Source organism: Polyodon spathula, chromosome 3 (assembly GCF_017654505.1).
Source record: "Polyodon spathula isolate WHYD16114869_AA chromosome 3, ASM1765450v1, whole genome shotgun sequence".
NCBI classification, from domain to species: Eukaryota; Metazoa; Chordata; class Actinopteri; order Acipenseriformes; family Polyodontidae; genus Polyodon; species Polyodon spathula.
In genome coordinates, this window is record NC_054536.1 from 9,581,447 (window position 1) to 9,798,793 (window position 217,347).

Consider the following 217,347-nt stretch of genomic DNA (forward strand, 5'->3'; position numbering starts at 1 on the left):
CATCTAGTGTTAAAGCTTTTATAACATGTAACTCACACAAGCTAATTCCCAGAGTAAAGGTACATTAAGGTGTATTATTACTCCCCCTGGAGATGTATACCCCATTGTGGCAAAGTGGCTGGTAAGGGGAACAGGTGTAGTGGTGATGCGGTGCAGGAGTGATGAACAGATAACTGTGATTCAGTGAATAAGTGCTTTATTGCTCTTTTTCCAGGTCTGGCGACCGTCAAATAATAAATCCCCGGCAATACACAACAATGTGTAAAGCACGGGGATAGTGAAAACAAGGGCACAGTCCCAAACAAAAACAATAGCACGGTCAGGACCAATCTTCAGTTTTAACTGTGACATTGACTAAATGTTAAATAAACAGAAAATCAACAAATGTTTTATATTTTGTCAGTAAAAGAAACAGAAAAGTATCATCCTCATAAATGATCAAAGCAAGCTATTTGCCTTCAGAATATAGAAGACTCTCAAATAAATATATTGACAGAACTTTAAATTGCAATGAACTTGCTGAGAACTTTTTTTTTGGCACGATTTCCAAAGAGTATCAAAATCTGGGGGTATAGTGTAAAAAAGCAGCCTGTCTGTCTGTCTTTCCTTCACACACCAAGCCACTCACTTATTAGAGACAGTACTGCTTGTAGGTCATGATGACTTCATTTCATGATATAACTTGTTTTCATCTGTTGACTTTCAGTATTATTATTATTATTATTATTATTATTATTTGTATACCACAATCAAACGATATTTAAAGTAAAATTACTTTGAGTTTTCAGTTTCCGTGGAAATTTATGGAGGAATAAATTAAATACAGATGAACTGTACTGATAAGTGGGAATAATTACTCAGCTAAAGTGTCCTGTATCTTTAAAATGTATGAATGAATTTGAAACCAATGTTAATTCTCACAAGGTATTTTTAAGTTGTTTGCGTGGTCCTTTTGAAAAGCAGCCTACCGTATTCTGACATCTCTTGCCTAAATGTTTAAGGCCCCATTCACACTTGGCTGATATTTCGTTTCCCGGTACGGCTCATTTGAGTTTGGAACGTTTGCCCTTAAGTGTGAAAACTCCAAACGTTCCCGGGAAAGATTAAAACGAACCGTCCAGTGACCACATGAAATTTTTCAGCAGTTAAACTGCAATAAGGCAGAGGTTATGCTGCTGGGTTCTCCGCGTCAGTAGAGTATTGTGGGGAACTTCAGCTTGGCTATTGATGAGCTTGAAATTAGAGCGAGTTCCGAAATGAGAAATCTCTGTGTTATTTTTGATCCTCGCCTAACTTTTGAAGCTCATGCTCGAAATGTTACAAAAGTGTCTTTTTTCCATCTGCTTAACATAGCTCACTTAAGACCTGTTCTCTCTCTACATGATGCATAGAGACTTGTGCATGCCTTCGTCTCCTCCCGACTCGACTACTGTAATGCATTGTTTGCTGGAGCGTCTAAACGTGTTATTAATAGGGTACAATATGTTCAGAACTCAACTGCTTGAGTCCTAACAAGGTCTAAATCTATTGTACATATTACACCTGTCCTGACATCTCTGCATTGGCTTCCTGTTAAGTTCAGGATTGAGTTTAAATTACTACTGTTAACATATAAGGCCTTGAATGGTTTAGCTCATAGCTATATCTCTGATTTGTTAACTGTATATTCTACTGTGCGAAACCTGAGATCTGCAGATGCTGGGCTCTTAATGGTGCCACAATCTAGGCTTCGGTCTATGGGAGAGGGCCTTCAGTTACTATACACCCAAGCTCTGGAATGCTCTCCCACAGAAAATAAAAGAATACTGTTGGTATTTTTAAAAAGCAAGTAAAAACACATTTTTTTAGAATGGCATTTGAGTCTGTGTAGGGCTAGCTGTTTATGTGTTTGTGACCAGGATGCCTTGCAGTGGTAATGTCAGACCAGAAATAGACTCAGGAAGTAGCAGGTGAAACTGAGGCACAGGGACACTCAGTGTTTTATTAAATAATAATAAACAAAAGATTTAAACAAAAACAACCCACCAAAACAGGACACGGCACTTGAGGCCAAAATAAACAGACAAACAAAACGCATTCACACTAAACGAAACAGACACTAACACAGCGGACGAACAGACAAACAAGGAGAGTGAAATCATGTATTTACTTTTACTTGTGTTTTTACTTCTCTCCTCTCCACACCCATTCTCCACTCACCGAACACACAACCCTGAGTGAGCGAAAACATGCTGCTTTTATGCAGCTGTACCGAGACTCGATTGCTAACACAGTGTAACAATTTATTTTTTATTTTTTTGTTCCTGGGTAGTAAGTGTTATTTCAAAATATCCAATGGGAAAACAGGCAAATGTGTGTCTTTTCATTCACAGAATGTCAGAAAAAAACAACATATGAATCCAAATTAACATGTATTTATACTAAAGTAATACAAAAATGACTACAAAAGATTTAGAAGTGAGTAGTTTTTCGAGATTTACGATTATACTGTAACTGGTACACTATTTATCAACAAAATAATACCACAAATTAAACTAGGAATCTCTTCCTCACATTTTCTGTAATGTAGCCTATACAAAATCATTATAACATTTACTTCTTTAAACACATATATTTAAAGCTAAAAAAAAAAAAAAAACTTAAACTAATAAAGTCCTAAAGCAGATGTTCTTAGACAGATCAGATTTACGCCTGACACAATTAGCTTTTAGTGTTTAAAATGCAGCCATTTTGCCAAATATAATTTATTTGTGATTTATTTTTAAACCAGTCTAGTGCTAGTTAATGTTACAATTTTAGCATCAAATGCTGTTCTCAGTTTGACAGAGAAAACCAACTGTAAGAATAAATCGCCTGCCGTTCAGTGCCAAAAGTTCAGCCGTGGATATGAAATGGAATGCTGGTGCAGTAAATACAAAATAATATATACAATAGTCATCAACATGCCAAAGGTGAAATACCAGTGTTACTATTTGCAGTAATATCTGAAGAAGCCTGCAGATGTGTGCAACATCACTCAATGCCTTCCCACTGGTTCAGTTGCTTTATTGTTGCTTCACAGTGTCCGCCTGTTGAGTTCTTCGGGATAAATATGGTTTTATTTGTTTCTGTCCCTTTTTTGGGGGTCTATTTAGGTAACAAAAGTTTTACAGAGTTGGCATTTTGTGGAAATTTTGCAAGCATGGAAGTTTTGACTCGTTTGTTATATTGTAAACTTTCCTTAGGTAGATTTAAAAAAAAAAAAGTGGTATATACTGTTCAAATCAGGTGTACTGTATCAAAGGACAAAGTCATTACTCTGTACCTGCTCCGTGTACATAAATGTGTGATTTAATTTACATATAATTGTGTAGGAACCAAATTCATCGGAAACCCTCTCGAATTAAAAAAAAAAAAAATAGTTCTTGCTATTTCTGCAAGGGAGCTAACCCTAATTAGGAATTCAGCCAAACAGGAAGCAACACATGTATTCTTACTTGACACTGCCCCCCCCCCCCCCCCCCCCCCCCCCAATTTACTAATCACCCTTTCCTGCACTTTGCAGTGGGGTTGCATGAAAAGCATTTAAATGTAGCCTAAAAGGAATGCTAACAGGGCTTCACGTTTTTGTTTCCCCTCCTTTTATCAATGTTTTCAAATGCAACAAATAAATTCCTGGTACCTTTTCACTTCATGTGTTTGACTTTTCCACTATAAAAAACCGAACTTACAAAACAGGAAGTGATTATTTACAAGGATTCAACGTTTAGCTCATTGTATCTGATGTATTTGTGACCTGCTTTGAGAAAATCAAGCCAGATATGACTTGTCCTGCCACACCCAGTGATGGTAATTATAAAACTGTTGTTTGAATTACTGCACTGTATCAGGTGTCATCCACATGAACCCCTGGGCTCCTTGCAAGCCTGCTCTGTATTGATTAGCATTACTGCAGGATTGATCCTGCCTGTAACATGGCTTACTTGAGTCTAACTATGGAAGGGCTTAGCAAGGGTCTGCTTTCTGGCACCTGATTATATCGGTGTCTCTTTATTGGGACGCCTCTGAAGAAGGAAAAATATCCCAAATAAGCTGTTGTCCCAATTAAACAAAAAGCAGTTGAGATGACCTTAGCCACACTTTTTTAGATTTTTAATGACAAGAAAAAGAATGAAATCACATCACATTATGATTAAATGTTAAATGCATAATTTAAAATATGATTCAATATTTGTTTTTATTCCTAAACAAAATGAAACACACCTGTGATGTTGACACGCTAACTCTCTTTGCAAGATCAGCCTAAGAAACGACAGGAGACTCCTTCTTCAAGAGTTCAATGTGGTTTATGCAAGTCACAGCGTAATCACGCACTCACTGTACTGTGCTACGCAACCTGTCTTGCTCTGAAAAGTGATCTCTGTTGATCATTTGAAAATACTGAATCCCAATTAAATGAAGTGACGTTTCAATTAAACAACATAAATAGCATTGGAAAAAACTGCTCTCATTTAAGCAGCAATCCTGAATATATCAGTATCCTGATTAGACAGCGCCGACTGTAATGCATTTTAACAAAGTAGTTCTATGAGCCATGACTGGGTGCAGGACAAGTAAAATCCTTTTCCATGTACTCCTCCTGGGTTTTCCCACACTTAAGAAACATCTGCATTTCGCCCTTAAATCAAGGGAGCTCACTGAAGATGCTGTTAATTCAAATCCGAGGTATAAAAATGGATTTTAAGGGTGTCCCTGAGAGGCTGGTAAAAGCAAGTCTGTGTGGTGTGCAGGGTGAGGATGGAGAATTGCACTGACTTTCGCACTCCTACGGGTTAGGGAGGCAATCCAATAGGGACTGTTTCTCCTGAATGCGGATCCTACCGACCAGGAGCCTGGTGAGTGCAACACCTACAGGGCTGGCCTTTCTCTTCCAGAGGCTGCTACCTCACTGACTTCCACTCTCGAGTTCCTGGGTGTAAAAGAGGAAATTGGCTTGGTTGTGGGACAGGAGGAATACCACCGAACCTTCAACTCTCCAGAGCTGTGTGGGGAATTACTGCAACTGCACAATACTCATTAAATGTTTTCCTTTTGTGCCCCTGTGGCAGAGCAAAGCTCTGCCCTTTAAATTGGCAGGGATGGGGTTAACTTCCCCTACCTGCCTGGGTTTATTATGTTCAGGTGGCTGGGGTTGATTAGTTGATTAGGTTGATTAACGATCAATCAGCGCCCAGCCACCTGATATAAAAGGAGGCCTCTGCTTCTCATTTGGAGAGAGGGAGCTGAGGAAGCAGGTTGTTTTTTAGTTTTTTTTTGGTTGTTTGGAAAGTTTGAATCCAGTGAAGGCATTGCCCAGCCTGGAAATTGTTATTTGCTTTTTGTCTTTCTTTGTGTTTAAATTGCTTTGTTTTGGCCCTTGTGCCCTTTCATTTTTGTGTTTATTTATAATAAAATAGTTATTTTTTTGAACTGCAGTCTGTCTCTGGGCCTCTTTCCACTCGCCAGCCTGCCACAGCCCCATTTTCAAATGAAAATGTAACTGTCACCGTATACCTAGCAAAAGCCTACCCACACCTTAACCAGCTACTTTCAAAAGTAGGCGCTTTAAATGACAGGCGCTATAGCTGGCAAATGAAAGTGCACAGTCGGTACAGGTCTTGATGATTGACAGTCATTTAAACGAGTGAGAGCATTTTGGCACTGCTTGAGTCAGCGAGATCTGTCAGAACTGTGTGAAGTGACAGTGACAGAAAAACTATACAAACAGATTACTGAGGTGATTGACAGCGACCCCTAGCCATTCAGAGTGGAATGGAGACTGGACAGACAGTAAGTATAAAAACTAAACAAATTATAGATGATTTCTAAATTGTTATTTTGGGTACAAAAATAAAAACTAGCAAGTGATTTTTAATGATGTTTCTCCTACGTTTAACAAGCTTTGCCGATTTAATATCGAAAAGTGACATTGTGAGTGCATTGCTTCTTGTCACTCATTTACTGTAGTTTCAATTTGGGGAACAACACTGGTTAATGTTTTCTCCCTATGTTCTCTGCTGTATTTGTCTTAAGTCCTGTGGTCTCGGAGGATTTTTCTGTTGTGAACAAACTGAACTTGAAGATGAAGATTACCATAGTAACTCTAAATCTAGCAACAAACTGTGTAGTCTGAATACATGCCTCTGTTATACTTTTTAATATAAATATTGCACAATTTACACTATGACACATAGAATATCTGCTTGTTTGTTAAGATGAGTAGAAATTTGTAATACAGGCAGCTGTTTCTTGGAAAAGCTTCTCCAGTGACCTACCCCTTCATGCTACAGCTCTTTGCATGTGTACCTATGAGGTTTTTAGTGACTCTTAAATGTGTTCTGTGGTATTATTACTGCCTCTCCCTGGAGAAGGGAGAAGGGAGAAATCCCAAAGACTTAGCAAAAGTAAAAATATTTACCTTAAAAGGTAGAATTTTTTTCTTTTTTCATGGTACTGTCTCCATTCATTGCTTTGTCTCTGCTAGGTCGTGGTGAAATGAATTGATCAGTAATGTCACGAAGTGCCAAAGTAAATTCCCGTCAGTAGGTGGCACTTTGTACTGGAAGATTAATTGTTTGAGAAGCTAATGCATTACAACATGCAGAAAAGCGCTGTATTCTTTTATATTGTTCAGGTGTTGCAATGTGCCAAAAAAATTAAAGAATTAAGACAATGAACTAAAAATAAAAATAAAACAAAAAACAGATCATAAATGGATGTGGAAAAGGTCAGTTGGTCTTAGAAGCATATATGTTCTATTCTATTAACCCTCTCTCTCTCTCTCTCTCTCTCTCTCTCTCTCTCTCTCTCTCTCTCTCTCTCTCTCTCTCTCTCTCTCTCTCTCTCTCTCTCTCTCTCTATATATATATATATATATATATATATATATATATATATATATATATATGTGTGTGTGTGTGTGTACATCATCATTTTTAATCCCTTTTGAAAATATGCCATTGCTATTGCTATTTGCTTAAAAACAGGCCCCCTTATCTTTGGGAATGTCTGAGCAAGGCAGTTCAGGCCTCACACATATCGATTGCAGAGATAACCGATTTCCTTCCCCTCATACTATCAACATTGCAAAACAATTGCATGTAGCCTTGTTTTTTTTTTTTTTTTTTTTTTAATTCAGCGCTGGTGACAGTCCTAATTTAAGCAGGCATCTGACTGTTTCCAGCGCGAGGGTGTTGCTCATAACAAGACCAACTTCCTGCTTTTGTTCAATCCACTAAAGACACTTTAATGGATTACAAGCTAAGAATCCTATTCATCAAGTGGGTTGATTTTGAATACATGGGGAATGTGTGTCAGCCTCAAGCTGAACCATGTTGAGACAGTTACAGATTATAAACATAATTGAAACACATTGCATCTAGTAACTGAGGTCTGCAGAGGTCAAGAAAGCCATTGTTGTTAAAAGTCCCTGTAATACATCCAACAGTCATATGTAGTAATCCAACTGATCACTACTGCATTCTAATTTAGAGCACAGAGACATTAGTATTTATACTTTCAGTTTGCAGAAATAACCCAATAAACCAAGGTATTATCCACAAGAGGGAGCTTGACTTCTACAATACTAGACTATGCAGTAGCTTGATATGCTAAACCAATAACAGCATTTTTTGAAAGTTCAACAAGTAATAGTTAATTAATTTTAACCACCCTCCATATTTCAGAAACTGTTGCCTACGTCATGTGCAGGTATACTTTCCAGACTTTAAACCACCACTTATTTTTTTCACTTACAAACCATTTGATCTAAGAGGCCATTGCCCTTACATGCTGATCGCAAAAACACCCTACTTATAATTTTATAGGAATAAGCAAATAACATATCAGGAAGATCAGCTAGTATTAGTTTACAAAAACAGCATGTACTGAACAAGAAGTACAGGGTATATTGCGTATTGCATCCTTAGTACATCAGTAGTTTCCTGTGACAGTATTTTAGTTGCAGCACAAACATATTTTAATAAAGGGAGGTTTTGGGGTGGACTAGCCTCAAGTTTTCTTTATTTCGCTGGAAATACACTGCTGGGCAATAGATGGTGCTGTTGCTTATATATAAATACATTTCAGCTGATCAAGCTTTTATTAGTATGTCTATGGCTGGTGTCCAGCAGCTTTTGAATTCCTAGTCAAGCACCTTGACACAGACATCAAAAACAGAAAACAAAAAATGATTGCAAACATTATAAAAAGGTAAGGAGAAAGTACAATACTATGTTTCAAGATATTTTGTAGACAAGCAGTTTTTATTCTGTATATAGCTAAAGTGCATTTACACAAGTAAAAAACAATACAACATTGTAGGAATTCAGTGGCAGAATAAGTGAATGTAAAAGCATATATATATATATATATATATATATATATATATATAGATATAGCATAGGTATATCATAGTACGGTTTGGGTACGGGTAAAATCCTTGCTACCAAAAACACATGTGTTAATTGTTTGGTTAATTATTGTGTCAATTGTTTTACTGTATTGGCAGCTGGTCCTGCCAATTGTAAATTGAGGTATAAAAGCCACCCAGATCTTTCATTCAGGCCTGCTGAGTAGAAGGAAGCAGGAGGGCATGTGCCCTGCTGTCAAACAGTCACAAGAGAGGTACTATGTGTACTCATGTGTCGGGCAAACCGTTTGGCTGTTCTGGGCTAGACAGGGCTGTTCCTGAAAGTTTAGTTAGCGCTCCGAAGGAGCTCTGTGTTTAGTTAACATTTAGTGTGCATTGCTAAGATAGGTGCTTGTTGACAGGTTAACAAAAAAAGCCTCCCTTTTAAAGTAGTGGTTTGATCACCAGATAACTCCTCGCCTTGAGGTTTTCACCTGTAAACATGGACTGCAACCAGGGAATGACCACTAATAAACACTAGTTTAATTGATTAAACAAAAAAAAACAAAAAATCAAGTGAGGTTGTTTTAATAGAGAACAAACAACTGTTCTACAAAGTCTATATTTTGTATGACCACTGATTATATTTAAGAATTGGAACTTGTCTAATTTAGTTTATACAAACTGTTGCTATAATAGTAGAGTTCCTGCTTACAGGTGTGCTGTCATTATATTTCTTAGATAGAAGTTTTGGATGCTTCAGTATTTAAGCTCATGCTCGTAAAGAGCCAAGACCAAGAGACAGGCCCAGCCCAGCAGGAGTCCCAGGTTGTGCAGGGAGAACATTAACCAGGGGCGATGAGTCTGTACATGGATCATTTCTGGAAGCTGCAAAGGAAAAACAAAAACTCATTTTATTCCTTCAGGCTGCAGCCACTTTTATTCCCTTATTCCCCTGCTGGTGACTATAGTTTTTACCTCGGGGTCAGTTTCCCACTGAACGACTCTCCACATATATATTTAAACTGGGCACTTTGGAATGACCATTCTCTTCTGAGATCATCAACATTCTGGAATTTATGTTTAAAAGGCTACTTGTTTGTTTTTATCAACTTCTTAAAGTACTGTTTTTTGTATTCAGCCGATGAACGACTTAAAGTCCGAAATGGCCTGATAATTGATTGGTAATCAATTATTCTACTTTTTTAAGTACCTAAAACAACCTTCTTTTTTCTTATTGATCATTTTGGTACACGGCAGTCTTCCTTTTTCTCAAACTACATAATATATATTGTAACCGAGTTTGGACGACTCTGGTTCATTTTGCCCTTTTTAAAATACACCCCCAAACACAGATAAGTGATTACAAGCGATGACGCGCTATTTTTACTAAACAAAGAATCAAAAACAGAAATTTACAAAACAAACACCTGGCTCTTTTTCGAGCACTAACTACACACACACTGGAACACTAACTAATAGCGGACAGCTAGGCTATTTACCGGCTAAGAAAACAAAACATGGACAGTTCAACACCGTACCTTTTACTATTACTATTACAACACACAGTCAGGTTCTTCACACAGCAGCCCCGAGTAGCCTGACTGCCTTGTTTAAATAGCCCGCACCAGCATCCAATTTACAATTTCCCAGGTGCGGGCGATAACTAACAGTAACTCAAACCGTGCATACGCACATCACTTTGACAGGGAGGATTTTAACTCCCCACTGCCTGGTTACAATATATATATATATATATATATATATATATATATATATATATATATATATATATATATATATATATAAACACACACACACACACACAGCAAGTACATGCACAAATTATAGCAACAACAGTGATTTACAGCAAGACTAGGGATGGGGATTGTATACTGTCCATTTTTCACTCAGACCCTTTACTTACTTAGTATTCGTATTTTGTTATGGAAACCCTAATACATATATATATATATATATATATATATATATATATATATATATATATATATGATATTTTGATATGATATCGATATTGTTCGATATCGATAACAATTTCCATATCGTGGGATATAAGTTGTTATTGCTAATACTGCTAAAAATACAAACGCAGTGTAATCAAGTTTATTTTATACTGATATACAACAAACTCTATACAGCCCAATCATTGTCAGTCCCGTAGGCAAACACCACACACTATAGTATTATTGAACCATTTTATTCCACTGATTGGTGTTTAGGGACCATGCTGCATTAAGCACCATTGGCCATCTGTTTTGCATCATTTTGAGATATGCGCATGCATCAGCGGTTCATTACTTATGCTATTATTAAGGTATTTTTAAAATGTGAACTTTCAGTATTATAATTGAGATGTACTTTTATAACATTAAAACACATGTCAAAATAATGCAAAATTCGGCATTCGGCTTACTTATTACTTTTTAGAGGTGTCGTGAGCCAGCATTTACACGCAGAGCGGCTGAAGATTCAATTACTTCCAGTGTTATATTTGTTGACGTCTATATATGCATGTATGTTTGATATTGCAATTGTATTATTATGTTTCTGTGTTTGGGAAGACTTTAATAACAAAGCGTATGTGTGAGTCAGATAAAGAATTTAATGCCAGACTAAGTTTTAAGTGAATTCTTAAGGCATTTTGAAATTTAAAGTGTTATTGAACAATATAAAAATGTAAATGTCCTGTTGATAGAATCAGTTGTTATTTTTTAAATTGTTTTTGTTATATCTAGATGCAATGACGGTTTTACATGACCTCAACTCTTCAATGTAAAGCACAAGGTATTGGTGTTTGTTGACCTCCTAATAAATTTGCTGTGTTTTACAACTACAGATTATTTATTATTGAAATGCACAGTTTTCCAGAATTAGTGGCTGGGGTGGTTATTTTAAACATTTTAAAACAAATATATGTTTTTTGTGTTATCCATATAAGAATGTACGAGTTACTGCACTGTAATGCTTTGACTTAAATTGCGCATTGAACCAGGTGAAGCCTCGATCTGATTTATGGATAATAATTGCTTGCTAGATAACTGGTATTCTGTTCCATGTTGAATTTCTGCCAAAGGATTGTGTTGGTTGTCAGATATATACACTCGCTGTATATATCTAAACTTTTCTATGGTTATAAAACACAAGGTAGAAGTAGGTTCAAGTGTGAGTGGATTTTCAGAAGCTAGAAATGCAGTGATCAGTCATGAGCAATGTAAAACTGAAGGCATTCTAGATTATTATTCTTAAAGCTTATATATATATATATATATATTATATAATATATATATATATATATATAATTGGGAACAACACAAAAAAAAAAAAAAAAAAAAAAAAACACCTTAGTTGTTTCAATTGGGACCACTGGAATTTGTTTCTAATTCTGAATCTAATCCCCTTTGGGATTAGAATCTTATGCTCGCAAATAGCATTTGTTAATTCTTTAAAACATCGCCATTTAAAATCATCGGTGGGGCTAGTAAAAGTAGCAAGAGTTTTAGCAATGTGCTACTATTTTTGCAATGTTCTAACACTTAAGCAATCCCTACATATCCATTAGAGAATCTGTTATGAATTTGCAAATCTCACTAATCATCATATTTTGGACTTCTGCGACAAAATCTGAGGGCTCACTATGTCCTGTAAAATAAGATGGCCACCATATGGGCTTGTGATTTTTTTGCGCTCCAGATGATAAAGACCTAACATTTTGAGATATCTGACTTTGTATTCAGTATGCATATCAATAATACAGTCCTCACGCTTTGATATTGACTTCTTTTAGTTCCACAATAGTATTCTTAAATTCCCTCCAAGTTCCATTACAGATGGAACATTAATCGTTTCGGTGCCACACTGTTTTATCCTCTGGCTATGTTAATGATATAGACCACTGACAAAACGATGGCAGTCCACAGATCCACCTCCATTTAGATCAATTGAAGAGACATCAGTGTCCTTACAGCTAGAACTGGTGTACTTTTTTCAAATAGTCATTTTATTTCATGTTTACAAACCCTTCTGTCTGATATGACATTCCCCCTTTTTTTATTCTAAAAAAAAATTCTATTTTTTCAATAAAGTAACTGAACTTCATTACATTATGGACATTGTGTGATGCTTACCATTTCCACTAATGATAGGTATAAGAATATTCCTGCAGTGACAGTAAATATCCACTGCTGGACGTCTGTGTCTGTCGAGACAAAGAGCCCAATGTAGAGCCCGACGAAGGCTGTGAGCGCACTGATAAAATTCATGAGCATGGCATTCTTTACTGAGAGTCCAGAATTCAGCAACACCGCAAAATCACCTGGCATGAGGCAGACAAAATACATCAAAATGGAGATATGCAGGGCTTTTCATGTAAAGGGTACATAATGCCAGTAAGTGTGAATAAACAAGGCCACACTTTTAAAATATCTAAATGTACAATTTAGATTGCATGCATGGTCATCTATTAAGCACACTTTGTTGTCAGTTTGGTGTCATTTAGATCTTACCCATTTCATGAGGGATTTCATGGCATAAAATGGCAACAGTGGTTGCCATGCCAGTCTCCACTGATGATGAAAAGGCTGCACCTATTACTAGTCCGTCCGCAAAATTATGAAGGCTGTCTCCAACTATAACCATGACAGCCAGCAAGGAAATCCTTTGTTCTGAGGACAGAAGCATAGTCAGTCAGAAAGTCTCCGGTAAAAGGTCAGTTTTCTAGTTTTTGCCATTATGTATTGTATTGTATTATATATCATTTTGGTTCAAGCTAATTCAGTGCTGGTTTACTGTAGTGTCTAATGTCTTTTTTTTTAATTCTCTGTATTCTCTGGGCAATTTAAATCCCTACTGTTAAGATGCCATCTCAAGTGGGCCAAGGGGCATTTTGGTGCACTTGATCTGTGGTGTTTGGTGGTAGCTAAGGTAACATGTGGAGTGTGTTTGAGTTGAGATTAAAATGTTTTTAAACGTAGGTTCTATCCAACATAAACTGGACATTCCCAGTATTCTCTTATGGTGTAAAAAATAAAAGCCAGAAATGACAAACTGTCCACAATTGTGTCATATAATGTACCGTATATCAGGTATATTTTAAGCTCTTACTTTTGCCTCTTGTAGGAACATGTTCTTCATCATGTATATGTACATCATCTGAGGTAATTTCAGTGTTTTCAGAATCTTCTGGAATTCCCTGTTTTGTGATAACATAGTCTTAGTCTATTAAAGTACTTCATTATAAGAATGCATGTTATACTGTAAGGTTAGGTCCCAAACCAAGCCCTGTGATTATTTACAGTTGGCAGCACCTCCATCCATTTAAAAAGGACTCAATGGAATGTGGAGGTTTTGTTTTGAATCTGAACCAAATTCAGTACTTTGAATGTGTACCACCTATTTAAATGCAAGCACTTCAGAATTATGTATTTTATGTGAAAAGCAGTGCAGTAATTGTTCTACCATGTTTTTCCCTTACAAAACTGCTGCCCTGGTTGTTTCGCTGTGAACCTGGGTTTAATTGGCATAGATTGTGTCCTCCTGCCCCTTCCCCTCCACTTTGTTTTGTTCAGTTTGTGGATTTAAATAGGAACTTAGGGCAACATAATAAATCAGAGGGATTACTTACCAGTTGCATAGTTGATGTGGATTTTTCTCGCGCTGATTGGCCACTGCAGTTAGATTCTAGAGGAAGGTCATGGGAATGTCCCAAGTGGCCATTTGCAAATGAATGATCCTGTAGGAAAAAGCACACACAGTCCGGTAGTGTGGCAGATAAGGCAACAGTGTCTTTAAATTGTATTCTCCACTACAATTCCTTGGTATCTGTTAACAGCATTCCTTAATAGCCTCTTGCGCTTTATATTTTAGCAGACAATAGTCCTGGTTCACTGTCCAGTCTGTTTCAGGTCTCTAAATACACCCACGCTTCTTCTTCCAACCTGTATAACCCAGTTGCTAGTAAAATTGTATATATTGCAGAGTTAACTATTTTATTAGAAAACTAAGTAATATTCATTGTAACCTCACAGAGCATCATAATATATATGTAACAATTTTGGAGCAAAGTCTGGAGAACTTTATGTGGAAGACAATATAATCAAAATGCTTAAATATATATACTTTCAGTGGACATAGAATTATAAACTATGTATTTGCATTGCAGGTGTTGTGAATCCACTGCAGGCATCTCTTACCTGACCTCTTGATGACACAAGAAGAAAAAACATCTTTTCAATGAGGAAAAACCCATAGATTCCCCCAAGCATTCCTAGAATTTTCCAGAGGTAATCTTTTTCTTTGATTGAATTGTCTTCCTCATGATGCACATGGTCATGCAGGCCAAGAATCTAAGAATTGCAAAGAGAGGGTAAGGGAGATACAGTACAGTGTGACTGATTAGGGGAGCCAGGTTATTTAGAAATCCACCCCTTTCAGCATTTCATTAAGGTTTAGTTGTGCAGTTATTCTTTGTGAGAAAACATTGCTATCCTAAAAATTGTATTGCAGCCACAAATGAGCCTTTATAAGCCTTTTAGAGGTTTGAACTCTATCTCAATCAACAGGGGAGAATCTGTAATGGCAATGTATCACACAGCACTATCTGTTTCACTTGCCTGTTCTTTACTATGCTTTCGGTGGGATTGATTACACTTTGCTTTTGCTATGGTAAACTTGTATAGGGGGTTCTAGTTTAATAACCTAAATAGTGACAGACCTGAATACCAGACTTGATTTATTGACCCACTTATTAACATTACTCCAATAAGGTCTGTGTAAAATGAGGTTTATAAATTGTAGGGTGGTATTAAGATCATTAACATAGACCTTGTGTTTTATGTTTGTGTTTATGGGAGGGCATTTTTTAGTTAAATTGTAAGTCAGCACCCTACTTAAAGATTAGCATTTCATACAATTGGCTTGTTTTCAGACGATCATGCAAACCCAGCACAAATACTCTGTATGTCTACTATATGCATCACACTATCACAAAGCAGTAAGGTGTAAACTTTTGTTTTTTTTAGAGTTCTGGATTTGGTAGAGAAATTGTGCATGTATTCGCATTATGTTTTATTTTTTTTGTTATTCTGTTCATTGCAGCTCATTACCTGTGGCAGGAGGTGCAGAAGTGCATCACCTGAAAGTGTCCCAACTGCTAGACTTACAAACAGCTGCAGTATAAGAGCATAGGTCTCTTGACAGGAGTTGAAAAAGATCAGAGTGATGCCAAGCATAGAGCTCACTGTGATTATCAAGACAGCCAATGTGCTGTAGCCATATTCTACACAGAAAGAGAAAGAAAAAAAAATGTTAAAAATGAAACTTGAGCTTCAGCAAGATCCCTGGGCTGTTTATATTATATAACTTGGAGTATTTTATATTGAATTGAACACAACTTAGCATTTTGTGAGGATAATTTGACATTTTTATTGATCAATCTCCACGTAGTATTGCTGAAGTCTGTTTTCAAAACACTTTCCCAGTAAGCTTTTAAAGAGCCATCAAAGTCAATTTGACTATCTTGAAACAATTTATATAATTTTGAAACAAATCTATGTGCATTCATAGAATCAGATAAACATTGCTCCAATTTGGTAATTTCTGGACGACAAGGTTTCCTTTTGTATAGTTTAGAAAGAGTAGATTTAATATGATTATATACAAATGAATTATATTATATTTTACTCTGCGTGCTCTTAGAGAGGGAAAGGATTTATCAATAAAAATGTCATTAATTGTATTTATGTCAACATTAATCCACAAGTCATCCTTTAGACATTTTTTCTTAAGTTAAAATTGCATATACTTAAGGATAGATAAATTGTTCTCATATCATTGAGTTCAACTGTAACATACTACCAAGTACAGTGTCTGTAATGAATGAATTAATGATACTTAATATACTTGCCTATAAAAATCTTTCTAAAAAGTGATGAAAACTCCACAAACTGTCAGCCATGATTTACATAGTGGTCAGAATAGAAAGTATCATGAGTATTATTTATTTATTTTTTTAAATGAGATACAGTATGTGCCATTGCATTGTGTCACCTTGATATGGCTCTGGAAGAGCCAGCTGTATGTTTCTGTTACAAAAACAGACATTGCTCTGAAATCTCTCTTCATGAGGATATAAGATGGGTTTCACAAATATATACACTTACTCTCTATGGCACTTGGAGGAGAGCTTGTGTTTTCCTGTTCCCTGCTTTCACAGGCACCACTAAGCAACTGCTGAATGATGGCAGGGCTAATTTGGTTAAAGCGTTCTTTAGAAATCAACGGATGGCTGCCTTGCAAATGAATCTGCACAAGTTGCTTGGCTGAGAAACAAACCTGTTTAAAGAAAGATGAAGTGCTGAGATTAAACATTTGCCCAGGGGTTGAACACATCTTATTTATCTTTTGTCAGACTGAACAATTGCAATTAAATTTCACAAAAGCTTTCTCTAGGCAACTAAAACTTCAATTTCTGTTGAGTTCAAAGTCATTACCTCCCTCATGACATTTTTTAAAATAATACAATGTATTCTTGACTTAATGCATTCTTAACTATATTTTCTAGAAATTTATGGACATAAAACCATTTCATCCAGTACACCCCAAGTTAAATGCACCCTTGGGATCCAGCTTCTTCATTCTCTAACTTGCTGGGTGCTTTACCTTTGTCCAGTCTGGGATGTGCTGTAGAAGGTCATGGTGGTAGTCTGGATGATCTCTGTGTCTTTGTATTTGAACAGGGGGGTGTGATGAGTCCTGCTGCTGCCTGAAAGCTGTGCTTCTCCTCCCTCTGAGTCTCTGATGCTCCAGACTTCCTCCAAGTCCCAGCTGATGAAGCAGGTGGTCAAGGTCTAAAGATCGGGAAGAAATGCAGTCAAGTTATAAGGACATAAGAAAAATGTGGAAACATCAAAGCCTGCCCGGTTCCTAGAAGTAAACTGATACCCAAAATCAGGTCTTAAAGAATCCCAGCAATTCAGCATTGAAAAAGTGGCTTGGTAACCCATTCTAATCACGCATCACTTCTTATGTAAAAAAAGTGTATCCTACCCTTTGATTTAAAGTAGTTGTACCGAACAATGTGCTAGCAAACATGTATTTTTATTTTAAAACATGTTACCTGATACGGCACTAGGTTAAATTTATCTTTGTTACAAGCCATGTGTTTTGCCTCTTCACCTGGAGAGTGATATTCTCCAATAACCAATCAGCTGACTGACATACAGTACTTTCAACCAGTAAATTACTCTGACCAGAAGACACTGCTGAGGGGAAGTGACCCAGGACATGCAAGTGCAAACACATACTGTGAGTATAAGTGTGATGAGTCAAAGGGGTTTCGGTCTGCAATTCAGCCTCCCAACAGTAGAAGGCATCAAACCAACTCGGGACTTCCCTTACCAAGGTCTTGTGACCATGACAAAAGTCATCTTTTTGAGGGGCGGCACCTTGATGAGGGACGGAAGTATGAGTATGTAAATTCCAGCCACTGGAGTCAAGTGAAATTAAGGATACCTGTCAGTTTGGGATTGGTGATCCACTGACTACCGGGGCGGGGTTTGCATACTAAAGAGAACGTGCTACTGTGTTCGGGATTGGTCCTAAGGAATAGAGGCGGGGGAAAAAAGGCTGGAGGGAAGTACGTGGGAGTTTTGGACTGTGTCACGAACGGAGGCCTTACTAACTTGGCTCTTTTCTGTTTTTATTCCTTTTTGTTTTATTTTTGGATTTAAGCAGAGTGCGAAGAGGACTAAGAGGCTTCCATTCCTTTATTTTTGATTACTCCAGCACTCCCTCCCTCACATCCTTCTTTATTATTTTTCTTTTTTTTTCCGTGTAATATTAAATAAAATTTTCATTTTTACACGTAAATCACTGTCTGGAAAATCCATTTTTACTTACACGCCTCACAATAAGGTATATAGACCGAGAGTTTCCTTTAACCTAAAGTAGTGTCAAATACAATATTGTAATATGAAAATACATATGTGCTATAACATTGGTTTCTTTCAGAACTTCACATTTGAGATCTCTGTAGCTATGGAAGTGTAACATGGCCAAGATCTATGGAACTGTTTTGTTAGCTACAATTACTTTAAGTCTGTCTCCAGTTTCCATGTGTCCTGTGGTTTCTGTGCTGACTGCATCTTCTACAAACATAGGCAGAAGTGCCCTTATCTTTACAGACCATATCAATATAGATTTTATAGGGATTACATTTATTAAACAACTTGCTTGGGGAACTGGAGAAGATGTTTAATATAAAAACCTCCTGTCTTACCTACCTGTCATACTCTTCCAGTGCAGCCACATATATTGATATGCTTGTGCCCTTATCTGTAAGATACCTAGATAAGAACTTGGGTCTACAAAAAATTGTGTTTCTTTCATGCTTTATTTAGCTTTAACAAAAAAAAAAATTCAGGGGTTCTGGACACTTGCCTTGATCATTTCTAGGGGTATGGGGTAAAGTTCATTGTTTTATGTTCTGGCCACATTTCAGACCACAGTTGTTTCCCTTGTCTATGTATATTTGTCACAAATATTGACCAATTAATATGTTTGACCAAATTAGCTTAAAATATTTTTTTTCTTTTGCTATTTGATAAATGGTAAATTTACATTAGCTATCATCATTTCAAAAGGGCTAGCTATGGCACTTATTTAGCAACTTCAGTCAGAACACTTATTTAAAGGATTCTAGATGCTAAATGACTAGAATTGAAGTTGTTCTAGCTAAAAAACAGAGAAGAAAGTTTTCCCATATTAAATATGTCTGTGACATATTGCTACTGTTACTGGTTGCAACCATTGTCCAAATACACCTTCACTGTGTTTAAAGACTCATAGATAAGGTTTGCACTAGGCTAACTAGCCTCCATGTTGACTGGGACAGATTCATCAACTATGTTCCTCCTTCACCAATGCCAAAAAAAATAAAAAAACATGTATAAATGTTGTCTTACCTCCTGTGCTTATATTACATGTACTGTTTAGGGAATGGAAGATGTATTCAGTGAAGAATCCTGGTAATGGTAGGCTGTGTTTGCTAAAGCAATTCCGTTTCAGAGCGCGAGTGATAATTGCAGCAGCCAGTTTTGGTACAGCTTTTCTGTCTGCACCTCGAGTATCCAGAATACCAGCTTCCCTGGTTAAGAGCATTGCATCTGTGCACTAAAGAAGTTGGAATACAATTATTGGAAAACAAACAAGTTTAGTACTATTATGTAATGTGTGTATATTTGTACCCATACCATACTGCTAAACTACATTGTTTACTATAACCTAAAGCACAAATTGATTTTGAAATAGTTGTAGCCTGTTTTACTATTTGCTGACTAAACATCTTGGATAATTAGATAGATAATAGGTAATTGTCCTATCTGCAACAAAAGGCTAGATAGTTTAATAAGCAAGACATAAAACACCTTTTAAATTGTTTCATCAGTAATTCAATTCTTCAAGCAGTGCTATGATTGAGGGTACCCCTCGACTGAGCATAGTATAGATGTTTCAAACTCTGAAGACCTGCTAACATGTAGAAGTATCCGATGTTTGTCATTAATGTAGCTCATTCACCTGGCTTGTTGTTGAAGGCACATAATGCAGGTTAATGACTTCCAAGATGCTTTCAGTTTCATTTTGTGTGAGATATTTAAAGTCTTCTTTGTGACTGAAGCCCAACACAGCAGTGAGGTAGAACTGGTAGTCTGGAGAATTGGCTGATGAGTTTAAGGTGCAGACATCTCTCATGTTTATGATATAATAAAGAAGGACAGTTGAAATCTTCTGAAAACCTACTTCATCAGTGTGTTCATTGGCACCTTCTCCCACAGCAGAAAACAGCACATCTGGTGAGAGGCACTGAAATGACAAAAAATGCTGGTTATTAAAGTTATCTACAGTGTCATCTCATTTTTCCTAATATGATTAAATTCCTTACCTGCTTTGAATATACATATATGTGTTGTCTGTATGATTCTATATTATTGTCTGCTTGACTTGCCATGCTTACTATTCTGGAAGAAAAGTGCTTCTGAAAAGGCTCCTCAAGGCTGATTGTGGGGAAGCATATTTATGTTGCACAGGCATTGTGACATTATTGTGCTGTATAATGTATCCTACACTCTTTGAAAAGAGGATTTGTCACAAAGACGGCCGCAGTGGGTGACGACAGACCAGAAACAGGAACTGACTCAGAACACAGGTTTTGGAATGGTGAAGGAGCTGATGCGTAGTTTAATAATTAAACAGACAGAAAATAAAAGGTTTGTAATAAAAACAGCACACGGCACGTGAGGCCAAAATAAATAGACACACAAAACGAATAGACACTGACGAAAACAGGGTGGACGAACGGTACACAAAATAATTGATATTTATAATTACCTCTCTCTCTCTCTCGTTCTCCACTCACCGAACACACAACCCAGAGTGGGTGAAAACATGCGGCTTTTATGCAGCTGTACCGTGACTCGATTGCTAATCAATCATTCAATTGGAGTTGCGGTACAACTGCACGTAAATTAATCAAGTGCAATTCCCCCGTGCTCACATATTATTACATTTTACTTGCACGTGAAGTACTGTGCAATCCTTGTGCCTAAATACAAATATACATTTTACACACTCGTGTTACACAGACCCGTTTATATCCTGTGTACCAATGATTATACACCAACATTAAAACACAACAAATAACACAAAATACACACAGGGGTGGGCACTTTGCCACAGGGTTCCAGGGCTTTATATTTGTTTTGAATTTCACAAACCATTAATGGTTCTGCTTATCACTAGCTTTTATATTGAACCAGTGATCCGTACCCACTTTTCAATATGTAATAATGGTTATGAACCCTAAGCAAAATAATTTTTCAAGAGGAAGCTCAGACAAACCCTATAGTTCTATAAAAAACGCAGCATAATGGACTTGAGTTCACCTTGTTATAACTGCATTCATCTATTTAACAGCACAAACATCCTAGCTAAGGTGTGGTGCGGATTTGGATCAAATGAGTTACCGTGACGTTCATACAATGTAGTCATAATACTGTGAAGTAGTGTGACAGCTTAAATGCTGTCCTTTGTTGGAGGTGATCAATTCAATGCACACTTTACATCAATAACATTGGCACAATGCTTACTGCGGCATCCCACTTGAGCTCCATGCAGATTTAAAAGGAAGTGAAGATGTCTGCCTTATTTAAACAAAAAAAAAAAAAGAGAAGGATGTAGTGAATCACTTTACAATCCCTTCCAAAAAATTTATTTTTTTTTAATCTCATGGCCTGGACAGATTAAAACTTGGCATGAGGCCTACGTTTTAATTTACACATGATTTTGTACCTTGAATGCCAAATTACTAGCTTTGTCCATTTTGATTGTACTGTGTAGTATTTAGAATACACTTAAAGGTCAGTTGGTCATTATGTCATTCAAGTGGGTGTAACAATACTTGCTTATAAACAAATCATTTGTTCAAACAGTTAACTATGGGAAACAATTTGGAAACCCTAACGAGTCCTATATTGAATAATAGCAAAAGAAAAAGGATTTAGTGGCAGTTGAATAAGATATATTCATAATTCTGTCAACACTGCAGACTTCTAGGTCTAGTGGAGGAAACAAAAAATAATCTGAGAAGATCAGACTCCGAAAAATAATTTCAGCTAAGCAGATTGGTTAACCTGTCCCGGGCTTGGGTATTCTGCTATATCATTTTAAAGACACTGAAACTATTTAGTTAATTATTATGGGGTTGTCTTTTTACAAAGTTAATTGGTGCTGAAAGTTAAACCTGCTGCATTTCTGGAACATGCATTCTCACTTCACTTTAATAAACTGGGTATAACAATCTGCTGGTGCTATACCTGTCTAGTTCTTAGCAATTCTCATTTACAGCCATCACCAAAAAACATTAAGGCGATATACCCGTAAACAGATTTTGTTCACACAAAAAGCATACATGACAAATAAGAATTATTCTTTAATCGGTTCTTCATAAATGATTCTCACAGCACCAACCTGATCACATTGTTCTTGTGTTCCAGCAATCCGCTTTGGACACTCCAAAATGTCAAACAACACTTTAATTAAAGACCGAGTTTGGTTACGGTTCAGCTGAGACTGTTGCTCAACAGACAAAACTTGTAAAACTTCTCTCAGGTATTCCTGTCTGTCAGCCTCCATATGGTGTTCTTCAGGTTCTGTTGTTTCAAAGGCCCTCACTGTAACACAGAATTGCACCACCAGAAGTAGAAAACCCTTGTTCCAAAGTAGCATTTTAGCTGCAATCACCAGCCTTGGTGCATTGGCACCTTTCATGATAACCATATCTGTGAGGGGAAATAGCAGAAACATTTCAGTAAGAGAGCATGTGTGCAGTTCGGAAGGCATTATTCATTTGGTACCCTAAGCTGATTTACGTTGACAAGCTGTTACTGAACAACAGGAGGTTGAAATAGCCAGAGACAAAGAGGCTGTCTGGTTAGAAGCAAAGCCAAATGTCTGCAACAAAAGGATTAAAACCTTTGCTTTTTAAATTTAATTTGACTCTTTTACACAAGCATACATGGATATACTTACTATAGTGTTAGATATTTTATTTGCATCTTGAACATTATATATAATTCACTTTTGTTTCAGTTATTGCAGGATATGTAATATTTATTTAGCAGTTTAAAAAATATTTTGATTAGCACCGGCTGAAATTCTGTAGTTAGGCAAACATTCTCATGGCTTCCACCTGTTGGGTTATCCAGCATGCTACATTTCCTAACTCCATGTGTTTGCACTAAAAAATTGCTCAAGCCTTGAGTGGTGATTATGAAGCAACAGTCTCCTGGAGGGAGCGTCTCTTTCTACTTCTACTATGAATTTCAAAGATGCAATATACACAACAATGTTGGGGTACCTGCCACTAACAGCTGTCAGTGGAGGGGCTGTGGTCTCTTATACAAATGCGTTCTGCTTGTAGATAATTTAATGTTTTGTGATGGTCAGGTTTCTTTTTCCTTTTTTTTTTTTTTTTTTGCAAATTAGAGGTATCTCACCTCCCATGTTGTTGTTTTTTTCTTTTTTTGTTTGTTTTTTATATATTCTTGGATATACCAATTTAGTGAAACTTTAAACTGGCAGCTTCTTGCAGCATAAAATGTCTGTTTACATGTGTGCTTTGGTCATCGACTATCGTCAATCAGTAAATTTATATTAATTTTCTTTCCCAAAAGTGTTAATTCAGAAATGTTGTTGCTTTCCTTATTACCCAAAGCCTCATGCTTCAGTTGTAGGTTGTATTTGCTTGATGGGTGAATTATATGTAAGCAGACAAAGCATGAAAAACTATAGGCTCTAGCCATTAATATCAGAACTTGCCATGTTGGAATGTGGGTTGTATTCAGAGATGCTACAGGTTTGCTGAGCACACTGCTCCATTTCCAGTTAGCGGCAATTCTTCTAGGACTGTGGGAATATCCTGGTATCTACTAGGCCGTCTACATCCCGGTAGCTAGCCAGGTTACCAGTAAATGGAATCTGATCCAAAGCTTTGTGGATTTAACAACATTTCAGGCTTAAAATTGGTGTATTTTGGCAACACTTGTGTTAAACTATAGTATATGTAGCAGGAGGGCCCACTATAAACGTCCTTATGATCTTGTGAAATAAAAAAAAAAAAAACAATTCTACATTCTTAATGACTAGATAAAAATATAATATAAATATAAATGTCCTACAAATATTATACATGTATTGGTTGCTTAGAGAAAAATTATTTAATGTGCTTTTTCAACATAAATATATACAGTATATATATTTTTGAGCTCTTCCTATATCAGTCTGATGCTTGCTTCTTGGTCACAGACCACAGTGATCTAGTCATTAACCTATTATTCAAAAACATTTTTCTCATTTTAAAAATAGATGTATAACTATAAGGAAATAGCAGAAAATCAAAATTTATACAACATATTGTAAAACAGGTAGACAACATTTCAATTTGAGTGCACTGGCATCACCAGGTTTGAGTGTAAAGCACAAATTGGCTACAACACCTCAATAATGAGAAATAAAAATGTTACTAACTGCGTTACTGAACAACAACAGAAAAAAGAAAAAAACAACTGTGCCAAAATTTTATTTGATGAGTCAATGTTTTTTTTTTTTTGTAAAAATGAACAGATTTGGAATTAGAAAAGGCACTCCATGTTGTTACAAACTGATACAGTACATGGTAGGAAAAGCAATTTCTAGAGAATCTTACCTTTCAGGCTGAAAAATCAGCTCCTTCTCTGTACAGAAATGTATAATTTTATGATAATTCCAGAGTATGAGTTAAACCGCTTATAAAAAAATAAAGCTGAAAAGGATTAGCAACAACAACCTTACAGGGTTCTGGTTGCCATGGTGAGAGCTGCTTTTATTTTAACAATGAGGGCATTTTAGGCATGGGGGGGACGGTTGTATGATTGCTGCCTGCGTGTTATTTTTATGCTGCACAGTTGAAATATACTACCCTCATTATTATTCAAAATATATAGCATATGTTGCAGTATAGTATAGCATATGTTGCAGTTCCCAATGCAATTAACCATTATGGGGCACCTCAGACCTTGTAAAATGCATTCCTCCTAACTATGCAGTTTATTTGTCAATCTAAATGTAAGGAAGTTAATAGGGCAATTAGTTGATTTTTCTTGATGAATATTAATTATGATTCAAATACAATACAAGGGTTCAACAATTATTCTAACCCCATATTAATACTATTTAATCAACCTTAAGAAAAACACCTCTTGAGAGAACTCAATTTAGATTAATCAATTTGTTCTTAAACTTGTGGGTGCCAATGTACAATAGAACGCTACACTGTGCCAGAAGAATAAAAAGGACTTTAAATTGTACCATTCAAGGATTTGTTTAAATGTTTTAGAACCAAATACAGTGGCATAAAACTAAAAGTAAAAAACTGCACTGTAAAAAAAAAAAAAAGATCGGTAGATCATTTTGCAGAGATATTTCCCTAAATTCAGTTTGGCTGCTTGTCATTTAATATAGTTTTAATTTACAAAATGATGAGAAATCTAAATTGCTAAAAAATAAAGACTTGATGGTTGTGTAATATTCAAACAGCCACACAATGCAAAAACCATGACTTTCTGCTGTAGTTGTTGGTCACTGGAAGACACCCTGTGGAATGTTGAAAAGGTTAGACTATGCAGTTACACACAAGGCTGAAGAATACTTCAGCACACACACACACACACACACACGCACACACACACACACAATGTGCATTGAAGGGTTAGGTCAGGAACTGAAGATTTTCTTCCAGCTGTAATTTCTTGGGAGCCAACGAGAACATTCTCATATCAGAACCGCCGCCTTAGCTATTTTTTGCACAGTTAATTTAATCTTACCAGATATAAAGTGAAACAGAAATATTAATCCTAGCTGAGATCTAATTATAAATGTGTAATTATTTGGTTTCACAAGGTTTGGAATTTACAGAAGGTTTGGAAACAAGATTTTGGACATTCTGTTACCCTGGTTACATACTTGTTAAAGTGCCAGGGGCATTGGCTGTTTGACAACTTTCACACCAATATGTAAAACGAATGCACTCTTGATTTCAAACTACATTTTCAAGAGGTCCTCCTGTCAAGGATGATGCTGAAGCTGTATGATGCTCTTTGAAATGATTATGTTTTTCTCTATGATGATCTCAAGCACATGTGCCTCACTACCTGTACCAAGCTATGCTGAGTGCATATGTTTGTTTAGGTGTGCACTCAGCATTACTTGATACTTTAACAAACTGTTCTGCTTGACATGGGCATAGCGTGTCTGTATCCCTACTGTTGCAATGTTACAGATACTGTACGGAAGATTGATGGAGTCCAGTGGAGTAGGTTGATTCAAACAAGGATAATCCAACCATCACCGACTATCATTTTCTACCCAATCATTACTTTGAATTTTTGTATTTTTGTGAGAACACTCAACATGGTATTCTTCTATTTTTGTAAAAGTGTAAATTCACTTACATCATAGCAAAATTATTACTTTTGTTTTTGTAGACATTCTTCTGAAGTGCCCCTCTATGCAGAAACATGTGTGGGTCATGGAATGAATAAGGTGTCTTATACAGTGAAACTTGTCACAGCAGAGTAAGCAATTTTTGTATCATAAACCTAATCCTTAAAATAACAAATACTGTTATTCATTTTGTTGGCTCATCTCCACATAACCACTCAAAACAAAAAGAATGATTGCAACAGCTGTATTTTTTTTTAATCTCAGTGATGTTGTGTGTCTTTTGTGTTATCATCCGACTCTCCTTGTGAGACACATCTTAAGACACATACATTGGATCTCATTATGGCTGCTATTTCGAAAGTATAGTGTGGCCACATGCATGTTTAGAACTGTTTTGCTAACAAAAGGAGAAAATACCCTGAATTTTCTTTCCTAATAATAATAATGATAATAAAACTGTTGTAAAACTTTTGTAGAAACTCATTCAAATACAGTGTTGTTTGAATTTACCAATAATTTAACCATTACAGGTGGTGTCCAGTGAACCTATCAGTGCCACACTCTGTCATCCATAGTAATGATATAGACCACTCATTTTCAGACAGCGTCTTTACAATGCTGTATTCTATGATAGTCTCAGTAAATTTGCATTGCAGGTGGTGTCTAGTGGAAGTTAACCTTTTCACTGCCACATTGTTTTGGAGATACAGATGATATAGGTTAATGATACAGATCTTTTTATGTATTTCCATATTACTTTATGTTTACAAACCATTCAGTCTGATATGACAAACCTCTTAGGTCAGGGCTTCTCAAACTTGGTCCTGGGGACCCCCTGTGGCTGTTTGTTTTGACTCCAACCGAGCTCTCAATTACTTAAATAGACCCTTAATTGAGCTGCTAATTTGCTTAATTAGACCTTTTTACTTGTTTTCAGCTCTTAAACAGTTGCATTTCAAGTTACTTATCAAATGTTATAGCTAACTTGAAATATGCAACTGTTCAAGAGCTGAAAACAAGTAAAAAGGTCTAATTAAGCAAATTATCAATTCAATTAAGGGTCTAGTTAATTAATTGAGAGCTCGGTTGGAGTAAAAACAAACAGCCACAGGAGTTCCTCAGGAAAGAATTTGAGAAGCCCTGCCTTAGATTTTATGTTACAGAGGATAAAATGTAAATATAAAAACCAAAAACGTGAAACACTAAGTATACAGTACAATAGTAAAATTGTTTTTTAATCACCAGTATTATTATTAACTTGGCCTACTTAATAGGCTAGGCAATTAACACAAAATAGATCATGGTGCCACATTCATAACTTATGATACTTGCAGGAGGACAGTCAGTTCTCGTTAATACGAATTTCAAGAGACAAGCAACAAATGTTGCATTAATAATATACCACTAATTTGTTTTATCATGAGTAGCCTATAAGTCAACTGTATACCGTCACAAGCTTTTATTTAACTTAGTCAGGGGTGCAGTGCTAAAGTGTGCATAATTAAAAGTCACCTGCACATTCATAGAAAATGTATGTTTCCTATTCCTATACAGATACTCAGAATGAGCTGGAGGGGCTAGCGGCACATGTGCACAGTCTATTGCACCCAACACATTGGGGAAACGGAATGGAAAATGGAAGTACAAGACAGTGTGAGTTGCATTTTGAACAGAGATTTAGAGAAACAGAACAATAACTCAATACTGGAGCTTGCTTGCAAGTAGTAAGGGAAATGTTGAAACAGTTGTAACTTCATGAGATGAAATGGTGGGCTTTCCAGTAGAATTGAAATCTACTGAACTGCATTGTAACTAAAGGGATAGATGTCTCCTCAGCGAAGCTGGGAGCACACTTTGAGGAGTGACGTATCACAGTCATGCATGGTCATTATTAATTCACTGCATGTGATCTTGTATATAAATGTTCCTTGTAATGTCATCAAGAAAGCTTAAAAGTTGTTTTTTTTTGTTTAAAAATTCATTTTAATTCAGAGCTCTATGCAGACAAAGTAAATCTTGACACAGATTTGGTTTGATCAAACAAATATAATTCAGTAAATGGAAGAAAACGGAAACATGACATTTAAAAAAATAAAACAAAAAGAAAATTGTATATCAGATCAATACAGTGCTCTACCGTTAACACGCCTCGTTACAGTGCGGAATCGGTTACAACATGGCAGGGTCGTAGCCCTTTTATACTCGTTATAAGGTGCAACACAAATAGCACAATCTTGTAAGTAAGGCTCCCCACTATAGCGTTATAAAGGGTGAGAACTGTATTAGAAACTGCCTGTACATCTTTTTCTTCCCAATTATACGTTGTTTAACCCAATATATGCTACTGAGCACTGTGTTTTTTAAACTTATTCTTAGAATATTATCAGCACAATGCTAATTTCGAAGCAGTACACTTGTAGTATACTAAAGGTGAACCAGCTACGGTAAAACAGGACTCATTGCAATTGTATCTTTAGTAGTAGATAGTATGTTGGGTTTTACATTAGACAGGTTTTAAACTAATCCACAGGACAAGAAACATCATCTGTGACTGAGGTGTTGTCATTTCTGTTCTAAAGTGTTTAGAAAAAAAGGCAATTGCAGAGGGGGAAAAAAAAAGTTATTGACAGTACACATATAAGTATACATTTTTATATAACCTAAATGCTTGCTTGTTCATTCTGCTCAATATTAGCTACTAGGACTTTAGTGTCATTTGTTCCAAGTGAAGTTTCAGTATTGAAATAAAGTGTGTTGTCAAAGTTGCTCTCCTCTGATGGAGGGCTATGCCCCCGCTTGTAAATGAAAAAGCCTGCCAGTCCAGCTCCTGTTAAGATAAGGAGCACCACGGCCACCACAATCCCAGTGTAACCTTGCGATGATTTTTCTTCAGGTTTGCGAGCTAAAAGAAAAAAGTACAGAACACAAGTTTCGTCAACATTTTACATATTTTTATAAATATAGACTAAGGCTAACATAACCAGAAAATTTGGATAACCTTGATGTACTTAGGAAAACTGAATTCAAGAAAAGAAAATGTTGAGTGCTCTTACATGCATTACATATACTTTCATAAACCAGCAAGTTAGAATAAAAGATTAGCTGCCTATGCTTTAAACTTGACAAGAACAATTACATTGTGACAAGTTTTAATGAAATCCAATCTGTTTCATGGCAAAGCTGTTCATGAAACTTCATCTGCTTACCTTCCTGTGCTGGGGGTTTCTCAGTTTGTTCAATAACTAAAAAAAAATTAAATCAAAAGGCATTATTAATATCCAGCAGGGCGGTAAGAAAGCCCTGCTTTTTAAATGTAGAGTTTGTTTATTTTTAGAACGGGGTCCAGCCCTCCGCCCCTGCCCAATTTATGGTTTTGTATTTATTTGTATTATAACTTATTTATGTGTAAATATGACAGAGTAGCTGTGCGGTTTGGTTTGTTATTGTTTTGTTTTTATTTTAGATGTGTTCTGGCAGAGGCAAGGTAGCAGCTCGTCCTCTGCCAGGGGTAATTTAAAAACTCATGCAGGTTGTGGCCAAGGGGTAATAGAATAATTACAAGCTATTTAAACCCCTCGGCCATGGTATAAAAAGCCTGCAGCTCTCCATGTTCCGGGTGGGTGTGCGGAAGTGGAGAACGGGAGAGCGAGAGGAGAGAGAAATTTAAAGGTAATACATAGAGGAACAGTGAAGGCGATTGCCCAGTCTGACCTATTTGTGTTCGTGACTTGTTTTTGTTCACACCTTTTATTTATTTATTGTTTAAATTAATGCAGCGTCTTTTTTACTGCAGTACCTTGCCCTTGTTTCTTTCCTGCACTCTGCCCTGACATCACCACTCGCCAGGCTGTCACACCATCACTCACAAAAGCATTGCTTGAGTTGGCAAGCTTGGCTGGAGACACTCATAAAAGTCTACCATAGTAAAAGCACAACAAAGTGTAATAAGGCACAGTGAAAGCATGGTAAAGCATAGATAAGTATTGTAAAGCATCTTAAACATGGTAAGCTATGGTAAGTGCATAGTATAACCATGCTTTGGGAAAATTACAGTGCAAAAATACTGTGGTAAACGTTTATAAGGGGACTCACAGGGAGCACTGCATTGGCTTTTGCACCTAGTAGTCTGGGGCAAGTTCACCTCAACATTGTTCAGAGACCACTGTACTGATTAGTCAACTGCAGAGTCTAGGAGATCGCCAAGCCTGGGGCATGCCTCCAGGACTCAACTGCAGAGTCTAGGAGACCTCCAAGCCTGGGGCACGCCTCCGGAACTCAACTACAGAATCAAGGAGACCTCCAAGCCTGAGGTATGCCTCCAGGACTCAACTACAGAATCTAGGAGACCTCCAAGCCTGGGGCATGCCTCCAGGAAACTACAGAGTATAGGAGACCTCCAAGCCTGAGGCATGCCTCCAGGACTCAAATGCTTAGTAATATCTATTGCACAGGTTCGACAAGTGAAAAAAGGCAATTGGCTTGACTTTGGGAACTGAGGTCACATTGATCTGAACTGATCATACCAAAACTGGGTAGCAAAACAACCGGGGAGAATGTGATAAAAAATATGAGAATAAATATTCCATAAACCAATCTGTAGCCTTTTATCTTTATGGCAGTGCAAAAGAGCCTCTCACCCTGGCTGAAAGAAAGACGCCTGTGTGTGGGCTTTAGGTAACCTGTTGAAGAAAGTTGTGAAGTTTTTGAAGACACCATTTCTCTGGTGATATGAATACACTGAAATGGGGCTTCAGAAGGCTTTGGTAATTATCACTAACTATTACTGGATACATTCTAATATTTTTCTGTCGAGGGAAATTATTAATCTTTTCATGGTAGGAGAATCTAAAAGATATGTACACAATGAAACCAGAATCTAATATTCGATATGATTTTTCATTCTTTTGATAGCTGCACCACCTTCTAGACAAATAATGTATCGCAACATAATGATTATTAGTAGGACACTAATTTGTACATTTTTCATATTCCTTTATAGGATAATCTTTATTGTACCAAACATCATTAAAGCCAATCAGGTAATGTCACTTACTCTTTGATGTTTTACATATGTAACCTCTGTAAGAGTTACAGTTTAGATTGTACCACTTTCCACTGACAGTATGAAGCTCAACACAATCTTTGCTTTTTCCAGATTCTCCTGCATTCCAGTTCACATAATCCACCACAGAGTTGTCAATCCATAACCAATTCCCTGAAACGAGGCACAAAATACACAGATATCAAGGACAAGCAAGTCTGTATTTATGTGTATTACACACCCGCCCATGTAGAACACTGCATGCCGATGAGGCACTGTTGCTGGAATACCTAGCAGCTGAAAAGGTGCAGACTGAATTTTGGTGTAGATAAAATATGTTATCTACCCTTAACCTATTTAAACAAATCTTTGGAATTTGGAAAAGCTAACAAAAATTACCTTAAATACCCACACAGTTATCTAAAAGAAGTTGTGCATGCAGATCAATTTACCATCCACATTTTTGTACAGTCCTATCCAGAAGGATTTCATCCTGTCCTGCAGTATTTCAATGTTTTCTTCTATAAATCTAGCCTCGGCAGCATCTTCAATGCTCAGCAAAGCACCGCCTTTTAAACAAGAACAAAAACATAAAAAAATGACGTGAATACATTACACCGTGTAACAATTTTTTTTTTGTTGTTGTTCCTGGGTAGTAAGTGTTATTTCCTAATTGCTTATGCCTCAAAAGTATAGAAAATGGCTATTATTCCCCACAAACTTTGCTTTTGTGACCAGGACATTGATATTTCAAAATATCACTATTTCCAACGGGAAAACGGGCAAATGTGTGTCTTTTCGTTCACATAAGTCAGAAAAAAAACCAAGATATGAATCCAAATTAACATGTATTTATACTAAAGTAATACAAAAATGACTACAAAAGATTTAGAAGTGAGTAGTTTTTCGAGATTTACGATTATACTGTAAATGAGTCCAAGGCTCTATACATTGATAAAAATATTGATAAATATTAAAAGCAGCAATAAGCAAGTGAACAATACAAGTACAAATACAAATATTCATACCCATCCGTAGACATTCCATGGAAGCATGGGCCCAATTATCAATGGACGCAGACTGAAATAAATAGCAGTGGCCACGGAAAGGAACCCACACTTTTCTTTTCTTTGGTTCTGGGCATTTACCAGCCAACTGAGGGGGGTCAGTTGGAGGGATATCTGTAAAGGCAAACTAGCGTCATGGTCATTTTACTCAACTCAGCTAATATTGGTTCCCACCGACCCCCTCCATATGTGTATGTAAATTATGCATGTATATTGCTAGTACATGTGAGCAACGTGTGCACTGTTCTCTTCTCATGTATTTTGGTGAGGCTGGAACAGTTAGCGGGGCTGGATGGTGCAAATCTAGAGTTAGGGAAGGTGGTCTTAAAATCAAGGTTTTAATTGACAATGCATGGATATAGACTTGAAAAGAAAGATTGCTTTGTTACAAAAAATTAAGGTGGTGCAAATATTCGGAAGGGGAACCAATATTCCCAAATATTGGCTTTAGGAGGAAAGACATATTAGTTCCTAGGGGAACACATATTCTCTGACACCAGTACTCCAACTCTAACAGCAGAAATTCATGTGGCCTACAAAAGTCTCCCAAACATTAAATCTAAACTGAACACTAAACTTCCGTTGTGCATAGAATATGATCGTACTCTATTGTAAACCTGAAAATGAACTATACTTTAGAAATAAAGTTTTTAAAGCATGCCTAAACATTAGAAATTGCCTTCTTTGTAGACTACTTCATAGTTAAATATAATAACATCTAATTGCACCTGCGTGTACAATAAAAAAGTTTTCTAATTAAAAAGGGTTCATTCAAAATGCAGGATACGTTTAAAAACACAGTTGCATTAATTCAATAGCTACACTCTTCTTACTGCATGTAGTTAATATTCTGCTTCTCTGTGTAATACATCTGAAAACAAACAGTACTGCTTAACTATTCCTGTATTTAATCTTTCTACAGGGAAAAATATTTGTGAAACATGCTAATAAACTTCCATCAGCAGAAATCAGACAAAAATATAGACAATCACAACAGACAGCTAATTTTAGTCTGACTGGGAATTGCCAGAAACACAGGACCAATAAGTTCAGGTTTTCATTAAAAAAAACTTTGATAAATAAGCGATTGGATTCTTGATCTATCCGTCAACTAAATTTGTGGAAGGTAAATCTATATAATAAATACAATATTCTGTCTTTGGAGAGAACTGTGATGTTTTGTATTGCTGTAGCATGGCATTCAATAAGGAATACAATATTATAATCTCTTAATTTGCTTTTTTTTTTTAAATATTAGAAATATATAGTATGTGCACACAGGTCCTATGTTAAGTACACAATACAATGTTGGGATTAGAAAAACAAACAAAAAGAAGTTAGCATTCAAGTATGTACAGTATTTATTGAAAGTACTCATGACTTCAAAGCAACGTTGCATTTTACTTATCCAAAATACATTTTACTCACATAGTGCCTAAATTGGAGGGTAAATTACTGGATGACTCAAACCCTTATCCGGAGCACTGAGTCACAATATTTCTCTTGACAGTGGTTTTATGAAATCAGAGAAAAAGACTGTCACGGTGAGTTACCAGAATTCCCTCAAAACACTTTCTGTATTGACAACCCCATCCTCTGCATATCAATTGTGATTTGCAGACAAACCCTGACATCTCTTGAAGGTACAGTTGCATGTTACAGATGGTTTGTGGTTCAAAAGGTAGGTCATAAAAATTGTATATGTAAAATCATGCTGGTGTCCTATCTCTACTTTGTTTACACACTGAATAGTAAGGGTACAGGTAAAATCACGCTGGTGCTCTACCTATACTCTGTTTACACACTGAATAGTAAGGGTACAGGTAAAATCATGCTGGTGTCCTACCTTTGCTCTGTTTACACACTGAATAGTAAGTGTTGTTACAGGGAGCCGTTTTCCATGTTCCATCGTTGTCCATGTAAACACATGCAATGTTATTGTTAGGCTCTGTAGGTGCCCATCTGGAATAACTCAGTCTCCAGCTGTCAGTCCATCTAAAATATCCTTCAGTCTGAAAACGATAAAGACAATAGACTACACATGAGGAAGACAAAGACAACCCCAACCCCCAGTAACTTACATTTCTCATGCAGCAATGATTTGAAAAAACAAGAGACAATGGAGATGTGGAGATTTCTTTTGACAATGAGTAAACAACAATAGGGTAAAGATGCAGGCATTTAAAAGATGTGTAAAAATAGAAAAGGAAATGTCATTTTAATTCTGTATTATATATGATATAGCTTTGTATAACGCTTGCAGTCACACTGAAGAATGTTGATCCCATATTGTGTTACCCACAAATAAAACAGACTTATTTCACCCTACCTTATTTATTCCTTGCATTTTGTGTTAACCATTTTGATTGCTGTGGATTTGCATTGCTGTCATTACATTTTGTGCAAGGTTTATGACATGTAGGTCTAATATTGCAATATGCATCCATGATTACATTTGGTTAGAAAGCTTTAAAGGAGTGCTCACAAGGCTAAACAACCCTTTTTAAACCTTTTCTTCTGTTGGTAATCCTTTAGTTCTTTGCATGTATTTATACTTTAATACTGTTGTAAAATATTCTGTTACTTCCTGGTACCAAATCATTGGGTGTAGCTCAGTTTTGCTCCAATGGTCTAGCTGCAATCAAGCCATGTGACTGACTGCACAGGAAGTGATTAGATACCTTGTTTTTTTTTTTTTTTTAAACGAACAGCTGCTGTGGTTTAAAAATCTGTCGAATTAAAGTTTACAAAACAAAGAACCAAAAGATCAGAAAAAAAAGAAAAGGTAGGAAATGGATAATGGATTTCCTCCAGCCAAGTTATCTAAAGCCTGTTATGGCAAATGGAGTTTAATATTTCTGGTCTGTTGTAAAGTGTTGCAATGTCTTTATTTAGTCCATCAAATCAATGTTACCATCATGAAATAAGCAAATAAAAGAAAATGGGCATCTGCTTAGCATTCTGTATATGGTAGAGATTTTTGTTATCGCTAATGCAAGGTCGACAGGCCGATGCAACCCAATACACAGGTGGAGGCTGGGCGGAACTCGGTACCTTGTGCTCTGCAGTCCCAAATCTTAACCACTGTACACTGTCTTTCTTGCACTGGCGGGTACTAGTATATTTTCCTCTGTGTGCATTTTACACCACGGGTCATCTACTAACTCCCTTTACCCTGTGCTACAGTTAGTGGTAATGAAATATAATAACTATGTTATTATAATTTATAACACATGTATTGATGCAGTATGACTTTACTAGTGCATCCCTTATGTGTAACTGCTTCAACAACTTATATGTATTTAAAAATGTGTTTACTGGCACATTATTTTATACTGTTCATCATGCTTAAGTAATAATAAAGTCAGTGTAATTTACCACATTGCTGTTCAAACCAATCCACAATGGTTCTCCATATTTTTCTGCCTGTAGCATAATGAAGGACTGTATCATAGGATTCAAAATACTGGCCAGCTCTGCATCTTCTGCTTTGCATTGTCTCCGAGCCTCATCCCACTTTAACTTTTGCTTTATTATTCTATAGGAGCTTTTGTCAAATTGGACATAACCCTTGGGCGGTGCTGTCGTTGGTGGTTTGCTGAAATTAGGATCTGGAACAAGAAAAAAATAAGACAAAAAAGGATTTCAGCTGGCAGCAATTTGTATGTTGCTCTTCATGCACAGTGAGTTTCAGAGACAGAGGGAAAAGAAGCACTTTCTAAAAAGGTTGAAATCCCATAGTAAAGGGAAAGCATACAAATATAAAGGTTTGAGAATGAGAAAAGGCCATCAAGGCTTGTTTATAAGCCTGAATAACACATGTCAATTGGATAATGGTAGTTTAAGTGCTTTTTTAGATGTACATAAATATTTACAATATTTACATTATTTACCATAATTTTTTTGGCAAATAAAGCCTTTCACTGCAAGACAATCCTCATTTTTCCAGTGCCCAGCCAGTTTGGAGGTCGACCCACTTGTCATCATTACACAGTCATATTCCTAAATAAACAAATGATTACGTCATAAAAAGGTTATTGCAATTTAATAATTCCACAATTCTTACATGAAATGCACTTTTATGGGATTTACAGTTTCTATTGATATTGATGTCATATTACTCCCTGTTTTAGAAGTACTAATTAAGCGACTGGAGTTATGTCCCAAGGCAAGGGCACTAACAAAAGTCAAAGTCAACTACCACACAGTAGAGCCTTCATATTTAAATAATAAATCAAATATTGATGAAACAGAACTCAGATCATCTAAAAACATGAACATCATAATAAGGTTTAAAAAAAAAGGTTTTAAAATAAATAAAATTACTTTTGAAGCTACTTAACACTTTCAGTCCTGGCTGGACATCAAGGTCCTGCCTTATCTTAGCGCTGTATGGTAACACATACCATCAGAAATCACGTGAGAACCTCACCGGACTCGGTCTGAGTTAGTGTAGAAACATATGTTTAAAAAAAAGATAATAATAATAATAATAATAATAATAATAATAATAATAATAATAATAATAATAATAATAATAATATTGTCCTGTTTTTGAGAGACCCAAAACTACAAGTACCAGAATACACTGCACTTGAAAAAAATACTGTCCCTCCGAACCTGAAGCCTTACCTTTTTAACAAATGTATGACTAAAATTCCTAAATAATAATACAGCCAGGTAGAATTTGGTGTGTTTTGGATGTGTGTCCAGCAGGGGGCAGACTGGTAAACATGGAGTCTAACTGCACATACCTTCCAAATTGTATAAATTGACTACCTGCAGCGAGGCACATTTGTGACTCGAGTGAAATCGTTTTTTAAAACTTGAAATGCTTTCAGTATTAACATTTGTTATGGAACATACTTACCAGGTTGACTTACTGTGATCTTCTTTGTGGATAACAAAATGTTGAGTATTGCTGTATTACATGCAACTATATGTAATACTGTTATTTGATTTGTGTGTTTGTATGTATAGCGTTTAAAAATTAAATGATTGATATTTGCACTTATGCTCATTCTTCGCATTCAAGTAGGCTATTTGATGTATTGTATATTTGCACAGATTGTCAATGTGTTTTTGTATTTCTTTTATAGGAGGCCACTATTGCCTTTTTTCTCTCATTATTGTTTTTGTATTATTGTTTCCCTGTTGTATGTAAGACTTAAATCCTTCTTATGCTTTGTTACACAGTATTGCATGAACATGTTAAGAATATATGGTACTACCACTTTATGGTCCTTTAAGCTTGCTCAAATACAATGTACAAGAAGCTATAGTCATTCAACTGCATATACTGTTCCAGAAATGTGTATCTTTATCTCAGAAATAAAGCTGTTTTTTGTATTTATACTAAACCCTGTGTTGTATCAGCTCTTTCTTATTCGACCTTGTCACAATAATAAGAAGTTCAAAAGGATATGCCCCAAGACTTAAACTTACCTCGTCTCCATAAGTAAACCTGCCTTGAGGCATTGAAACTGGATAGCCTTTAGCCCAGTTAGTGTAGTAAACCCCCATCCCATCAGTCCAGAGGAAGCGCATCTCTGCGTTGATGTCATTTAACCCAATCCATACGTCCACAGGCAAATCCAGAAGTTGAGATGTAAGAAAAGCTAGAGAGATGAAAAGAATAAACAACTGATATGGATATTAAAAGAAATAAAACTTATGGAAATACAGCTAGGCATACTGCAACTAGTGCACCTCACACTACCTCATTGTCGTAATGGCAGCTGCCCATATAGCTCTGGAGCCTGCTAGCTCCTCCCCTGGTGGATTATGCGATGGATATCAAGCCAAGTGGTTGCTGTGGAGTCACTGGGATGCATTACTGTAGCTACTCAGAACCAGACAGGTTTTTTTCATAACTTATTATGGCCTCATGTTCTATGAAAGAGTTTTGGTTTAACTGTGTAACAGGGCGGAGGTGGGGGAGAACCGACGATCATGCACACCGTAAGCGAGCATCTTAACCACAAAACATCTGTAGTTTTAAAGCTTTTAACCTCATCTCACCGACGGGACAGGACAGAATCTGTAACAGCAGTGAATCTATCACACAACACCGCCCTTTACAACTGCATGCAAAATACTACAATAGGAAACAGTTTACTATCATCAATAATCATGTGTAGATCCAGAAACTACTTAAAAATAATTGCGTTCTTTAGTGCCAATGAGGAAGCCCAATTCTGCTGTAAGACCTATCACTGATATACAGGTGGTAGATATGAGAGACAGACCATTTAGAGAGATCTGCACTATACATTACAAATAACCAGGGCCAATGAGAAATATTGTGAAACCAATTAGTGATAAGAAAAAGTTGGGTTCTTACAGTAATATTGAAAGCAGTCTTTGTGCAAAGTAAATAAAATCTGATAGATAGCACATGGTAACAGCACAAAACACTGACTGAATTAAATATAAAGAGGCCTTTCATTTTCATGTATATAGTCATTTCAAATATACCCTGGCCACACAACAATTATGAATATTGTTTTGTTTTTTTTAATTATAAGCAAAAAAGCTCTACTGTATTTATCAAACACAGTTTAAAAAGAGAAATATAGTTGTGGGCATGTGCAAAATGCTACTTGAGGGGAAAACAATGACATTAACAGAGGGTGTCAAATGAACTGGTTATACAGGGGCACAGTTAACATTATTGTTAATCTTATTGTGTTACATACCTTGCTGTTTTGCATTTGCAATGGAAACCAAATTTCCACCCTGGTTTATACAAAGAGTTCTTGCATCTGTCCATGTCTTTCGGTCAGCTTCATTCATGCCAAACATTTTGTAGCACTAAGAGAAAATAAAACAGCTGTCTTACTTAACAGCAACCCAAACATCCACTCCTGTAAGTCTATGTGCTGTATAATCTTTTGAGCTGTTACCTTTTTCTGATATGATAACCAGTCAGCCGGACATCCTCCGACAGGAGGAACTGTGGGGCCCATGGTGGTATTAACAAAATTTTCACTTCTTTTACATATAGAAGGAAATGACTCGCCACAGTTGATATCGTTCCAAAATCCTGCAAAAGAAAATGAGAGACTCAATACTAATTCGATCTCAATTAGTGCTGCATGAAACAATTATTCCATTATTCAGATAAGCTCTCCACAGGTGAGGGTTGCTGGTGTTGATTGGGCTCACTGACCATTCCAAGTGAAACAAGTGAAGAAACAGCTGCTTGTATTTGTGTGGATTGCTGCTTTGCTTAAACCCCGTGGAGATCCAAGCAGCTGCTTCTTCTCTTGCTTCACTTGAAAAGGTCAAGCCCTTATCTGAATAATTGAATAATCAGTTTGTGCAGCTCTAATCTCTGTCTGAATAATTGAATAATCAGTTTGTGTAGCTCTAATCTCTGTCTGAATAGTTGAATAATCAGTTTTTTGAACAGAAGATGTTAATGCGATTACAGTAGGTTTACCATATGACTCCATGTGCACTAGGGCAGTTTGGAAGAGTTCCGGTTTTCAACTCACATCCCAATGCATTCAGGTAAGGGCAGCCCTGCTTTTCTTAAGGAAACAGTGAAAGGTACCTGAGACAGGTAAAACGTATCAGACTGCAATTGCGATGTGAGTTGAAAAGTCTGAACTGTGCCAAATTGCCCCAGTGAACAGAGTCATATAGTAACTCTGGATTACAGCTGCCTGGCATTGAAAGCAAAGGTTCAATCTTCATTCCAGGGGAAACAACCTCATTAGAATTGAGATAACATCAATAACACATTTTCCCACAGTTCTCTTACCAGTATTGTGCCCATTCTCTAATTGCACCAGAAGTGTCAAATATCACAAATTTGCCTATAATTGTAAAATGACTGCTGCTTGCAACAACAGAATGCTACACTATGTTGCACATTGGCTTAAAAATATATACTTTTGTTCTGTAACAAGTGGAGGTACTAACCCACATTTTACTGAGGTGGGTCAGTTTGTGAGCTGAACTTCAGGTACAGGTGCAAACAAATATGCAAGCACTGTCCTTTGCAGGACAATTACAAATATTCATTAAGTTAATTGATGGCTGTATCTTGATTTAAAGGCGTTGAGTTTGATTTTGACTTGATGTACACTTACCCATGCCTCTATACATTGTTACACAGTTTTCATCATTATTTGCAAAATTAGGTTCATGCTGTTCCCAAGCCACATAGGTTACTGGAGATCCATCCATCCATCTTGAACACAAGCAAATCTCCTCAGTTTTGTTATATTTGAATACATATATAATCAAGTATTTATCTAAAACTAAAATAGAATTAACCTTCTTTCTCATCACTAGGATGTTTGTATAGTTGGTACATCATTAAATAGCATGAAGCAGAACTTAGTATTAACCGTAAATAAGAATTCCTTTCATACCTCAAGACTACGCAGTACAGAAATTATGAAATAGTCATTGCACCCAGCATGAGCGAAACGGACAGTTTGCAAACTAACAGCAGAAACAGCCTTGTGTAGGTCCTATTACAAGGACAACACCTTTATATCTTTACCAGCCTTTTCAGAAACGCACTATTCATCTTTAAAAAATACATTTTATACTATTAACCTCTCTATCGATCTTGTCTTAAAGATGAAATACATGCTTTATGCAGCTGTTACTTGTACCTACTGGATTGTTTTATCAAGACCAACAGATAAGGCGATGTAGTATTGGTCATAATTTTCATCCCTTGAGATCTGAAAAAAAAATAAAAAATACAGCTAATGTGTATTGATTGCTTAAAGCATACATTATTTTATCAGCATTTAGAGTACATGTATTGCTACAGACTTTGATTAAAATGTAATAAAGATATTTACCAGTTTCCATAAAAACTTTCTTTCAGATTCACTTTGTATTACTGCCAGATCACCAAAATTCTTCTTACAGAAAGTTCTAGCTTCTTGCATAGGAAGCAATTCAGTATTAATAAGGTACTGAGAGCCATTGTACACAAGCCAGCCATCTTCTGTGGAATTATATACTGTGGAAAATATATAGAACATACTGTATAAAACAAAATGGAAAAACTGGACCAACGTCACAGAGGGAAATTGTGTCTGCTGCTTACCCTCTTTCAGAATGTCTATGACACCGCCCACCTGACCTCCTTGCTACTTGATCATTTGCATCAAAATTACCAGACATGCTTGTTACCTGTGAAAACTCTGAGCAATACAACAAATCCTCATCCAGAACTGTCAGTAACAACAGGATAAGGCTCTGCTGTTTCTTAATTAATATACAGTATGTTTTCTGAGCTGGGATTATAATGTCAGGATATAACATGCTGTAATATATTTTACATAACAAAGAATGCAAATCAAATATTTTATGTTGAATAATATAAGATAATTGACCTACCTGGTTCAGAAATTGTGGGGACAGGTTTTAACAAAGTTCCTGTAAAAAGAACATGTAAATCATCAGATAATTTAAATATATGTTACCTGTATGGCGTTATAAACTTAAATTTGGTATATATAATTATCGTTAAACAATGGGGCATATTTACCAAAAAACTTGTACTTTAAATGGATGAACAAATGTAAATCGTGTAATGAAGTATGGATGTAACAGATCATTTCTAACGCATAATACGTTCAGTAGCACACTTGAGCCAAAACAATCAAGTAATATAATTCAATGTCTCTAAGCACTCTCAACTGTATGCTTCTCATTTTCTTTCTCCTTTCATAAAAAAAGGAATTCAATAAAGAAACGTAGCTTAGGAATAGCCCTTAATATCCTCTTGAGAGAGGTGCTCTATGTCATTCACTTTGAATTGTACAGTATAGGTTGTGGTTCGATCTCCTGCAATGTGCTGCTTTTTACAGAGTCATGCAGGTCAAATAATTGCACATACTGCAGAAAGACTGTAGTAGCACAAACAGACACCGGACCGAATTGTGATGTGCAATAAAGCACAATGTGTTCCAACAGAAGCACAGACAGATTGGTTTCTTTATTTCTTATGCCAATTAAGTGGGCAGTAGTTCATATTTACTGCATGCTTTTTATTTTAAATAAACATGAAAGCAGGAACTGTACTCATAAAAAAGAAAGTAATTTTCACAGCATAAACATTCTAATGAATCCCACGACTCTATAAATGGCAAAATTTCCTTCTGAGCTCAGATGCGATGACGATGACTTGATAAACGTTACCTTTACGAATTTTACAAATCCAGTTTGTGTAGCTTTCACAGTGACGGTCATTCCAAGACAATGGATAGGAAAGTGACATTTCAGTACAAAGCTCAGCATTGTTATAATTATTGGGTTCTCCATAGCCCCAGTTTTCATATGACGTCTGCAAAATATAGGCACAGGTTTACATCAGTGTGAAAAAAACAAAGTCAGTGGAACCTGTCAATCATTTTTATTGAAAAGTAAAATGATCAGCATTAAAATACAGACACTTGTCTTATCTGGCTCCAAAATTCATACAATTATACACCTTAAAATGTTCATGCTACATTGTTCAAGCACCGCAGACAAGCGACATTGCTTAGTGAAGCTCTTAATTTAAGGTATATGATCATAAACAAACTCAATGTTCTGCCTTAAACTATTTATAGGCACTTGCACTACTGGTTTGGGTAGACAAAGTGCTTGGGAATGCCGAAAAAAGACTTCCAAACCATGTAAATATGCCAATACAAGCACACGGCTTGGAACACACCTAAGGTATTCCTTTATCTCAATACTACCTCATGCTTTCTCATGTGTCACTGCTTACTTGCTGACACTCGGTTCTCGGTTTCCTTTGGTCATTAATCTCATGATACAGCAGTGGGCACTAGTCTCTATCACTGCAGTAATATGAATGACTTACTGGACTGCCATCACTCCATACATGACCAGCAGTGGAATCCAATATGTTTAAACCAATCCAGCCAGCTTCATTGTAAAAGTATCCGCTGTTAGAAAAATCAAAATATATTTTGTTACTACATATTTCTAGCTTTTGGTGAGTATCTTGTTGGATCTCGATTCTCCTTGAATAGAGATCTCTCTCTCTCTCTCTCTCTCTCTCTCTCTCTCTCTCTCTCTCTCTCTCTCTCTCTCTCTCTCTCTCCACATCGTAGCCAAGTTGTTAATAACAGGAAGAGGTTGTGTAATTTCAAAAGATAGAAAAACTGTAAAAAAAAATGTAATGAAATAAAAAATAAAAATAAATGTCAGTAACTACTTACAGAGATTCATATATGCTGTCATGTTCCGCCTGACTGTGAATGCTGAGCAGGTCTCCCCCAATTGCCAGACAGAAATCCCGTGCTTCAAACCATGTCTTTCTGTTTTTGTCATTTTTCCTATAGTACTAGGAGAAAGGAAACAGGCAACATGCTTATTTTAATTCCCCAAACAGCAGGTCACACTGAAATCAGATACATTTCATTATAAAACAGCAGGTTACACTGATTTATTTTTACATATTCAGTATTACATGTAGAAAAAAGCGACGATACCTTGTAGCAGTATTGACTGGTTCCTATTGCATGCCAGTCTTCAGGACACGTGGGTAGGGGAGTTGAGACTGGGGGTTCTGTCGTTGTCACTCCCTCAGCCCAGTGCTTGCAGATATACTTTGCCTTTTCTGTGCAGTCTACCACATCCCATAATCCAGCAAACACACCAGTTGTCATTGCAACACAGCCCTGTTTCCTGCCTTTGAAATGGATAATAAGGAGAATGTAAACACCCAATTAGACAAGACATGCCTGTGTTCTATCCTCTTTTACCTACAGGAAGTGAAAGACAAATATGAAACTTTAAATATAAAAAAAATGTATAATATGCGGGAAATATAATGTATCGGTAAGTATCAGTGTTGTACATATACTGCAATAGTTACTCACGGTTGTTATGACATGTCCATTTTTTGTCCTTTGTTTTTTGTTTAGTTATGTTCTATTACTTCCAGCAGTCAATATTACCCCCCTCACTACCACCTTGTTTTTAAAAGAGTTGCGAGAGAATTAAACGTTGTTCCTGCCCATCCACCCCAGGATGACAATGAGATATATCTGGTGTAAATATATTTAGGAAGGGGTGATATTATAAGGGATGAGTGTATATATATCAGGAACAGGTGCAATACATTGGGCTGCAATAGTAAGTTATGTGTTTTGTTATAAACCCCACAGCTTGTTCAGTAACACTTTAAAACACCATGCCCTGTATTTTATTTACATATCACAGGTTACAGGTCCTTAAAAGCTGATGTTTAAAAATAGTATCTTTTTACATGTATGTGTTTCTTGTAAACTGGTATCACTACTGTATACTAGGGATGTGCTGATGCTCTGCAGTGGTCTTCATGTGTATGAACACCTCCTAAGAGAATACTTAGTCTAAGAGAACTTGTGGTGAAACAAATTTTTCCCATTGTAAATACCCCACCTAAAGGAACAGGAACTTCATGTAAAAGAACACTGTTTTGGCACAGATAGTGATTCTTTCACAACTGATACAGCACTGTTTTGTAACCTGATAACTCATCATCATCAAACTAATTTCTAAAATTAATTTCCAAAACTGCCATCATATCATTGCCCCGTTTTCTGTTTGGATTTCCACAAGTGCCGCACCTACATTAGCAATTTTTAAAAATAAATTGAAAACATACAGCACATTTATAATAGGTCTTTTTTATATATATATATATACACACAGTGGCTTCCAAAAGTATTTAGACCCCTGACCAGTTCTCTCATATTACCGAATTACAAATGGTACATTGAAATTTCGTTCTGTTTGATATTTTATTTTTAACACTGAAACTCAGAATCAATTCTTGTAAGGTGACATTGGTTTTATGTTGGCAAATATGTTTAAGAAAAATAAAAAACTGAAATATCTTGCTTGCATAAGTATTCAACCTCTGTGCTGTGGAAGCTCCCAGTTTGCACCGATGAAAGAAATTGCCCTAATGAGGACACAATTACCTTACCATTGGCCTCCACCTGTGAACAATTAAAGTTGCTGTCACATTTTCTGGATAAAAACCCCACTGTTGAGGGATCATTGGTAAAGCTGTGAATATGAAGGAAAATGAAGACCAAAGAGCATTCTACAGAAGTTAGAGATAAAGTAATACAAATGCATAGATTAGGGAAAGGGTACACAATAATATCCAAGTGTTTGGATATCCCAGTGAACACAGTTGGATGAATAATCAGGAAGTAGAAGCTGCATCACACCACCCAGGCACTGCCAAGAAAAGGCCGTCCCTCAAAACTCAACCCTCAAACAAGGAGACTTGTGAGAGAAGCCACAGAGAGACCAAAAAAGAAGAAGCTACAGAGTTCAATGGCTGGGAGTGGAGTAATGGTGCACCAGTCAACCATATCAAGAGCTCTGCATAACACTGGCCTGTATGGGAGGGTGGCAAGAAAGAAGCCGTTACTCAAAAAGTGCCAACTGAAATCATGTCTGGAAAGTATGAGAGTGATCCAGCTGCGATGTGGGAAAAGGTTTTGTGGTCAGATAAGACCAAGATAGAGCTTTTTGGCCAAAACTCAAAGCGCTATGTGTGGCGCAAACCTAACACTGCCCATGCCTCAAGACATACCATCCCTAGGGTGAAGTATGGTGTTGGCAGCATCATGCTGTGGGGATGCTTCTCATCAGCAGGGACTGGGCATCTTGTTGCAATTGAAGGAAGAATGGATGGAGCAAAATACAAGAAAATACGGCAAGAGAATCTGCTTCAGCCCGTTAAAAAACTGAAGCTTGGGAGGAAATTTACCTTTCAGCAGGACAATGATCCCAAGCACAAGGCCAAAGCAACATTGGAGTGGCTCAAGAACAAAAAGGTGAATGTCCTACAGTGGCCCATTCAAAGTCCTGATCTCAATCCCATTGAGAATCTGTGGCACTATTTGAAAATTGTGGTCTACAAGCGTCGTCCAACCAACCTGAACAACCTGGAGCAAATCTGCCAAGAAGAATGGGCCAAAATCACTCCGACACTGTGTGCAAAGCTGGTACATACTTACCCCAAAAGACTTAAAGCTGTTATTGCAGCGAAAGGTGGCTCTACCAAATATTAATGTGTGGGGGTTGAATACTTATGCAAGCAAGATATTTCAGTTTTTTATTTTTCTTAAAAATATTTCCCAACATAAAACCAATGTCACCTTACAATAATTGATTTTGAGTTTAAGTGTTTTAAAATAAAATATCGAACAGAACGAAATTTCAATGTACCATTTGTAATTCAGTAATATGAGAAAATTGCTCAGGGGTCTGAATACTTTTGCAAGTCACTGTATATATACACACATACATATATGCTGTTCATTTCATGTGTTAATGCACGTGGGTCATGACAACTAATACATATTTATTGATTGACCGATTTATATTATGTCTGGTGGCCTACTCCCTGTTAGAGAACACTTTGGCTAAGAAAACACTTTACCTGCTTACAGAGGATGTTTTCTTAGCCGGAGAAAAATCAGAAATTCACCCTAAATCTAAATTTAATGCATAAAAATATGCATAGCAATTTTGATGCACAGCTTGTCACAGATGATTTTCACCTATTACATTGTTTACATTGTTTACCACCAGGACGCTTAGTAATACTGGGGACTGTAATTAGGAAGTATATATATATATATATATATATATATATATATATATATATATATATATATATATATATATATATATATATATATATATATATTCTGGGTTGGGTTACCTGCAATCCATCTAACTTGCCCAAAAATGCACATTTCATACATTTTTAGATAATTAACATAATGCCCTGATTGCTAATTTCCATACATTGGTCTGGGTTAACTAACTTGAACCTAAACTAAAGGGCATAAAGTCAATATCTCCACCTGCTAGTATACCACTAAACCATCACAATATACCATACCTTTGAATACTGTAGATTGGATAAAAGAGGGACAAAGTATTAATGAAGCAAAAAGGGCTATCTATCTATCTATCTATCTATCTATCTATCTATCTATCTATCTATCTATCTATCTATCTATCTATCTATATATATATATATATATATATATATATATATATATATATATATATATATATATATATATATATATATATATAATAATGAGTGGTCAGTCAGTTAATTTATGAGCATTAGTTGATTAATCTGTAGATTAGTCGGTGCACATTTTTAATAAAGGTAACAATATTATAGTGTTTGCATAGTAACACTAAAAAAATCAATAGAATCTAAAACAAAACAAAACAAAACAAAAGAACCTAAAGGGTAATGCAATTTAAAAAAATATTAAAAAAAAAAAAAGTTTCCAGAATTAAAACAGTATCCAAAGTCAGTATTCAAAATTGCAGAATATAGTGCTCGATAAGGCCTTAATGTCACTTGCACATAAAAATACACAAAAGCAACTACAGATCACAGTTCATGCTGTTTAATGATTAACTGTTTTACATTACAGTAGCTGGTGACCAACTACTATAAAAGCTTAAGACTGTACTGCTGTTTTTTTTTAGACCCATTTCCTGTCATTGTTTTTCTTACAGTGCAATAATATGTAATGTAATACTGCACCTGGTAAGTTGACATTAAAGTGAGTAAACCTGACGTCTTGACCAGCTGTCCATCTAAATGTATCCCGATCTTCCGTGTTTGACAAACCCAGCCAGAAATATTTTTCAGGTCTTAGTCCAACCAAGCTAATTAGATAGGAATGTTCATATCTAGAAGAAATGTATGGCATGTATATAAAGGAAAAAATACAACTGAATTGAAAAGGCAGCTGCTAAACATGGATACTAAATTTTGTATAAACCCAGGACAGCAGTAAAGGAATAGGCCCTTGATGTGGCAGTGTGGCTACAGTACCGAGCACTGCCACATGTCAGAATTCTGTGATTACAAATACTCTTACTTGTCTGGTAAGCTTAGTGCTGCGTGACGCATTTCCTTGATTGCTGCTACTTGAATTGATTGGGTTGTTTTTTTTTTTATCATTTTCTCTCAATTTAGAATAGCCAATTATTTTTTTAGGCTCAGCTCACCGCTACCACTCGGGAGCAGCGAAGATGAACACACGCTGTCCTCTAAAGCACGTGCCGTCAGCCGACCGCTTCTTCTCACACTGCAGACCCATCATGCAGCCACCTCAGAGCTGCAGTGTCGGAGGACAATGCAGCTCTGGGCAACTTACAGGTAAGCCCGCAGGCCCCCGGCCAGACTACAGGGGTCGCTGGTGCGCGGGTGAGCCGAGGACACCCTGGCCGACCTAAGCCCCCTTGGGCGGCGCTCAGCTAGTTGTGCACTTCAGTAATTATCTCTCTATCAAAGGGGGCTGTTTTAATAGTCTAAACATGGGGATCTAAATATCTGACACTTTTTAAATAATTAAAATTGACTCCAAGGAAAACAATAAACATGTCAACCTAAATAACAATACATGAACCAGGCAAGTACGTGACTCTTTATAGATAATATTTCAAAACACTGTAGACTGTTTATTCATACCTGTCATCAACAGTAACCAGGTCTGAGGCTTTACTTTTGCAAGTCTGGTTTGCTTCTGTAAATGACTGCATGTCAGATCCCACATAATAGCAGTAAAAGCCATATCTGGTCCAACCCTAGAAAACAACAAGCAAATCTTATTGGTGGGTTAAAGGAGCTGTTAAACAAGGCAGAATAATTACATGTGTAGAATAAGTACCTTCTAATGTCTGTTTAATTTCCACCATCCCCTTACCTTAATGTTAACAACCATTCTTCCTGGTTCTGTTCCTCCACTATTGAATAAAAAAACAAACATTATCTGTGCCTATAGAGTCCTAGTTGGCAGCTGTTTGTGTCTTTCTTGGTTCCAAAAAAAGCACATCATGTGGTGACCTTCAACTCAGCTGGCCCCACCTGGTCTATTGTAATTGAATGAAGACTTTCTTTTGAAGCACAAAGTACTCAGACGTAGATGGTAACTAGGATTTTAAAGGCACAGATAATGCCAGATGTATTCTGATACAGGGAACAGACACACTGAAAGTGATTTGAAGAGTGCATGCTGTTTAATAGATTAGCGATTCTATACAAACACTTTCAAGACCTAAAAAGGCAATATTGGAGTAACATTTCTTAGAAAAACGAAATGTGACTGTAAGCATTATAAAATGGTAAAGGAAAGGTGAAAAAAAAAAACTACATGTGAAGTATTAAATATGAAAAATAGTAAAGTAGTGTCTGACAAACACATTGCATGTAAACATTCAACCAAGAGCAAAATGGTCAGCAATATAAAGAGATAAAAAAAACTAGTATAATTATACAATTGTTGTTTTTTTTTAAACTTGGAATATATAATTGTGGGGATAATTCAGTCATGCAGATAATAAGGAACAAAGCTGTTGATTTAGTGTACACATTTTTTTATGGGTAATTTAAAGCTGAATGGGCGGCAGGCAGATGGACTGCAGTTTCACGGAGGAAACAAGACTGCAACTGCATGTAGCGATTCCCTAGAACAATGCAGAACACTGGAAGTGTTTGCTCAGCGATTCGCAGCTAAGTATATTTTTCCTGTTGGAATATTTGTCTGTAACGGATGTGAAAATACAATACAAAGCAGAAAATATTGTCCGATAAAACAGATCTGTGTCAGCATCACATCACTAAATTCACTATTCAGCAAACTATTTCCTGCTAATGTTATGAAAACACAAAAGGTCTCCTAAATTGCACCTGGCAATGTCAGTTACATTTTCTTCCTTGTCAAGGAGCAGCGTATGACCACTGTTGCAAAGCGTTTATAGCAATAGTGTCCCCATCATGCTCAATTTTTAAACCGTTTTAAATTGATTTGGTTTCAAAAGATATTTAGCGCCTTGGGGGACATCTGAGTGGTCAGTGACAAGTGTTGACAAAGCGTGGAAAATAATGACGATATAAAATAAGGCAGTGAGTTTGCATTTGTTTCACATAGTAAGCCCTATGCTTAGATACATGCTGCTTTTACAAAAGATAAAGTACATTTCCAAACACCCAACTCTAACAAAATTGTGTAGAAGAAAAGAAGTCTTGTAACTTACTTTCTTGCAACCCTGTTCCACAATCTCGGAAGCACCATGTGGCTTGGATGAGGCTTTTTTCTTGCAAATGTATCCGTATTGCTTTTCACAGACATGATCTGTCCATTTGCCGTCCTGTGGGTTCGGAAATACAACATCATTTGTAGCAATTGCTTTGCCTAAAAGATGGGACGGGGCACTGAAGCAGCTCTGTGCTTGTCCGGTTCCTAGTAGCTGATTGATCTTAAAACTTTTTCAAGTTGGGTCTCAAAGGATGATTTCCTTAAAGACCCACCTGGACCCCCCATGTTTTTCTACCTGCAAGGATTACTGTGGGTTTGTTTTAAACCAATTACTGTGCCTCATACAAATTCTAATGAAACATTTTAATGAATGTCTATAGTACCGTATGTTATTTCATTTAGTTTTACATTATGAAAATGGTGCAATAGCATGTACTGTATAAGCATATATAAAATGTCATACAGTAAAAGTTAATTTATAATTTTATGCTTTTTGGGTAAGTAAAGAAAGGCGTTTTCTAGCTCTCCAACACTGCTTTTCAGTATAGATCAACATTAACGTTACCTTTCCTTTCATGAGAACGCAGTCCTCCTGGAGGTTGGAAGAATGGCTTGGTTCTCCAGTGTGCCATTTGGTGAATGTCACATGTGATCCATCACTCCACTCAAACAGCATATGCACTTTCAGGTCATTAAGTCCAATCCAGAGGTCCTCACTTGGCACTTGGGGAGGGGAACATTTGCAAAAATTTATACCAGTGCATTGGCCAACGGGGAATCAAAAATGTGCCTTTGTTGTTTCTTTTCAGGATTATTAATAATAAACTACAGTACAATGTCATGAAACATGCAGAACACTTGTACAGTTTTTAAATAGTGTATAATTTGGTACAATTTTTTTCAAATAGCGTTACTGCTGTGGGGGGTGGGGGCGTTGAAAAATGTTCAAAATGTATATTTACTGGTATATTGTACTGTATTTCCCAAACCCTCACGGATAGCAAATGTTTTAGACACCAGGACTGGTAATACAGAAAAAAATGGTTTATACAGTAATAGTAAAGCTACTCATTTTTATCTTGTTTAACTTTTTGAGGATATACATCTGAAGATCAACATGAATTGAATAGACGTTTACACAGTGACTGGCAAATCAACAGACAGACTGAAATAAAAATACAGTAGTCAAAAGATCAATTAGAAATGAATGTTGTTGCGGAAATTCCCAGCAAAGTAAATTCACTTTGGTAGACATATTGCACATACATACATATACAATACAGTGTATACATACAATATCCAAGCTGTGAAGTAACAAAACTGTGTTCTTCAATATTGTGGATGCTGGCAAGATCTCCACCCTCCTTGTGACATGCGGCCAAAGCATCCTTCCATATTTTTTTCGATCTTTCTAAGTAATAGCAATGCCCTGCGTACGGCACCCAGTGATTAGAACAGTAACTGAGCTGACCGTTCACTAGAAAAAAAAAAAAGAGAGAGATTACACGTGAAACCCCTTTAACAAAATGACAAGAATACGTGGTATGACAAGGAAGAATGCTGAACTTGTTAAAGTTATCTATTTTATTTCTGAAAGGAATAAAATTGTTGCAAACATTATAAAAAACAAACAACTAAAAACAATGATTGACTGCTTCTATCTGCAGGATGCATTACCAGTGTCGAAAAAGGACACAGACAATTACACACAGACACTCCTTATTGAAGGTTAATGTACACAGTCTCGCAAACGCCCTGTTTTACAGATACGATACAGTAGTGGTGTAAAGTGATTTGTATTAACCTGGCACTGAGGGTATCAGGTTAGTAGCATTCCCCTTCCTACAGATGTAGCCTAGCTTATTTGAACAAGCCTTGTCTTCCCACTTGGCACCTTTTCCAGGATTCATCACAGCACAGTTCAGACCAGGCTGGGAAGAGGGGCAGCCTTTATTTGAAGAGATAAAGAGGAACAAATAATAATAGTAATAAATAATAATAATAATAATAATAATAATAATAATAATAATAATAATAATAATAATTACTACAGTATATTCAACAACATTAATACAAACATTTCATTTTGTGTTTTTAAAAAGTGAAAAGGACAGTTATTAAACAAAAACTGTTTTTAAAACTGAACGCATTTAAGAAAGGAATTTCAACAATTAGAAGAATATAACAGAACTCACCAGGTGCCCAGTTCAAGTATCTGAATGGGTTACCATTACTCCATTGCCAGCCACTGTCAAAATCCAAACTATTGAGTCCAATCCACAGTGGAGTGCTCAAAGAACTGGTTAAGCCTTTTGAAAAAAAGTTACTGTATGTAAATGCTTGTTACTGTCTTGAAGGAAGTTAGATGTAAAACAGAACTGTATTATTCAAATTCCAATCATAATGTATATTAAAATAAACTGTACTATTGACCAACGTTGCTCAAAAATCCTGTCAAGAAAATGTCTGGATAAATAAGGGGTGTCTGTCTGTCTGTCCGTTTAGTAGTCAGTCTGTATGTAACACTTGCATTTCTGCATATATCTGCAAAAGTGCTTATAAAACTTGATGGCAGCATTATTGAGTGTCAGATTCTGGGGTTATATGGAGGTGTCTGTTTGTTCATTCATCCACCCATCTGTATGCAAGTCATACTTGTTATGCATATACCCATAGAATTGCTTATCAAATTGTGATTAAACACTGAATTGCTAATTTATATTGTGCACTACTCTGTAAACACTGTTGATCACGGTCCTCTGTTTCTTCAGTGTAATGATCGCTATGATTTTGAATTTACAGCCTTGGATGAGGGTTTATTTTACTGACAAAAGGGACTTGTTACCTTATTAAAGTAGAAAAGAGCCATGAAACTATAGATGGGTTAAGTGTGGTCTGACTAATGTCGTCATTTTACTGACAATTTTTTTTCAAGGTCTGAATTTGTCAAGAAAATACTGTTTGTGTTCAAGACATAAATAGTTTTTTTTTTTTTTTTTTTTTTTTTTTTCAGCCAAAGCGAGGTCAAGGCGTTTCCTAATTAAAGTGTGTGATAGATACATGCCTGCAAGATATGTTTGTTCGTGTAGCTCAATAACACTTAGTAAGTCAGAATCTTGCTGCTGGCAGCTTTTCCTTGCTTGATGCCAGGTCAGAACTGCTTGGGTGTTTCTTTGGTAGAGTACCCCAGTTACAGGGTCTGTGTCCCATCCAGCACTGCCTGTGTAAAGGAACAGAAAAATAAAATTTAAAAAAAAACAGATATCTTTTTTTATAATCTTTAAAGAGAAAGAAATAGAAAACAGGGAGAACTCAAATTAAAACATGATTTGTGATCTGAAAGTTAATATTGGTTTCCGTGAGAATGCAACTCACTCATGTAAACATGATGAATATTATTTTATAAGTATTTACACAAAGTGTGCAGTATATTCAGTTAATAGTTTTCTATGTATGGTGTTTTTGATAAGATAGTATACATGGTGTATCCAGTGTTGGGTAAGTTGCTTTTAAAAAGTAATCTGTTAAAGTGATCACTTTTTACAGTTCCAGTTACAAATAGTTTTTTGTCCCCGCTTGGAATATTCTATGAAGATCCAGTTACTGAAACACACTCGTTCCCTCCTCTGATGCCATTTTCTAACCAAATGAGATAAAAAGTGCATTCAAGTGTCAAGTAAGGTTTGACCCGCACTGTTCAAACGCTTTCTGGTTTCCATGTAACTGAAAGAAACTTATGTATTCACATACAATGTAATGTGTCACCACATTTAATTACCTATCTGAAAATGGAACCATTACTGTTGCAAGTTACTGAAAAATATCAAATTACAGTAATGCGTTACATGTAGTATATTACTCCCCAATACCATCACTGGGGGTATCCTTTGCAAGGCTGAGCATTATACAAGTGGTGCATGTTATGCAAGAATGTAGCCCCTGCTATCTCAATCACTGAGTTATGGGGTGTGTGTTATACACAGGTTGCCTGTTTTATTTCAAAAATACAATTGCTTCAAACAAAAAGAAGTAATGTCTAGGTAGCCTTAGTGAAAGCAAGTTCAGCAGGAGCTTCAGTAAAGCAAAGTTATCACACACTTGTGTCATTGATCTAACTGTCTCAATGGTGGTGGATCTAAAAAAAAACCTTACAACTTTGATCAATAAATACAGTCAGAAAAATATTACAGAGAATATCTCCAAGCTCTGTAGTATTTAGACTCAAGGCCCTTTCATTTCATGCAATCTACTTTAAACTGTTATAACTATTCTAGGATGCTGCAGCGAATCAAGAAAACGCCAAAAATGCAATGGCTGTATCATGCAATAGTGAGTTTATAACTTGCAATACAATTTCTAACTGACTTCCATTAGCAGCATTTAATTAATATGCGTTGCAAAGGGGCCCTTCCACTTCCTCTTTCCAGTGTATCTTTAGCAGTGTTTGAGTCCAGAAAGGAGGAAACCAGAAGAATGATCTGCTTAAAGACCAAGGAAGCTAGCTGTCTAAAGGTCAGGGACCAGGCGTGATCTGTGCTAACTAACCTCTAAGAGAAATGTACAGGAAAACAGGAAAAGAAGGAATTCCAATTTCAATAAAAGAACACAACAAGCTTTTGAGAAATCTCAGAACGCAACGCCAATCCTGCTACTAGTGTTAGGTTTATGAAACTGTAGCCAACTACAAAGTCATTTTAAAGCTTGCTTTGAGGAGAGGTTAGGAGACATCGCTTCATTCAAAACTCACTTTGACGGCGTGTACATGCACAAGTCATGACCGTTTTCCTCACAATGTTTTTGCTGCAGTTTTCAGGAAATGCGTTGCTATGCTGTTCTGATTTAGGAAAAAAAGTTGGCCATACCAATGCAGATTACTCAACTCATAGTAATTTAGGGGAGGGGATATTTAAATGCCTGTGTCTGCCTAGTAATTAGGAAAAGACCGACTGAATATCGTGAGGAGAGCTTCATGCGTTAAAGATTATAAAAAATTAACAAGAGAAAAGAATTAACTTGTTGTCACCCACATTCCGAATTACCACACATTACTTGTTTGTGTCTCATTACCTTTCCAACACACACACACGCACATAAAAGTATATAAAATAAAACTTCTAAGTACAAGTTTTACTACTTAAAAAATAGATATGCACAACATCTAAAGGCTTTATTTAATTAAAGTAGTCTATGAATGTATGTGGGAACACGGGGTTACACTACAATACAATAATAAAAAAAAACATGATTCTTAGGCCAATATGAATATAAGATTGAGAAAGGGGGATGTGTAAAAATACATCCGAGGTTCCTGAGCATCCTAATGTTCCTGTACACATCTGCCGGTCCCTATACCCTGCCTCTGCTCCGAGAAGCCAGTGACTGCTGGTCGGCAGCTGCGATAGAAGTCCACTTAACACACACACATTATAATGAGACGTGGAAGTCTTTTAACATTATAAACATTCAAACAAAAGTCTTTATTTAAAGCGATATGGTACCTTAACCCTAACCCTAACCCTAACTATATCCATTACTTATTCCACAATATGCCAATTGATGCTAACAATTCATTCCAGTTGTGTGCGGTGGAAGAAGAGGTGGAGCTGTTTTGTTCCTGGGAAATCTGAAAAGAATTATAGAAAGAAAGTACGACTATAATATAAACCAACATGGGAGCGTACAAGTACATGCGGCAGCTATGGCTTTCTGCTCCGTGTCCGCGGTTGGCAGTGTTGCCAACTCTCGAACCTCACTGAGCTCCTAGACCTACCAGACCCAACAAGGATTGCAGACTTGATTACAAGGCAAAGCAAGGTTACATCATCTATCGTGTGCGTGTGCGCTGTGGTGGTCACAAACACCCCGTCCCCAAGGGTGCCACCTACGGTAAACCCGTGAACCATGGAATCAATGGGATTTGCCCGCAGTCTGTGGCTGAGGAGCGTGCTGGCTATCACTGCAGAGGCCTCAAGAGTACTGAACTCCTATTGAGTGGGTGAAGATGCCACATACAAGTTCTTTGAGGTGAACCTCATTGACCCATCAGACGCAATCCCGATATCAAAGTTCCACCTTAACATTGATGGCTCCTGTCGAGCTTGCTGGAGAAGACACAACACCCTGCAACTGCACTGCTACCATTAATCACTGTAGTGCTTGTATATTTCAAGTGCTAATAAAGATCTCTCTCGCAGGGGGGCGGACGGATGGACGGAATACTACTACTACTACTAATAATAATAATAATAATAATAATAATAATAATAATAATAATAATAATAATAATACAAGGCTAAAAGTTTGGTTAGGGTTGTCATGTGATGTCAGTGATGCCATGCAATGAGGTTTGTGTTGGAGTTTCCCCTGGGGCTATTGGGATAGGACAGTATATGAGGCACCAAATGTGTATTGAGCCCCATGGATAGGTTATAACCAGGATAGGTTATAGCGATAGACTTGGGTGGCAATGAGGAGAGCTAGCAAGGAAATAGCTGAAGCCTAGATTGTCAGTGGACAAATGTAGGGCAAACTGTATTATGTATTAGGGCTAATGGTAAAAGAATATCCTCAGTTTGTTCAGGTCTCCTTATACCTGACATTACAGGACTGCATGTGAATTTCCATAGCTACTATCACTTCTGTACATTTAATTATTACAGAAAAAGAACACCATTATCTTTTACTCACTTTTTGTTGGACACATGCCCCATTTGTTGTCTTTATCATAGTCCGTTGTTGTTGCACACCAAAGATTACCATCAGACCTGCCCTCTTTGGTGCAGTCAGCATACCACTTTTGTAGAAACTTGAAAGGGAACTGGCATGGAATTCCATTTGAATTCCCCCCTATTGAAAATATATCTAAAGGAAGAAGGCATTGCTAGTCATTATTATTTTGGTACAAAAAGGCATGTTTGATAGTGCTGCAAAATAATATCTGAAAACAGCTTGTTTATATACACTGTGGTAGTTATTTATACCTCAAGTGATGGACAGCACATCTATTTTTTAGACATTTCTAAATTGCTTCAAACAGTCCAGGCCATTATTTTTATTCAGCTAATAAGCTTAAGAATCTTAAACTTGAACTGCAAACTTTGGCTTAAGCTTCAGAGGTATGAAAGATAGCTTTTTATGTATATTTTTTAGTAATATTCACAACTCTGTCTAGTAATGTAACAGCCTCCATATTAATTTTAAAAGATTGCTAAGTTTAGCACTTACAGCTGTGCTTTGGTTTCAGCTATGACACATTCATGTATTAATTACTTTTGGTGCTTTTAAATGTACTGTTCATGAAAGGTGTAGGACAATAGCACTGGCTACAATCATGGCACAGGACTGCCTGACAGCATGCTGTTGAGCGCACCTCAGTCCTGACCCTAACCCTACCCTGTAATCTCCCAAGCAGAGTATCATTTGTGTCACATGGTGCCAAATTATATGGTGCTTGTGTGTACATAGCATTTTTTTAAATTGAATTAACCAATCAAAAACAAGATTGGCATTTCAAGCAAAGATTTCCAAGTACCTTCATAACTCCTGGAGCATAAATCGTCCTTGGTGCCGTATATCTTCCATCTGCTCCAAACTCCTGATCCTTTATACAGCATGACATTTTTTTCATTTTTGTTTCCGTAATTGAAAAATAAGTCTTCTCCCTTCATTGCAAATAAAGTGTCATTCCTGCACTCCCACTTCTGCAGTTCACTCTTCTCATCACAGGGATACAGCAAGACTTGAACCCAGTCTCCCTTTTTCTGCGTTCCTAGACATAATTTCAATGACAGGCTGACCAGTCTGTCACCTGAGACCCATCTGAACTGCTGTGACATGGCACTAGGGTTGCACGCAGTGGTCTGGACAGAGCTGGAACTGATTGCAATCACACATTTGTTATGATCTTCATTGTATATCAGAAAGGAACTTGTTTCTGTAAGATAATACAATAATTCAATTTTAAAATATGATAAATGCATGGGTTTTTAATACAACTTTCAATATTGGGGTTCGCGGCACAGTTGATCAGTAAAGAAGACACTGTATTCTCCAAACAATACTTGCAAATTATATTAAAGAAGTTTTAGTTTATAATGTTAGAAACAGCCACTAGGGATAGAATGTGTCACTGAATATCCAAATTATTTGCTAATGAATTTAATAACAAATAGTATTTGATAAAGGTAAAAAAGGCTGGATTTTATGTTTTCATCACATCCAAAAAAACAGACTTTGATCTGTATTGCTCCATGAAAAGCAACTCATTAATAATGCACATTATTGTTGCTCATCAGTAGAACTGCTCTAAGGAACCCAGGGTGATTACTGGCTGACACAGTAAGCAGGGAACAATTGAAAGTCTAGTTGTAAACCAGTGATGAAGGGGTCTGGACACGACTGTCTTCTCAATGAGTTCACGTATTTATTTTTATATAATATTAGCAGAGATTTGAATGTATCCTTTCCATATAATTCAGTGGTTGCAATGCATCACTTTCCAAAGCAACCAGATTGTTACTCCCTCAGTAAGAATGTACAGGGTGTTCTGAAATGTGTCTAAGTATCGAGAACAAACTGCTTTCTCCACAAAATATTAAATATATCAAAATATCTGAACTGTTATAAATATTCTCTATATAGTTTCTGCTTTGTTTAAGCTATTCTGCTACATGATTGTTGTCTTGCTGTACTTTTTGAGGTGTTTCTCAATGAGTAAAAGTAGTGGGTAATATACCAATTAATATGAAACATGTGAAAAATAACATTTGAAACGCATTATTAAAAAATAAGTCAACTCACCTAGCTGAACAGAGGTCCGAATGACATAAAGAAAAAACACCAGTGATATTCTAGCCATTATAAATGTTTCATTATTTTCCTGACTAATTTAGAAAAGTATTCTCAGGTCCTAAATCCAAGACAAGTTGTGTTTACTGAGTTGATGCTCTTAGTGTGAAAGACATTAACTGTAGTAGGGCAGGGCACCTTAAATGTTAATGATGTATCCTGTCACATGGGTGAATACAAATAGAAAAAACAGGAATGCACTTATCAGCATGTGTTTCCACATTTTAATACTTGGAAGCACACTCATTTACTAGAAGATATTTGCTGACAGATACATATTTTTTAGGCAGATGTATTTATTGCATCATTCCTTTTTAATAAGAATGCCAGAATAGTTATTACTGTCTAATATTATTTTTTTCATATTACACAAATCCAATCAATACACATATGACTTATTTAAAAAAGAAGTTCAGTAATGACAATGGACACAGTACAGTTAATTTATTTTATTATATTTGTATGGGTAATGTATTTTAGCATTCAATTACCTTTTTAATTCTACTGTTTCAAAGTTTCAGAATCTGTCGACCTGTGTGATTTTGACTTTTGTGGATTTTGAAACATGACATAAGCATATAACTTTGTTCTAAGTTTGCACTAACTTGACCTGAATCTAAATTTCTTCAGAGAAAGCGTGGTGTACTCAATAACCAAGATAAGGAAGTTACCATAAGAAAAATGTGGATTCTTTGAATTGCCTCCTCTGTGATAATGAGTTATCAGTTAGGATTTTTTTGGTTTTTAGTGAAAAACATTCCAACAAGAAAAAAAAGTTGTTAGAGTATGCATGAGCTCGACCCTTGCAGTCTCTCATCGAAACTTAAACTAGAAATTAAGAGTTTGATCCTTTGATCCTTATCTCTCATTTGAGACTCCTGTTAGCGAAGTTACTGAAGTATCTTTTTACCATTTGAGAAATATAGCCAAATTTAGACCAATTATTTCTGTATCTGGTGCCGAAAGACTAATGCAGGCCTTTGTTTAATCTAGAATTCATTATTGTAATGATCTTTTTACTGGTGTCCCAAAACCTGTGCTGTCCCGCTTGTAGCTTGTTCTGAATATCGCCGCTAAAATTCTGATTAAAACCAGGAAAAGTGAACTTATTACCCATGTTTTGACCACTTTACACTGACTCCCTGTGCAGTATAGAATTGATTTTAAGAGTTTGCTGTTAACTTACAAGGCTCTGAATGGATTAGGAGCTAGTTATTTGCAAGAGTTACTGACCCTGTATCTTCCAAACCGCACTCTGAGATCACAAGATATGGGGCTGCTGGTTATTCCTAGGACCAACAAAAGTAACACAGGAGGTGGGGCTTTTTCTTGTAGAGCTCTGAAATTACGGGATGCTCTACCTTCATTTGTCAGGGAAGCTGGGACCGTCAATACTAAAACGCACTTTTATAATTTATATGGCTTTCTTAGTGGGTTTTAATGTAACTTTAAAATTGCTGCTTGTATTATTGTGTGTACAGTGTTATTTAAATCTGTTATTTAAATGGGCTGACTGTGGCAGTTGTATGTGTGACATGCTACACAAATGTATTGTGTTTTTTTTCATGCTATGTACTATACAGTGCTTTGCAATATTTTTGTATAAAAAGCGCTATATAAATGACACAAAAAGTGGGCGTCACCATATGCAAATTAACTGTTTCACCTGAATCTTCTGCCCAAAATTATATGTAAATTGGGTGCTCCCAAGTGACGCATCCGGCAAAGGCACTCCACGTGGAGCGCAGGATGCACCTCATAGCCTGGAGGTTGCTGGTTCAAGTTCAGGCTATTCCACTGCCCACCGTGGACAAGAGCTACCAAAAAGAGTGGCGCACAATTGGCTGAGAATCGCCCGGGTGGGGAGGGCTTAGGTCGGCCTAGTTGACCTCGGCTCACTACGCACCAGTGACCCCTGTAGTCTGGCCGGGTGCCTGCGGGCTTGCCTGTAAGCTGCCCAGAGCTGCGTTGTTCTCTGACGCTGTAGCTCTGAGGTGGCTGCATGGCAGGCATGCAGAGTGAAAAGAAGCGGTCGGCTGATGGCACACACTTTGGAGGACAGCGTGTATTCGTCTTCGCCGCTCATGTGTCAGTGTGGGGGTGGCCTAAAAATAATACAGTTGGCTATTTCAAAATTAGGAGAAAAATGGGGTAAAAATCAATTATTGACTACTAAATTAAAAATATATATATATGTTTAAAAGAACTGTCGCATAGATGAGAGGTTCAGCCCCCAGAGTTGATTATTAACAAAAGTTGATAAGTTGACGTTATTAATGTAACATTAAATATCAATGACATCCAAAGATGAGAGGCACATGAACTGCACTCCCTTGAGGATGCATCTATTGGGACATCGTGCATTCACCTTTGAATAGAGATGATAGAAATGAAATGAATGATTAGCAAAGTGCTCTAAGCCACTCACTATGAAGTGCCATCAATCAAAGGTAGGGCTGCCACCTCTGAGGTACCAAAAAACAGGACCTCTGAACAGAAGGGAGGTGTTAAAAGTGTAAACATAAAAATCTTATAATCATCCAATAGAAAACACTAATAATATTACTGCTATAGTACTGACAGCCAGTTAATACTGTGTATCTATTGCAGTAATATTGTATCCTGTATGTTGTATGTATATATATATATATATATATATATATATATATATATATATATATATATATATATATATATATATATATATACAGTACTGTGCAAGTTTTAGGCAGGTGTGAAAAAATGCTTTAAAGTAAGAATGCTTTAAAAAATAGACATGTTAAAATTGAAGAGAACAGAAGAAAAATCTAAATCAAATCCATATTTGGCGTGACCACTCTTTGCCTTCAAAACAGCATCAATTCTTCTAGGTACACTTCCACAAAGTCAGGGATTTTGTAGGCATATAGTCAGGTGTATGATTAAACAATTATACTAAACAGGTGCTAATGATCATCAATTCAATATGTAGGTTGAAACAAAATCAATAACTGAAACAGAAACAGCTGTGTAAGAGGAATAAAACTGGGTGAGGAACAGACAAACTCAGCTAACAAGGTGAGGTTGCTGAAGACAGTTTACTGTCAAAAGTCATACACCATGGCAAGACTGAGCACAGCAACAAGACACAAGGTAGTTATACTGCATCAGCAAGGTCTCTCCCAGGCAGAAATTTCAAGGCAGACAGGGGTTTCCAGATGTGCTGTCCAAGCTCTTTTGAAGAAGCACAAAGAAACGGGCAACATTGAGGACCGTAGACGCAGTGGTCGGCCAAGGAAACTTACTACAGCAGATGAAAGACACATCATGCTTACTTCCCTTTGCAATCGGAAGATGTCCAGCAATGCCATCAGCTCAGAATTGGCAGAATGCGGTGGGACCCTGGTACACCCATCTACTGTCTGGAGAAGTCTGGTCAGAAGTGGCCTTCATGGAAGACTTGCAGCCAAAAAGCCATACCTCGACGTGGAAACAAGGCCAAGTGACTCAACTGTGCACGAAAACACAGGAACTGGGGTGCAGAAAAATGGCAGCATGTGCTCTGGACTGGTCAAAATGTAAAATATTTGGCTGTAACAGAAGGCAGTTTGTTCGCCGAAGGGCTGGAGAGCGGTACGCGAATGAGTGTCTGCAGGCAACAGTGAAGCATGGTGGAGGTTCCTTGCAAGTTTGGGGCTGCATTTCTGCAAATGGAGTTGGGGATTTGATCAGAATTAATGGTGTCCTCAATACTGAGAAGTATAGGCAGATACTTATCCATCATGCAATGGCCCCAGATTTATTCTGCAACATGACAATGACCCCAAACATACAACAAAAGTCATTAAGAACTATCTTCAGTGTAAAGAAGAATAAGGAGTCCTAGAAGTGATGGTATGGCCCCCACAGAGCCCTGATCTCAACATCATCGAGTCTGTCTGGGATTACATGAAGAGAGAGAAGCAACTGAGGCTGCCTAAATCCACATAAGAACTGTGGTTAGTTCTCCAAGATGTTTGGGCCAACCTACCTGCCGAGTTCCTTCAAAAACTGTGTGCAAATGTACCTAGAAGAACTGATGCTGTTTTGAAGGCAAAGGGTGGTCACACCAAATATTGATTTGATGTAGATTTTTCATCTGTTCACTCACTTTGCATTTTGTTAATTGATAAATATAACTATTAACATGTCTATTTTTGAAAGCATTCTTACTTTACAGCATTTTTTCACACCTGCCTAAACTTTTGCACAGTACTGTATATATATATATATATATATATATATATATATATATATATATATATATATATATATATATATATATACACACACAGTGGCTTTCAGAAGTAGTCACCCCTCCCCTTTGGACTTTTCCACATGTTATTGTGTTACAACATGGAATCAAAATTAATTTAATTAGGAGTTTTTGCCACTGATCAACACAAAAAAAGTCCATAATCTCAAAGTGAAACATAAAATCTACAAATTGTTCTAAATTAATTCAGTATAAAACAGAAAATAATTGATTGTATAAGTATTCACCCCTTTGCTATGACACACCTAAATAAGCTCTGGTGCAACCAGTTGTCTTTAGAAGTCACATAATTAGTTGAATGGAGTTCACCTGTGTGCAATTAAGGTGTTTCACATGATTTCAGGTTAAATACACCTGTCTCTGGGAGGTCCCACAGTTGGTTAGTACATTTCCTAACTATGGCAACTCTAAAGGCGTTACAGTGTTCCACGGCTGAGCTGGAAGACACTGTACATGTGGCAACAATAGCCTGGGTGCTTCACAAAACTGGCCTTTCTTTTTGCCACACAGGAAGAGTGGCAAAAAGAAAGCCAATGTTGAAAATAAATTAACATCAAATCTCGGCTAGTGTTTGCCAGAAGGCATGTGGGAGACTCTGAGACCAAGTGGAAGAAGATTCTATGGTCTGATGAGATCAAAATATGCCTTTTGGCCTCAATGCTAAGCACTATGTTTTACGCAAGCCTAACACCACACATCATCCTGAGAACACCATCCCTACCGTGAAACATGGTAGTGGCAGCATCAAGCTATGGGGATGCTTCTCTGCGTCAGGGCCTGGAAAGCTTGTGAAGATAGAGGGCAAAATGGATGCAGCAAAGTACAGAGAAATCCTGGAGGAAAACCTGCTGAAGTCTGCAAGAGACCTGGGACTTGGGAGAAGATTCATCTTCCAGCAGGACAATGACCCCAAACATACAGCCAAATCCACAATGGAGTGGCTTAAAAAAAAAAAGTTCAATGTCCTGGAGTGGCCCAGTCAAAGCCCGAACCTCAATCCAATTGAGAATATGTGGAAAGAGTTGAAAATTGCTGTTCACCAAAGGACCCCATCCAATTTGACGGAGCTTGAGCAATTTTGCAAGGAAGAATGGGCAAAAATTGCAGTGTCCAGATGTGCAAAGCTGGTAGAGACTTATCCAAATAGACCCGTGGCTATAATTGCTCTACCAAATATTAAGTCAAGGGGATGAATACTTATGCAATCAATTATTTTCTGTTTTGTATTTGTAATTAATTTAGAACAAATTGTAGATTTTATTTTTCATTTTGACGTTATGGACTTTTTTTGTGTTGATCAGTGGCAAAAACTCCTAATTAAATCCATTTTGATTCCATGTTGTAACACAATAAAATGTGGAAAAGTCCAAGGGGGGGGGGGGGGGGATACTTTTGAGAGCCACTGTATATATATATATATATATATATATATATATATATATATATATATATATATATATATATATATATATATATATATATATATATTATATGGGAGAACTCTCATATATACTTTGGACTTTTCCAAATTATAAATTTACAACATATTATGTAAAACAATTAGGAGTTTTTGCCACTGATCAACACAAAAAAAAGTCCATAATGTCAAAGTGAAAAATAAAATCTACAAAAATTATCCCCCACAAAACAGAAAATAATTGATTGCATAAGTATTCATCCCCTTGTATATATATATATATATATATATATATATATATATATATATATATATATATATATAATATATATATTGAATAAGTATTCCAACTCTCAAAAGTATTCCCCCCCCCCCCCCTTTGGACTTTTCCATATTTTATTGTGTTACAACATGGAATCAAAATGGATTGAATTAGGAGTTTTTGCCACAGTTTTTGCCACTATATATATATATATATATTAGCTCAAAGAGCCAGCTGCCCTATGAATGTTTTACTCATTTATATAGAGTACCTGTAAAATAATAGGATTTTCAATGAAATATAAACAAGTAGCTATGGTGACATCACCAGCAAATAATGCAAGTTAGTACCATTGAAGGTTTGAACCTTCCTTCGGTAATGCGTTCCGAACCTTCGAATGTCAAAATGTACCAGTCGTTGCAGCCCTAGAATTTTCAAAGCACATGTAAAAGTGACTATCCTGCAGGCAGAACTATGTGTTACTGTATGTTGTTGTGCTGTATCTGGCACAGGCAATTGTATTGACCTTAGAGCCATGGTGAAATCGTCTGAATGAAAAGGCTGAACTGCTAATTTCAACCAAGACACAGCACTTCTTGGAGTCCTTCGGTGCATTTTGTCTCAAAAGTAGTGCTGATTCAGAAGAAAAGCCAGCAATGAAAATCAAGACATGATCTTGTAAAGGGAAATGCAGGGGAGAGTCTGCAAACTATAGGAATGTATGGATAAGAATGCATAGGAAATCCTGTATCCTGCAAAGGGAAATCCAGAGATAAAAGTGTAGAAGAGAACCTGAAAATAAAGTGGAATCTGAAAAGCAATTCTGGAGGTGATGGTGATGGTGCTGAGGAATGAGCCACATATTGATCTCCCAGCAATGTTCAAAGTCTTCAAAGAGAATGTATTGACCAGTCTACTTACATTAACTTCAGTACTCGGAGACGACAGTCAAAATGTTTGACAGTCGGTCATATTTAGTTGACACATCCCAGTTATTGCTAAAAATGCATAACTGACGTATCATATCAGTGCAGACACATGTTTGAAATGCAGGACAGTAAAGAATGTAGTTAGCTGTACCATCTGAAGCACTTTTGTTTGAAGTTTTTCCCCGATGTGTTCGTCTGAAAGTTGGACCGTATGAATGTTGTGAGTTATTATCTGAGGTAAATCCTGGCTATAGTACACCAAAAAATAGAAAAAACCTTCATGTCTGTATAATTTTGAAGCAAAACTGGATGCATGTATGTTAAAATAAATAAATAAATAAAACAATAAAGAACAACCTAAGCCGGAGTTAGGAAGTATGCACAGAACCTTTATGTTAGAGTTCTGGGTTCATTACGGTACATGCAGCAGGATCCCTAACCACAACGATACAACCTGATTGCATGATCCATAATGAAAGGATTTTCTAAATAATCATAACAACATGACGATGAGTCACAAAGCCAATAACTAAATTAGATTCTCTACTTCAAACTTCGAGCTGGCATTTGACTCAAGTTATTGTTGGCAATGGATTTAAGCAGTGTGCATAATAGTATAATGGCTGTATAATGGCTGTGTGAAAAACAAAATTACACCACAGGTGCTATTAACAATTTCATTGCTTATTGTAGAAAAATAGGAAATGTTTATATTTTCTGGTCATTGGGGATGAGTGGACAAGTGTTGTAGTATTATTAAGCGTTAGCAACTGTGCTTGGCTTGAAACGTAAAGCAACTTGTTTTGTCATCTACTGAAACAGTTTGTATGTAGGGCCAATTCGGGGGGCTGAGCACTTCTGATCCAGTATTTCAATCCATAACAGCAATCCTCAGTTATCATTGTTTAGTTTGTAACTAAGGTGGTTTAAATATGGACTAATCAAGTACCAGCGCTGGTTACCGAGGGAATCTTTGTACAGAATGTATGCATTAGTAAATAGTAGCTGAATCATTCCCCACGTTACTAGATGCTGCTGCTTCATTATTTCATTGATGCATTGCTTTTAATATCAAACTGCATGATTTCCTCTATCTGTGAGTTTTTAGAAATGGCATATCATGTGAGCTCAGCTATGCTTGATTCAGCGCAGGTAGAGTATCCTAGTCAGAAGGAAGAACACAGTGCTGGATAGGTATGTCATTTTAGAGCTGGTGTGTTACTTTATGGCTATACAGTAAGACATTTATCAGTATAACTGCATGGTCGAGGGTATATACTCATGGCTAATAGTGCTTTAGCATAATGATTGAATGAATATCCCCATAGAACTATGTGACTGATTTCAGGAGTGACTCGTCATGCTAGGTCCCGTAGTTTGGGCACTAATTTCTGTCCTGATCCGCCAGCTGGGGTGGTTTGTTGGGCGTGTGTAATTGTGGGAGGAGCTTCTGCTAAATGAATTCCTGTGTTCTGTTTGTTTTACTGGGTTTGGTTTGGGTCTCAGTCTTGTATCAGCAGACTTTAGGGGTAAGGATACAAGAGGATAAATAGCGGAGACAAGCAGAAGTTATGTAACTCAGAATGGAGCAGGACGTGAAGAGGATCTGCATCTGCAATACATACACTTATTTATTTGTATTTTATGTATTTGCATGTTTATAGTGCTGTTTATACAGAGGTATCGCAAAACACTGTACAGTACATACATAGTACAAAAAAAAAATCTAGCCACAATGCATTTATAAAATATATTTCACGTCTACCACAATCATACCATTGAAATAACATCTACTGTATACACACACACACACACACACACACACACACACACACACACACACACACAGAAGATAGTGTAGGAATCTTGGCATGAGCTCAGGTCACTAGAACCTTTTCTATGTAAATATAAATCAAAGTTTGCAGCACCTTTTTTTTTAATTAGCTGGATTTACTCTTACTATGGAATGCTATTGAAAGAATATTGAGAGATTTTAGATTTGAAGCATCCAGTTATAATACTATTGAGGTAACATACAGTATGCTTAACACCCCTAAAGAGACCAACATGGGTTGTACTTTCTTGACAACTCAGTGCCACCACATTAACATGTTAAGGGAAAAGGGGAAACATGGCAACCGTCAAAATAACAAAACTTCCACCACCTTACAATAATCAAACCAACAACCATCATACTTCCTTTTTTTGTGTGTCCTCTGTATAGTTTGGTAGGCTGGGCTATCAATAGGGCTAGGAGTTTGTCACAGACAGTTTGGACATAAATCACGGAGCAGTCACGGTCAAGGAGTTCAAAATCACAGAGAAAATGACAGAGGGAGAATAAGGTCATGGGATAAAAAAATTAATAAAATAATTGTCTTTAATAAAAGCATATTGTGATGTTGGTGCGCACAGGTTCATCAAAGAAGCATGAGACAAGCAGTTGAAATTTCAATGTGTTGCTTTTTTATTTGCTCTGCAATGGTGACTACTATATAAAGACACAAACAGGGAAAAGGGTAAGAAACGGCATGGGGCAGACAAGAGACATGTACTTTAAATTAAGTGCAACCATACAACAATTAAACAACAAGTGGAACAATCACTTCAATTAACAAGAGACAACTCTTCATTGTATGTCCCGCAACACACACACACACACACTGCACACACACACACACACACACACACACACACACACACACACAATGAAATTTATTAACTGTTAACATAGCTTTAAAGAAGTATTTAATCGAACAGCTTAGTTTGACTTGAATTTTTTTTCTTCTCCAAAAAAAAAACAAAAAAAAAGGACATCACAGTAAGAAGATGAAACTAGTTTAAATATGTAATTATTTATTTGGATTAATAACACTGCTCAGTGTCTCTGCTGTCTCCCGTGGTGAAAAAGTTCACATTTTCTAGAAGGCTTGGAGTACAATTCTTGTTATTGCTTTATCTGATGATGTACCAAATGCAATGAGAATAGTATCGAGTTAAACCTCCTTATGTGCCGTCCCTCTGGGGAGCGACGGCGGCTCCTCCAACCTAGGCACTGGGAGCCAGCACGCGGCCTGGCTCCCTCTGGTGGCAGGTGGCTGGCCGCAGCAGATCCTCCTCCCTCTCTTGGCTCTGGCTGCTACGGCGGCCACCTGGTCTCTGGCTCCAGGAGCGATGGCAGAGCCCCCAAGCCTCTCTGGCTCTGGGGAGGCCCCGAATCACCACGGCACTCCTCCTCCCTCTCTGGCTCCTGGGAAGGCGGCGACGGCGGCTCCTCTCCCCTCTGGTGGCTTCTCTGGCTCTGGGAGCGAAATCTGGGAGCGAGGATCCTCCTCCCTCTCTGGCTCTGGGAGCGACGGCAGCTCCTCACCCCTCTCTGGCTCTGGGAGCGACGGCAGCTCCTCACCCCTCTCTGGCTCTCGAAGGCGGCTCACCTCTCTTTTTTGGAGTGAAACGGGTCTCCCCTCTCTGGCTCTGGGAGCGGCGGCTGCTCCTCATCCCTCTCTGGCTCTGGGAGCGGCGGCAGCTCCTCACTCCTCCTTCTCGGCACTGGGAGCGACGGCAGCTCCTCTCGACCTCTCTGGCTCTGGGAACGACGGCAGATCCTCACCCCTCTCTGGCTCTCGGGGTGGCGGATCCTCAGTCCCTCTCTGGCTCTGGGGACGACGGCAGCTCCTCACCCCTCTCTGGCAAGTGGGAGGCCCCTGAGACAGACCTAATCCCTCTCTTCTGGGAGCGATGATAACCCCTCTCTGGCTCTGGGAGTAATTGAAAAAGCACTCCTCACACCTCTAAAGCTCTGGGGAGATAAATCCTCCCCCCTCTATATCTTCCTTCCCGCACCAGGAACACCAAGGGAAGAGGCTGGCCGGGTCCTCCAGCGGTGGCTGCAGCAGCTTACATTTCTTCAGCTGCTGCTTTTCCTGCCTTTTCTATGTGTGCTAAAAGGACACAGAGCTGTTCTTCAGTGAATTGCAGCATGTGAACCTGTAAGTTCATGCCATAATGATAACCATAGTATCAGCCAAAACTCCTCAGTTCTGAAGTGCAGCTTATAAATATGTTAAAACCATACTAACTTTTCATTAGTGGAAAAGTAGCATTGAAAGTAGCAAGCTACTTTTTCCAAGTAGCTTTAAATGTAGCTAGCTACTTTTTTGTCAGAATAGCTTTAAGTGTAACCCTGAATGTTTATCATTACTTTTCAACTTCTCATTGTAACAGCTTAGGCAACTATTGCTTCCATGTGGCATTATATCTTGTCTAATGTAAAGGGAATATGTCTTATAGGTTGTTTTCAAGTTCAATTTAAATATCACGGGAATTTAAGTAAAAACACACACACACACACACACACACACACACACAGAAAACACCTTGTTAACAGCAGGCAGGAAATAAAAATACCTCTTTGGAGGAAAACTCTGGCAGTCCTATACCTGTCATCCTTACATTTTTAACTACAAGTTTACAATATGTTAATACAAACATTATAGGGTTAAATTTAAAGATGCTGCTAGATGTTTAAAAAACTGAAGACTTCAAGCGTTAGTGTTGAACTATACAGGCCATGTTAACTGAATCAAGACCTAGGATTTGAGGTGTCTGCAATGCTGCTAAGATAACACTGAAAGCACAAATATTAGGTTTCAAAACAGCTAACTCAGATTCAACATCAATGATGGGTCACGAGTAGCTTTCTATTTAAAATCCACGCCACTGTGGAATGAAGCTTGAGCATTAATCATATCAGTTAGTATTGATTTGCATCAAAAGGTGACCAGACACCCCTGCCTTCCAGTCTACTTCCAGCATCTATTTAACTCAGTGCTCCTCTGAGATATGTTTCTCTCTTGACATTGATCAAACTACTTATTCTGAAATATAAAATAAAATGACATCAACATTGAAATAGTAATATACAGATTTATCATTTGGCCCACAATCTGGGATTGTCAGCACAGAGCACAGGAGCAGATTGCTTTAGTTTCTAGACTACAAAATCAGCCTTGCAGTGTTCCATATTACATGTGAGCTGACGTCATGTGCACAGCATTCTGGTCTCATGGCAACAACGTTCCCCACAAGTATAGGTTTGAGGACCACTGATATAACTGCTTTCTAGTTTATTTATTCCGCCCTGCATGTAGTCGCTTATGTGTAACTGTTTCCTCATATGCTTGCCACTCCCCAAATTTGACTCAAAATTGGTGTAGACATATTTATTTTTAACACATTTACTCAAAGTATTAAAACTCATTCTTGTCATCACCCCCTAACTAATTTTCACCAAAAAATATTTACGACCAAGAAAGAATTTGTAAAACAAAATTGTATATATATGGCTATATATATATATATATATATATATATATATATATATATATATATATATATATATATATATATATATATATAAATCATGGCAAATTTATTATATGCAAATGTGTGCATTTTTGAATGGCCGTTGCTTGGGCAGTGCATTTATATAGCATTGGATAAAAAAACGTTAAAGTTCAGAAAATAAATACAAACTTGTGAACAAGAGGCCAACTGAATCATAGTTTCAGAGAACCTATTTTCCTAGAACAACACAGAGCAAAAGATTGTTTGTTCAGCATTCTACTGATGAGTTGGTTTTCCTGCCGGGATATGTGTCTGGTACAGATAGTGCAAAAAAAACCAAAAAAAAAAAAAAACAGTTAGTACAAAGAGAAGACACTGCATGATGGATTTGTTTTATGTCAGGTCAAAAACTCCTCACATAAATCTCTGAATTTACTATTCAGCAAAGTATTTCCTGCTTCAGTGATGAAAGAAGTGGTTTACTGAAAATGACCAACAGAGTTCTGTGGTAAATATGGAAATGAAAAAAAAAATAATAACACTCTTGGAATCTTACACAACATGTGTGTGAAAACTATGTTGTTATAAAAAACATTTGGATTAAGTTGTTGATGATTTTTGAGGATTTTTTTAGTTGGTAAGCTTTATATATATATGGACATGCAAACAAGTTTGAACAATTTGTAGACAGCTTACAAGGAAAGCAATCACGCTGGATTTCTAAAGAGAGCCTACTCTTGTGTCGTGTGTCTGTTTCAGAACTCTCATTGTAACAGCTTAGGCAACTATTGCTTCCATGTAACAAAGGATCAAATTTGTCATGCAAGGACTGAGATAGCGTTACAGTATGTAGGTGCAAATGTAGACTTGGACTTGATGACAGCCTAGTTGTGTAAAACCACGCAGACACCTCCTACAGGAATGATTGTTCAGGTAATATTCATGTATTATTTATTTAACTCCTTACAATACATAAGCTAGCCAAGCAGCGCTGCCCATTTCCCCTTAGCTATTCTCATTGGATACACTTTTCATGAGGAAATTTAATCAAGACAGACAGAGTGTTACAAGTCCCTAGACTTTATTGTTTTAATTCTCTAATAACTAAAACACATATGTACCATAACATATAAGAAGGTATAACTATCCTATTCTCGTCAAAGAGAGAAGACTTGCAACAATGTGGCTCTTGTTACGTGATGAGGATATGTTACTACAGTATCCACCACTTACACTGTATAGGGTTATTGTGGGCAGCTGTTTATATATATATATTGCCTGCAGCAAAAATGTTGAAACCCAAACCTAAAACTAAATATCTTGTCACAAAAACCTTTATTTCTGGAGAAAAAATTATGATTATACCCCGATTCCTCTTGTCACCTTTATATATTAGCGGCGAAGGAGAAAAATTATATATATATATATATATATATATATATTATATATATATATATATATATATTATATTTATTGGGATAACCCAAAAACCACCCGTTTTTCAGAAATAGGTAGATTGCATATGGTAGTTTTATGGGTATTGATTTTATTCTCGGTATCCATTGGGTACATTTTTAGATAATTAACATAATACCCTGATTGGGTTGATAACTTGAACCAAAACTATAGGGCATAAAGTCAATATCTCCACCTGCTTGTATACCACTAAACCATCACAATATACCATACCTTTGAATACTGTAGATGGGATAAAAGAGGGACAAGGTATTAATGAAGCAGAATGGGCTTCACAAAAAGAGCAGGCTAAATCTGCACAAGACAATGTAGAAAAGAATAATCAATAAGTGACTTCTATGCACTTTCCTTTAAAAGGGCTTAAAATGCTAAACATAACATGGCAAAGTTTTTAACTTTCCCACTACTGGATCTTCTCAGTGTGGTGAGACACCACACCAAATTTATTCTAAAAATATCATTATAGATCTTTAAGGAACTTCTCAGAGTGGAGAGGGAGCACAACAAACGCTATGTTCCTTATTTCACATCATGAAAGCTAAAAAGCATTAAAATGTGTTACCAAACACTGGTTCAGAAAAGAAAAATCAAGCCAGCCAGAAAAAATGCAAACAAAGAATTCTAATACTGTCCTTTAGTTTGATTAACAACTATAATTGCATGTGTCCTTGTCTCACAGCCGAAGTGCTCTTGGTATGTCATTTATTGTATATAACTACCGTTGCAGTGGGCATTTTACAAAAATTAAAACATGGTGTCTAAAAATCAAAATGTTAGACCAGTGAGGTCATTCATCCCAGATGACAATGCTGCATGTGATGCCAGCCTGACCCTACCCTAGCAACCTGAGCAGTACTGACTGCAGAAATGTAACTTGGGGGAACTCTTGAGTTCGGAGACTTTCATCGTGCCGGGAAGAATGATGACGGTAAATCCGGGACTGAAGTAAACATACCATCATGCTTCAAGGATAGATCGGAGTTGCCAGAAGCAGTTTCCAGTACTGAAAAAGTACTGAAAGCTATTTCAAGAGATCCAGGAAGACAGAAAACAGCACAGCAACGTCCAATACATCTTACAGTCATTGTTATAATTTATATGGATGTGATACTGCTCTTTACAATTAAGCTAATACACAAAGTATTAGCTGTTTGATCAGCAACTTGTTCATAAAGTTAATTAAATAGCCTCTTGTTTAAAACTCAGGATTTGTTTAGAGAAGCGAAAAGAGGTTGTTAATATGGTGATGTGCTTCTACAAAGCTGCATATCTGTCTGCATCCATTTGTTAAAAAAATAAAAAGAAAGAGTAATTTCTCCACATCATCCAAACCCAGAGAATATGCTTTTATAGTTCACAGCTCGCTTTATAAACACATACAAGAGTTTGTGAGGATTTGACAGTGAGTGGCATGAAATGATTTGTTGGTGACAGACTAAGAGAAGACAGTTAGGAACTGTAGCCTGTGAGCTGGGCTGAACCTGAGCTACGACTCTTAGGGAGAGATTTTGCTGTGTATTGGGCAAATTCTTTATCAAACTTTGGTTCTGTGCAAAATAAACTGCCATATGTGATAAGGACAGTCCCGGGTTTTATCAAGGACGAGTCATGTTGACATTTTAGACATTTTAGATGTTCCCAGACCAGGAAGCTGACACAGAGGCAGGTACTTGCGGGGTTGAAAGTGCTGGTGTGCGTTTTTATTTGAACACCATCAACAAAAACACAGGAGCAAAGTAACTGGCACAAGGACCAAAATAAAAGGTTTAAACAAAACAATAATAAACAGTCTTGTCAGGCTGGACGTTCGCCTTCGCTGACTACCACAGAATAACACACAGTTTAATCAACAGGTTACACTCACCCAGACACCAGCCTCCCAAACAAAGGCTTTTCCCCTCCTTAAATACCATGCAACCATTAATCATTCAATTAAGGCTCCAGCCACGTTCTCACATGTATTTGACAGGGATAGGAATTAACCCCATCCCTGCCAACCACTACCAGCAAAAGACAAACCACACTATTTACAATCAGGGCCCTTCACTGCCACCGGTATTAAAAGAGACATTGAAGAAACACGTATGTAGATAAAATGTAGAGCCAAAAAAAAAAAAAAATTGTGCACAGTTGAGACTGTCAAGCAGTTCGAATCCAGTCCAGTGCCTGAAAGCTTCAAAGGGTGGATGTAAAACACATTGGTATAATATATATGTAATAATAATGGTATAATAATATGGTAAAATATAACAATCCTTGAAATGAAACCATCTTGTCGATACAGAAAAGGTTGCACTATTGTAATAAGGGATTCACAGAAGTGAGGTCCACTACACAGTAATGCCAGCCTATACGATACCTATTGGCTGGCTGTGCATGCTGCACTTTTACAAGGGATATGTTGCTATTTAGTCATTACAGATTTGCAGAAGGAAAAGACGTTGGTTCTATTGGAAGTAAGGGGGGGATCACTGTGTGAGGATTCTTGGATTAAGTTTCTCATATTGAAGTTATTGAACTAGGCAGAGTGATACATTTAAGAAGCAGCTCTGTCGATACTTCACCTGCCATCTTGCATTTTAAAATAACATGTTTTTTGGTACATACTTGAAAAATAAAGCATTGTTCTTGTGAAAAACAACAGCTTTATTTTATTTAAAATGACTTTACATACAGTACATTGTGGTAAACTCAGAAACACTGTGAATATTGTAATTCTCACATGCCAGTGATTTTTTTTTCTTTAATTTCCACACTTAAATATTGCGTTACTGTTTTTAGAGAAGATTTTTTTTGTGTGTTTAAAACATGTTTTTAAAAAAAAAAAAAAAAAAAAAAAAAAAAAAAACAACCAAACCAAAAAAACAAAATCCATTCTCTGACCTGCATTGTATGCATTTGAGTAAAGGACCCACAGTCACATTCCATTGGACAGCAAAACCCCAATTCAAAATATTTCCCCTATAAGGGAGATTATTGCACCAAAATAAATGTTTTTTTGGTCATATTTGGTCACAGGCTTGGTAAAAAAACTGAAAAAAAAAAAAAACCCCAAAGGAACAGTCATTAGGATTTTTAACACATACCTTTAAAACAAAAGGCGATTTTACAATTGTTATACAAAAGTATTTAATAGCAAAAGCATGTGAGAAAATATGTACAGTAGTCAACTATTTTCAGAGCATTAATTATTTTTAATTCTGCTTTTAGTCAGTTAAGAGGTTTAAGGCCTTGTCCACACATACAATGCAGCTGGCACGACAACCGTATTAAACTGCACTCGTTGTGGTTGTTTGTTGTACACACAGGCCTTTCATTACTGAAGTGAGTGCACTCCCTGTTTAAACTAACAACAGAACCCAGACTAGCACTACACAGCATTCGTTAGGTTTGTGTGGCGGCTGTGTTTATGTTTATGCTTTTGGAAGAAAGTACAGTACGTAATTGATCTAGAGTATGTCATGCACGGCTATGCACGTTTCTGCAAAACCAGCAGACACACTGTTTAGCTTTTTCTGCTCTGCTAAATACATTTGGAAATGCACTGCTAAATGAACTTCGTTTGCTGCCACCCAGTTTAGCCTGGACCCCTTCCTAAGACCAAACATTTAATAATTTTTTGGTCTCTTCTTCGGACTAAATGAGTCCGCTGTCGGTAGTCATGTTTTTCACACGAAAATGTCTGATAAACTATGACATCATTACTTGCACTGAAATCCATCAAGTACCTACTCTGGTTGTTTTAGTGGAGTTTTAATGCACACACTAACCAAACTGAATTGATAACCAAACTCGCTACTTGTTCTGAACAGGATTAACTGGTACAGTTGTTGCTGCCTTTTGCAATAGAACTATGTGTGTATTTAAACCACGTTACGAGCAAAAGGTGAACTCACAACCGTATCTCGGCTGTGTGTGTATAAGACCTAATAAGAGAACCAAAATGATAAACCTCTTAACAAAACTTTTCTTTGAAACCAAGTGTTACAAATTAATTCTTAACTATTACTGATGAATATGTGACAAAGCTAATGGCACAGGATTTCAAAAAGAAGTCCTCGTTCCTCAATAACCGAAATGAGACCTTATCACTATAAGCTAAAATCATGATCCCTGTACAACACAAGAAAAAATGTTCTACCTTTTTCCCCTCCATAGTATAAATACAAAACTTACAATGCTATAAAATTATGATGAAGAAATTACCAGCGGTGGTATTGTAACTCCCTTGTCATTAGAACATTCTCTCAGTGTTGAAGAGCTTAAGTTTTGTCATGAAGTTAAAATAAATGAAAGCCAAAAATACCAAAAGATTTTTAAAAAGGTATATCACAGGAGTGACATATCCAAATACTGCAATCAGTCCTATTCGGAGGAAGAGGAAGGGAATATCTTGCAAAAACACTCCCAAGGAACTCAGAACGGGATTTTTGGGTTTCACAATCAACCTCAATAGAGAAATATAGCTAAAGATATATATTGGATAAACCCATCCAGACCTGAAAACCTGGGGAAGACCAGCAACTCTCACCAGCTCTATGGTATCAAACCAGAACACAAAACAATCAACAAATATTTCTGCCCTTGCATCATTAGTGGACAAAAACTTCAGATGCCCAGGAGGTGTGTACTGTGTTGTGTAGTAACTGGAGCTTGCTGTGTGGGAGCTGTATCCTGAGATGCTGTAACGGTTTTCCCGATTCTCCGGTGCTGTTCCCCCTGTCACAGATCCATTGGTTGCTAATCTTGTAGCTCCATGATTTTCGTTTTCATTTCCATCAATCTGCCCAGATACAGTTGGAACTTGCTCCAGATGTGTCAGAGTAGGACTAGGAATCCCAGCATCCCTTTCAGTCTCTGCAGCTAACAGAAACAATAACAACAATATGGTCACTATTTTGTCTATTTAAAAAAAAAAAAAAGAAGTGAAAATATACTTCTACAGCTTTTGAATTCTGAATAGAATTATTTGTTTTTGTTACATTTCCCTTATATAAAATGTTTATAATTCTGGTTGGTTCTATTGTTATTTTCTCTGTATCTGTCTTTTCAGGCCTCTGAGCCTGCTTTTTGCTTACCTGGAGAATCCTAACAGCCTAATTAAACAGACTTCCTCATTCTATTCAGATCATGTGACAGTGTGTCTTTTCACCTACTCTCTCTACTGTATGTAAAGTGATAGCTGAATATCATAGCAACATTACCACATAAACATAGCCACTTATAATGATTGTAAAAATAGATATTTTTAAAAAGATAAATGTCAGAAATAAATTAAAATGACTCATTCAGTTTGGGAGGGGCACCTGTTTAATTGATAGTGTGTTTCGTTGTTTGTTAAAGGGGTTGCTTTGGGTTTGTCACTAGGGAGATACACTAGGGTGGATTAAGAAGCATATAGCATGCTGGCAAGCTTAATGCTGGGGATGTTAGTGCAGTGGAAGATTTTATTTCCCTAAAATCGTTACTATAACACATTCATATAATTTGTCATACAGAAAAATACATAATTATATCAAACAGGTCACCACGCTTAACTTGCCTTGCATTTGCCCTGTAAGATGACATTTCCGAAGTCTATCAATTACATCTACGCAAATCAGGGAGAAGATAACCAAGGAGACAGGGAGCTCAGTGAGGGTATCGTACAGATGAAGTTCCAAGTTACTGTTTATCTGCACCTGTAAAAAACATACAGTACATCAAAAAGGTGAAAGCCCTAACAGACAATGGTTGCACAATGTACAGGATTCATAATGTTTCAATGCAGAACCTAAAGAACCTCAAAATACATGAGTCACAAATACACACACAAAAAAAGAAGCTGGAAGTATAATCTTAGTACTTAAAACAGGTATTGAAAGGACACGATATTGCATGTTTCTCAAGAACATGAAAAGGGTAAACTACAGGTACAAAAAGGCAATAAATAAATATTCATAAGATGTGGCTGTATAGGAGTAACAAGCTAACATAAAAAGTTATGATCAACAACTCTTCTAGTGTGCATGATCATATTATCATTTTAACTTTATTAACTATTAACAGTTAGTAAACATACAGTATGATTCAAAAAGGGTCTTCAGTACTATTACTTCAAGTGCTCAAACTGTCCACCATTCATGGCAAGGCACAATTTGATGCATAGAAAGGTTTTATATCAAAGCGTCCACAAAATTGCAGGCGGGAAGGTGACAAACGTATACGTAAACTTGTCAATCATTCATCTGTAAGCAGACAAACATGATGACTTATATATGGAGATGGCATGCCCTTTCAGAATGTATAATCTTTTAATAAACTAATAAAAATGTATAATAAACCCTTATTGCTACAGTAACTAAAATTGAACCCCAATCCACGTGCTTTGCTGAACCGTTTTATCTGGCCTTTTGTATTAGGTTATTATAAGTAGATAACTAAGCATGAACAAAAAAAGTACATTTGTTAAGATTTTAGTAAGCGACTTGTTAAATGTTTATAAACTATGTCCCCCTTATTGGAGAAGCAGCAACCTAAATAACAAAACTACTGGGCAGGCTTCAATGAGTCCTAATTCAGTCGGTTATATTGTGTTGCCGTGTAACAGAAAAAGGAATGGAGATGCCACCTTCCGGTTATCCCAGAATTACCCCTACACTAAAAATAAGTAGTTGATTCAATCAAGTGGATTTCCTGGTTCTGTGAAATATTCTAAAATAATCCAGCTGTGGTTTATCACCACAGGTTATAGTTTGATCAACTCAATGCTTAAATAACATCACAGAAAGACCACACTAGGATAACTAATTACATGTCTTAAACTGAAAAAAACAAACAATAGATTTACAGCCTGCTGTTTTAAATTGTTCTCAGTCTTTCCACGACTTATATATAGGTCAGTGCTAAAAGAGTTCAGGTAGAATATAAAGCTAATGCACTTGGAACTGGGATGGGTTTATTTCACATGTGACCAGATGTGCTGTGCTTTAGATGAGTCATTTCAAATAGTAAATGATTTGTTCAGGTTACCGATAATGTTGTTTCCTTGCTTGCTTTATTCTGGTTCTATGCATAAAGTAATGGGTTTGGAAATTGTCTGTTTTAAAAAGCAGCCCCTAATTTTAATTATATATGACATAAAAATTGCAATAGTGGAGGTAAAGATGACTCTTCCAATAGGAATTCTAGTTGTAAACTAAGTAGAATCACAGACTGGTACTGTACATTACCTCCATGCTGGCTATTAGGAATGCAAAGCAGGGCAATGTTGAGAGAATCACATACACCAGAAGGATTGGTCTCCTAAAACACAAAGTTTGCAGACAATTAATTTAATATGTATCAGATTTTAGGACTTTGTGAACAGAAAAAATGTGGTTGATATGGCCCTAAATCAGATGTGTGAGTTGTTTAGTTCTAGTTATGGTGTAAAGAGCTACGAGAATCTAGCATATATTCCTTAGTAGGGCAATTGCGTATACAAGCATACAGTACATGTAAACAGCACATACTGTAGAAGGTAACAGTATAGGACACTTGCACTTGTCATAGAGGAAGAACTATTACCTTGAATAACTTCCCATGGAAAATCCACATTTCTTCAAGCAGCTTTCAGTCTCAAATTAAAGACTTGAAAATGTCTATTTACAGGATTAAAAAAAAAAAGATCAAAAAATTTAAATTGGAAATAAGAAACAAGAGAAATGACTTACCACTTCTTCCTTTCACTGAAAAACTTTTTTTTGGCTATCATGTATTTCATAGGAACCCAGATAATCAAGGCCACAGATGTGACATAAGCAATAGAGGAAGCCACAATAAGCCAGTAAGCAGTGTTTGCATCCCCGTCGTTTTGCCCCTGTGCCTTCTTAACCCGCTTGATGATGGAGGCGAACCTCTGAATGACTATGAAAACAGGGATGCACAGGGCTGAAAACTGCAGGATTTCAAACAAGGCACATTTGAATTTCTTCCCTGATCCCATTCTTTAAAGTCAGTTTAGTTTATGATACAGTCCCAGAGCGCAGGCCTTTTGCAATTGTTCGAGTTAGCTAGCATTTTCCACATGCCAGACCAGTCCTGGACTCTGTACACTGAGTGCTTACACTGCTTTAGTCATTGTATACCTTTATTACCCTACTGACGATGTTTTTTTTGGTATTTTTTATTGCATTGCTAAGTACTGACATCGTGATCTTTTAATGTGTAATTTAATAGACCTTGGAATCAATACAGTATGATATGGGCAGAAATAAAAAGCATGTAAAACATTAATGGGAGAATCAAAAATACCTGTACAGTATTTCAATCATTCGAATAAAACATCAATACGTTTTAACAAAACCTTTTTACCACAATTACCACAAGGCCCTTTGTTTTACAATAGCTACAGTGTAGCTCAATTTTTCACCTAAAATTGGCCCCAGACTGGGATGTGAAAATACTGATTGACTATTTTTGGAGTTAACATTTAGACGTAAACATTTAGAAACCTAAAAGCCTCAATACTCAGTAGCATCGTTCAAGGTCTGTTTAGCACTCTCAAGTTGTTTGTTTTTCAGTTGTGTAACATTACTGTAAAAATGCCTCCTTTAAAAAATAAATAAATAAATAAAACAGGAGGTAATTAAAAGCTGGATTCCTCAGTGCTGTAATAAAATATTACAAATAAAATTCATCTCCTTAGTATCCAAATGACACACAGTGTTCACCAAGTGAATGCACAGCTTCTTGGAGGACAGACTGAGGGATGCAGGTGTTGCTGTACAAACATAACAATTGTTTAATATTATAAATGTTATCCAAAACATTTACCCAGAAAAAAACAGGAAAACAGATACATTATCTGAAAAGGACATATAGATAAGGTTTGATTATCTCCATTTTGACATCATTAAAATATTGCCTTGTGAATGAAAAACAATAAATAAGTCATGTGTTAAGATTATCACTGCCTACTTGAGGGCAGTTCTGAGTATTTCCCTATTCATTTGAAGTGGAATCCTGTTGAGACATGTTCTTAGATGCATTTGAATGCATTAGCTAAAAGGGGATGCTACATTTCAGGTAAAGATCTATTAAAGGTGTTTTGTTTTTTTTACTGTGATGTTTTAGTACGGTTCCTAAGTTAAAACATGTCATATATATGTACATGTACATGTTGAAAAAAGGTCTTTATATAAAGCCCTTTTGATTTATTCAATCACATTTAACACCTTTTCAGAGAGGGGGTTATAATATATAGATATATATATTTATATATATATATTGGCGCGTTATATATCTGATAATATATATATATATATATAGGTATCCATTTTCGCAAAAAGTTAAAATTGTGGAATAATGTTTAACCTATACTAATTTGGAAGATCCGGTAGATCACAGTACTTAGAGTAAAATCTTTTGGTGAATAAAATTCCCCATTGGTGTGTCACCACTTGATACGTTTAGACCACTAAGGGGTTTACTACATTTTGGTGGTGAAAAAAAAAATCCAGCTGTGGCTTATCCCAGCAAGGTATAAGGCGATCAAATTGATCTTAAATCAAGCAGACCAACCCTCTTCAGTATATTACACTGATAACAGCAACAGAAATGTGTGTCAGGGTGATTATAACTGTCGGATCAGCTAATTCCCTAAATGTTTCACACACACACAGAAATGTAGATGTCTTAGGCATAGGCGCTTGTGTGGTCCAGTGGTTAAAGAAACAGGCTTGTAGCCAGCAGGTACCTGGTTCAAATCCCAGCCCAACCACTGACTCATTGTGTGAGCCTGAGCAAGTCACTTGCCCTCCTTGTGCTTTGTCTTTGGGGTGAGATGTTGTTGTTATTATTGACTCTTCAGCTGATGCACAGTTCACCCACCCTTGTCTCGTATCTTGTAAAGCGCTTTGTGAAGGTGGTCCACTATGAAAGGCACAATATAAAGATTATTATATTATTACTATCATAGCTTAACATAATGGGTTATATTGTTTTGTACGAGAGGAAAATGCTCAACCAATAAAATGATCTGCACTTTGATACTCTGATTGCTAATTACCATACTTTCTTTTTCTGGAGTTGTGCTCACATAGACACCCCAGGCAGTCAGATTAAGCAAGTTGTTTCTGAAAACACTGGTGTTTATATATTTAGAGGAGATACTGTAGTAAATGATTGGAGCAACACATTTGTCCCATTTCCATGCTTAAGTGTCTATTATTGTTTTGCCCTTTTACAATGAATGTGTGTTAACCATTAAAACATGAACAAAAAACATTTCTTGTGTCTTCTGTTATAAAAGGATAATCTTCAGCGTGGTTTCATTTATGACCATAACATTATGACTTTTATACTGAACGTCACTTGCACAGATTGTATTGAAGTTATGCGATTTAAAAAGTATTCTGCATAATTTATAGAAAAAAAAAAAATGGGACTTTTTTTTTTGTATAGAGACTTCTTTATTTCCTCTAACATTCATTTCCAGACTGCACTATTTTCAGACTTGACCGTTAACCTGGTCAAATTAAAACCCGAGAGGCCTTGGTTTGAAGAGTACTGTATTTTTATGTATTACATATTTTAACATTTCATTTCACAAACAACTGTCAGTACCTGCTGTCAGTGTGCTACCAATCAAACTTCCCTTCTACAGTGTATACTATACAAGATAAATTGAGTTTTACTGTCAATGTGTATATCTGGTAAGTCATTGTGACCTCTCAAACAATGACAACTTTGATGCTTGATACTTAAGCTCAGAAGGGAGTTTATGTATTCATATTACTGGGCAGGAAGATACATGGCCAATACGCTGTAAAAACACTATACAGTAATATAAAGTAAAGTATATAGAAAATATTGTCCTCGACAAACAAAACATAAAAACCAAAATGTCAAACCTAAAAAGCAGCATTACTTGTCATAAACAGTTCTGTTGACAGTGATCAATATATTCTGTAATTGAACACATGCAGTACATTTTCAGGTACATGTCTTAAAAGAACATTCCTACTTCCCAGTATCGTTGGTCAAAAGTCAAGTCATAATTCTGCTGTCTTTAGTACCTACACAAACTATGCTAAAAGGCTGAGATATGTGTTTAACTAGCATCTACAATAATGTGTTTCACTTACATTGCAAAAAAACACAACATTATGGTCTTTGATCATATGAAGCATCACAACACATGTTACTTAAATATACATATACAATTATAAATGCAGGAAATTCACAACAGTACTCCCATTGGTCAAAAGGAATAATGCACTCATGGTCAAGATGCTAAAGCAGTATGTGTTTAGTAATGCATCAATAGGAAAACCACATTGTATTAACATTTACTGTCATACACTGCGGTTTCATTTCCTTTTGTCAGTTCCCTTCAAAGCATCTTTCCTTTTGTTGTTTTAACTGTCTTATGGATGAGTACAGTATTATGGATGGTATAATGATTCCCTTGCTTATCTAGAAGTCCAGCTTTACAACTACACAGCAAAGGCTGGCTTAACGCAAAGACAAACAGCTGAACACAACGTACAATAACTTCCTGGACCGAAGATAGACATTTAAAAACACAAAACTAAATATTTAAAACTTATACCTCAGCCTTATTCCAATGACAGAATAATTCTCTATTAGTGCTCATTGCAATTTAAATATTTAATTTTAGGATTTACTCAAGTTTCTACAGTAAAGCATGGGTCTTCCTGTAGTGTCATGATAAACATCCAGTTTCACAAGGAAGATTATACATAAAATACAGCATAGTTTAAAAGAATAATTGGACTATGTAGACACAAATAATATACACACACACAGATTAAAATACACTACAAAAACATAATACCTAGCTCTTCATACATTTTTATGCTGCAAATATAACACTGAAAGGTGCCAACATGATCACTATGGCAAGCCAAACTGACTCCTAATGAAAATCGCATCCCCAATATATGTACAATATTTGCAACGCAATGTTTAAACTTTTACAGTTTAGCCAGATGCACCTGGCATTAAATATTAATCATAAAATTATAATAACAAGAATTTTACAGAGAAAAAAATAATCATCGCTCTCTGGAAAAAAATAAAGTCCTTTAAAAAATAAAGCAGTTTTAAACAGTCATTGTGATATTGTGATGTGGTAGAGTTGTTGTTAACTCTTTGTCCCAATGTCTAGAGAATGGAGGGCCAAAGCATGACTGCCGTAAATTAAAAGTAAGGTCTACAGTAGGATGTCTAGCAGAAGCTGATCTAGATAAGGAATGCTCAAAGTCTGAGGTCCTATAGCAGCGTCTTTGATGAGCAATGAGATTGCTGTTGGCTGTCTGCTTGTTGGGGAAGGCTTGTGGAGGCAACAGTGTAGTTTGGCATCTGGGACACATTGGTGGCAGTATTTGGGTATGCAGACATGTCAACACCAGCAGCTGCATGAGCAGGTGGGCTGTAGACAGGAGGCTGGTTCATATATGTGCCTCCTGGTCCTGAATTTAGCAAAGTGCTGCTGGGGGGGACAACAAAAGGCCCAGATCAGTTTTAATGTTAGTGCAAACATTTCCACTTGTAAACTACCTCAGATTTTGATGATTAAAAAAAAAAAAAACACAGCATGTGGTTATACAATAGCCTAGTTCGCTTTCAACAAAAAGCCCTATCGCCAAAACTTCTTTGTATCTAAAGTTAGTTTAATTACTTTGTGTAGGCGCTCGGAGTTGGCTGGCTGGTCAGGGCAGCTCCTGAGTTTGGTGGAAGTGCTCCTTGGTTCAAGGATGGCTGCTGTTCTTGTGGAATACTGTAGCCCTGTACTGGTCCAATTTGAGCACCAGCATTTACTACATATGCACTGCTTTGTGCTTGTCCAGGGTAAACCTAGTGGTGAAACCATTGTAAAAGATCAAAAAAGACTTCTAAATACATGCAAAACATTCACACCAAAGCAGCACAACCTTTTTGCTGTTACCAATGGCCAGTGAAGTTATGATACAGACAGAAAATGACAAACATGCAAACTTTTAAACACATTTCTATAATTTAGGTATTTTTCTTGTGAAACATTCACCTGTTATAAAATGGATTATTCCTTGATCGATCAGGTTATGGCATTTAATATAGATGTAAAACATATCCACGGACTGGACTTTCAAATTACCCCAGTTTAATACAAACATTTTACATTTAAAAGAAAATAAAGTGTTTCAATTGTTCATATTTTAGTGCGCTTGTGCCCAGTGGCACTACATGAATAGCTCTGCATCTCGGAATGCTAAAAGCTTAATGTTATCTGTGGCGTAATATCATAATTCACAATTACAGTGTTTCTAAACAACGACACTGGTTAAGTCTGTAAAATTCAAATAAAACTAAATAATGCACTTCCATCTCATAATCTTATACTATTCACTAAATTATTTATTCTAATATAATAATTGTCATTCATTTTGCTGGTGATGTTTGCCAAGGAAAAATAATGTTAACTGTTTTATTAACAGAATGAACTGGCATAGTTATGTGTCATACCTGTGAAACGGCTGAAGCAGGCTGTTGCATATAATATTGCTGGCTTTGCAGCTTAGCATACATGGCATACACAGGGTCTTCATTCATTAGTTTTGCATATAGTGAAAGGGCCTCCATCACCTTTACGTTCAGTTCTGACAGTTCAGAGTGTTTCCTGAAAGCAATATTATTTATTGGGTTTACTGAAGCCCCAGGTGACCACAGCTTACAAAGACATTTAGTGGGAGTTCTTAGTCACTCCCTCGCAGCAGCCAGATCATTCTTGCCGTACAGGAGGCCCCATGCAAGTGGTTCTGTCCATGTATTTTTCAGATGTCAACAGCAGCATTTAAAAAAAATGCAATCTCAGAAAGGTATTTACTATTTATAAATACAGCATGCAAAAAGCAGAAACAGTGCTGAAAGAGTCATAGTAATTCATAGTTTTTTGCACATGGTAATGTTGGCTTTTTATTTGTGACGACCTGAAATTCAGAATCATGGAAAAGCTCTGTTTGTACAGTACAGAATATGCTTAAATAGCATATAATCTAATGAGGGGAAAATAACTGCCAAGAAGAAATATACCTATCAATGTCTTCAAGCTTCTGATCAATCATAGGTTCCATTTGATGGCAGGCACCTACAAGCATATGCATATATATATATATATATATTATATATATTAAAGTAAATCTTGAATGAATTAAAGTAAATATTAAAAACAGCTTCTTTAAACAAAAAAAACATTGGTTGATGTATCAAGAGCTTGTTTATATATATATATGTTTTGTATAAAAGCAAAATAAAGAAGGACAGCGGATCACCCTACCCTCAAGATGCAGTAGTTCAGGGGATTCTGGCTGACCATCCGTAGGGTCTGCACTTTGTAACATTTGTTGCAACAGGTCTATTTTATCCTAAATAAGCCAAAATATTAAGACATTAAAATCAAAATGTTTCAAGTAAAATTGTGACATTTTCCAATATGTGTTTATTTTTTATTTTTGACGCACACCGTTCGTGTTGTATATTGCTTCTACAGTCAATTAATTTACAAATATATGGTTAAAAGACAGTATTGATTGCCACATAATAGTAAATCAGCCTTGAATAAGCAAGACTGGGTGAATTCCATCAGCTAGGACACTACTTTGAAACATTAAACCATTGCAGGATTTCAAAAACTGGGTGGGATCATTTTAAAAATAAAAATGCACACATCCGCACACTCTTCTGGGAAAGCCACTGCAACTCACCAGAACTGTAACATGGATACTTACTTCATCAATATACGCTGGCTCTGGTTCAGGTTCCAATGTCTCTATTTGGACCTCATCACTAAATTGCACTGTTTTCTTCTCTGTTTTGACTAGAAAACAAAATGATAATAAAATCACTTAGAATCCACAATATACTGTATTAGACAGATAGATGCAACTCATCAAAAGAGACATTACTTACTCATGTCAGGCTCTGCAGTAAGGTCTGCGGTCACAAAGTTTGAAGGAAATAAACCGATTGCTTGATATGTTTCACCCTTCCACCAGTTTGGGTCACTGTTGGACAAATGCAAAGCTATTGTGAGATCCATAGCAGAGACAAATTAAATAAATGGGAATTATTCTTTTGATTTTGGACTGTCTGCATTCTCAAAGTTCAATACGGTTATAATAAAACAAATGATCAGTATGCCATTTCTTTACACGTTTTTAACTATATTTCAGCTGTATACTTTATCATCACTAGTTTGTAACTGTATTGCTCCTAGAATGTACCTGTGCCCCTCTTCATTGCAAAGTATACCTTGCTTCCATCTCTTAAATATTTACAGATAAAACTACCACCATCAAATATGCTGTCACACAAAGGTTGACAATTACTACCACACTTTTTTCTGGTGTCCGAAAACGTGTGGTATCCCACTTGCAGCTTGTTCAGAATACCGCCGCTAGAATTCAGACAAAAACCAGGAAAAGTGAACATATAACTCCTGTTTTGGCCTCCTTACACTGGCTCCCTGTGCAGTATAGAATAGATTAAGACTTTGCTGTCAATTTACAAGGCCCTAAATGGATTCACACCTAGTTATTTGCAGGAGTTACTGACCCAGTATCATCCAAATCGCACTCTGAGATCACAGGATGCGGGGCTACTAGTTATTCTTAGGGTCAACTCTTAATTATGTAATGGTTCTGCCTTTGTTTGTCAGGGAAGCTGGAACCGTTACAGTTTTCAAGTCACGATTAAAAATGCACTTTTATAAAATGGCTCTTATCTTAGTGGGTTTTAATGTAACTTTAAAATTGCTGCTTGTGTTATGTGTACACTTATTTAAATCTGTTATTTAAATGGGCTGACTGTGGCAGTTATTCGTGTGACATGCTACACAAATGTACTGCGGTTTGTTCCTTTTTCTGCCATGTGCTGTACAGTACTTTGCGATACTTTTGTATAAAATGCGCTACATAAATGCAATAAATAACTTGATCTGTTTTTTTGCCTAACAAAATATTCATAAATCCAGTGTCTTTTCCTAATACATAGACTGTGTGCGGTACGGTATGCATGTACAATATGCATCCCCTACACAGTATAACAACTGATTATTTATAACATAACTTCAATTTGTATTAACGAAAACCTCAGATATTAGACTATTCATACTGTAGATGATTAATTGTAAGACAAGCGATACTGAACTAGTTTTGCAGTAGATCACTGCCTTCGTTTTGTATTGAACTTCTTAGATGGGGGAAAAAAAAGGCTGTAAGTAAGATTAGGTCCTGGCTGTACTATTAGGATGTAAAGTTGAAACAAATCACAGGGTTCATAAACATGTAGCAGTGTTTTGCAAATACTGTGCTGAAGCAGACAAATGCGGACCATTTGCTTTACAAGCCCTTCCTAAAAAAAAAAAAAAAAATCTATAAAGTTTTGCTCCCAGTTGATACATGTGATTCACAAGAATCTAGTTGTCACGTTTCACTAGCCTTTCTTCAGGGGACATACTGTACTGTGATACAATACGACTTCTTTAGAGAAACAACTGAATAACTTCACGTGTACCCTGCTCTCCCGATTTACCTGTCGTCAAGAACTGTGATGATTTCCCCCGCTTTAAATGTCAGCTCATTGTCCTCAGCAGCTTCAAAGTCGTAAATCGCTCGCACTTTTCGGCCCTCGGATTTCGTGTTTGTTACAAGGCTCGAGGCACAAGGATACAGGCTGATGAGGCCTTGCTGCTGTGGCCTTTGTTCTTTTAACGATAACTCGATAGCTGGATATAAAGAGAGGTTACACCACATCACTGGCACATAGATACTGACCCATCTATCTATCTATGCATGCTGGAGCAGTACGAACCTAGGAATGTGATTCTCTCACACTGGTTTTCCTATTGTTTACATATAGTGTAGGCAGTAGTCCTTTTGAAAAAGCATTAGTGGTGGAATAAAACCTTGACCACACAAAAAAAAAAAGACAGCACATGACAGCTAGACTTTGTGTTTTTTAAATGTATTATTAAATCAATAATAATAATAATAATAATAATAATAATAATAATAATAATAATGAACATTAAGTGTTTTATCCATTTTATTTTTATTACTGCAATACAGGTCTACGTTTAAAAATGGAATTCCATACCACTAAGACTAAAAGGTGTAGCCAAAAAAACTAAACACCTATAAAAACTAATTCAAACATGGTTGGTGGTGTCTCACACATTACTGTGGAGTCCAGCTCAACCTGGAACCGATCTTTCAATAGCTGCAACAATTAAACTTGCCTTTTGCCAGGTCCTCCTCTTCCTTTTTAGTTGCTGCTGTTGTGGGGTCCTTAGCTACTAAAGCAGGGCTTGCTTTTGCCTGGTCTGCTGCCTAGCTCAGATAAAGGAAAAAGCATTTCAAAATTAACTGCACTAAAAATATAGATTTAAGCATCTCACACTTGATGCATTCTTTCTGTTTTTCTTAAAGCAACAGCGAGATGCAGATACCATTCCTGGAGAGTATTACGAATACATAACAGCAAGCAACTGGTAATATACTAAGTATTTTTTCATATTTATGTTGTAATTTGTGATTGTGATTTTGAATGTGATTTAAGTACTGCAAAAGGATACTCCAATTATACAAGCAGTACGATTAAGTCATGATTTTAGGTGATGTGAAAATGGTCAATTAAACCCCTTGTAAAATGTAACCTTCATTTCAATTGAGCTTTTAGAAAGCAAAGTGGTTCTACAAGCTGTGTATACACACCTGAGAGCCTGCTGTTGGAAATGCTACTCCTTGCTCCTTTAGGTTTTTTATCATTGCTGATATCAGACTAAGCTGTGGGTCATTCTTGAAGTCTTCTGCCCATTCTACCATTAGGGCTTTTAATTTTTCACAGACCCTCGGATGACCCTGAAAGTAGAAGGAATATAGTTGCTTTAATACTCAAGTAAACTCTATTGCACAACTCAGTGCATTGTCCCTTTCATAAAGGAGTCCTGCTAACCAAGTTCCATTCAATTTTTTAAATCAAATTTGGAGGAGCAGTTCCTAACATGCAGCCTGTAATATCTTAATATGTAGAAAAAGATGCAGCTTTAATACAGTATGCTACAAAGAAAATGAATACAGCTCTGTATAACAATAGATGTGTTATTTCAGGAAATCAAACAGTTTAATGTCTGCACAAAGGAAGACACATTTGGTTAGAGGGGAGGGACAGTGGCGGCAAAAAAATGTTGTCTAGAAGAGTTTATATAAAGTCTGTAAATCAGAACACTTTTGAATTGCTTCATAACTGAATTCACAATGAAATATAGCATTCTGTATTGAATTCTTACCCCATATTAAAAATTGTCTCACCTACCTTATTTAAAACATTGCTAACTTCACTGGCAAAATCTCTCGAACAAACTTCTAGATGAAAGATTCTGCCACAGTTTGATACAGATGCTCCTAGAAGCTTAAAAGAAAAGATTAAAAAAAATAAAAAAAGTAAACTTCAACATCTGAACAATGTTGATTGTGTTTTCAAACAAATGCCATAGTGAGAAAGCTATAGAAACCACAGTATACTCTCTAATATAGGAATAAAATCATACCAGTAACAACTAAAACATGATAACATGGACTGCTGGAATATTTCTTTTTAGATTGAAAAGATTGTCATACTGGTAGGGGATAAAAGACAGCTACGTGGGCTAGGATATTGATATTTTCACCACATTAGGGGGTTGATCTAATTGATATGAATATTGTTATGACAACCAACATCTCTAACAGTGTGCGAGTGTCGCTGGAGTGTATTTTTTATGTGTCTCAAAGCAAGAAAAGAGAAGTCAGGAAATATTTTAATTTAATATACAAGACTAAACATCACATCTGAGTGTACACTAAGTGAGACACATTTAGGGAGAAGGATACATTATACAAATCTAATATCCTTTTAGTTCAGTGCTGAAGGGATGCTATTTCTGGACTGATGTCCACTTCAAGGGCCTATACCATAGTAACCAGATACTAAAACCATTTGGGAGGTGAAAACAGTGGCTCAGGACTGCTCACAAGTTCACTGTGAATTACTTCACTGCAATAGTTAAAATGTAGACAGTTGTGTGTGCGTGTAACAAGTTTGAACAGTTTTAAGATCTGATCTCTTAAACATGTCCCACTTCAGTTCTGAATTTCTTTTGCCACAAAATTATAGGCCCATATTTCAGATGAGTTTCTGTAATATTCTGGGATTTTATGAAACACTTCCAGGACTTTCAATAAGCGAAATCAAAAGAAGCAGAGGCAGGAAGGTGGAAACTTTGCTGGGCTAGGGAAGAAAATAACTGTGAATGCTATATTTCATAAGATCAACAAGGCCATGCACAGACTTCCAGAGCGGTTCCCTTTCCTCCAGGCTTCATTAGCATGGTAACCGCCATTTAATGATGGGTAAGTGGGTTGCAGTAATGAGGGAACACTCAAATTGGGCATTTGAATTAGGGTAGGAAACAATGGTTAAACAATGAGGCCGCCATTAAAGTCACTGACATAATTATGTCTGTTAGGCCATTTTGAAAAAGGTGCTTCTATACTTTACTTTCATAATGCCATATTCATCTGATCAATGTCTTTTAGTACCCTGGTACAATGTAGTGTACAGCATCCATTTTCTGGTAGGCCATTGTGGTCAGCATAATCCTGCATTCACACAGATTACTTTTACAAAGAAATATACAAAGAAACCATTTCAGGCTTCAGTATGTGTGCCTTATATTGTTGCAGGGCATCATTAATGATAGATGCAAAAGCAAGCGCTTAGATGTAATGGCTTGATTATCTTAGGAATGACTTACTGTCAGTGCTTGAATAGCTACGTGAGGATCCTTGTGGTTCACACGTCTCATAATGGACCTTAGGCTTTCTTTGGGCCTAACGGAAATAAAGTCATAATTATTAACCTTACATTTATGAAATACTAAGGTATACTGAAAACAACATTAAAACAAGCTTTTAAATGTTAAACAAAACGTGGTATGGGAAAAAGATTAAAAAATATAACTAAATCTAAATAATAACCCTTGAAATCATATTATGTGACCCCAAATATAACAGAACAGCACATGGAACACTTTGTAGACAGAAGTTGTACTTTTGATTACCAGAAGATTAGATGATAGTAATTTTATAAACATTAACTGCATGTTTGCTGAAATGATTGGTAATATAAATTAAAACCTGTGAAGCAGAGTCTCTATAAAATGTTTTTTTAGTCTATACTGCAACAGTAAAATAAACTTTTGTAAAATGATGACAAACCTAGACTTAAATCTAGACTGAAATCAGTCATGCCATGTGTATATGAAGACAAATCTATGAATTAAAGCAATATAAAATATATACTCTAATCTATTTTAAAATGAATGCAGCAATCTCAGTGGTTCAAGTTTCAGTGCACTGGTCTATATTTGGCTGTGTCTTAGGTTTACAATCTGTACCTCGTATATCTGGAAGAGCTAATTTTAGAAAATGCTGTAGCGCTCTTTTGAGCTTCTGGTTTGGGACTACAGGGGGGTTACACTGTACCTAGCACTGCCACCTTATACATCTGTGGGACAGTGTTAGTTATCCCATCCTTCTCATATGGGTTCCATATGTACAGTTGTAGCTGCTTCCAGCAACACAAAGTACAGTGCTTCTGGACAAAGATATTAAAAGTATCCTGTAACATCTATGCAGAAGATGGCAACTAGAAAGAAAATGTCACTTACGTCTGTGGGAGAATTAAGATCTGTGAGAATCTAAGATTTACTAGAATTATTTTGCAGCTCTGTCTCCTTTAAAATCAGGTTTTGCTTTGCTCAGAATTGCTGTGTAAATTGCTCTGTAAAGAAGTGGAATGCTAAAAATAAGACACTGTAGACATTGAAAACAGGAAAGATTGTCAAGCCAAGCATGATCTCAATACATGTGACTAGAGTGGTCAAGACCCTTGAGAACAACTCTTACTGCATCTCTACTCAAGTGGGATAAATAGCTGAGTGAACATAAAATACATTATTTCATATCAGTCTTATGAAACCTAAATAATGAGAAATGTACTTGCATCAGTGTATAATGGAATACAGAATGTTGGAAGCTGATTTACAGCTTATTAAAAAAATATGTATGGTGCTGTCCAACATATCTGAAATAAACTGCACAGTTTATACATTACGCTCTACTTGACTCACTCACCCTGTGCGAGACTGCCCTATTTTGTCACAGATATCCAGTATAAGTCCCCAGTCCTCAGCTGTGTTCATCTCACTGGTTGCTTTCTCTGTTGAATAAAAAGTTACGGTAAATAGGTGCAAACCAGACAGACAGGAGTTGGACAAACAGAGTTCGGCATTAACCACGACCCGGCGGCCCGGGGCCAGTAGAGATGAAAGTTTGGCCTGTAGTTATGAAGCACCACTATACTAGTATTATAGTATAGTGCACATGGCTTTTTTTCATGAATGTGGGAAAATAGACAAGCATGTCAAAAATCTGAAAAAAAATTAAATTTACAAACCAAGATTAAGACTACTATACCCCACCCCCCCACAACAATGTAACTGAACTATCCAAAGTTTCCCGCCGCACACCATATTTGTTGTACAGTAAAATTGGATTTTCTACAACTAAGCAAACAATAAGCAAAAGGAAAGCGCTGAAATCAATAATGATCAAGAAATTCTGAAGAAAAAAAAAATGAAGACCATTTAGTGGAGATTTCATTTGGCTTTATTATGACAGTGAAAAAAAAAAATCTCTACGTTGTTTGCAGTCAGTTTGCCAGACTTTCAGATAAAACAACAGCTTTTTTTGTTGGGAATTCAACATTAGGTTTACATCACATCCAGTCTCACAGTACTAGTTCGCAAGACAGCAGGTGTTTGTGTGCTGTGACTGCAGCGAACAATCCACAAGATGCACCTATGGATGCCCAGATATGGGATCAAACTGTCAAACCTTTTGATTTGGGATCTGATGTATTCACGTCAGAAATGCCATTCATAATCTTTCCAGGACTCGTTGGTATCACCAGGAAGATTGGCGCTGACACAGTTAGAAACATAGAGAAACATATTGAAAATAAAAACCATCATAATTTCAGGACTAAATTAAGTGAAAGGCACAAAGTGTTTGTCAAACCACTTCCCTTTTCCCTTCCTTCCCATCATCACAGCCTGACCCCCGTCAACCACAAGTTACTATTCCTGAAAGATTTGACATTAAATCTGCACATTAGTACTGCACTAATCGTAATGGCAAAAATCTATTAAAAAATAAAAATAAACATAAAACATTCAAAAAAATAACATTTGCAGTTTTTTGTTTTGTTTTATTTGTAGCTGTCTTATTCAAGATTTAGGCACATCTTACTGCACGTGCACCATTCTACAGATTTTCGGATGTTTAGGCATAACATTTAGTCATTTACAAAAAAATATCTTATATGATGTTTGTGACTGGATCAACACAGATAACACTAGTATTTATTAAGGTAACACAACCCTCCCGTTTATGCCTTACAACTTAAACATATAACCTAATGCACATTTTGTAACATATTTCTGGAAATACATTTTCTCGCTATTCAATTATGCACAGACATCCTCTTAATATTCCTCATACATCCAGAGTTGGTGTTGTGGTACATCAATGTAATGCAATGTAGCATACATTCTGGTTTGAACAGGCTGTTAGAAGGTTACATTTAGATATGAACTGTTTTTTTTACTGTCTAATTGTTAAAGCTTTAGGAATGTAATGCTGTTTGCAAAGCAGATCACATCCCACCTATGAGGCTGTAAAAAGAACTCATCTCAGAAAACACACAGAGTTGGCTTATGACCCACAACTCCAATGGCTGTCTAATGAGAAAGTAAGGAGAACATGAGTGGGGAAGGGGACTAGAATAAGAAATGAGCACACACCATCCTGATCAAAGCACTGACCACAGCAGTGAAGTGTCTCTATCTAACAGCTATATTAGTAAATGTTTGTGTTTTAAGCAGTATAACAGATCACTTTCTAATTTTGTTTAACTTCAACTAAAAAATACATACTGTGTCAGTAGAACATATATTGTACAACTTCAGGGTGTTTTAAAATTCTGATTCTTTAAAAAAAAAAAAAAAAAAAACACGTTAATTGCTAGGTCATTTTTTCTGCGTTTTGTTCTAGTAGTTTTGAAGCATTCGGTTAAATAAAGTGTGATTCTTTTGTGTTATTTTGGCGAACTACAGTAATTCATGTATTACAGTAGTATTTCCCCATTTTTAGTAAGTTGCATGATGTGCTGTGTACAGTGCTAGTTATGTTATCATGGTATTTTTGTATTACGGTTTTCATAACATGGACATTTGATACCGGCCCATCCCCAAGCCCAACACCTGTATCGTTAACAAGCCAGTTAGTTATGACACTTGGAAGAGATCCTGAGGGATTTCTGCCATGTGTTCGGACTTGGCTTCATGGATGTGAGGTTATGTCCTGAGAGTTAAGCGCTCCATACACGATTTGATTTATCCTGTGATAAAATGGTACTTTTGCTACGACACTACCTTTCACACCAGAGGTGACAGGCGCACAATGTGACAGGAGACTGTTCTAAAAAAATGTGGAATACATAACAGATTTTCAGAATACTTATTTCAGTAAAAGTAAAACTAATCATACACACACCAGCTATATCCAGTTCCCTGGAAATGCTGCCAGATGTTCCCTTTCAAGTTCGAAATGTAACCATTACCTAATGGGTTTTAACCTCCTAAAGATTAGGGATTTTCAAATATACCAAGAATACTTAAACTCTAATTACTCATAACAGTGACAGGTTGTTAGAATGTATTAGCAACAACCTCACATAGGGGTGCATAGATAACTACATCAACAGTAACAGCGAAGAAAACATCTAAGGCATCCAATGTATCCAAACTAAAACATGATATAAAAATTGAAGTAAGAAATAAGTACCCTGCAAGAGGGGTTTTAACTATAAAAACACAGAACATTAACAACAGAGATGACTGCGTCTTCATCCTAGGGCTCTGTGCCAACAGAGATTGTACAAAGCACCCGGGAAAGTAGTGTACCTCACATCTGGGTACTTACTACCGTTCAGACCGGCTACTCATGCAAATTAAAGCACTGCCCCCCTCCCTTTTGGGGAGGGACTGTACCATCAGCCACGGACCCACAGGCTGCTGCGGTGGCATCTCAGGAGGTAGCAGCTCTGCTGCAAAAACGGGCTGTGTGCATAAACCCCCTCCAGTTGGATGCAGGGTTTTACCCCAGCACATCCCCATAAAACCAGCACACAGAAAGTACCTGCAGTTCGCTTTTCATAGCAAAAGGACACTCTGTACTGCATCTCCAGCCAAGCCCCACCCCTTGTTCGCTGTATTTTTCACATACCTTTTCATAGTTGTGCATACTGATAAATCCTCTCCTGATTACTCATTTTATCACCAAACTCCTCAATAATGCGATCCAAGTCATTATTTTATTACTATAACATCTCAAAATGCTCTGCAAATGTCTTTGATATTCTTTGAGTACTGGATGCGGAAGCAGCTATCTTCTTTGTGTCTGACCGTGTTACCTCTGTGGTGCTGGGGCTATGTGTATTGCTCAGAGCCACCCCCCCCCCCCCCCATTCGCATTCATTCAAATCCATTCAAAACCAAAACAGCATTTGCTCAAGTGCAAAGTTTAGCATAGTAATACAAAACATAAGCAAACAAGCCATACTATCCCCCAAAAGGAATTTAACAACTAATGCTTAGCGATGGTAACTCTCAATTACCATTCCAGCAGAGTTGCTAAATCTGCACATCATTATTTTGTCGACGACAGCTGCATAAATGAATTCCCAAAACGACTTGCATCCGGATTTAAAGAGCAAGTAAAAGCTACTTATGTGTCTATAAAAAGTAATGACAAAATAATGTATTTATATTGGAATTTTAAAACAAAAAACGTGTCTTAGCACACAGCAAATTTCAAAGTAAGCAAAGTCCACATATTTAAGCAAACTGCTACAATTTATTACACAGAAAAACAAAGTGGTGAAAGACAGAACAAGACACCAGTGAAACAGAAAAATTGTCAGGCACAAAAACAAACAGTGTCATATTATATAGATACCATAATACCAAGTGAGCAGGAAGAAAAAAAAAATGTTAAGCAATTTCTAAATTAAAAGACATAAGATAAGAAGCAGTATTAATTGGTAGTAAATTTGAATACAGAAAAAGGAAAGCCATAAGCTGTATTTTGTTTTCAATTTTTTGCATTTATTAAAAAAAAAAAAAAACACACACACACACACACAAACATTCATGGACCCAACCAGTCCTTACATTTATTTTTAGTCTGACATACTTCTCATTGAGGGGTTTCTCATTACAGAGTCAGAGAATGCGCTAGAGCATTAATAAATGCATTTTTAGAAATGCGCTTACGAGAACTGCGATTTCAAACACTTAATTTTAGTTTTCAGCAGTTCATTTTTTATATTTTTTCAATTCTGTTAACTGTTGCTTGATTAAAATAAATACAAATGATAAATATATGTATTGGTATTTGCTTGAACGTAAAAGTCCAGTACATAAATATCAAGTAATAGGTATATCCATCCATCCATTATCATTAACTGCTTAATCCTTTACAAGGTCTCGGTGATCCAGAGCCTAACCCTGCAGACACAGGACGCAAGGTGGGACTACACCCTGGATGGGACGCCAGTCCATCGCAGGACACTACACACACACACACAGGGCAACTTTTTATCTGTATATACATTTTGTGTGTAAACAGTAATATTACTAGACCACAGTTTTACAGCAACTGATTATGCAGCAAAAGATCTGACCAGTACATCTTGTTGTAGCTCATAAAATTTATATTTTTCATTTAATAAAGATTGAATCAGCAAAACAAAACACAAATATAAAATCAAATGATTGGGTTTTAGCTTTGCATTGTACTACACTAGGGCTCCTCCATGAACACGGTTAGTTAGTCACACTGATAAGTCATCAATATCTGATTAATGGCAAGTCTGCGTGTGGTTTATTTTTATTAGTTTTTTGGGGTAGTGATGAAGGGATCCTTAAAACAAAATATCAGTCCTCCTTGCAACGTCTTCGGCATGCCCGTAGTGTAGATCCTGTGATTTGGGGGGGGGGGGGGTTATGGTATAACATGTTTGGGGATTTTTCGGTCTACATTTAGTATGTTTTATTTATTTTGTGGTTTTATTAACGACCAAGCAATAATGGAAATTCGACACATTTTTATGGCAAGACCCAATAACTAATTATATATGCTCCCTTGAGAAAGATATGTACAACCTATCGAAACGTTGGGCAGCTGGCTCTTTGAGCTAATTTTATATTATAAAATTAGCTCAAAGTGTGTGTGTGTATATATGTGTATATATATATATATATATATATATATATATATATATATATATATATACACACACACACACACACACACATTATATATATATATATATATATATATATATATATATATATATATACGCACACACACACAATACCATTAATGTAATGTGCATTAACCTTACAGTCTGAAAGCCCTTAGCTTCCATGAACATAGTTAAATTCAAACACCGCTGCTGTATGAGTTCCAGTGATTAATTGTGTTCTATGCCAACAACTAACTGGACACTGTACTATTGACACTATTGACAACCTGCTTTGAACACAACTGTTACACAGTGTAACTGATAAATACTAGTATGTGTTTAGAAATAGCATAGCGATTTAATGCATGCAAAATACACCATGAATCTCTACACGCTATACGCTGCACGCTTTACAATAAGGCTGCTAATAAAATATACAAGACCTGCGTTTATATTATAAAGCAGGCAAAAACAACAAGGCAGGATTAGACAGCTAGTACCAGACACAGACTGGGAAAACAAAGCACGCGCATGATTGCTGGGACTTACCAACATCGTGGTCAAATGGATTCGTTGTAAAGAGAGGCATTGCAGAAATTAAAAACACGTTATATTCTTTATATTGCCTTTCACTGGACTCTGTTTAGAACGTAAAATAAATAAACAAACAATTTGAGTCAGCTGCTCAACAGTGAGTCAAAGGCACTCCTTCAGCACCAACTAGGCATTCTGGGAAACGGCCGTCTGCTTTGCTGCCTGGATAAACATAAAGAAGAGAGTAACTGGAGTACTCGTGTAATGTGTATTTGCTTCCAATTAACTCGATTTTTGTTTAATACACAGTACATAGAATGTGTCCTGATTGTTTAAGGCACATGCATTTTTAAGCAAGTAACTTTCCTGTTTTTTTTCAGGCGACCTGGTCAGGCCGGGAACATTACCTGCTAATCGCCGGTCCAGTAGAGAACCAGCACTGGCTCTTGATCTGGTGACGGTGTGGCTATAATTTGTCTGAGCAGGCACAAACGCAAAGTATTATGTAATTTAAAGGGAGAAATACCATGGTTTAAAAACCCCTCGTTAGTATCGCATTCTCAAATGCCGTATAGATTTTTTTTAAGAGTCTAGTTTTCCAAACAATTCGACTCCAGTCAGGACACAGACCAGCCAAGTGATTCGCAGTTCGCGGTTAGTAATTGGCATTATTACAACCGCAAACCCGCGACATTGTACAACCCTCAAAGTAAAATCTATATGTAAGGTCACTGTTTGGGTGATACCAAAAAACTGAAGTTTGTCATTGTCACCATGATTGTATGTGCAATCTGTTTATCGATGAGTTCTTCATTTAAGTTGCAAATGATATAATTTTAAATTAAACAGTATTGTTGCCTTCTTTTTCTTTTATTGATTCAAATGCAATTTTAATAAAGGAAAAGGGATAGCCCACCACCCACTCACCGCTGCAATAGTCTGTACCAGCATTCCAGTTGGTGAAACTTAAGCTCCTGAGACACAGATTCACCTACAGTGTAACAGGAATTGCAAACTTACCTGATCAACCCACTCACAGACCAGAGGGGCATTGCAAACATGCAGACGCTAAACTTCAGCCAACGCATGCTACTAGGACCATGTTGCTATATTATCAGCAACATGATACAGGTTCCTCAACAGAAAACTACCAAAGCCTGTGACTTTCTACTGTTGCCCCGTTTTGGATAGTGTATGAAACCAAGCACCAGCTACAGTTCAGCTGAGTAAGTACAGTAATTACTTGGGAGTCCTTGAGTGTTTTTAAACACTACAAAGAGAACCCTATGGGTGATGTGAGGTACAGCTGCAGGATGGGAGTTTATTGTGTGGTGGTTAAGAACAATACAAACAGAATCGTAACGGTTTTAAATCTAGAAAGAACTGTAAGTTTAAAAAAAGGAGCAGTTCATTTGTTTAGAGTAGTTTATTATTAGTTGTTTTTCAGCTAAATTACTTAATTTGAACATTTCACTCACCAGGTTTAACAGGCAACATAGGCGTGTCAACTGTGAGCCTCCTCCACTTGCACATTGAGTGTATCACTTTATATTTAAAATGAACGCGCTTTATTTAAATCACACGATAGCTACTGTGGAAAACAAAAAGTACACTTCATGTTAGACTAATGGAATTATTTAATCAGCTTACGTTAAAATCGAGGTTTCTGAATAGTACCCATACCTGTGTCTGTACTGCAGAGTTGATTGACAGTGGTTGTACTTTAAAAATTTAACCTAACATTTTTACAGTGGCAAGCAAAGCCCCACCAAAGTCAATGGCAACGGGAGCTGCTATCAGTTTGGGGTTGTCACAATCTCTCCATGAACACCCAGAACAGAAAAAACGGATGTTTGCGGACTCAAATATTTTTTTAATCGAGCCATTAATAGCTGAGCACAATAATTAATCTTTCAATGTAAAGTCTAGTGTTGAAGCAGTGGTTTACATTTACTTAATAATATACTGCATGCCATTTAAAACGAATATCTTAATATCCTCTAGAACTGGTGTTATTAGGTACAGTACTACCCGATTAACTGTAAAATACAATGAATAGGATAGTAGTGAAAATGGTATTACACATGTTTTAAGAGTGCTTGTTTTTATTAATAAAGAAGCTAGTGATCATGAATGAACACACTTTCCCTCTTCTGGTGATAAGACTCTCTTGGCATGTCTGAGCCGAGCTGCTGGTCAGTGATCCCGCGAGAGAAGCGCTGTGCTTGCTACATGGATGGTGACCCTGCAGTACACCGCTCCAGGCTCCAGCTGTCACTTGGCTGAGCTGCTGCTTCTCTCTGGCTTTCCCACCCTGTCTCCGGTGCCATGGCGTCCAGTGAAGAGGACGGCTCCGTGGAGGAGAAGGAAAACAACAAGAAGAAAACCAAGCGTCCGTTTGTCACAGCATGGCTAACCATTTATAACATTGCCATGACAGCCGGGTACGTAAAATGTGGTTCTAGCTAACTTGGAGAGTTTACTGCTGGGTTGCTGTTTTAGGACCACACTTCTGCAAAGCTATTTTGGTTACACAGCACACTTAAGTTAACGGTATTGGAGTGATTGTATCTTAAAAAGAAGAAAAAAAAAGTTTTAAACAAAAAAAAAGATTAATACAATTTTTGGTTTGGGTAGTTATGATTGAAATTGTAGTGTTATTTGTGCTGAAATGATATAAAACGCTCGTAGTGCCTGTTGAAGCAGGTGTAGCTTTTCCTAATACGGTCGATTACACGATGGTCGCGTCATCGACTGTACAGTTGTCTTGTGTTGTTAAGTATAGACTTCCACACCACAGACACTGGAGCTCTGTTTTGGGAGCCTGAAATGCTTAAATCTGCAGATTTTCAAAATGTGCTCCAGAGACCATAGTTAATGAGCAGAGAGTTATCGCGCAGTATTGGCGAAACAAGTGTGCAGTGTTTTAATTTGTGTACACTAAGATATTAAAGACGGCCTTCAGAAATGTGTCAAAATGTTACAAACAACAGAGCATGAATTACATTTTAAAAAGTATAGTGTCGATCTACGTATGTTTCTTTACAAATTATATCTATAGGGGGAAAAAAAAGATCCCTCTTCGTTAAATTAATTTTCTTTACTATGTTGAATGCAAAACAGTTTTGAAGTCTAGAAACGCAGGCCATTCCCTACACTCTTAATTGTGAACGTTTTATGGTATTGCCCAGCGATTGTGCAGTTGACACTGGGAGAATTTGTGAAGCTCTGATAAATATTGGAACCACGTCAAAATCGAAATCTTGTTGTAACACATTTGATCAGTTTTTTACTTGATGTTATATATTCATTCAATATCCATTGTACTGATAATTATTGGAATGTCAGTAAAACGTTTACTGCAGTTCACAAATATAGTAAAGTTAAGTAAAGCACCATAAAATCATGGCAATTCAAAGAGAGGTAGAGTGGTACATAAGAATGGGAAACTGAAAATAATTCACCATTTACCTTTGAAACAATTAGTGTTAAGGCAAAAAGGAAGGATTTCTTTATCTACACAGCAGTACATTTCTGCACAGATTAGCACTATAGTTAGAAAAATAATTTAACATGACATATCCTGACAATTTATTTATTTCAGCTGTTTAGTTAAAATCACCAAAAGCATCTGCTTTTTTGCGTTAAATGTATATTATCATTTTATATGTAATGAACAAAGGGAGTACTTATTCTTTTTACAACCTTAGACTGCCAAACAGCAGTTTTTGTAACAGTTGTGCAGCATGTGTTCACAACACATGAGAGGTGTGATATTATTGTTTAATTGCATTAGCTCATTAAACTACATGCAGTTTATTGCCCATTTTCTAGTATCAGTTATATCCTGAACCTTGAAAAACAAACTTAGCAATAAGACTATTTTCTTGTTATAAGTAGAATACCAGAGAGAGGTGTTTTAAATGATTGCTGATCAGTTTGTTATACATCAGTGCATTCTTTGGAAACAGCGGGTTAAGTACTGTAGCATTGAAATGACAAGCGTGGTGGTCCTACAAATTGAGAAAAAACACGAGCAGAAACCACGGGTCAGGATCAATTCCTTTTTTTCAATTCCAATTGCATTTCCAATTCCTTTTTAAAATCAATTTCCAATTCCACGTGCTATAAACGTGAATGGTTTGAAATTGGAATTGATTCAAAGGAAATGGGAATTGGGAATTGATTTTAAAAAGGAATGGAGGCCAACTCTCAAGGGCTCTATTCATCAATGTGTCAGTTTAGATTTTTTTTGTTGATTTGTTTTGTTTTTTAAAGCATTGGAAGTAAATGTATGTATATGTATATATATATATATATATATTATTATATATGTGTGTGTGCATATATATATATATATATATATATATATATATATATATATATATATATATATATATATATATATATATATCACAGGGTTATATACCATGGTGTTTGTGCACTCTGTCTAACGAGTAATTTTATGAATTACAAAAATTTCTCTTAAACGAAAGAAACAAAGTGAGGTTATCTGGCAACAAACTCCCCATTCCCAGTTGTACTGCTTTCCTAGAAAAAGGAAAACATTTTGGGGTATCTGTCTACTTGTGAGATTGTTTGCTCAAAAATATTGTATGCATCTTTATTGAAGTAACAAACACTAATTTATCCTTGCTCTGCGGCTTATTTATGACCATACCTTTAAAATAAACAATTCAATAATAATCCTAACATTTTCTCATTAGATGCACCCCTGCAGTCATTCCTTACATATATATGTTTTAAATTATTGTATCAGATTTTTTTTAAATGGCTGGATAATCAACAACACATAATTACATACATGTGGTCTGATTGTTAGGTAACAAATGTGAATATCTGGTAAAAATACAATAACGTTATTAAATGTTAAATTGGTTCATTTGTATTCCAAAACAGGTGTAAATTAACCATTTTGAGAAAGATTGTGCAAGCACATTTCTGTAATTGCCTTCTGAGTATCTTGCGGTTTGAGTAAGCATTAGGGCCTAATTTTCTGCCAACAGAATTACTTAATGTTCTGCAAACAGAAAATCGATGACAGAAAAACTGTGTTATTATTTTGTCACCGAGAATGTGTTTTTGTCCTCTGTTTAGTGCAGCAGGATCACCATTTGTTGAAAGCCAGTTCTAGAGTTATTTTCATAAAAATTAAGTGTTTGAGTTTAAACGGGTCTTTTGAAGAGCTGTAAACTGGAAGCAGACACAACGGTCATTCCTTGAAAGTCATCAATATCAAACTAATAGCAAGCCAGTGATTTCTGTGCTGAAATGTCTTGCCACTAGTGTGATATTGATGATTTATCTAATAAATTAGCATTGTATTCTGACAATGGAACTGGCTACAGTCCGAAACAGTGACTGCAGGTGCCATGGTAGCTTCCCCTCAAAATTCTGTGAACACACCTCAGTCGTGCCCTGAACCCCACCCCTGCTGTTTAGTCCTAGGACTTTCTCAAGTAGACTGAAAATGTTGTCAAGTGGTGGTAGTTTTTCGATGTTGATATAAATGAAATAATTCCTTCATAGTTTATGGTACATTTTTACATTACTATAGTTATTTGCTTACCCGATTGTGAAGCGTCTTGGCAAGAACAGGTTATTGAGAGGATCATAACCTGGGTATATATGGAGGCATCTGTCTATCTGACTTAGTACATACTGTGGGTGTAGGTTATCAACTTTTTGTACAGTACATGACACGGAAAAACAGGAAATTTCAACCTATTTACCTTTAACTGTATAGCACAAGAGTTTATGGAAATTGTACTGTAAATGATTGTCAGGCAATTTATTTAATAGCTTTGCCATAGCCCTTTGTAAACAGGCATTAAGATATCTGCCAACAAGAGATCAGTGATCTGGCGTGAGAAACATGTCATAAAAGTTATAAAACTAGAAGTTAACTACTTGGTTTCAGGCTTTTATTAACTGTTTTCATAAAATACAGTTGTCATACTTTTCATACCTCCAGGTCAGGTGGTATCCTATTACCTGCTGCACAGGCAATGCCTCTGTATTGTGGTTGATGCTCTTTCTCCCCTTGCATTGTGGGTTTGAGACGTCCTGTCACAGGTTATCGATTGTTCCTGGCTTAGTGGAGTAATGGATATCATTGCTTTCCATTTTCCTTCCACTAGGATACATTGCTGTGCCTCCTCGTTGAAATGTAAGGTGCCCCCAAAGCAGAACAATACATATCAAGAAGGTCTAGCATTTTGTTTACTGATAAATTCTGTAAAGCTGTAAATTCAAATAGCTGCCACAGCCCTACTTCAAAGCTTGGTATCCAGTGAGATCAGATGTGTACTGTACTTAAAATATTGTGTGCTGACATCTTATGTTATGGTTTTCAGTATGTTTCTTGTTTGTAGTGTGAAGGTAAAATGGTAGCAGGTATATGTATGTGCTCATGATAATAAGTTTTTCATGTTCACAAATACTTTAAAACGGTTAACTTGATGGTTTTCACTCGTCTCTCTGCAAAGTTTACATTTCACTGGAGTGAAGACCTACCTGGTTTACATAAAAATTTAGTTGACATATTTATTCCTCTTTCATTGAGAATTATAGAACTAAGTACAGTAAATGCCAGAATACACTGTAATATTTGTGTTGAAGTCGGATGTTTGTACACATTTGTATGGTTGCTCCTTATGGAGAGGGATTTTGTTTTATTTATTTCTTAAATCTATTTCTTACTTTTTGTATTTTTTTGTTGATTTCTTTTGAATTTTGCAAACGTCTGTTTTCTGTCAGGGAACATCTACAAACATTTGAAAAATGTCAACATAAAACAGTGTCCCATTTAAGATGATTTTGTTTTGTAGACAGACCGAATACAATGCCAGGGAGATTACATACAAATCCATAATTGTTTGCCAATCTTGTATTATACAACTTTTGTGATTTAATAATAACAACAAAAAAGGCACTTTTATTAAATGCTTGTTAATGCATAGTGTGTTATTGGCATTGGGTTTCATATGTCAGATGGTGAAAGATACGCAGCATTGTCTTTCTCTGGCAAGTTTCAATATAAACAGAAGTGTTTTCAGAGAAATTACACCACAGTCCAGGTTTCTTCTTTTCTCCCTTCAATTAAGGTTCTTCGTGCTTCAGTATACTGTAGGTTGAACTTGCCACTGCAAAACTATAGCGTAGTTAGAATTGCTTTCCTAGTTACTGTGTTTCATAAGCGAATGTCAGTTTCAGCTCTGACTGTGGATGTTTGTAATTCATCTTATTTCAAGCAGGTAGCTTATTGGGGTTTCTACAGAAAGATGTGGAGGTATAGATCAGAGTGATACAGCAAGATGTGCTGAGTAAAAGTCTGGTCTGGAGAGGCATTATTATTATTGGACCTTGGGCACAGTTACACACTCTTGAGGGTACAGTGAATGCCAAGAAGAGCATTGATAAGAACCCTTAAACCATACTGGTCCCTGTCCTCAACCAACATGGGCCAGACCTTGCATTTCAACAGGATAAGTAGCTTTAGTCACCAAGGAATACCTTCATCACATTTGGTTCCAGTTTGACAAAGATGGAGGTGTGTTTCTGACTACAGTAGGGCATTGACACTAATGCAGTAGTAATCTGTGAGTGGATAACATTAACACTGAGCATTACCTGCATAAATATATCATTATCTGACATCTGCTTTTTCTTCTCTCTTTCACTCCAGATGGATGGTGTTGGCTGTGGCTATGGTCCGGTTTTATATACAAAAAGGGACACACAAGGGTCTGTACAAAAGCATATCAAGGACACTCAAGTTTTTTCAGACATTTGCATTGCTTGAGGTGAGGAATGACACTGCCTGCCTGTATTCTCTTAATAGATTATTATTACAGAATATGTGCTTTGTTGTTTTAGCCAAACTCTTCAGTTTTGACCAAAACCATGGTTATTACCCAGGGATTTTAACAACAAAGAGGCAATCTGCATATAAACAGAGTTTTATCCAATTGTGCTAAAAATGTGTGACCTTATTCTTTACAATGAGGTATTGAGGCTCTATTTGAATCTAGAGATGCACTATATTAAGGAACTGAACCATCTGTATCTTACATATTGTATGCATTTCACAGATCATGTTCATGGTACAACACTTGGATTTAAAGTTGTGGCTGGGGATGTATGGTTATTATTATTATTATTATTATTATTATTATTATTATTATTATTATTATTATTATTATTATTATTATTATATGTAGAAGTAGTAAAAAAGGTTCTGCACATTGCCATTTCATTTTTTCTACAATCAAATACTGTATACTGGTATTGTCTGCATCTGTAATTTTTTTTCTCAAACTCATTAACTATTTTGTACCATGTTCTAGTTTTTCATAACTAGTTTTACACTTAACTGTAAATATTGTTTTGTTTTTTTGTTTGTTTTTTTCAGATTTTCCATTGTGCATTTGGTGAGTATTTAATTCTCAGTGTCTAGTGAGATCTGTTTTCAGTGCTACACTGTATATGGTTAAAATAGCATGGGGCGGTCAACTTATTTTCTTTCTTTTTATAAAGGAATGGTGCGTACCTCTGTGATAGTGACTGGGGTCCAAGTGTGTTCAAGAGTCTTCATGGTGTGGTTTATCACTCACAGCATTAAGCAGGTGGGTAAGAAATAAGGAATCCCTCTGCCAATACTGGTGTATACTAATGGATTGCCACATGACACATTATTTCTGTATTATTATTCCATGTATGAGAGGAATCACGCTGGGATTATCACATTTAATTTTGATGACACAGGCTATACTGGAATTTGCTGCTGTTAAACATTAAGCCCAAAGAAAGCTATTATGCCATTGCACTAGAATAGAGGCAAGGAGTTTAATATATATATATTGCAGCTGCTGCTGGTTTATACCATAAGGATACTTTGGGGTCTTCAATTATCTAAGCAGGGGCTTATCTAAATACCATCTTCCAATGTGTAAACCTGCTCTGTCATCATATAAAGGAGGCTGTGTGGTCCAGTGGTTAAAGAATGTGCTTATAACCAGGAGGTTCAAATTCCAGCTCAGCCACTGACTCACTGTGTGACCCTGAGCAAGTCACTTAACCTCCTTGTGCTCCGTCTTTCTCATATATATATATATATATATATATATATATATATATATATATATATATATATATATATATATATATATATATATATGAGTTCGTACATTTTCTTTAAGGTTAAACAATGATAAAAAAAATGCTTTAAGACACTACTTAAAATAGTCCTTAAGGTTGAGTTTGAAATTAGGTAAAACTAGACTCCCACAATGCCTACAATTCCACTGTACTTGTCTATCTGCAAAGTCTGTACTAGAACCTTAACACTGAAAGCTCGTCCTCAAGCCTCTATGATAGGTCCATGCGGGTACATGCTGAGATAGAGAACGCAATTTAAAAGTTTAAAAAAGTGGTCAGAATGTAAAAAACAAATTAAAACAATACATACACTTTACGTAAACAGTTGTAGTGACACGATATGTATTTGTAGAACATGTAACACAATAAAATAAAGAAAAGGTCCTTATGTACCCTTTTAAGAAAATGTATTTATTTATTTAATGTATTGTTACTGTTTTAATGAACTTTTTTTGAAAGATCCAGAATGAAGAGAGTGTTGTTCTTTTCCTGGTCGCATGGACGGTGACAGAGATTACAAGATATTCCTTCTACACATTCAGCCTGCTCAATCATTTGCCATACTTCATTAAATGGGCCAGGTGGAGATGTTTGCATTGCTGTGGTTCAAATGCTGTGATTTTGCATGCTCTACTCAAACTGGGAATGAACCTGTGGGTTAACTGGCAAGTTAAGATCCCAGGGAAATAAAACATTGGAATGGAGGCAGTATGTATTATAATATGTATAATATCAGTACAGTGTATAATATAGTGGGGTAGGGAGTGGTAGCAAGTATTAGTTTTCAATTAGGAGAATGCCACAAATGTATTGTTTTCATGCATGGCTTCCTTGAGCATGAGTAGCTATTTATAGTGGTTATTGTAAGTGTTTCGTTGTTTGTCTATTTGTCAACTGTTTTACACGTCTTAAGTGATGTTCACACCAGATGCGATGCGGCTCCAGGCAAGGTATTGTTTTCAATCAGGGCATTCACACACAAGGTGGCACTCGGGGCGACGTGTAATAGATACACATTTTTCAACTTTCGCTTCATGACTTATCCTACCAGCAGCCAATCAGGTAAAAGTAGGAAGTTAAATAAGTTTTTTCCTCCTGTTCATTTTGGAAAATGTTAATGATTTATGTTTTTAAAAGCTGAAGCAGCAACTGAATATAGCTCCTACACAACTCTGGTAAAATGTTAATGACTAACAGAAAAGCGTTGAATACCCCAACAAATCAACTAAATAACCCAGTTAAAAAAATATATAATTTTACTTAAATAATAAAAGAGAGTGTCAGTTTTCTGATACATGTAATTATAGTGCAGGTTATAACTTAGCAGCAACACCAAGCGCCACGCAAGGAGGCAGCTGTGCGTCGTGTCCAGGGTGAACTTCCCTTTTATGATCAACGTCAAAGAGTAGCAGTGAAAGACGTTTTTTTTTTTTTGCATCCTCTTGCAGGATTTGTTTTTTGATAACTGTATTGCCTCCCCCACACCCCACCTGTGTTGGTTGCTGGTATGTCAGACTGTTCATCCAAAAGATTCTTACTTGACCTCAGACCAGGGTGCAGCCCTTGGGAGTGTTCCATGTTCAGCTGCTGCCGTCTGTTTTGGTCATGGAATGCACTTTGTACATTTCTTTTAGACCTGCTTAAGCAGTCCTTATGGCTCCTGCTGCGCTGGTTTACAAACAGCAATTCCTTATGCTGAATCAGTTTGCATTTTTAAATCAAAGTTTTATACATTTCCCCCTTATTGTCTAATTGTATTGTTAATTTATTTCTATGTTGATTTGGTTTTTTCCTGTACAGATACAACTTGTTCATTGTATTGTACCCAGTGGGAGTGGCCGGTGAACTTTTGACCATTTACGCTGCCCTGCCGTATGTTCGTAAATCTGGCATGTTCTCAGTGAGGCTTCCCAACAAGTACAATGTCTCCTTCGACTACTACATTTGCCTGATCATTGTCATGCTCTCATATATACCATGTGAGTAAAAACATTCATCATTATAAACAGTATTTTACAAAAAGGAGCAATTACAGTGTGGGTTGTAAACTGTGCCTTGAAAAAGCATATACTGTAAACCACCTTTTACTTGCAAGCTGTTCATTTGAGCTAACCTTGTGGTGCCCATGTAATGGTTAACGTATTGCTAATGGCGCAATGCACTGCATACCCAGTACATTGGTTTTGCCCTTCATCATTAACATTGATAGCGTCTAATTTTCAGTTTCTTGAAAATCACTGAAAAAGGTGGCTGCTTATAAAGGGGTTTACAGTTTTAAAAAGTTTTACGGTGGTACAGTGGAAATCACTGGTTAATTAAATCATATGGTAGTTAAAAAGGCATTCCCTTTGCTGTTCAAGCATGTGCGTTATGCGATGAACATTCAAACAGCCATATTGTAGTGATATCCCACAGGCAGGCGCATCTCACGGGGCGAGGCAATCCACACATAGGTGGAGGGTGGGCACGAATCCGGGACCTCCCACACTGAAGCATAGCGCCGATACCGCTACCAAAAGAGCCGGCTCCATTGCAAGGAGCGTATATCGGGCTTGTCTCCGTGTGTGATCACGTCACCTACCAGCCCTGCTGCAGTTAGTGGGTTTCAGATGCTGTCTTTCATAGTCTCTGTCTTTGTTTTCTGTTGAAGTGTTTCCACAGCTGTTTTTCCACATGCTGCGTCAAAGGAGGAAGGTGCTTCACGGGGAGGTGATGGTTGAAAAGGAGGATTAGTGCAGCTGCGAAACCCACCACGCTTGTTCTCAGGATAACCAGACTGTACAGCGAAGCACTAAAAAAAAAAGTGATCCACGTTAGGAGCTCAAGTAACATTCATGGAACTGAAATAAACAGCTGTGCATGAAATACCATGGATTCCGTCATTGATTCTTTAAACAGAGGGGTCAGTGTGTGAAAATGGTCAGCCTGAAACTTGGGTATTTTGTGGGAAATGTTTCTGTTACGATATTTCTCTGTCTTCTGTTGCAACCATTTTAACAGTTTTGCTCCTGGCATTTCAGAGCCAATGAGAACCAATTTATAATAGAATTTGAGGCCTATTGATTCAATTGGACTGAATATGCAAATATCCCCTTTCTATAAAGTGCAGTTTAAAATGCAAACACAGATTAATGGTTCTTGATTATACCAAACAAAAAATAAATAAAAAACTGCATGTGTTTTCTATACAGTGCATGTATAGCACGTGGGCCCTATATTGAAATGTGTTCACATATTGCTGCTTTTAAAACTCACCAGAAACAACCACTGAATAATGGAACTGCTCCAAGCTACAATGTATTGTGTGTTTTGAAAAATATGTCTTGAAACAAAGGTGCTTTTTTGAATAAAACTAAAATCATTTCCAAATTAAGTGCAGCTAAAATATCTCCCACTTCATTTAAAAAAAGGCACAATTTTTCGTTTTGTTATTTAGACTGCATGGCAATATTACATGTACTGCTATGTTACCTTTTCACTGTGTTTCTAACCATTATGAGTGGTTCTTCCTGCATTTAGTCAAATTCTGTATTTGTATTCTCTTTTTTGACCTGAGCTCACCCGTAGCTGTCCAGCTCTAGTTGACAAATCCTTTTCACCATAGACTTGTGCTATGCCAGCAAAGCCAGCACCATGCAAGAAATTGTTCTTCACAGTAGATGTTCACTAGACGACCCTGGCTCACACATTGCTGATCTAACTTAATATCAGAATCAAAAAGTGAATAAAGCACAGCCTTACTGTCTTCGTGAACCTGGGGTCAATTCTAATTATAATAACGACAGCAGAATTATTTGGTGAAATTGCAATTCCAATTCCAATGCAGTTTTTGTTCAATTACAGTGTAATTCAGTTCAATTATGCTGCAGGAATTGCGATTGTAATTAGTTACATTGAAACGTTACATAAATAGCTCCGCACATTAACATGTTTCCTCTGTTTATTCTACCAAGCAGAAATCCCAGGTACAAATACAGAAACATACTATGTAATGTTTTTTCAAACAAATGGGGTCACTTAACGTGATTGGAAATATGAGAAGAATGTTCACACTGATTCAGATGGACTGTGGATGATTAAGCTTGGAAATTTGATAATTACAATAATTTTCTCTTTGAAAGCATTTATGGGTCAAGTCTTTGTTATCTTAATTAATGGACCTTTTTTTATATATTAGTAGCAGTAAACATCCAGCAATAATGTCAGTTTCACAATTAACTCAATTAATAAGGTATTTTACCTTTAAAAGAAATGGAAACATCTGTAAATGGCTGTGTGTACCTTAACAAGAAATTTGAGCCCGCCACATTGATGAGGATAGCCCACTGAAGCATGTTTTAAAATGTGCGATCGTTAAGATGTGTTAAGCACACCAGACTTGCATCCTAGACCTTAATTGATGTGGTGACCCGCTTTATTAGCTTAATTGGGAATTTTGCTTTTTATACTTTAAAAATGTAAGGAATGCATGTGAAACTTGTTAAATGTACAATGTTAAAGCGAGTCATGGTTTCTATTTACGCTCAAGTTTTACCCATACTTTAGAGCACAAAATGTACCCATAGGCATATTTAAAGAAATGTATGAAACAAGGTCATGTATTCATTTATGCTCCCTACACCTGGACAGCTAGTAATACATCTTAAGGCCAATAGGCCCCTTTGCATGATAGAACTAATGAGATTAGATAATTGATGTTAAGACTAGAGATGATCAATATATTTCATGTTAAATGCACTGGAATTCAAAAAAGGTAAAAGTCAAATTGAGTTTTCCTAGGAAGATTCTTAAGACATTAATAGGACAAGGTAAAAAAAAATAAATAAATAGGTTTGATACTGTGAATGGAGCAGTAGAGGTGAGCAAAAATATGTTAGTTATTGTGATGGTGAAATATTTAAATAATGAACAACGACTTTATCCTGCTTGCAAATGTAAATAATCTGTCCCGACATGGCAGTTGAAGGCAAGATTCAGTGAATTGTAATAGGAACGTGTGAAAGCTCTGTAATTATGAACACTGGGAATAAAGGAGATAAAATATTACCCTGCATCCCTCATCAATTCTGTAGTAACTAATGTGGCCTTCTGCATCTTTTTAGTGAGGACCGCTGATCTTTACAGAAATATGTTGTATTCACAATCAATAATATGCATATAAAGATAATCATATTGAAGCTTTCCAGGTTATTTGGGTTTATAAAGATCTACAGGTATATACCTATTTGCTATTGAGAAAAAATAATTTTTATACCATGCAGAACAGCATATTCTTTAGAAAACATAAATCTTCTATCTTCTACTTCATCATTCGGTTACCAGAGTGCATTCTTACACTTCTTAGACAAATATGGCATTTATGTTCTGTTGTCAGTGATACAACATGCTGTCAATGGTGTGTTATTTAAGGATAGTGTTTGACAGTAGTATAGACAGAGTAGTACAGTAACTAAATGGAATATTAGAGTAAATGGAATATTATATTTTACTGAAGATTCTAAATAAATATCAATGTGTTTGCTCAGAACACAGGGTGATGACACACACACGCGCACACACACACACACACACACACACACACACACACACACACACACATATATATATAATGATTACTGTTGTCCTGTGGCATGTTTACCAACTGTGGTGGATAAGTATAACTTAATATTGATTATCTAGGGTAAGTTAAGTAAACCACATTGGTTAGTTAATAAATTAATTGCAGTAGCTCAAAATAAAATATTATTTAGCTTTTACCAGTTAATGTAAATAAATTCAGTTAAAATACCAAGATTAACTCAAGAATTCAATGTTATTTACTATGTTCATGATATTGCTAATTTAATGTTTTAAACAATATTCCCCATTGACTTAATAGGTGTTATTTGTAAATCAGTACATAATTAAAATTAAAAAGAAAATCTGACAACTCAGTGTAAAAGTATAATTCATTTTGTTTATTTCCATGTTGCAAAATTAGTAGGTTCAAAGTATTAGCATAGGATTTCTAATAATTCATTATGGGTGTTCAGAAAATTATTAAATTAATTAATATAATTATTAAATTATTATTTTATCAGAATTCTAAATATATCTAAAATGTTCAAAAATGCACTAATATATTTGATCAGATTAAGAATTCAAGATATGTTCAAACAATGGATTAATTTCACATTTCATTATACACCATTTACAAATTAATCCTATAGATTCTATGCACAATGAAAATTCAATAAATCTGCATATAGGCCTAGTTACAAAACTTTCATTTTAGGAATAGGTTGAAAACATTCTCGAAATAAAGTTGTTGATTGCAAATTTTGTTTCCAATGTTTGCAAATATGTTTTGAAGTTTATCCTTGTGATACCTCAAAGAAAAGAATCTCCTGGCAATGGTCTCAGAAGTGGTTTTAGAAGCTGGACGCAAGCAGGAAACAAGAAGCTGTTCCTCCCAATAGCCCTCGGCACATTCCAGAAGATGCCCATCAGACCGCACGGTAGCTTTCAAAGGTTGACGAGCTTGAAGAGTTCATAGTGGAGCTATGAAATGAGAGTGTTGAATGGAGATGGATAGAGAGTGATTCAAACAATTTTCATTTGTAGAAAATGGGCAGTCCCTTACAAACTCTCCAAACGCATAGATTTACAAAATCATTGATTACTGACTGGCCAGTTAGAAAAGGCGGCTTCACCTTTTATGAACATTCATAGCTTTGATTATTTCATTTATCCACCAGATGGCACTATTACTCTAGATTTGACATAGTTGACCTCCAGTACATAAGTGAAGCGTTGTCGGTGGGTCTGTAAGAATGTAGTACAGTATTTCAAAAGAATCACATGTTGATTGTATCATTTATAAAAAAAAAAACATTTTTTGAAGCTACAAAACCTAATTGGAAAACTGGTCTTGACTAGATTTTAATCTAATTAAGTCTTTTAGGTGATGCATTTCTTTAAAGAATGCCTTTGAAAGTCTGGGGAGCCATGGGGGTCCTTTTAATCAAATAGTCCTTTTGTTTACAGTGAAGACCCCCCCCCCCCAAGAGACATTAGGGCATCCTCACTGAGTACAGGTCTTCAAACCTCCCCAGTTCAAAAGAGATTTTCTTATTGAGTCTGGACTACTCACATGACCCAACCTTGTTGAAGGCGCTACCGTGTGGTAGTTGACTATGAGAGACCGTTCAATTCAAAATGACAGTTCTGTAAATATGACACATGCTGAAATGGATAAGACACACGTTGAACTGAGTATATCACCTACTGAAACTTGTGAGTAAGGTCTGATTACATTGGGACCTGTATCAGAAAGTGGAAAGCGGTATGTGTTAAACCGTACAGTTTTTCATACTACACTGGCAGCGAGAAACCTCATGGTATATATAAATGTATGAATTTGATGAAGGATGGAAGAAATAAAGGTTAAATATATTTGTGTATGTGTCTTATATAAAAAAAAAACCAAAAACATGCAGCGTTTCACCTATGTAGCATTCTCCAGAGTGACCATTATATTTATTTTAATAAATGTTATATATTAATATACATTATATTATAATGACATTTTTTATATATATATATATTTCTTTTAACTCACGTCTGAACCAAACAATGTTATTCCGCACCATATAAACACCTTGTGCATTTTATGACAATATCATTTGAAAATCTCAATGAAATTCTACAAGAAGCTTGTCATTATTGAGACCTGTTTTTTTCATCTTTGAAGTGTTTTGCTTGGAGGTCTATGGCATACAGTACGCTATATAGTCTATGTTTTCTGTTGCTCTTCAAATGCAAATATTTTTACTTGCAGCTTTGATGTTCCAGGTGTCTTGCTTCTTTGGCGTATCATTATAATCTGGATGGGACGTACAGTTGATGGCCTTTTTGCGCCATGAAAAGCATTCTTTCGTTCACCATCTCTCACTATACATAATGCAGATAATGTCACGCAACAACACTATCGTTTATTTTAATAAATCAATTACCGGTATGTAAGAAAATTTATCAGTTTGATTAATTGATTTAGTTAATATTTAAACATACATCAAAGTACTTAATATTTTAAATGTTAATAGCTAATTAGTCACAAAACTTATTCATCATAGGCATCAGCATTTAACCATAAAAAGGAACAGATCACCTCGCTACGCTCCCTTGGTTAATGATTGCAAGAACTGCTCCTCCAATCCGTGGCTGCCACATCGTTTACCATCAGGGTCAAGGATTTAGTGTACCGTAGCCCCGCCTCCTTTCTAGATGGCTGACTTCCACCTAACCCTGGGAATGAAGCATCTGGCCATCCAGTACAGGGCACTCTGTTCCATTTACACAGCACCCTCACAGTTGGTCAACACAGGAGGGCGCTAGACTGATCTACATGGTGAACTGCCACTTCCCTTTTTTATGGAGTTTTCTTGTTTATTTGTTCTAGTGGACATTTGGATTGGATTATAATTGTGCACTTTTTTCTAACTTTTTTTGGACCCCCCCCCCCCCCCCCCCCCGTAGATTTTCCGTAGTGCAGTTGGCAACAATATTATTTCCAAACAGTGGCCCAGTAGATTTTCCGTAGTGCAGTTGGCAACAATATTATTTCCAAACAGTGGCTCAGAAGGTTAATTTCCCACACAGGGAGTTAATCAAGATATTTCTGAGGCTCGTGTGTTGGATAAATGAATAAAATGGTTTTGTATGGCACTTGAATAGCATGTTGTCTTCATTGTTAAAAATATTTCATTACATTAGAACTGTAAAAAATAAACTGTAATTGCACCATCTGGCCACCTGATGTCACCAGACCTGCTTTCTACCTCGCTTAATTTGGTTCCATTGTTTCAATTCGGAAGGGAGTTTCCCAGACATGCTTAGATACAAATTAGATTTGGGAAAGGTAGTTTATGCTCGGTGTATACACCAGTATAATTTAAAAAAGAGCTTTGAAAAAGGCGTATAATAAAAAAATGTTTGATGTACTAATCCATTTCAGTTTACTTTCCAGAGTTCCAGGCCAGAAAATAAGATTGCCATTTGCAATTGAAATAAGCAATTGATGACTTTAAACAAATCATCATACAGAAAAATATGTTTTAATTTTGTTCATCCTTCTAAGCCATATGACAGGAAAAAAAAAAAAAAAAGTTTTGCAACATTGTAAACTAAACACTTAGCATTTTTTGAATTCCAAATACCTCCCAAGCACAATGCATTACCATGGTAACTTTTATATTGCTGTGAATGGGACACAGCATGGCTGATATTCTTTTATATAGCCTCAATTGCCATGGATAATGTCCAAAGATTGGAATGAAGTTTGATAGCGTTACTCATGTTTTTGGAGGGTGGCTGCTTGGCAAATATTTTTAACTTGAAGTCTGATATGTGCCATAACATCACAGGCACAAATAAACTTAGATTGAATGGATGGTTTTCTTATATCTTAATAACCATTTGGTTACAGTTATAGTCAGTGTGAAATACAGTCCAGATAGGCACATCCAAAAAGTACACAGAATAAATAACTCTTTAAAGCAGCTCTCCTTATGTACACAGTCAATGAAGCTTTAGTGCTAAACAAGTGTTCTTCATGCTCCTGTGTTTCCACGACGCATGGAGGGGGGGTTAGGAACCATGGTTACATGTGTGCCAGACATTTGGAAGGTGGTGCAGTGAATGTCCTGTCTCACCACTAAGTTAAATGAGTATAAAAAAAACAAGAAAAGTAAAAAGATCTTCAAAACAAGAACCGGTATCACAGAATACCCAACAAAAAATTGATTTAAAAACTTTGGTTAGCACATCATTTCAGGAATCAGGATGAGCAGAAATAGGTGGTAGTTTGCAGTTTTGCAGGAAGTGAAGCATGCAAACAACCTGCTGACATTTAGATACAAGGTAAGTGGCTGTACTGGAATATGAAAGGAAGTCACTGGCCCTAATCCCAAGCAGCTTGTTGACCTGTTACATTGAGGGTATGTCAAAGATCATTAGAGTATTAGAGGTTAGAGGACTATATTTTCAGACTTCATTGAAAACATACAGTATGCTGCTACAATACAAACAATAGCTACAGGAAAAAAAAAGTTGGATTGGATACTTTAGTTCCAAACCTGGAGTGGAAACTTTATTGTTTTTATAGTTCCACACAAAAAAAAAAATGCTTTGGTAGATATCCAAGTACTTTTTGCAAACTACATCACAAATGAACAGCAACACAAAAGTAGTCTTTTTTTTCAACGTTTTTATTGACTTACTGAAGCAGTGACTTTGTTTTTGCATAAACATCAGATGGAAAAAGCAGTTTTAATCTGAAAATGGTAAGTAAAAAAATCGGTACTGCTGCTCAGGATATTGCTATTGTCTTACTGTCTGAATGTAACCTAGAGACTCTGTAGTAAACTGTATACCAGCTAACCCGTTCTGCAGACCTACAAAGCCTACATTCTAACATAACTCTATCTGGCGCGCTCAGATAACTGCAGAAAGGCACTTTGAAGCTGTTATTTTTTTTTCACTTTTTTTTTTTTTTTCTCAAGAGACTGAGGGTCATTTTTTTCTTGCTTGAATGAAACATTTCTGTAGTCGTGCTGCTAAAGAAACATGTTCGGACTTTCAGATGCCTTACTCCAGGTCATCGTGGTCCTGGGTCATCTCATTGATAACCTGTAAGAAACAAGAAGAGGAGAAATGCTTGCATCGGGTTTGTGTGTTTGATTAGAAAAAGAAGAGAGTAAAACAGATTGCTCTTTTGTCCAAAGTTATGAATTTCTAGAGGTAAAGTAGATAAAACTGGGTCAGGTCTAATGCTAGTTAATCCAATAAAGGGAATTAATCTTTTACTAGTCTGCCTTTAGAAACACTACGATTCTGTAAATTGCAATGGTTATACCCATTCAGAGTTGTTTTTTTTACGGTACCAATTTCTCTAAAGGTATTTTTAATTAATTTTTCTTGTTCTTTTTGCAAGTGTACTTGCTTTTTAGACAGGAAAATTATGTCATACAAACCCCCCACACACTCTTCTGGCCTGAAAATCTCTGGGTCACCATGGAAACATTATTCCTCAGAAAAGGGCCCCAGTTTTGAATGGAATGAAAGGGTGATATCACAAAAGTGTCCTGTTGAAGCCACTGAATACTATGTTCTGCTTCTTGCTTTTGAATCTCACACATCTTAATAGCCAATCAATACTCTTTTGCGGTTATGCACAGTAGATGACATTTCAAACCCACAATACAATACAGTTAGCAAAACAACCAAAGCAGAATTTCTAAACTCCCATTCAGCATGTTAATACAAACAGGATTTCAATAGGTTTGCATTCTGAATGTGTTTATATGGATTTCTAAAGTACATTTCCATGCTTTTTACATTGATAATCATAAAGACACATACATGCCCATCTTGAGTCTCAATAGTCTTAATCAGGACTTTCTTGGAAAAGGATTCCATAGCTGGTCTCATCTCAAGGCTTGTTTCTAGAAAATAAACAAGTTGTTATAGAGTAAGTACAGGTTACAGAACAGTTCATTTGTGTATTTTAACACTAGGTTACTTTTTTCAGCAACAGTGGGCTGCAATCTTCTAAATGAACCCCTCCTTATTTACTCACCACAGCTGTATTTATTGTTATATGACTGAATATATGACTTTTTATTCAATGATTTGCTTTCAGAAGCCAATAAACAACAGCAATATTAAGAATCAATGGCCACTTACCTCTCAGGTTTAAGGAAGAGAAATTCGGCATGGGTGTGGTGATTCTAACAAAAAAAAATAAGAAAAATTATATTTTTAAAATCGTAAAGTCATGTGTTTTTACACATGAACGGAAGCATGGGCCACAAAAAGCTTATCTTCCCAACAGACATTATGCAAATGATAATAAATATCATCTTGCAGAAATTTTCCTTGAAAGATTTCAAGGTTTCTAATTTGGTATTCCTGGACTATTCTGGAACACTAAATATAGACTTATTGCAAGGACCGGTCGGTAACTTTTATAGCAAAGTGAGTGCTAATTTCTATCACCTAACACCTATTCTGGCTCAGCTAGATTGGTTTTAAGTATGCTTTTTCACTGTTAACCATTTGAAAGATTGTTTTATTTATTTGAATGTACATCTTGTAATACTTTGGATTCAAGGCAATTTTACATGTATTGTATCTACACTATAGAGTGACGGCATAACTCCTGCCCCCTTCCCAATAGAGGTATTATTGCAATCCATAATGAAGGGTTTGCCTCCACTTACCGGCTCTCCTCTCCCTCCAGCAGCTTCCTGTATGTGGCGATCTCAATGTCCAGAGCCATCTTTACGTTCAGAAGGTCCTGGTACTCTCTCAGGTGACGGGACATCTCGTCCTTCATGTTGCGGATGTCATCCTCAAGGCGAGCAATACTGTCCTCGTATTTAGAAGATTCGAGAGCAAAGTTCTCCTCCATCTCATGCATCTGGCGCTCCAAGGACTCGTTCTGCGACACACATTAAGCACATGCTTACAATTCACAAGTAACTGCTGCATCATTCAGGTTCGGCAATAACATTGAAGTACTTGTTATGCAGCAGACTAAGGGCCCAATTCAATAAGATTCAGTAAAACGTGACACAATATGAGAGACTGGAGTAATACCTAATAACTGAATAGACATAGAAGTAGTGCACCACCTCTATTATAGACAAGAGTGAGGGGGGAGATAGTAGAGGGCAGAGAGGGCAAGCAGGGCGGCAGTGGGAAGGGGGGGGGGGTGCAATCTCAACACATTTATTTAAAATGTCATGCTTTTCACAAAGGCCTAAAGACTACAGTACTTACGGTTCCCTTGAGTGCATCGACTTCACAGGTAAGCCCTTGGACCTGTCTGCGGTATTCATTGCAATCCTGCTTAGCCTGGCGGAGGGCTTCGCTGTTGCGGGATGCAGCCTCAGTAAGGTCAGCAAACTGTTCACAAAAAAAGAAGTTAAAGTGAGATTAGACTTTTTTGTGAAAAACATACTGTGTGGCGTGATCTTTAGTCATGGTAAAATTGAACTCAGAGTCCAACACACTAAATTCCATATACTATTCAATTCCTTATTATATTTAAAAGAACATTATATGTTATTAATATAAAATAATTGCATAAAATGCTATCTAATAAAATACTTCAACTTGAAAAAGCTAAGAAGTCTGGATTTGATGCTGGAAAGGATCCTCCCACTGCAATTTACCACCTAAGGGGCCATTATTCATAGCCGTTTAGGACTAATAAAAGTGGTCTTCAGAATACATGCAAAGCTTATTAACTGAAATTCAAACCATGTAAATGCCAGAGCTACAGTGCTTACCTTGGATTTGTACCACTCTTCGGATTCAGACATGTTCTTCGAAGCAAGGTTCTCGTACTGCAAACGAACGTCACGCAGAGCAGTGGTGAGATCTGGTTTGGCAACATCCATGTCGATTTGGATATGCTGTTCCTGGATCTGGACCTGCAATTCAGCGATTTCCTAAAAGTGGGAAAGTAAGATAGATATCTCAGAGCACTGGAACATTTTTTTTTTTTTAAAACGTCTAATTTAATTGTATTGTAAACAATAGAGTGGGATTTGGCAATGACACACAAAATAATGAAAAGACTGCAATGCACATTCTTTATTAATAGGACCATGTATGTAATTGTGAATGCTGAAAAGCTGATAGAACCATAATAACCTAATTACTTTCTAAATTTGACTTACTTCATCGTGGAGCTTCCTCAAAAAGGCAATTTCTTCCTGCAGTGACTCAACCTTACGCTCAAGATCCAGACGTGCCAAAGATGCGTTATCAACATCCTGTTGAAAGAAAGTTTGTCAACGTGTTCATTTTTATGACAACCATTTTACCACACAATTTCAGTTCTGTAACAAAAACATTCACAACCTTCTATTGAAGCATCTGGGTGTCAACCCCACATACATTGCTGAACACTATCTATATCTCTCCACTATATCTGGCACATCTTTCTTACTAGTCAACAACAACTTGCTTTGTCATTTCCCCAAAACTTGCATAACAATGTTATCAGTAGTAAACCAGCTTTTCTCATTTAATTCATTACACAAAGCCCTCTACTCTATTCAACTCCATTCATTACCCTGACACACCGTGGCCTGCATTTGCATTCTACTGAAATCCCAGGGAAACCACCTCGACTTCTCATTTAAGACTGCAGCTGTTTCCTTAACAATTGTTGCACCAAATAACTTAGCAAGAGTGTAGCAGCCCTGCCCTGGATTTAAAGCAAGAGCATTGAACTTACTGTTATAAACAAAAAGTAAATTGAAGGTTATGAACCTGATTACAGATCAAAATGTATATTATAGTTTTTACAACTTGAAAATGTGTTATCCGACTGAACATTAAAGGCCATAGACAATTTTACCAGTATAGTATAAGCTCCATCCCTTGCTATTTATATATAGAGAGAGTGTAGTGATATTCCTGTAACAAAAACAGAAGGAGCCACTTATATTAAATACATTGGCACCAAATTATTCCACTTGGGTGAGGGTTTCAGAACAATCCAGGTCAGCCTCGAAAACACTGGACAGAATGTGCAGTGCCCATCATGAGAAAAGCTTACAATACAGATGTTAAGCTGAAAGTTATTAAGCAGGCTGAAAAACATCTATCAAGCGGAAGCGTGAGAACACTGCCAGGGGATTTAATTTGAATGAATATGGAAATCTCTCACTGAATCAGATAGCAGGGATTTTAATGTCAGCTAGACCCAGACAGCTCCAGATATTAACATGGTTTTTGATTGTCCATGCTGGTATTAAAAGAAACAAACAGACACTTTTCATCAACCAGTTTCATCAGTCATATAAACAAAGTTGGGATGAGCAATTAAAATGCACCATTTCTGCTTTGAATAATAATAATAATAATAATAATAATAATAATAAATAATAATAATAATAATAATAATAATAATATACCTGTCTAAAACTATGAAGAGTGCTTTCAGCTTCTTCGCGTTGGATTGCTTCCTCTTGTAGCCTAGAAATTTGTCAGAAGAATTAGGGATACTGTAAGTTTGGATGCCATTTTAGTAATAGCCTGCCACACCCATCCACAAAACTGGCAGCTAGAACTCTGCGTCTATCATGTGAAAAAACTTTGATTCTAAGGACCTTTTTTCATTGACATACACATCATGAACTTGCTACATGAAGCTGACACCCTGGGATCCTTCAAGAAGCTGCTTGATGAGATTTTGGGATCAATAAGCTACTAACAACCAAACAAGCAAGATGGGCCGAATGGCCTCCTCTCGTTTGTAAACTTTCTTATGTTCTTATGTTCTTACATAAAATAATGGAATACAACTCCAAAAACCTCCTGTTCCAAAACTATTATTCTTGCACATACAATTTCCCTTTGGTGCTGAGAAATCAAACAGATTTGTATTAATGTGTGATACTGTGCCTAAATAGCATACATTTGTTTTTTGTACACTGCAAAGAAAAATGTTTTGTATTGAAAGCAAATTGGTAGACGCAGTGAAATGTATGCAATATAAACAACTAAAAGAAAGATAGAAAAACGGGTAACACTTTATATTGCGTGGCATAAATTTACATTTAATACATATGCAATTAAAGTAATGTTAAATTCATATTTAATAAATATGCAATCGCTTGTTTCTTGCTAAATGTTAACCAAAATGCCGAATGAAAAGGTTATGTTACATATCACGTTATGTTATGCATATTACGTTTTGTTACCCTTTCAAATATGTAATAATTTCCCATTGTTTACATGTCCTTATTGAAAATTCAGTTAATCTGACTTAAATGTTAATGGAAAGTAATAAGGAATGATTTAACGTAAATTTAATATCATATCTAGTAAATATGCATAATCTATTAAATATTAATTTATATGTATAGATAATATGCTATATATATATATATATATATATATATATATATATATATATATATATATATATATATATATATTAATTTATGCCACACAATATAAAGCGTTACCGAAAAACGATGAGTATCATTATTAACCTCCCAGACTACATTTTCAAATTCATTCTGATTTTACACATTTAAACTTTGATTTTAACTACTTGATGCAGCCCAGTGTAACTCGATACTAATACTATTTTTTCTTATTCACAAGTCCATATGGTTTAAACGTGTTACTAAAACCTCAACCAGAATGAATGAATGCACACGTTAGGTAGATTACCCTCAAAACACTATGTTCTAACTCCTGTTCCTGTTTTTAAAAATTATTTTTCTTTCATTCGTCCACCACAACAGAAAACTCAATATAAGGTAATGCGCGTGGTTGTGTATTGTGAGAGGTTCAATGAGCGTTTGCAAACTATAAGTATGCATTTGAAATATATTTGTTAGATAAAGTTAGGGATATTGCAACATAGTATTAAGCGCAACACTACCTGCAACGCCCATAATGCCACTTCATATCATAAAAAACAGGAGAGTAACTTCTATTTCTTCTAATTTTGCACCAAATTGCATTTTAAGTTAAAAAGTAAAACACAAAAGTACTCACTTCTCTCTTAGTCTGTGGATGTCATCCCCAAGGTTGTCTCGGTCTACTTCCACTCTCGCCTTTTCGTTGGTTAACTTGTCCACCTGGCGACGGAGCTCCCTCATCTCGTCCTCGTAGAGGTCTCCGATCTTGGTGGTGCCTTTCCCCTTTAGCTGCTCCAACTCGGCCATCAGAATCTTGTTCTGCTGCTCCAGAAACCTCACCTTATCGATGTAGGACGCAAACCTGTCGTTAAGGTGCTGCATCTCCGCCTTTTCATTGGTTCTGTTGGCTTTGAACTCAGTGTTGATGGCATCGGACAAGGCGAAATCCAATGTTTCAGAAACCAGCCTGGTCTGAGGAGCGCTGCTTCTGACCCTCATGGATGAAGATTTGGTCGCGTAGAGAGTAGGGGCAGAGTGACTGGTGTAGGATACCCTGGATCGGATAGGGCTGGAGTACTGTCGACTTGAGTATGATCGGCTCGAAACCGATGGTCTCTCCCCACCAAACATCCTTTTGTATGAGGACGACTGCCGATTCATTGTACACAGTCTGTAATACTTTATTTTGCTGAAGTTTCTGTGTTTGTTGTAATTAGGTTTTTTCTGCAGCCTCCAGAGTCCAGACCCTAGACAGAACAGCTCCTGCAAGAGTCTACTGCGAGTAGCGGATTTTATTTATACAGCCCACTCCCTATGCAAATTGAATAACGGTAACTGGGTTGAATGATGCTCAATGTAGCCAATAAACTCGAGCTAGACGAGCAAATAGTGTGGGTGGGCTGGACTAATTGTGATTAATTCTGGATATAGAGACAGTGCCAGAGAGAGAGAGAGAGATGGTGAAGAGGGTGTGGGTATTACTACAAAGCGTGGTACTGCTACGATTAAAGGGTGTTTTGTATTTTTACACTTGGTAAACTACTACGTTTTTTTTTTTGTTTTTTGTTTGTTTATTTAGTTTTTTTAAAAATTTATTATTTTCAAGATTAACCTTTTCCAGGTGGGGTCGATAATATTTTGTCATGTCTGCATTTGTAACAATCTCGCACTATTGTGTGTTAAAGTTTACTTAGCCTGTTTGTAATAATAATAATAATAATAATAATAATAATAATAATAATAATAATAATAATAAACTCGTATGGCATATAAGGCATGTTCTCGTGAGAATACAGAAACCATTCTGTTTTCTATACAGCATGATCTTTTAGGAAAAGGAGGTACTGTAGTTTGAAAAGGGACTTTATTTAGTTTTTCACTAAATGTTTCAATTTGAATTTACACTTAATACTGTTACTTTTTCATAAAACAAACAAACAAACCTAATAGCCTGTAGTTGAAATTATTTTATAATTTTCAAAATGATGTTATATTTTCAGGAGATCTTACACTTATACAAAAAAAAAAAAAAAGGTTCTGCCAGAAAAATATTCACCAAGAGAGACTCAGAAGGTTCCAGATCTCGTACCACACACACACACACACAACACACACACACACACACACACACACACACACACATGTATATAATGGTTGTTGACCTTCATAAATGAGGCAACGGGTACAAAAAAAATAGCTAAAAACCTAAATATACCACTTACCACTATTAGGGCAATAACTAAGAAGTTCAAAACCAGTGGAACAGTGGTAAATCTGCCTGGTAGAGGACACAAGTGCATCTTGCCCCCACACACGGTGAGGAAGATGGTTTGGGAGGCAAAGAAGAATCCAAGGGCCACAGTTGGAGAATTACAAAACTTGGTTGCATCTTCGGATCACCAAGTCTCCAAATCTACAGTTAGAATCCACATCCACGCCAACAGCCTATTTGGAAGGGTTGCCAGAAAAAAGCCTTTATTGAGAGAAACCAACAAATGTAAGTGCCTGGAGTTTGCTAAACAGCATCGGCACTTGGATTGGAACTGGGTGCTAGAGCTCTTTGGCCATGCACACCAGCGGTGGGTTTGACACTGAAAGAAGGATTGCATATGCAGAAAAGAACCTCATTCCTACTGTAAAATATGATGGTGGATCTTTGATGTTATGGGGCTGTTTTGCTTCCATGGGTCCTGATTCCTTGTTAAGGTCAACGGCATCATGAACTCTACCAAGTGCCAGGACATTTTAGCCAAAAACCTGGTTGTCTCTGCCAGGAGGCTCAAGCTTAGCTGCAAGTGAATCTTCCAGCAAGACAATGACCCCAAGCACACATCAAAATAAACAAAGAAATGGTTAATTGACCACAAAATCAACATTTCGCAATGGCCATCTCAGTCTCTGGACTTGAATCCCATTGAAAACCTGTGGTTTGAATTGAAGAGGGCAGTCCATAAGCGCAGACCGAAGGATAAAAAGGACCTGGAAAGATTCTGTATGGAGGAATGGTCTAAGATCCCTTCAAATGTGTTCTCCAATCTCATAAAAAAATTATAGAAAAAGACTCAGTGCCATTATCCTTGCAAGGGGAGGGTGCACAGTGTACTGAAAACAAGGGTGCCAATAATTGTGACACTTAATTTCTTTGGAAATAAATTTATAATTTGAGAAATGTGTAATTTTGGCTGATTCACTTGATTCATTAATAAAGTACAATATATTCCACATGTTGAAAAATTCAATATAGCTCATTTCCTGTGTTGTTTATTTTATACAGCCTTTTTTCCTCATCTTTATCAAGGGTGCCAATAATTTTGGAGTAATATATATATATATATATATATATATATATATATATATATATATATATATATATATATATACATAACACACATATAACATAACACTGTTTAGCCTTAAAATCTTTACTTTAATCCATTGGTCTATCCCACACAGAAAAAAAATTAAATGAAACTCACAAATGCCACTTTTCTTCAGGGAGTAAACAAGTGAATGTTTCCTAGCAACAGTTCCTTATATCACTCAGTCATGAGTTGCTGAATGCGTGATACTTTCTGTTATAAAAGGGGTGTCAGATGTTAACCCCTCCAACACCACCATCGTGACACAAAACATTGTTTTGGTTGTTAGGAGGTGTCTCATCCTAAACACGAAATATATGGAGATGGATGTCGATCTTCAGCATAGTTTCCAAAGTTGCGGATAAAATGTAGAAGTCTAAAATAATGGTGTCACTAGCCTTGAATGACAGTGGGTGTGGCATTTACATTTGCAGAAACATGTTTTAAGATCAAATGCAGAAACCGCACAGTCAGTCTGCATTGATAGTAAATTGATAATATTTGTGGTACATTTTGCAAAATATTTAAACAGGAGATCAAGAAAATGATCTAATCAGGAATACCAAGACAGTTGAGAGCTAGTACTGTGAGGGTGAAACAGCCCCGCCCCTAACCTCTCTACATTCCTAAAAATGTACACCATTCTGGGGTACCACTGCACTTGTGAGATGGCTTGATCATGAAGACCATTACGATTGACTTAAAGAGGGCATGCTGATTACCTATTCAATGATACCAAAGTGTTTAGTAGTAAGAGGTCTTGAGTGGGATAAAAGGAATAACATCCCAACTCCAGTCATTCTGTTAAGGATTTTGACTACATGCGTGTGTAGACAGTTCTCAATCTAAGCTTACCTAAATCATGATGGAAAAAAGAAAGAAACCACAAAACAGAAGAAAAAAAAAACGTTTTAAAAAAAATCTCTTTTCACCACCAGAGGCCTCTGCACACGTCTCCTCATAAGATCATACCTAGAGCTTTTATTTATGTTCTAGCATATAGAGACATTTTATGTTTTGTAGTATATTATATTTTCTGATTTAATTGGCTATGTTTTGGCAAATATACTATATCCTACATACATTCTAGCACAACACATTTTTGTTAGGCCAAATCTAAAATATATTACGCCGATGATAATATGACGATAAATGTTCAAATAAGTATTGTGTATTGTTCGGAATTTACCCAAACCGATGTCAGAGAGGGCGGAACTGAAAGAGAGCGGAACTTACAGGGCAGGTGGAACAGGAAGAGGGAAAGTTATGCATACATGCGTTTCTGTTTACATGGTTTTTGAAGATGGGAAAGCTTCGCGTTTTAGAGTTGTACAGTGGGATTGGCGGGATGCATTACGCATTAAAAGGTAAAATAAATACTTTACCGCTATGCATTCAAAATTTTAACAGACAGAAGGAGCTCATGTGCGTTGTTGCTCGAGTCTGACGTGAAAACAGTCTGGCTATAAACAGGGTTCATTTTATGGGTATTCTATCATTTTAAATAGTTTTGGGAGTATGATACTGAATTTGATTAAATGCGAGACATTTGTATTTATCAAGGTCAAAAACATATTATTTCAGGGTTAAAACTGATACAGTACTACAGCATATATGTAGTACTAGCAGCGGTAGTACTCCTTCTGAAAATTGCATACAAAAAATATTTATTATTATTATTATTATTATTATTATTATTATTATACAACCATGTTAAACTGTAACTTATTCAGTAGATGTTTTTGCCTCCCCCGAAAAAACTTTCGTTTTACACTGATGACCTTTTACCTTTTCTCTTCTTACAAAAATACATTATGGGTTAAAACTGAATGTTAACATACACATTCATACAATACTTAAGAAACACTGGTTTATTAGGTGGGGTCTTGAATGTAAACTTGAGTTCAGAATAAAGCGATATTTGCACAAAGTAATACATTCAGTAATGCTTTTTAAATCCCGGATTTCTGGAGCAGACCACACAATGCACACATTGAACAACAAGTGTAATTTTTCCTGCATTGAGTAAGTGTTATTCTGAGACTTCAACTCATTATACTACAGTATCAGTAGTGAAGTGAAGGAAAAAAAAAAACTGCATCAGTGTCTGTGACCTAGTTTTAAACATTGGGAGTATTGTTTGGCTGCTGGTTCTTGCTAATTGTTTTGACTAACGCTCTGAAAGTGTTGCTCCATGCATGCCATTCAGTTCTTTCTTTAAGTTGGTAGGAGTCAGAGTTTCTGGACTTTGAGTCATACCACTAGGAACTTTGATAACTAGGGGGGATGAATACTTTTTGGTATGCTTTTGTTCTATCTAATTTGACTTTCATGTTTAGAATAGGACTGCAGTTGTATCAGTTTTTTTACTTTTACAGTTTAACTGGTTCAGTCAACAAGTCCTGGACCATTGCATTAGATCAATATAAGACTAATGGCAAGAGAAGATTATACCCAAACTGAAAAGTAGTCAGTAGGATACAGTACAACCCCACCATGGCCGTGAATTCAAAATTAGGGCAAACAGTATAACACAAAAATGAAATGACTATAAGCAGTATGTACATTGTCGTATCCATAAGCAGTATGCACAGAGTAGTATTCATAAGCAGTATGTACCTTCTCATATTCATAAGCAGTATGGTCAGTGTCGTATTCATAAGCTGTATGTACAGAGTCATATTCATAAGCAGTATGCACAGTGTCGCGTCCATAAGGAGTATGTACAGAGTCGTTTCCAGTACAATAAGAATGGCAATTAAATGTTTACACACTTTGGATAAGCAATTCTCCAGATACTAAAGTATATGCAAACATTTTAAATGTGACAAAAGTCTGTTATTTTAGTAAGATAATACAAAAAAAAAAAAAATCCAGGATTCTGTTTGAATACGTAATGCATGTGTTTTATTTGTTTTTATCTGCTTTAACTTTGCATGCATGATTGATGTCATTATTTAAAGTTTTTTTTTTTTTTTTTTTTTCTAACCAGATGGGTAGATAGCCCCAGAATCTGATACTTTCAATAACTTGTGGTAAAGAAAGCTGAAAACAAGTTTAATCACAATTGGATGTGTTCTGTAAAGAAAGGTAACATATGTAAAGACATGGGAAAGCACCACCCTGTATCCTATATTCACATTGACCACAGGAACACAGTATATTAACATTTCTCTGTTCATGACATGATAGTAATGTTAATATTTCTAACATAGCTTTAAATGTAACATATTTTAGTGTGAGAGGAGCATCCCGTTAAAAATGTCTAAATACTGTAGTGGAAAATCTAAAATCAGCTCCCTGCGCTATATCATTCTTGTTACTAATAGTACATGAAATTGTCACAGAGGATGGGGAAAAATAACAGCATAGGGAAATTAATTTGATGAAAATGTAAGGACCTCCATATGGTAAACATTGCCATTACTAACGTAATAAGCTTCCTAAATATTATACAGGGTGTATCACATTTACTTTACATTAGTTGTTACTTGCTATGTAGCATTTGACATTTGGATGTGTGCTTGTGTGAAATTCTTATACACCAATCAAAAAGGTTTATCTTGGACCTTGAGTTTGTGAATGTGAGAATTATAAAAGCAGGTTTCCTTGTAATTTTACACCAGGTGTCAGTGTGCACCTTAACATGCTCTACTGCACCTCTCCGAGGTACTGTGTAAGGATGTGCCCAGGTTCAGAATTAACTGCATTTCTTGCTTTGTGACTGTGTGTGTTGATTATTAGTCTTTCTAGAGATGTCAATTTTTTTCTGTATGTGAATGCTACTAAATAACCTGTTCAAGCACCTTCAGAAATGGTTTGCTACTCAAGAACTTAAGCACCCCTAGCGAAACCACTACTGTAAGTATGCCTATCCCCCTCCAGTTCAGCGTCACCTGAGCAACCTCCATCACTAAAGCCATTACGCTGGGGAGTGGCATGCGCTGCAGCATTGTAAAACACCAAGCAATGTTATGTACTAGTCAATCCTAATAGGCTTGTTCCTCTCACTTTACAGGGAGCTGCATTCCTGCTGCAGTTGTTGCTGCTGTTGATGTGAACACAACTGCAAACGCAGTTTACAAGCACAACTTTCCCAGCACACATTTGTGGCCCAAAACAATTGAGGTGAGCGGTCAAGTGGAGGAAATGCTATCAGAAGGGTTTTAGCTTTCTCATCTTGCAGTGCCACTCTGAATGTAAACATGCAGTGTTGCAAGCTAAAACAAATAACTTGCTTTCAAAAGGCTTGCCGGTTAATATTAGTCTTAGAATCTGTGTATGCAAAGTGACGCATATTTACAAGTACAATACATTGAAACCGTAGCCTGGTCTCTGAATACTTAGACAAGCCACCAAAGGGGTTTTCATGAGTGAAATAACCACATTTTTTATACAGAATTATGGAAAATAAAATATATTTAAACCTACCGGTAATTAAAAAATAAATAAATAAAAATTGAACGTGTTGCTTAGCAACATTGTGTGCAGTTCACCCAGTCATTCTGTCATTTGATTTGAATGAATGAAAGATATATTCTAAAATGAGATGCGATAAGAAAAATATTCACTCGGGACAATATGAAAAAAATACTTGATGCTAGGTATCTCAGCGCTTGTTGTAAAACAAAAAATATGATTTAAGTAACAATTCCAAAAAGTATACAATTCCAAAAAACATCAGCATTGTAGCTCTTTGGTTTATTTTTTGTAGTTTTTATAAGTGTGGAGTTACCATGCTTCAAGAGAAGGTGTGAAGCAACATTACAGTTTGAATTATCATGACAATGCCCTACATTTCCTGTTACAGTAATAGATTAACAGTATTTTCTCCCCCATTCACAACTAGTAACCAAAATCCCTTTTTAACTGTGTAAAGTTTGATCTGTTCTTCTAGAGTAAAAAGATTTTTATTGCTGTATTTCTTTTTGGTAAACTTGTAATCTTATCTCAGTTATGAGTGTGTTGAAAGATACGTCGTACCTTGGGGGATATTGTTCGAAGTTATGAGGTAAACTTCCATTGCTATGATGACGACAGTCAGCTATATTTATTATTTAATCCAGGGGACAATTTAGCTGTAGGTGCACTGACTAGTTGTCTGTCCGTCATCAAAAAATGGATGTCAGAATTTTTTCGATGCTAATTTCTGATAAAACTGAGATAATGCTTTTGGGACCCTTAAATTGCCAAAGTAACATAAACTTGTCTGACCTAGCTCTTAGTGGCTTCCCCTCTAATTGGAAGTATGAAATGAGAAATGTAGGTGTTATTTTTGATCAAGATCTTTCCTTTGAGGAGCGTCACTTAGATATCCTTTTTTCATTTACGAAATATTGCTAGACTTAGATGTTTTTTCTCTGTCTGATGCGGAGAGACTAATTCATGCTTTTATAACATCAAGAATAGATTACTGTAATGCTCTGTTCTATTTTTAGCCATGCTATTTCATGATTACGACTTGTACATAATGCTGTGGCCAGAGGTTTAACAAGAACCAAGAGATATGAACATATCACCCCTGTTTTGGCAGATTTGCACAGCTTCCTGTTCGTTTTAGGATTCGTTTTAAGATCCTGCTCCTGACATATAAAGCTGTCCATGACAGTGGTCCCCTATACCTAAAAAAATACTCCTGGCTCCATATTCTCCTAGCCAGCCTCTTAGATCACAGGGTGCAGCCTTGCTTAACATTCCAGTGATACAGAAAAAATGCAGGTGGCAGAGCATTCTCTTACAGAGCCCCTGAACTGTGAGGGAGGCTCCCTCTGTTGCTGTTTTTAAAGTAAGACTGGAAACATACTTTTATGACAAAGCATACACAGTTCTGTAAATTATATTTATTTTTATCATTTGTTTTTAGTGCTCTTTAGTTATTAACCTGTTTACTTAGTTATTTACTTATGTATTTATTTCTTCTTAAATATGTTTATTATTATATTTTCTCTTGTTCAGCACTTTGAGGCAAATTTGTGAAAGGCGCTATATAGAAATAAAGATTTATTGATTAATTGATAAAAGGATGGCGTTTTTGTGATACATTCTGTGCCTACTGCATTTGTGTTTTGAAGAAGTTAGTGCATTTAACATAAGGATGTTATTATCAAAATTAATAGTTAAAAACCGCAAGCGATGTGCTTGAACTTACTGCAAAATGAATTTCTGTATATTTGTATTTTAAAAGGTCCCACCTAATTTATGTATAATCTATTCCAGGGTGTGACACTAAATGATTTTAACAAACTAGCATTTGACATGATTTTGATGAGTCCACCATGCCAGCCATTTACCAGGTACAGTATGAACAACTGTGTTTGCGAAATAAAAAAACTATGTGGTCTTTTGGAATATGTGTACAACCCATTTCCTAGGCAGCATGTTGTTTTCTAATGTGGTTTGACAGTATAAGAAAGAGATAAGAACAGAAGAAAGTTTACAAACAAGAGGAGGCCATTCAGCCCATCTTGCTTGTTTGGTTGTTAGTAGCTTATTGATCCCAGAATCTCATCAAGCAGCTTCTTGAAGGATCCCAGGGTGTCAGCTTCAGCAACATTACGGGGAGTTGGTTTTAGATTCCCATGATTCTCTGTGTAAAAAAGTGCCTCCTATTTTCTGTTCTGAATGCCCCTTTATCTAATCTCCATTTGTGACCCCAGGTCCTTGTTTCTTTTTTCACGTCGAAAAAGTCCCTTGGGTTGACATTGTCAATACCTTTTAGGATTTTGAATGCTTGAATCAGATCGCAGCTTAGTCTTCTTTGTTCAAAACCAAATAGATTTGCATATTTCTATATTTGTTTTAGTGCTAGCAACACATTGGGCAGTTAATATACTGATCGAATCCAAAGCTTCCTCAATGTAATTTCCTTTTTGCAGTAGCTGTTTTTATGTTGTTATTCTTCTCTCAACCTGCAGACTACAGTAGACGCTGGCCCATATCCTCTTTTTATGCAATGCAACATGTTCTACTTCCTCAACAGAATCGGTTTACAAGGAGATGTCTCGGACCCGAGAACAAAGAGTTTTCTTTATATCCTCAACATCCTTCCCAGGTGTGTAGATTTGAATTTATAAATAACAATGGGTTCTATACAAAATTCACTGTAGCTGTGCAGAGAACTGAACAAAATGCATGCATTTTAATTCAGAAGATACAGGCCAGTAGGCTTTCATCAAGATCTTGGGAAGCGAGGAGTCATTTTAAGAATAAAACTAAGAACTGCATTTTGTAACAATGTGCTTCTGTCTCCAAAGGCTTGACAAGCTTCCTAAGTTCATTCTTCTGGAAAATGTCAAAGGATTTGAAACATCATCTGCCAGGTATACATTTGAAATCAATTCTGTGGTTGTCACAACATGTGATTGGTTCATGTTTAGGGTAGACTCATTCTTTGTAAAATTAAAAATAGCTATTTCTCTTCAGCCTCTTGTTTTGACCTCTGCCCATACCAATTATGCAGAAAGCATACTAACACATGTTCCCTTATACCAGTTTATTTTTTATTTTTCTTTAGGGATTCATTGGTAGAAACCTTACAAGAGTGTGGATACAGATACCAAGAGTTTCTGCTGTCTCCTACTTGTGTAAGTACTGTAAAAGAAATCATGTTGAATTAAAAATGTGACCACTTCATCCATTCTGCTTCTTGCCACTGTTTGTGTACTGCTGTGGATCTGCCCTTCATACATATCCATGCACCTTTAAACTGATATCTTTGTTTGTTTAACAGCTGGGGATTCCAAATTCAAGACTGCGTTATTTCCTTATTGCTAAATTACAACCTGGACTATTCTCTTTTGAAACAACTAACCAGGTGAATTTTTTGTATTTTTAATAATCTCATAATATACATTTTTTTCAATACTAGGAAAGGAAAGCAGTTATACAATGTTAAACAATCCCAAAACGTTATTGAAACCTTAATGGGATTTTCAATTGCTTTTATTCTTTCTGCTGCATTTAGTTTCTGACTAATTGTGCATCTTTTGTAGTTGCTGCTGGCATTGTGCTGGGTGGATATCCTGAGTACATGATGCATTCGTTTCACACAGGGAGAAGTGCTAGTTTTTCTTTATTCCTTTCATGTAATTTCCTCTCTCAGTAGATTCAGTGGGTTCATTCATCAGTAAGACATTTCCCAACTACATAAAGACACTGTTGTTTATAAAGAAAATTATATTACTAGATTGTGTGAAATATTCCAGATTTATCTAGCAGCAGACCCCCACCCCCCCACCCACTCCCACCACCATGTGTCACATTGTCCTCATCTAATCGTTCTTATTTCAAGAAATATTTCAGTCCTCTCTTGTGTCTTTTCTTGTTTTATGCAGATTCTGGAAGTTTTTCCACATTCTGACTGTGTAGATTCAAATGCCAGTAAAGTTTCTGAAGGTGCACATAAGGAACTGTCGGCTTGCATTCATGGAGTGAAAACAAGTAAGCCAAATGATGGTGCTGAGCCCAGCAGCAGGACTCAGGAAAATGAAGCTGTCATTTTCAAGCTGGAAACTGCTGAAGATTTGGAGAGAAAGCAGAATCAGGACAGTGATGTATCTGTCCGGATGCTCCAAGATTTTCTAGAGGTGGATCTGCAGAATTTAAGCCAGTATCTGCTCCCACCAAAGACCCTACTGCGTTACGCAATACTAATGGACATTGTTCAACCGACATGCAGGAGATCAGTGTGTTTCACTAAAGGGTAAGAAAATAGCATTGAGATACTTCTTGCAAATTAAATGCTATGCAAGTTCCTTGGTACAGTGCTCCCACTTTTATAAGGTGGCCCTTTATACTGTGGAACAAGTTATAAGGCAGTACTGTCATGGCTCCCATTTGCTCCATAATGCCATTAAACTAACACTAGTATTCTTGTTATGAGGCGAAACACAAATAGCATGGTCTCTTAACTATAGTTCCCGACTACAGCCTTATAAAGGGGAGCACTGTATTTACACAACTGTATTTGAGGCATGTTAAAATATGTTATGTATTATATGTAAACAGTAAACACCTTCCAAACATGTCCAATCCCTTAAGCATCAAGATTATTTAAAATATTCTTCTGATCCTATGATCACTGCTTATAGTAGTTATTCTCAATGGGCTGCCACTATTTATTTTTCAGGTATGGACACTATGTTGAAGGGACTGGCTCAGTCTTGCAGTCTTCTTTGGATATTCAGGTACAGTGTCGTGTTCTAGATTTATCACTTTTAATAATGAGTAAAGAAGTTAAAAATGTAGGAAAAAATAACAAAATTCTACAAGGGTTAAATGTCGATTTTTAAAAAGCTTGGAACTAGATTTTGTTTTACGGTCACAAGTGCATGTCCATATAGTCTTTACTTTGTCCTCTTTCTGTCATCTGTTACCATGACGACTTGGTGCAAAGTCTGGGAGAATGAACGTCCTTTCTATGTGGGTCCAATCTGTTACCAGTGATATTGCTGCAACAGTAACATTTTCAAGAGGGGTCACATTTACCATCAAATACATGCTAGGGAGCATTACACAATGGAGAAAGTCATTCTTATCTGAAATTGTGCTAGAAATATTTAACACAGTCTGATTTTTACAAGCTCCCCAGTACTGAGCTCACTATTGATTCTGCCCCTGTAAACTAGGAGCATGAGGTTTCGTAATCATCACATTTATAGATGCCAGGCTAGGCTGAGGATCTTTCCTGTACTGTCTTTATACCTGATCAGGTTCAGTCCTACAATTTTATTTTGACTTGTTCCCCTGGTAAACTGTTTGTCTAGCAAGCTGCTAGTTTCATAACAAAATTGTTTGTTCACAGCTCGAAACAGCATTCAAATCCCTTCATACTTTATCAGATGAAGACAAACTGAATCAGTTGTTGATGTTAAAGTTACGGTACTTTACTCCTAGAGAAATAGCCAATCTTCATGGACTTCCCCCAGAGTTTTGTAAGTATTGTAATTTACAGTTCATTGCTTATTCAGAGCTCGTATTTTTTTTTTTTTTTTGGTTTTGCGATATTGCTTAAATATCTTTAAGTGTATTTGTCAAACAAATATGTTGTTTTATTATCATGATTCTGTGCAAATTGCTTTCTTGTGGCTTGTCTTGTATGATTTATTGTCATGTTTGTTTAAGATGCTCTCCCTCCTTTGCTGTAAGCAGTCTTCAATGCAGTCTGTATTATGTATACTCAGTGGTGACTCCTGGATTTTGAAAGTGTGGAGGCGAAGGGGTGGCAGAGAGGGGGGTGAAGTTTTGTGGAATAAGAATGGAAACCTATGGAAGATAAATTAAGCTCTATGAAGTATGATTATATGTGATTATTATTTTTGTTTTGTTTTTCTGTAAACTCAAAATGACTGAAGTGACCAATGTTATATTGTTTTCAGTGCAGATAAATAGGCTACTATTCCAAAGTTACCAATTGTTGAACTACAAATGTTACTGTTTTCAACTCCAGTTTTTGTCCAATTGTATTCATAAAGTTATTGCTTAAAATAAAAAAAAAAAACTAAAAAAAAACTCACTTTTTACTTGATTACTAAATTTGCTTCAATTCTTCTGTTGTGATGATTCCCTGCAAAACAATCCACAACAGCATCTAAGTCTAGGTTTTTGGCCAAGTCACTTTCCACACCCAGTATAGCTAAGTCGGAAAGACGGTCATTTCTCATTTGGTTTCGTAGGCATGTCTTCAGGTGCTTCATACATGAAAGGGTTCGCTCAGCACCAGCACTGGATGATGGTTATGGCAATGACACACAACTTGTACAGCTCTTGAAGTGCAGTCTAGTGATTGTGCAGTAGACTTGCAAACTTCAAAAGGGTATTAACTTTTTCGTTCTCTTTTTCTTTATATTGTATTTTCATACAAACTGCAAGCCGAGCCTCAGCTTTACGCCAGTGTCGCAACTGTAATGCTCAGCAAATGGCTTCAACACTGAGGTGTTGAGGAAAGTATCGTTTCTGGGATCCAAACTGCTGATGCCTTTCATGATGTTATTATTGTCACTGAATTGTTTTCTCAGCTCAGTTATAATTCTGTCAATGACTGGCATGAACAAGTGGACACGGTATTCTTCTGAGGTTGATAGTGAAGCCTGTTCACTAGTTACATGTTCTTTGACAGATTCCTTGAAATGTGCAGGAAGCAGACGTTGTCTTTTTGGTTTTGGTTGCACTGACTCTTCATCCATGTCATTTTCTCTCGCCAGAGAAATAGCTTCCTTCCACAATGCTTCAAATTCTGAAGGTTCTTCTCTCAGGTGCTGCATCTCATACAAAGCGCTGTCTACCAGCATACATGCAGAGGATAAACTGAATTTAGGGTCTTGCAGGTAATCGGACAATGATTTCAGATCATTCAGAATTCTTGAAAACAGGTTCAAACAGACAAACTTGAAGTTAAGCTGCAGACGTAGTCCTTGGGCTGCCACCTCCCTCACATTACCTGGGCTGGTTGTAGAAATCCCAGACAGCAACCTCCTAACAGGGGTAAAGGACTTATTAATTGTATGGCAAGCTAAGCTCTGGCATGCCCACCGAGTATCAAATAAGCGCTTTAGCGCGATCACTCTTTTTTCAGGAATCAGTGACCTTTGCACCTTCAGAAAATGGGAATCCAGACATGGAAACGTAGTTTCTCCAGAAGTACAAAAAATCTGGATGCTTCATTAAATCCCTTGCATCTGTCTACAGTTGCTAGGTTCAAACGATGATTGAAGCAATGAACATAAAGAGCTTGTGGTACAGTCTGCCAAAATAAAGCCTGTACACCTCCTAAATGCCCACTCATTACTTTTGCTCCATCATAAGTCTGAGCAATACACTTTTGGACATCTGTACCACTCCAAGCAAGGACTTCTTGGATATAGTTGAGCAGTGATTTTGCATTCAAAGACCGCAGCCTGGAATTCCAGAAATCTTTCATACACAGCTTTCTCATGAAAGTACCTAAGGACTATGGACACCTGCTCCTGTTTACTCACATCTTTACTTTCATCTACTATTAAAGCAAAGCACTATGATATTTTAATTTCGCTCCTAATCTGTTCTCTCACAATGTTGGCCATAACACTGATGAGTTCATTTTGTATTGATGAATGGGTGTAGGTAGCAGTTTTGGGCCCATACTTCAACTTCTTTTTAATCTTTTCATCATGCTCACCAATTAAACTCATCAGTTCTAGAACGTTCCCACGATTTAAACTTTCTTCACTTTCATCCTGTTCTCTTTGTGCTAAACACTGCCGGGCAGTGAAAAGAACAACTTCTGCTACTGTTTTAATACAGTAACGATTTTCTTGCACAAGGGCTTTGTGCACTTCGTTTAATTGTGAGGAAACTGATCTCCCTCGGACTTCATTTGTTTATAAAACTGCTACTGAACTGCAGCATCTTTATGCATTGCACTGTGGTCATGAAGACGCACTCCGGCAACTTTCTGTAAAGCTTTCTTCCAGTTACAGAAGCCGTCGTTTACAAAGGTTGTCTTATCATTTGGATTTCTATTTAAGGCAGGGAAAACTACATGAAAAACAAAATATCCCATTAGTTGTGCTATATTCAATCCAAGGGAACATTCTGTACCAGTCCTGATTAAAACTTCGGAAATCTGGTCCATATATTATTTGTGGATAACTTCCAAGATGGGGTTGCTTTGGGCCATCAGATATTGCCTGTGAACTATCAGAAGGTCCAGGTAGTTTTCTCTGCCTTGTTTCTTTGGATTTATGAACTTCAGATAGGTTGTCTATTTCCTGTGAGGAAGGGGCTTGTAGATTTGAATCACTGATGTCTACGTCTTCTTCACTACTTACATCTTCGACAGTTTGTGTAGTTCAAGCACTTGATGTTGTGGGAACAGCTCCTTGTTCAGAATCTGATTTTGGGGGGGTTTGCTGTGAAAAAGTCATGAATCAAGCGGCTCATTTAGATCACTTGTGTATATATATGTAAGGCAATCTCACACTGAACTCCCTTAGCTACTCTTAACAGCCAATCAGCAGCCTAACATTCAGTTGTATAATAAGTTATAAAACATTTTGATTGACAAACACTGGTACCTTATCTTCTTTCAGTTTTCTCCAGTCTCTGTCAACTTCATTCTCTAGAGTTGGCGCTGCACTCTCTCGGGGTGTTTATTAACAACATAGTTTTAAATTTTTTACCATTCTTTACTGAGATTGGCTAGAAAGACATCTGGGTTTGCCAGATTTATTGGATTTATTTTCTCACGTATCTGAAGACATTGTATTCTGAGAGATGTAGTTAGTGTATGTTCTAGGGAAGGCGGAGGGGGAGGCGGACATATTCTAGGGAAGGCACTACCCCCCCTCGCCTCCCCTTGGCGTTGCTGTTGTGTATACTGTATATTAAATACATTACTTGACATGTAATGCTAGTCAATACTTACTACTACACACACATTGATTCTTAAGGTCAGAATGAAGTGTATTATTTTCCATGTTGTTGATGGGAGCAAACGTAGACAAAGCCTTGTCCTGCTGATTTTAAATCTGAGGCAGAGTTGTTAAGGGGTTTTAATAACTGGGGTTGCTTAATCCCCAGTGACATGATATAGTGGAGGCACTTGAACACATGTGCATAATGCTTGCAGTACATTGTTACACACACACACACACATATATATATATATATATATATATATATATATATATATATATATATATATATATATATATAGTAGAACTCTACACCATTCTGAAACTTGGTAAATACAAGTTTATTATAGAATAGTAATCTTGGCATATATGGAGGTTGCATTTTTACATATATACTATGGATGTTCTGTAGAATATGTTTATTTTTATGATACTAATTTCTCTAATATTTACAGTCTTGTGGGGAGACATGTATGTTGTTGACACTTTTTTGTATTTATTTCTGTATTTAATGTAACAGTGACCGAGTTATTTCAGTGTTTTGTTTGTAACGTTTGATGTAGTTGATGGTTCTAGATTTGTTATAGCTAATGATTTAATAGAAATACAAAGACTTTGTGGTTTATAAGGGAATGCAGGTTACACAACTCCCAGATTTTGTTTGTTTAAAACATCTTCATTGAGAATGCTGGTTCAGAGGTAACTGTTACTTCTGTTCCTCTTCATGTGTTTATACCCTCATTTCCTCACCTCAGTGAAATGTTTTTGAGAGTTACAGATTAATTGATGGGTTGTCAGTGCTGATATTAACTGGTCACTTCCCTGCTTGCGATGGGCTTCAGTGTCAGTTAATTTATTCAGGGATTTTTTCCTCACACTAAAAATGTTTATATGTTTCTGGTGCAGTCTTGTACGTGGTTATTACACAGTTACACTGAACGCAACTGGTACTGGAACAACAGGTTAATAATACATGTTAAAAATTTGACAAATAGAGCAAAGGAATCTAATTTGGAAGACCTAAACGGCACCAGATGGATCTGCACACACCTCCTTTTAACCACAGTAATCTTTTCATTATAAACATTAAATGTCGTGCTGTGAAAATGCTGTGCAAAGAGGTTCACTGACAACATTATCATAAAATAGACCCCTTGATGCTTCCATTACTTTGAACCTCCCCTTTTATGAATGTGTATTACCACTTTACTTTATTCATTCAAAATGTTGATAACCTAGACATCTGCTCTTCTGGCAAAAGGTAACAAAAAAGCATTTAGGATGTCCATTTTTTTTTCCAAACTGTTCAAAGTGTCATGTTTGAAGATAGTGAGGCTGCTATTTGCGCTCAAAGGTATGTTCATAAAGGTTGTGGTGTTTTTGTTATTGTCTATGGAAGAATTATGACAGAAAAGGGAGTGCAGTCAGTTAATTAAAATACTAGTAAATGTCATTTATCTATCTTTGCAAACAGTAATTGACCAGCAATAGAAGTCAGGTTGCGTCCTCTTTTTCTGTGTGATTTTCATTGAATGGGTTGTACCTTTACATGGGGTGTCAAGGCATTACTGTCTTCCCATGGCACAGACTGTGTTGTCTGTTACTGTGTAAAATAGAGCTAAGGGCAGCATTGCTCCTGAAATCTTATACAACAAATTAATCAGAGTTTGCAAGTGTATGCTGCCGTCAAACAGTTTAACCAGCACTCCAAGATCCAAAAGTGATCACATTATCAGATTTCATGTTGCTTTAGTTTAATGAGGATCAGCTAGAAGTCCTACTAGCAAGTCATTGGATATGATACTAGATTATGTTAACAGATTAGTAAAGGACAAAAGTAAAATGGCAATGAAACGGACAACACTTCATCTGCATTTGATTCATTTTAGTTCTGTGTTCTTTTTTTTTTTAGGTTTCCCTGAGAAAACGACTTTGAAGCAACGTTATCGACTTCTAGGAAACAGTCTAAATGCCTGTGTTGTAGCTCGACTTATTAAACTGATGGTGGAATAGCTGGAAAGAGACATTTTTAAATTGTAGAGTACATTTTGTGTACATATTCAGAACCAAGTCTTCATCAGGATGGGACTAAATGTGGCATGACTTCCTTTTAATCAAGACATTTACAATTGATCAGGAGCAGCTATAAGCAACAGACTGCTTGTTCATATTTGTTTAATAGCTGCTTCCCAGTATTCTATCAGAAGGAATAGTCATTGCAATGAGGGTAAACTGGATTTAAATGTTTAAATGCAGGGTTGGGTAACTGCTTACATCCTGAGGTGAATGATGTAATTCACCCACAGAAAAAAATAGGGACAAGAAAAGTTTTTTATAATAAAGAATTTTAAATGCATATATGTCATTATGTTTTAATGCTGTACTTTATCACAAGATACCAATGGCACAATATGGTACAGGGAACTAGTTGTGATATCTGCAATTGCATCTCTGTTCACTCCATTATAAACTAGTATCCATGTTAACTAATTTATTATGAAACCAAAAAGGAACAACTTTGCAACAACTGACTGTTCTCATAACTGTCACTCAAACTGACTGTACGTCATTAAATACAAAAATGTAGTTTTGTGTTATTTATAGTACATAATTAAGCATCCTCTATAAAGGTGTGCCAAGGTTTTACATTGTCAAAAAGTGGCAACAGGAATAATAAAGATTGCATTGAGAGAGTCTGAGGGGGATGAACATTCTATTTCATTGTACATGTGTTGAATATTCCATTTATATTGCATTGCTTAGTTTCAATTGAGAAATACTATGTTTCTCTTAACTTCAGCCATTTAAATATAGATGTAATACATTACATTAAAATAGGATACGTTAATGTCTAAAAATATTTGTAGACTGCTTGATGTTGTACTGCTTAAAATATTTAGTTTTTGGCCCATTTCTTACTGTATTTTAACAAACATAGTAATCTTTTGTATATTCTGAATTTTCCATAGACACAATTGGTCTGATTCCATTTCTAAAAAACACTGCCTCGGCTGATTTGTGCTGCTGCTGTACTAAGTGACTAAGCATACTTTTATTATTAGTTTCAACCATAATCAGCTGAATTAGGTAAAAAAAAAAAAAAAAAAAAAAAAAATCCTAGAGAAGTATACAGTTTCCTTACTCCATGATTTTTACACCTCCCTAAAACTTGCAACCCCAATTCTAATATGAACATTTCCACTAAATGTTTATTTTCTTCAGGGGTCAATGCTACACTCCCTGGGTAACGGTCAAACTAAAAGGACTGTTTAAGATCCACTAGCAGTGAACACAACAGAAAAAAAAAACTGCAGACGGAAGCAAATATTGCCCTGAGCCGAGTTCAAAATAGTTCAAAGCTAGCTATGATGTCTCAACTTTCCAGTTACCTCAGTGAATATTTGTTGCATTCAGCATTGTGGCAGAATTATATATGTTGAAGGTACTTAGTGTTTTAAAATGGTCTTTTAAGAAGAAAGGCCTTTAAATCACATGATTCTAACAGATGAAATCTGTATCATGCATTTGTCAGAGAGGTCTCTATACACCAGTGGTCCTACTATCCAGCCAATGTCCTTTTACTATAGGTTTGAGTGTACATTGCCTTTTTCAATAACCTGTTAAAAGTAAATGTTTGTTGGACTGTAGTGTCATCCAATAGAAAGTATTTTCTATATACTTGCAGTCATACATATTGTGTTGTTTAAGTTAAATACTACTTAAATAAAACAAAATTGCATTCATAGATTTTGTTAATCAACATTCCACATTTCCATTGAAGGAGAACTTTGTTAATTTAAATGCAATTTTAATTAACCTTGGAGCAGCCATTATCTGTTCTACATCAGAAGTGCAAAGTGCATCATCCTGGGTTAAAGTGTCCAAGATTTTTGAGTTGATGTTCCATTTTGATACCTCTGTCCTCATGAGCAATGTGTGAGGGTCAGCAGTCATGATGCCGTGCACAGGCCAGCGCCCCTGGCTTCTTGTTATATTTCTAATATTTTCAGGATTAAATTGTGAATCCAAAGAGCATGCACAAGGCAGAAAGAAAAGAGACATTACAAATGACCAGTAAGTACTTTGACTTGTATATTCAACAACAGCAAAAACTATATACCACAAGATCATAGTTTGTAGGTTTGGGGGTGGGCTCTCCTGTATATGTAGAGCAGTGTGTGGATGTATTATATCTTTTATATACCTACTTGCCTGTGAACATGTTAGACCACTTTATGATTTAATTTGGCATCTTAAACAACTTCTAAAAAGCCTCATGCATTTTACCATTTGTGGCTGTGTTCCATTTCTCTTGATATTTTAAATCAATTGCATGTGTGGTCTATTAAAATACAATTGTTAATTAGCCTATTTTGACAATTTTCAAAGATCCAGTTCTAGTGGTTTGAGTTCAAATGCACAACATACCTAAGCTACATACCTTTGTGCAAAAGGCCCTGCATGACTTCAGATAATGGGAATTAAATTTTCCACACTGAGAATTACAAGAACATAGAATTCAAGACGGGGTCATCGGGAAACGTGAGAATAAATGATCAGGACCTGACACAACTTTTGAATCAGGTAAGACTAAACATGGGGAAGCATTTGTAAAAATAAAAGACGTGCACATCCTATCTTTCTGATCCCCAATGCTCTGCAGTTAAATGTGATACTTGGCTAAAATTTTGCTGCTTAGGCTTCTTTGAGGTTTCCTAAGACCCCTGTGCTTTATTCCTTTACTCCTGTGCATCCCAAAGAATTCGATAATTTAGATCCTTTATTTAAATACATGTTATCAAAGAAATTACAAAATGAGATCGCAAAAGTCTACTGGACGCCATAATAGTAGCACTGTACTGTATTTCCTGTTAGATTTCGAAATGTCATATTTTTTCATTAAGTATAAGGAAAACTACAAAGCTGTATGTAATTTAATATGTTAACGTGACTTTATTCAGCAGTTTTCATTCGACTTTACGAAACAAAATGAGTTAATTCTATAGGGTGATGCAAAACCTTTGACCGTAGCTGTACAGTATTAGATTTACACTGCCTTTACAGAGATTAAAATACAGTATCATTACCTCTCACAGAGCAGCAGTGTGTTCATCCTATTGGGGTGGAGGAGTACAAGACAAAGTGAGAGTCAGTGAGTGAGTGAATAAGGCTAGGGTGCGATATTGCCAGGAACCAAAAAGGGAGATTAGAATTTTTTATATATAAAAAAAATATAAGGGAAATATAGAGGAAAACATATCTGGAAATGATGAACCAGGAAAAGACACAATAAAACAACACAATTAAAATACAAACTCTAAAAGGAAGGGAAAGGTTAAAGAATGAAGAGTTTAAAAAGACTGAGGGAGCACAGTTAAACAAAGACCACAAAAACAGTATTGATAGCTATAAACTGCAGAAGATAAAACAGTAAGATGACAGGCTGGCTTCATAGTGATTTCAGAAATCTTTGTTTTTTAATGTGTTTAGAAGACCTGGAAACTATCAATGTTGTTTCTTGTTTTTTTTTTTTTGTTTGTTTGTTTGTTTTTTTATTGTTTAGATCAAGAAAAACCAAGATGACATCACATCAATTAAAAATACTGGCTCTCAAAATGTTTCCAACCAAATCCGTCAACTCAGTACAAGGGTAAGTGTCTGTCAGTGTGTCACTGCACCAATTATGGTTATGAAACCAGAAACATTAAGAACATAAGAAAGTTTACAAACTAGAGGAAGCCATTTGGCCCATCTTGCTAGTTTGGTTGTTAGTAGCTTATTGATCCCAGAATCTCATCAAGCGGCTTCTTGAAGGATCCCAGGGTGTCAGCTTCAACAACTTTACTGGGGAGTTGATTCCAGACCCTCACGATTCTCTGTGTAAAAAAAGTGCCTAATATTTTCTGTTCTGAATGCCCCTTAGTCTAATCTCCATTTATGACCCCTGGTCCTTGTTTCTTTTTTCAGGTCGAAAAAGTCCCTTGGGTCGACATTGTCAATACCTTTTAGTATTTTGAATGCTTGAATTAGGTCGCCTCGTAGTATTCTTTGTTCAAGACTGAACAGATTCAATTCTTTTAGCCTGTCTGCATATGACATGCCTTTTAAACCTGGAATAATTCTGGTCGCTCTTCTTTGCACTCTTTCTAGAGCAGCAATATCTTTTTTATAGCGAGGTGACCAGAACTGAACACAATATTCAAGGTGAGGTCTAACTAATGTATTGTACAGTTTTAACATTACTTCCCTTGATTTAAATTCAACACTTTTGACAATGTATCCGAGCATCTTGTTAGCCTTTTTTATAGCTTCCCCACATTGTCTAGATGAAGACATTTCTGAGTCAACAAAAACTCCTAGGTCTTTTTCATAGATTCCTTCTTCAATTTCAGTATCTCCTATATGATATTTATAATGCACATTTTTATTTCTTGCGTGCAGTTCCATACACTTTTCTCTATTAAATTTTGTCTAGATCATTTTGAATGACCATTGCTGCTGCAACAGTGTTTGCCACTCCTATTTTTGTGTCGTCTGAATTTAACAAGTTTGCTTACTATACCAGGATCTAAATCATTAATGTAGATTAGGAATAGCAGAGGACCTGCAAAATCTGACTTGCAAAATCTGAAGCAGTATGCAATACAGTATATATGTTTATTACAGCAATATACAACTTATTATACCAGTGTCCATCATGTGATTCATCTGTTCATGTCAGCTGTTTTGAAAATCCAATTTTTTTACAGCTTGAGCATTAAGGCATATACTGCAGACAACTTTGCCTGTCTGGCCTCTTCTCGAATGATATGACATAATTTTATTTATCCCATGGATTAAATGTAATTCTGCAGTTTACTGCTATTCAGAGTCCCTTAATAGCTTTGGTGAATAGTTCTCTATATACATCACCAATGTTTGCTGTTCAATCGTTTTTTACAGAAGCACTGTATGCATGAATGTGTTTTGATTTATCCCTCACTGGAGGTGATTACTGTACAGGGTAGGTGACTGTGTACAGTATGATTGGATTTTTGCTTTTGTTAACGTTGTGCCATAGAACACGGAAATGGCATAAATCAACTCAGTATTGTACTGAACTCACTCTTAAGAGGCTTAAAGCTGATGCTTGTGTCTTGTGTGCATGGCCGTAACCAGCTATGAGGACACCAATGTTGTGTCCTCGGTTGTTTTTTTGTTTTTTTCAATGCTGGTGCTCATGTAAAAATCCTGGTAAAGTACAAAAGACTCCTTAATTGTCTCTGTTGGTTTGCCGTGTAACATATATTTGGAGGTTGAATAGTAAATACCAAGCAGTCATATAAATACTGCCAGCTGTAGCTTGAAACCTAAGTTTGACCTCGCTAGAATGTCAGCTCTGAGGTTATGAATGACATTTCCAGGATATTGCATAGCCCAGAAATGTAAAGAGGCTGCATTTTTGGATGATCAGCGGGTCTTTTCTCTTGACAAGGACCCACAGGAATGGTGCTTTGGCTTTCGTGCTCCAACATGGTTACGGACCACAGACTGGGCCTTGCCTACAGAGTTCAATAGCTTGGTACCATCTATTTCTGAGTCCTCTCTGATCTTCAGTCTTCCTGATTGGTAAGTGAATTACTTTAAACCAGTGTGGGGAAATTCTACCTTCAAGGGCTGTTTAACAAAAGAAAAAAAAAACATATTAACAATGTGTAAAATTTGTCACTAACATTATATTTCAATTTCAGTTGACAAGGCTGGAAGGGAAGGTCCAGACCTTAGAGCAGGTAATGATGTGCTTCACCTTTACTAATAAACTTTATTGACATAAATGTGCCAGAGTGTTTTTTATTTATTTATTTATTTATTTATTGGCATTCATTTGTTGTTTAATGTGTACTGTTCATATTAAAAAAAAAAAAAAAAAAATGTAATCTGGTCTTATACATAAGAATGCTAGTTCATAAATGACACAACCTAAATCATATTTTTGGAAATTCAAAAATCCTAAGTTATACTTATTTCTTTAATTTAGACTGTGCAAAGAAAGAACTATGGCAGCAATCCATGTCAGAATGCTGGAACATGCTTGAACCTGTTGGATGCTTTCTATTGCATCTGTCTAAACAACTGGCAGGTGAGTGTTCCATTACTGCACACAGACTTAGTAACAGCAATTCCCTGGACACTGCTGGTTATCAGTATGTTTTATTGATAAGTTACATTTTTGGATGAGTGTAGATGGATATGCAACAGGGTCACTGAAAAGTTTGGCAATTATTATTATTTTTTAATCATTGCTTAAATTAGTCAAAATATATGTCATTGCTTTAATACCAAACACGTGTGGTTCTACGTGGCACACATTTTTGCTTTTAATCCAAATAGTGCATTGATAATTCATTCACTTTTGTTATTTGTGTGTTTTTTAGGGGCCGATCTGTTCAGCAGACGTCAAAGGAATGTCAGATTTATGCTGGAACACCACTAGGCTGCCAAAATGGAGGGACCTGCACTAACACCCCAGGAGAATACAAGTTACCCCTTCTGTTAAACTGACTTGTTTAGCACAGCTAGACACACAGAGACCTACTGCATAGCTTGCCCTGAATTATGAAAAACATTCTGTGCAGTTCACCCATCTTGGAAAAAGACTTGGCTCTTTTGTGTGTGTGTGTGTGTGTGTGTGTGTGTGTGTGTCTGTTGTCGAATTCTGGAGGCACTCTTTTACATGTGTGTATGTGTGTCTGTTGTCGAATTCTGGAGGCACTCTTTTACTTATGAAATATGAACATATAAAATGTCATAAAAACAAAAATCCAATATGCTCAATGTGGCAAAATCACATTTCCCACAGGCAAAAAATAGTAAGCAGAGGCCTAATAGGTTTTTATGAGGGCCTGCAGGCACTCAGCCAAAGAGAGCAAGGCTTTTTACAAAGAATGCCAGAGAAAACTATCATTTAATCAATTTGTATTGTCAGTGTGTATTTGCACAGTGCTTTCCTCTTCTTTTTGGCTGACAACCAACCACCACATTTTTACTAATGGTTTGAAAGAATTTGGCATGTTTTTCTTTTTATCAATAATACTTATTGATTGTTCCTAACAGTTTAATTGTATCCATTGTCCATCTTTTCATTAAAAGTGAAATGTTTGACCTCTAAAATGATGGTGATCCATGCTGTACACTTTGAGGACAGGAAGAAGGAAAATGTTACAAACTAAATATTTGACAGATTGTTTAACACATTAGTTACTTTGCATTGCTCTTGACACACACCTACTTTCTCTGTCTTTGGAATCTTCCAGCTGTGTCTGCTCTGCAGAATGGTACGGTCCACGTTGCACTTCCTGCTATGATGACTGTTAGGGTGGATCCCAGGCTTTGTGTGAGCACGGCATCTGCATTGATTCAGACAGAGTGCAGCCAGGACAGGTAACCCACGCACTAACACCCAAAATACAATTAGATTGTCAAAAACAAACAAACAAAAAGAAGCACAGTAAGCTTGTGAACATTTCACTGGCTTTATTGTAAATATATCATTTAATACAAAATTTGTATGGAAAAGCCACTAGAAATCCTAAAGTTTTGCTTTAAGTGTTCTGTAAGGAGCTGCCACGTCTAAACTGTTGGCATTAGAAACTTCTTAGAAACAACTTCTGGTCTGATGTAATTCTGTGCTTATATTGCAGCATGAAACAGATGAGTTTAATGGCTATACACTAATAAATTAAGGTAGTAAATATTACCTTCAATGCAGTGTTGTTCTTGTCTCAGATGCTTGGTTTTGAAAGAGCCATGCTTCATCTGGGTAATCTATCTCCAGCAGCCTCTAAGAAATTAGACGTTCAAAGATGGATCTGTCGTGAAGTGTGTATTTGCTAATCAAGAATTTGAGAAGAGAATAGCAAACAGCACTGCGTTTAAATATTCACTAAATTAGTAGATGTATGTGGTGTTATAGATGTTAATGACTGCTGTATTGGTGTGCATGGCATACCTAAGGAGAGACTATAAAACCTGAATGCCTTTTTTCTGTTTCAAGCCCAAATACAAGTGTATCTGTGACAGTGGCTGGATGTTCCCCCCTAGTAGCCCGGCCTGCACAGCTGATGTTGATGAATGCAGCCTCCTGGACCGGCCCTGTTCAACCAACCCTCCCGTCGAGTGTCCAGCAGGTACTGTAGGATTAAAAGCACAGCAATTGAGAGACTGTCCGAAAGGAAAGGGTTGTTTCATAGTCTTGGCCTAAAATATTTAAATGGCTACTGTGAGATCAAAGGGTTGTTTTGCCTGAAGGATAGGATTTAAACTCTGTCCTTTGTAAATATTTAGCCAGTAGGACCAGGGATAGCCATTGTTCCTCAGTGGAACAGTGGAATAATCCCATTAAAAATCAGCATGCGACACCCCGCAGAGATGACCCTGAACCATTAAGCTGTAGAAGGATGGCTAGACTTGGAAGATTATAATACAGCACACCCTGCTCTGGTGCTGGTTAGCAACAAAGAAACACTCCATGATAGATCTGTTTTAAATGAACTGTAAATACACTGGTACGTTAATCTTGAAAAAAGGAACAACTATGAAGTTTCTGCCTACATTTGTTCCAAAGTCTTTACTAATCTGTCTACATGCTTTATTACTGAGGTTAGCCTGGGAAACTCTATAAAGCTAAGGCATCACGCATGCCGATGCCACCAAATCAAACAACCTATATTGCAAAGAACTATTGCCTGCTTTGAACACAACATTTTTACATTAATAAACCATTTAAAAATACCCTAATATTTTGTGTAAAGCTTGCAGTATCTCACACATTGTTTTATTTCTGCATGTTATTTAGTGATGTATGTCATATACATTGTTGGTACACTCAGATTCTGTATACAATAGTATGGATCTTTTGCTAAGGTGCAGTAGCATTCTAGAGGAGCTAAATGAAACTGCTAAACCATGCACAGTATATACAGGGTCCACACCTGACTCATTTATTTGGTTTAGGTTATATCTTACAGACCCGTTCATTTCTTATTTCATTACCAATGTGTTCCAGGTTGGCAAGAGAATGGTTACAGCTGCCAGGACATCAATGAGTGTGCCAGCAACAATGGTGGATGTTCTACGTCTCCAATGGTTCAGTGTTTGAACACGATGGGATCCTTCCATTGCAGACAATGCCCACCAGGTAGGAATACATTCTGTACAGTATTATCAGGGAAAGTGTTTCGTTTGGCAAAACTAATAGCTTCCAGTCTGATATGCAAATCTCCATTCTCTCTTTGCTTGTTGTCTGGGATTGGCCTTTTTGTATGAATAAAGATGCAGTAACACATCCCCCTTTCTGGTCTATTAGACTCATACTTACAAACATTATGTGTTCATTTTATTGAATTTTTTTTTTCTGAAAGTAATAAGAGAAAACCAAAAACAGCTGACTCCTGTGCAGCTACACCTTAACAATGGAGTCTGGCCCCAATTTATTAAGACAGAGCAATATAGGGTAAAGGGTCATGTGTTCTCTTTTTAAACAAATCTCATTGATATGTGTTCATATGAATGTGTAACTATGTAAGGGGGTATATGAGAGTGCAAGTGTGATTAATGATGGCTGTTACCAGCAATGTGGTCTATTGGGGATTAGCTGCACTCTATCAGTATAAATTACTACTGACACAGACCCCTAATCTATTTTTGTCCCTAATGTGTAACCAGGTTACGAGGGAGACGGAAGAGGCTGACATCTGTGAATAATGGTGGATGTCACCCACTGGCCTCATGTGCAAACAATCCAGGTACACTCATGTCCTGCTGCTCTTGTGCTATTTATATATATATATATAATATATATATATATATATAATATATATATATATATATTATATATATATATATATATATATAGATTATTATATACGGATATCTTTAGATGTGGGGAAACTTGAACAAGTGTAAAACAACACAAAGTACGTAATTTCATACGAAATGCATTTTTATTGAGAAAAAAATGATGTATTAAAAATAAAAAACTGAAAGATCATAATTGGATAAGTCTCCACCCCCCCTGAGTTAATACTTGCTGTATAGAAGCATAAATGGTAGAAGCACCTTTGGCAGCAATTATAGCTGTGAGTCTGTTGGGATAGGTCTCTACCAACTTTGCACACCTAGATTTGACAATATTTGATCATTCTTCTTTACAAAACCGTTCAAGCGCCGTCAAGTTCCTTGGGGAGCGTTGAAGGACAACAATCTTCAAGTCATGCCACGAATTTTTGATTAGATATAGAACTCTGACTGGGCCACTCAAGAACATTTACCTTTTTGTTCCTTATCCACTCCAGTGTAGCTTTGGCTGTGTGCTTTGGGTCGTTGTCATGCTGAAAGGTGAACTTCCGTCCCAGTTTCAGCTTTCTTGCAGAGGGCAGCAGGTTTTCCTCAAGGACTTATATGTACTTTGCTCCATTCATTTTCCATTCTATCCTAAGTGCCCCAGTCCCTGCCGATGAGAAACATTCCCATAACATGATGCTGCCACCACCATGCTTTACAGTAGGGACGGAGTTCTTTGGGTGATGTGCAGTGTTTGGTTTGTGCAAAACAGTGCTTTGCATTTAGGCCAAAAAGTTCAATTTTAGTTTCGTCAGACCACAAAACTTTTTGCCACATGGCTACAGAATCTCCCGTGTTGTTTTATGCATACTTCAAACAGATTTCAAGGTGGACTTTCTTGAGTAATGGCTTCCTTCTTGCTACCTTACCATACATGCCAGATTTGTGGAGTGCTTGGGATATTGTTGTCACATGCACACTTTGACCAATTTTGGCCATAAAAGCCTGTTGCTCTTGCAAAGTTGCCATTGGCCTCTTGATCAGTCTCCTTGCTTGGCCATCCAGTTCAGAGGGACAGCCTGATCTAGGCAGGGCCTTGGTGGTTCCATACACCTTCCACTTCTTAATAATCGTCTTGACTGTGCTCCAAGGGATATTCAATGCCTTTGATATTATTATTTTTTTACACCCATCCCCTGATCTGTGCCTTTCAACAACTTTGTCTTGGAGTTCTTTTGAAAGCGCATTTGTAGAGTCTTTGCTTTGAAATGCACTTCCCAGCAGAGGGAACCTACAGGAAATGCTGAATTTATCCTGAAATCATGTGAATCACTACAATTTAACACAGGTGGAGGGCACTTAACTTGATGTGTGATTTTGAAGGTGATTGGTTACACCTGAGCTAATTTAGGATTGCTATTACAAGGGGGGTGGACACTTGTCCCACAAAGCTATTTCAGTTTTTATTTTTAATTAATTTTCTACAAATTTCTAGAATATTTTTTTCACTTGGAAGTTGTGAGGTAGGATGTGTAGATAAATGAAAAAAAAAAAACTATTTTAATGCATTTTAATTCCAGGCTATAAGGCAAGAAAAGGTGAACATTTTGAAAGGGGGTGTAGACTTTCTATAGGCACTGTATATGTATATACGTGTGTGTGTGTGTATATATATATATATATATATATATATATATATATATATATATATATATATATATATATATATATATATATAGTGTATTGGTGTGCATCGATAAAGATTTTCTTGGCTGATACCGCTAGTCAATGATTATCTACCCATATGGGCCAATACCGATAGTACTTGATAATGCAGCTAAGCTATTGTAAATTAGTAAAACAGGAACATCTACTAGTATAGGGCCTATATTTAAACTGTTTTATAATTATAGCTATTAAACAATGAACAGATATCGTTTACTTGTTGTATTTACTTCAGAAAATGAATACAAAGAATAACATAGTATTATATTATGTGCCTGACAACAACTTAGAAATTAGTTTTACAACAGTCACACAAAAATAACATTTTGCGTTTATACTAGTAAAAAATATATAATGTGACATTAACTTTTATAGCAATTTGCTGTCAGTATTATAAATTCTACCTATACTGTACAATAGAAAAGAAAATTTAGCCTACCCAATGTCAACTACAAAAACTTTTATTAAATTCTTATTTTAAGCATACACTGCTTTAAAAATGCAGCACAACTTAAAGATGTCATAAAAAAATATTACATTGCCGGTTACAAAATTCAGCCAAACTTGAATTTGTTAGCTAACAAAAGATGGCACAATAATCAATTTCTGATTCAAAATACTGCTGAATACACCCGCAACGAATGCAGAATAAGCAAGATCAACACAAATTACAAAAGGTCCTTTTGAAGTGCATTGTGTAATAATAATAATAATAATAATAATAATAAATAATAACTTAAAACATTCTTTTTTAAAGCATCAGAATAATATTCTACTCACAGTTCATCGTTGGATTTAATGCAGCATCAAGTCTGTTCTGTTGCACAACTTGTCTATCCTATTGTTGTCTTCAGAACACCACTATTTTGAGACATATTTACTGCAGGTTGATCGCATGCTATACAGCACTACAAGGCCCAATGACTGTTTCAGTGATCTTGCATCTTTAGTAAGAGTGCCAAACCAAACATTGAATTATGTGCTGGAAGAAATAATAGCATGAATGTTGGTGTATATTATCGGCTAAAATAACAAAAACGATTGTGTTTTTTTTCCCCTTATGTCATGCACCAAAAGTGTATCATGACGAGATGCTTGCCACAAAGGAACAAACAATAGAGAGGCTGTCTCCGATACAGTTGATTATCCACTTGTTCCCATTACCAGAAACCGGTATGGCAGCACACTCCTATAGATCCTTTAAATTACGAACAGTTAAGCTGTAAAGGTGGACAATACATCAAGATAAGACATTGTAAATGGCTGTTATACAATCTGTTTTGAAATTGTTTTTGGAAGACAAAATCGTAGTATCTTTGTTGAAATGATAGGATGATAAAGGGCAATGATACAATACTACTTATCTGATTAAAGTATTGTCAAGTGTGAATAACGAGTTCAGTATAATCTGGTAGATATGCACAGCTACAGATACTTAGATATCTCTCATTCAACACAATCAAAATGTAGGTTACAGTTGTATCTTCAGAACTTCTCATTAAGTTGTAATGGAACTTGGTACTGTTTGCTCTTTCTTTATCACATATTCTTGAGGTTCCTGAAGAATCTACAATAGCAATAACTCCATCTGTCAAGGATTTCTTCATTGTATAGGTGGTGTTATGCAAAAATGCATTAATACACAGTGTACATGTTATTATTTCACAATGCGATATTCACAAATGTGTTTATTTACAGTCAAGCCTTGTTGACAGTAAATTATAAATATATTGTGCTGGATGAGGACCCTCCACTAGTTCACTGCTTCCAATATTTTCAAATTTGTGGACCAAAAAAAGTGTTTGTTCTTGTATACGTTACGGTAAGAAACTTACAGGTCAAATGTTTCCCAAACCACTGTTTTTCATAACATTGAGAATTTGTCAAGTTTAGTTTCACATTTTAACAATGAGTCAATGTATAGGTCCTCAGCAAAGTATACTATAGTACACTGAGAAGTGATATCAAATCAAGGAAGGATCTACTACAGTGCAACGGTTATCAAACGTTTTATTTATATATATATATATATATATATATATATATATATATATATATATATTATATATATATATATATATTTGCAAACTATTGGCACAACCGTATATAATATATATATATATATATATATATAACATGTTGCATTATTCTTAATCTCATAGACTTTAAAAACACAACTCTACAAAAGATTCTGCCAGTTGGCTGAGGATTGAAATGTAAAGAACTGAGTTGGTCTGCTTTTGTTCTGATTGTTTAGTGACCCCCCATTTGAGTACTCCAGGGTTAGTGCACTGTTGAAGTACTCCAGGGTTAGTGCAGTGTTGAAGTACTCTAGGGTTAGTGCAGTGTTGAAGTACTCCAGGGTTAGTGCACTGTTGAAGTACTCCAGGGTTAGTGCAGTGTTGAACCCCAGCAAAGTTCAACCTCTTTGCAGAGCCCCGGACCCGAGCTGGTGGTGTCCAAGCTGTGTGACTCATCCTCTGCTCCCAGCAGCAGCGCTTTAAATAGATGAACCACTTGGGGACCCCCTGATTTTACTATCAGTTTAATACTTCTCAGTTTGTTACCTATGTACCATGGCTAATCAATATTGTAGTAAAACCTGCAATGGGTAAAACTGCTATGCAGTGGGAGTCTTAATGCCACCCTTGTGAATGATTAAATTGATGCTGTTGTTTTTTTGCAGTGTGTGGTGGATATCTCAATGGCTTGGCAGGTACATTCAGCTATCCCAACACTCCTGGAAGTGACGAGTATGATCACCAGGTCAGCTGTGCTTGGGTTATCAGGACCGACTCAGACAAGGTATGTGAAGTACCCAGAGTAACATTTCAGGCTGCAACTATGACTTCCTGCAAACCCATGATGGGGATTCGGCTTCTAGCTTCATGATTGGCAAATGCTGTGGCACCGCCGCTCCAGCAGAGCTCTTTAGCTCCCACAATTCCTTGTACTTCTGGTTCCGCACGGATTACTCGGTCAGTGCTGGTAGATTTACAGTGGCTTGGGAGTCACGGGAGCCGGGTATTTATTTGGAGATATTGACCGTGTGCAGGGGGCTCTGATCTCCACTTGGGCACTGTCAGAAAAAGGGCACTTCCCAATTGACTTCAGTACAGAAATGAGAAACACTGTTGTAAAATCCATCTTTTTAATATTTTCACTAGTCTGCCTTTTCTTCTGTTCAGTAATGCTTGGTCCATATACCCAGTAGATTTGCTACCATCAATTTTGAAAATGCAGACATATGTATTTATTCATCCTTTCTCTTGCCACAACATTAATAGAATTGAGCCTCAAGTTGTTAAGACCAAAGTCCCACTACACAGACACTTTTGAGATTTTAGATGATTTAAGCATTGTGCTTAACTTACACAACTCCCCTTTTGTTGTACCCTAATTGTGAGTGCCCTCTTAAAAAACATTCCCTGCAAAGCCATGTAGTACAGGTGAATGAAAACTACTGGACATACATCGCCAGATTATAAACTTCCCAGATTATCTCAAACAATTCAATTTTTAGAAGCTATTAAACCATTTGGCCCACTTAAAATCTGAGAACTTTTACCAAATCTTAAGTATCGAGCACGAAAAACACCACCAAGAAATGCCTGCAGCATTCTATATATAATTGTCTAATTAATCATGGATTTTAATAATAAAGAAGCATTACTTTTGGTTCACATGTGCTATTGGTCAAATTTCACTGTAGTCTGTGTTAAATTTACCAGCAGTTTTACAAAGCCTTTCTTTTATGTATTTTTCTAGATTAGAGATGGACTCTTGCCAGAGGATGCTTCCCTTGGTAAATACTGCAGCACCAGATCCCCTCCTCCACTGCAGACAACTGGGCCTTATGCATGGGTCCATTTCCACTCAGACTTATCTATATCCGACAAGGGCTTCCACATCACTTACACAACGTCACCATGTGAGTATTGTGAGACACTAACCTTGGTTTGGCTGAATATTTATGAAACAAGCATACACTACCCTTAGCTAAGTTAACATTAAAGTCTAAAAATAATTTTAGTTTACTATAACGTTAATGTATTGATGCAGTTACAGCGTTTACTTTGGATTTCTACGGTACAACTTTGATATTATGTAAGACAGGGCAAAAGTAGAAATTGCAGATAAACTGATGGGTAGTGACTGAAATCTAAAAGCTGTTAGTATCAATATTTCATTTTATTATAGCTTTTTTAAGGCTTTTGGGATGAAGTCTGGGTAACTTCAGTTCAAGTAAACAAGGTATAATTTGGATGAATGTATTTACTCTGTGCCAGCACCCTCATCTCATTTGCTGAATATGTTTATTTGTGTCGGACCCACATTGGAGGTTGTTTCAATAAAATGTTCTCAGTAAAGTAAATATGCCATTGGGTAAACTCTGATTTTGCTGCTTGCCTTGAGTCACAAGATTCATAACGGATAAAAGAGATTTAAGGTTCTTTTAGAAGCAGTTCAAATAATCGAATGACAACTGTAGTGTCTTTCTTCCTAGTAATCTTCTAGCTGACTAATCAGTGTCTAGTATCTTTGTCAGGGTCATGTGAAATGTCATATGGTTTGGCTCTTTTGTCTAGTGCAGCTTTGTGCTGTTGCAAACACTAAACCTTGACCTTCTAAGCCTTATAAAGAATCATAAATTAATCCCTGTTCAATAAGAATAATCGTTTGGAATCTTCACTGTTACTGTTTTGCAACAGTGATGTCATTGGCAATAAACAATACTGTTCCTCCATGTAATTAACTTGCCCTGTTTTGAGCCTAAATGGTTTTAAAGCACATGTACAATTATGTGTTAAAGTTAACATATGGATAGAAAAATTAACATAACCTTTATTATTATGTTTGTTATAATTCCCCTAAATGGGCTCTTTGTGAACTCTATGGCACAACAGCAGTCTGTTTTGTGGTCACAGAATAGTGATGGTTTCTTCAAATGTTGCACACAGTTACATTCTGTGATCCTCTTAGTCAAGCCTCATTACTGGTCGAGAACAGAATAAATAAAGCGTCTCATTGCCACATTGTTTCGATCTATATAAGTGATAAAGTTCACATACTTTTTTCACATATCCGTCTTACTTAATGTTTATAAACCATAATGCATTTCTTGTAAACATTATGGTGTCCTGTAACCTGTTAAAGATGCATGACCCAGTGGTCCTTGATTTCCTATTACTTTGCCTCACAAAGAACCTGCTTTATTTTCTGTACAGTATTAAATCTATAGACCTTGGTTAATATATATGGGCTAGCACTGAAATTGCTCTAAGCAGATGTTACCAATTGGTCCCCTGGGTACTTTGTGTTCCAGCTGATCCTGGCTGTGGAGGGACATACACAGACAGTGAGGGCATTATCATCTCTCCCAACTGGCCTAATCCTTATGCCAACAACAGGCAGTGCATGTACATCATCAGACAGCCAGCCGATGAACTCATCTACCTCAGCTTCACCAACATAGACCTCGAGTCCCACAGCAGCTGCAGCTTCAACTATGTTGAGGTAAAATGATCCGTCATTGATCAGGCTCTGAATGATCTCTCTGAGGGTTTCAAGGCGTTGCACAGTGCCCAGAATTCAGTGCAATTTAAATTTGCTTCCCCACAACCTACCCTGAGGAGTCTTTTTAGAAGGAATTTGTACTGGATTAATTAGTAAGCTTGGCAAATAATTATCTAAACGGAAACATCAATAGAGAATCATAAAGAATAATAGGATATGAAACACGTAAACAATGTATTATTACTATGAATTTGATTTGGGATCCTAATGGGATGACAACTTATTTTGGTCATACTTTATTTTAAAGACCGTTTTTTGTTTGTTTATTAACTATTAACAAACAGCTAATAAACATGTTAACGTACATTATTTATTTTCTGTTAACTGTTAGTTAATAATACATAATAGGCCAGCTATAACTGCAAACACCACAGCCCTATGGATGATCAGTCAAACACCAGAGCCCTATGGATGATCATATGCATGAAATCAGTTCAAATTGTTACTGTAGTAATGTTTGGCAAATTAAATCAGGCTTTTATTAACACTAACCGTAACCCTTAGCTAAAATTAACAATGTTTGTTCTCAGTTAATAAACTAAAACAATGGCCCTTAAAGTGTGACCCTTGTTTTGAAGGTAATTGTAGCCAAACACTAACCACACTTATCAATAGAAAACAAAACAGAAAACAAGAACAATATTTTACATTGCATGGACTAAATTCTGAGGAGTGGTTTCCTCCATTTGCGCTTAATAATGCAAGAACCACATGCAAACTCTATGCCCCATGTGGTGTATCATCTGCTAAAATTTCATTTCACTTTCTGTATCTCTACATGGGGCTGCCCAAGACAATGTTTTTTTTAATTTTACTTAAAAGCTTCTTTGGAGGTTTTCAACAAAAAATAATGATTGGTGCAAGCCATTAACGTAAAGTGAAGCAAACTCTCTTGGCCCACTTGAACTGGAATGACGGTTATGTAATGTTGGTGTTACACAACTCACATCTCGAGTAATGCTAACTATTGTCAAGTTTACAGGAACTCATTCTTTGAGAAACCAGGTATGGAGCCTTTTTCCTCCAATAACTATGAAAAGGACAAACAAACTGTGGTGGCACTGCAGACATTCATAACATTGAGGGATAGATGTACTAAGATGGCACAGTAGCAGCACAAACAAACCACAATTTGCATTTCTGTTGCAACAATTCGCAAAGTATATGTGTTGTATGTACTAAGAGAGAATGTTAACAAAGAGAGCTGCAATATACTCATTTAAATATTTTTTGCGCCATCTTAGTGAGATAGCTAGCATTGCGAGAATCGTGCAACATTTTTTCGAATAAATAATGAAAGGCGGTTTAATCCCATCAGATTCTGTAGTGGGGTCCCACCTTCAACCCCAAATAAAATATGTGTTTCTATCAAAAAGCTTTTCATAATAACACAGTAGCATTAATACACTACTAATTTGTATTATAATGAGTAGCCTATAAGCCAACTGTATACTGTCAGTTTTTATTTAAGTTAGTCAGGGGTGCAGTGCTAAATTGTGCACCATTACAAACCACCTGCACATTAACAGAATAGGTGTGTTTCCTATTCCTATACAGATGTTCAGAATGACCTGGAGAGGGTAGTTGTACATGTGTGCAGTCTATTGCTCCCAACATGTTGGGGAAACCAGAAATGTCATAGAAATTTGTTATTTGTCACTGGGTCATGCATCTTTAACAAAGTTTTAAGTACACTTCACTTTTAGGGAAAAATAGGTATTTGGATGTTCGCCTCAAAAATGCATTGAGCACAACTGCAACGCACGAGAAAAAGCAGACTGGGAAATGCTTTCAAAAGTTCTTAACAAATTGATGCAATTGTAAGTGTCGCAATTACCGACAGCTTTCATACATCTCATTATAATATCTGAAAACACTAATTTGCACTGTCTCCACCCCCTTTTTGTGAGTTAATGCAGGAATGCCCATAATTACATATTCATCTGAACCACAAAAAAAAACTGCTGCAAATCATTCCCTAAAAAGTCGCTAACAGCACTGTGCATGTTTAGCACATTTCACCCTAGATTTCTGACTCGTTTGCCATGTGGTTTGTAACTATTACGACAGCCACAACACTTAGTACATCTACTCTGTGTGGGACAAATTCTCTAAACCTTATTTCATTTATCCTTTAACATACTGTCTTGAGATACTATCACAGACTGGCTGAGCTGCTGTTTTTCCGTTGCATTTCTATTTTTTAATTTAATATCTAAATGCATGCCAAAACTTGATTATATTTGAGATTATAGTCAAGAAACAGTATGTTTTTCTATATTAAAAATGTCTTACATAAGTAGCTGATCATTCAGTAAATTAAAAAATGGCTTGTTTTCCTTATGCCCTAAATGGCAATACCCTTGCAAAAATAAAACTGCTTGATAAGCTGGACTGATGGAAGGGCAGTCTCATTTGTTTAAGTGCCAATCTGTCTCAGTCTGAAAGGGCAGTTCCGAGTGGAGTATTCACTGAGTAGGCTGATAATTGGATTCAATGTTCCTGACATTCAAGACCTATAATTAGTTTGTTAAACGCAGGCGTAAATGCAATTTTTCAATACATTTCTTTGTGCTTTTTAATTTGAATACTACAGTGTGCATGTCTCTGAGTAGGTGTGTTGAAAATAACAGTTTCAGTGCACAGGTATATTGTTATGTGCAATGGACAATGCAGATTTGTGGTACAACACTTCTGAAAGCCTAAATATGTGTGCGTGCTTTCTTTCAGAACTCTTCTTTGCTGCTTTAGCTGAAAAGTACTTGTTTATGTAAACCTGTCAGCTTGTTCTTATGATTCTGATATGAAACAAGTGGTACCTGTTGTGTTTTCTCTAATTGAATCCCATTGCTACTAGTGAAAGCACATTATACCCAGTAGATTTGCTACCATCTGTGCCCTATAAAATGAGAATTTCTCAGGGGACATAGCAGGTCCAGATCTGGCCAGAATGCTGATATGTATTATAATTTGATAGGCTGTTATTATCTTCCCTCTCTTCATTCAGATGTACAGTAGGGCTTAGGAATGTGAAACCTCTCTGTTCACTTCTCATGAAGACTATTCTTAAAACTCTTATGGGGGGAAAAAAATAAACAGACTGCCATTGACTGGTCCAACATTTTTATTACTGTCTTGAGTTATGTCTTTTCTATTAAGTGTTTTCTTTGTCCTAGATATACTACTATGACTACTACCACTACTACTAATAATCATCCCAGTACCACCGATACAGAGTGTAAATCATTTTTGTCATAAATAGAAAAAAAAAGATATACAGTATATATATATATATATATATATATATATTTTTTTTTTTTTTGACTGATTTGAGTCGAAGTTTATAGGTTAGTAAACAGGTCACTCGTGTACACTCAAGAGAATTGTGACCAAGTACCAACACCAGGAAAACTTGTTTGAACTTACTAGCTGTTATGCAGCATGTGAATCTTTCGGATGTATTATAGGTCCTGGATGGATCCTCAGAAACTGGTGTGCTGTTTGGCAAGTACTGTGGCTCTGAACTTCTTGCTCCGATTGCATCCATGTCAAACAAGCTGTGGATCAAATTCAAGTCTGATGCATCCATAACAAAAGGAGGATTCCGAGCTATATACCAAGTCGGTAAGAAGTACAAAGACTGATTGTCTTAATACAGAGAATCATATGCATATACATGTCTACACCTGCTGTGAAGTGATGGTGCATTAAGTCACGTGTTAGCTGTCCTTGGGTGATTTGATTCTTCAGAATCGTCATCCCTCAAGTGGTTGGGTCCCATAATATTAGACTGTTCACAATGTTTTGCAAATTAGTTTGTGGGCTAAAAAATATGTGCCCCTGTCCTCCTTTAGATGTGTAACCTTTAACAGAAGTAAAGTATATTGGGTAAATTAACAAGTTTGCTGTTTGTCCTTCATTGCTAACTGTCTAATCGTAAAAATCTATCGGATAGACTCTGTTACATCCCACATAAACGCAATTGCTGATGTTCCAGTGCATTTAAAATGCTTGTCATTCAGTTCTGTCACCTTTCAGCTTGTGGAGGAGTCCTGTCCGATACAGGTACTAGTCGCACTCCGTACCATCCCAACGCCTACCAAGACATGCGTGTGGGTCATCACGCAGCCCGCCAGACAGGTGGTCACTCTGCACTTCCTCTTATTTGATATTGAGAGCCACGGCTCCTGTGCTTTTGACTATGTGGTGGTAAGGAGTACCAGATCATAATGATTTGTATTGGTTGCTGAGGTATTCAAAGTCTTTACTGATATCATTGTAACTATTGTTGGTTAAAGCTCAGGGATGGTGCCACCGCCAGCTCCCCCCTGATTGGTAAATACTGTGGCACACAAATCCCAGCTATGGCCCAGTCCACACAGAGGTCCATGTACATCCGCTTTGTGACGGACTCCTATGTCACCAACTTTGGGTTCACAGCCGAGTACGGGTCAGCAGAAGCAGGTAATTATTGTGACACACTTTAAAAAGTGATTTTATACCACAGAAATGCACATTTAAGTTAGACATTAATACATACAGCAAATAAATATTTTATATTAGTGCATGATCTACAGTTTTAATGTCAACACTACATGTCAATGGCATTTCTTGGGTTTCCTTTTTTTGGTAAAACAAATAAATAAATAAAATAGGCAGGTTTTGAAATATATCGGAGCTATTTTAAGAAGCACATTTTAGCTTCATATTAATTTCATATCCAGCAGCAGAATCAGAAATCGAATCCCACATTTTATAAAATGCAATCTTTGAGAGTTTCCAATTTGCCATTTTAACCTTTCTAGGTTGTGGAGAGACTCTTACTGGACCTACTGGAATAATTACTAGCCCAGGCCACCCAACAAACTACCCACATGGAGCCAACTGCACATGGTACATCTGTGTTGTGCCCGGGCACATCATTCGCCTAATGTTCACTTCGTTTAACATGGAGTTCCACCATAACTATGACTACAATTATGTTGAAGTGTATGATAATGGCACTGTCACTACAGGAACGAAACTTGCAAGGTAAGACTTTCTCTTTTTAATGACTGAAAAATATTACATTAACAGATACATAGGCCCATTTAATGTTAACTGTTAGAAGTCACTTCAGTCATCTGCAATTTATATTATGTACTCTACATAACCACATTACACCTTGCCTGAATTGCTGGCTTCCATTTGAAAACTATTGGGTTGATTTTGTTGATACCTTTCAATGGACCAGCCTACTTTAAAAATTCAAACACAATGTTTTCTGTTGGTGAAGTAGTAGTTTTTTATTTGCCAAAGCCTCTGATTGGCTAATCATTGGCATTAAAAAACTAAATACAGAAACCCTCTCTAATCCAGACCCTCTACATACCAGCACTGTGTATAATTCGGCATCATTCTGGTGTCTCGCATGTTTGTTTCTTTTTTAAAAGTTACCTTTGTAAACCACACACAGCACAATTTCCTGTTCCCTAGCAGTGCTAGATTAGACAGGTTTTACTGTATATTGCATGCTGCAGTAGCAGTGTATTAATTTCCGCTGTTCTAGCTAGATATTATGGAAGATCAGCTCTCCCATCACTTACCAACACTGATAACATGATTACCGTCCTGTTTGTATGAGATTCAAGCATACCCACACAGGGCTTCTCTGCCAGCTACGTGTCCATCAATGCCACCACAGGTAAGCACAAAACAGAAATGCATCATGTACAAAGAGTTTAGAACAGGCTTTCTCGTGAGTGGGAAACGTTTTACATCTGTAAAAACTACAGAAGAATAACAGCGGTAAGATAATAAGACCGTCCTTGCCAACTTTGTCTCACAACAGCTGTACAAACCATGTAACGACGATGTGTGAGTTTCAATTTATCAATTAAAATAGTGATTGTGTCTGAATGCATGGCAAACTAAATGTTTATGGAGTAAAGAAAGAAAAAAAGATTGATTGGATAATGTTATTAAAGATGTTGACACCCCCCCCCCCCCCCCAAATGCCACCAAATGCCACCAAATGCTATGCCAAAGCCTTTCCAGTTTGTTTGCAAAACTCCACAAAGGGTCTTTGTGCTTCTTTTGGTTGGTAGAAATGTGCCAGTTAATTAAATGCCAGCAGTGAGTTCAGGATCGCAGTGAGTTGATTTCCCATTGCCTATGGAAATAACTTTATTAGAGCATTGCTTTGCTGAATGCCTGAACCTCTAAAAACAACCAAAATGCTGGTAATGGTAAATTCTGTAGTGCTCGTATAATGGAACCATACTGCTGCCAGTAGTATTTATATAGGCAGTGATCATGTATACCTTTGTTTGGTACTGTGTTGCTGAACAATAGGAAAAAGCTGGTACATTATAATACCAGATAGATGCATTACATGAAGGTATTTGCTACATTAATTTTGCATACATGTTCATTCCCACAGTGGCTTTAAAGTTTCATAGCATTGGATTGAGTGTTTTATTATAGAGATGGAAAGACTCCTATTGCGTAGCAGTTTGATCCAGCCCTGGTATTACTCTGAGTTTAATGAGACACACCTGAGCTTGTTACCTATACATTGTGGCTAATTAAGCTGGTATTAAAACCTGTTATGCAATGGGTTTCTTACTTCCACCCAAGGATCAATTCACAGGGGCACTTTATAGCCACCATGATACATTTCCGGTCAAAGTACATCTGTTGGTTAAATGTGTTGGAGGGCTGTTGTGTCTAGTACTTGAGGTACTGGATGTGTTGACTCATAACAAGAAGAAAGTTCTATGCACGTGTGTGCACTCTGCGTGCATGCGTGCGTGTTTGTATCTGTTGAAATGACTGATTCAGATGTTAGCCATTTAGAGAGCAAAGCGTCGTCGTCTTACAGAATCTGAGGCGAGGCACGGGTGAGCCCTGTGGAACTATTTGGGCACCAGCAATTTAAAATCTGTTACAAAGCCCTACAGAATAATGCTGACTAACTAATGTTTCCATGTTTCATCCACAAGTTCTGGTTTATCCCCACCCCCCCCCCCCCCCCCAAGTCAGTAATTTTGGACCAGGCTAACAAGCCAATACAACATTTTTCTTTTCTAACTGTAAAGTTTTGCTTCCCTTCACAGACTGTGGAGAAGTGTACACTGCAACCACAGGGACACTAACATCACCCAACTACCCCAACAACTACCCCAACAGCCGACAGTGAGTTTATAAAATCATCGTCGAGACAAACCGTCAGATCATGCTGAACTTCACTGGCTTTATACTGGAACACACCTACCCCTCTTTGTCGTTACGATCATATTGAAAGTAGGTAAGTTGTCGATGGGTTATGTTGTGCTGTACTGTATATAGCACGTCCCTTTACCAGTTCTGTAACTGGTAGCTTTTTGTTTATTACATGATATGTTGTTTGCTGTGATTTGTGGAATATGAAGTGCATTACTGAGCTGCCTTAGGTTGCATCTCTGATATAACTCTGTCAAACACACCAGTGAATGATGTATTACACCAATATTAGCAGGATTTGAGGCCTCTAGTGGTAAATTATTTGACCTGAGGATGGAAAAAGAGACACTGACCAATGGGGAAATAATTGAGGCTTAACTATTCAACAGTTGAGCACTGACGTTTACAGTAATACAACATACAAACAAAATATACTCAGTTTGCAAACCCCCCCCCCCCCCCCCCCCCCCCCCCCCCCCCCCCCCCCTCAGACCATTGTACTGGTAATTATACTTTTTGTTTTGAACTTCAAATGTTATCCTTGAGGTAAATATATAAAATAGATGAATATATGTTATATATTAGTCACTCAAAAGCATATGCCATAAATTATTGCATAAGTTTTGTTAGTGTCTTTAGTCTCATTTGAAAAGCTGGCAATACATTGTATCAAAGAGGAAGGAAACCAGGAAACCTGTTTATAATTCTAGTGGAAAATGTGAGTCTTTTAGCCTGTTTTCCATTACTATTATATTGTATAACTTATTTTCAAACTGTGCAAGACTGTGTATTAGAATGATGGAGATAGCAATTAAATATGAAAAAAAACGGTACACATTTAAATGAAAACTTTAGTGATGCATGTCTTTTAACATTTTACTACACACATGTCAACAACAAGTTATTTCCTATACGATTCATAATCTTATCTTTTGCTTTTCAAAATGTCTGTAACAGAGATAGAGGGTTTGAAACATCCCCACTGATCGGCAAATATTGTGGAGGGTATTCCCCACTCGTTGTCATCTCCCATAACAACAGACTGTGGATACTCTCCTCATCAGATCTCACAGTGACTTACAAAGGCTTTATGGTACATTGGGTTGGGACATTGTCAGGTAGGAAACTTTGTGAAAGCACAGAATTGTATTTTGTTGTGCCTTTACAGAAATCAGTAGAGAATATGGTAAATCTGTTATGAATGAGGCCTTCGCTTTTGTAGGCAGAAACCATACTGGCCTACACACTTTGCAGCTGCCCATTCTAAAACCTTACCAACGTGTTGTACACACACTCTCAGAGAAGTTAAGAGAATGCATTGAACCTGAACAAAAGGGGTCCATGAAAATATATAATTGACTATTCAGGGCTATAGGTTTTAAACCCTTTCCTTGACAACTTTTAAGGTGTTTTTTAATATTGTGTTGCTCAATTGATACAGTGATATTATATCAATTCAAGGTGTTTTTTGGAAGTATGAAGTCTTGTGTTGTTGGTCACAGATTGTGGTGGAACCCTGTCTACATCGACTGGTAGTTTTACCTCCCCTAACTACCCCTTGCCCTACCACGCCGATGCTGAATGCTACTGGCTCATGAAGACCAACCCTGGCAGTCAGATACAGCTTTGGTTCAGTGACTTCCACCTGGAGTCCAGCACAAATTGCATGTATGATTACCTTACGGTACGTTGAACTGTTTTACAAGCTACCAAAGAAAAGTAGGGAGGGTAATTTTCTCACTTGTGACGTTTAAGGATTTATACTTGAACCTCAGTAGTGTTGTAGCGTTTAGTGTTATACCTCATGAAATACTGCTGTGGACACTAGCTGCTTCTTGGGCCTCTCATGCATTTGATGAACTAAAATAAATTGGAAATCCAGCCATCAACATGTAGCACTTTATTTAGTTTAACATTTCTGGATGGTAATATTTAAACTACAGGTTTTAATATTATATGCATCAGTTGTTATTTCTTACATAATTATGCAACAATACAGGTAAGCAAAATACGTCTTTGCTCTACTGAAGACAGAGCTAGGCTCAGCAGCTACACAGAGTTACAGAGGTCTATATTTAACATAACTCCTGGCTGCATTACAGAAAACAATCTCCCTGTCTAGTTTAAAATCTTCTGCCACAGTCTCAGTTTGTATCCACTCAAAAAACTTCTCTCCAAGTCCCCTAGTTGCATCCTGTTTTCACTTAAAAGAATACAGCACAATGAAGTTTGCTAGCTCTTTTGTAACAGGCAAGTACTGATGCAGCCAGTAGTAGTCTCAAATGCCTCCTTTATTTAGCAGACGAGAACCAGCTGTCGCACATACAGTTCCCAACCACTTCCCTTTTATAAAACAATACCTTTAATTTAATGTGCAAACAGAGGACATTGTACATTGTGGTCAATTAAAGCCTTTGTTTTTTCCACCCTCAGGTGTATAATAGCAACAGTACCAATGCCATGCCATTGGCTAAACTTTGTGGCAATATGATTCCTGCACCAATTCAGTCCACCTGGGAAAGCTTCTTTGTTAAACTGCGAACTGACCAGTCTATTGGGGTAGGAGGTTTTGTTGCAACATATAATCAAGGTAAGCATTCCAGCAGTGTCAGACAGAGCTTCTAAGCATGGATCCCAATGCATTGTCCCACATGGACGGTTCAGCATTGTTCCCAAGGCAGTTTGTTCAGGACATGGCACTGCACAAGCATTGACTCTTCTTTTGAGACGATTAAACATTACCCTGTGTGCTACAGTTTCTTGAGCTGCCACTTTGTTAGATTTTCTGCTGAAGTCAAGGCTCAGTTCTTATTTAACACAGACCAGCGATTCCTTTAAAAGCATTGTGAGCAGCTATTGCACTGTAAGAGAGATGACCTCAGCACAATTACAATTTAAGATTTTGTTAAATTCACTAAACTTGGGCATAAAAAAAAAAAAAAAAAACTGTAAAGAGCAAGGGTTGGTTTTTATTTTTTGTTGTTGAAGCAACTGGACCTTGTGCTTGAGTTAACTGGATATAATTTAGACAAGTGTAGCAGAGCAGTCCAAATATAAAGGAGTTTATGAGGTGGTTTTGACCCTTTCGGGGCTTTGCCTGTATTGGTTTCTAGCTGCCACCCGGGGGAAGGGTTGTGTTGTATTTAGTATTGCTCTTCCATGTTTCCTATTAAAATCAAGCATCGCTCAATACTATATTCTTGAATTCTGAGTTCTTGAAGCTTGCCCTGATTCTCATTAGTTTTGATTGTTGTACTGTATAGTGACACGGGTGGGCATCAGTGTACCCAGATGTCATGTATCACGTGCAGATTGAAAGCGCAGACATTTATTTCGGCATCAATAAGTGTGTTGGATTCTCAGTTACCTAAGGGCACACAATTAGACTGTTCTGTGCTGTTTTGTACATTAACTATTTACTGACTTAAAAGTTAAATTAAGGTAATCTGAAAAATAATGTAACCCACTATATGCAGGTAACCGACCCAGATATCCTGTTAAAATAATTCTAATAAATATTGTGTATTTTAGAACTTACTCAGTTTTTCTCCCAGAAAGTACCCATTGTATATTTAAGAACACTAGCATAGCATTGTAAACTGCAGTGTTTTGGCTAATAGAATACCACCATATGTACTTTTTTCATTATATGTTTCAGTCTGCCAGGGAGTGGTCATTGCCAATCGCAGCATGGGTGTCTTGGAGAGCCCCAACTATCCCAATGCTTATCCCTATGGCAAACACTGCAGCTGGACCATCCAGGCTACAGCTGGCAACACTATCAATTACACATTCACTGCATTTGACCTGGAGGTTCACTGTACTTACGACTATATTGAGGTAAACATGCTTCCTGTTCTCAAGCCAGTCCCTAAACAGAGACAAAAGCCAGCTTTTTATCTATAATGCATTTATTATTGACTTTATTATTATTAGAGACTGGTTATAAAACCATTTAATGCTAGCATGTCTTTTTAAAATGACCTGTGCAGTCCAGGATATAAAGTGTGTGAGCTGTAGCCAATGAAAACACTACACATAATAACAGGATGCAGGTTGTATGATTTCTATACCAGGGCAGGTATTATAGCTCAAATCTGCAGGGTAACGTCACATTGTTGTCTTGTTCTATTTAAAGAAACCCAGTTCCCACTATAGGGGAGGGAGAATTTACTGACTAGGGAAGCAAAATGGAAAAGCTTGATTATCGCCCATGGGAGATGCTTATCAGTACATTTGAACATATTGTACATCTATAGAACTGCTTATGGGATTATCATGAAACTATCAGAATCTGGACATGTGAGAATGAGGTCAGAAGTATGCTACAAAAATACTTCCACACCATGGCATGACGCAGTCGCAGGCTAACTAAATATTGATTACCGCACATCAGTGTCTACAAAGATCACTGTTACTTGCAAATAGTATAGAAAAATTCTGTATATTTAGTGAAAGGTGCCATGTTGACAACACTGGAGAAATAAGTCCTCTGTTTATTCAGAAAGTAGAAACCACGCTAGTGGCAGCAAACCTCACCCCAGGGCTCCTTCAGTGTACTAAAGGGGTGAGAGAGGTGTGGAGCTCTCTTTTGAATAATTTCCTGCTTTCTGATAATATATTAACCTGCTTTCAATAAAGGCTAACAGTGAACTGCTGTGGGTTCTCCCAGTTGATGTGTGTCATGGCAACACTGTATTTGTGGGTTTAGAGTCCTCTAAGATTTAAATAAAGGCAGTAACTGTTTATTCTTTTTCTCAGAATTGTAATCTGGTAACCAAGACGTGTTGCTACACAAACATATTACATCACCCCTTCAATTTAGGAGCTTAGTTCACTGTCCATATGTGCATGAGACGTTCTTTCATTTCCTGTTGGATGCAGTCTGACCTGTTTTTGCTGTGCATACTTGGTAGAAATCCCACTCACCATTTGTTGTCCTATCTGAAAGATAGTTCTCTTTACTGTTTAGAGTTACGTATTGTTTATTTTATGTTTACTACGGTTATTATACAGATTAAATATTGTGGTAAAGCGCCTTGGCACACTTTTAATAAAACACAAAATAAACAAAACACAGGAACAAACCAAAGTTTCAAACAAAACTCTTCTAAATTCACAAAGGTTTTCCACAGACTGGCTTCACACAGGCTTCTGCCTTCATAGAGACAGCTAACACAGCCCTTGACCTGCTTTTATTAACTACAGGCAGACGTTCCTCATTTTATTAGAAACCCCAAGGCAAATATGTGGTTCACTGTGGCAAAGTGCCCTGCCCCTGTGTGTATTTTGTGTTGTATATTGTGTATTAATGTTGATTTATAGTCACTGGTACACGGGATACAAATGGGTCTGTGTAACACAAGTGTTTAAAATGTATGTTTGTATTTAGGCACGAGGATTGCACAGCACTTCACATGCAAGTAAAATGTAATAATATGTGAGCACGGGGAATTGCACTTTATTAATTCACATGCAGTTGTACCGCAACTCCAATTGAATGATTGATTAGCAATCGAGTCTCGGTACAGCTGCATAAAAGCAGCATGTTTTCACCCACTCGGGGTTGTGTGTTCGGTGAGTGGAGAACGGGATTGGAGACAGAGGTAATTGTAATAGATATAATAATAGAAGCTCACCGTGTTTTGTCTGTAGAGTCCATTTTGTTTGTCTTTTTTGTTTTGGCTACAAGTGCCGCGTCCTGTGTCTTGTTTGTCTTACAACCTTTTATTTTCTGTCTGTCTGTTTATTATTAAATGCTGAGCGAGACCATTCACTCAGCTTCACCAAACTCCACCTCTGTTGTTTATTTCCTGGTTACTGGTTTTCTGGTCTGACGTCACCCACTGCAGCCATCTTTGTGACGGTGACATAGTCCTCTATCACACCCCTGGACTACATTTTTCCTCTCTCCACCTCCCCCCCCCCCCACACACACAATATTGATTACTGTACTTGTTAAGTATTACTGTACTCTTCTAAGTATTACATTCAGAATGCAGTGCATGTTGCCCAAAGTGGAAATGGTATTTTAGGTACAATAGCTTATCATATTCTAGCGATGAGCACTTTGGCGGTATAAACCATAAATACCTTTTTATATTTAAAGATTTTAAAGGGAGGTTAAAAGGCCAACATGTTTTCTTAGCGCTGGGTTATATAATTTGACATCAGCCACATTTAGACACATGTTATACTATGTTAAATCACAACATGGTTAAAGACCTATTTTAGAAAACAATAGCAAACATTAAAATCACCCTAAATCCTGAAGTGTATCATTTTCATTGAAACTGTTTCCATAAGTCATACATTTTGAGGCCAAACTATTTAAAAAACTAAAAAATTAATTGTACTGTGGCTGGTATACCTAACTTAGCAATGCAAAACATTACACTCTCCCTTAGTGCTGGATTACTCCCTGTCTAGTATGAGTTACTCAAAAGTCTTTTACTGTCTGCAGTTCTGCTAGTGACATTTTTGATTTCCACACACCCTGCTGTCTCACCCTGCATGACTCTCCTAGCTCTCCACTCTGAGAGACACAGCTGTGAACACCATGGTGAATGAAGGAAACCATGCCCAACACATTACAATTACACATAGGGGACTCATTTAGCCCAGTCTCACATGGGACTAGCATCATATTTCTTTTTTTGATATGGATTTATAGTAACAATTCCAGTACCAGTTGAGCTCTGAATGTATACTTCCTCAAATGAGTGTGCTGCTGTTGGTCACAAATTAGCCACTGAAATACATGTTTTTATAAAAGAAAACCCTGGTCTGGGTTTAAATTACTTGGTCGCTTCTGATATCACACCCTAATGACATTAGCCGGTGTTGGTTCAGTGATATTGAAGGAACCCCTCCGTTGTTAGAGTTCTTTTTGCGGTGCTAAGTTTTGCCATTTTCAATGTCATTCTCCCTGTTTAAAGAATGCTAGAGACAGATTCAACACTGGTGTATATATAGTAAATAGACTCAGTAGTAAATTGATCCACCAGATGCCTACAGCTGCACATTTTGGCATCAAACTGATCATTTTGAGACCGTTGAGACAGTTTTGCAACTGTTGTAATCAGCGAAAATGTTGTTTTCTTGGCAAACTCTCCAAATGATTCAGCAGAAGTTCATCCTGTGGGCCGTTTGCTATTGAGTTAACCCCTTTTCATCCTGGACACCCCCATGCAGTTGAAGTTGGTTTTATGTCACACTATTGCATCCCAGGTACACAACCAACCTCATCTTTTGTTGTGCAGAACTACAGAAAGGAACTACGAACAGAACTACGAACAAAGTTGCAACTCCTGCTAGAATCCATTGAAATAAGCTACAAGTATACACAAAATCTTACAATGAAATTAGGCAGTGCTTCATTATGGTTAATAGCCATTATTTTGTAGCTGCCAAATTTTCAATATAGACTTTTCACCTACAAATCTCCTCCACAGGTTCCCCCAGCATGTAATGAACCAAATATGTGATTCTCTGTAAGAAGGGTAATTTTACAGGGATGTTGTGATCTCTAGGGCTGGTATATTATTGCACTAGCATATTCAGGAAGTATAGCTGTGCTTTCTTATAGTTGTGTATTCCTGGGATCATGTTAATATATCAAATATAATTAGGGCTTATGTTTTTTTGTTTTTATTAATTTCATTTTTCTGTGCTTATTTGTAGCTGTTTTTGAGTTATACGTAAATGTTTTTTTTTGGAGGGGGGCTTTTTCTTTTTCTATACTGTATGAAAATATTGTTTTCGGTTACTTTCGTTTTTGCAACAATATGGACAGTAACTTGACAGTACTTTTTCTAACTTATTTCCTTTGCTGCCTTTCACAATGAAATCCTTATGGTCATGGGAATAATCTTCTGGTTTTTGTGTATTTAGGCATTTTTGTACATTTCGTCACAATTTGCAATTGTGTTTTAAATTCCACGAGCATGTAAACACTCTCTCTCTCGAACTGGAATACAGTTTTAAATCTTGCGACCAAGAACACTCCTCCATTTCTTGTAGTCTCGGTTTAAGTCTCGCAAGCGTGTTACAATCCTGCAATAGAAATGCAGGAATTTGCTGCCACTCAGTAGTTGAGGTGGGTCTAAAGTGTCAAGAACAGATGAAGGTGAGATACAAGTCAGGAAGAAGGGACATTGTCCAACTGCAAGTTAGTGGGCCATTTTTATTTTTTCATGGGGAAAGGGGTCAATGCGAATTGGGTAACCATTTCCAGTGTTTTTCCGGTGTTTATTGGGTATAACCGATTTCATTTATTTTGTTATCAGGAGTGTTCTATTTGTTGTTATCGGTTAACACTGAAAATCAGAAGTCCTAAATAGAAATATATTTCAGTGGTTTTGTTAAATCTTCCAGCCCACTGTTTAGCCCCTGTTTTTTTAGAGTCCTTTTTACAGTGCTGTGAAGGTGATCATCCACACCTTCTGATAGGGTTCTGCAGGGTTTAGTTCTAGTCCCTTTAGTCCTAGCATTCCAGGAAGACCAGTAGCCACTCAAGTTGTCGACTGTGCAATAAATACGATTAAATTTCTCCTAATTATAGCTCTTGTCTCTCTATTGGTTTTCTGCTGTATTCATTTTAGTTTTTCTGCTTGTCAAAAAAAAACAAAAAACTAGTAGAATATTTATTCCCAGTTACTATCAAAGCAGGAACAAATTAGAAACATCCACTATATAGGACACATCCTGTTGTACCTGTCTGTTTAAGTAATGGATGCCCTGCTGTGAAAGATGTGAATGAGTTTCAGGTTTGTGGTGGAGTTCTTGTTCCACTGTTCTCCATTCTCCTTGCAGTTTTTGGTCTCGCTACTGTCTTAATCACATCACAGTATCATCTTTGTACAAATGTACAAAGAAATGAACAAACACATCAGAAAAAAAAAACATTATTGCTGAATGAATCTCCACATAAAAAAACCCAGTTGCAGCCCTGCTATCAGTTTCTGGATCATTTCCACTACATCACATGTTGCTCCAGCAGTCTGCAGATTCAAATCATACTGAGAGGAGTTTTATACCTGTTAGCACATTCCTGTCTTTACCCCTCATGTGGACTTTGTTTTTATACTTTTGGAACTTTCATCTGTGTACTGTGCTTCTCCCTGGTCAGAAATCTCACATTTGGTTCGAAGAGATGACTAGTTTGGTTTCCTTCCCCTTGATTTGGATGTGATACTACACTGTGATGATAATGACTATTACACCAAGAATTTTAAACTGAATGAAACTTATAATTTCTCATTATTAACATAGTTTACAGAATGACTTCTGATTAGTACACAATTTTCAGTTTACAGTATCTCTTTGAATTATATATATATATATATATATATATATATATATATATATATATATATATATATATATATATATGTGTATATGTATGTGTGTGTGCAAATCCACTACTGTATATTGTATGAATTTATAGAAAAAGGAGGGTTGTTATGCTGATTTGCACAAAGTAACTTTATTTTTGTCTGACAATTCTGGCTGTACCTTGTTCTCAAAAAAGTCTTCTTTGTGCTTGTGCTAGCTAATAGCAGTAAGGGTACTGGCATCTTGCACCTTTTTTTAATAAACACATTGCTTTCTTGTAATCCAGTGCCAACATGAGCTAGCTGTTTGGTTTACTTCATTGGTATATTAAATAACATGCTTGTTCCCTTGCAATGATTATAAGGACCTTTGCTTCCAGATTTTTTATCTGGAAAGTAGCCTGCTGTCTTACTATTGCTAAAGGCTCCTTTAACGAGGTGGCTTTTCTGTACACCTCACTCCCTAAGGAGCCAGCTTTATGGCAGTGCCAACCACCGCAACTCGGTTACATAGGCCCCAGACACTGATTGCTTTGTTCTTCAATGAATATCCTGGTAATCATCAGATGATATACCAATACTGAACCCCTTGTTCACTGGGTGTCTAACTACCTTAGTAGGTACACTGTCTGTTCCCAGGTTCTCCAACAACAAGTTTAGGTTTCTTGTCAAATAAAATAAAAGGTTATACACAAAAGAGAAACTTTGAAAATGAAGGAATGAGAGCCAAGGTCTGTTGCCTATGATGGCATTATGCTTCATGGCTATTGGCTCCCTTTTTGAACACTATATGTCTGCTGAAGGGAATGTTTACTGAATGTTTTAGAAAGCTTATTTTTTGTTTTCTTGTACAGTACAAAATATTCTTATTATTTGAAATGTTTAAACCGTGTGTTATAATTACTCAAGCTGGCAAATGTATTACAAGATTATGGACCAAAGGTGTATAATAAACAGCTATTGTAAGTGTTAAAAATTATACAGCTGACTAACAATACGAAGACTGTGAAGCTTTTGCATCTGCACTTTTTTAAAATCAGAGTTAGCATATTATTGCCAAGAGGTGTCTGTTTACATTGCAAATGAAAGAGGACACAAGCCTAACCAAGGATATTTTGCCCTTCCACATGTAATGATGGTGAATATGCAGTACAATGATAAAGTCTGATGAACTCTTCTTATTTCAGCTTTATGATGGACCAAACAACCAGTCTAATCTCATCGGCACATTCTGTGGCAACACCCCTCCCCCCGCAAGCAGCACTACCGGTAGCAGCCTGCATGTGGTCTTTGTCTTTGACCCATCAATGTCTCTAACGGCTTCCAGATTGCTTTGGTACCAAAATGATAAGATACCACCCACAATCCCTTCCCAGCTCTCTGTTTCCAGTCAACTCTTCTCTACTCCCTGGCTGCCAACTGAACTTTTACTCCCTTTTGTGTAATTCAGCCACACTGGCTGATGCAAATCCAACATGTGACATTTCATGCACCAGTCAATGTATAACCATTTAAAAAATCTGACTGGAATATTATGTGCACATCCAAATAGACGAGGACCCGCTCAGTGTCAGCCTCCGTTTCTGTATCCTGAGTTAACCTGTGGCTGCACTTAGCAGGACGGGATGAAAAATGCAGACTTTTTTTTATTTAAAATGTACTAGATTTACCCTCTTGCCCAGTAACAGTGACTAAACACTTTTCAGATATTGTCCATTGCTGCCTGTTTAGCAGATTTTAGGGTAGGTAACGACACTTTTTGGAAGTATGTTTCTGATGAATTAGTGCATACAGATGGCTGAATTATGAAACAATGTTATAAACCAACTGAAGAAATGAGTATGTATCTTTAGGGAATGTATAATCTGTGTAAGATTCAAGCAGGTTTTTGTGACAACAGTGTGTGTGGTGAAGCACTGTATCATTTGAGAATGCTGTTTTTAAATTTTTTTCAAAGTCAGCTTTGAAAAAGTCATGTTAAAACGTCGATGGCTTATGTCACCTGACATTGAATATGTAGACGACCCTGTGGTCAGCGAACATCTATGTACGATGGAATATCAGCAACATTAGAAGTGAACAGGGCGAAGACTAAAATTCAAGGTCTGTTTGTCGCTATAACCCCTATGCAGCTCTTCACCGTCCTATAACTGTTATATACTGATTTACTATTAATACACAAGTTAAAAAAAAGCTATATTTGTTTTCTAATCATTACCAACCTTTATTTATTCCATTGGCAATTTCATTGAAAAGATGGAAATGTTTGATGAATAGAATATCGTTAAGTAATGACACGTTTTGAATGGACTTTAAATGCCTCTGGTATGATTTTTTTTTAATCAGGTGACATCAACCACGCTGATATGGAAAATACAGCATGGTTGATGTCATGAAAGGGTTTCTCCATGATGTGTCATGGAATACAGAAGGTGTGCTCTGATTTTCTGAAAGATCCTGAGCAGTCCATAGTACTTTCCTACTGTATTGTAATACAACAGACTTGTATAATGTTTGAGTAAAACAAATTATTTGTAATGTAAATATTGTTTAAAATAGGATGTTTTTCCCTTGGATAAGACACACCAAAATTAGGAGGATATTGTTTGTTGTTGCTTTTAAGGTTTATAATTTACAATCACCAAATAATTCTTGGTTTAAATGAGCTCATCTGGGGATGGCTCAGCATCAAACTTTGCAATGATATGTGTTATTGGAGCCTCTTAATGTCACTTTAAAAAGTCTTTACCTTTTGAGATGAAAGACAGTGTTTAACATAAATGTGATCTCAGGAACTGTGATCTCTTACAGTTCCTTCCTACTAATTGTAGTAGTTTTGTTCTAATGTTTGCATGCCTGTTATGTGCTCAAATTTAACAAGTTTGACTCTTTAACTTTTACAGTTATGAATTGAATACCCATATATGTGTGGAGCTTCAGTGTCAGTACTCACATTGGTCGACACATTCAGGAGTGGTTTCTAAAGATGCATGTCAACGTTAGGGATGCTGGTGCTAAATAAAAGAAGCACAAATCAACAGACTGCAGGAGTAATTTGCATCCATTTAAATTTCTAATCTGAATCAATGGCCTTCCTTGTCTTTCACCACGATAGATAACATAATAGCACTGGCCATGCAATTACTTCACACACACACAATTCAGCTTTGATGGCTTTTCTGTGGCAGCTGCATTCCGATGCTGAGGCCCCAGTGAGGGTTACTGCTTCAGAGTTGTTTTTTTCCCCCCGCTGCTTCCTTCACATTGTTTAAACAGAAGTTCCTGTATACAGCCACGGCTGCAGAGCTGAATCACCCCTTCTTCTTTTCAGCTCTGAGCAATTTATTGGGATCAGGCATTCAAGTTGTGCACAAGGACCAGTAGGTCAAGAAGCGCATTGAGGAGAAATGACGTGAACAGACTGCAGAGGATTAATGGGAACATGATTAATGTTGGGTTAAAAACAGCAGGGAAAATGTCAGAGAACAGTGTTTGCCTCCTTGAGTGATAGAAGTGATGTCACTTTAATGTGTGTGAATTGAAAAGATTTCTAGATTGCTTTCTGGGGAGAGTGGGTGACATCAGATTTCAGGCTTGTGGTTTGAATATATATTATATATATATATATATATATATATATATATATATAGCCAAGATGATGCAGGCTGCCTTATGAAGAGCTCCATCTTATGGTGCTGAGAATTATTACAATGAATATATACCCTTGTATTTAAAGACGGTTTATCAGTATGCATAGAAAAAGTGCAACAGTAATTTGAGAGTTGCTATAAATTACCTTAATGACAAAAAGAAAACAGTAAGTTTAAACTAGCAATGTGCCCCACCCCCTTTCTTTAATTTTTTACTTTAGGCCATCATGTAACAAAAGCATGCCAGTGAAGTAGAGGCTGTGGCTTCGTACTTAGTGTTTCTGCTTTTCATTGGACTTGGGATTCCAGCCATATTAAAACTTGGAGCAGGGTTTATTTGAGTCAGTTACCCGACAACTTCAGCAAACATTCAGTTGTTACACATGATACACACACACAATTTATAGTCTGAATTCCCAGTTAGCTTGCTTTTTTATTAGCTAGAAACAAAGTAAGATGCATCCATCATGGGAACAAAATGTTCTCTTAGACTCTCTTAAAAGTTTCTTTTTATAAATACATATTTTTAAACATTTTAAACAGAAATGGCATGTAAAATTCAGTATGAGGATTTTTGGGGTGGAAAATTAGCTTTACACCGATTGGGTGACACTGTATCAGTGGGTAATGTAATTTAATTGTGCATTTTAGTAATGCAATACACTGTTGCTAACCCAAACGATGCTATCATATGTCAATATAAATTATAAATGTGAACAATATTTACAGAAATCTCTATTTTTAATTATTACTGATTTTTGATCAAATCTAAGTATCAAAAACCTAAAACAAAAACTAGGTGACACGTTTTTAGTACGGTACAGATTGAAATCAGATACAACTGAATCATCACATCAATGCCAAATGTATAAAAATTTGATTTAAAAAGATTTGCGCTAAATTATCTCTCTGCTTAGAAGCATACATTAAACGGAGTCCTGTTAATGCCATTTATAGCATTTAAAACAGAATGAAGTTGAAAAATCTTGACCCAAGTAATTTACAAAACATCTGTACACTGACCAGGGAAATTGCTGCCGCATTATTATGAAGCCTCTTCCTCATGATCCCTAATCATGACTTCTCTATTTTTACCACCCTCTATTTGCTTTTTGTTGTCTTAGTAACCGGTCTTGGGACAGACACATTTTGGATTTCCTTGAGGGATGGGGGGAGGTGCTGTTGATAGGCTCTCAAAAGCCTTTTCATAGTCATTTTTTGTGGATGACTCATGCTTTCTAAGTCTGAAGTCAGAATGCAAATAAGGAGTTTGATCAAATATAAGTATCAAAAACCTAAAACAAAAACTAGGTGACACATTTTTAGTACGGTAAAGATTGAAATCAGATACAACTGAATCATCACATCAATGCCAAATGTATAAAAATTTGATTTAAAAAGATTTGCGCTAAATTATCTCTCTGCTTAGAAGCATACATTAAACGGAGTCCTGTTAATGCCATTTATAACATTTAAAACAGAATGAAGTTGAAAAATCTTGACCCAAGTAATTTACAAAACATCTGTACACTGACCAGGGAAATTGCTGCCGCATTATTATGAAACCTCTTCCTCATGATCCCTAATCATGACTAATCTATTTTTACCGCTTTCTATTTGCTTTTTGTTGTCTTAGTAACCGGTCTTGGGACAGACACATTTTGGATTTCCTTGAGGGATGGGGGGAGGTGCTGTTGATAGGCTCTCAAAAGCCTTTTCATAGTCATTTTTTGTGGATGACTCATGCTTTCTAAGTCTGAAGTCAAGAATGCAAATATGGAGTTTAGAAAATGGTGCAAATGCTGGTTCTGGTCTAACCCATCAGTTTAGGAAAGGTCTAAGCATCAGGGTTAGTGAAAGCTTTTGCTATGTGTCCTTGCAATCCAAGGTTTTACAAGTCACATTTATTTAGTTGTTTTTACAGATTGTATTTGATTTTCATTGTAGGTGCCAGTCGACGATGATATGGCTGTTGTATAGAGTGACAGGCCATCTTAGCTTTCATTGTCTCTGAATATAAATTTATAGCAGTCTGGTTCAGTGTTATGGACCAGCAGCCTCATTAGCATCGAGACAATCCAGTGTTTGTCTGGCATGTTCGACTGAGTCTGAATCAAAGTCACAACCACAGTGACACATACAATACAACTGCCACAGCAGTATTTTCTCCTGTGATAAACATTATATTAAATAGTAGAATTAAAATAAATAAATAGTTGGCGTTGATAAATATAGTAAATGTATCTGTATTCTACACTGATTTGGAAATAAGCTCTGATACTGTTTATTTGATCTAATAAGCAGTTATGAAGGACCTGCCTGCCATACATAACAGATGGCCTGCCTATTCCAGAGTGGCAGCATTGTTTTATAGACTTGTGAGTTTGTGGGGCTCAATCTCATTTACTCTCTTGCAAAGTGTATTGCTTACAGCCCTTCCAATTGGTTGGGTTTTTGTTTGGTTCAATGGACCTCAATCATCAAAACTGAGTGATAATATAATATAATATAATATAACATCACAAAACCAGCAGGAAACAACATTTAAAAAAGAATCTTCGGAAACACAGACTTTCTGCAAAGCATACTCTTGAGTGCAATGTGTACAACCAAACTGTTTCCATTTGGGTTGTACCAGTTATAGTATAGAACCAGGTTTCTGTTTTTTAATGCTTAGCAGTACAGCAATTCTCAGGAATTAAATCCTATGTCAGTTCCCACTAATTAACTGAGAAGCCATCAGGGTTTTTTTATGATTCACTAAAAGTGGTGACTCAGTTCACCTTATTGGAACTTCAGTTTAGCGCATCAACCTAGCACTGTACCAGATGATGAGGTTCCAGCAGGGAGTCTAAGTCTGGTCTAATATGTGGAGGGTGTCTACCACATTGCTCATATTAAGATAAAGAAGCTACACGAAGCATGGAAATAGCCTTCTTTAATACCACAGTGGCTGCTGAAAACACAGGCTCAGGATGGAAACATGAAACATCAGGCTACATATTTCGAGTGTACACACAGGAAGTCCTCAGGCACTTTTGTGTTCAACACTTTGGTGCTGAGCTTTGTTAGGAAACTATGGTGCTGTTATTTCCAGTATGTTACATTTCTGAATTAGGTAAGAGTTAAGGATATGAGTAAAAACAACTTTTCTAGGTTTCTTCCATGAACCCTTGCCCATCGGAATCAATGTGAAGTGTGCCAGTGGCCTCCAAATTGGTTACAGTAATCTAAACCCTGGGGTGAAATCCAATTCATTCTTATCAGGAAACCCCCTGCTGCCATCCAATCTCCACCATGCTCTGACTTAACAAAAATAGACCACCACGGCCATCTCCTTGGGCGTGGGTGTTTTCACATTTAGCTTAATGATGGAAAACCCTGTAATAACTGTTTGTTCTGTGCCTCACTGCACATTGTCATTGGGCTACTGCTGCTGGTGTGACTTATTCCCTCATGATTAATAAAATAAAACACCACCAAGACTGGGTGTGGCAATGACTTTGACCAGAGATGATTTCCCGCTCTAAGGGCTCAATTTCCAGTGCAATGGCTTTTGACCTCAATAGTTTGTATACTGTACAGTGCACAGGCTGCATAACTTGCATACATTTAATGCACTTGCATATATATATATATATATATATATATATATATATATATATATATATATATATATATATATATATATATATATATATATAAGTATATATGGGACTTCAACCAAGTGTACTTCGACCTGTCCTTTATGACAAAACGTGTCCACGGTGCACAAAACGCGTTGCGACCACCCAGACGTTATGTAACACATAATGTCATTGGTGGTTTCCTAATAATCAAGAATTATACCAAGGGCTAGGCTCTCTGCACAAAAGGACTGCATTCTTTAATGCTTTATTAAAGGTATAATGCTAAATACATAGGTGCTGTCTCTGCCCAAGAACAATGCTTAATCATTTCAAATTAGAAGCAAAGGTGAATAAAGATTGTACAGCTGACAAGCCACTGGGCAATGAATGTATACTGTTACTTGTACAAAACATGAAAAGGGACCCATACTATGTATATATAAACTCATACTCTAAACGCATACACATCATGTAACCTTTTTTCTCCACACAGGTTGTGGTGGGGAGCTCTTTGGCCCTCATGGCTTATTCAACAGCCCTGGCTACCCCAGCAGGTATCCTGACAACAGAGAGTGTATCTGGCACATCCAGGCAGCCCCTGAAAGTACCATTCAAATAACCATCCACAAGCTTGATGTTGAATCTCACCCTGACTGTAGCTATGATGTCCTAGAGGTACGGTCACTTTTATTTATCAAAACACTTTCACATCACAAATACTGTCTGGGAAAACAACTGCTGATGGAAACAACGTATGCTTGAAACATGCCTTCATAAATGCTGCAGTATAGAAGCTACCAAAGCTACTGTTCCAGTTAACCTGGAATTTTTTTTTTTTGTCAGTCTAGTAAATATTTTGGTCGCCAGGCTACAGGCTGAAGTCAACACCCACTTGTCCTCATGCAGCCTCAGCACTGTGGTACCACCTGCTGGCTCGATACATTCACAAGTTCTTGCCAGCATCTCAAAATTAAACACAATTCATGGAAAAAGTGGCGTTACCTATTAAAAATTGAACAAATTCCAGTTCCTCTTACACCCAATTGAAAAAGAACCAGTCAATCAGTGCTTTTATGTGGTATTTCACAGTGTCTGATTTCAGTAAAAAAATGCCCTCATTACTTCAAAAACTCAGAAGAACTTCAGTAATAATAATAATAATAATAATAATAATAATAATAATAATAATAATAATAATAATAAAGTAGAGAGATGTTAGCCATATTCTTTTTCATTTAAGTATTATCAACATTTGAAAAAAAAAAAACAGGGACAATACATTAAAAGTTGCATATGTATATTTGTGTTCATTCTTCAAGCCTTTTACCGATGGACATTATTTTACTTTACAGGTTAAAAAAAAAAAAACTTGAGTTTTTCTATTTTCTTTTTTGCTAATTGCTCTCCAAAGTGAAGGAACACATTTCTAGCCTGTGTCGTTGTCAGTTAAGATAAACAATTTGTATATGTTCTGTCTTGCTTTTAGGCTTTCTCATTAAGATAAAGCTCGATAACTTGTCTTGGTCTGATAATTTGCAAGCGGTTCTTAAAATACTAAGAATAAATACAGTATACTGTGCTTGTAAAATCCTTATAATTAAAATGGAGCCCAAATAAATGAGGATTTCCATGTCACACCTTAAACATAATAGACCCCTCACAATAGAAGTTTTCTCTAAAGCCCCTTTCACACTGGCATGATCTACTCGTCAGAACCTACCCGGGCAGGACCCAGTGTTATGCGGGTTGTGTACATGATTTCACACTGCTTTGATAAAGCAGGGTTGAACTGGGTGACAGACGCAAGTAAACAGTATATGTATCAATGCCCTGGAAACAGCTTGCTGCTGACGCTTCCATCCAAGTGTCTCTGGATCAAACCCACAGCCAAAATGTAGATTAGAACAAATGGATCTTCATCCCTGCTGCAATCTGGCTCAATCTGTGTCTCAAGCAACAAAAATATGGCTAAACAGAATAAACAGAAATGTTCCTTGCGGAAGTGAAACTTTCACAGTACACGGGATTATGACCCGGTTAGCCAGGTCCTGGTCCGGACCTGGTTAGGAGTGCCAGTGTGAAAAGGGGCTTAAGTTCCATTCCTCTTCCTGCTTATAACTGGACAGGAGAGTTTTTATCCTAGAATAAAGGACCCTAAAAAGCAACAGTGGTCTTATCAGTACCTTGACATCCCACCAAGTTTCAGAAGCATGCACTAAGCTTGGTCAACTTCTACCCTAGAGCCATTGTAACCAAGACACTGATTAGACAGCCTAATGAGAAGCACTCCTTATGATGTGCTATCGTTCACTGAAATCTGGCTGTGGGATACATGAGCTAACCCTTCTCTTATCCACCCCCATGCTCACATTTAGCGTTGATGGGAATCGATTGTAATGACACAAGCTGCATTCAGCATCTCAAAGGGCTATGCTATGTTTTTTTGGAGAAGGGAATTCGCAATTCTTTTATCCATTGGCCACTTTAATTTATTTTGAGAACAAAACCTCCCCCTCACAAAACAGTGTCCAACTTGCAGTCTAGCCATTGAAGAATAAGTCCAATGCACCTACTGTAAACGTGGAAAAATGTTTGGAGACCTGTATTATGAGGTACTTAAATTAACCCTCTTATTACCAAAGTCTGAGCTTTATTAACAGTGTCAGTTTATTCCTATCAGATGTTTATAACATGATCAACAGCCCCATTAAACCAGCATTCTGTTGCTCACAGCTTTGGAATGCTGACTTACACTGTAAAAATCAATGGAACTAACAAGGCAGAAAGAATGTGAAAAACACAGATTAAACCACAGGCCTTATACAAATGCCAGCAACGCTGCTCCAAGTGACACATGTTCTTCCCTTTATTTTAGATCTGAATTGTGTCTTTGAATGCCAATAGCTAAATAGCTTTTTTAAACTTCTGCAGCACCATGCCCATTGTTTTTATTTGCTTCATTTCTACACAGTCATGTGGTAATCATTGGTTTCCTCGGTTTTTGCCAGAAAGGGTTTGGGTTTGCTGGATTTTTTATTCAAGTAATTTACTTAGCAAGCAGTTGATAGAATTCCCTTTGATTTGATTATATGAAAACTGTGCAGATATAATCTACATTCCTTTTCCATGACAGCTTGGTCCTTGTAGATATAAAAATGTCCATTATATAAATTATAAGCATGAGATCAGATGGATTACTGTGAAATAACCACACCCCAAGGTCTTAGTCATAAGGCTTAGTTCCAGGTCTAATTTTATCTCATGATTATCCTGCCCATACTGTACAGATGTTACTACAGTGTTACTCCTTTGTAACGTCGGGAGCCATATTTAAGAAACAGTGCTATATGTGTTTCGCCGTATAACGGGAATACTAGTGTTAGTGTAATGGCATTATTGAGTATGTGGGAGCCATGACCGTACCGTCTTATAACCTGTTCTGCAGTATAAAGGGCTGCCTTATAAAGGGGGAGCTGTTGCAAATAACGCTGAATCAGCTAGGCTGGTCAGTAAAACACTGAATCCTTTTGTATGGAGAATCTCAGTAGCTAAGGCTCATGGTTCATCAAGTGATTCAGATTCAGTTGTATTGAGTTTGCCCACGGATGATGATAAACAAACTACAAGTTAGGTGCCTGCTGATATGAAAAACAGTAAGTTTTGGCCCCCTACTGTATTCTGGATGAATGGCATCCCTTCTAAAGTGTCTCCATGTGAGCAGAAAGAAGTGTATAGTAACAATGTGTACAGATCCAGTACTATTGTACATGGTGCAGAAGTAACCCTGACACATAGATTAAAACATAATCCTCTTATTAATTGTGTCTGTAATATGTGCCAAAGCAAGTCATCAGTGACTAGGCTCTGACTTTGTCCGGCATGCAGTCATTTGGCTAAACACTGTAGAATCTTGTTTGAATGCAATGATTCTGTAGGTGTTTCTTTCGCTCATTTAAATGTAAACCCAAAAAGATATTAAGAGGATTGAATGCATGAGTTGTGAAAGGGTCACTTAGTAAAATGGGCGCATCTGGGAAAATTAGAATGTGAGGAAGGTGTCCCTACTAAGCGTGTACAAGTGTCTTGTAGGTACGAAGTCAAGGCCATGGCGACTCACACCTGTGATGCGAGACGATGGACTCGAGAGCCTATTGTCGTGTTCACTGAGCCTACCCGAGTGGAACCTGAGACCGAAGTGGAGTCTTGCTGGGAGTGAGCTGAAACCCCGGACATGGATTGGAGAATTTAAAATGAAATGTATTAATGCAATAATATGTGTTATAATCCTTTGTATTGTTTGTATAATCTTTAGTTTGGAAAATTGTGTAAGTGTGTAATCAAAAGTAACGTGTAATGCTGTTTTAATTCTTAATTGTGAAACTTATGTATTTTCTTTATATAAAATCATGCAGTAGAAGCTGGTATAGTTTGATACAAGTGGCCAGTTTTTAGGCAGTTTCTTATCAAGATGGGCTTGATTCCCAGAATTGAATGCTAAGTTTCTGCAACACCCTTTTTAGCCTAAGAAAATGTTGTTAAATGTTGATATAAGGTTTAATATGCTTGCTTTTTACTATAAACTATTTGTGCGTGTAAGACCATTGGCTTAACACTGCCTGTTATAATAATATACATGAAATTGTTTCTCATCAAGATAGGTTCGCATTTAAAATAGTTAGTAATTGTGTTCTATAGGGAGTAAACTGTCTAATTTGACTCTGAGTTCAAAGATGATGCATCATAAAGAGATGTTGTTTGAAATATAAAATAAGAAGCTTAAAAAGTAATTTTAAGAAAAAGAATAGAAGATGGGTTTTAAGAAAGTAAAACTTTATAACTTGCTGTGAGCCTGTCTTAAAGTCGTGCCAGAAAGTGAAGGGATAGTTGGCATGAAGAGCGGAGTTCTCTTATCAAACAGCATCAAGGTTAGAGAGTGTCTTCTCACCATAGAAAAATTGGAAAAAACCTTGATTATCGCTGGAAATTGGAAAGCTAAGCGCACAACTAGAAAACTGGTTTTAGCGGGTTTTTGTGCAGCTGAAAAAAAAATAGGAGGTCGTCCGCAGTTCAGCTGAATTCGTGCTGTTAGGAAACTCATAGGACAGAGACATTATAATCTTACACTTAAATAAAAAACAAGTAGATTATCCATGAAGAGAAACTCTATATTGGGAAAAACATAAGATAGAAGTTCGCTATAATATCTGTTAAGCACATGCCTGTAAAGAGAGAAGGAAAACTAATTTGAAGAATAGAATGGCATGAGGGAATATATTATTAGACATTAATACATATAATCAATATAATCATAACTAATAGTGTTGTATATATTTCAGACAACACTTATATATTCAAAATAATATTATTTTCTTTGTTTCACCTAGCTTTTTAGATAGAGGAGGGGTCGAGAAATGAGCGGGTGAGATCATGATTGGATGTTTAGACCAGGTGCTATATTTTTATTAATTGTTGGCACAAGGCTCTAAATTTTAGGCTTTTGTGTGCCAAAGAGATAAGAGTTAGACTTGATAAAGATTCTCCATGTATTCCTATGGAGACGAATCCTATAAAAACTCACACTTTTCGCAAAAGGGTACCACATTCAAGACCTTTGCTTGACAGGGTGAAGTGGTCCATCACTTGCAGATCTCCACCAGACTGATTCCTTTGTTCATGCTACTTTTCCTTATAATAGGAGGTAAGCATATTACTAACATTGTTATATCTTACATGTATTGGTTGCATTGCTATAAGGTTTTGAAACTATGTTTTGGTTTTAAGAGAGTGTTATATTGAATGAAACTGAAATATAGAAGTGGGTGCTTGTAAACTGCATGTGTTGGAATATATAATGCTAGAACGAGAACTGACGACCAGAGTTATGTTTATAATTGAAAATATAGGCAGATTTTAATTAAGACAGAGTCCAATATTACCACAGCTTAAATTAAGACAAAAACCTTGATTTATTCCATCCAGGGATAAGGGGGAGAGTAGAGTACTATCCCTTGGGGGAACAATGGTGGATGTTAAGACACTTGTTGTAGCTTTAAATTCCGTCTCCTAATTTACTGAATGCAATAGGCATAGACAGCTAAATACTGAATTTGCTAAATATTTTTTGTGGCCATTATATTCCATCAGTAATGTTACTCAATATTCTTATCTCATGATTAAATAAATAAATAAGTACATAAACCTCAGAAACTCACACAAACTGTTATTCCAGCCTCTCCAGGACACCAGGATTTCCTTTAACCCTTATCTCCATACTCAACTTGTCAAGTCAATGACCATTCCAACTATAGGAAACAGCTCAAGTCGCACATACACTAATTTTTCTAAAGCGCGCCAGCTGTTCCAGCATCAAAGTCTATTGTTACCTGCCCAGCAAAAAATAAAATGTGTCCCTGGCATGCACTGACTCATATCCTTTTGTTTACACAGTCAACCACGTTACATTGTCTTTCACTGACTCCAGTTTGGAAATTGTAAATGGTAACTGCACAACGGACGTGGTAGAAATTTTGGATGGAAATAACTATGAGGCACCATCAGTAGGTAAGTAGTGGTGTGAAAGGAATGATTTGTGCAGTGTTCTGGTGGGATGCACTACATTCCCCACAATACACTGTTCTACAGTACATTATTCTGCAAACTCCTTTAAGAGTATGTAAGTTTTTTTCCATGACACAAAATCCATCTCCGATGAACAGGAAATTGTGTTGTTACATGACTTCTAGTAACATATAGTTTTACCTTATAGTTTCTGGTTAAAAGTTATGGATGGACTAATTACGACATCACAAGATGCCCTACTTTAAGTGCAAGAACAACATTTGATATTCTTATACCTCTAGGAATGAGTAAGTGTGTAAGGTTACGGATGTTTTGTGACTGTCAGTATTTTCCTTTGAAAGAGTGAGAATTGAAGCCAGCTTGCCTGCTTTTTATCACAATTCTTCTGCATGTTTATTTGACTTTTGTCTTCTTTTTTAGGTAGCTACTGCGGTGCTGCTGTCCCACACCCTGCCACGTCTTTCAGCAACGCACCGGTAGTGAACTTCATTTCCAATGGTTAAGACTCAGACAGAGGGTTCAGAGCAGCATATGGGGTCTCCACGTCAGGTAAGCCTCACAATCTACTTTTCTCATATAAACTGTGGGCAGTTATTGTCCTTTTCTCTCCAACTGTTAATGTCTTTGATTCTGTTTCAGCATGTGGAGGTGCATTATACATGGAAACAGGAGCCTTCAACAGCCCCAACTATTCTGACACCTACCCATCAAACATTGAGTGTGTCTGGAACATCCTGAGCTCCCCTGGCAACTGCCTGCAGCTCTTCGTCACGTAATTATGATTTGACAGTTATGTTTGCAGGGAAGAACCTGAAATTAGAATATCTAATATTTTCCTATTAAGCCCCTTTCACACTGGCTTTCCTACCAGTTCCTAGCTACCCGGTCACAATACCCAGATTGCACCAGAGTTGGCAGCGACCCACCTCAGGATGTGAGTCGACACACTGTGACCTGGGTTGAGCAAGACAACATACATGATGGGCGTGCGTGAAGGTTTCACTTCCACAAGAAACATTGCGTTTAGCCATATTTTTGTTGCTTGAGACACACCATGAGCCAGATTGCATCAGGGATAAAGAAACATTTGCTTTCATCAACATTTGGGCTAACGATTCAATCCGCAGAAGTTGAATAGATAAAAGGGTTGAACAGATAAAGGGAGCATACCAATGTGAAAGGGGCTTTAGATGTGGGTAAAACTGGAAAATGCAAAAATGTTCTTTTGCTTTTAATGTTGTTAATTAAGGGTTTGTGAAACACCACCTGGATAAATTAAGAATTAACGGGGATGGTTTGCCTGGTTTTGATCTGCTTTTACTTGCATCATTAAAATAGACCCCAGTCTTGTTTTCAGTGTTTTAGCCGACAATATATCGCATTCTCAAAGATTGTACCATGTATATCAGGCAATGGTGCACAGTTTGCCTGTTTTGCACACTTCATTCCCCTAATGCAGGATTACTAACTTTAGTTATCAAGCTAAAAGTCTTTAAAACTTGCTCCAAAGGTGTATAAGAGATAGAACATCTATAATGATTAAGACTACAATTTCGGCACGGTAATTTTTAGTACATTTCACGAGTAACAGCATCATACACAAGAGCTTTTAAATAGTGCACTAAAACCGATGCATTTGTTCTTCTGCCTGACTTCCAGTTGTTTTGTATTTTAGCTGACACCTATTAACGTGCTTGCTTGCTGTCTCAGCTATCTCATTCACTGACCCACACAGCTACACATAAATGCTGCATGCATGCACGACCAAACAATTTACAGATACTCACACATTTGTATTTTCAGTGCATGACATACTGCATTTCTAAAGGAAATAAAGGAAGCGCCTAATCAAATGTGTTTTTACATCCATTAAAATTTCACTTCATGATTTCTGTGACCTCTGTGACAAAATCATAGCCTTAGTAGTAACTAGCACTGTTTCTAATCTTTTAATTTGTATTATATAATTTAAGTCAGATCTTTAAGATGATGCAGTGTAAGACCACATATCTTTCTACCACATTACTTTCAGTAGATTAGAGTACCCTTTGTCTTCGCCTGCATTGGTTTTTAATATAGTGTAGGTAAACCTGCTTTACATGAAAATGAAGACCCAATACAAATTCTGCACATATTTCCCTGGTTCAGTCACTGTTGTCTTGTTTGTTATGGAAACAGAATGTTGCAGCTCCAGCCCAGTCCAAAATGTGTCAACGACTACCTGGAGATCCGGGAAGGAAATGCTACGGCCTTCTGGTGGGACGCTTCTGTGGGAATTCCCTTCCTGTCAACTACACCTTGGTCATCGGACACATCCTGTGGGTGAAGTTTGTCTCGGACGGATCGATAGGTGGTGCTGGCTTCAGGGCGACATTCGCACACTGTGAGTTAAAAGAAAAATGAATGACTTTTGATAGTATATTGTAATTACATTCCATATCAAGTACAGTGCACACTTGTTTAAGCATGGTAACATTTAGAGTATTTTTTTTACAGTCACAATAACATAGTTCTTATGTTTTAACACATCAGTAACTAGTATTTCCAAACCATTTTATACTCAGCAGATCAACTGCTATACAATAATTATGTGTAATCTTTATAGAGTACATAGGCTCCAGTGTTCCTAGCCCAGCTTTTGGATTGACAGGACAAGGCTGAATGGTTATCTTGCACTTGCCAACCCACATCCTAGCCACTGTTCCGGGAGTTAAAAAATAATGAACATGAGTGCTGATATTTTATTGTCATTGTACCTGGTGTTTCTCACTGCAGTGTATGGAAATGAACTTACCGGATCAGGACAGATTGTCTCTCCACTTTGGCCAAGGGATTACCCCAACAATGCAGACTATCGCTGGACCGTCACAATCGATGATGACTATTTCATCCAAGTTTGGATCTTTGAGGTGGATGTTGAGGACACGTACCAGTGTTACTTTGACAAGCTGAAGGTCCATGCTTTATATAGTATTTTAAATCTTTTCAATTGGAATTGCAGCAGTACAGCAATAGGCAATTGCCTTTGTATACTACTGTACAGATATCAGAGATGTCTTGATTTTCTGAAATGTCACACACCTGTTTAGTCATACACTAGATTATAATTCATTGGTGAACCGACAGACGTGATAACAAATATATATGTAATTGTGACAGGGTCTTCCACGGGTCACACGCGTGTGGGTCGCCGCTGTTCAAGCATACAGAGAGACTGAGGTTGGTGTTGAAACGCCGGCACAGGCACGCAGGATTTATTAACAACAAACAGAAAGTGAAAGTAAAATAAAGGCAGTCATGTGACGTTACCAGCGATGGTAACGCACAGAGGACAAATACAGTAAACCGTACAAAAAAGTGCAAAGTAAAACACAATACCCCAAACTATAACTCAAAAGGTGCCGTGAAAACGGCAGGCCTTGCAGCAGCCCCGATCACAGCGATCGCCATGCTTTTATACTGACGCTCCGCCGAGACACGCCCACCTGCCTGCTGGAACAGCTGATTGCTTTCAGCTGCTGCTCCACGCAGACCGGTAATCGTCCCCAGCGGAGCGCCACAGCAGCTAAACAATTAAATCAATTGTAACAATTAACACAAAAACATACAATAAACTACATATTTCACTGTGCAAGGCTTACGCTTTGCCACAGTAATATATATATATTTTTTTTAGGGGAAACCAACATGTCACCATTACTGGCCACTGTTTGTGGCAGAGAGCTCCCTGGACCAATCCGATCTACTGGTGATGCCATGTTCATTCGGTTTACTCTTGATGGCAGCTATTCCAGGGGAAGGTTCAACGCCTCCTACCACAAGAGTAAGTTTAGGCTACATCCACTGCATTACAGGGAGCTACATTACAGGAGAGCTGCACTGACAATAGCTTGTTATTTTTCTTCTGGTTGCTTGATGACGATCCGAGAGGCGTGCAGTCTACCAGAACGATGCTCTGGGAACCTCATTGTCTAGGATTCTCTCACCTCATTAGTGAGGCCATGCATCATAGTGATGGCCTGTGGAGCAAAGTTGGAACCTTGGAGCACAGAAATCTACTGCCTTTGTTATGGAAATAATGGTTGTAACTAATCTCTTATTAAACCTGGTCATGATGAGTTTGATACTACTCAAATGGGGGATTCCCCAAAGCAATCAAATGGCTGATCTTGCCTTTATCCACACAAAGGCTAATACTCAGTAGGAGTCCAATGACTACTCACCATTTAACCCTGACAACCCACTATTTACAGCACAGTATAACTGACTTAAACGTTTGATATGTATAAACACCAGCAAGTTAAATTTGAAACTTTGTGGTAATAATCCAAATGGGTGCCAAAGTAGGTTAACAAGCAATTGATTTCTCCAACATTTTCATTTATGTTCAGAATTCTCAGCTTAACGCATATCTTGCCTTCCTGTTAGACTGTGGTGGTCTTCTGTATGCTGACAGAGGTGTTCTCACATCTCCCAACCACCCCCAGACCTACACTCCTAACCTGAGCTGCTCCTGGCACGTGGCTGTGACCAGCGGACTCACTGTAGCGGTGCACTTTGAGCAGCCATTCCAGATTCAAGGTTCCAGTACAGCTTGCAGCAGTGGAGACTTTCAAGAGGTAAACTGGCAAATACACAAATTGTCACTGTTTACAACAAGACTTACTGTATGACCAGTATTATTCATATCCACCTCTGAATGATGTTATTAGCATTTCATCAAAAGAGAACTGACGTAAACTAACATTGATAAATAGCACTATATATTGTTTTTGTTTTGTTTTTTCCATAGTTGAGGAATGGCCCTGATGCCTCCTCCCCACCTCTGGGCTCTAGCAGTGAGAATGGTCGTTACTGTGGTTCAGCTACACCCTCTACCATGCACACCACAGACAACCAGCTCTTCCTTCGCTTCATCTCTGACAACTCCAACGAGGGTCAGGGCTTCAAACTCAAATACGAGGCTCTGAGCCTGGGTAAGTGGCTGGGAACAATATCCATTCCTATATGCATTTCACATTATGTAAATAAGTCTTTGGGCTAAATGTAATGCTTTAAAAAAAAAATATAGAAATAATGTCACTGAAACCACATGCAAAGTGCTTGTCAGCCCATGTAGTTTCTGAATTATGAGATCAATACAGGGGCTAAACTCTTACCCATGTTATTTTGACAGCCTGTGGAGGAAACATTTATATAAGTGATTCTGACCCGTCTGATATATCACACCCCGCAACTATCCCAACAACTACCCTCAGAATGTGAACTGCTCCTGGACCATCACTGTCTCCAATGGAGAAGCTGTTCAGCTGGACTTCGAGGGCGAGTTCTATATTGAGTCTTCAGCCAGATACCAACATCTATACAGAGGCAGACTGAAGCTTCTGTATGAACAATAAGACAGTTAATGGAACAATATGAACATTGATGGAGCACTTTCTGTATTTCTGGAATTGGTATGGATTAAGAAACCTGATACCTGGTTTAGAAAGAAAATACAAACTTCCAAGCACAGTATAAGATAATCTGGCAGACTTTCCCAATCCCCTGTTGTTCATAAAGTAGCTCAGGTTACTTGATGGTTTGATACCTGCAAAAAAAGGAGCTTTCACTTCAAATCTTTGAAGGGTGTCACTGCAGGCTGTTCCTGGAGAGTCTCAACATACAATAGGAAGGGCTACTGCTAGGGTTGGGGTGTATCTGAACAGACATGAACATCTGTAGATACAACTGGGAAATGCAATTGATCTAAACAGAGGCAAATCTAAATTCAAAGAGACATATTTTAGGGTCAGTGTCGGTTATGAAAATCTGAGGTTTGACAAAGCGTGCATGTATTATGGATCATCTCTGTGTTGTTTGGTGAACTTCAGACGGGCAGCAATGTTCTTTTTAGAGAGCAGTGGTTTCCTCCTGGCTATCCTGCAATGAACACCATTCTCGTTCAGTCTTTTTCTGATAGTTGAGTCATGACCACTCACGAAGGCGAGAATGGCCTGCTGATTCTTGGATGTTAGTCTGGGGTTCTTTGTGACTTCCTTGATGGTTTTCCGGTTTGTTCTTGGAGAGATTTTTATAGGACGACTGCTCCTGGGTAGAATGACTGGTCTTGAACTTTCTCCATTTGCAGACTATCTGTCAGACAGTGGATTGGTGGAGCACAAAATCCTTAGAAATGGTTTTGTAACCCTTTATAGACTGATGAGCATCAATAACTGTTTTTCTGAGGTCCTCAGAGATTTCTTTTGATCGTGGCATGACGTGTTTCCACACACCTGTATGGTGAAGACCAAACTCACAAAGTTTCTGATCTTTATATAGTGTGGAACTTCCCAAACTCACTCCTGAAGATTTACCTAATTATTTAAACACCTGATTCTAATTATCCCCTTAATTGAGCTGATAAAACCAGTGGTTCACTTAGTTTTTCACATACCCTGAATGTAAATTACTCATTGTTTGTCTAATTCATACATCATTTTGTTTCAAAAGAATTTTGAAACAAAATGATATGTATATGTGGCATTTGTACAATGTAGAAGTAGCAAACTGTATAGCAGGGTGCACTTGTCTTTAGTCGAAACATACTCTGTAGAGTGTCCTTGTTAAAAATGGTTAAACTTGTTTCCCTCTATCATAGCTGTTCGCATTATTATCTGGAATTGCATGATGGTGCGAGCTTCAATACCCCTCTGATTGCCAAGATCTGTGGACAGGAACACCCCTCCACCCAGAAATCCACGGGCTCTGCGTGTACCTCCGATTCCGCACTGACAGCAGTGTCACACACAAGGGATTCAAAGCCAAGTATTCATAGGTAAAAGTGAAGACAATTGCTGGACACCTATATGACGCTTCACTCATGGGCTTGCTTTTTGAACTATGTATTCCTTAGACATTTAGTTCTGTGCCTATTCCAGAGACTCACCATCACTAACATTAACTAGTAAAAGTTTTCAGAACAAATCATAACAGCCAAAGCAGTTGAAGGGCTCATGTTTATCAAGGCCCCATAACCCCTAATAATGATAATAGCACATTTAATTAAACAGATTCAGCAAAGTAGTTAAAACAATGAAATGCAATCCACTCATGTTTTTATTTTATTTTTAACTTATTTCTGTTACAGCAACCTGTGGCGGCAGGCTGGTTGGACAAAGTGGTACTTTGCACAGTCCTGGACATCCTGAAAGCAATTACCCTGATAATACTCAGTGTGAGTGGCACCTACAGGGACCAACTGGCCACAACCTCACAATAAGCTTTACTGCACTGGACTGCAGTAATGGTTATGTGGAGGTCAGAGAGCACAATGCAGCTAGTAAATGTTGCCTTTGAAACTAGTGTGGCATTTTACATGACGTACACTTTTGGAAGAGATGTAGCTCTGAAACAGACATTAGCGCTGAAAGGTCCGTCTGCCCTTTTTTCTGTTCACTGCACCTATCTTATGTAACTTTTAGACTTTCCTAATCCTGTTGTAGTTAACAATTTTGTAAAGGTTGTAACCCGAATCGTCGACTGAATTGTACTCTCTTGACATCCTTGCTAAGCTCAACACTTTCCACCTGAGCGAGTCCACACTTTACCTGTTGATAAGCTAGAATTGCAATTTGGTTTTGAAATGGTAACTCCTTTCTCTATGACACAGGGCGACTTTTGGGTAAACACTGTGGAAACAATCTACCCTCTCCTGTAGACACCTCTCACGCCTTAAATATATTTGATTTCTTGCATTAGTGTTTCCCTCCCTTCTTTATTGCTTTCCATCTCGTTTGTGCTGTTTCTATGGAGCTCAGATTTATCCTTTTTAAATTTAATTTTGTGGTTTTAAATTTTTACCTATTTAAACGCACAGGAAGTAACTACAAAAAAAAACCCCAAGCGAATTCAAATTATTTCATATGCATTAATTTTAGTGGTTTGTATACCTACCATTTGGTCCCCATGTGCTTTTTATCGTACGTGTTCCTTTTCCATCAGGTATATAATGGCATACTTCTCAGCGCTCCCATACTGGTAAAGCTCTGTGGAGAAGTAGATTCTGGGACACAAGTGAAGTCATCAGGAAACACCATGGCAGTGGTCTTTGTCACAGATACTTCCGTTTCCAATGGCGGTTTCAGTGCAGACTACACTTCAGATGTAGAAGCTGGTAAGGGACTAAAACACAAGTGCGCAAGCAGCATCTTACTGTAGAAGACAGTCCTCGAGAAAGCTGTCAGGGTGCATCAGTTCTGCAGATTGTAATGTATCAACACTTGTGACTATTAAAACTTCCCAAACGACTTCTGAAATTGAAAATCTAATGGTTACTGTGTGTGAAAAAAACATACTTGCTTCTATTGTTGGACAGTGAATTAGCTTGTCAGATTAGCCTGTGGAAACAGTATTTGCACATTAAACAATCGCCTCTTTTCCTGCTTGTTGTGTTATAGTTTGCGGTGGTATCTTGCATGTTCCCGATGGGGGGAATTTCACCTCTCCTGGGTATGATGGTGAGAGTAGCTACACCAATAACCTGAACTGTGAATGGATCATCCAGAACCCGTCTCACTTGAACTCCTCCATATCCATTAGTTCACCTGAAGCACCACCAAACCTGCGATTGGGACTACATTGAGTTCAGATTCAGTGAGTTACACCAGTCCTGTAATACTGCTAAATGCAGGGGCATTTCAGAAGGCACCTGTTCCTAATCCCTTGAAGAAAGCAGGTAAAGCCAAAGTACAACACATAAAAAATGTGTTTGCCTGCTTCTTTATGTCTGTTCAATCTGCAAAGTGAAAATGCTTCAAAATGTAAATTGCTTTCAAGTTATGTCTGTCCCAGGCGATGCTAATGGGAAGTTACTTGCCCGGTTCTGTGGACAGTCTGTCCCCGCAGTGCCGCTGGTTGTTTATGCCCCTCAGATCTGGGTGCACTTCTTGTCTGACTACACTATGGGGGATATTGGGTTCCATGCCAAATATGCATTTACAGGTAAATAAAAAAATACTGCTTTTTCTACATACTTTTAGTGTTTGTACAGTGCCCCCTTTTATAAGGAGGCCCAGTATACTGCAGCAGCTATATAAGTCTGTCTAATTACTGTGTATTTACATAGTAGTTACTTAGAAAATTACAATGTTATTATGCATAGTTAAAATGTACTTAATGTGTAAATAGTTTTGCCTGAAATAACCCTAACCCTAACCCTAACCCTTTTCTGATACAATTGTGTACTTACATATATGGTGCTAATATGCTTTTACATTGTTTAACATTTAATACATTTGACTGTTCAATGTCAAATGTACTAAAATCAGCACAAAAAACCCGAGCAACTACAGTTAAAACTAGAGTTCCTGTGACCAGTGTTCCCAGAAGAGGCATCACTGCTACTGTGTGTCCATCTCTGTCTCTCAGGCTGTGGCGGTTTGCAGACGGGAGTAAGCAGAGTTGTTGCGAACCCCAGCTACCCAAGTCCTTATGACAACGTGAACCGCTGTGCATAGTTACTAGAGGCACCTGAAGGCCACAATATCACTGTGAGGTTTTTTTTTTTCTCTTCAAAACTCTCTTTCTCTTTTTTGTAACTTTTGAGTTAGTTTACAGATGAGTTACTTGCTTAGGCAGACTAATGTTGCTTACCATGTTTACTATGATTACAGCAGATCTGAATTATGGATGCTGTCTGAGCAATGCAGTTTAAAATATAACCTTTTTTGTTAAATTGAACTAGTAAGTGATTCGTTTTCACAAAGAAAAAAATGTATCTTTTGGTTCCCCATCTCTCAGTTTTAGTTTCTCAACCTAACTATCTAGGAAAATCATCAATGCATTGAAGTTCTCACTTGTTCATCATGGTGAAGAAGCAGTCAAATAAATCAAGGAGACCTGAAACTTTGCTTTAATCATGAACAGAGATTATTTTAATCACCCAGTATGCACCTTCTTCATTTGAGCTTTCTCAATACAGATAATGGACCTAAACTTTTTAAAAATGTGGCTACTTTGATGTGGGGCCACACACGGAGAGTAGGTGGGACTCTGACTATAATGAATGTTGGTTCCTCAGGATCACCTGTGATTGGACAGTACTGCAGTACCAGCTCACCTGGAACTATCCAATCAGGCTCTAACAAACTTGTGGTGGTGTTTGTCTCTGACCACAGTGTTCAAGCAGGTGGATTCTATGCAACTTGGACAACGGATTCAACAGGTAATGCAAATCTTATTCACAAAAGTAACATTTCATTTCAATAATATTGTTTGTAAACATTCTGTGAAGTTAGAGGGTGTTTTTAAGTATGTTTCATGAATGCCAAAAGCTCTTATTTTGCATGCACACTTCAATCTGAAGAGAATTCATTTGAAATAGCAACACAATGGCAAGACCAGCCTCATGACATCATGGGTTACTGACCTTTTAGCAATGACTCTTATTTATGTCTCTCTGGGGCTATCAAGAGACACTAAACCCCAGTCTGCATTGCTGTGGTAGGAGGAACATTACAGGGTTATGAGTAAAGGATTCGACTCCAAAGGGATTAGATTCAAATTTTATCACATAAGTGTACTTGCATTTAGAGCATAACTGAAGAAAATCAGTGATGCTTAAAGGAATGCTGGACAATATAAAATATTACTGTATCCAAAAATCACAATGGCTTGTTCTGTTGATTAAAAAAAATACTGTACGGCATATTTGAATTTTTTTTTTCTTTTTTTATATAAACAGAATGCCTAGCATCATGAGGATTCGTTCCCATACAGAGCTATGCCTATGTCAAAAATGTCTGCCAAAGCAAGGCATCATTTTATGAGAGGTTCCTATTAACAGTGGATGTGTAAAATGCTACATGAAAACAAGTTTTTATCTAGAGCAACATCAGCAGAGAATAGTTTTTTCAATAATATATGTTTTTATTCAGTGCTTCCCTCTATAGTGTAGAATGGCATTAACTTTACAACATTGGATTAACTATTGCAACAAAGTTTGTTTACTGTGAAAATGTGTAACATTGCAGGCTTGGGCAATTCCACATGCGTCATACAGAAGATGCAAAGGATTGTTTGAGTTCATTGAGATGAAACATGTCTGATCCCAGATTGAATGTATGATATTGTCTTTTAGAGTGATGTTGTTTTTAACGATGTGAAATGTTCTGGTTGTCTTGCAAGGACACTTGTAAATGAGGCCTCGGTCTCAATGGGTTTATTCTGGTTAAAGAATAAGTGAATAAATCAAACAAATAAAGAAATAAAGTGATGAGCATGCATTTGACATTTCTGTAGGCTGTGGTGGCACTATCCATGCAGACAGTGTTACTATCAAATCACCGGGCTACCCTCAGAACTTCCCAACTAACAGTGAGTGTACATGGAGGATCATTGCCCATGAAGGCAACCATTTGGAAATGAGCTTCAGCAGTGATTTTGAGATTCCTGACAGTAGCGGACTCTGCCAAAGCAGCTATGTAAAGGTTGGTATTGCAGGGGAAGAGATATAGAGCTAATGCTATGTGTCATAGTGTGGCAGGCTGGTGAGTGGATAGAGGCCCAGAGACAGTCTGCAATTCAAAAAAGTAACAATTTTATTATAAATAAACACAAAAATAAAGTGCACAAGGGCAAAATAACAGATACTCAAACACAAATAAAGCAAAAACAAAACTCACAAAAATAAAGTTTCCAGGCTGGGCAATGCCTTCACTGGATTTATCAAAATTCAAAAATCACAGAACACCCACAAACACCAACCTGATTCCTCAGTTCCCTCCTCTCAAATGAGAAGCAGAGGCCTCCTTTTATGTCAGGTGGCTGGGTGCTGATTGATTGTTAATTAACCTAATCAACCCCAGCCACCTGAACATAATAAACCCAGGCAGGTAGGGGAAATTAACCCCATCCCTGCCAATTTAAAAAGGGCAGAGCTTTGCTCTGCCACACATAGGTATTTTAGATATTTTAAGTTATATTTATGAATACACTTGAACAAATGTGTTCTCTTAAACATTTCTTGTTCTGTATAAAATTTGGATTCTCTAATTACGTACCATGTGCAGGTAGATAAACAGTAGGGGAAAGAAGATCAGAACATCGTAATCTTAACAGGGCACCTTTGGAAACAACTAGCACCAGCGGGTTTAGGAACCGTTGATTCAGCATGCAAAGGGCAGTCAGATTTTCGGCATTGTTCTCTAAGAATTTGAGCATAGCCTCTCATTCCATCTTTCTGTCTCTTCCTCTGTCTCCTCAGGTGTGGGGAGGCCCTGCTGAAGTGGATGAAAGGCTGCTGGCAGCAGGCTGTGGGACTGCTGCTCCAGCGTCGCTCATTGCTCCAGCCAATGTGATAACTACTAGGTTCCAGACTCAAGGAGTGGTTGGGAAGGGTTTCTCAGCTCCTTACACCACCCGTACATAGTTCACAGTGACCCTCATATGCCTTGTTTTACAGCAAACCTGCCCCCTTGAATCCAAAGAGGCCAGCTAAAAAGAGACTTCAACAGTACTAGGTTGGACAATAGCACGGGGGTGCAGAATGATTTGTGGTGCAGGCAGTAGTGCCAGGAGGAGAATATAAGCATATGGAATGCTGTTTAGACTATATGGGGCCAAGCAGCAGAGGTGCAGAACTTGGATTCTACTCTTTCCATTTTTTCCCATCTCACTAAAATGTAACGTTTTTACATTAGTTTGGTTTTCTTGTTCCTTTATACATTTGCCAGACTCTGTGGAGTACAAAGTGCTGGCTAAATGCCTTGGCAGCAATGGGTATACTGTGTTTTTCTCAGTTTGATGAAAGGTTTGTAGTTCAGCAAGCGTAAAGGTTTTATACCTTGGCAATGACCCAGTTGTATTGGGAGATTCTAAGCCTGACTGTCAGACAATTGTTTGAAGTGCACTGTTATTACATGCAGTTCATCCAGGCCAGTACAGGTTCAGGACAATAAGCAACTTCTTACTAAGGAAAAATGAGTTCAGAATCCCTTCACTAATGAGTGGAAATGTCCTCAGATATTCAGTTCACCAAGCAAGTAGCTTAATTCTCTAGTTTTGTGTGGTAAAAAGATGTTATGTAAATAAGATCTGTCAATTAAATAAATTGCGTTCTTCCAATCATTAGTTTCAAATGTCTAATTGAAAAAAAAAAAAAAACCTGTTATACATGTACAATTTTACTTAAAAAAATGATATAAGGTACTACACTCAGTTAAATAAACAGCTTTTTACAAGCTTTGCTTTCAGATACTATTGCACTTCCTTAATCAAGATTAAGAAATATGTAATTATTTTTTTTGCTACAACCAAGTTAACTTTTTATAATAATATTACTCCTGCATGGGTAGATATTGAAGATATTATAGTATATTTTGAGGGACACATGGGAAGGTGTAACCAACTTAAGAATGCAAGTTTATTAAATTAATTCCATTGTAACCCTGGAAAATCACTGCACCAGATTATACATCAGTTTTATCCAGCTAGAAAAAAAAAAGTCATAGCATTCAAAACCATATTGGAAATGATTTGTTTTACCATAGTTGGATCATCCAGGGTAAATAATTTTAAAGGAAAGGAAAAGTGCATTTTAGAGACTCTATACTTGTTCGTAATACAGTCAATGCTCGTTAAAACTAACTGGGATTAAGTATATTTCCTGATACTAATTTTCTACATGGTCCTGACCAAATTTAGCAGTCATTTATTGAAAGTGACTTCTTGTAATACAAATTAATTTAACATGAATTTCCTGTCAGTACTAATTATTTTGGAGCCCCCCCCCACCCCCAAGGGAAAACAAAGTAAATAAAACTAATAGCCCTCTTTCAAACAAAGGGTATTGGGAAATGCATTCACCTGTATCCAGATTAGTGCCTCTTTTCTGTATTATTGTGCTATTTTGGGATCACTGATCCTATGATGCATTTCGAGTTGCCATAGTGCTCAAGCATCAACGCTATTTCCAAGTACAAGTGTAAAAACCTGCAGATAAAAGTGGAGGTGTTGAAAGCAGTGGATAATGCACCACTGTACAAGAAAAAGAAAGATGTTGCTGCAGATTTCAACATTCCCGCAAACACTTTGTCAACCAATTTGAAGAACTGGGATACAACAATACATTGCCTATGAACAGCAAACTGGATGCAAGTCGTAATCGTATCCGATTTGCTCAATACCCTGATGTTGAGGGCACCTCAAATGCAGTTCATTTGCAATGTATTTAAAAGTTCACTTACAACTGTATTTTCAATAAAATGCACGATACTTTTAAATGTATAATACTTTTCATTGTTCTGTAATTGAGGTTTGATTTCAGTGTTAATGTTACCTTAATAAAAATGGCAGTATGCATTCCTTTTTCTTCATGCATTCCTATTTCTTCACTTGACAAAGCAGGCCATATTTTTGTCTTGTATTATGCATCACGGGCTAATGAAAATCTGTTAAATGAAGAGATATGTATTGTCCAGTTGTACAGATCTATAAAACTTAGCTCAGAATGTCTTTTTAAGTCCATTAAGTGCATGTAGTACTAAACAGTCATCCAGTTTAATCAAATTCCATCAAAATAAATTCATTTAAAAAGGTACATTTACATTACAGGGTTAGATACATTATGAAAGGCATAATTCAGTTTATTTGGATTGATGATGTGTTTATTCAATGAAACTCAATATTACTCTTACATTTTCTTTTTCATAGCATATTGAATCAGGACTGAAAAGTATCTCGGGTTTCAATAATTCTGTTTTAATTCACAAACAGTTACTTATTTGGGGGAAATGTTAAAAACCAATACTTGATTGTTTAAGGTTATTGAAAGATTCTAAACATTTCAGTATTCAGGACTGGAAGTGATCGCTAAACCTATTACTGTTGAATGACGTTAATTTGTGATCTCTTTCCTGTTCTGGGAAAACTGGGATAATTTAATAGTCCAGGAGCAGTCCTTCTTTTCTCATTTTATTTACAGTACATGTCATCAATGTAAATTTAGTCTCAGTTTCAGACAAGAAATGAACCTAATCCAGTTGGATTAAAAAGCTCAATACAAGAAGTATATTTATTTTAGCATGTATGGTGCCAAAGAATAAACGAGGTCCAGCAGTTGGATTTGATTTTAACCATGTGAAAGTCCGAGCCCTAAATAATGTTAGTTAATTAAAGACATCTGCAAAAGTAAAGGTTCTTGTTGTCTGTTACAAAACCATGGCAAGCGCTGTCTTTTTTTGTGCCAGAAATCTAAAACGGGTACTGCATATTCTTCACTACTTTTATTTATTTATTTGTTTTACAGAATATCAAACATTTATTTAATAAACTAAATAAAAGTTGTGGAGCTTCACAAGTGTGCGGCCGTTCTTTCTTTTTACATGCTTGGAGTCATTCGTGCTCTGCACCTTTTTGATGAATGGATTTGATTAATAAACACTTTTGGTTTCTGCCTTTAATAAGCATCTTCAAATCTTCTTTCTACGGGACATTTAAACATTTTGGGTTATAAGAAGGATTGGCTATGTAATGTTAGGTGTGCTCAAATTTGGAAATGTTACAGGCCATGCACATGGAAAAAGAGCTGGACTGGAAGGGCCAACTTTGTCCACCCCTGCCCTTGATAAAGCTCCTCAACCAGTTATATTTAACCCTATTGTGCCATGGTCGGGCTATGACAATGATGGATCATGAATAGCCTTGACCATTTAAAGCAAAAATGCACTGACATATAAGATTGATTAATTACAACATGTAAGTATTGTAATCATAATTTGTGCATAGCTGAAATCCATCTGAAATCTTCTCAGTCAAGCAATTCATAATGTTATAAATGGAACTGATATTGTATTTACTTAATTACAGCTTTATCCAAGCTTTAGAAATATCATAAAAAATACACAGCATGTTTTTTTTTACATAAATTGGTGGTTTTATTGATAAAGACTTAAATAGGTATTTTGACAGCTGCAACAGTCATGTCTCCCAGTGTTTGCCTAAGTACATATATACTATTTATATGTTGTTTTATACTGTTCTTTTACTGACATGTTGCTAAACAAAAGCACAAAGTATGAGGTGATCTGTAAGTATCTTCATTCCACTTTATATTGTGATCTGTAAGTATCTTCATTCCACTTTATATTGTGATCTGTAAGTATCTTCATTCCACTTTATATTGTGATCTGTAAGTATCTTCATTCCACTTTATATTGTGATCTGTAAGTATCTTCATTCCACTTTATATTGTGATCTGTAAGTATCTTAATTCCACTTTATATTGTGATCTGTATCTTCATTCCACTTTATATTGTGATCTGTAAGTATCTTCATTCCACTTTATATTGTGATCTGTAAGTATCTTAATTCCACTTTATATTGTGATCTGTAAGTATCTTCATTCCACTTTATATTGTGATCTGTAAGTATCTTAATTCCACTTTATATTGTGATCTGTAAGTATCTTCATTCCACTTTATATTGTGATCTGTAAGCCCAATAAATGTCTGTTTCAGAGAGTGGAGTAGTTATGTATAGTATTACCAGTAGTAGGGATTTTTCATTTTACGTTAGCATCACTAGAAGCTTTGTTATTTACAAGTAAAAGGCTAAAAGGCACTGTGGCAGGAAACGGCGTTGCGACCAGAACAGAAGAAAGCACAACAAAACATAAGAACATAAGAAAGTTTACAAACGAGAGGAGGCCATTCGGCCCATCTTGCTCGTTTGGTTGTTATAGCTTATTGATCCCAAAATCTCATCAAGCAGCTTCTTGAAGGATCCCAGGGTGTCAGCTTCAACAACATTACCCAGACCCTCACAATTCTCTGTGTAAAAAAGTGTCTCCTATTTTCTGTTCTGAATGCCCCTTTTTCTAAACTCCATTTGTGACCCCTGGTCCTTGTTTCTTTTTTCAGGCTGAAAAAGTCCCTTGGGTCGACACTGTCAATACCTTTTAGAATTTTGAATGCTTGAATTAGGTCGCCACGTAGTCTTCTTTGTTCAAGACTGAACAGATTCAATTCTTTTAGCCTGTCTGCATATGACATGCCTTTTAAGCCCGGAATAATTCTGGTCGCTCTTCTTTGCACTCTTTCTAGAGCAGCAATATCTTTTTTATAGCGAGGTGACCAGAACTGCACACAATATTCAAGATGAGGTCTTACTAGTGCATTGTACAGTTTTAACATTACTTCCCTTGATTTAAATTCAACACTTTTCACAATGTATCCGAGCATCTTGTTAGCCTTTTTTATAGCTTCCCCACATTGTAGATGAAGACATTTCTGAGTCAACAAAAACTCCTAGGTCTTTTTCATAGATTCCTTCTCCAATTTCAATATCTCCCATATGATATTTATAATGCATTTTTATTTCCTGCGTGCAGTACCTTACACTTTTCTCTATTAAATGTCATTTGCCATGTGTCTGCCCAGTTCTGAATCTTGTCTAGATCATTTTGAATGACCTTTGCTGCTGCAACAGTGTTTGCCACTCCTCCTATTTTTGTGTCGTCTGCAAATTTAACAAGTTTGCTTACTATACCAGAATCTAAATCATTAATGTAGATTAGGAATAGCAGAGGACCTAATACTGATCCCTGTGGTACACCGCTGGTTACCACACTCCATTCTGAGGTTTTTCCTCTAATCAGTACTTTCTGTTTTCTACATGTTAACCACTCCCTAATCCATGTACATGCGTTTCCTTGAATCCCAACTGCGTTCAGTTTGAGAATTAATCTTTTGTGCGGGACTTTGTCAAAAGCTTTCTGGAAATCTAAATAAACCATGTCATATGCTTTGCAATTATCCATTATCGATGTTGCATCCTCAAAAAAATCAAGCAAGTTAGTTAGGCACGATCTCCCTTTCCTAAAACCATGTTGACTGTCTCCCAGGACCCTGTTACCATATAGGTAATTTTCCATTTTGGATCTTATTATAGTTTCCATAAGTTTGCATATAATAGAAGTCAGGCTTACTGGTCTGTAGTTAAAACAGAGGTATCGCGCAGTGGCGCGCAAATAAATATATGCCTATATATTATATCTATATATATATATATATATATATATATATATATGTGAACAGAAAATAAGCACTTGCACACAAAGCAAAAATAAAAGGTTTGAAATAAAACAAATCTCGAATACAAAAATAAACTCGAAGGTCAGGCTGAGCAACTGCCTTCACTGATCCTTATATTCTTTTTAACTATTTCTCTCGCCTCTCGCTCTCCCGTTCTCCACTTCTGAACACCCACCCCGAACCTGGAGAGCTGCAGGTATTTATACAGGTGACCATCTCCCGATTACCAATAAATTATTCACATAACTAATTCGGGAGATGGCCACCTTCTGCATGAGTTTCATAATGCGGATGGGGCTTCGCATCCACGCGGCAAAACAATAACAAAACTAAAGTACAGCTACGTTACATACAAAATAAACAAACAAAAACTCACGGCGGTTCGCCGTCATCTATAAACAAACATTAAATAAACAAATACAAAATAATAACACAGGGGCGGAGGAGGAGACCCCGTTCTGAAAATAAACAAACAATATGATTAAACAGCAGGGCTTTGCTACCGCCCTGCTACAGGCACATCGGGGGTGGCTAACAGCAGTACATTCATTTTTAATAAACTCATCCATGTTCATGTTAACTTTAAAAAAATGCACTTTATATTTTATAAAACCCTGTATTTTAGACAGTAACACTTTATTGTACTTTATGTAATAAATCAGAGTCAGATTTGAGAAAGCTAGTAGCCAGGTCATATTTCATGAGTTGCATTTGGGTTTGGCACTTCCCGTTCAAATGCTTCATTGGTGCAGATTGCGATACATATTTTTGTTTGTGCTGCATTCCCTAAATTATATCAGAACATCTCTGTAAAGCACATTCAGTTTGCCAAACAACAATCTGAGAAAGTGGATATTTAACGATTATGTATGACCTTCATTATAGCAAACAAGAAACTGCTTAGTCTTTTTTCTAAAAGAATGTTAATGGTATTGGGAAATCTGTATGTCTCCTGCTCTAAAATGTGCAGATTTGAACAGAAAGAGAGCTAAAATAACTGTGGTTTCCCACAGATTGACTCACTTTACTGTAATTCATGAGTCTGCACAAAATAAAACCAAATAGATTCTATGGAATGAACAATGCTGCCTCATGGGAGTGGAATACCTCACATGGTTTTCAGAGAGAGGCTTCCTTCTTGTTCTGAGTGACAGTCTCTGTTGCTCTGGAAAGAGTATCAGCACTTCCAAACAGTCTGTAGAGATGTAAAAACCTGCAGGCTCCACAGTGAAGCACAATCAGGGAATTCTGCATGCAGGGCAGTGGATCGTTCACTTTATTACAGAACATCAGAGGATGCCCTTGGCACATTCTTTGCTTGGGTGATTTCCATAAAAAAAAAAAAAAAAACTCTAGATAAAGCACCATTTCATGAAGGGTATGAAATCAACAACATGGTTCTGTAGAGCTGTTTCAACACTCCCCCTTAAATCATTAGAAGGGTGCAGCTCTGTGAATGTTTTCAACAGGGAAATCCATTATAGTATGGTGTTAATCCATTACAGATGGTCTGACTGAATGCAATGTATCTGCTGGAGCTCATGATTCAATGTATCGTTCAGTTGCCCTGTCCAGTCACCCTGTGCACCCAGGGAAGAATATTCAAGTAATTCTTGAATATATATATATAATATATCTATATATATATATATATATATATATAATATATATATATATATATCCACATTGTGTTTCTAGCTGCTTGCTTACTAGCCATTAGGTTATATAATAAGTTGGGTAAGCATTGCCATTCATATCTTAATCAGAGTTGATGTATACTGTACTGTAGGTTGTTCAAAGTTAGGACATGTGTTTGGAATGACATTATTCTTATGTGTGTTCCTTTCTCTTGTGTTTAAAGCCTGTGGTGGTATTTTCAACCAGTCTACTGGTACAGTCAGCAGTCCCACTCATTCAGTTTCTGACTACCACAGCAACATGAACTGCACCTATCACATCATTGTTGGAAACAACAGGGTTGTTGAGTTGAAGTAAGTTATCAGTTGCTGCTTTGCAAAATTGCAAAATAAATGTAGGCTCTGTACAGTTGTAACCAATATAATGTTCTAAAGTTATGACCTTTCAGCTACACAAGAGAGACGAGTCTGATCCACGTGTCTCCAATCTTTGAAGACAAAAGTGTAAAAATAGGCTTCATATTTTCCCAGATATTTTGTAATACCCTATTGTGTCATTATTGTGTCATGAAGATAAAATGATTTGTCATTAATGCCCAAGCCGTTATTGTGAAAAAAATGGCCCATTTGAAAGGTCATAACCATTGTCCTTTTACTTAACACACTAATAAAGTGACTGATCTCTGTGTATCAGCACAATGCATATTCTATTGATTAGACACATTTGAATGCAAAGATGCACTGAATAGATGTATATGATATGAGGTGGTGTTTCATAACATCGCTTCACATAAGGCCCTGTTTTAAAGAGAAGCAGTATTACAATATGCCACTGTTTTTTTTTTTTTTAATACTTGAATAGATGGCAGGAAATTAGACCAGTGGCATAAATTTTGTCACTGCTACATCCCACCTCTACCATATGAATGTAGTGGTGCCTGTCACAGATACACATTGGTCAAATCTGTCATGCTACAGTAGTAATTCATGGATATGTCTGGTTTTGAATAGCAAGTGATTTACATCACTTTAAACCTTCTGAAGTGTGACATATCTACTTGATAATCCTGCAATATCCAATAAGTAAAAGAAACCAGGAGGAAGACCAATAACCAGTGATAATATTTTAATAATAATTTGAGATATAATTTTTTCAAACCTCTTAAGTATGATTTTCAGTCACTTCTGTTATCTAATAGCAATATGCAGCTTCAGTTGTTTATGGGTTGAAATGCAAGGTTTTTTAAGCTCTTTGTTCATATGTGTTACTGTACATCCCTATGTGGTTATAATAGACTTAGTGAAGCATAGCTTGCAAGTGAATCACTAGTCACACAGCCAATAGCTGCTTTCCATGTGGTGAGGCTTTTTCGGGATGACATAAAAAGAAAAAAAAAGGAAATATTATCTTGTGACTCGTTATCCGCCACTGCCAAGCTTCACACAGTAATATGATTATTAGAAGTTACGCAAATCTTAGTGGACTGTTGGGGAATACAAAGAACACACTGAAATCAACAGAGTGGATTGTACTTTCATTAAAGTTTACAACTTTTGAAGTTGCTTGGTCTTTTGTAACCCCTTACTTACTGGTGCAAAAAGAGAACCCCAGCCTTAGGAATAGATAACAGATATTTAATGTTACAAAACAGCAAAGAGCTATCGGAAGCTGTCTCCATATTTAGGACCCCAGTATAATCCAATATTTACTGTAGGGGTTCCTGTTTGGAATATTGTGCTGTTTTTGTTTCATGCCACAAATGATAAGGAATGGCCACATATCATTCCACATGATTGGCACAGTTTTCAGACAGTAACCTATTTTTACCACATTTTTTTTTATTTCATTATTAATATCCCGTATTACATATAACGCGTTATTCTGCAGGTGACCAGACAACAGGCACACTAGGGGTTAACAGCGGCTGTGAATCATTTTCAGGCTGTGTTGTATAGTGCGCTGTATAGTTATTGTTACAGTACAATAGAAGAGTGCAAGAGATGGCATGATTTATCATGCTCTTAGGAAAGTGCCTGGAACTGTTGTTATTCAATACATAATGTAACTCATTCTAAGTACACTCACTCACAACACTAAGTAACTGCACAGAAAGATCACTCCAGGGGTGTTGTAAGATATACTTAACATTAGAGTAGTTTACTGGCTAGCTGGTTTGAGTGGAGTTATTTTTCCTAAACCTGTATACAGATGTGCAGTGTTGAAAGAGTTCATACAGTATATGCTGTTTAAGATGGGATTCTCAATGGGTAATTTGGTGGTCAAATTGGGTAGCAAATAGATGAGGCATTGTGGTTGCCTTCGGCATTTGTATATTTGTCACCTTCCTATGTTTAACACAATTTTCTGTCACATGTCCCAAGCATGCCACTTCTAACAGTATCAAAATGGTACCCACATAACCAGAAAGAAGCAGGGGTATTCCTGGTGTTTTGGAGATTATACGCTGTTATGACCTTTACTTGTTATGAGAGACAGTAAAATGGAAGGTGAAAGGCTACAGCTACAGTACAGGTCAGTGCACTTCATGTACACAGTAGGCATTATCAAATAAAAGGAGTTGGTAATAGTCAACGCAATCTGGTTAGAGGAGATTTTAGCATGCATTTACATACCAACCAACAGGGTAAATGCCTGTGTCTAGCATTCAGAAACCTCAGACCAACAGCTGCGGGGTGGGTTGAGTTGAGGGTCACCCTTTGGGTAAGGTGGTAAAGGAAGATGAATGTACTTCCTTCACACAAAGGGAACTGAAGAAATTAAATAGGGGAACAAAGAGATCAGTGTACTTCTTAATGCTGTATCTCCATTGTTGGTTAGCAAAATTACAAAATAAATCAGAAGCACAATGTGTTCGCGCACAGGAAGATTGAAGTTCGTGGTAATTGCAATTCCTGGCAGGTAGTCCTGTGTTAAAGCGTCCTTGTGTTTGGTTTATTGCACTGGTTGTATTTTTTCAAAGGGCAGGTTTATTGTTGCTGAATAAATTCCAAATTGGTCACCCATTTTTGACCTGATTCAAATTTTGCGGGTATATTGTAAAAATGCAATTAACCCAGGCCTTCATCTGAACAGTGAAATCATAATGTAACGGGAATCAGTATCGATTTAGAGCACTACTTACTGCTTTTCCAAGACCATCATTTACTTTTTATGACTAGTGAACAGTGACATTCATCTCCCGCCACGGCTGTAAATACAAAACTAGAACCGCACAGTTTCAGACACAATATCAGGATTACATGACAGCTTTGGAATTTCTCACAGACCAAAGCTAAAAGCTGTACTTGAGTACTGTATACTCCAGGTAAAAGGAGACTACAAAACCAAGAACATACACACAAAGAATCACTGAAGAAATGTGGTGTGTAAGTGTACAATATCAACCCTGCCCAGCCCCGCTTTACTCTGCTTCTCCCAGCTAATGGAAAATTACTGTCTCTGCTGCTCTCTCCTTCACCTGCCACATCAAACATTCTCATTAATAACTGTCATTTCAATTCAATGATAGGGTTTTAAAACGTCTTAAGTTAAATAAATAAATAAATGTCAGGACAGCATGCCATCAATCAATGCTATCGAATGACCCCCAATAAATTTAGGAAATACAGAACTAATGGAACAAAGGGAGGATGTCTTGTAATGACCGTTTTAGCAGTTGGGAACAGATGCGAGTGAAAGCTGCAGCAGATTAAAGTATTCTCTCCTGTCACTTTGCACTTCCTCTTCCATTCTCCACATTCTGATTCCCCTGCGCAATTTATTTTGGATCGGATGTGGCTGTGGGAGGGATATTTTTCGCGCTCCTTGTGCTTGACAGACCAGAGTTGCATTTTTCTGCAGTCAAAGGACAGAAATTGCTGTTTGTTTCGGTAGTAACAAGAGAAAATCAGCTTAAATTCAAAATATATTGCTGTGACAAAACAAACCTGGGATATATTTAAAGGAATTGTGTAACGGTATCCAATGATATGTGATAACTGACATTGTGTGAGCCACATGAAGAGTTGCTGACTGTTTATATAATTTAAGAAATAAAAAGCTTAATTTGTAACAAGGAACTTCAGCTGCTTAGCACTCAATGCCAGCAAATGACAGGCTTCTAATATAGCTATTTCAAAAGCAGAAAACAGTCACATTTGTACTTTTAAAGGAACCTTTTCCATTCTTATTCATTTTGGCAGGGGCATTATTTGTTTAAACAATTAAAGAAGTCCAGTTGCCTTCCCAGTGCTCTTACCTGAGTCATGGATTAATGCAATAACAACTTTTATCAACCTTCATTACTGAGGATTAAATACTAAACCGTGTGTTTCATGGGTCAAAAGCAGGATGTATAGACAAGATTCTGAGAGCCTAAATTAAGGCCGAGTAACTTCTCCAGAATGTGAGAACTGAAACGACAAGTGAATCTAAACAGCAGCAATACATGAGTTAAGATAACTCTACCAAGTTATAAAAAGGAATTCAATGCAGTAAGCATATTTCTAGAAGTGTTTGCGTGAGAGCAGCTTCAAAACCTTGTTCTGTGAGATTATGTAGACCTCTAGTGGTCACACTGTGGTATGAACATAACCACTGGACAGATGTGTGTAATACAGCATTGGCAAGTCATGACCAAACAGCCATACAAGTATCTGTCAATTAACTGATGTGTTTGTTTATTGATAGCCATAATTAGGTAGACTGCCAGTGATAGATAATTAGCAAATGTACAGTGTGGAAAGATAATTTCATGGTGTGGGGTTGCAGATAGTTAACAACCAGTCCCTCCTGTATGAATTTGATCTGGATTAAAGGGGTCCAACTATTATGCCTCATCTCAAATATTGGTTGCTGGCAGGGTTCTCCATGTTAGATCTCAAAGGGTTTAAGAATGTGATTGTTAATACAGGCTCACGTTAATTAGCGTGTCATGCAAATGCATTAGAAGCTTGCCCAGCTTCAAGCTGTCAGGTCTGTAAAATGAATAATTGCTCCCGTCTTTCTTTATTAATCTGATATGCCTATGTTAATGAATTCATCTTTACTGAAACTGAATTTAGACCCTGTATCTGCACTCCATATCCCCAGGAAGGATCCTGTCCCCTGGATTGTCAACAAACAGGGATCAGAGGTTTCCTGTACATTAGTGAGCAATAAATTGAAGTGGGGCCACTAGTGAAGACCCTTGGTGGAGGGCACTATAGGATCCTCATTTTTACCAATATAAGTAGGTAGTGAAAAGTGAATTCTACTGCATTTGTTGCTTTATTGAATATTATAAATATTAATAAACAGAGAAAATGCTACTTCACACAATTAATGTAATGCGTGATCATCACATTTTGCACAAATTGGGATTTTTATGTTGTTTTGAGGAACAACACTGCCCTCTATTGTATAATATGGAATTTTCTTTAGATATAGTGTACAAAACATTAGGAACACCTTCCTAATATTGAATTGCACCCCCTTTTGCCCTCAGAACAGCCTCAACTGGTCGGGCCATTAATCGAAAGCGTTCCATGTTAACTCCAGTGCTTCCCACAGTTGTGTCAAATTGTGTCAAATTGTGTCAAGTTGGCTAGTAGTGGATCTCTACTCCGAATAGTTCGTTCCGTCTCATCCCACAGATGCTCAATTGGATTGAGATCTGGTGACTGGGCAACCCACTGCAGTAAGCTGAATTCACCATCATGATCGTGGATTCATTCCTGGACAATCCTGGCCTTGTGGCATGGGGCATTATCCTTCTGAAAAAATCCATTAGCAGATAGATACACTGCTGCCATGAAGGGATGCACCTGATTGGGTTCAGATATCCTGTGGCATTCGAACGTTGCTCCACTTTTATCAAGGGGCCCAGTGTGTGCCATGAAAACACACCCCACACCATCACACCACCACCACCAGCCTGCAATGTTGACATGCAGCATGACGGATGCATGTAATCATGTTGTTTTCTCCATACCTTAGTCCTCCCATCAGCGTGAAACAGCAGGAACCAGGATTCATCAGACCAGGCAATGTTTTTCCAATCCTCCAGTGTTTTCATTCCTTAGCCCACTGCAACCACAGTTTCTTGTGTTTTGCTGAAAGAAGTGGAACTCTGTTAG

General features: G+C 36.9%; 7 protein-coding genes and 2 pseudogenes across 11 annotated transcripts; 4 read left to right on the plus strand and 5 right to left on the minus strand.

Moving 5' to 3' along the window:
* Positions 1-8,447: 8,447 nt before the first annotated feature.
* On the minus strand, positions 8,448-24,721 carry LOC121312691 (zinc transporter ZIP12-like). Its single transcript, XM_041244376.1, has 13 exons — positions 24,645-24,721; positions 22,409-22,719; positions 19,961-20,245; positions 19,348-19,555; positions 17,045-17,232; positions 16,546-16,717; positions 15,490-15,662; positions 14,578-14,730; positions 14,010-14,117; positions 13,490-13,577; positions 12,892-13,050; positions 12,514-12,701; positions 8,448-9,256 (listed from the first exon to the last, which is right to left on the minus strand). The coding sequence occupies exons 2-13, from the start codon at positions 22,715-22,717 to the stop codon at positions 9,128-9,130; spliced, it is 2,160 nt and encodes a 719-aa protein (XP_041100310.1). The 5' UTR covers positions 22,718-22,719; positions 24,645-24,721; the 3' UTR covers positions 8,448-9,127.
* Positions 24,722-28,378: 3,657 nt separating this feature from the next.
* On the minus strand, positions 28,379-59,546 carry mrc1a (mannose receptor, C type 1a). Its single transcript, XM_041244377.1, has 30 exons — positions 59,401-59,546; positions 58,133-58,534; positions 57,289-57,462; positions 53,666-53,821; positions 52,797-52,910; positions 52,406-52,549; positions 51,896-52,078; positions 51,167-51,324; positions 50,600-50,713; positions 49,035-49,150; positions 48,102-48,250; positions 44,008-44,207; positions 43,735-43,859; positions 43,374-43,458; positions 42,704-42,848; positions 41,900-41,938; positions 41,356-41,519; positions 41,165-41,232; positions 40,627-40,727; positions 39,433-39,572; positions 39,226-39,340; positions 37,973-38,145; positions 36,421-36,529; positions 35,906-36,138; positions 34,374-34,539; positions 32,489-32,641; positions 31,913-32,029; positions 31,473-31,634; positions 29,626-29,661; positions 28,379-29,321 (listed from the first exon to the last, which is right to left on the minus strand). Exons 1-30 carry the CDS (start codon positions 59,456-59,458, stop codon positions 29,080-29,082), a joined length of 4,341 nt encoding a protein of 1,446 aa, XP_041100311.1. The 5' UTR covers positions 59,459-59,546; the 3' UTR covers positions 28,379-29,079.
* On the plus strand, positions 56,190-56,745 carry LOC121309686 (annotated as a pseudogene).
* Positions 59,547-77,406: 17,860 nt separating the features above from the next.
* Positions 77,407-81,138, minus strand: LOC121307728 (transmembrane protein 236-like). The gene is made up of 4 exons (XM_041239985.1): positions 80,867-81,138; positions 80,384-80,456; positions 78,715-78,853; positions 77,407-78,029 (listed from the first exon to the last, which is right to left on the minus strand). Exons 1-4 carry the CDS (start codon positions 81,136-81,138, stop codon positions 77,407-77,409), a joined length of 1,107 nt encoding a protein of 368 aa, XP_041095919.1.
* A 2,450-nt stretch (positions 81,139-83,588) lies between these two features.
* On the minus strand, positions 83,589-100,333 carry LOC121312693 (signal transducing adapter molecule 1-like). 3 transcript variants are annotated; one of them, XM_041244379.1, is made up of 14 exons: positions 100,158-100,333; positions 94,373-94,457; positions 92,992-93,067; positions 91,512-91,607; positions 90,911-91,057; positions 90,436-90,526; positions 89,730-89,922; positions 88,107-88,201; positions 87,926-88,014; positions 87,475-87,562; positions 87,231-87,285; positions 86,664-86,817; positions 85,840-86,015; positions 83,589-85,647 (listed from the first exon to the last, which is right to left on the minus strand). In XM_041244379.1, the coding sequence occupies exons 1-14, from the start codon at positions 100,195-100,197 to the stop codon at positions 85,431-85,433; spliced, it is 1,602 nt and encodes a 533-aa protein (XP_041100313.1). In that variant the 5' UTR covers positions 100,198-100,333; the 3' UTR covers positions 83,589-85,430. The 3 variants fall into 3 exon arrangements, with proteins under 3 accessions (XP_041100313.1, XP_041100312.1, XP_041100314.1); XM_041244378.1 differs by having other exon boundaries at positions 83,591-85,650; XM_041244380.1 differs by lacking the exon at positions 100,158-100,333 and adding an exon at positions 93,907-94,019 and having other exon boundaries at positions 83,591-85,650; positions 94,373-94,458.
* Positions 100,334-102,390: 2,057 nt separating this feature from the next.
* On the plus strand, positions 102,391-112,187 carry LOC121312696 (very-long-chain (3R)-3-hydroxyacyl-CoA dehydratase 1-like). 2 transcript variants are annotated; one of them, XM_041244383.1, is made up of 7 exons: positions 102,391-102,586; positions 107,851-107,968; positions 108,577-108,595; positions 108,702-108,790; positions 109,788-109,903; positions 111,123-111,301; positions 111,973-112,187. In XM_041244383.1, exons 1-7 carry the CDS (start codon positions 102,471-102,473, stop codon positions 112,053-112,055), a joined length of 720 nt encoding a protein of 239 aa, XP_041100317.1. In that variant the 5' UTR covers positions 102,391-102,470; the 3' UTR covers positions 112,056-112,187. The 2 variants fall into 2 exon arrangements, with proteins under 2 accessions (XP_041100317.1, XP_041100316.1); XM_041244382.1 differs by having other exon boundaries at positions 102,394-102,586; positions 109,782-109,903.
* A 7,441-nt stretch (positions 112,188-119,628) lies between these two features.
* vim (vimentin) lies at positions 119,629-126,533 on the minus strand. The gene is made up of 9 exons (XM_041244381.1): positions 125,892-126,533; positions 124,295-124,355; positions 123,050-123,145; positions 122,657-122,818; positions 122,145-122,270; positions 121,583-121,803; positions 121,047-121,090; positions 120,723-120,805; positions 119,629-119,990 (listed from the first exon to the last, which is right to left on the minus strand). Exons 1-9 carry the CDS (start codon positions 126,413-126,415, stop codon positions 119,949-119,951), a joined length of 1,359 nt encoding a protein of 452 aa, XP_041100315.1. The 5' UTR covers positions 126,416-126,533; the 3' UTR covers positions 119,629-119,948.
* A 3,321-nt stretch (positions 126,534-129,854) lies between these two features.
* On the plus strand, positions 129,855-145,565 carry trdmt1 (tRNA aspartic acid methyltransferase 1). Of its 2 annotated transcripts, XM_041244384.1 has the most exons (11): positions 129,855-129,980; positions 132,632-132,741; positions 134,830-134,906; positions 135,593-135,664; positions 135,867-135,932; positions 136,127-136,196; positions 136,343-136,426; positions 136,947-137,314; positions 137,741-137,798; positions 138,416-138,545; positions 143,917-145,565. In XM_041244384.1, the coding sequence occupies exons 1-11, from the start codon at positions 129,917-129,919 to the stop codon at positions 144,015-144,017; spliced, it is 1,200 nt and encodes a 399-aa protein (XP_041100318.1). In that variant the 5' UTR covers positions 129,855-129,916; the 3' UTR covers positions 144,018-145,565. The 2 variants fall into 2 exon arrangements, with proteins under 2 accessions (XP_041100318.1, XP_041100319.1); XM_041244385.1 differs by lacking the exon at positions 129,855-129,980 and having other exon boundaries at positions 132,654-132,741; positions 135,528-135,664.
* Positions 145,566-149,394: 3,829 nt separating this feature from the next.
* Positions 149,395-205,735, plus strand: LOC121307732 (annotated as a pseudogene).
* The last annotated feature ends 11,612 nt before the right edge of the window (positions 205,736-217,347 follow it).

What these genes read in the sequence shown, in the direction of transcription:
- LOC121312691 (XM_041244376.1), bottom strand. Translation starts at nt 22,717, where the DNA reads ATGGTTATCATGAAAGGTGCCAATGCACCAAGGCTGGTGATTGCAGCT. An exon ending in ACATCCCAGACTGGACAAAG is followed by an intron (nt 16,718 to 17,044) that starts GTAAAGCACCCA and finishes TTCTTTAAACAG; the next exon opens with GTTTGTTTCTCAGCCAAGCA. An exon ending in TGAAATCCCTCATGAAATGG is followed by an intron (nt 12,702 to 12,891) that starts GTAAGATCTAAA and finishes GCCTCATGCCAG; the next exon opens with GTGATTTTGCGGTGTTGCTG.
- mrc1a (XM_041244377.1), bottom strand. Translation starts at nt 59,458, where the DNA reads ATGGCTAGAATATCACTGGTGTTTTTTCTTTATGTCATTCGGACCTCT. An exon ending in ATGCTCCAGGAGTTATGAAG is followed by an intron (nt 57,463 to 58,132) that starts GTACTTGGAAAT and finishes TTCTTCCTTTAG; the next exon opens with ATATATTTTCAATAGGGGGG. An exon ending in TGGAACAGGGTTGCAAGAAA is followed by an intron (nt 49,151 to 50,599) that starts GTAAGTTACAAG and finishes GTTGTTTTCTAG; the next exon opens with GGTTGGACCAGATATGGCTT.
- LOC121307728 (XM_041239985.1), bottom strand. Translation starts at nt 81,138, where the DNA reads ATGGGATCAGGGAAGAAATTCAAATGTGCCTTGTTTGAAATCCTGCAG. An exon ending in TCCTAATAGCCAGCATGGAG is followed by an intron (nt 78,854 to 80,383) that starts GTAATGTACAGT and finishes TGTTTTTTACAG; the next exon opens with GTGCAGATAAACAGTAACTT. An exon ending in TCTTACAGGGCAAATGCAAG is followed by an intron (nt 78,030 to 78,714) that starts GCAAGTTAAGCG and finishes TGTTAGCTGCAG; the next exon opens with AGACTGAAAGGGATGCTGGG.
- LOC121312693 (XM_041244378.1), bottom strand. Translation starts at nt 100,197, where the DNA reads ATGCCTCTCTTTACAACGAATCCATTTGACCACGATGTTG. An exon ending in AGCCAGCGTATATTGATGAA is followed by an intron (nt 87,563 to 87,925) that starts GTAAGTATCCAT and finishes TGGCTTATTTAG; the next exon opens with GATAAAATAGACCTGTTGCA. An exon ending in TGAACTACTGCATCTTGAGG is followed by an intron (nt 87,286 to 87,474) that starts GTAGGGTGATCC and finishes ATATGCTTGTAG; the next exon opens with GTGCCTGCCATCAAATGGAA.
- LOC121312696 (XM_041244382.1), top strand. Translation starts at nt 102,471, where the DNA reads ATGGCGTCCAGTGAAGAGGACGGCTCCGTGGAGGAGAAGGAAAACAAC. An exon ending in AACATTGCCATGACAGCCGG is followed by an intron (nt 102,587 to 107,850) that starts GTACGTAAAATG and finishes CTTTCACTCCAG; the next exon opens with ATGGATGGTGTTGGCTGTGG. An exon ending in TCACTCACAGCATTAAGCAG is followed by an intron (nt 108,791 to 109,781) that starts GTGGGTAAGAAA and finishes TTTTTTTGAAAG; the next exon opens with ATCCAGAATGAAGAGAGTGT.
- vim (XM_041244381.1), bottom strand. Translation starts at nt 126,415, where the DNA reads ATGAATCGGCAGTCGTCCTCATACAAAAGGATGTTTGGTGGGGAGAGA. An exon ending in TCGATGCACTCAAGGGAACC is followed by an intron (nt 121,804 to 122,144) that starts GTAAGTACTGTA and finishes TGTGTGTCGCAG; the next exon opens with AACGAGTCCTTGGAGCGCCA. An exon ending in CTGGAGGGAGAGGAGAGCCG is followed by an intron (nt 121,091 to 121,582) that starts GTAAGTGGAGGC and finishes TTTTTTTGTTAG; the next exon opens with AATCACCACACCCATGCCGA.
- trdmt1 (XM_041244384.1), top strand. Translation starts at nt 129,917, where the DNA reads ATGGGAAAGCTTCGCGTTTTAGAGTTGTACAGTGGGATTGGCGGGATG. An exon ending in TGTGGCCCAAAACAATTGAG is followed by an intron (nt 132,742 to 134,829) that starts GTGAGCGGTCAA and finishes AATCTATTCCAG; the next exon opens with GGTGTGACACTAAATGATTT. An exon ending in TTCTGCTGTCTCCTACTTGT is followed by an intron (nt 136,197 to 136,342) that starts GTAAGTACTGTA and finishes TTTGTTTAACAG; the next exon opens with CTGGGGATTCCAAATTCAAG.